Genomic DNA, 286559 nt, shown 5'->3' with positions numbered 1-286559 from the left:
TTATGTTCTTCAACTGAGTACCCAGGCTGTAGGATAACAGGGTTGCCATATTGTTTGTAAACAAGCCACAGAAGAAACATCCGGGTCACATGCAGAACAGTGAAAATCACCACTGTCCATTAACACTGACGTATATATCAAGCATGCTTTTAACACAGCTATTAGCATACGTACAAACATGACAATAATAAATGCAGTTATAAAGCACAGCAACAAATCAAAAAAATGAAATTATATTCAAAAATGTACATCAATATATATGCAAATCTAAACGATTCCAGTAGTCTTCTCTCTATACACCTTTTGTATTATAGCATTTCCCCCTGTTATCTTTCAGTCTTTCTCTGTCTCTGTTTCTAATAATTGCTTGTGATGTAATTAGTTATTGTAAATGTCTTCGGAGAGGGGTTTAATAAGTTGAAAGAACTTGTCCCCGATCCTTTTCACATTGTGAATAAAATATGTTTCAACTAAAGCACAGCAATTCAGAGAGTTTATCGCTGGAGCTTGTAGTATTGATAAAACAGGTATGTCTCTAGCTGACATGAAAGAACAACGTATGCGTATTTGTTACATATCATGAACAAGACAGATATATGTATAATAACAGCAGCTCTATTTGTTGTTGGTCTGGTTAAGTCTGTGTAGCTAAAAATGTGTTTGATAGAAGCATGCGAACGTTCACACCCTGTACAGCAAGTAAAATAGCTGACGTTGATAAGTGAGTGAGTGAGTGTAGCTTTACGCCGCACTCAGCAATATTCCAGCTATATGGCGGAGGTCTGTATATAATCGAGTCTGGACCAGACAATCCAGTGATCAACAGCATGAGCATCGATCTGCGTAATTGGGAACCGATGGCATTTGACCACCCGATCCCGTTAGTCGCCTCTTACGACAAGCAGCCTCCTGATCCTCTAAAGGGGCAGTCCAAGCCATTCCTCGTGTAAAGCAGCTTCCAAATGGGCCAGGATCTGTACAAGAGGATCCCTTTGTTGCACAAGACGACCACTCATGCCCCAGATATGCTCCAAAGGGTTAAAATCGGGACTCATTCAATCGTGAGATATGTCAGGGGGTGCTTGATTAAGTTATTTGTGTATATACTAATTCAGATTCGGATGACTTGTATGTTGAAAACGCTTACATAGATATGTTTTATACGGCTTTTAGGAATATTCCAGCAATGTCACTGTGTTCTAAAGTGGACACCAGAAATGGAATTGAAACAAAAACAAAAAAACGGGAATCATACCTGGGCCTTGATGTGACAAGCGAATGGATTTTACCATAAGACTTCCCAACTGCTGAAAAATAACGGAAACACAATTTGAATGAGTGAATGAGTGAGTTTAGTTTTTCACCGCTTTTAACAATACAGTGGAATATGTCAAACCCGGACTCTGTGTAATCCGGTTTTCTCCATAATCCGGATTACTCTCTAAGTCACTCAAAATTGTTCTTAATTTATCATTAAAGCTTGCTTTATAATCCGGACTCTCTCAGTTACGGATTGCGGACTAATAACAATCAATGAGAACAATGCTTTGTAATTTGGACGTACCTGACTAAACACTTAAGTCCGTTGAATAAAGATCTCCTTTACTCCGTTAATCGCGACCACCACAGACCACAAGACAACAGGCAGTTACCGTTACCGTTCTATTTCACTGCCCCCTTACGTGGGAACCTGTGTTTGCTTTCTTTTTTATATCATAACGATCACTGTTGGTATCAATAACGAGACGATAAAAAAGAATGTTTCAATTAGTTGCAGTGAAATCGTGTGTCCCTCGTATATTTATAACTTCGGCCAGTATTATTCACAGCAATCACTATCATATTGCGTCGACTCACGCCTAGTAAATAAGGTGTAGTTGACAGAACAAGGATGCGTATACATACATATTTAATTTCGCTAAAAGCCATATTTAGCTTAGCTGGACGATATTGTATTCTAGCAATATCACAGCGGGAGACACCACAAATGTGCTTCCCACATTACACCCATGTGGGGAATCGAACCCGGGACTTCTGCGTAACGAGCGTACGCTATAACCACTAGGCTACCCCACCGCCCCCACTTTGAATGACCTACCTCGCAATGTGTATCCGGAACAGAATTAATTTTAGTGATTGCTTGCGGCGTAAGTCGAAACCAGCTGACGTCTCCTATTAGCATACTACACTCCGGAGTTGTCATCTTTGTAGCGTTGTCGAACATTAATCCTCTGGGATCAATACGACCTTGTTGTGTATGTTTTACGTCTAAAGGCAAATACAAGCTGTTATGACAATATTTGTAACTCATATGAAGAGTGAGTGAGTGAGTTTAGTTTTACGCCTATTTTAGCAATATTCCAGCAATATCACGGCTTGGGACACCAGAAATGGGCTTCACACATTGATAGCCAGCGCTTTAACCACTAGGCTGCCCCAGGCTTCGTATTTGCAACGCAACGTATTTTCACATATTGTATGCTACAAAATGTACCTAATTTTACATATGTATTGTATGCTTAAACAATGTATCCTTTTTTTACATATGTATTATATACTTAAACTATGTACATGTACCTACTTTACATATGTATTGTATGCTTAAACAATGTACCTACTTTTATATACAGTCAATCCCGATAGTTAATCGCTGTAACTATTTAAATATTATTATATGCTTAAACAATGTACCTATTTTGATTCAATATTGAACAATTCCTTTATTCCGCACATCATATCTAAACATAGCACAACAATACATTAGGTGACATAGATAATGGATAATGTTACACAAACATTATACATATGATGAACACATTTCGCATACTAGCACAATAAAATGAAAATACATTTACCTCTTTAAAATCCATGAACAAACTCTATCGGCAATCGATAGATATACTAGTACATGCCGCCATTTTGAATCTTATTAATATACAAACAAAAAGATGATCTCACTTCTGAAAAAAGTCTGACATTAACGTTTGTTTCTGTGAATTTCCCTAACATTTATCCACAAATTCACGGACGCTTGCCAAGTGGGAAAAATGTTCGTTGTTTGTGCCTGGAACCGAATCGAGAAATTCCTCCAGTCCTTCACAGAACTTTATCGCTTCCGATACGGATGGTGGTGGTTTGACGGCAGGGTGTGTCTCGTCTTCATCATCAGCAGGGAATGGTCGGGACCGACAGGTACTTCGTGTTATGCATTATATTCGAGACACCGGCATTCGTAGTATATATGCTTAAACAATGTACCTATTACACATTTTACTGTATATATATTGTATGCTTAAACAATGTACCTATTTTCACATATGTATTGTATGCTTAAACAATGTACCTATTTTTACACATGTACTATATACTTAAACAATGTACCTATTTTTGCGTATGTATTATATACTTAAACAATGTACCTATTTTTACATATGTACTATATGCTTAAACAATGTACCTAATTTTACACATGTAGTATATGCTTAAACAATGTCAATGCACTCGTTTAGAACAGTTGATGTTTTTGTCTTTTATTTCCAACTGTAACTTGGCAGTTGACTGATTATGCATAGCTTCTGAAACATTTTTCGCGTTGACATGTATATGTTATTACTCCGTGTCATGCATGTACTCACTAGTCGCTGGCCTGGTAGGGCCACGACTATTTACAGGCTGTAACACATGGTATAATTCGGAATACATTCGGAATACATTTCCTCCGTAAAGTACAGATTCTAGTACTATTGCTGGGTTTAGTCCTATTCGTGATATGACCCAACACTCTCAGACACCTAATCACCAGCAAAAAAGGGACAGCGATCTTACCACCACAGCATTCACAAGCGTTCGCCATTCAGATGGGAAATTTCCGATTGTCTCTCCCAATGACAGTTACTTTATCTGTATCTTTTACATATGATACAGTGTTCACAGTCCTCACGTTGGGAATGTGGTTGGAGTGGAGTTTGTGTTTACGTCGCACTCAGCGATATCCCAGTTACATGGCGGCGGTCTGTAAATAATCGAGTCTGGACCAGACAATCCAGTGATCAACAGCATGAACATCGATCTACGTAACTCGGATACGATGATATGTGTCAACAAAGTCAACGGGCCTGACCACCCGGTCCCGTTAGTCGCCTCTTACGACAAGCACGGGTTAATGAAGATCAATTCTAACGGATCTTCAAAGGTCCCTGTTGTCAAGGGCCCAAAGGTCCCGGTTGTCAAGGGCCCAATTGGGTGTCATGTATGAAGCCAATTTCTTGTGTCTTCTGCCGTGTTTGCTGTATGGGATATTCTCTTTTAGAGATTCTGTGTTCGAACTCCTCTCGTTGAGATTGGTGTGTTTGAAGCACGTGATCGTCAAGTACCGGGTTCGATTCCACAGTGCTATGTGTGAATCCAATTTCTAGTGCTGGAATATTGCTAAATGTGACGTAAAACCCAGGTCACTCACACTCCTTGACGGTTTTCACAGCAACCACAGCTACTTCCCAACAGCAACCACAGCTACATCCCAACAGCAGCCACAGATACAACCCAACAGCAGCCACAGATACATCCCAACAGCAGCCACAGCTACTTCCCAACAGCAGCCACAGCTACATCCCAACAACAGCCACAGCTACATCCCAACAGCAGCCACAGCTACATCCCAACAGCAACCACAGATACATCCCAGCAGCAGCTACATCCCAACAGCAGCCGTAGCAACATCACAACAGCAGCCACAGCTACTTCCCAACAGCAGCCACAGCTACATCCCAACAGCAGCCACAGCTACATCCCAACAGCAACCACAGCTACATCCCAACAGCAGCCACAGCAACATCCCAACAGCAGCCACAGCTACATCCCAACAGCAGCCACAGCTACATCCCAACAGCAGCCACAGATACATCCCAACAGCAGCCACAGCTACATCCCAACAGCAGCCACAGCTACATCCCAACAGCAGCCACAGCAACATCCCAACAGCAGCCACAGCTACATCCCAACAGCAGCCACAGCTACATCCCAACAGCAGCCACAGATACATCCCAACAGCAGCCACATCAACATCCCAACAGCAGCCACAGCTACATCCCAACAGCAGCCACAGATACAACCCAACAGCAACCACAGATCCATCCCAACAGCAGCCGCATCAACATCCCAACAGCAGCCAGAGCTACTTCCCAACAGCAGCCACAGCTACTTCCCAACAGCAGCCACAGCTACATCCCAACAGCAGCCACAGCTACACCCCCAACAACAGCCACAGCTACATCCCAACAACAGCCACAGCTACTTCCCAACAACAGCCACAGCTACATCCCAACAGCAGCCACAGCTACATCCCAACAGCAGCCACAGCTACATCCCAACAACAGCCACAGCTACATCCCAACAGCAGCCACAGCTACTTCCCAACAACAGCCACAGCTACATCCCAACAACAGCCACAGCTACATCCCCAACAGCAGCCACAGCTACATCCCAACAGCAGCCACAGCTACATCCCAACAACAGCCACAGCTACATCCCAACAGCAGCCACAGCTACTTCCCAACAGCAGCCACAGCTACATCCCAACAGCAGCCACAGCTACATCCCAACAGCAGCCACAGCTACATCCCAACAACAGCCACAGCTACACCCCAACAGCAGCCACAGCTACATCCCAACAGCAGCCACAGCTACATCCCAACAGCAGCCACAGCTACATCCCAACAGATGCCACAGCTACACCCCAACAACAGCCACAGCTACATCCCAACAGCAGCCACATCAACATCACAACAGCTAGCTACTTCCCAACAGCAGCCACAGCTACATCCCAACAGCAGCCACAGCTACACCCCAACAACAGCCACAGCTACATCCCAACAGCAGCCACAGCTACTTCCCAACAGCAGCCACAGCTACATCCCAACAGCAGCCACAGCTACATCCCAACAGCAGCCACAGCTACATCCCAACAGCAGCCACAGCTACATCCCAACAACAGCCACAGCTACACCCCAACAACAGCCACAGCTACATCCCAACAGCAGCCACAGCTACATCCCAACAACAGCAGCCACAGCTACATCCCAACAGCAGCCACAGCTACATCCCAACAACAGCCACAGCTACATCCCAACAGCAGCCACAGCTACATCCCAACAGCAGCCACAGCTACTTCCCAACAGCAGCCACAGCTACATCCCAACAACAGCCACAGCTACATCCCAACAACAGCCACAGCTACATCCCAACAGCAGCCACAGCTACATCCCAACAGCAGCCACAGCTACATCCCAACAGCAGCCACAGCTACATCCCAACAGCAGCCACAGCTCAGCCACAGCTACATCCCAACAGCAGCCACAGCTACATCCCAACAACAGCCACAGCTACATCCCAACAGCAGCCACAGCTACATCCCAACAGCAGCCACAGCTACATCCCAACAGCAGCCACAGCTACATCCCAACAGCAGCCACAGCTACATCCCAACAGCAGCCACAGCTACATCCCAACAGCAGCCACAGCTACTTCCCAACAACAGCCACAGCTACTTCCCAACAGCAGCCACAGCTATCCACAGCTACATCACAACAGCAGCCACAACTATTTCCCAACAGCAGCCACAGCTACTTCCCAACAGCAGCCACAGCTACATCCCAACATCAGCCACAGCTACATCCCAACAGCAGCCACAGCTACATCCCAACTACATCCCCAACAGCCACAGCTACATCCCAACAGCAGCCACAGCTACTTCCCAACAGCAGCCACAGCTACATCCCAACAGCAGCCACAGCTACATCCCAACAGCAGCCACAGCTACATCCCAACAGCAGCCACAGCTACATCCCAACAGCAGCCACAGCTCTTCCCAACAGCAGCCACACTTACTTCCCAACAACAGCCACCATCCCCTGAAACGAATACTAAGCATGCAACAAACAGGAAATGGCTCTAGTCAGAACCGACGGAGACAGCTTGCCAAGGGTTATCAATAACATTTATTGCGCTACATTAATTTTCATAAATATCGTTTTACAAATTAGTCATCGCACATTAACCGTTTATTGCAGAAACATATTTATGACTGTATCCATGCTTTGATGAAACTAATTTCAGTTTAATTTATTGCAATTTATTCCTTTCAATTTACAATTATAAGATATGAGATACGATAATTAACTAATGTCACATTACATGTAAATGAGGTTCGTAGTCTAAACATCGCCAAAAATATTTCTAAGCGTTTCCAGAGATGAATTGGGTAAATGTTTCATGAGCTGATAGCGGACATTATTAGCCCATGTTGCAGTATCATGGGCTTGCGCTAAGGTAATATTCAACTTATGTAGTGAACGTACAAGGTCTTCGCTTTCTTTATTGTTGGTGTTTCTGAAATTGTGGACTCACTTTGATGAAGACGAATGTGCAGGTAAAGCTTCACCAAATTTATCTGTTGTGCCCATCATTTACGTGAACACAAGAACTCGTACCGTTGCCTTTGATGTTATCAATTATCTTATCAACTATTTTGAGAGTGATCAAATGCAGAATAAATTTATAATAATTTCAGGTTTTGGGATGTAAATATGTAAATTCATCATTAAATATACATGTCATTCTTTGAATTAAGTCTTCAATGTTTTCCCTCCTATCGTTGACACTAGTACTTCCCCAGAGAGGGTTATGTCTGGTGAGATCAGCAATGATGATACAAGGTTTAGGGAGGGGTTTAAACATGTTCTGAAGATGGGACAGCGGACAATGAGGTGATGTACAAGAAAGAAAGCGTGTAAGTCACGCGGAACGAACGACGGACGCAACAGTTTGAAGGTTCATTTAAGAGGGACAGGGCTATGGTTGACACCCTGCCTCACAAAAAGAAACGCATCACCTGTAGTTTTATGAATGGAGAAGGAAATAAATCATGCATGAATTTACGGAGACGAATTTATCTTCACTTTGAGACATGTCTTGTAAACTCAAAGACGGTGTTTTGGTGCCTTGTGATAGTATTTGTAGATAACTATGTCTACGTTCCATTGTATTAAGTTCATATACCTGCTTGTTGAAGGTCAACAGGAGATCGTGAGCGCGTGGAAGCGCAACTCCAACACCCTGTGCGTAAATTTGCAGATGCTTCAAATGTTGAAGAGCTCTCGTCTTTCTTTTCAACTTTTCTGTTCTTTACTTTATGAGGTGAGCTACACTTGGGTTACTTGGGCTGAATCAGTGTCATGTCTTGTTTCAAGTTGAATGTCCTCAGTTTGGGAGGTTGATGAACTTTGGCAATCCTGTGAGCATCCATGTCCGTCATCTCGACATTACCCATAGCAACCTTGTGTGAACATCCAAGTGTATTTCTCATTGTCCCACATCTCGACAATACTCACATCAACCTTGTGTGAACATTCACATGCATATCTCACTGTCCCACATCTCGACATTACTCGCATCAGCCTTGTGTGAACATCCACGTGCATTTCTTATTGTCCCAAATCTCAACATTACCCACATCACCCTTGTGTGAACATTCATTTCTCACTGTCCCACATCTCGAAACTACTCCCATCAACCTTGTGTGAACATTCACAAGCATTTCTCATTGTCCAACATCTAGACATTACCCACATCCGCCTTGTGTGAACATTCACGTGCATTTCTCATTGTCCCACACCTCGACATTATTCCCATCTCCTTGTGTGAACATTCACGTGCATTTCTCATTGTCCCACATCTCGACATTACTCACATCATACTTTTGTGAGCATTCATGCACGTGCGTTTCTAATTGTGCCACATTTTGCCATTTCGCACATTCAGTGAGTGAGTTAAGTTTTACGCCGCTTTTAGCAATATCACGGCGGTGGACACTAGCAATGGGCTTCACACATTGTACCCAGGTTGGGAATTGAACCTGAGCGAACGCCTTAACCCATAAAGGGTACCCATTCAACACATTCAACTTGCACCAAGCATTCAGTAAGCATCGTCTCGTGGTAATCAATGTCACTGGGACCAGGTTAAGCTCAGCGCCTTGAGTGGTGGGGCATAAACCAGTGATGACTCCGTGCCCTGATTGTGGAATCTTGTCAGGTCGTAAACTCTCTTATACCAACATGGTGACATTGATTCATTATGAAGCGTGTATAGGTGAACAGCTTTGACTGGCGTACGTAGGAAGTTTTCATGAATTATGGATGTGCGCAAACAACGAGGCCTGTCCTGAACACATGTTCATAAATAACCTTGTCGATTTCAAAAGGGAAATATACTAAATCGAGTGAGTGAGTGAGTTTGGTTTTACGCCGCTTTTAGCAATATTCAAGCAGTGTCACGGAGCGTGTCTTTCGGCGTGACGAGCCAACGCTTTGGACCACCAGGATACCCCACCGCCCCATACTTAACAGAGAAATTAATTATGTAAATGAAATTAGTGATAACCCAGCACACGACAAAGAAATGATATACAAGTAACAATTGTAATCTAAAATTAGATTGGCTTACAAATCTTACATCGTCCTCCAATGGAGTACAGTGGATTACAGTTGTAATGGGTATAAGGTCAGGTATGAAATTTGTCCCAAAGCAGCAACAGTGGACAAGCATAAAATCTGGACTGTGCGAGATAATGCCTGAACATACTGACCATGAACCGTGTGAAACCTTGCGCCAATGCTTACTTCCCTCTTGTCTGAATGCAATCGTCCAAACTATGGTTCGGTGCTCGTTGCACAGGCCCTCTTGTCTTTGCGAGGATTAAAGATTTTGAAAAAAAATATATAAAATTGAGATGACCCCCGACTCGAAATGCTTCACGGTACAATACATTATGACAAGGTTGGACACTTTGGTGTACCCTACCCGCCTGCTTTGCCGATCGCCACGCTACCATCGCATGCAATCGATTAAAACTTAATGTAAACATAATCATGGGTGGTTGGCCTATCGATCACCACTCATGACACCTTCCAATTCTTTATTGTTATTTCTGCAAGTCGATTGAAACCCGAGTTTGACCCTCAACTAAACGATCTTGACACAAATGGAAGACTACATGTCCGGACAAAAACGGGGGTGCGGTCATAAGTGATAATTATGTATATGTGTGTTCACCACGTTTGTTTACAAATTCCCCATGGATCAAGGAATGAAGTTTTCCCTTAAGTTTGCCATGTGGGAAAGTGGTATACAACGTTGAAAAATGTAATTTTTTGACAGACCGGAACTTGCTCCGTTTCTAAGATTGTAAAAATGTAAGCAGACCCTTTGAGTTTTTGAGAATCCACGGGGTATTAATTCCCTTGTCTCCAATACGCTCCGTGAATATCCTCCCTTGATAGTGTTTAAGGATTATGGTTAATCTTTGAGACAGGAATTTAGTAGTACAATAGCTCTGGAATCCAATACAAAAGAGGAATGGACATGTCTTCAGGTTTAAGAGACAAGTCAAAAGTTGACACCACTGTTGAAAGATTTAGGCACATTTCTTCCTCAGTTAACATTTATATAATAGTGTTTACATATAATGGTTATGATATTAGAGTCCTTTTCATAACATTAACAAACTACCGAACAACTACAAACTTTTGATGACAGCTGGCTGGGACACACTGAGTTTATTCCAAGATTTTCCTCCTTTTTAGTTTGTGCATTCTACCAATGACAACATCACACACTGACTTAGCAAGACGCTCTGCTCTGCAGGTTCCTCTTTTCTTCTGACCCATTTTTGGCATATGTTTCGACAGCATCCATAATGACTTTAAAGATGTAATCCCTATTCGACCTTCCGAAAATTGTTGTTACTTCCCCTTAAAAAGTAACTTAGAGTTGTCTCCCTTCCCAGTCACTCCCTTCCGGTCAGTATTTGATCAAAGATGGCGGATTTTCATAATGATTTAGATAGACGGGAGGTTAATTTTGAAGTCATGACAGTGAAAGAATTACGTACTTATCTCAGGGAAAGGAACCAGAAGGTGTCAGAGGTGAAAGAGGAATTAGTACTGCGTGCTAAAAGTGCTTATTCTCTTAAACTGGACTCGCAAATTAACGTTGGAAACACCAAAACGTCGAAGCTGTTTACGCCAAGTGGTTCCGGTATGCCGGAGCCCAATTCGTGGACATTTGGTTGTTGCCGGTTTTCACAGAAAAAGATGCATATAATTACTTAGTTTTGAGTACATATCGGTCTGTAGATTTTAAACAGATGAAAGCTCTACGTCAACTGAAGGCTGTATTTTTTTTATGAAGATGGCCATGTCTATAATGTTGACCTTCACACTATCAGTGACGATTGCGACCACATGTTTATAAGATGCGCAGTCATTCCTTCACTTCCAACGGCAGACAAAAAGACAAATCCAGATCATCAAGTTTGGGTGTGTCTATCCAAGGTGACAGGTCACGTCAACTCAGCATATTGCACATGTGCAGCCGGGTATGTATACACTTGCATCAAGCAATTTGCTTTCTATTGTGAATTCATTGTTCAATTATCAAATTTCACTTACATCAAAGATGTTTCAATTTTAGTCATGGATGAATTAATCATCAACACTGATCATTATATTTCATCATTATCTGTTTTCTACCTTTAGATCTACAACCTTTTTATGATCATGATGGACTCAAAAGGACTGCTACGAAACTGTATATTGTAAAAATAAGCCAAGCTCAGGATGTTATTTTACCTACATGTTTTGTTATTATGAATTTGTTTTTGAATCTTATGTGACAGTGTGACTTCATTCATCAAAACATTTTATATTGACTGGTTTGACGGTGTTATATTCAATATCTTTATGTTGCCCGTTTCTATTTCAGAGCTGGTGAAGCTTGTAATCATGTCTCAGCACTTCTGGGACTAGATTTTCGAAGCTCTCATAGCGCTAGGATAGTCGTAAGTGCCATACATTAACAATAACTTACGACTATCTTAGCGCTAAGAGAGCTTCGAAAATCTGGGCCCTGTATGCTCTAATCGACATTTCACAGAAAAAAGAAGATGGATCCTTGTCCTGTACATCTAAAAAATGTAAGTGGATGGTTCCTCGAGACAGGAAACTTGTTCCAGTGACAACAGACAACTTGCAACTGATGCCAAGTGGCAGAAAGAGGGTATTAAAACGGAAAAGGGACAATAATGTTGATCAAAATGTCAGTGTGTCATCTGTAAATGATAAATCTACCTTGTGTTTGAACAGTAGTATGCCCGAGACTAAGATGGATGTTGACAGGTTTAGGACAAACAGGGTGCTACTGATGCAAGGAGAAAGTGTGGGTGGATTGTTAACACGAATACAGATATTCATGCGCTTCCTGAAGCTTCCAGTCTTACAAAACTTCCTGACGCTGATCGTCGCTTAAGAAATCATGTAGATCTTTCATCAGATTGCTGCAAAGATGTGTTTACAGATTACATGGAAGCTATCGATCTGGAGAAGAAGCAGCAACTATTGAAGAATTGACAAGGGGTCTACACAAATACCATAAATGGAAAGAAGCTGGGAAAGGGAGAAAAACAAGTTTGAGTTTTGGAAGAGTTTGCAATCGCAGGTCATCAACAGAACCAGACCGATTTGTTCATCATGTACGTGGATATGGGAATGGCTATACTTCAGTTCATACATGGGGAGTATTACATGAGTCTACAGCAAGACAACATTATTTGGCGAATATGATGAATAAGCACCCCAACATGAAAGTATCACAATGTGGACTAATTGTTAACACACAGTTTTCGTATTTGGGATCAAGTCCAGATGGTTTGATAAACTGTATTAGTTATGATATATGTGATTCATCACTTGGTGTTCTTGAATTAAATGTCCATCGGTATACAGAGATATCAAATTTCTTCTGTTCAGTTGATGAAAATGGAAGTTTCAAGCTAAAAGAAAAACATCCTTATTACTTTCAAATTCTGGGCCAGATGGCTGCTACGAATAGAAAGTGGTGTGATTTTGTTGTGTGGACATTGAAGGATATTTCAATCCACAGAATAAAGTTTAATGAAAAAAGTGGGATGAAATGCTAAAAGAAACTTGAAAGCTTTTGCATGACAGCTGTAATTCCAGAAATATTTACCAGTCGTGTTTAGAACTAGAATGCCATCACTGTATATGATGTCTATTTCAAATTCAGTTTAAATATTGTAACTACAAATTTCTTAAATTGCAGGGAGAAATAGCAACGTTCAGTGTACATAAACATAATTTGTTGAGAGTGCAAACGAATGATGTCTAATTCTTTAAGAAAAGTTGTAAGTGAAACGAAAACCAATTAAACCACAGAACTAATTAGTGTAGCATTATCATTTTAATGAACTGATATGCATGTGATATGTGTCATCTTCTTAAAAGATGACAATAACATTCACTCGACAGAATTTATAAATGTGTAAAATCTGAACTGAAACTGAATAAATTGTTACACTTTGAATACTGCTTGTAATTAACAACAAATCGTTGAAAAACTACTTCCAATAAAACCTCAAAGGAAATATTTGTTCTATTTTGTGATTTCAAATTCATGCATTGCTGAAATAACTGGTCATTACAAATAAGGATTACCAATATTGAGTGATGTCTTTATGAATATTTTTCAAGAAATGTATCATCCTAACATTCATGTGAATATAATGGTGGTAAAAGGGCGGTCAACGCATTACAGATCTTCCAGATTTTGTTCACAGAATTTGATATTGTAATAGACATGATACCTTGTAAAATTCTAATTTTTGTAACCCTTTCCATATGTCTCTCTACATGAATCCTTAAGTTTGCAATTCTTTTGAATCTCTGCCAATGACAACTGCTGTTTTTTCCTTTCAAAGGAGGAATAATCAGATTAATGCCCTTTGGGGTTGTCAAATCAGAAATCAAAAAACCTTTATCTGCCATTAAAGCATCATCATATTTACATAAGTCTGGTAAGCCAGATTCCATAATAATTTGTCTGTCACTTATAGCTCGAGACCACAGATCAGAAACGAAACAGATAACACCATTTGGAGTAATACCAACCAAACCTTTGTAAGTAATGTGACTCTTGTAATGGCTGCACATCTGTGACTGTTTTGTTACAGAATATGGTTTCTCAGTACAGATCTCGCGATCGGTGCAGTCAAGCACAACTTTGGTTTTGTGGTACAGTTCCTTGAATCTTCTTGGCATTGTTGCATCAATAATATTTCTACTTGGCCACTCTACTAAAAATGACAAGTTCTCATACAATATATCTATCCACTTGTTTATGACTTGGGCACATGTTGATTTTGAAACGTGGAAGCGATTTGCTAGATCGACAATTTAAAGTCCTAGGCAAAGGCGCAAGAGTACCAAAACTGGCCAATAAGAGTCATTGATTGCGGCCTACCAACTTTAGATTGCGGATATTCCTTCTCATGCGCATCAAACAATGCATCAAACATACAATTTAAAAGAGTCACCATCCCCCATTCCTGTATAAAAGTTCACTATCTCTGAATCTCCCTTTATATCCTCAAAGGTTAATGATGGAAGTGTATTTTGTGTAGCTTGGTCACATGTTTGAACTGTGTCAGTCTAAGTGGATACACTGCGTTGGATGATTTTCTTTTGAGCAGAAAAGATTTCCAAAGTCTCAGTAGTCTGTGTTGAGGTCGTAATAAGCTGAACTTCATCTGTCTTGGATGCTGTCAATCTATGTGAAGAAATAGACTCTGCTGCTACAGGTCCACAGTAGTCGTGAAACATGATCATCTGATCAAGGGCTCTGTTTATAAACCAGACATTTGTCTAATTATGTTGTCATTGATACAATTGCAAACTAACAATAACACATATCATAATTCAATTCATATCAACTTACAAGTTTACTATAAAATAGCTTACAATATTTTACTTTTTTGGGGGTATGTGCACTAGTATTAAAAAAACAATGATAAATGTGCTATTTGAAATAATATCAAACAAACCTAGTATTATTATGATGGACTGATGTTTGGAAGGCACTCTTCAATAAATGCATTAGTCATTGATGATTCTGGGACCATCGTTTCCAATCATGGTGCCGACTCCAACCACTCTGTCTACGGAACAAAATTTCATACATTTTTTATCAAATATTTTCTAAATTTGCATGCACCAGATGGAAGATATTTTTAAGCACCAATTCCCTTGCTTGCAAATTTCAGATTCGATTCAGGAAGATGCACTCTTTGTCTGATTCAGGTGAATCTGCTTCTGGTTTAGCCAAACGTTGCGAAGCAATATCAAGAACTATATACTAGTAGAAACTGTGGGATTTTGCTGTCAGTAGTTCCACCCATCAGCAAAAGTTGCAAAATTTAAAATTTCTTTTAATGACTGAGCGTATAGTCCTGTTCTCACTATGTGCAGTACCAATGGTTCCTGCAGGAGAAGCAACAACTCTTCTAAGTGAATGGTATCATTTGGCCTTCGTCCCTTCATCCATATTTTCTTCATCTCTAAGCTCACTCAGCAATAGAACAGTGAGATAAAACAAAAGAAAAATTAGAAAGTGTTTTACTCATTGTGTAACATTTAGAACACTTGATAAATTGTCTTCATATTAATTTATGATGATTACACACAATGAAACTTCATTGGATGATGAAAGTCTTTGAGGCTGGGATTTGGCGGTACAGTAGCACAACTTAGGCTATTAAACCGGAAGTAAATGCAGCTGCAGGTCCGAGACCTTGTGTTTCTCTAGAATTCTATTTCCAAGTTTCAGGCACCAGGCCCATAGAACATGCATAATACAAATATACATGAGCAGGTTATAACACATGGAAATTACCTCAGTGATTATTGAATGACTCTCGTAATTTAAATGCGTGGAAAAGATATTTCGAGAGTTATGTAACAGTGTATTTACATTTAGAAGACATAAGATGTACAAATTGTCCATATGATGGATTAGTGTAAAAAATATTTATCGATAAAATTTTGCCGTAATGCTGAATATGAATTACATATAAGTAAGAAATGACATTTTCGATGAAATTAAAACCTAATTTTTGGCATTGTGGGCATGATCTTTTGGCGTCTTCTGTATTAGTATGACGTCCAGTTTCGCTTGTACGTTTATGGCAGCTGCAGTGGAATCTTGTTGAGGTTTTCTTATCTACTTACTGAAGGCACTGGTACTGATTTGACAGTTGAATATGTTTTAATTTTCGATTTTTTAGACATGTTTTCAGTCCACCGCTGTCCATGATACGTTGTTTGAATTTTGAGATTTCAAGCATCGTGTAATATCCTGGCGTAGCCAAATCCATATCTGAAGAGAATGTTCTTTATATACGTTGGCCAAGATATACGGCCAGCTCCATCTAATCTATACGTTTGTTTAGGTAGACGGTCAGTGTTCATAGAGATTAATTTCGTCCAATATTTAATACATTTAGTGATATAATATACATGAACTCGCCATCTTCCGGTTTCCCCAAGAACAGAGTCGCTGCTTGCATTGATTGGCAGGTTAAGGTTCGGCTTGTAATATTTATTCTTTACCGTCTCGATTGTGTCATTGTATTCGAAACACCTGACTTCAGACCCATGTGTTAATATTGGTAAAACCATGGATTCAGACATCTTAATTGCAGTATTAATGGATAAACCTCCAGATAGATCATGTATTTTATAGATGTTGAGGCATACTTTCTCCGCTTGTTCTGCCAGTGTTGACGTTGCTTTTGTCCATGCCAATTTAGGAGTGAAAATTAGTCCCAGATATTAATACAATGAAACGGTCTGTATCTTCTCTTCCCTGTAACTCCAATATTAATAAGGTCATAAACGTCTTTTAGATTTGTTCATGTTAAAAGAAAGTCCCCCACTTATTACAAACTTCACTGATACAATCGATCTGTTCTTGAAATCTTCCAGTGCTATCGGCAGCGTTGATAACATCATGAGCGTATACTAAGGAACAGATTTTAGATTCTTCTTCTGAAATATATATTCAACACTTAGCTTGATTTAGTTCGTTTGACAATTCATTTATAAATAGGCAAAAGAGTGTCCGGCTGACCATGCATCCTTGTCGCGTTCCAAAAGAACAGTTAAAATATCCTGTCAAACCATTATCGGTTCTCACACAGGATTTCAGTTTCGAATACATATCTCGCAGAATTCTTAGTACATTTCCAAGAATATCGTATTTCATAAGTCGATACCAGAGCAAGTTATAGTCAACACAATCGAACACCTTGCTAAATCAATGAAGAGACAGTAAAATCTTCCACCGGTTGTTTTGTATAAATATGTCTGTATCGTTCTGTACAACGTGTAAATACTGTCGACTGTTGAACGTCCTTTTCTAAAACCAAACTGGTTTTCATATATTACATTATTGTCATCACACCACTGTTGAAGACGTTCGTTGATGATGTTTGTAAATATTTTCACCCAAACGGGTAGTAAAGAATTACCTCGGTAATTATTCACACTGTTCTTTTGACCATCTTTATACAGCGGACATATAACAGCTCTGCACCATGATTCTGGATAGACACCAGACTTCATTATCTCGTTAAACAGTTGCACACATATAACAATAATATCAAGAGAATTATGATAGTTCAGAAGTGATTTTATCACATCCTGGTGCTTTATTTGATTTCATATTCAGTATGGTTGACTTCACCTCATCACTTGATATATCTCTGTCCACATCCTCAGGCGATCCACTTTCGCAAGCTTCACATATATCATTGTCATGCTCTAATATATCCGACTTAACCAAATCTTCAATCGACGATTTCGACCTAGAAGAGTTTAATACAACCTTGGGTTTTGATGAATCAGATACACATTTTCCCTAGTGTGAGGATTATTGTCAAATGACACAGATTCGTGTTGAATGTTTGTGGAAGGGCGTCAAAGGACATGTTACAAACCCGCAAAATGTACATGCAGAATGAATAAATATATATTGCTTTACGTAGTAATAGCAATGCGCGGCGAGGTCAATCCAGAAACATTGGTGATGGTGTATGTCTTAATGGGTGTACAACACACTGGAAAATACTGTCTGTAGATGTCTATGTGTAGTAAGTAGTATACAATGGGGGGTTTCAGGGGCTCCGCCAACGTAAAAGAAATCTTCAATGTGGTCTTAAGTCATTTTCAAAAGGGGGGTCGAACCCACTGACCACCCCACCCCCACCCCCTCTGGATCCGCCAATGGATCTACGTAATTGCGATACGATGACATGTGTCAACCAAGACAGTGGACTAACAACCCGATCCTGTTAGTCGCCTCTAAGGACAGACGTGGGTTGCTGAAAACAATTCTAACCCGGATCTTCAAGGGTTGTATGTTGAAAGTGTTGTCATCGCATGCGTATGGTGCCCGAGAGAGAGATATCGCTTTCTAGTGCCCATAATTGGAGGCTAGAGAGTGAAATTTGTATAACGCTTTCTCGCCTTGAGTAATATAGAATCCTTTGAAACACAGATCAGATGGACATTTTGTTCAGCATCAGTTAATATGATAGTTAACTCAAAAGACAATATTGTGTTGTCAAATCGTTTACTTGAAACTGGAACGAAACAATTTCAAACTAAAGTTTCCATGTTGGATGTACTGTCTTCCTTGTTAACCATACACTTTCATACTGCGTATTTCTTTCTCAAATACCGTTACTGGATCCTTATAGAAAGTGTCCCTGAATATATCAGCTCCTTTAAATCCCTTGAAGGGGACATAGAATGGACAGTAGTCGTTTATCAAACATCTGTTATGCCAACCTAAGATGTACAAAATACGAGTCAACTTCGGTTGTGTCTTGAGCACCGACAGATAATTGTCTGTCCACGCGTTGGTATGGTTAAACAGCCCGTCATCTGCCATGCCAGCCTCTGCAATAGCAGGAATCTTACCACGGGACTCTGCAATGTCCACAAGATTGGCAATATTCGTCTTCAGAATGTCCTTCGTAGTGGTAGGGGTATACTTGTAATAGTAGTCAACAGATATGACGTCTATGTAATCATCCCCAGGATACAGAAGGTGGAAGTTGTCTGTTTTAGTGAGGCATTCGATGGTAAAAGTGTAGAGGAAGTTGTGGACGTTCCCTGTGTCCCTCAGATAGGATATAGTGTACTTCATGATGTCCCTGATATCTTTAGGGGTGTTCTGACATCGATTATTGAGACCCCACCAGAACCAATCACCGTCGGCTTCGTGGAACAGTCGGAAAATGATCGGGATAGGTCGACCATTCTCATCCTTCAGGTTGTTGGCCCAGGAAGCTATTTTGTCTAAGTTGGCTTTGAATTTAGGATTGGCATCACCGCCTGGAAGAGACCGTCGCAGAGTATGGAGCACGGTGCCATTGTCCCAGTATAAATGGAAGGAACCACCTGTGACAGGGTTGCTGGCGTGCTGACACACCGTGATGACCTGTCCTCTAGCATGGGCCTTTTTGACAAGGTAGGTCAATATCTTGATTTGATCATCCTGGAAGTCTTTGAAGTCGAATCCAACAATGGCTGGATACTCGCCTGTGACACTCCGGATGTCGGATAACTCGTCCTCGTCATTGTTGTCAACTTGTGCAGTCTGCAATAGAAATATGCAGATTTAACGTTGTTTAATGTACTGTACTATAGTCATGGGTTGTGATGTTTATGTGAGACTGAAACAGTCAGTGAGACACTGATCATGACCATTATGTCGGCAGGTTATGCTGCTTTCAAACCATAAATCATACTGGTTGCGATCTAGATTCGTCACCAACTGTCACTTGATCCTGTGACACTTTCAGTAGACTTATATTCCGACAATGGAAATGTTTGGTAATTCTTTTGTTGTTCTTAATAATGTGCCAGTGAATTTAGCACCAATCACCAATCCGATAGATATCGGTTGGCTGGGTGTGCTGGCGATTTCCGAATTAAGTTGAATACATTTAAATCATCTAATGTCCCTCCCTGAAATCTCAGCTGGACCTTATCTGTTGTTCACAAAAAGATCGCTTAACCCTGTAACAAGACATAGTTCTGTTCCCTTTGTGGAAACTTCCGTAAAACAAATTAATCCTTGTCCTCGTTGAAATGCATAACCACAGTATCCAAATAACCCATTTATAAGTACCCAACGTGAGAGTGAGTGAGTGAGTTATTATTTAGCGTTACATCGGCAATATTTCAGCCATATCGTGACGAGAACCATCTAGTTTATATCAATATGAAAATCAATAAGGTTAGAACATAAATACGTGTCATCGAAGGACAGTAAAAATACTAGAACATCACAGCTATATAAATTTAAAACTAGTACGCTAACGTAAAATTAAATCACTATAGACAGCACAAAATAAAAACGGGCTATAGATCACCAACAACTGAAGGTAGATCACCATACCAGGGACCATGGGGACTTACAGTACCTTTGTTAACTGCATGGACCCCCAACGTGAGAATGTATATTGCATACAACAACCTATCAGACCTTGATTTCTGCCGTGCAGCCGTCGAAACGACAGACTGTATGCATACGTTTACCTCTTGAGACGACCGAAAAAAATTAGTTATCCACGATTTTGTGTTTGTAAAATGTACCAATTAACATAACACTTTACAATTTCGGGAACATTGAAAATTCCAACAATACAGCCACCAAGTCGTCATTGCGTGTATGAATAATTCATGATAAATTAAAGATATATACTCACCATTCTTTTCTTCCATCTCACAGATTATTAATCGCTCAAAATTTGTTTATCCACAGTGAAAAGTGAATCCAGGTGTGTGAATTTCAGAAAAGGTATTTTACAAATTTTACAACAGTTTCCTAATAGTTGACGTAATAAGATTCTGTCTCTATGAGAAATATCTGCCAGCTTTAAAATTAATATGATTAATGAATTAGGTTGATTAACAAGTGACGAAATTAACCTGAGCTAATTATACATAATTTCTTACATGAAATATACGAAAGTGTTATCAATTATACTAAAGTTTAGATACTGTTACTACATTGTAATAAGAATCTCATCTATATTATTACTGATGAATGTGCTCTTAATTATAATAAAGGTAAGACACTTTACTGATAGCAACTTCATTGATTTCATTATAACATAGTATATACTAATGCGTATGTTATCGTATTATTACTAATCAGCTTCTGAAATGCTAAAACAGGTCTTGTATTGATTATGAATGTCCTTCCCTAAACACCTTGCCCATAATATCCAAAAGAGTTATCCTGTATACAACAAGCTATCATTACCGTTATGTCGGCATGTTATGCTCCTTTGACCAAAATTTGTTATTACCTGTTCGTAAAATTATACTTCTTTCATACGAGAAAAAAAGTGTTCTTAATTATGATAAAGGTTAGATACTTTATGGATAACAACTTCTTGACTACATTTATGACATCGAAATAAGGAACTCATCTCTGTTATTACTAATCCACTTCTAAGATGTCAATCAAAGTAACAGTTACCGTAAAGTTCCAAACTGACTGCCAGGTGTAATGAGTAACCCGGTAGTTCCCACGGGCAGGAGAGATTCCTATCCAGGTGTCTTCTTGGTGCCCAAACATGAACTTGTTGGGGGTGCGAGCCAACTTCAGCATGCTGTGATACAGAGCTCTGGTTTCCTTGGTGGCGTGCTGATCCACAGGTCCCCCGGTCACCGATGTCCAGATGATGGACAAGCCCAGCAACGCCCTGGAGGGATATACGTCATAGGATGGTTGGTGATATCCACAAATATACCAATCCGATAAACTCTGTATGACGATCCGAAAACTAACTACTGCAACGTGGTGTACTGCCATCTATATTTACCTGCGTGAATGCATGTTATCGTAACCTGTCTTCAACAGTAATAACGCTGCTCATACTATCGATCACTGGTTTGTCTGGTCCAGATTCCATTATGGATGATTGCCATTATACAATTTGAATATTCTTGATAGTTGTATGATTGCATCTTATCGTGAGCCGACTTCAGCATATCGCGCCATCAATCACTGGCTTGTATGGTCCAGATTCGATTATTGATGATCGCCATTGTAAAACTTGAATATTGTTGATAGAGGTGTAAAACACACAAAATAAACATTAACAGTAAAAGAAGGTTGGGATAAAGGCTCTACACGTACCTTAAACAGTGTTCATCCATGACCTAAAATAATTTGAAGGTAATAGAGCACCTGGCTTTTTTACTGTCGATAGTGCCAGATAAGAAATTTCGTATGGCTTTAGCTCACCTGAAACAACGTCTGTATTGAGGAAACATACAGATATTGCAAAACATATGTTTGAAACGTACTTAGATTTACATTCGTCCGTAAATTCATGCAATGTGTCAATCTTGGAATCATATTAGAACTTGTAGCATAAATAATAATAAAATAATAATTGACATTTATAATGCGCTTGGACCCACGCACTTGCGCATGCTCATGGCGCTACAATAAAATCAGAAAGTAATATAAGCAAAAATACATTGTGGGTTTGAAAAGTTAGTAATAGGTGCTTTTGAAGAGACGTGTTTTCAAGCGACATTTGGGCCCTGCAGCCTTCCCAAGCATTTTGTGCCATGGCTGTTAATGACTTTTGTGTAGTTAATAGTTCGGCTTTACTCAAATGTTCCGTGGTTTGCGATATTAAAAATGTTGATTTCAGATTAGCACGAGCTCCTCAAATTCTCTTAAAATGTGTTTCTATCACTGTTAAAGACTTCTCAGAAACCACAGGACCAATTTTGCTGAAACTTCGGAAGCTCGGTACACGTCCTCCAACCTGAAAATACCGCCAACGATGGAGTGTGGGCACTACACTTTGGCGTGTATAATTAAATACATTTTCTTATGGCGAGAGAGTATTTTGTTTAAATCATTAAGTTTTAGTGTTAGTTTTCAGTCCAAGGCGTTTACGGGGGCTGGGGGATGGATGTGAATATCAATGTTTACATCAACATATTCTGGTGAGTGTCTGTCTGTTATCATTTCACACTGTTGACAGGTGTAGGTGAGCTACAGTGCCATGCCACTACTTTCAGTCATCCTATCTTATCAGCATTTGAAGTCACGTAGAAGGACAGGTCATGAACCAGGGTGAGGTGCGTCAGGAATAAAATTTCACCGTACATCGTTTGTGAAATATTTGAACATATCTTATATTTTCAAACATAAAGAGAATATAAACAGTGCTTCTATCCAACAGCGGAACCAGCCAATTAATGCTTTGTTTATATTTGGGTAAGTCACAATAAGTATCTCAAACATAACTTGTGCATTAATCAAACCCAACTAACCAAGTAAATATACCAAATGTCAAAGCCCAAATCTGTCAGTTATTGGTATTTCACTGACACTTCGAACAGTACTTAATATACAAACTCCCGTAAAAGGCACAATTTCACACATTTTCTATATATTATATATATTTGGGCATATGCACTCACTTTAACTTCCAATAGAACACTTATCATCCATTACGACTTGCCTGGAATCGGTAATTGAAACTTCGAGGCGAACAGCTTCCAAACAGAGAACACTTGCCATTTATAGAATGTAAACAATTGCCCTTAACATCGAAAACTGTCGCCCGCGATGTTGTCGGTGTTTGCCGAACTGGTTTCAATCACAAGTTGCGCGTATGTTTTTTACGCCAGACATTAGCGTCATTTTGTCTTGGACCGAGTTGCGTCTCGTAAATAGATATTCGTTAAGAGCACTCCAAGGTACATAACGCTGTTGAGTTCGCTTGAAACAATGTTCAGCCGGTAGAGGGCGTGAGAGTCGATTTAATGCAGCGTTGCATTAATTCATTCGAACTTTTTTTTATTTAATATTGTAATCTAAATATTATATGGTAGCTTCCCTGAGGGCTGAAAGTTAGTTTTATTGAGAACAGTGCATTCCATATATAGAGAAGTGTGAAATAGTGCCTTTAAGACGGCAGTTGTATTTTAATCGTATGGTGTTGTAACATTTCTTTATGTTTGTAGCAAACATTCATTGAGGAGGTATAGTATTCTTTTGGATTTTCACGAAATGATATTGAATTCACATTGAAAACATATAAAACAACAACGATATATTGCAATGTATTTAATTAATATCCAATGACGGAGGCCAAATCTGATTAATACATTGATTAATACATTGGAGGAATTGTAATAAGATGGACATAGTTCTGTTCCTTGGGTGTGCCAGGAAACTATTTGACCAGCCGTTTATATCCATATTCGCCGTAACTATGTTCAAAGTAAGCCGGAATTTCGCGGGTTCGATCCCTGGTCGCGTCATACCCAAAGACGTTAAAATATGGAGCTTGTTGGTCCCTGCCTAGCGCTCGGCATTATTGGATACAACAATGACTGGTCGGCTCGGAGTCAGTACAATGTGTCTGAGTGGGGTATTCATGATTAACTGCGGCATGGTATCTCAGTGAGCTACAACTATAAAACCAGCTTACGTCTGAGCTAGTACAAGCAGCCATACATACACACGGATGCACGTCGTCATATGAGCAAAATATGCCGAAGACCCGGGTTTGATTCCCAAAATTGAAACAATGTGTGAAGCCCATTTCTGGTGTCCCCGCTGTGATATTGCTGGAATATTACTGAATGCGGGGTAAAACTAAACTCACTTACTCACTCACCCAGACCCAGATAAGCGACACTGCAGATTCCATGTTGCAGTAATGCCTTTTGATGGGGGCCCATTTGTGGTGTCCTCCGTCCAATATTTAAACAAAACGTTTTTGAATATCCCAAACTGCGCATACTAGATCTGATGAGACGATAATTCTTAGTTGTGTTATAATTGTGTGTTTTTGATATATCTTATCCGTTCATTTATGAATGACTTTAACATTACGATCGACGAATTCCTCTTTTCTTCTTGATAAAGTTACATGTTCCATGTAATGATCATACATGCATGCATGCATGCATCCATCCATCCATCCATCCATCCATCCATCCATCCATACATACATACACACACACATCACATACAACACACACACACATACATACATACATACATACATACATACATACATACATACATACATACATACATACATACATACATACATACATACATACATACTTTGAAATATTAAAAATATTATTTTGCACAATCCACATCTCTGTCAACATGCAGCAGGAGGCGTACAGCAGCTGCTAGGTGTGGCTTGGTCCTTCTCCCCATGTGGCAATGCATCAATACACGTGAACGAGAGAAAACTATGCAGATACATTACACGTTTGTCTTTCACAACAATCTGGGAGGTCTTGAGGTGGGATGGTAGAAATCAGGAGAGATGAATTATCATGATGTTGGATAGAGGCTATGACGTGTGGTTGTGGCGATGAGATGAGATGAGATGTGTGGTTGTAAGTATGGCGATGAGATGAGATGAGATGTATGGTTGTAAGTATGGCAATGAAGTTGTATCAGTGATCATGGGATAGGATTGGTGCCCATTGAGTTAGGAAAGTAACTGTAATGTCAAAAAGTGTGGAGAAATGTATGGCCGTCGGGTGGGATAGTGGTCATAAGGTTGGATTAGGTAGGATAGTGGCATCTTGAGCTTGGATAGTGACAACGATGGATGATACTGATATGACGCAGGTGGCCATGAGAAGGTAAGTAAGATCACGAAGAGTTGTCGAGTGGGTGGTTGTAAGGTATGAAAGTATGGCCACAAGGTGGGACAGTGGTCATTAGGCGGGATAGCGACCATGGGATTGGATAGATGTCTGTGAGATGGCGAGGTATAGTTGCCAATTGATGGGCAGTAGCCATGACTTAGCGTTGGTAGCTATATGGTGACGTTGGTGGCTATACAGTGACGTTGGTGGCTATATGGTGACGTTGGTGTCTATATGGTGATGTTGGTGGCTGTATGGTGACGTTGGTGGTTATATGGTGGCGTTGGTGGCTATATATATGGTGACGTTGGTGGCTATATGGTGACGTTGGTGGCTATATGGTGACGTTGGTGGCTATATGGTGACGTTGGTGGCTATATGACGTGGCGTATATGGCTATATGACGTGACGTTGGTGGCTATATGGTGGCGTTGGTGGCTATATGGTGACGTGACGTTACGTTGGTGGCTATATGGTGACGTTGGTGGCTATATGGTGCGTGACGAGGGCGTTGGTGGCTATATGGTGACGTTGGTGACGTGACGTATATGGTGAGTGACGTTGGTGGCTATATGGTGACGTTGGTGGCTATATATGGTGACGTTGGTGGCTATATATGGTGGCGTTGGTGGCTATATGGTGACGTGACGTTATATGGTGACGTTGGTGGCTATATGGTGACGTGGCTAATGGTGACGTGACGTGGTGGCTACATGGTGGTTGGTATATGGTGACGTTGGTGGCTATATGGACGTTACGTTGGTGGCTGACGTTGGTGGCTATATGGTGACGTTGGTGGCTATATGGTGACGTTGGTGGCTATATGGTGACGTTGGTGGCTATATGGTGACGTTGGTGGCTATATGGTGACGTTGGTGGCTATATGACGTGATGGCTATATGGTGACGTGACGTTGGTGGCTATATATGGTGACGTGGACGTTGGTGGTTGGTGGCTATATGGTGACGTTGGTGGCTATATGGTGACGTGACGTTACGTTGGTGGCTATATGGTGACGTTGGTGGCTATATTGTGACGTTGGTGGCTATATGGTGACGTTGGTGGCTATATCGTGACGTGACGTTACGTTGGTGGCTATATGGTGACGTTGGTGGCTATATGTGTGACGTTGGTGGCTATATGGTGACGTTGGTGGCTATATGGTGACGGCATTGTTACGTATGGTGGCTATATGGTGACGTTGGTGGCTATATGGTGACGTTGGTGGCTATATTGAGGGCGTTGGTGGCTATATTGTGGACGTTGGTGGCTATATGGTGACGTGACGTTGGTGGCTATATGGTGACGTTGGTGGCTATATGGTGACGTTGGTGGCTATATGGTGACGTTGGTTGCTATATGACGTGGTGCTATATGGGTGACGTTGGTGGCTATATGGTGACGTTGGTGGCTATATGGTGACGTTGGTGGCTATATGGTGACGTTGGTGGCTATATGGTGACGTTGGTGGCTATATGGTGACGTGACGTTACGTTGGTGGCTATATGGTGACGTTGGTGGCTATATGGTGACGTGACGTTACGTTGGTGGCTATATGGTGACGTTGGTGGCTATATGGTGACGTTGGTGGCTATATGGTGACGTTGGTGGCTATATATGGCTATACGGTGGCGTTGGTGGCCATATGGTGGCGTTGGTGGCTATATGGTGACGTTGGTGGCTATATGGTGACGTTGGTGGCTATATGGTGACGTGACGTTACGTTGGTGGCTATATGGTGACGTTGGTGGCTATATGGGACGTTGGTGGTTATATATGGTGACGTTGGTGGCTATATGGTGTGACGTTGGTGGCTATATATGGTGACGTTGGTGGCTATATGGTGACGACGGTGGTGGCTATATGGTGACGTTGGTGGCTATATGGTGACGACGTGACGTTGGTGGCTATATATATGGAGGACGACGTGGTGGCTATATGGTGACGTTGGTGGCTATATATGGTGACGTTGGTGGCTATATGGTATGGCGATTTTGGTGGCTATATGGTGACTATATGTGGCTATATGTGACGTTTAGTGGCTATATGGTGACGTTGGTCGATTGCTATATATGTGGCGTTGGTGGCTATATGGTGACGTTGGTGGCTATATGGTGACGTTGGTGGCTATATGGTGACGTTGGCGGCTATATGCTGACACTGGTGGCTTGTGGTGGCTATATGGTGATTTTGGTGGCGTATGGTGACGTACGTTGGTGGCTATATATATGACGTTGGTGGCTATATGGTGGCGTTGGTGGCTATATGAGACGTTGTCGGATGCGTGGTGGCATTGGTGGCTATATGGTGATTTTGGTGGACGGTGACGTTGGTGGCTATATGGTGACGTCGCGATTTTGGTGGCTATATGTGACATTGGTGGCTATATGGTGACATTGGTGGCTATATGGTGACGTTGGTGGATATATGGTGACGTTGGCTGCTATATGCTGACATTGGTGGCTATATGGTGACGTTGGCGGCTATATGGTGACGTTGGTGGTTATTTGGTGATGTTGGTGGCTATATGGTGACGTTGGTGGTATGACACTGGGCAGGGAAACATGGCGATCTTGTGGCACAGGCGCCATGAAGTCGGACAGAGGTCATGAGTGATAGTGTCCATGATATTGAATAGTTGACATGAAGCTGAATAAGGGCAGTGAGGTGTGATAGTGGACATAGTGATGGCTTCGTGGCCAAGAGATGGCATAGTGGCCTGTGATGTATGAACATGGCCCATGATAAGTCAATAAGACCTGTGATATGTGATCATGGCCTGTGATATGTGATCATGGCCTGTGATATGTGATCATGGCCTGTGATATGTGATCATGGCCTGTGATATGTGAACATGGCCCATGAAGTGTGAGCATCGCCTGTGATATGTGAACATGGCCTGTGATACATGAACATAGCCTGTGATATGTGAACATGGCCCGTGATTTATGAACATAGCCTGTGATATGTGAACATGGCCCGTGATTTATGAACATAGCCTGTGATATGTGAGCATGACCCGTGATATGTGAGCATGACCCGTGATATGTGAGCATGACCCGTGATGTGTGAGCATGACCCGTGATATGTGAACATGACCCGTGATATGTGAACATGACCCGTGAACATGACCCGTGATATGTGAACATGGCCTGTGATATGTGAACATGGCCTATGCTATGTGGAGATGGCCCATGATGTGGAAACATGGTTTTTGATGTGTAAACATGGCCTGTGATGTGTGAAAATGACCTGTGATATGTGAACATGGCCCATGATGTGTGAACATGACCTGTGATTGAAGAGGAAGTAATCAGCCATTGTTGTAACGATAATCGTTCTGCTGGCACGACAAAGGAAGCTGATCGATGAAATTTCTCTTTTACATCAAAGATGATGAATCCTTGTCTTGTATCTTACGTATATTCTTAGACATTATTGAAGCTGAACAAATGGCATTGTGGGCATTTAACATTGCATGTGTGGCGAGGTATTTTCTCGGCATTAAAAATACATAGCTTTAGTTACACATACTCGCCAGGAGTACAACATATTGCAGCTGCTCCACCACAACAATAAATTATAAAATCATATTTGGTATTTGCACTGTTACTTCTGTAACACCTGTGTCGAGTAAATATGGGAGCGCGTTTTCACCGTTATGTGGATAATACTTAATTTGATCTATGCAGATCTACAGATATGAAATTATAACCTACGAATTATCGACTTTGGAAACAATATATTCTCAGGTAATCGACAAGAAATCCGAGTCAGTTCACACCTCTTCAAAATGACTTTTCAGCTTTTCCATGTCTTTATGAGATGCTAGCCAAACATCAAATGAAGTAACTTTTCATCTAATTGTGTCGAAATTGTATTGATTGAATATATTTGGGTTTTTAAATTTTAGTACGAATAAGTTGAAAAGATTTCAATTACGAATGCAATGAATATATCGAAAAGGCAACATATACGATTAACTGGCTGCAGAAATTACAATATTAATATTATGGTTTACAGATTAAAATAGTATGCAGCAATATTTTCTCGGGTAATCAACATCCATTCTGGGTTATTTTCTGTTACATCTCGTCAAAATGACAAATATATTTGACTTTTCAGCTTTGCCATGTCTTTATGACATGATCTCGAAACATAAAACTATTCATGCAATTGTGTCGAAAAAAATCTGAATGAATTTATTTGATTGTTAAATGTTAGCTTTAATAATCTGGACCCTTATTCTCGAACGTTCGTAGCCCTAAGAATTCTTAACTTTGATCGTAGCCAATGGGCTTAAGAAGTTCGTAGGACTACGAAAGTTTCGAGAATATCTATCTTGAACACATTTTAGTTACGAGTGCTGTGGGAATATCGAAAAGGCAACATGAAAATATACAATCAATATGCTACAAACACTGAAATATTTTTATTATTATTACTCAAATAGTATGCAGCAGAGAAGGTTCGGGTGATCCTGGCACACTCAGGCTGATAAACCCCTTGCCCCCTCTACATGCAGCCCAGAGAGCGAAGGGACTTGTCCCAGGAGTCGAACCCCCCAAGAACTTTCCGGAAGATATGACGGCTCCCCATCACTGCAGCCTTCTGCATTACCTAGAATGTCAGAAGATCTGTGCTCCCGGTGGAGAACCCGGGCACTCTCGTGATCTGCGCCAAGAGGTCAGGAGGTACCAAACCAAGGGCACCAAGGTGAGTGAGTGGGTTAAAATTTATTGTCACATCGGCAATATTTCAGCCATATCGTGACGAGACCAGGGCACCAAGGACATTGGGGGAGTCTGGCGACAGTGTCTCTTACTGAATCTTGCTGCCAAAGGGACAGAAATTCAATAACATAAATAAATTCATTGGCTTCATCAAAAAAGAAAAGATCGGGTTTGTTACGAGGAATTTTTCTTTGACTGCATATGGGCCTATTCCAAGGAAGTTTAAAAGCATGATTTTCCATGACGTCCTGGACATGTTCTGGGTCATACCACGTATGGACCTCGGAGTCAAAGCCACAGCCATGGCGAAGACGGTACGTATAACAATAAGCCATGCCATCATATCGTTTGGGATATGTTGTCAGGCGCCTAGCGAGCCAATGTTTTCGTGTAAGCCCGATAGGTTGCAAAGCTTTATATTTTGATAGTATTGAGGGCCTGCCCACCCTTTTTAGAAACAATTATGTGTAAGCCCGGGCTTTTTATAATGGTAGCTACGCCCCTGGTTGTCTGTGGCAAGTATGGACATCAACTAACAGTCCTTCTTTGATGAACAGTCTCAGCGAATTTGATGCTCTTCAAGAATCACATTTTGGCCATTGCGAGTAGGAAGTGATTGGTCCTGGGTAGCAAAAGAAAATGCCGTTTCGGTTCAGTTTTATGAGGGCGGTGAGGTAGCTTAGTGGTTAAAGCGTTGGCTCGTCACGCCGAAGACCCAGGTTCGATTCCCCACATGGCCACAATGAGTGAAGCCCATTTCTGGTGTCCCCCGCCGTGATATTGCTTGAATATTGCTACAAGTATACAGAAATCTCCGTATATATATATATATATATATATATATATATATATATATATGTATGTATGTATGTATGTATGTATGTATGTATGTATGTATGTATGTATGTATGTATGTATGTATGTATGTATGTATGTATGTATGTATGTATGTACAAGGTTATGGAGAACTGTTGTAATGGATGAAACGGACCTGCGAATATTGTAATATGACTGTGTTCTTCATTGAGGAAGTGTGATTTAAGTGTATTACATTGTTTCTTTTGGCTTTAGTAGGGGCAGTGCTGTTCTGTGGTTCCATATATATAGTTGTGCCATATTTTGGACTAAGAGTTCCAACGTACAACCATGATTATCCAAGATACTCTGATCCATTATTATATTGAAAGTTCTAGAAGAGTTACACAGTATATAAGAGGCACCTTCTTCTGACTGAGATGTCACATTATTTCGTTCATTACAAGAAGACCATTTGTGATTTACATTGACCTGTACAGTTGTAAACTTAGTTAATGTTAAAGTTCTTCTGTTAAGCAGATAACATTGATTTTTTGTTAGTGTCAAGGGAATTCTGTTACAAACCGATCTTAACTTATTGTTAAAACTTGGGAATCAGTACGCAAGAACATCTATAAATATATATTACTCCCTCCTATTATATACCTAGGTCATTATGACAGCTATCAACCTGGGGCTCCTTTCACGAAGCAACCTTTACTAAGGTTAACCTTAACTCCCATTCTTTAACATTGCACTAAGGTTACCTTAGTGACTTACGATCACCTAAGTGCTTTGTGAAAGGAGGCCCTGTTCGATTTTTGTAATAAAGATGCACACCAAAACTAAAGCAGGTCGTAATGAACAAACCATTTTTATCCATTTTTCTTTCACCACAGTTCCTATATACAAACGGATCACGAGTCTATTTATGACGTTACGAGTCCTTATTTTTGGTCAGTGAGTGAGTGAGTCAATGTGTGTGTGTGTGTGTGTGTGTGTGTGTGTGTGTGTTTTGTGTCTTATAATTCAGTATGTTGTGAAAGACAAATGTGTAATGTAACTGCATATGATTCTTTTTCCCGTGTATGTATATCGATGCATTGCTACATGGAGAGAAGGACCTAGCCACATCCTGGCAGCTGCTGTACACCTGTTGCATGTTGACAGAGATGGGGGATTGTGCAAAACAATATTTTTATTATATCAAATTATTTACGAGTATGCATGCATGCATGCATGCATGTATGTATGTATGTATGTATGTATGTATGTATGTATGTATGTATATGTATGTATGTATGTATGTATGTATGTATGTATGTATGTATGTCTGTATGTGTGTATGTATGTATGTATGTATGTGTTTGTGTGTGTTTGTGTGTGTGTTTTTGTGTGTGTGTTGTTGTGGGTTTTTTGTGTGTGTTCCGAGGGTGAATAAATGTATATAATTATACATAGTTATATTTATGTAACTGACAGGAGTTTCCATTTTTCCAGTCGCTTTGACAAGAACGATCGAAGCCATCATGAACTCAAACTTGCGTCAAGAACTTAATAATCTTAATCTATTAAGAAACCACCTCTGTATATATACAATTGTCCTTTGTACATGTAGACACTCATCACGCACTGTTTGGAATACTGAAAGAAGATGGTATGGAAATGTCAAAGAGCGTACACTGTAAAATGTGTCATTTATAGATAATGGAAAACGAGTACCACATTTATCTACATGACCATTGCCCATTTATGTATCAGACTCATATATATCTTTGGACTTCAACTGTTGTAAATGTTAACATATTAAAGTCCTTATCTGCCAGTAAGTTCTTGAAATGAAACGGCAATTCAAGTGACATTAACAACTAGATGTGATTTCTGCAGATCTACCACCAACAATAAGCTGTAGTCCATGAGATGTGTCCTCTCATTTGATTTGTAATAACGACTTTTATCTCGTGCAATTTCAATCTTAAAGTTTAGTAGGTGCAAGAAGACGAGAAATTTATGAAAAACTTTCTCAAACTTGAAAATCAATATGGTCATGTGATATTCAACATCTGTTTTACTGTTTACAAATAGGCTGAGGTTTGCAAGTATCTTTACTGAAATGTTTAAAATGATCAATAGAAAGCAGCATGGCGAGTGGGTGATATTATTCGACACACGTCGGTATTTTCATTGGTCCACCTAAGTTTTCGCTGCCTATAATAACCCTTGACGATGATCTGATAAGTCACTCGGAATCAACATGACGATGTTCGACAGCAGACTCTTCTTGGTTCTCCTGGCTGTTCTTGTGCCATCCCTGGGATCTGTTCCTGGGCCTAATGAGCTTCCCGACAAGCTTCAGAATCTCCTAGACCTCCTGGTAGACGCTAAGGCTGATTTCCAGTGTGTCTTTGACCTCATCGACGAGCAATGCCCATGTCTGAGAAAGTTAAAACACAAATAATCTTTTGTTATACCATATTCATAACCATTTCCGAATATGTGCGGAAACATTTTCTGATCTGTTGGGCAAAGCTTTAACTTGAATATTCCTGTACGCTGCAACAGCTACAGGTCTCTATATCAACAATCGTAGTAAACGTGACCGCCTCCGTGGTGTAGTGGTTAGAGCCTCCGCCCGGAGAGTGGAAGGTCGCGGGTTCGATCCCCGACCGCGTCATACCAAAAGACGTTAAATATGGTACTTGTTGGTCCTTGCCTGGCGCCCGGCATTAATGCGTACAACAAGGACTTGTCGGCTCGGAGTCAGTATACTGACAGACAGGCAGACAGACAAAATAGTTTATTTATGTATCACGTGAATGTACATGTCAAAAATAGCAGCGGTAAAAGAACATAGAAAAATACAACACCAGGCCAGATGGCCAATGAGACACACTAGACAATATGTGCATAAAATATATAAAATATATGATTAAAACATAGATGAGTTTACTGTGTCTGAGTGGGGTATTCATGCTTCACTGCGGAATGGTATCTCAGTACTAGTGGGCTAGCACTATATAAAACCAGCTTAAGTCTGGGCTAGTACAAGCAGCCGCACATACACATACACACGCACGCACGTCGTCATATGAGCGGAATATTCTCAAGCACGACGTAAAACCCAATTTCACCTCACCTCACCTCACCTCACCTCACCTCGTAGTAAACGTAAGCTCCATGGTATAATGATAGCATAATCTAACCTGTGTAAAAAGATATATTTTACTATTTAATAGCTTCAGAAATCATAGATAAATAACACGAACTCAGACGTAAAGGTCTAACCGCCATGTGGACAGACTGGAATTAATCGAACTTCTTTATTAAGCCATGAGAAGGTAGTAGTGAGTGAATGAATTTAGTTTTACACCGCACTCAGCATTGTTCCAGCTATATGGCGGCGGTCTGTAAATAATCGAGTCTGGACCAGACAATTCAGTGATCAACAGCATGGGCATCGATCTACGCAATTGGCATACGATGACATGTGTCAGCAACCACCCGATCCAGTCAATCGCCTCTAACGACAAGCATGGGTTACTAAAGATCAATTCTAACCCGGATCTTCACGGGTGAGCAGGTAGTAGTGATTACGAATAGTTTTGTCTTTTAAATTTAATAGAGTCTGGTTTATGAACGGTGACCTTCTAGGGTGGTATTTGATAGGTTACAGATGTAAAAACACTTTCGGGTCGACAGAATTGTTTATCGGGATTGACTGAAGTATTTATGCGTTTTAAATCCTGTTTCGTTTAACGATTAGACGTAAAACAACAATACAATATAGAAACGGGCTATAGATCGCCAAAACTGAAGGTAGGTCACCATGCTAGAGACCCTGGCTTGGTCTAGGACAGGGCAGACTTACAAGCAATCCGAATACTAGCAGTCCTCCGACTGGTGGTTGTGCTGTAAGTCTGATTTGTCGTATATGGTTCCTAAATGGTTCCGAAAACAGTGTATGCAGAAAGTATTCATTATGGGGAAGATAAAAACATTACTATTGTTAATATCTATATTACAGGTAAACGTAGATGAATATCTGACATTTATTGAACCCAGTGAAGTTCCGTATTTCATAGGCAGGAACATTAACAGCCACAATATGTTTTGGGGAAGTAAGAAAACGGATTAAAATGGTCAAATTATTCAACTCGGTAAGTTTTTCACTGTTTTAGACGAAGCAGATCTTGTCCTTTGAATAATGGAAAAATGATTCGCAAGGGGCTTGGCAAACGGAATTGTTCTTCTTTCGATCTCTCAATGATATCATCATCAATAGCCTGTAAATGTAACTGATATGTATTTCCGTAAGATGTTTTAGGTTGTGACCATTTTATCGCATTTTAAGGTTCGACTACATCGTGTTTCTTGGGATAATGTCTCCCGGTGGAAATTCAAGAAGACTAATTAGGCACATTGTTCTTTTCTGTGCTCTGAACATACCCCATCTGATCTTATAAATGGTGATGTTGATATGTCTAATGAAAATGTCACAACACAAATAATATGAATTGCAGAAGAGACCACTGGAAAAGCAACAGTTGAAAATAAATCGGCATTCTTTCCAAAGACTTGGTGCAATGACAATTGTAAAGGTTTAAACACTCGTCACTACCCTGTGATTTGGCTGACGTTCGTAGGAAACGAGATATTATCTAAGCGTATTGTTCTGCGTACTAAACGATCATGCTGGCGAGAATATATTTCTAATATCAATAGATTGACACAATTAACAAGTATCTGGTACAAGGTGAAAACGATTAGTGGTACTAATATTATTTCACCTTTACCGGTAATAGGAGACACTGGAGAACATATTACAACAAGAGTCATCAGAAGATGACAAATCAACCCGGCCCCCACAAATTTGCAAAAAAACAAACACACCAAATCATCTGACAGTAACTTAAAGTCAAACTTGATTCTTTTAGACCAAGTCCAAATAGTTTCCACTGATATCATGACAAATATAAATGCCAAAAGTCCACAAACAGCAAAATAGCGCCACTTCGGGATCTGTTTGATATATCTGCCAAGTTTTGTTGAAGGATATTGAACGATTTTTGAGTTGTGCTCCAGAAACAAAGCCTAAGGTATAATGATAATTATGTTAAACTATTTACCTTTGGACAGTTCATTTTACAATAACCAATCACAACACATGCACTTTCAGTTTACCTAAACTCGGTGCATTGCCTGTTAGTGCTATGTAGTTCATGTACATTGTACACACAGTAAAGTATTCAGAAACGTGTTTGTGTTTGTTTTGTATTGTTGGAAACCGGACAGGCAAGTTTGAATCCGGGCTGGTAATCTCTGAAAGTTACCAGTCCGGCTGTCTGGCCTGGGATCTGGGGAGTTTTAAACACTGAAAGTATCATTGTTTAGTAATAATATAAGACGAAGTATAATACAGGCTTTTTAAAGGTCAAAATGTTTTGACAAAATATTTGAATTCTAATGCACAAATTGTTGAAATGTACATCTCGGGCCAACATTAAGCTTACTAGTATTTGATCATCCAAAGTCGCACAAGATGGAAAGACACCAACTGCAGGAAAACCCAGAAAAATTTTAGTTTCTAAAAATGTTTTCGCAAAAAGAAGCAAGATTCGTAGAACGCATTGTTCTGTAATCTGTAATCAATAAAATGTTCTGAACATGATTAATGTTTATCGTTAATCGAAGGCACTGGATGCCTTCATGGTCAATTAGTGAACTTCGTGAAAACAATAAGATGATATAACTGAAATTGTTACTGGATAATCACACAGATACCCAGTCCATGAATTCTCCACCACCACGATGGATTGAATCCATTCCACAAAAGAAGAAAATGAAAACAACCGAAATACGTACAGTGGACCGGGAAAAAATGTCGGATTGTACAGAGTGTCGGATAATTCAATGTCTCCTTGCTTGAATACTTTTCAAACAGTACCATACACTGTAACTGGCTTATGTCATGAAATTAATGCTTAATAGCTATTAAGTGGAGAGGATGTCGGATTGTACAGATTAATAGTGTCATTGGGACCAGAAAATGGTGTCGGAATTCGGAATGTACAGATGTCGGATAATTCAATGTTTGAATAAGAACGCTGCCGGGACCCAAAAAATATGTCGGAATTCACAGATTGTCGGATAATTCAGATGCCGGATTATACAGAGTCCATTGTATATCAATATACAATTTGTTTGAAAATTGATAATTTCGTATTTCGTCACCTTACCTACAGACCGCAAATCTGCAAAATCACAAGATCAAATATGAGATGCTTTTGAATAGCTCTGTGCTCTGGAATTAACCCTGATATTACCCAAAAGTGGACGCACGTCAGAAACATTGGTTGGTTGACGCCACACTCAGCAATATTCCACCTATATGGAGGCAGCCTGTAAATAAACGAATCTTGACCAGACAGTCCTCTGATCAACAGCATGAGCATCGATCTATGCAAATGGGACACGATGATATGTGCTAACCAAGTCAGCGAGCCTGACCACCCGTCCCCGTTAGTCGCCTTTTATGACAAGCATGGATTACCGAAGATCAATTCCAACGCGGATCTTCACGGGTCACGACAAGCACGGGTTACTGAAGATCAATTCCAACCCGGATCTCACGTGTCTCACGTCAGAAATGATGGACAGTTGTAGCTGTAACTCATGTTCCTCTGACTGACACAAACAAACCTGAAATTGACATGCAATGCGAACGGAATGAACAGAAATGTGTGTATCAACAATAACGGGAAGTATGGTCAATCTAACGTCACATGGTTTCCAATTAGGATTGCTTTGATTCTATTAACAGTGAGTGAGTTTAGTTTTACACCGCACTCAGGAATATTCCAGCAATATGGCGGCGGTCTGTAAATAATCGAGTCTGAAACAGACAAGCCAGTGATCAACAGCATGAGCATCGATCTGCGCAATTGGGAACCGATGACATGTGTCAACAAAGCCAGCGAGCCTGACCACTCGATCCCGTTAGTCGCCTCTTACGACAAGCATGGGTTACTGAAGGCTCATTCTAACCCGGACCTTCTAACAAGGACCACGCCGCCCCGTGCCATAAACGTACGTTTCAACTCCACAGGTATAGTTTAACACGTTTGATAGCTGATCAAGAGTTAGATCCTTATCATCTATCTAACCATTATGAGTTAATGTCTGTGCTACATGCATGTAACTTATGCATAGACATGAATAAACATATTTAACATTTGTGTATGAATGAAAAAACACTGGATCTTTGCAAACCGGCCTCTAAAACTTATGATTGCATGCATAAACACAAATAAACAATTTGTGTATGAAAAACACAAACAGGATCTTTGAAACTTGGCCCGTCAGAAAATAAGAAAGCAATTCTACCTTTCTAACAGCCGTGATAATGGATGGAATAGTGCGTCATCTAACAACAAGCAATTATTTCAGTTTTCACCGGATTTAGGTTCAGCTATTTGCTCATTTTCATCATTCTAATTATCGCTATTTACTCATTTTCATCATTCTAATTATCGTAAGTATTAGTACGGCGAGGTATAATATAGGCTTTTTCAGGTCGAATTTGAGTTGAGTTCAAAGTTGAGTTGTGCATCTTATGACAACATTAATCTATCTGTGATAATTCAATGTTCTGGAATCAAGCAACTCGAATTATTTTTCAGAAAACAAAATTTCAATAACATATTCTTTGCACCTTAAGGTGCATTTTGTACATCTTAGGTTGGCATAACAGATGCTTGATAGACGACTACTGTCCATTCTATGTCCCCTTCAAGGGATTTAAAGTAGCTGCTATATTCAGGGACACTTTCTATTAGGATCCAGTAACGGTATTTGAGAATGAAATACGCAGTTTGAAAGTGTATGATTAATAGCGAAGAGAGTACACCCCAAAATAAAAACGTATATGAACACATTAGTTTCAAACTGTTTCTTGTCTGTTTCAAGTAAAAATTAAAGATTTGACACCATATTATCTGTAAAAACTCACTCATTCTGAACAGCCTTCTTCTTATTTCCCAATATTTCCCTCTCATGTGTCTCATTTTCGAGCTTTGTATTACCTGTTTGTATGATCTGGATTCTGTTGTAACTGTGTATTAGCGTGTTCGAATCCAAAACTAATAATTACAGTATTTTTTCTCTGAAGTAGAATATATGCTATATAAATAATGTAGGGATATACAATACAAAAGTGTCAAAATGTTTGAACTGACATTGAACTACTACATATTCTCCAGGCATTTCCATTGGTGTTTTTCTAAACATAGATTAGTCTACATTGCTTCTTATCCATCTAAAACATGGTCTGCATAAAGATTGTTCAACCAAAGCTACCCTCTGTTGACGATGAAGAAAAATGTATAAAATATTACTGGTCTGTCTTTGTTGACATTGTATACTACTGACTACACATAGACAACTACAGACAGTATTTTCCAGTGTGTTGTACACCCTTCAAGACATACACCATCATCAGAATTGTGAAAAGCCTTGTAAATTAGCCAATGTTTCTGGATTGACCTCGCCGCAAATTACTAGTGATATTTATGTATTTAGTGTGGATGTACATTTTGCAGGTTTGTAATATGTCTTTGTACGTCCTTCCATAAAAATTCAACAAGAATCTGTGTAATTTGAAAATAACCCTAAAAGTATTCAGCTATATATCTGATTCATCAAAACACAAAGCCTCGGACCTGCACCTGCATTTACTTCCGGTCAATGTCCTAAGTCCTGCTACTGGACCGCCAAATTCCTGTCTCAAAGACCCTATAATCCTAAAAACAATGAAGGCGGGGTTTTTTTTATTTTCACAGAAACTATTTGTCTGAAATACACTTAAAATGTCATGTGGTAAAAATGCCAGTTCACTTTCACAGATTTTCACTGTATCGTCATGTCACACAAGTTCGATCGACATGTAACTTCGATCGCCCATTTTGAATGGTAATTGTCGCGATACGTAGCAATAACTTACGATATCTGCAACTTTGATCTTCTGGTGACAACGCTTTCATTTCTTTAGACCGGAAAATGTTTCGTGTCAAGTTACTAAATGTAAGTTAAATTATAGCTCATATTCAGCAAACAACTGCTTTTTAACCCCAGATGAATAATGTAACTTTAGCAACTTAAATAAAATGTAAACAGTATTTATTTCACACGTTGTAAATTGACAGCACACCTGTCTTCTGCTTGTTTACGTTGCTGGTCTAAATGTCACATGACCAGACACGTGATATCCTTGTCAAAAGTTTTTAAAAACTTTGGAAACAAGTAAGGGCAATTTCTTATAGAAAACTTAATGCTTTTTTAGAATTTCCGCCAATTTGTACCTGATGAGGTTCGAGCTAGTGCCTCATTGATAAATACAACCTTTGCACAATGTATCCACCCTACATGTCAGCACAGAACACATGTACGTTTCTGCAAGCGAGTTCGTGGTGTTTGTCTACATTCTGAGGTTTGATGCCCTGTCACGATGAGCCTGAAGAATAACTCCCTGCATAATGCTTGTACATCAGCTGAATATCTGTAACTTTTCGTCGTTTTTAGAAGTATTAAAGCATAGAATGCACGTTTCATGGACATAAATACTATAAAATTACTTGGGACTGCTATAACTCTGAATTTGACACGAGAGATCGCCCATACAAGTCGTCCTGTTTACGCGACAAGCCAGCCAATCATAGGATCGAACTTGTGCGACGTAGCTTTTTGGGTCACTTGTGTTGACCGTGAGAAGGCGGCCATGCCGCGATTGTGAAAAGCAGTAACAATACCTGGATTTCGGAAATGTTTGACATAAATAAGAAGTTTAGAGGTAAGAGATTTGAAAATAAGATTATATGAATATTACTTTGAAAATTCAGCGACAGTTCTTAACTTCCATGACACGAGGATATATTTTGATTTCTTATGTGCACAGTTAATTTTGAGTACAAATCATAAATTAATCTAAAGACAATTAACCATTATAATATTTCAAATGATAAGTTACACAATTAGTGAAACATATTTTAATTTTGTTGTTATTTCCTTTTTTCGCACCGCACTCTTCCAGAACTTTGCGAGTAAAAACACATAAAAAATGGCCAGCGATGGAACGACTAAAACATTGGGTGCTGTTGAAACACTTGGTGCGCTACTATTGGGTAAACGCTTGTTTCAGGAAAGGACAGAAACGAGAAGTTAATTCAAGTAAACATATGTATCCCTGTTCATGATGTTTTTACGAATGAAATGTAATCAGACATTCCCCTCATCCTGACATAAAAATCTGCTCTAAGAAATGGTAAGTTCTAAAGTCACTGACCAGGGTGCCGTTGTACAAAGCTATGTTAGTGCTAGGGTAACAAATAGACTTACGACAGAAGTAGCTCTGTTGCGTAACAATTCTGAGTGTGAGGTTGTTTTGTACAATGGCACCCATTAGTACAGTAGCAGTAAGAGATTTAAATGGTGTTGTACTATTGCGTTAGCAAACATTATACCTGACGCACCTCACCCTTGTTTATGGCCTGTGTCCTTCAACGTGATTTCAAATGTTGATAAGATAGGATGACTGAAAGTAGTGTCATGGCACTATAGCTCACCTGAACGCGTAGTGTGCAAAGTTAACAGACAGACACTCACCAGAATGTTGATGTAAACGTTGATATTCACATATTTTCCCCGTAAATACCATGGGTTGGCAACGGGCACTAACACTTATTAATGATTAAACAAAATACTATCTCACCGTAAGATTTGTTTGTTTGTTGTTTAACGTCGCACTCAGCAATATGCCAGCTATATGGCAGCGGTCTGTAAAAATTCGAGTCTGGACCAGACAATAAAATGATCAACAGCATGATAATTCATCTACGCAACTGAGATACGGTGACATTTGTCAACCAAATAAGCGAGCCTGACCACCCGATCCCGTTAGTCGCCTCAGACGTATGCGTGGGTTGCTTAAGACTAAAACTAACCCGGATCTTCATGGCTCTCTCACAATAAGAAAAAAACATACCTTCCAAAGTGCAGTGCTCTCAGTCTTGTTAAGGCGGCATTTTCAGGAAGGATGACGCCGACAGAGCATGTGCAGTGTTTACAGAACTGGTCTGATTGCCACAAAGGATGTGTGGAAGTCGAGTACCACTTTCTCTTAATATGCCCCTCTTATAGCCAGTTACGTGGAATATATATACGGACATAGTAGTAGTTATATCCTTCTAAATCTAAGATATTACCCTTTTGTCAACCAAATATTGTACCCTAAGTACAATACGTTTGAGGTATATCTACCATCAGTCTATAGAACACTAACTTGAACGTTACATTTGATCGAATCATAACAGTAACTGTCCATGCCATTTACATAAACGTATGTTGTTATAGGCTGATGGCCTACACTAACGGTATAAAGATTAGAATTGAATATAATTGGTCCAGTGGTTTCTGGGAAGATGAATTTAACAGTGTCTGAAACGCATTTTGAGAGAATGTAGGAGCTCGCACAGGTCTTAAATACAATTTACAATATTCAGATAAAACGGATCATGTGAGTAAAACTATTAACTACACATTTACCAAACGTTTTTACATTTCTTTAATAAAGTAACAGAGTAAAACATTTGGCATTGCTTATTTTTCAGGTGAACAATTGACTTGCCTTGGCATGTGTTTGTGTCGGATGCCACAGCATGGTTCGCATGTATCATTTATCTAATGACACAACGTATTATCGCAACGTGTATCGTTTAGTATATCGTATACGCCGCTTTTAGTATTATTCCCAATATTGTTAAAGAATCCGAAGCCTTCGGCAGGAAGACTAAACACAAATAACAAAATCAATATTGCCATGGGCAGAAAACCCTCACATTTTCATGATTACCTGATTATCATTAGTTGTCAGTTCAGATTCCTTATGAAAGTGGAAATGTTTAGTGGCCTTTGTCGCTTTTATTTACAATTTCCAGGAGATACACGTTAATATGACAGAGACGTAAAAACTACAGATGTTGGAAAACGGTCTTGATAAGATTATATTTAAGGCATACCCTATCTGATTCGGTTCACGTGCTTGAATAAATACCGACTATCACAATCTCTTATATATACTGAACCGTAAAAGAAACGCGACTTTTCAAAACCAAATGCAAAATATGTTTTTTTCATTGTGATTGTACCGTTTTGTTAACATGTTTTTCAATCCAAATTGACAGTTATTACCAACATCAGTGTGTTTTCTGATGAAAAAGCATATCGACCAAACGTACCTAAAAAGACAGACGTTGTAAAAGGTTCCGTATGACATTCGTGAAAATGAAAATGCACGTGTATATCGTGACAACCCAAACTCGCCTGAAATCATTCTTGTGTTGACACAAGCGCCATAGTTACGAGAGATCAGAGGAACCAAGCCTTGGGACGATTGCAAGTTGGCCAGATTGCACGGAGGGTAGCCAATAAATTTTTTATTGTTCATGTTAGGACAATCTACCGACTGCAGGAACGGTATCAAGCCACTAACAGCATCCAAGACCGTCCACTCAGTGCATGGCCTGTAGTAACATCACGACCGACAGATTGTGCGCAACCATCTTCACCAGAGCCACGGAACCAACTCGCCAGACCATTGGGACTCACAAGAGACCCATTAGTGCCGATACAGTGCGTCGACGTTTACGCAAAAGAAACCTCTGCTGTCACAGACCATATCGTGTTCATGTCCTCACCGCTCGTTACCGTCAAAACCGACTGCAATGGGCTACTCGCAATTGACGCATCGACAATTGAGAACTGTGCTTTTTCTGATGAAAGCCGATATTGTGTTTCGACAGCCGACACCAGAGTGAGAGTATGGCGAAGGCGTGGGGGTTTTCCAATGCGTGTATTGTTGAAACAGACTGGTGGGGTGGTCCAAGTATCATGGTGTGGGTGCAGTCGGTCTGAGCCAGAGAGTTTCAGAATCTCGGTCCAGGACGAAGAAATGGCGTGACAGCTGCTCGCTATATAAGCCTAGTCTTAAGACCCCACGTCGACCACAATTTGAACGTCACAGACATCACATCTTCCAGCAAGACAACGCTTGTGGCCACACTGTCAGAGCAACACTGGACCTCTTAAGACAACATGGCATCCCAACCCTACAGTGGCCTGCACTTATTTAAGTCCAATAGGATTTAAGTCCAATAGAAAACATTTGGGATGAGATTCACAGAAGACTGAATGACCTCAAACCAAGGCCGACAACTGCGGCTGGACTCGATCGGGCATGTGTTAAATGTGTTAAGCATAATTGTCGGGAGAGAGAAAATACCCGATTATTAAGTTTTAAATACATTTGTATGATCTGATGGTATTTTTGTTTAGATGGTATATATGAAGATATCCTGAACGAATATCAATTCCACGCTTTGGTTAAAACGAAAACAAAACTATGAACATTTTGAGGTGCACATTACATTCACGAATGCCGCCAGACAAGTTACAATATGATTAAAAGATTGAAACATTACATGAATTTTCGGCAGAAAATAGATCTCAGTATGTTTCAAACATATGTTTGCACTATCTGAATTTCATCACAATGCAGACATTATTTCAGGTGATCTAAAGCCACACGAAATGTCTTATCTGACACTAGCGAGAATAAAAAGCCAGGTGCTGTGTCACCTCCAAGTCATTTTAGGTCATGGATAAACACTGTTTAAGGTAAGTGTACAGCCTTTATCCCAACCTTATTTTACTGTTAATGTTGGTTTTGTGTGTTTTACACCAGTATCAACAATATTCAAGTTTTACAATGGCAATCATCCATAATCGAATCTGGACCAGACAAGCCAGTGATTGGTATGAGGAGAGTCAGTACTGCTAAATACAGGTTACGATAACATGCAATCATTCAAGTGAATATAGATGGTAGTGCAAGAGAAAACCCGGTGTTGTTTACCAACCCAAACAGATTCCATTAGGCTCAAAGGTTAAATAGCTGAAAAAGATGTCAATGGACCACTGAAAGTCGGTGATGAGGTGGTTTGAAAAGGGTAACCTGTACATCATTTAGTCCCCTCTCAAGACATGATCCAGTCAGTTGTTATTGACTCTACTTTGAAACCTGAACACATGCTAAGTCGTTGTTCGTAAAGTTCATCTCCAAGATTTTGTCAGACAGCCGTGTACAAATCATTTGAAAAAAAATATACACGCTTGAAACTAAAGGGACAGAAGAAAGTAAACCGAGTTTGTCGTTTTATGTCATTGAAAATTAAAAAAAACATTTAAATTTATGCTTACATATCCTAACATTTGGAAATGTTTGTACCAGTTAGATGTATTAATGAAAACTGGGGTTAGAAATTAATTTACGTCAATAGGTTTGAAATGGTGTAGATTTGTGCCGAAAAGAGCAATTATATCAACTAGGTAGGAGGTCACCATATTTGGAGTTAACTACAAGCATATATATCGGGGGTGGGGGTGGGGGTGGGGTGGGGCGTGAGTTGAGGGGAAACACATCGATGTATACAGCTCAGTATCAGTAGTTATTGATCGGATTGTAATACGGAGTTTATACTACCAGGATTGGTTTATTTGTGGATATCACCAACCATCCTATGACATATATCCCTCCAGGGCGTTGCTGGGCTTGTCCATCATCTGGACATCGGTGACCGGGGGACCTGTGGATCAGCACGCCACCAAGGAAACCAGAGCTCTGTATCACAGCATGCTGAAGTTGGCTCGCACCCCCAACAAGTTCATGTTTGGGCACCAAGAAGACACCTGGATAGGAATCTCTCCTGCCCGTGGGAACTACCAGGTTACTCATTACACATGGCAGTCAGTTTGGAACTTTACGGTAACTGTCACTTTTATTGACATTTTAGAAGAGGATTAGTAATAATGGAGATGAGTTCCTTATTTCGATGTCATAAATGTAATCAAGAAGTTGTTATCCATAAAGTATCTAAGTATCATAATTAAGATCACATTTTTTCTTGTATGAAAGAAGTATAATTTTACGAACAGGTAATAACAAATTTTGGTCAAAGGAGCATAACATGCCGACATAACGGTAATGATAGCTTGTTGTATACAGGATAACTCTTTTGGATATTATGGGCAAGGTGTCTACATCCATAATCAATACAAGACTTACACTCCAGATAGAATTGCAAAACTATTTCTGAAATACATTCTGGATTTAGGGAAGGACATTCAACAATTGATAATGCATTTGTTTTACACTCTCTAGCACATGTATATATTTCTCCTTGTGCATGGTGTGTATCATTTGCTTGATAACGGTGTTAGGATGTACACCGAGACGTCGCATCTACTACAACAAAGAAGTTGTCTATCCATAAAATAGTGTTTCTCTTCTTTAGCACATAAGTATCTAAGGAAAAAAAGTGGAAAATGTTGTTGCTTTTTGTGGATTTTAAAAGGGCTTTTGACATGGTGGATAGAACAAAATTACTTTATCTTAGCTTATAAAAGTGTATTCATGGCACTTTTTAAACTTTGTATGTATACAAATCTTACGGCTTCAGTTAAAGTTGATACAAATCAATTTACAGGTTTATTCAACACAACATGTGGTGTTAGACAAGGTTGTATGCTGTACCCATTATTGTTTCTTATATATATTGATGAATTAGTAAATGTTATGAAAACTGACTATTTGAGTGGTATATTAATTGATTGTGATATCATCTTACTTCTGTTTAAAGATGATGTGGCCATATTTTCTGATTAAGAGGTTGATTTACAAAACAAAATAGTATGCCTACAAACATATGGTACAAAATGGGGTTTGTAAATATGGATAAGAGTAAAATTATTGTATTAAAAAGTGGAGGTACACTTTCTTAACATGAAAGATTTACATGCATGTACAACATTGGCTAGACAAGTATACAAAGCACTTGTTCTTGTGAAAAGAATGGTGTATAAATTTCCCAATTTGAATGTTGATGTTTATATGAAAATATATGATTGTACAATTTTACCTATTCTATTATATGGTGCTAAAATATGGGGTACTGAAATTAGAAAATCTATTGAAATTGTACATACAAAATATTGTAAATATGTGTTAAGAGTAGCTTACATATCTTCCAACAATGCTGTACTGGGTGAACCTGAAAGAGTGAGAAAGAAATGAGCATGGTATCATCAAGGTCATAAACTTTTGGATTAGACTATTAAGAATGCCATAAGGCAAGCCCCCTAAACATTGTTGTTTAATGCTCTGTAAATATGATGAACTAGTTTATACTAATTGGGTGTCATTTGTCAGATAAATTCTTTTAAGTTATGGTTTTGGCAGTTCTTGGATAATGCAGGGAATTGGGAATTATGAAGTATTCATTCATACTTATAAATTTAGATTGAGGGATATTTTTACTCAAAACTGATCTATTTCTATTTCTGTTTCGTCTAATTCAATAATGTATAGCACTTTCAAATCTCTCTTGCAACCTGAAATATATTTGAGTTCAATTCAACCATCAAATTTAAGACCCGTGAAGGTCTGGGTTAGAATATTGATCTTCAGTAACCCATGCTTGTCATAAGAAGCGACTAACGGAATCGGGTGGTCAGGCTAGCTGACTTGGTTGACACATGTCATTGGTTCCCAATTGCGCAGATCGATGCTCATGCTGTTGATGACTGGACTGTCTGGTCCAGACTCGATTATTTACAGACCGCCGCCATATAGCTGGAATATTGCTGAGTGTGACGTAAAACAAAACTCACTCACTCACTAATCAAATTTAAGAAGGGCTTTAAGGAAATGTCGATGCTGAAATTATTATAAAATCAATAGATTACCTAAGGATTGTGATTTTATTGACGCTTTTTTGCGATTTCTGTATGGAAGGGAGGAAGATGAATATAATGTATAGTCCGTTTGACGTCATTTGAGACCGATGTATTGCTCAATAACACAAACTCTAATAACTGCAACAAATTCAAACTTTGCACAGTCACATGAATTCGACAGACCAACTCTCATGATTTGTCTCATGATTTTGGACACACGAATAAAAAAGGACCAATTGCTGGTAGAACAGCCAGGTGTCTGAGTTGTTTGTGTGAATTGAAATTTCACTGCACACGATTGTTGATTACCTGGCTGTACATTATCACGTTGGGTATGTACTTATTAATGGGTTATTTGGAGACTGAATTTAGGGATTTCAACAAGAACAAGGATTAAATTGTTTTACGGAAGTTTCCACAAACGGAAGACACCTATGTTGTGTAACAGGGTTAAGCGATCTTATTGTGTTTGCTACTGGCTGGTAACACAAGCCAAGGTTCAGCTGAGATTTCTGGGATGGACATTAGAAGAGTTAAATGTATGCATCTTAATGCGGAAATCGCCAGCACCCTCAGTCAACTGATATCCATCGGATTGGTGATCGGATGCCAAATTAATTCGCACATTGTTAAGAACAGCAAAAGAATTACATTTCCATTGTCGGAATATAAGTCTACTGAAAGTGTCACAGGATAAGGTGACAGTTGGTGACGAATCTAGATCGCAACTGGTATGATCCATGGTTTGAAAACAGCATAACCTGCCGACATAATGGTCATGATCTGTGTCTCACTGACTGTTTCAGTCTCACATAAACATCACAACCCATGACTATAGTACAGTACATATAACAACGTTAAATCAGCATATTTCTTTTGTAGACTGCACAAGTTGACAACAATGACGAGGACGAGTTATCTGACATCCGGAGCGTCACAGGCGAGTATCCAGCCATTGTTGGATTCGACTTCAAAGACTTCCAGGATGATCAAATAAAGATATTGACCTATCTTGTCAAAAAGGCCCATGCTAGAGGACAGGTGATCACGGTGTGTCAGCACGCCAGCAACCCTGTCACAGGCGGTTCCTTCCATTTATACTGGGACAATGGCACCGTGCTCCATACTCTGCGACGGTCTCTCCCAGGTGGGGATGCCAATCCCAAATTCAAAGCCAACTTAGACAAAATAGCTTCCTGGGCCAACAACATGAAGGACGAGAATGGCCGACTTATTCCGATCATTTTCCGATTGTTCCACGAAGCCGACGGTGATTGGTTCTGGTGGGGTCTCAATAATCGATGTCAGAACACCCCTACAGATATCAGGGACATCATGAAGTATACTATATCCTATCTGAGGGACACAGGGAACGTCCACAACTTCCTCTACACATTTACCATCGACTGCTTCACTAAAACAGACAACTTCCACCTTCTGTATCCTGGGGATGATTACATAGACATCATATCTGTTGACTACTATTACAAATATACCCCTACCACTACGAAGGACATTCTGAAGACGAATATTGCCAATCTTGTGGACATTGCAGAGTCCCGTGGTAAGATTCCTGCTATTGCAGAGGCAGGCATGGCAGATGACGGGCTGTTTAACCATACCAACGCGTGGACAGACAATTATCTGTCGGTGCTCAAGACACAACCGAAGTTGACTCGCATTTTGTACATCTTAGGTTGGCATAACAGATGTTTGATAAACGACTACTGTCCATTCTATGTCCCCTTCAAGGGATTTAAAGGAGCTGCTATATTCAGGGACACTTTCTATAAGGATCCAGTAACGGTATTTGAGAAAGAAATACGAAGTTTGAAAGTGTATGGTTAACAGCGAAGACAGTGCACCAAAAATGAAAACTTATATGAAAACATTAGTTTCAAATTGTTTCTCCTCTGTTTCAAGTGCAAAGTAAAGATTTGAGAACACCATATTGTATGTTTTATTTAGCTTAAAATTTAATTGATTCTGAACAACTTCTTTTGATTTCCCAACATCCCCTCTGATCTGTGTTTCGACCTTTTTCTTACCGGTATGAATGTTTTGGTCGTGTTGTTTAAGAAATACGGTTCGCTCTACCACCATGTATAGTGTAATAAAGCACACTTTCGCCCTGAACTATTATAACGTTAAAGCACTCGGACGCTTCGCTCTACCGCCATGTATAGTGTAATAAAGCACACGTTTAACGTTATAATAGTTCAGGGCGAAAGTGTGTGCTTTATCACACTATACATGGTGGTAGAGCGAACTGTATTTCATTTCTAAGATGCCAAATTTAATACTTTCTAAGGATAATTACGATTAAATTAAGGCAGAAAACAAACGACGGTGTCGGTGACCTAAATTAAGAATCCTCGCACATCGCTAACTGGCACGCTGTTCTATTGATGTGTCTGGCCCCCTACGTTAAGACGAACGTTACCAGAAAAAAAGCAAATGATAACAGTTTGATGACGGTTTACGTTCGGATTAAATATCTTCTCTGAATTATTTTAATTACATCTGCCATTAACGTAAACCATATGGGGCAATATGAACGTTGCATTTCTACTACCAACGTAAGTTTAGATCAGTACATCCAGATGAAGCTGAGTAGTCAAGCGACATTCCACGATTGCATTGTGGGAATGTAAACATTGCGAACGTTACCGTGTCGCTGAAAACTTGTGAGTCGAATTGACTCATTTTAACCGTCGTAAAACATAAACGTAATGTTTCCACCAGTGATGTTAGCTGCGTGAAGCAACTGCAAACCAAGAAACGGGATGCAACGGAGTAGTTTACTGTAGGAGGCCGTACGAGGCGATGACAACTGACATGCATCGTGACGTCGCTTACATTGTGACGTCCTAACCTGACCGCTTCCGTCCCGGCCGTAATGCCCAGTCCTTCCACTTCAACTGTCCATGTATCCCACATAAAACGTGGCATGTCAGGTCTTTTCCAAATTACGGAATAGTAGGGTGGTTATCAACAATTATTTCCGTTAGCGGCGAGTCGATTGTCATACAGTAGGGGGGGATCAATAATTCGCTTGAGAAAAATCAAATACTTGTACTTGCTCACAGTATAAACTGTATTTTTTTAATTTATGTATGCTACTTGTTACAAATACAAGCATACTGGTTCCTGAAATAAAGCATTTATGTTGTTGAAAATATCTTATTTTGTTCATTACACAACCTGTCCCTCGACGGGATAGTGGTTCATAAACACATGCTCAGTCACCATATTTCATGGTCTCAATCACTGGATTGTCTGGTCCGGACTCGATTTGTTTACAGACCGCGTCGTACAGCTGTAATACTGCTGAATGGAGGAGACACACACAAACACATGATTAAGTGAGTGAGTGAGTTAAAATTTTAAGTCAAATCGGCAGTATTTCAGTCATATGGTGACTATATCAAGTTATATATAGAAAATAAATATTTATATGTAAGTTGTCAACGAAAGACAGTAAAACAACTAGTTTATCACAGATATACATTTTAAAACTAGTAATTAAATCTAAATCATATAACTATAGATGACAATACAATATAAAAACAGGCTATAGATAACCAACAATCGAAGGTAGATCACCATACTAGGGAACATGGGGACTTACAGTACCTTTGCTTCCTTCATGGACCCTAGCTGGATTTACACTATCCCTTCAGATGTTACCAATTTGAGACAATCTAGCCATAAATTAAATAACATATATGCTGCGATTAAAAATAGTAGTAAGTTTACATGTAATTTTATTTGTTGTGGAACTTACATGCCTTTTCAGGACTCATGACAAAGTCAAATTTGTACAATCGACTCTGCTTTTAGCAGAGATTTCTTAAGAAAGTGGAAAGCCATAAATATCTATGTAAGTCTCTGAGTCATTTTAACCGAAGATTGACAATGTAACACACAACTAAAGCTGGGTTTTTGACGATTGATTAACAACCTGTTGACATAATGCAATTTGAACCTAAGCCATAAAGTATTTCCTTATCTCAACATGTGGTTTCTGTCAGATCGGTCAAGTTTGTTTCAGTACAATCATGCGTACTTTGATTACTGGATCGATATTGTTTGCACTGGACTGAAAATCGATACATGGTTTATTGACTGTCAGGTGATAAGTCGGCAGTCGTTAAGCAAACATAAAACAGGTGAGAAGCATTTGATAGAATTTCTAGTAGCGCGAAGAGCTTTCAGTTGCCTCTAGGCAGTTGTCGGGTAAGTACAACGTTACGCTGCTTTGTGTTAATATACTATTGTATCAAGGGAATAATTAAACATAAACGTTCATAGGTAGACATACAAACACAGTCTGGCACATAATGTGCTAAATATGGACAACTTCCTAATCATGAGTGACCACAATTATGAGTAAATGTCCGCTCGTCACGTCGAAGATGCGGGTTCGATTCCTTGCATGGGTACAATGGGTGAAGCCCATTTCTGGTGTCCCCTACCGTGATATTGCTGGAATATTGCTAAAAGCGGCGTAAAACCATACTCGCTCACTCAGTCAGTCTTAATTATGATTAGGAAATGTATCAGTGGACAAACCGATTAGTAAGTTGCTCAAATACCGGTTCCTGTCAAACTGAACAGGAACTAATTTGTATGAACCATAGAGCTATCATATTTGTACTTGCTTGGTCAACTGCGATTATCGATGCTCTTGATGTCAATCACTGGATTGTATGGTTCAGACTCGATTATTGACATATTGCTGTGTGGGGGCTTAATCAACAAACATGTGGTTTGTGTGTATGTTTAAATAGAAGTGTTAGTGACCAGATTGAAAAGGAGATTGAGTTACTATTTTCATCTTATTGCCTGTGCACAAAACTGTTTCTAACTAATGTGTGTTGTTATGTGTTAGGGAGGAAGAAACTGGGCAAGATCTGAACACATCAACCATGTCGAAGCGAAGAGTGAGTAACCTATTTTTGAGTCAGCCTGTACCTTAAACCATTGATACCTTTGATCCACACACTTAAGCTTGTTCTTATCGTGGAAATGACGCGGTCGTTGCTCTTGCTCACGTAGTTAGTAGTCACAGTTGTATCCTGGCATCTTTAGAGTAGGATTCCCCTGTATTTGCTATTCGTCTTTTGTCATACAAAGGTAGTCATCGAGCGCTTATTCAAAACGCTGCTTATTAACCCAAACGGGGTTCATATCAATGCTATTTTTAGCGTCTCTAAATATTTTTAAACGAAAGCCCTAAAATGTAATTAAAACAAAGTTATCTTTTGAAGAAAAGGAAACGCATCCAGGAATAGTGTTTATGTATACTATAAGACCATCCATCGTTTTGGTCTCGGGCGATGTCTTTCTTTAATGACGAGTTAACTACTTTACTTACCGGTTGTTTATACAAACGTATGCCCAGTCATTAACAAATCACCTGTCTAAATGTTACTTAATTTTATAGATAATGTTGAGCATGAGATTCTTAAGGTTAACGTTACATTTACGGCGTTCTGCAGCTGACACAATAAATCCAGAATTGTTTGCAAGTATATAAAAAGAGGACGTGGTTTGTAATCAAGACGCTAGAGTTACCTGCCTTTGGTTTAAAATCTTGAATATGAACTGAAAGTTGGAATTGATGGTGACGTGGAAAGAGACCAGATTCTTTTGTCCCCGCTGTGAATGTAACTCTGAGAAACTCTGAATCTGTTATTAATATGTTTGTACATGCTGATTATAAACTTCAGTGAGCAATTTCGCTCATACGTTGCTACATCTCCTGTGCTGTTGCTTGGCCAAAACCTTGCCTTGTCTGTCTGCCCCTTTCTTGGGCTAAAATATGCATAGATGACTTCCACTCACACATATCTGTAATAATAAGTTATAATCAAAATTCAATATTAAGTAGGTACACATTAGTTGTTACGTTACAGTAACTCCTGAAAAGGCATGGTCACATTAAGTGATGTTTGTATCTTGTGGAAAATGCTACGTATTTTGTATCTACACCAGATAGAGGGTTTACAGATCATACGCTGTGCCAAATATTTGCGTCGAAATCTTCGTAATTGTATCCCGCCGTAGGAATGCTGTCCAAACCGGAGATAAAAACCCAACTCACTCACTTTGTACTTTTTTTACCCAAACATGTCACGGAACTACACCGGTGCTTATTGCCTGTTATTTCATACTCAGAGATGTGACGAAATTAGACCTGATTGGTCAAACCCAGGAAAAGAAAGGTTTGTTCTCTCAGTTCAAAGAACGTTTGAAAACGTTCCTGGGTCTTCCAACACAAAGAAATGACCCGAACGTTGACGTGAAGGTTCTCCACTCCGCGGAACGTGATGAGTGCTTGGATCAGCTGGGACTCAGCCAGGATCAGCTGCTGGTTTCCGATGTGTACAGGGTGGTCCAGAACCTGTCGACTCTGCCTCCAGGAGGGGAGCTCATTGTTCCTCTGGAGATGCCAGAACGATCCATTCCACCACAGATGCTGTACACGTTCACGTACTGTATGAAGACCGGCGATTCCTGGAAATTGGAACCGGCAGAATATAAGGTGAGTATGTCCTGGTTTGATATTCTTTCTTTTTTTTTATTCCGTATTTTAGGCAACATGACCCAAAGTACAATTGTATTGTAAGATATACAGTTTGATATTCTGTCAAACTCCGTGAATATCCATGTTAGAATTGGTCTCCAGTAACCCATGTTTGTGGTAAGAAGCGACTAACGGGATTAGGTGGTCAGGCTTGGCTGACTTGCATAACTCCCGTCATAAAAAAATAAATAAACGAATATGCTGCAAAAAAGCATTCATAGTTGAATGAAAAATTAATTTCTTGATTCCCACTTACAGGAAGGTGGATGTGTATATGGAAAGCTAACAGAGATGGATGTGTTTTGTGTGACGGCGGAGTTAAAACCGGAATACGCCACCGTTGGGCCGAAAGGACACACGTTTGTATCGGAGAAGGACGAGAGAATAGCCATTGACTTCCCAGAGGATTCTCTGAAGAAGGAAACCAAGCTAAAATTTATTGCAAGTATAAAAGTATTTGTCATAGGACATATTTCATTTCAGATAATATGCTTAACTAATATCAAGCGCAGGAGGTAATTAGTGGAAAACTTCACAGGACTTGAATTTTTATAAATGTGACAAAAACATTTTTCTCAACTAAAATAGGCTGATGAGCAGTAAGAGAGAATTGCGCTTTTTCCATGCGTAACGATCAGAATAACCAGCGTGGGTATCCAGAGATATAGATTCAAATACACACAAAGGAAAAAAACTGCGGAAAGAATGAATGAACCACTGAAATCAGTGAAGACACCCGGTGTTCGCGGTAATGGAACACATTGTTGTCAGATAGAATAACGAACCCCGAGTAGTCGCCAGAATAGGTCTTCTAGGAATATCTTCAAACTAGCGGTGAAATTGATCAAAATGGATTACTAAAGAAGTGATGATACCCAGTGTTCGCGGTAATGGAACACCTTGTAGGCAGATAGAATAACGAACCCCGATTATTCGACGGAATTGATCCTCAATGAATATGAGCAAACTAGCAGTGAAATTGATCTGAATGGATTAATAAAAAAAGTGCTGACACCAGGTATTCGCGGTTATGTAACACGTTTTTGTCAAATAGATTAACGAGCCCCGATTATTCGCCGGAATAGATCCATTAGGAATATAGGCAAACTAGCATTGGAAATGACATGAATGGATCACCCTAAGTCATTCGTGACACCGGGTGTTCGGTATTAACACAAGGCTGGCAGTCTAAATAACAAACACAAATGTGTCTCGAAATAAAATAGGTGAAACCATTCTGTCCATGATATAATATCAAAATTCGGCTTATCTACGGAAATATATCTGTTCAAAAAGCTGACGGTAATGTTCACTTCGCTTCAAAATATCTGATACACTCTGTCTGAGAACAGAAGTAACGTGGATATTTATTATTTTAGTCAGCTGCGTCCGGATTACAAAGCATTGTTCTCATAGCAAGTTGATTGTCGAGACTGTTATTTTTGTCCGTAATCCGTAATTGTGAGATAAATTAGGAACAATTTTGACGGGACTCAGAGAGTAGTCCGGATTATGGAGAAAACCGGTTTACAAAGAGTCCGAATTTGACAGAGTCCACTGTATATCTTTCTTCAGACTGACATCGTCAACCAACAGCGCTTTGAGGAATACAAACGAGAGAATGAGACGTTCCGCTGCATTCTTGGCTTCACCAACATCCTCACTGTGAGCCCGTCCATGAAGCTCCACACAGAGGCAAACGTGCGCCTCCCTCTCGACGTCGACTTCGTCAACGGGCATAGCGAGGTCATGTTCCTACACTGGAAAAAGAATGACGACGTCGATGACGATGAAGACGAAGATGACGTTACAATCGTCAACGTCCCTCCGACGACACAGGGAGAAAATGCCTACACCATCCCAGTGACAAGTTTCAGCGGGTACATGCGAATGTGCATGCATGCATTATGTTGACATCTCGTTCGCGAATCTTCCCCTTGTTCATTCTTTGGTTAAAGCATAACTTTTCACATGAGTGAGTGAGTGAGTATGGGTTTACGCTTCTTTTTGGCACTATTCCAGCAACACAAGGGCAGCGTGACGAGCAAAACCACTAGGCTACCCAACCGCCCCATTATACACAAGAAGTGAACGGGATTGGGGGAAACGTTTTTCCAATTCAGGATTTCCCAACCCCCAAGCTCACGAACACACCACTTGTTCTTTCCAATCAAACATATTTATTATAAGGACTATTCAACCAGCTAAAGCATCACTTCTATACTCTAGGTGCGACCCGTGAAGATGCGGCTAGATTTGGTCTTCAGCAACCCATGCTTGTCTTAAGAGGCGACTAACGATATCGGATGGTCAGGCTCTCTGACTTGGTTGATGACATAATACCTACATGACATAATACCTACATGACATAATACCTACATGACATAATACCTACATGACACAATACCTACATGACACAATACCTGCATGACATAATACCGACATGACACAATACCTACGTGACATAATCACAACAAATAGATTTCAATGCTGCATATTTCCTTTCTTGTGTTGATCACAACTTATCAATCAACCTACTCAACGCCAAGTAGATAATCAATCCATCAAGAAAACGGCAAACAGACATTGCGCCACACGTCTTTCATGGGTTCACTCAAATCTTGTCTTTCGTGCAGGTGGGGACACAGGCTTAGTCCAAACAAATGTCAACGACCTCAATAGCGACCTGAAACCTTACCTGTTCACAGTTGCAGATAACGCTCACAGGTGCACCCACTGCCATTTCACCTGGCTTTAGGACTTGTCACCTCATTGTAAATTGCTTGTCAGGAGAGAATGATCAATAGAATTTATTACATTTGAGAATTAGGGCCTTAAGAAGGGTTGTTTTGGACTGGAAAGATATATAACTCTTATGTACGTATCCCTGGGACTGAGCGGAAAACGTTATCGCGTGTCTCTCAAACCTATTACAGCACGAATTTCTGAATGGCTTAAGAAACAAACTTTTGTTCAAACATGTAGGAATGTAGAAGTACTTAGTTTCGCACACTGAAACATTTCGTTGGGTTGAATACTAGTCGATAATGTATTCAGTGGGGCAACGAATAAACAGTAGCTGGATTGTATATCGACGTTACTCATAATACATTATCGACTTGTACTCAGTTCCGTATTTTTGTTTGTGTGTATAATCTACTCCTACTTCTGCTAATTCATATTTAGTAGTGTGTAAATCAAACTGATAACAAACACATTTCAATAATTTGAACACACGAAATTCCTATTTCTTTTGAAGGTGTGGGTGCCGTTGTACAAGCGATGACTGTAAATCCCATACCTTAGCATAGACTTCAGGTAGTCTTAGCGCTAAGGGACCCGTGGAGGTCCGGGTTAGAATATTGGCCTTCAGTAACCCATGCTTAACATAAGAGGCGACTAACGGGATCGGGTGGTCAGGCTCGCTGACTTGGTTGACACATGTCATCGGTTCCCAATTGCGCAGATCGATGCTCATGCTGTTGATCACTGGATTGTCTGGTCCAGACTGGATTATTTACAGACCGCCGCCATATATCTGGAATATTGCTGAGTGTGGCGTAAAACTAAACTCACTCACTCACTTAGCGGTACGGTTGTTTTGTACAACAACACCCTGGCCTATTGCTGTAAAACGTTGCACGAGACTTTCCCACGAGCTTTCTTACAGATACGATTTATGTTTGTTTTTACTATTAGATTTCGAAAATGAATACGTTTTTTAAGGGTTTAGTGACTACATAAAATATTATCTGAATATGTTTTACTAAAAATGTAATAGATTGCATGTAGGTTGTCTAGCTGCTTACTTATATACTACTCACACTTTGCTAAGGATCACAAAAATTCGCAACTTTACTTAAACGTAGATTTATCATTTGAAATTTATCCACTTAGAACTGGATAAATAATGATATGGTAACACATCTTGAAGAGAATTGCCACTTTAAGCTAACCGTATGTATTGATACACGAGTAACCATAAAAATGTTTTTCATGGCACCAATCAACCATTTTGCAAATCATGGCACGGGTCATTGACAAGCACACAACACCTGTCAATAGAAGGTATGGAATCCACAATATGCAATGACATACTGAAAACTTGGATCCATGCTTACAATAGGCTTAGATATTCAAACCAAATTTGACCCCACTTCATAGTTTTCTGTTGAATCAATGATTTGATCCTTAGCCATGTGTGAGTAGTATGTTGTGATCACGCTTTCATTTCTCAGCCTGTAATAGATTTGCTTTACAGACTTGCGTCCCTTGAGCGTACCGGGATCCTGATTACAACTGCCATGCCCATCAGTACCACAATACAGTCCCTGTAATAATGTTGGTTAATGGCAATTTACTCACCCTCAGTTAGATGTCTCCAACGCCGTACTTTGTTATGCAGAATTGCGTCCCTTACCTATGCCAGGATCCTTGCTTCGGCACAGTACAGAACCAGATATAGATGTGGGTGATCTGCATCACTTAGGTCTCTCCGCCAACGTTACGCTGTGACTAAAACTGTTTATTGCAGCGCTAAATCTTTGCACTCACTTCCACGTGTATTTCATTGTATATAAGAACCCGAGAAAATCCGGGTTAGAATTGGTCTTCAGCAACCTATGCTTGTCGTAAGAGGTGACTAACGGGATCGGGTGGTCAGGCTCTTCGACTTGGTTGACACATGTTATTTGCATCCCAATTGCGTTGATCGATGCTGATAATGTTGATCACTGGATTGTCTGGTCCAGACTAGATTATTTACATAGCGCCTCCTTATAGCCGGAATACTGCTGAGTGCGGCGTTAAACAACAGACACATAGTATATAGAGGATATTATATGAGTGCCCATGTCATACTATGTTTACGACAAGAGTGCCTAAATGTTGGTATTTCCCGAGCGAGAGCGAGGGATATACCGATAGTTAGGCACGAGTGTCGTAAACATAGTATGATATGGGCAAAAATATAATATTCTGTTTATTACCCAAGTCATCAGATTGAGGTAAATAAACCAAAATCTACTTTCAAACATAGGCAGGCTACCCGCCTTCGCCGCATGTAGAACGCAACGTCATAGATGAAACGTGACGTCATAGCATTGTTCATGACGTCACGTCACCATCACAAAGTGATATTTTGCCCTAGGGCATCGTATGAAAACTATGAACCCCTATATTTTCTCCCTCGTAGGTAATAAATAACGTTGTGACCCTTATGTTTCAGGTATTGCTGTGTCGCAGTCCAGCCTCAGAGTCCTGTCGCGGAGATAGCCCGAGCTGCCAAACATGCCCTCGGGAAGCTGAATCTGTGTGTCCTTCTCACCTTCATTGACTACGATCAACACATGAAGGTCAACTACCTTCTAGTTGACTGCGTGGAGTTCACCAAGGTGGACAGAGCGGTGGAACTTCACACCAACGATGGTATGACGGAAGTCAAGCACAGCAGATCAAGAGACATCGAACTCAAGGACAAAACTAAGATCAAACTTGATCTGTGGGGAGGCATTAAGCTTCATGACAAGTCGTTCGCAACAAATGCTTTTTATTTCAACCAGATGTCGAGGACCAATAAAGTCGTCATCCCCTTCACATCCACTGGGGAGGATGGCAGCCTCCGCTTCTTCTGGGGCAAGTATGACCACAAAGTACATTTCCCCCTGGAATGGAAGAAGAAGTCGTCTACAAGACAAAGGCCGGCCAGGAAGACAAGGTCCATGAGTGCCGTTGCTCAGCGACGAGGTACAGATGTTTCCTCAAGGGAGAGAAAATATTCCCAACCTCTGGAACCTTTCATGGAACCTACACTTTCACGGAAAAATTCAGGTAAATCATTTTATTCACATTTTCACGCATTTGGATTGAATGGTTTAAAACAATTCGTTGATCAGTTATGCAGAAAAGAATTTAGCTCACGAAGGGTATTTTTTGTTTGACATAATGCTGTTTTGGGACAGAACTTAAGTACATGCTTGGAAGATGGATTTGACAAAAACTTCGATTTGCTATTTCTTGTTTGATACAGTTTTAGCATCCATCAAACACCAGTGTATACTTTCTTTTATCCGTCAGTATATTTACACTGAATTCAATGAATTAACATTTAAAAATAACTATGAAGACAACTCGTGGTACGACAAATACATCTGGCCATGTCTTATCTTAACTCAGGCATAACGTTTAACTCGACACTATTACACAGATTATTACATGTAATTAAGTATCAAATTTGTAGAAGCTAGTGTTTTCGTGATCATAGATTCTATGTGCAACAGAAATGATCGTCCAGTATATCCAAACGTACAGAATGGACGCAGAAAAACTACACATCCCGTCCGATGTAAAGCCAGTAACATTCATTGGACCAGATTATTGAACTAAATATCCTATTATTAAGATGATTACTCAGTGTCAATTTGCAGTAAACTAAACCATTTCGTCACTTTACAGTACCCTTGTAGGGTTTTGTAGGACAGGGTATGACATAACCTTATAATATAGGTTCAAGACCGTATAATATAGATTAACACACACGAAAATCACCGTTATGGAAGCTCGCACTTGTGAAGAGAGGACACGTGAAGATCCAGGCCTTCAGCAACCATGCGGCGTTAAGCAATACTCACTCACTTACCTTCAGTAACCCGTGCTTGTCGTAAGAGGCGACTAACGGGATCGGGTTGTCAGGCTCGCTGACTTGGTTGACACATGTAATCGTATCCGGATTGCGTAGATCGAGGCTCATGCTGTTGATCACTGGATTGTTTGCTCCAGACCAGATTATTTACAGACCGCTGCCATATAGCTGGAATATTGCTGAGTGTGGCGTAGAACAACATTTACACAAACTTAAAACTAGAGTCATGTCTGGTACAATGATTATATAAATGCACCATTGTCATCCCTCATACATAAACAGAGGCGTCTTGTTGTTACAGTCACCGTCAAGCATCCTGTTCTATCGGATAAAAGTCTGGCAGCCTTGGCAGATACCTTGCCGTATTCTGAATGGCGAAACGTTGGCCTTGAACTTAACTTCCCCACCGACGCTATCACCGCCATATTTGACAGAGCGGACAAGATTCGATCCAACCCCGGCCTCGAGCTTCTGACTGAATGGAGACGGGGGAATAACGAGGAGGACACCGACAAAGTCATCGATGACCTAATTTCAGCATTTTCTGAACTGAAGAGGAACGAGATCGCAGATGTTGTTGCAACCTCAAGGCAGCAGTCGCGTCCAATACGAAGAAGTGACCTTGACTTTTTTATGGTCCCTCCTCGTTCGCCGATGAGTCCAATGTCCACCTTTGAATCTGATGTTTCATATACCACCGATGAGACTGACAGTGTGCTTCAGATGGGTCGTTGGTCGTCGGCCTCGAATCAAAACCCATTCACGTCTACCATCACTCAGCACGACTCCAGCCAGTAGCACATCGGCCAGTACAGGTATCCCTCTTGGAACTAGTTTCACGCACTTGACCAGTTTACTACCAGCATATTAGTGGTGACAAACTTTCTATGTGTATTTCAACCAAATCAGCGAGTCTGACCACCCGATCCCGTTAGTCGCCTCTTACGACAAGCATGGGTTACTGAAGACCAATTCCAACCAGAGTAGTCACGGGTCGACCTCGAAGAGAATCAAGGCTGGCACCAGTTGGCAGCGTGATTTGACTCACGAGGATACATCCCCTTGGTGTCAGTGTATTATATCTAATGGAAGTTGCATCTAATGTACGTGTAAATTTGACTTGAATGCAATATACCATCTGTCAAAGTGAACACTACCAATATTCTGCAGCTATCATATTCTGCATACTATCCTCAACCCAGCATGGTCTGATACAACCCACCATTCAGCCCGTACATATGTTCATTTCTTCTCATAATCACACTGGTTTGTTCGTTGGGTACAGATTCACTTTCAACATCAGTAACATCAATATTAATATTAACTTGTTAATGCGAACATTGGGAGTGGCGCATCTTGCCCGTGAGGACACGTTCTCCCCTTTCCTGAACAATTGGTGTCTTTTAAGTGATCCATTCATTTCACATGTTCATCATTAGTTTGCCTTTTGCTGACACTGGAATCTGTTTCGGAAGTTTAATCAAGATCAGTAATTCCCTTAGCTGACGTTTCACATTCACTGACGTTCCATGCCTCAAAATTCCATTACTATAATAACTCATTTTGTTGAATATTCCGGTGGACATGGCATAAATACGGATAACGATGATATTACGGCCGCTTTAAACGCGAAGAGCAATATGAGGTGAAGGTCATGGATGATGTTTGTGTCGTGAGCCATGATTGTTTGAGTGATGGCAAATTGTGAACGATTGACAATGGACAGTTACTATTTTACCATTGTTCGTGATTGTATAATAGCAGTTATTACTTGTAACTTGAGGGGCGGTGGGGTAGTCTCGTTGTTTATGCGTTTGCTTTTCTCGCCGAAGATTCGGGGGTTGATTGCCTGCTTGATAACACATGCATGGCTGATAATGGCTTTACGGTTGTTTTCAATACCATCATTTGTGTTGATTTTGACAATCTACTCTGAGATCATATATATAGTTTTTGTGGTTGTGTGAAGACAATTTAGGATCGAATGATGATCAGCTAATGTGTATGATTGTATGTAGACATTTAATGTCCGAGTAGTTATCAGTTATTGTCCATGGTTGTATACCATACTTAACGTCCGACTGATTACCAAATGTTTATGTATGGAAAATTAATGTCCGACCAGTTATCAGTTATTGTCCATGGTTGTATACCATACTTAACGTCCGACTGATTACCAAATGTTTATGTATGGAAAATTAATGTCCGACCAGTTATCAGTTATTGTCCATGGTTGTATACCATACTTAACATCCGACTGATTACCAGATGTTTGTGTATGGAAAATTAATGTCCGACCAGTTATCAGTTATTGTCCATGGTTGTATACCATACTTAACGTCCGACTGATTACCAGATGTTTATGTATGGAAAATTAATGTCCGACCAGTTATCAGTTATTGTCCATGGTTGTATACCGTTACTTAACGTCCGACTGATTACCAGATGTTTGTGTATGGAATATTAATGTCCGACCAGTTATCAGTTATTGTCCATGGTTGTATACCATACTTAACGTCCGACTGATTACCAAATGTTTATGTATGGAAAATTAATGTCCGACCAGTTATCAGTTATTGTCCATGGTTGTATACCATACTTAACGTCCGACTGATTACCAAATGTTTATGTATGGAAAATTAATGTCCGACCAGTTATCAGTTATTGTCCATGGTTGTATACCATACTTAACGTCCGACTGATTACCAGATGTTTGTGTATGGAATATTAATGTCCGACCAGTTATCAGTTATTGTCCATGGTTGTATATCATACTTAACGTCCGACTGATTACCAAATGTTTATGTATGGAAAATTAATGTCCGACCAGTTATCAGTTATTGTCCATGGTTGTATACCATACTTAACGTCCGACTGATTACCAAATGTTTATGTATGGAAAATTAATGTCCGACCAGTTATCAGTTATTGTCCATGGTTGTATACCATACTTAACGTCCGACTGATTACCAGATGTTTGTGTATGGAATATTAATGTCCGACCAGTTATCAGTTATTGTCCATGGTTGTATACCATACTTAACGTCCGACTGATTACCAAATGTTTATGTATGGAAAATTAATGTCCGACCAGTTATCAGTTATTGTCCATGGTTGTATACCATACTTAACGTCCGACTGATTACCAAATGTTTATGTATGGAAAATTAATTGATCGACCAGTTATCAGTTATTGTCCATGGTTGTATACCATACTTAACGTCCGACTGATTACCAAATGTTTATGTATGGAAAATTAATGTCCGACCAGTTATCAGTTATTGTCCATGGTTGTATACCATACTTAACGTCCGACTGATTACCAAATGTTTATGTATGGAAAATTAATGTCCGACCAGTTATCAGTTATTGTCCATGGTTGTATACCATACTTAACGTCCGACTGATTACCAAATGTTTATGTATGGAAAATTAATGTCCGACCAGTTATCAGTTATTGTCCATGGTTGTATACCATACTTAACGTCCGACTGATTACCAAATGTTTATGTATGGAATATTAATGTCCGACCAGTTATCAGTTATTGTCCATGGTTGCATACCATACTTAACGTCCGACTGATTACCAAATGTTTATGTATGGAAAATTAATGTCCGACCAGTTATCAGTTATTGTCCATGGTTGTATACCATACTTAACGTCCGACTGATTACCAAATGTTTATGTATGGATTACCAAATGTTTATGTATGGAAAATTAATGTCCGACCAGTTATCAGTTATTGTCCATGGTTGTATACCATACTTAACGTCCGACTGATTACCAAATGTTTATGTATGGAATATTAATGTCCGACCAGTTATCAGTTATTGTCCATGGTTGTATACCATACTTAACGTCCGACTGATTACCAAATGTTTATGTATGGAAAATTAATGTCCGACCAGTTATCAGTTATTGTCCATGGTTGTATACCATACTTAACGTCCGACTGATTACCAAATGTTTATGTATGGAATATTAATGTCCGACCAGTTATCAGTTATTGTCCATGGTTGTATACCATACTTAACGTCCGACTGATTACCAGATGTTTATGTATGGAAAATTAATGTCCGACCAGTTATCAGTTATTGTCCATGGTTGTATACCATACTTAACGTCCGACTGATTACCAAATGTTTATGTATGGAATGTTAATGTCCGACTAGTTCTCGGCTGTTGTGCTTTGTTGTATACATATGTATACGGATGTAGATAGGCAATACTGTTCGACCAATGATCACATATTTTTCATGTCTGTATATAGACATTTAATGTCCGAACAATGATCACATATTCCTTTTGGCTGCACAATGATTATGAACAATGAACAATGAGTTTTCCGCGCCTCTAAAAGGATTCTTTCATCGGTTATGATTTCCTTAAGTTTGTTGTACTGTTCAGTAGAGGCTTTGGTCCATGGCAGGCCTATGTTATGCAGAGAGTATTTGGTGTTTGGGTTTGGCTTGTATACTTTGTTCCATATAAACAACCACAGTTAGTTATAGGTACCTGTACTTGTATAACGGTAACTTATATTTCTCCTATTTATTAATGTGGGACCATTCGGTTAGGCCAGTGGTTTAAGCCTTCGCTCGTACCTTGAAGACTCAGATTTGATTCCCAAATCGGAACAATGTGCTATTTGCAAAAAACAATATTACCTCATAGGGTAGCTCACTTAGACAAGTGCTTCCTCTTTTTGTGAACATGTATTAATGACAAGGTCTGACAAGGGCATGTTTTGTCCCAGTGACATTGGTGTTGCGGCGTAAAACTAAACTTACTCACTCACGATCTGGAAAATTTAAGAATTACAGTACATACTGGCAAACAAGGATAAGTTGGACCGGCGCAGAGAACGCGTTTACGAGAAGTAGGTGGTGCACGGCTATTAGCAAACCCATTTGGTTTGTGAAAGGTAGAGCAGTTGTAGGCCAGTGCACGTGCATTGCATGACGATGAAATTGATTCCGCGCGTAGCTGCTCACGTCTTGTTCATAAGACTCTCACTTGGTCGGTGTAGCAAGTCGGACAACCTGGGGCCCCTTCGCTCACAATGGCAAGCGCCAGTGGGCGGCACTCATACATAGAGAATACTACACGAGGTCTCATTAAATACGAATTATACGAAACGAGTGTCCTTCCTATGGTATCTGACCGAGCGAAAGCGAGGTCAGATAACATAGGAAGGTCACGAGTTTCGTATAATTCGTATGTAATGAGACCGAGTGTGGTATTTTATTTATTACCCACGTCTTACATGCATTAAATTGACAAAATAACGTAGTTTTGTTAATATTTTGGTTTCAAACCGAAACCGGTTTCATAAAGAGGTTGCGGAAGAGTTTTGTACTGTAGTGAACAATATTTGCATGACGTCACTGTAATGACGTCACTGCCTTGGTAACCGACGTCACGATGCATGTCAGTTGTCTTCGCCTCGTACAGCCTCCTACAGTAAACTACTCCGTAGCACCCCGTTTCTTGGTTTGCAGTTGCTTCATTCGGCTAACATCACTGGTGGAAACATTGCGTTTACGTTTTCGACGGGTATAATGTCTCAGTTCGACTCACAATAAAACAGCGACACGGCAACGTTCGCGATGTTTACATTCCCACAATGCATTTAGTTGTAGAATGAATGGATCCACGTGTCTGTTATGAATGAAAAAGTAGTTCCGTCACAACATGACCTAACTGAGAGGTCATCGGTTATCCAATCAAATCGTTAGAATCTCAGGTCAAGTCGTTACGACACAGGTCAACGCGATACGACACACGTGTGACGTACGAGATTAGTATGCAACTCCCATACGTTGACCACGTGGGTAATAAATGCTAATACGGGTCAATTGTCAGGTCAGTGCTCAACTTATCCTTGTTTGCCAGTAGAAGTGTGTGCATATTGTGTGAATCCTTCAGTATCACAAAAAGTGTCAAAACGTCTTCATCTCATGCGTAAACTGAGATCTTTTAATGTTAACCCATCTGTGATGTCATCTTTTAATGTAGCATTTATTCAGAGTATTTTAACATTGTCCTTCCATTGTTGGTACGGGTCTCTCTCAGTTCATCTCAAATCTAAAATAGACAAAATTGTTAACACTGCAAGTAAAATCGCTGGAGTCAGATTTGAATGTTTATCATCAATATATGAGCGGCAAATCGTGAATCAAGCTGTCAAAATCATATCTGACCGTACTCACTACTTAAATTCGGAATACAACCTCCTCCCTTCAGGCCGCCGCTACAAAGTTCCAGTTGTGAAAACTAAGAGAGCCCGTACATCCTTTATTCCAAGTACCATATCTCTCTTAAACAAATGTGAAGATACCTAAATCAAAGAAGTTATGTAAATATGTTTGGTACCTCTCTAATGTGTCAGTAGCTCTGCTGATGTAACACAAATTCCTGAAAAGGCATTAAAGTATTATTCTATTCTATTCTATATTCTATATTCGGGTGTTTGATCCAAGTGATTAAAAACATAATACAAATATATGGTGAAACAAGTCATCTTGGGTGTCAGACTACACATCTTTTTTCTTCACTTTTTAGCGTAAAAAAACAAGGCAAATGGCGTAACTGTTCCTGGGGATTGCTAATTGTTCCTTGATTAGGCTCAAAATAATATGTCGATGCACCGGTGCGACGACACGATAGATCTACTCGTTACGGTTTTTCTGAACACGATAAACACTTGTTACATAAATTACTTATCACCCTTTCAAAGACTCCTAGCGGTTTTGTATGTCAAACCTTGCAAAATGTCTGAAACATGCATTATTAAATTACATCAGTAAATTACGTATCGTTTCGTTGCCTATGTATCGTGGTACATGTCATACCGTAACCTCGCTGTATTTCACCCGTACCTTTCATAATAAAGGGAGCATTGCTACGGAACACTTTATAAGAATATGATACTTAAGAGCGCTTCACAATATAATAAAGAGGTTTTTATACATAAAGCATCATGCCTTTCTTATTATTCATCAACTTCTACAATGCCAAACAAACAGACCAACTTTATTAGAAGATCTCAGAAACTGTAAAGTTGACCATCGTACAGTTTACGTAAGCATGACATATATGTCTTCAATATAAAAGTGATTCCTGAGCAAATCATGAATGCAATAATACATTTGGAAGAACTAATAGATCTTGTCGTCTCAGTAAGTCTTCAAATAATTTAATTCTCTTCAATTGTAACCTTGCATGCCATGTATGTCTTCAATACGAAAGTGATTCCTGAGCCTATCATGAATGTAAAAACACATTATGAAAAAATAGTAGATGTTGTCGTCTCATTAAGTCTTTCAAATACCTTAGTTCTCTTCAAACTGTAAACTCTATATATTTAGAGCTCGTTGTGCACTCTGCGAATAAATATAACACATAAGCGACAAATTACTGTTATCAAATATAACAAATTCTGCTAAAAGCAGCGTGCATTGTACGATGCAACTGTATCTTTAGCATGTGTTTTGTATCACTGTCAAATAGTGATAACAACAGGTGTTTGCAAGAAGGTGAGCGTATCCTGCACCACCGGCGACATCCATCACAAATACATGCAAATGCAAGCCAATTATTCATCTACAGGGACATGGGAACACATGGTACAAGTCAAAACTCGGAAGTTGAAGTGTCCCAAATTGTTCTTAATATTGTGTATTGGTTAAAAATTGATCCATGCCAAGAAATGTCATCTAAAATGTTCTTACAGTAATTCCATGTCTCCATGCCAGGAAAATGAAATCTGACATGGTTTTGTTTCAATAAAACAATATGCGTTCATTATAAAGCATTAATGTCGTTATTAAGTAAACCATATTGATTAAAAATGTAGACCACTGCATACATCAAAGGGATGTATGTTCATCCATGGTGGCATGTGTTATGTAGACGTACGCTTAATCTCCGAATTTATATGATTTTGATAGAAACTCATAACTCTAAATTGAAAATGGGACCAGCGAGAAGGGAGATGTCTGAAATGGAGGAAAATCTAGACTTGATTCAGTAACCATAATTTTGAAAGGAACCCATAACTCATAAATGAAAATGTGGCCAGTGAGAAGGAGAAATGGAGGAAAATCTAGACTTGCTTCAGTTTAGAGTTTTGTATTACTATTACTTAAAGGACTGGGCAGAAGCGAAATACATACCATTCCGAGACTGTGAGACAACAAATGTTGTGATAAAAATGTTCTATCATTCATCGCACCATCCTGGAATCATTACATTCAGCCTACTGTACTCTTTAGTCATCGGTGTACTCTTAACATAGGGAACAGACAGATTCATATGGTGATGCAGTCTCCCAATAAGCTTCTCCACAATGTCAGGGAAGTCCTCAGAAATGTCATGTTCCTCCAAGGGGTCTTCGTGTAGATTAAAAAGACCATACCTCTTTGCTATAGGTTTTCCAAACCTGGTCTTCTCGCTCCCGATGTCTTCCGGAGCTATCCAGCCATTTGCAGTCCTTCTACCCCTACCTATGAAATCAAAAACAGGTTGATGTTCACCCAACTGGAAGCCAGGATCTCCTTTGATGAGTTTGTATTTCCCAACACGAATCGCAGCCCTTCCTTCAATGTTGTACACGTGCTCTGACCTTACTGGTTGTGCTCCTTTGCTGATGACGTCCCATTGGTTAACGCCGTCAATGTCAAGGTCGACGTGCTTGCTTCCGGCAGCTGCCAGAAAGGTTGGGAGCCAGTCGGCAGCGTTCATCAAATGATTGCTCACAGAACTGGAGTCTTTTAAGAGGGTTTTGCTGTACACAAAGTTAACTGCCCTCGTCCCACCTTCCCAGAGGGTATTTTTTATTCCACGCAACGGCCAGTTATATCCACCTTTAAGCGGTCGGCCGCCATTATCACTGAGGAAGACCAACAGAAGATTGTCTGAGAGACCTCTTTTTTCTAGCGCACTGACCACGTCTCCGATGGCTTCATCCATAGCTGTCACCATTCCGCTATAGGTAGCGCGATTGCGATTCAGATGGGAATACATATTTGAGTATTTTGGAGGTACCTGGAGAGTTCCATGGACGGCTTGGAAGGGTAGATACAGAAACAATGGCACTGATGGGTTGTGCTGTTGGATTATATCAACCGCTCGATCACGGAAGAGAAAAGTCGAATACTGTTGTTGCGTATCATTATAAACTTTAGTGTTGAAGTTAAAATCGTATATCTTACCTATTTTATGGGTGTAATAGTCCTCCCTCCCGCTGTAATAACCGAAGAAGGAGTCGAACCCTCTGAAGGTAGGAGTGTGCTTCCAACTGCACAGTCCGAGGTGCCACTTGCCTACTATATGCGTGGCGTAAACCAAGTTTTTCAGCTTACGGGGTAATATATCAAATGAAAGTGGAAGTGACCTATCACCGTGGTTGATCACTTGATACTGAAGTCCTATTCTATGGGGATAATATCCTGTCATTAGTGAAGCTCTTGTAGGCGAACACCGAGGCGCAACATAGGAGTAATTGAGGATCAATCCACTTCTCGCAAGCTTCTCGAGATTTGGCGTGATCATGTTTGGATTGTGCCAGCTGACGTCACTCCATCCGAGATCGTCTGCCACAATGAAGACTATGTGGGGAGGGGATGGGCTTCGGCTTGACAGTCTCAGCGCGAAGAAATGAAGCTGTTTGTTGAAGCTGTATAAAATCACAGCTGTCACTACGAGCGAGACGACAGTTATGACGACAAACAGAGTCTGGATTTTCAACTTCATTGTATTTTCTTCCTGGTAAGGCTTGAGTAAAGTGGGCACATGCTTTTTCGCATTTCCTAGATGTATAAAAAAAAGACAGGTTCATTGTAATGTTCATTAAAACGGCAAAGCGGTAGGAATATTGATATTAATTTTATCTGTCTTGTATATACATATATTCAGAGAAATATCTAATTGGCCAAAGTAAGCTCGCTGATATCACCTGGCAACATAGATGATCAAGTGTTGGAAAATAAAAACAAGTTGGCGTTTGGTCAAAAATATGTTTGTGGTAACTGTCGGTGACAGCAAATGATGGAACTGCTAGTTATAACAATATCAGGGGCTGCCATGATAGCAGATACGGTTTTTACTTTTGTAAGTGTTATCTGCCCTTATGAACGTGAAACACTACGTCTTGGTCGTTCCATAAGTTTCTGGACGTAACAGTTTCTGAAAAGCCTACTTTCTTTTAAAGAGTGACAAAAGGCCACCCCAAATCCCGGACCTGGCTTGTTCATGATCTTAGACTGACTGACTGAGTTTGGTTTTACGCCGCTTTTAGCAATATTCCAGCAATATCACGGCGGGGACACCAGAAATGGGCTTCACACATTGTACCCATGTGGGGATTCGAACCCGGGTCTTCGGCGTGACGAGCTAATGCTTTAACCACTAGACTACCCCACCGCCCCTCATGATCTTAGACCAGCACGGGTTAGATATGTACAATACATACATAGTTTTGGAAACACTGTCAGCTAGTTCAATACATTCAACAGTAACAATACTCTGAACATTCCTTAGTGCACATATATTAATTTTAAGGCTTGTTGAGTATTGATACTGCCACTAATTTTACCTGCCTCCGTATTGATGTGTGTTTAGATACTAATATATTTTATTGATGACTCATTGATCTAAACTAATTCCACAGTTAAGTTCTGGGTTAACATCTATGTATAGATTCAGAAATAACCTGGAACAAACAGCTCGCTGGTCCGTCATCAGCACCTGAAGTTGTCCACTGTCATTCCATAGTCAACTGTCACATCATTGTGACAATGTGTGGTCTACTGATACGTCACTATGACAATGTATAGTCCACGTTCGCGTTATTATGACAAAGGACAGTCCACTGTCACGGTTTTAAAACAATTTATAGTCCACTGTCACGTCATAATGACAATGAATAGTCAACTATCACGTCATTGTGACAATAGATTGTCCTTTGTCACGTCATTATGGCAATGGATAGTCCACTGTCACGTCATTATGACAATGGATAGTCCACTGTCACGTCATTATGGCAATGGATAGTCCACTGTCACGTCACTATGACAATGTATAGTCCACGTTCGCGTTATTATGACAAAGGACAGTCCACTGTCACGGTTTTAAAACAATTTATAGTCCACTGTCACGTCATAATGACAATGAATAGTCAACTATCACGTCATTGTGACAATAGATTGTCCTTTGTCACGTCATTATGGCAATGGATAGTCCACTGTCACGTCATTATGACAATGGATAGTCCACTGTCACGTCATTATGACAATGGATAGTCCACTGTCACGTCATTATGGCAATGGATAGTCCACTGTCACGTCACTATGACAATGTATAGTCCACGTTCGCGTTATTATGACAAAGGACAGTCCACTGTCACGGTTTTAAAACAATTTATAGTCCACTGTCACGTCATAATGACAATGAATAGTCAACTATCACGTCATTGTGACAATAGATTGTCCTCTGTCACGTCATTATGACAATGGATAGTCCACTGTCACGCCATTATGACAATGGATAGTCCACCGTCACGTCATTATGACAATGGATAGTCCACTGTCACGTCATTATGGCAATGAATAGTCCACTGTCACGTCATTGTGACAATAGATTGTCCACTGTCACGTCATTGTGACAATAGATTGTCCTCTGTCACGTCATTGTGACAATGGATAGTCCACCGTCACGTCATTATGACAATGGATAGTCCACTGTCACGTCATTATAACAATGGATAGTCCACTGTCACGTCATTATGACAATGGATAGTCCACTGTCACGTCATTATGACAATGGATAGTCCACTGTCACGTCATTATAACATAGGATAGTCCACTGTCACGTCATTATGACAATGGATAGTCCACTGTCACGTCATTATGACAATGGATAGTCAACTGTCACGTCATTATAACAATGCATGATACACTGAAACGTCATTATGACAATGGATAGTCCACTGTCAAATCATTATGACAATGGATAGTTCACTGTCACGTAATTATAGCAATGGACAGTCAATTGCCATGTCATTATGTCAAAGAATGATCCACTGACACGTCACGATGGATAGTCCACTGTCACGCGTACGTGATCATAACAATGGGCGGGCCACTGTCAAATCGTCAACACAATAAGTAGCCAAATGACACGTCATAATGAATAGTCAAGTCGACATGACAATGTATATTCCACTGTCACTAAGAATGGAAGTGCACTGGTAATTGAACTTAAATTCAATTCAACGTCAGTATGAAAAGTCATCCTGATTATTAGTCCACTGTCAAATCAACATAACAATAAACATTACATTACATCTTCACAATGAATAATATAATAATGAACATAACAATAAAGCGGATTTAAATCGGCTCATAAATTTGCAGATACACAACGCATGCGCAAATGAACGAAGACGTCATATCACATACACTATAGTCTGTACAAACCAAAGTCTACGGAGAATGGAACTGACGTCAGACCGGTCATTCCTCAAGGCAAAGTTCTCGCCATATTACCTGATCTAGCGTCTCTGGTGTCTTGTGACATGGTCAGGTTTCACAACTTACCTCGGAATGGTCAGGCAGCGAGCGAGCAATGCGTGCATGAAGCCGTGATATTGATATCAGGCTGGGTATAAAGGTATTGCCGCTAAGCACGTGTTACCTCAAAGCGACATCTGTTGTAGACATGCATTGAACAGGAATCGACTTGAATTACCACGACCATACAATGTCCCCTGTATGTTTCTGTCGATGAATGTTTTAGTCATAAAATACAATAACGGCTAAACCTACTTGAGCTGAAGCCATTGGTGACCCGGCCGTTATAATCGATGTCATTACACCAGTTTAGTATGTCTATCTTGGGGAATAACAAAAAAACGCAGACACGGGACGATTTTACGACACTTTTTGTCCATTGAGTTTAATTTCATCCCGGCTTCCAGGTGTCCATTGTCATCGCCCAACAGCGCTAATTAACGGTTAAGTAGTGGCCTCCGTTTTTGTCTTTTTACCTTTGTGGGAGGTGAGATGAAATTGGGTTGTGCGTGTATGTGTATGTGCAGCTGCTTGTACTAGCCCAGACTGAAGCTGGTTTTATAGTGCTAGCCCACTGAGGTACCATGCCGCAGTGAAGCATGAATACCCCACTCAGACACATTATACTGACTCCGAGCCGACCAGTCCTTGTTGTACCCATTAATGCCGAACGCCAGGCAGGACCAACAAGTACCATATTTTAACGTCTTTTGGTATGACGCGGTCGGGGATCGAACCCTCGACCTTCCGCTCTCCGGGCGGACGCTCTAACCACTACACCACGGAGGCGGTCTTTTACCTTTGTTGTTCTAACATGTACATATATATGTTCTCTGTCTCATAGCATTCATTCTCCTCATGAAGGAATAATTATATACTCTGTGGTTGTATTCCTCATAATAAAGAAGCTGACATCCATAAAATTCTTGAATACATGACACGTTTTATGGAAACAACTTATTTTTATTCTCTATATGACGATTCAGAGCTAATTCCTGCTCCTTCATCGGGTGAATGAAAACAAAGAAGAGGTTTTTATCCAAAAAGTGTCTTGTATTCATGTTCGTCAAACTTCCAAATGCCTTCCAAGAACATAAAATTCCTGTCTTGTGAATGTGTGACGATGTTCTTTGGGGATTTTATATCCTGGGGTGTTTATTGGGGACAACTGCATCCACAAACACGGGAGTCAACCAGTCACAACTATAGTCTTTATTCGTGATTTGATATTGTCGTAACTGCCGATTGGGCGTCAGTAGACCCTACAACAGTCACCTGCTTAATATTGCCGTTCCACAATGTTAGACTGACTGACTGAGTTTAGTTTTACGCCGCTTTTAGCAATATTCCAGCAATATCACGGCGGGGGACACTAGAAATGGGCTTCACACATTGCCACAATGTTAGAGGAGATGGTAGCTCAGGCTCTCCACTCGTTTGGTTGACGGATGCTCAGTCCAGGAGTGAGGGTTCGGACGACCTGGACTCCCAGCTAACAACATCACAGTGAGTCAGTGAGTGAGTGTGAATGAGTGAAGCCCATACAGCATTTCTGGTTCGTTCAAAGTTACATCATTCGGCCATATTTGCGTCTACTAATGCAGGTACGACCACAGGTCATCGTGTCTTTGCGAGGATTAAAGATTTTGAAAAAATATATAAAATTTTGAGATGACCCCAGGCTCGAAATGCTTCACAGTACAATACATCATGATGTTTTGTTGACGAGTCAAGGAGTGAGGGGTCGGACGACCGGGACTCCCAGCTAACAACAACACAGTGAGTGAGTGAGTGAGTGAGTGAGTTTAGTTATATGGCGGCGGTCTGTAAAAAATCGAGCCTGACCAGACAATCCAGTGATCAACAGCATGAGCATCGATCTGCGCAATTGGGAACCGATGACATGTGTCAACCATGTCAGCGAGCCTGACCACCCGATCCGTTAGTCGCCTCTTACGACAAGCATGGGTTACTGAAGATCAAATCTAACCCGGACCTTCACAAGTAAGTAAGTATACAAACATATGGACATACAGACAGGACAGATTAAAATATAAACCACCCGGCCTATGAGACACGAGGTATCAGTAGATTCATAGAATAGAATAATAGAATTATAGTCAGGTGATCCAAATTATAACATATGTTACAATGTGAATGTAGCTTTTAAGTCTCTGTATGGTCCCCCCCCCAAAAAAGCAAGCAGTGACAAGCGTCAGAAGTGCACTATTTACAATGCCATTTGCCTCTTATACATAGCAGTAACAACTGCGGCTGGGGGAATAGCTGAACTATCATTTTGCATAATGTTTTAAATTGATCCACTGGGGTGAAATTGACATGTACTGGCTCACATTCATACAATAATTAAATCAATACTAGATCCTATACTCACATAGATTTACTCAATCACTCTCATCATTACATGGTGACCGGATAGGCTCTTTACCAAATGTGGAACTGCAACTATCGCGATGCGAATGTTCTACTGACTGTAAAACCCGCACCACCTGTCGAGTGCTGGCGGTGTTCGCTCGTCACTTGTGCCGATACAACATTTCTGGTTCGTTCAAAGTTACATCATATTCGGCCATATAAGCATCTACTGGTGCAGCTACGACCACAGGCCATCTTGTCTTTGCGAGGATTAAAGATTTTAAAAATATATTAAAATTATTTTAGATGACCCCCGACTCACAGCTTCTCAGTACAATACATCATGATGTGTACTGTGAAGCATTTCGAGTCGGGGGTCGTCTCAAATTTATATATATATTTTTTTAAATCTTTAATCCTCGCAAAGACACGAGGGCCTGTTGCTACGACAACAGCATGAGTATCGATGTACGCAACTGGGATACGATGACACCGACTCTTTAGTTGCCTCGTACGACAACCATTTTTGGCTGGAGAAGCAAGTGTAGATTTTCCTTAGGTTCGGTTTCGAATGTCCCATCTTACTTTGAATACTGTTCACTTTAAACAGAGTTATTTGTTTCTATCAAAATAATAATATATGTCTTAGTCTAATTAGTCTAATTTCGACTTCTGAGAGAAAGGAGGGAAATTGACTTCTGGAGGAGAGATAGAGAGAGAGAGAGAGAGAGAGAGAGGAGAGAGAGAGGGAGAGAGAGAGAGAGAGAGGGAGAGAGAGAGTGAGTGAGTGAGTTAACATTTTAAGTCACATCGGCAATATTTCAGCCATATCGTGACTAAAGCAAGTTATAAATATAAGAACAATTTAAGTGAAATTATAAAATTCTGCCGACGAAGGACAGTAAAATAACTAGATTATCACAAATATAGATATAAAACTAGTAACTAAATCTAAAACATTTGAACTATACAAGACGATACAATATAAAAAACAGGCTATTGATCACCAACAACTGAAGGTAGATCACCATACTAGGAACCATGGGGACTTACATTACTTTTGCTACCTGCATGGGCCTTAGTTGGATTTACACCATCCCTTCAGCCATTGGCGACAGAAGAGAAATCTAGCCATAAATTAAAAGCACACATATTCTACGATTAAAAACCTGGTACACTTAAATTCTTAAATTGACTTTGAAAGTTTTGGGACTTACGTACCCTCTGGAGAGAGAGAGAGAGAGAGAGAGAGAGAGACAGTCTTTATTTCCTCAAGTAGTTACCGAAGATTACAAACCACAACATCATATCATTACAACACGTACATGAATATTAACAATTGGATGTTTTGAGACATATGTACAGGAAGTTATGACATGAAGAGAATCATTCTGTATAGCAGTTCACAAGGTGAGGTTTCAGGTCATATACATACAAAGAAAAGCGTAACAGTATGGTTTCCCATAGTGTTGAATCTATAGAGTTATAAAAGTCGTTTTCTGCTCCGAAGAGAAATGACAACATATCTTGTTCACTTTGCATTTCAAATATTACGTAAGTTTCAACATCAAGTTTATCAATTAAGTATGCAAAGATATCATTTCGTTGTTGTATTAGGTTTTCACAGTGGAGAAGCATATGGAAATCATAGTCAAATGTTTGTTTATTACAAAGAGCACACTCTTTTGAGATTTTACCTCTTGATAATATTTTGACACAAAATTGCAAGGAAGATTTATAATTAGGGTGTTTATATGCCAGTTGCCAGAGAGTATGATAAGAGAGTGTAGTAGGAGTTGTTGCGTAAAATGACATGTTTGAACGATAGAGAGTTTGAGATCGCCAAAACTGTTCTTCATAACTATGTACAGTAGTATTTACAATTCTTCTCCATACCCGTTTTGGAGGAAATATGCCTTGAGCAATATAATTGTCAACAAATGTATTTAGATTATACTTTTCAGATATTGATAAAAGATCATCACAGATGTTGTTAGATTTTACTGAAGTTGTAATAGCAGCACAACAGATATGTTTCGCAAAGTTGTTACACTCAGTGTTACATAGTCGCCCAAGAAAAAGTAGTTAACATTTATCGATATACCAATTAGTGACCATAATCCCAAATTTGCATTGATAGATATTGATGATGACCTCTTACCAAGACCTTGCACTAGACGAGCAAAGTACCTTTGGAGTCAGCCTGTTGGACTTTGATGTTTGGTAATACTTCACAGCCATAGAGACTAGTTTTAAGGATCATTCTGAGCCATATTTTAACACAAGTGATTGGATGTAGGCCAGAATCATTCAGTCCAATAGATCTAAGTGAGTTTACATTCTGTCTTGCTTTCTGACAATACTTTTCACTTCTAGTTTTTGTTAAGAGGTTACTTGTAAAGAGTACAGCCCCATATACGGTAGATTCTGATAAGGGGATTGGGATGTTACCAGTGCTACAGTGGGTGTTTACATCATTGCCTTTTCATTTGCTAATAACGATGATGGTACTTTTTGATGGGTTATATGTTAGACGCCATTTAGAAGCGTATGAAGAGACAATATCCAGTGATACCTGTAGGCCATTAGGGGATGTGCTTATGAGTGTAGTATCGTCAGCAAGCAAGACAGTTGGAACGTCCATACCAAAGACACGGATACCACAGCCAGCTTCTCTTAAAGATGTAATTAGGTCATTAATAAAAATGAGAAAAAAACAAGAGGATATAAGCCATATCTGCAAAAATCCTAAAGGAAGCAAGTGTCGATTTTCCTTAGGTTCGGTTTCGAATCTCACATCTTACTTTGATTACATTTCACTTTAAACAGAGTTATTTCTTTCTATCAAAATAATAATATATAAGTCTAAGTCTAAATTCGACTTATATACTTCTGTTTTGTCATTGTTAACATATTTGGTTGGAGACAACATTCGTGGTATTGGTCATCCGCCTATCCGCAATGGAGTGAGTGAGTGAGTTTAGTTTTAAGCCGCACTCAGCAATATTCCAGCTATATGGCGGCGGTCTGTAAATAATCGAGCCTGGACCAGACAATCCAGTGATCAAGAGCATGAGCATCGATCTGTGCAAATGGGAACCGATGACATGTGTCAACCAAGCCAGCGAGCCTGACAGATCCCGTTAGTCACCTCTTACGACAAGCATGGGTTACTGAAGGCCAATATTCTAACCCAGACCATCACGGGTCCTGTCCGCAATAGAAAGCCCTAAAGGAAGTTAAGTCTATATTTTCAGAACTTTCCTTCTCACTTCGGGGTTTTTTTCAGTGTAAATGGAAATATTTGTGTCCATCAACATTATATGTATTCAAGACTTGCATTAGTCTGGGAAGGGCGGTGGGGTAGCCTAGTGGTCAAAGCGTTCGCTCCTCATGCCAAAGACCTGGGTTCCATTCCCCACATGGGTACAATGTGTGAAGCCCTTTTCTGGTGTCCCTTGCCGTGATATTGCTGGAATACTGCAAAAAGCAGCGTAAAACCCAACTCACTCACTCACTAATTAGTCTATGTGCAGACACATCTCTGGCTTTTGATTGGATCAAGGGACACAACTCCACACCACTAATGGTTCCATCTTCTGGTACAGTATATAATCAGAGGAACACAACTCCACACAACAAATGGTTCCATCTTCTACAGTGGCACATGTAAAATCAAGGGACACAACTCCACACCACAAATGATTCCATCTTCTGGTACAGTATATAATCAAGGGACACAACTCCACACCACGAATGGTTCCATCTTCTGGTACAGTATATAATCAATGAGGAAATACCATGTTGTATTCTGTTTTCATCATCCTAAATCAAGAGCTGGTCTAAGAAAGGTTAAATCAGGTATGAGTGGTTATAATTCTTGAAGTTGATGATATCAAATACTTGATAGAAAAGAAACAGGATATTAGAAAACTACCTGAAGAGTAACAGGTTTCCATGAAGTTTAGTGAGTGAGTGAGTTGGGTTTACACCATTTTTTTCAATATTCCAGCAATATCACGAAAGGGGACACCAGAAATGTGTTTACATTGTACCCTTGTGGGGAATCGAACGTGGTCTTTGGTGTGACGAGCAAACACTTTAACCACTGTGCCACCCACCAACACATCCAGACCAGGTGAGAAATAGGATTCAGTTGACAAAATGAACACAGTAAAACAGCAAAATACAAAATTTATTATTAAAATAAAAATCTGTATGACCAGTGTAACAAGTAATATTTCACAGAATGCTATCTTCATCAAAGTCATCAAGAATCGGTGTTCTCCGTTCGGTGTTTCAGTCCATAGTGGTCGTTCCTCCGCAATAACTTCTCTGGGGGATCAACAACATCTGGATCATCATACTTTGTTGTGATCAAGGTCTCCGTCCGAATGAACTGTCTCTTTGTGTTTTGAGCTCCGAATCGGATGAGTTTCTCGCCATGGTACCTAAACAAATCAAAACAGTGGTTAAAATATGGAGAGGTTCCTGGTAACATTTGCTTTGCTGCACTGGTCTCTCACTGTCTGAAATGACACGACATGGCCCTGGTGCTGAGAGTGAGTGTAGTTTTATGCCGCACTCAGCAATATTCCAGCTATATCTGCAAATAATCGAGTCTGGACCAGACAATCCAGTGATCAACACTATGAGCATTGATCTACATTATTGGAATATGATGACATGTTTCAACCATGGGTTAATCAATCAGTGTCTGACCACCCGATCCCATTAGTCTGCCTCTTACGACAAGCATGGGTTACTGGAGATCAATTCTGACCCGGATCTTCACGGGGTACGACAAGCATGGGTTACTGAAGATCAATTCTGACCTGGATCTTCACGGGGTACGACAAGCATGGGTTACTGAAGATCAATTCTGACCCGGATCTTCACGGGGTACGACAAGCATGGGGTACTGAAGATCAATTCTGACCCGGATCTTCACGGGGTACGACAAGCATGGGTTACTGAAAATCAATTCTGACCCGGATCTTCATGGGTCTGGTGCTGAGAATCAATGTTATCTTTACATGCAGTACTGTCATTTAAACATTCCTCAGCCAAATTACATATGAGCTTGATAGGAAACATTATGCCAAACACCAGATACAATACAGAGTGGCAGAGTAGATAAAAGTTTATTGATCTTCAAGAGTATTTCAGTTTGAACACTGCCACTTTTATGGAAGATGTACAACAAAGGGTGCAGATCATGAGACAGCACACAGCTGAAGCCTACAAGCACAGTTATATCATGGTACAGAACGACTAATAATGGATGGAATTTGAAACCATTAACAGCATTATGCACAGCTTTCCATTCTCTAGTACAGATCAGGAAATGACAGGTAAAATATGACTTGGCTTGGTAATGGACACGACTCTTAGTCAATGATATAGTAGAAATATAGGGTTAAAACTATAATCACTATCATTTTTATTTAATTTTTTTTCATTATCCTTTATTATTGTTAGTATTTATACATTTTATTTTCTATATCTTATTTTATTTATTTATTTTTATATTTTATATATTCATTGCTAATAATTTATTGTATCATGTCCAGTACAATGCATCTCTACATGAAAAAAAAGACCCCCCCCAAAAATGTTAATCAGCTTAACTAAACCCTTTGGCGAGAGAGCGAGTGAGTGAGTGAGTTTTACGCCACACTCAGCAATATTCCAGCTATATGGCAGCAATCTGTAATTAATCGAGTCTGGACCAGACAATCCAATGATCAACAGCATGAGCATCGATCTACGCAATTGGGAACCAATGACAAGTGTCAAGCAAGTCAGAGAGCCTGACCACCAAATCCTGTTAGTCTCCTCTTACGACAAGCATGGGTTACTAAAGATCAATATCCTAACCCGGATCTTCACGGAGTGAGTGAGTGAGTGAGTGAGTGAGTCCTATCTAAACAGGTTTAAAACCACTTTGAACATTATTCCAGGTACATCACAGAGCGAAAGCAAGTGATGAAGTGATGCAGATGTTCACCACTTTGGTTAAATCCATGAGGGGCGGTGGTGTAGTCAGTCAGTTAAACCCATGAGGGGCTGTGGGGTAGTCAGTCAGTTAAACCCATGAGGGGCGGTGGGGTAGTCAGTCAGTTAAACCCATAAGGGGCGGTGGGGTAGTCAGTCAGTTAAACCCATGAGGGGCGGTGGGGTAGTCAGTCAGTTAAACCCATGAGGCGGTGGGGTAGTCAGTCAGTTAAACCCATGTGGGCGGTGGTGTAGTCAGTCAGTTAAACCCATGATGGGCGGTGGTGTAGTCAGTCAGTTAAACCCATGAGGGGCTGTGGGTGTAGTCAGTCAGTTAAACCCATGAGGCGGTGGGGTAGTCAGTCAGTTAAACCCATGAGGGGTGGGGGTAGTCAGTCAGTTAAACCCATGAGGGGCGGTGGGGTAGTCAGTCAGTTAAACCCATGAGGGGCGGTGGGGTAGTCAGTCAGTTAAACCCATGAGGGGCGGTGGGGTAGTTAGTCAGTTAAACCCATGTGGGGCGGTGGTGTAGTCAGTCAGTTAAACCCATGATGGGCGGTGGTGTAGTCAGTCAGTTAAACCCATGAGGGGCGGTGGTGTAGTCAGTCAGTTAAACCCATGAGGGGCGGTGGTGTAGTCAGTCAGTTAAACCCATGAGGGGCGGTGGGGTAGTCAGTCAGTTAAACCCATGAGAAGCGGTGGGGTAGTCAGTCAGTTAAACCCATGAGGCGGTGGGGTAGTCAGTCAGTTAAACCCATGAGGGGCGGTGGGGTAGTCAGTCAGTTAAACCCATGAGGGGCGGTGGGGTAGTCAGTCAGTTAAACCCATAAGGGGCGGTGGGTAGTCAGTCAGTTAAACCCATGAAGGGCGGTGGGGTAGTCAGTCCGTTAAACCCATGAGGGGCGGTGGTGTAGTCAGTCAGTTAAACCCATGAAGGGCGGTGGGGTAGTCAGTCAGTTAAACCCATGAGGGGCGGTGGGGTAGTCAGTCAGTTAAACCCATGAGGGGCGGTGGGGTAGTCAGTCAGTTAAACCCATGAGGGGCGGTGGGGTAGTCAGTCAGTTAAACCCATGAGGGGCGGTGGGGTAGTCAGTCAGTAATACCCATGAGGGGCGGTGGGGTAGTCAGTCAGTTAAACCCATGAGGGGCGGTGGGGTAGTCAGTCAGTTAAACCCATGAGCACAAGCATGGTGCTGACAAAGCCAGAAACATAATGAAAAACCAAGTTTCCCCAAGGGATGCAACTCCGCCCAGCACACTGCAGTGCCATAAAGGGCAGGGTAACCAGTGCCCCTTCCAACTGTAAACAGTGAGTGACCACCACCACCATATAGCTGGAATATTACTGAGTGTGGCATTAAACAACAAACAAACAAACAAAACACTAAACAATATGTCAGTAAGGTTTTATGCCACTTTTAGGACTACTGAAGCAACATCACGGCTGGATGTACCAGAAAGGAGCTTCACATACAGTACCCATGTGTGGAATCAAACCCAGGTCTTCGGCGTGACAAGTGAGAGCATAACCACAAGGCTACCTCGACGCTCCCAACTTGATAGAACAACATCATGCTTTAAAACTTCTGATGTATAATACGAGCAGCACTTACCCAAATCCCTTCTTGTCCCGAGGGTGTTGTCCATCGTTGTCCAGGGCGTCGGATATTCCAGTGATGGTGTTCCCCAGCCCCTGTCCTTCCTGCCAACCCTGACGTTCCAGCACCTTCCGTCCAATGCCTTTCGTATGTTTTTCAAACTTCCCGATGCCCACAGAGAACCGGTCTGTTTCTTCCAGGCCCTGGCGGCGCCGCTGATCCTGACGGAGGGTGATGTAGTCCCTGGCGTCCAGGTCCCCAGCCCCATCCTCGTAATAACCACTCATGTCGACATTCAGGTCATCTGCCGTCTGCTCGTCAAAGTCTGCAACATGTAGATACAAATCTGGATCATTTCTGTATCACCTAAGCATGAAACTGAAATTCAAATAACATGAGAAGCATGTACATTAACATAGTCAAATAAACATATAATACACAAAAAATACAGAAAACATAGGCCTAATACATGGCAACATCTTAAACCCACCTCCATCCTTCCCCTTCCAGTACTGGGCGTCCGTGTAGAACACCAGCCCACTGCCACCCTCCACTCACCTCCCTCCTTCTCCTGCCAGTACTGGGCGTCCGTGTAGAACACCAGCCCACTGCCACCCTCCACTCACCTCCCTCCTTCTCCTGCCAGTACTGGGCGTCCTTGTAAAACACCAGCCCTCTGCCACCCTTCACTCACCTCCCTCCTTCTCCTGCCAGTACTGGGCGTCTGTGTAGAACACCAGCCCTCTGCCACCCTCCACTCACCTCCCTCCTTCTCCTGCCAGTACTGGGCGTCCGTGTAAAACACCAGCCCACTGCCACCCTCCACTCACCTCCCTCCTTCTCCTGCCAGTACTGGGCGTCCGTGTAAAACACCAGCCCACTGCCACCCTCCTCCACTTCCTCCTCCTTCTCCTGCCAGTACTGGGCATCCGTGTAAAACACCAGCCCACTGCCACCCTCCACTCACCTCCCTCCTTCTCCTGCCAGTACTTGGTGTCCCTGTAAAACACCAGCCCACTGCGACCCTTCTCTCACCTCCCTCCTTCTCCTGCCAGTACTGGGCATCCGTGTAGAACACCAGCCCACTGCCACCCTCCACTCACCTCCCTCCTTCTCCTGCCAGTACTGGGCGTCTGTGTAGAACACCAGCCCTCTGCCACCCTTCACTCACCTCCCTCCTTCTCCTGCCAGTACTGGGCGTCTGTGTAGAACACCAGCCCTCTGCCACCCTCCGCTCACCTCCCTCCTTCTCCTGCCAGTACTGGGCGTCTGTGTAGAACACCAGCCCTCTGCCACCCTTCACTCACCTCCCTCCTTCTCCTGCCAGTACTGGGCGTCTGTGTAGAACACCAGCCCTCTGCCACCCTTCACTCACCTCCCTCCTTCTCCTGCCAGTACTGGGCGTCCGTGTAGAACACCAGCCCACTGCCACCCTCCACTCACCTCCCTCCTTCTCCTGCCAGTACTGGGCATCCGTGTAGAACACCAGCCCTCTGCCACCCTCCACTCACCTCCCTCCTTTTCCTGCCAGTACTGGGCATCCATGTAAAACACCAGCCCACTGCCACCCTCTACTCGCCTCCCTCCTTCTCCTGCCAGTACTTGGCGTTCTTGTAAAACACCAGCCCACTGCCACCCTCCACTCACCTCCCTCCTTCTCCGGCCAGTACTGGGCGTCTGTGTAGAACACCAGCCCTCTGCCACCCTCCACTCACCTCCCTCCTTCTCCTGCCAGTACTGGGCGTCCTTGTAAAACACCAGCCCACTGCCACCCTCCACTCACCTCCCTCCTTCTCCTGCCAGTACTGGGCGTCCTTGTAAAACACCAGCCCACTGCCACCCTCCACTCACCTCCCTCCTTCTCCTGCCAGTACTGGGCGTCCGTGTAGAACACCAGCCCACTGCCACCCTTCTCCCACTTAAGTTCAATCTCCTCCTCAAACAGCCTCTCTTTCAGTCTCTCCTGGTTGTCAGGGTCGTCAGCGACGGCTTCGTGTCTCTCCCATTCCTCGCAGGAATCATTGTCCTGAAAACACATACATATACAACTTTCAATACTTTAAACAAAAACTTTTCACAGTACTCAACCAAATCACTGAAAGGAACATCAATAAGGAGTCTGAAATGTTCAACCACATCGGGATTTGAACTGTTGGGAGTCATGCCAATCTGACAATCATGCCAATCTGACAATCATGCCAATCTGACAATCATGCCAATCTGACAATCATGCCAATCTGACAATCATGCCAATCTGCCAATCATGCAAATCTGACAATCATGCCAATCTGCCAATACTATTGTTTTAGTATAGCATTGCAGCTTATTTTGGGATGAAAACTTTAGTGAAACCAATGATCATGATCGTGTGTTGACAGCATACCCATGTGACACACATTTGCATAACGACTTGCAGCACCTTGTATGATTGGGACACCTGCCCCTCGGTGACTACTGCCGAAGAGCATTTTGAAATGAAAATGAAAAAGTCGCTGACCAAAAATTCAAAACATTTACAAAATTAATCAGTCTGATAAAAATTTCACCTCATTTGAATCATCTTGCTGCATCATCATTTTTTCCTCTATCTTTTCATCCATCAGCTCCTTTGTCTTCTTCCTCTCTAGTTTCTTCCTTGCTTTCTTCTCCTTTCTTGACAACTCCTTTTCTCCATCCTTCCTCTGTTCCTCATCCTGAATCAAAGTGGACCCCTCCACGTTCCCTAAGGACCCATCAACACTGACAAGTTCATGACCCTCTCCCGTGTAAACTGTCCAATCAGCTTCCTCCTCATCTACAGAGTTACCATGACTACGATAAGACCTAGGGCCAGTATACTCGTAAGGAACACTACCATATTTCCGGTTGGTGCGAGTTTTGGGGAAGGACAACCCCAGTTTCTTTATCACTGACGGTGGAGTCGACACTCTTTGATAAAATCGAGAAAGTCCTTTGTGGGTGTACCAACATTTCCATTTGGCATGATGTCTGGTGGATGCAACTCTGGCAAGCTCAGGAGATCAGATGATGTGAAGTCTCTGCTGTCAGATGGAGTTAGTTTAATTTCTGATCTAGTTTTGTAAATTTTTTCACTCGGTTGGTCACCTGAAAAAGAGAATAATATGAATTAAGTATAGCACTTCTTTGAATAGCATTTCAGTTTAATCATCCCAAACTGGTTTCCATGGAATTAGTGCTTGAGTGACTCAGCAAATAAATTCCAGGAGATATTGCTACAAACAGGATAGTGAACTGCATCACAATGCTTTGTACACTATAGTAATGTTGGTTCATTAGTTTGTGGTGTAACGCCAAACTCAACAATATTCCAGCAATATGGCAGTTGTCATAAATAATCGAGTCTGGACCAGACAATCCAATGATCAACAGCAAGAGCATCAATCTTTGCAAATGGGATACAATGACTTGTGTAAGTTAGTACCGTAAGCCAAGTCAGTGAGTCTGACCACCCGATCCTGTTAGTCGCCTCTTACAACAAGCATGGGATGCTGAAGGGAACAGGTCAAAATGGCCACACAACAAAAATGGCCACACTGACCCTAGTCAAAATGGCCACACAAAAAGTCAAAATGGCCACAACCCCTAGTCAAAATGGCCTTACCAAAAAGTCAAAATGGCCATAGAAAAAGTCAAAATGGCCATACATTATTTATTTTCAGATTAATGAGCATTGTTCTTGAAATGCTTTTGTCATTTTTACACCTTGATATCAAATAATGTAACATGGGAAAATGGTATGAGTATTAAAAATTAAAAAATAATGTATGGCCATTTTGACTTTTTCTATGGCCATTTTGATTTTTGATGTTTTTGATGTGGCTTTTTATTTTGACTTTTTTATTTTGACTGGGACCCTGCTGAAGACCAATTCTAACCTGGATCTTCACTGGTCTATTGTGATGTACCTGGAATCTCGTTGAGTGCAGCGTGAAACAACAAACAAGCAAACAAGTTTTAATGAGAACAGGTGGTTAGCACTTGGTCTGAGCATTTAGTTGTGGACCAAAGTCGTGGATCACAGTGTCAAACACTGCATGGACAAAAGGTTTGTCCACACAAATGTATTGTCTATTCATTGTTTATTCATTGTACTGATTTATTGTACTGTTAACAAGACAGGTTATTAGGTTTCAGTTTGTGTACATGCGAACAGTTCGTGAAAACACACGTGACAACAACTTATTTCACGAAAAGCTCGAGCATGCAAAAAGCATGCGTTTTAGCAGGGTGCAGGGTTCGAAGTGAAATTGTAGTAAGTTTATTTCAATATGTTAATAAGGCAGTTGAGATTGTCAGTTGGTGGTGGTCATTTAGGTGTTAGATTGTTTGACAGAAGTTTAGTGTAATAGAAAGTTAGGAATGTAATAATTGTAAATGAAATAAAAGGTAAATAAAGACAAATATTAGATTCTGATTTAGTGGTTTCGTTTGATATCACAGCTAGTACAGTTCCTGCTGACCACTAGATTTCATAGACTTGTATATCTATAGGCCGGTTATAATCTATCTACAGCTGGACGGTTTGCTGCATGTGGGCTAACTGTTTCAAACATTCCGTCTGAAGCTGTTACTAGTTTGCACGATGCCCTTACTAAACTTCATTTTGTGACATTATGCTTTCTGACTTACCGTCTTCAGTCAGTTTAATTTTAGTTATATGGCAATAACTTGGGATAGAATCGCCATTCCTGTCCAGCCAATGTTTTCTGTGATACATTTTGATAAGTGTCAACAACTTGTCAGCTTTGAGCCGGACAACACAACAAGTTGTTCCCTTCCTTACTGGATCCCTGGTACATGGCGACTGTTTCACTTCAGTCTCTTGTTCCGGAATTTTCATCGTTTGTGTTTCTGGCCTATGACGAAAATGAAAACAATCAAAACCACGGGTTTCAATAAACTGTGAAAAATAGTTCCTGATGTCTTTGGAATGGTAATCCGGAGGTATATTGTTGATAATTGCATATACCATGCTTTCACTTTGTTTATGTTTCTCTTTGGCTGCCATTTTTTCTGTACGGTGATGAGCGACTTTTGATCCTTGCACAATACAAGGTCGAAATGGGGAAATTTCACGCCTAGTTATCAACTAATATGTCTGTAGATTGACTGGCATCGTATAAATATCCATGTATACTGAATGTTTACGCTAAACAACCGAAAATATATTTCTGTGTAATATAGATGTATGACAAATCACCTGACAGTCAAGTACAAATGATTGCGTATAATTTTTCATTTAACACCGTTCAGGGGAAAACCCTACGTCTGACATACGTCATTCGGTATTTATTTTTAGAACGGCTCAGTCCATCTTGAGAATAACATATATTGTAAAATCTATCAGGCGGCTTCTGTCGATAAAATATGTTTCAAAAAGCCATAGTTTTACATTGTACGATGAAATTATTATCTGCAGAGTGCAAGAAACGTAAGACTCGCCCTACACTCCGGTCACAAACGCATGTTAAATTTTAAATGCAGCTTACAACCCCTGCAGGTAAAACTATGAGTACATCCCATATGGATAGTATATTCAAGACAACTAGTATCATATCCGCACGGATTCAACGGACCTTCCCGTGAAAACTTTCGAACTTATCAAGACGTTATGAAAAAGTCAGGCTTAAATTTGCTTTCTGCTTTGAACCACTCTCCCTCATAATGAATAATTCTAACAGCCAATTTATGCAAAACATTTCCTAACTTATTTTAATCTCGTTGTTCATGACAATATGACCTATAAACGTTGTTAAGTATTGACATAGGGCACGAGTGATGTTGGGCTGACAATGGAAATGTTTGGAAGACATTCCTGACCCACTAAGACCATTAATTCTTTTATAATGAATCTTCAATAATGAAAAAAGGAATATTGATGGATCATTACGTCCCGGTGTTTTAAAGACGATCAGAAATAAGTAATAGCTTAAATAAAAAAATAAAAACACTCGTCTATTGTCCCTTTCAATTTTAATGTATTGCATAAAAAACATAACTATTTCAAATTGTATCTTAAAAACGTACGAGAAGAAAAAAAAGAGAAAGAAACAGCATCTGGCCTTGTGGGTAAATAACTTTGCTGCAAGTGCAAAACATTTTGTTCATAATCTATGCGCGTGACATCTTGCTAATATAAAAATAAACAAACGTGCGTCAAACGCGTGTGCGTGTGTGTGTCCGATATAGATATGTTAGATACTATACACTATCCAAATCAAATACTGTAATATCCATAGCAACTTCACTGTAAATTATCATTCAAAAATGTTTTCGAATATATGTAGGGTATAGTGGTGGTCCGATTAATTGAAATAATCGAAGATTGGTCGCAGTGACTAAACGACCAAGCAATCGATCATGTTTTTTCATAATCGAACACAAACAATTCTGGAACACTTGTTGCATTAACAATGTATTTCACACGGTTGGTTTTGTCTGTTACATTTCATGAGCACTACAAGCTCGTCCAAGTCATGATTGAATTTATCTTAAAGACCCCCAAGAAATTTATGTTCCTAACATACAAGTCATCCTTTAAAGATGAGCAATTTGAAAAAAAAACCCCAAAACCCCCAAAGAACTACATAGTTTTTTCTTTATGTTTTTGTGCAAACAAACATAACCAGGAAAATCTGATAAATGATGCTAACCAATTATTTTCAATGATTGATCGGTTGTAATGAACCAATAGTCAATTAAGAGATTTTAACCAATTCCCAACACTAGGGCATGGGATCTCTGGATACATTTCGAATTGGAATACATGTAGTTTGCCTATCAACAGACATATATATGAGAGCAAACCTCGGGAATAGCAAGATATAATCTTTCAATCCAAATGTCGATAGTCTAACAAAATGTCTTCAGGGTGTTTTTAGGTGGAGATACAAAAACAATATATCTACCACTAAATGGAAAACTGATATTCTCGAGTAGAATATATAGCGTCTATCAACGATTTATTTAGCTGATTTCTAGCAGGGTCGGTTTTCAAGGTTCATTACCTTGACATGCACTGTTTTCTGTGGAAGTAATTATTTTCAGTTAATGAACACATTTAGTTAAAGAAGCCCACACCAGATACTCTTACAGAGTCAGAGAGTGTGTACTAGCCAGTAAAATAAACCCCGCAAATTTGACTAACCAACGCCAATGTAATGTATGTTGCATTAACTAATTGTAGGCATAGTTTACGATAATGGATTTTTTATGCAATAATATATTAATAATGTGTCAATTTATATAGCGCCAAAATCCACACCAGGTATGCCCATAGCGCTAGTTGGCCCGCCTTGGGCCGACTTTTAGGTCATCCCATTAAAAACCTTTCAAATGACTAGTTCTCACTTTGAACGTTCAACAGAGTACCTTATAAAACGACATAAAGCAGTTTCGAGGAAAGTACAATAATGGGATTAGTTTAAGTCACGTGGTCTATGTGAGTCAGATTCCCGGCAAATTGATGAACGGAGCAGTGTGACAGTTGAGGTACATAGTCGCGACAACCCGGAACTGAATACACCAGTGGCAGCGTGACATTCAGATATCAACGTCTTAATTGGATTATTCTTGACAGGTAAGGTTCATTGATTGAAAAGAATAACTCGATTGTAGTCTAAGAATTCACGTGCCGGCCCGGGACAGATGGGTGATATTTTTGACAGAACCAGTTGCATGTGCTCGTACTCTAGGCAAACTTCGCCGGCAAGAATGAAGAAGAAGTGCAGGATCAAATATTGACCTACTGCACTGAGCGGTTTACAAGTCTCGTGCTTCTCTAGGAGTAGCTTCTGTCTTAAACCGGTGGACATGACCCACGTGGATGTGTCATCCACGAGTCACACTTGTCAGTGCCAGCATAAACAGAACCAGATAAGGCCCAATGTCTACAGACTACAAAATCAATAGGGCTAGAACGGAAATAAAAATCAATAAATCAATTGCTTAAAGTCGAAACTGTCAAATCGGAACCTATAATTTATTATTTTGAGCTAATTTTCAATGGAGAGGAATTCGGAAATTTCAGTGGATTACTCATAATAATTTATTTTGAATGTATCATGTTTGGCAATTTCATTCAATATTTATCATCTACACAATCTACTGTCTCAAACTGTGGGATTTGATGTCATATCTTGTTCCCTAATCAAATCCATTATCACATATTTCATCATCATCATCATCATCATCATCATCATCACCGCCACCAATACATGTTTGACTCATAATTAGTAAAGTAAATATGAAAAATGTTTTGGTAACAACTAGATGCAAAATAATAAATAAAATACTGTGGCATACTCCATCTACACATTTTCTTTTGAATCAAAAAATGAAATCTGTATTTAGCATATTTGGAATCATTGTAAGGAACAATGTTTTAGATCAGGAATTTAAAAAAAATCAAAACAATCTTGGCCCAGAATTGTGGTCATAGTAATGTAAGACACTGAAAATGTTTTTACAGAGTTGTGTCCCTTGTATGCCAGGATCAGCTTAATATGTAGAATAATCTATAACTGAGTGAAATATTGGCATAAGCAGCCTGTGCCCAAACCTTTTGAATCTGCTTGCCTGATCATATATTTTGATGTTATTGTAGAGCTATTCATAATTGGGCATGTTATGATCATTCACTTATGTATTTGCTCAATCAACCGGTATCCCTTCATGAATTCAATTAATTATTCATAATCACTTGAATCACAAATTCATTCATTTATTTAATTCAATAGGGATGTGGTGACTGGTCATTGTGTTGATAAATTAGCACTGACATCATGGTCAAACAGGTTGAAGAATTTATTTTGTTATTGTTTCGCTGAATATAATAAATAATACCTATTCTGCTTACTTGTTACCCAGTATTCTTTATCAGGGTTTGAAATACCCCATATATTAGTGTGCCATGGCACGGTGAATATTGAAATGGCACGGCTAAAAAATGTTCTCTGTGCCCTTTTGACACGCCTAATGTTTAAGAGACATAACTCACATTTAGTCATTTAATCCCCAAAACAATTATTTTTTTCCAAATTGAATAATACCATACATATTTGAATGCTCATAAACCGATTTCGTTATTTAACAATAAATTATAAATGATCATCATCATTGTCATTTATTCTAAAAACATGTGGGCATACTCGATTTCTGAAAGACACACCTAGAATATTTGTCTGGTGCCCTAAGGCACATTTAGAAAAAAAGTATTTCTATCCCTGAATTTATAATGATATACATCATCTTTACCTCACTGGATTTATTGCAGCTCCAATAGTTATTAGTCTAAAGAGATTGTCAAGTTAAAATACTGATCATACTGTACCAAACCTTTGAGACAGGTGGATAAAGTCTGGTTGCATGGTATAAACCATCATTTAAAAACTGACTAACTTAGGGCAGGCGTCTGGCAGCTACATCCGTTTTAATATCTTTTTTCCCCCATGAAGATCAGGATTAAAATTGGTTTTTAGCAACCATACCTGTCTTGAGAGACAACTAACAGGTGTGGTGGTCAGGCTCACTGACTTGTTTGACACATGTCATTGTATCCTTTGTGTAGATCAATGCTCATGATGTTGATCACGGGATTGTCTGGTCCAGTCTAAATTATTTACAGACCACCGCCATATAGCTGGAGTATGCTGAGTGCCCCATTATACAACAAAATGACATTTTCAGGCCATTTATTTTTCTTATTTCTTTCTCCAAAGAATAAGAATAATATGAAACATTAATTTGTGTATGTTATTTTATCGAGTTTTTTAAGGATAATGAAAAAAACAACACCAGTGCCAAATATAATTTTGTCTCCACATCTTGGCTGACAGAGCAAGAAAATATATACAAAAGATAAAATTGATGTTGCTTGACATGTTATGTCTATTAACATGTTCAACCGAACATGCTTGGAATATCTCATATATGGCTGTGTAAATTAAATATAGAGTTAATAGTTGTTACTCAACCAAACCCAACGCCATCAAGTACACGAAATGCTTTTCTGGTAATATTGGGATTGGCTTAATGTCGTTTTCAATCACTGCTTTGTGGAATTGGTCGATTGTGATAGTATCGATGGAACAAATGGATTGTGCTAACATTTTTTAGTTTTCATGTAACCATGGAGACCACATGTGCTGCTACAGAATTCAACTTGGAATAATGCTGCAGTATTGCAGTGTAATCATTCCATGGCTCGGTTTGCAATACTACCAGTATCGTACAAACATGAATGTCACAATACTCTAGGCAAACCAATCAGTGTAAAAGGTTTGAAGCTTAAAAGAGATTGCATTTGGTCTTTGGTAGCAATTTCAGTGGAAGTTCAAAAACTGTTGTAATTTGGTCAAGACCTTTATCATATTTGTACAGTATATAATGATAAAATGAAATGAATATAATCTGAAATCAATACTTTTCATTTCATATACATGAGATGCATGGGTAAACATGAACAAAGAAAGCAAAGAGCTGTTGAATTTTAAATCCATTTATCTACCTGAGTTGTAACGAGTCAAAACATGTTGACAAGGAAAATGTTAAATGCTAATTTTGGTCAACAAATCTGATGATTTTTACAACAATTTCTAAAAGATCTTTTCATTTCGTTGATAATTCAGTGGACCAGGGGGCGGTGGGGTAGCCTAGTGGTTAAAGCGTTGGCTCGTCACGCCGAAGACCCGGGTTCGATTCCCCACATGGGCACAATGTGTTAAGCCCATTTCTGGTGTCCCCCGCCTTGATATTGCTGGAATATTGCTAAAAGCGGCGTAAAACTAAACTCAGTCAGTCAGTCAGTGGACCAGACAGGGTGACCCTTTCATACCCTGTCCTTTCATGGTGACCTGGGAAATATTTTTGTTTCTATTTGTTATTGAAATGTTTGTTGGGATGCTTCTTTACTGCTTGGCTAGAACTGCTGCGTTTGTTTTGAAGAAGATTGATGACAGAAATAAAATGCTTAACATGTTAAGACAGCAAATATTCGTTTGCGGAAGTGAAATTTAATCTCACACCTTGGACTGGAAGAATTGATCTGTTTGTGGTAGGAATATCAGAATTGTTTTGGTTTGTATGACAAATTATGATTTCAAAGTTTTGTTTGCGCTGATCATGGCCCAAGGTTTGTTATCTCCATTCTGGGGCGGTGGGGTTACTTGAGCCCAGTGGTTGAAGCGTTCACTTGTCATGACAAAGACACAGGTTTGAATCCCCACAGGGGTACAATGTGTGAAGCCTATTTCTGGTATCCCCACCATGATATTGCTGTAATATTGCTAAAAGCAGCGTAAAACACAACTCACTCACTGACACCCATCTCCATTTTTGTGCTTGTACATTTTACCAAGGTGGTAAACATCTGAGATCCTGCATCACTTTGGTCTTTTCACTTAAAGATATATTACATTGATACTCTTCATATGATCTTATGATCATGAAGGGTAGATATGATAATACTCCAAGAGAAAACAGATTGTCTAAATTTTGTACATTAAATGTAATTTAAGTTGAGTTGCACTATTTGTTGGTATGTCCCTACTACACTGATTTAAGGATAAAATAGAGGTGGTGGAGTAGCCCAGTGGGTAATGTGTTCGCTTGTCACACCAAAGACTCAAGTTTGATTCCCCACATGGAATCAAAACCATTCACATGGCACTAGAGCTGTGTATTGTGGCCTAAGTGGCGAAATGATATCTCCCGATACCAGTTTAATGAGACGAGACGATATATCATGAAAGTATTGGCCAGGAACCTGCGAGACGATTATCATCACGATACAATAGTGGTGATATGATACTTATCCCGAAACTTTACAAACTTTGTATGTATATATCCACCTTGCTTTAGTCTATAGAAGAAACTGTTTGCAAACATTGTGATTGCATGCCATTAGTGTTATCTGACTTTGTACTATAGGCCTGTGGCCTCTTCAGTACTGGTATAAAAAATTTGATTTTATATTTCGGAAATACTGAAACAACTATATCGCAAATCAATATGCACCAAGACCCAAACTCAGATGTGATAGTTTGGGACATTTAGCCATCCAAGAAATTTGTTATATATATATGGTGAATATATTTTTCCTTGATTAAGACAATGTGCATACATTTGTACTGCCAGTCTTTACCAATAGGCAGCATTCAAGTGATGTTTCATTTGAAACTGGCTTCCACAGGTGATATCATGTGGCTGATATCAACTGATATCCTATAGGAGATGAAATTGTTCCACATTGCTTTGCAGACCATTGTGACATCATTGCTTAACATGACATCACAATCAAATGACACGTGTAATTGTTTTGCCTTAGGCTTGTTCAAGATGAAGGTACAGGTTTTGAAAAAAAGATTTTAGATGATGAATAGAATCTCGAATGTATGTCTTCTAAGCACAAATATATCGACAATTGTTACAATTAAAGACACCCCGAGAAAGCCTTTAGTTATTTGCCTCTATCAATTCATCTGGACATATTTCATCTCAGACAAGAATAAAGAAATTAATAATCAGTGGATATCAAACACTGCTAATTCCTTGTCCAGACAGATAGAGCCAGTTATTGACTTTCTGTCACTCAGATTCCAACTGTAGCATAACGAGTCGCTTACCTGTAGGGCACCAAGTAGTGCACTTGTACAGGTAATCAAGCATTCAGTAAACACAGGTAAGACCATGTGGATCAGCGCTTGATGAGTCAATGTCCATAGGTCTGGTCATTTAATCCCCTTGTCAGTTGGTCAATACCTGGAGTAATATGCAATAATACCATGCTAACAAGCTTTCAGGTGAGATTTCAAGGTGAATGGATGGCATGTTAATCAATAGCTGATGAAGTGATTTTCCATATTGATATCATTAATTAGTGATCAGTTGACACTTAAAGAAGATCAGTTGTTGTAATGAACGTTGCATCTGCTGTCAGTGCCCTTGAGGTATTAATGATATCGGTTTTATCCGATTCTAGATCGCTGGCTTCTCATGCCTGTAGCCATCAGGTACTTTGGGCATTCTAGCAAATCTAGCTGACATGTCATAATATTACTGCAATACTTTTGTCATGAAGCCCAACTCACTCACTCCTTGCCAATATGGTGACTGTTTTGGAAGAGAACACACTAGTGCCGATACAAATATACTCGCAAGCACTCACGCACGCTGGCAGTGCAGTGCACTCACTCACTCACTCACTTACTCACTCACTCACTCCGTGTTTGTACTGTGCAAAATAAAATAATGAAAAGGGTCCATTAATATTGTATTGGGATATTTTGTGATAGTTAAGGCTGAATTTCGTTAAATATGTACTGCTTTTAGAAATATCTCGTGATCTGAACTTCTTTTGTTCAGTGTTTATGCATATGAGCAAGAAAAACCAAAGAGAAATTTTAAAAACAAGAGATAAAAGTATAAATTGTCGCCAGAGACTTAGGTTAGTCAAAACAGAAAGGAACTTATTAGACTTTTGCACAAATTCTAAAGTTGGTGACTTTTAAACATAAATTGTTGGGCGAAACAATCCAGCCACTTGTGTTACAATACTTCAGTCAATGAGAAATTTCCTGTTTGAACAGTGTGGCTACAACTTGTGATTATTCTGACAAGCGTTTACAATAAATTCCAGTGGCAGTTTATCTGGAGATTGCTGCTGCCGTCCTTCCTGACTACCATTTTTTAAATAACAATTAGTCAGATGTTAAACAGAAAAAACTAAAGCTATAAATATAAAATGATCCTTGTGATTGTGAGACGGCCCCTCTGTGAACTCCAACTGTGTGGATCGTTCTATATATATTTATATCCCAGGTAGGATATACAGGTGTATTGTTACTGAAGTGGTGATACGGGATGTGAGGACAATCTGCTTCAGTAAGTTGAAGGTCATGATATTTTATACATCTTTTTTCCTCCTCGAATATCTGTCTTGTTGTAAGTTGCAGAACCAAGTGTTAGCTCAGTCTGGTTGTGTCTGGGTTGAATACATGTTGTTATATCCCAGTGCTTTTATATCAGTAAACCAATGGATGATGTTATGAGCACCGCTGACACTTACAGTGACATGTTATCAGTCAGATATCACCAGCTGATTCTCTATGGTTGCCCCCTACCACAAGCAGTGGTGTGTAACAGCATGTGGCTGGGATTTGTTCTATTGATTTCTCTTACAGTAGATCTGATTATGTCACGCATTGAGGCCATACATAAGCTTTGACATGATAGAGTTGTATATGTAGATTGACATCAAGACATCAACTGACATTATTTAACACATTACCTTGGTTACTAATGCTAAGGTTGCAGGGAGGATGGTGGTGGTGGTTACTGGTTGTGAATGTGAGTGAGTGAATAAGGTTTTATGCCACCTTTAGCAAGTTTCCAGTTTTATTTAGTTGGCGTTGTAATTGTATGAATCATGGGGAATCGGTGTAATGTATGATGATGATGATGATGATGATGATGAAAAAGCACTGTCAGGTTCTGATGTAAGATTATTTCTCCAGAAATTATCATAAAACTTACATTAAATCATACATAAAGGCAGATGTCCACAATAGGCTTATTTATGATCAAGAAAATTTAAGAAATTTTAAATTTTTAACTAATCCTGCACTACTTACTTCCTGCACTTATTGCTTACGACTCGAAACGTGACTGTGCCAGACGATTGATGTTGAAAAGCGTAGACTGCGATCACTTCCTGGTCTCGGGTAAACATCCGTCTGCGCACACATCACCGGAAGGTGGCGTCAGCCACCTCAGATTATTGCTTTTCGCACGCCTCGCAAGATGTGTGGTTTGCCAGCTCGACTGTTTTGTATCCTATGAATTTGTGTTTATTGATAATAAACTGTCTTTTGGGTACTTTCCTTTGTTCTTCAGAGAGTGTAGGTATTACCTGTCTGTTTCGTTTTTCGTAGTACTGTTGTAGTGATGGTGTTTGTGATAAACACGGTAGTGTCATCACTATTATCGGTCACTTCGCCATTCAGAACACGTGGCTTCGATGTATTCGTAGTGGCTTGTTCTTGGCTCATGCTTATATGTTATACTATCATCGTATATTATTATTAAGCCTTAATTCTGGTCTCCAGTTTATGTCAGTATTTTGTGAGACGTTGTTCTCATTTATGCTGTTCTACCCCGTTACTATTATATTGTTTCACCGTGTGTTCCCCATTACTATTGTAATGTTTTTCACCGTGTGTTTGCTGGGGTTTTCTGCTATGTTGCAGTTTCTATACCACACAGGCTGTATAGTTTGTAAGGTGGGTTTCTCATAAGTGCCCTCATTCACACTGTGTGAATTGCACTTTTCCATGTTTTTCCCCGTTTTTTCACAGAAGCGCCAGGTCCAACACCGACGTCGCCTGTGACAAGCATCCAGATACTTGCCACAACACTGATGTCCTCTAGCTCTAGGGTGTCTGGCACTCCGTCTCCTTTCTCCAGGTTGCTGTTTCCAGCGTGGCAGATGTCTTACTCCTGATGCCTCAGATGCATGTGCCGCGCGCTCAGCAGTCACTGGATGTTTCGATCTCCCATTTGACTTGACCTAGTTAGCAGGGCAGTCTGGTACAACAGCGCCTCTGCTGTTCATCACTGCAGCGCCTATACGGCGCTTCTACCACATCGACTACGACCTCGGCCTGTTCCAGCGTCGTTCCTGTCTACAGGGAATGTATGATGCATCTACCTGATCCAGCGCCTGTATGGAGCTTGTAAAGCCATACTTACTCCCTCAAGCGCCTGTATGGCGTTTCTACCAGATCCAGCGCTTGTATGACGCCTATAAACCATACTCCCTCCAGCACCTGTCCGGTGTTTCTACCAGATTCAGCGCTTGTATGGCACTTATAACAACTCCATACTCGTTCACTCACTCCAGCATCTGTCCGGCGTTTCTACCAGATCCAGCGCTTGTATGGCGCCTACAACTCCATGCTCCTCACTCACTCCAGCGCCTGTCCGTTTTTTTTACCAGATACAGCGTTCTACCAGATCCAGCGCCTGTACGGCGGCTCTACTGGATCTAGCGCCTATAACATCATAGTGAGTGGCCTATAAAATCATACTCACTCACTCCCTCACTCCAGCGCCTATACCAGATTGAGCATCTATATGAAGTAACATACTGCGTCAGCGCCTCCACATCTTCAAGAGTTCGGCAGCTGTTGGTTGCGCCACTGTCTCCACTGACCTCTACGTCGGCAGACGGACACATCTTGCCCTCGAAGACTTCAACTAATATGGTACCTATACCGGGCGTGGCGTTTACGCACTCCCTTGTCTTGAATTCATCAATAGGGCAGCCCAGGTGGATGAGGAAATTAAGCGCGTGACAGTGTTTCTTCTTACAAGGCACGAGACTCAAGGGATGACGGCCCTTGATTTGTAATCCACACGGATGCTCCTTCCTATCTCAACTTAGCTTTGGCTATTGACACTGTCTCTCAAGACCTGACAGAGATGAATCCGTACAGGATCGTCACCTCTCTTCTATATGCATGTTGGCTTGGTAGTGGATTGTCCTCACTGTCCTTGACGAACACTTACAGGCAGTTCTCGCCAACGCAGGTGTTATTTGAGGTCAAGGATTTTCCGGTTAGGATTCAAAGCTTCCGAGGAATCTATTTCACCAATCCTAGTCCTCGACTGCCATCTTTAATAACGAGTTCAAGGACGTCTATCGAACAGTGTGTGACTTGACTCACAGGGAGATAGCGTTGACGGCCTTCAAGCAAGTCAAACATCCCTCATCACATGAATCCATGCCAGTACCTACTATAGCCTCGACGCCACACTGTTAGGTGGGCTTGGAATCAGGCGCCGGTGCGTGGTAGGAGACGTGGTGACAAGTCTTAAATCAACAAGAGAGGATATGAATGTAGCTGTGTCCCCTTCAAGGGTGACGGAAGCAGTGGCAAAAAAAAAAAAAAACAGGTTCAAGATCCACATGACTGGACACTCCCTCATCCACTAGGCCCTTGTATTATCCAAACACCCGTACAGTGGTGACGAGTGAGTTCAGACGTAATTGGTTATTTCTTGGGTGTCCATACGTCACAACATACGGACACATGGGTTCCGGCTCTTCATGGTTCTGCCTCTACGATGTGCCGGGTTCCAAGGTTTACCTGCAGGAGTACCTGCTTAGCGCAGCAACCGTGATAATTTGGTGATTTCACGTGGGCTCTCCGCCATATTGCGTAATTTGCATGTGTCCACCCGGGAATGACAGGCGGACGTTCGTCAACGTGTCGGCCTCCTGCCTCACTTACGTCAGGTTTTTCCCTTTAGTGGACTCGCCCTTAGATGTCATAGGTGGAGTCACCTTGACTGAGCGAGTTCCGAACTACATACGTTTTAGTCGGCGCCTCCATGCAGAATTGAGGCGCCCATGCACTTACTAGATCTGATACCCTCAGGATTTTCGGCCGTGAGATCAATAAGCAGTTTGGAGCTCAAGGCCTTGTTCCTCGCCATCCGTCACTGGGCGCAATAGCTAACGGGCAACACGATTGTTGTGGGGTTTAACGCGAGTTTGACCGGGTTACTGTTTCCAGACGTTCGTCTGTTTCCAGTAATAGCTGACACCCATATCCATCTGAGCACTCAGCATATTCCTGGGTGCGGGTACATCTTAGCGGACGCTATATTGGGATCTGACAGAGTCGCTTTCACGGAATGAATGCTACACAAAGAGATACCGGTTTATGTGTCTCCGTCTCCGAATGGTCAGCCTGGGCAGTGGGTGGCTTAAGTCTTTCCTGGGGGCGCTACATGCTTCCAAATGTTTTAGTCACAATCAAGAATTAACAACTTGACTTCGACTAAATTTAGTTGGTCCCAGATGACCAACCAGAGGTTGGTTTCAAGCGTCGAGAGCTCCTCTTCAACTAGCCAGATATGGAAACATCCCAGTGCATCCTCATCCCACGCCAGAACGGTTCAATTAACACACTGCATCTTCAGGCGGCATTCTGCGCCAATTGCTTTTCAGCCAGAGCATTGTTACTGCTTTGCTAATGAACATTGGATTTCCATTAGGCACATGTATAACAAGGGGCAGTCGTTCGAGCAGTTGTGTTGCCGCGAAGCAGCATCCGCTGAATGTATCCCCCCTGTTTTAGCAGTCTCCCTGCTGTGTTTGTACAGGGAAGGCCTTAAAGAGGGGCATGGTTGCCACTTCTGTTAGTGGCAATTCCCTTCGTTTTGGCAGTCCCCATTGACAGGAACTACCGTCCATGCTTCGCTTGTTTAGCGTTTGAGTACTCAGGCTGCAGTTTTGACACCCGCCAGGAATCTCAACACGGTCTTGGACCGCCTACGCGTTGTGTCTTGCAAGCCACTCACGAACACTTCCCTTGCAGACTTGCACAGCGATAGCGACAAGGGTCATGCGCTTGGTGTTAATTGGGTCAAGTTTGAACGACACCGTCATGGTTCTGTGCCTCTTGGTATTTGATTGGGATTTCATCACTATAACCCAGTTGCCAGCGCGAAATTCCAGTGATGCATGCGCAGACGGATGTTTACCCGAGACCAGGAAGTGATCGCAGTCTACGCCTTCAACATCAATCGTCTGGCACAGCCACGTTTGAGTTGTAAGCAATAAGTGCAGGAAGTAAGTAGTGCAGGATAAGTATACAAATATAAAAAATATTTAGATTTTACTAATTTTCCTACCAAACCCAGTTCAGTCCTCTTTCACTGTTGTAGTAGGCGGTGGTAACATCAGCACGTGTCAGATTTGGTCATCAGTCCACGCTGTAGGCATGAAATTTCCCTTCCTCTATTGTGTAACCTTGATAACAACCAAATTGTAAGGAGTCTTGTGACAGAGCTTCCCACTTCCTGCAGCCAACAAAATGGGTGTGGCACATCGTACGAGATGCTATCATATAGCATGTGACATGTTCTCAGGCCTTAGTCTTTTAATAATATTTTTGGGACAATTGCATAGCTGATATATTTTACTGTGAGAGAGAGGAGATGCATTGCTGGATAGAAACTGACTTTGAGGCCTAATAATTATGTTTATCTTTGAAATAGAAGTAAATAAAGTATTGCTGACAATCACAAAGTCATTTGCCTCCTTGGCACTGTACTGAAACCAAGGGCAGGTAACTCTAAACTGTAGATCATAATCCTTGCTAAGCAACCACACAGAAAGGTTTGAAATTTACATAAAATATGTTATTTGTTACTGATTGCAGCTGCTGAAACTATTCATTATTATTGACAACACTGTTGTCCTTTTCATCTTCCTCTCAATAATTTCTTAGGTCAAACAATTGCAACAATCTCTCTCTCCCTTTCTTTCTTTCTTTCTTTGACAGACAGACAGACAGTAAGAGGTTGCATTTGTGATCCAACAAGTACAAGTATAATGGACAAATCTGTCCTGACTAGTCTCCATTCAGCATCAAGTAAACGCCAGGGAACAAATTTATTTCATTTCTGCCTTAAAACACAATACATGACACCATGTTTTTGTCAAAGAGAAACTTGTGTTGTTTGTCTGACCGCATGAGGTGGCTTCTGCCTTGTTTTCGGTCCTGTGTTGATATTTGGGCCTGTATGGTAAATGGTGGGCTAAACATTTTGTGGACTTGCAAATGTTGGGTAACAAAATCCAATATTTATGAAATTCACAATCTGCGATTGAAAAAAGATTCCAAGGCGAGAATGTTATATAATTGTTTGATTGACTGGGGTTCGAGTTAATGTTTGTCGTTGTGGAATGGCAAAACATTTGTTTGAATGAAATTACATGTGTGAGATTCACTTCAAATTCGGATATGAAATACCCAGTGATTCCATGCTCTGTTCCTCAAGCAAAATGGTCGGGTAAGAAGCATTGATCATGAAGGCTCTACAAAGATGATTGTAACCATGGTAACTTGGACAAATGTTTTTCTTAAAGGTTTTTTGAAAAAAATTGTCAGTGTATATTTAAAATGCTTTAAGTGATATTACGGAAGTATCATATTGAGTGAGTGAGCGAGTTCATTTTTACACAGATTTGAGCAATTATCCAGCAATATCACGGCAGGGGACACCAGAAATGGGCTTATACATTGTAACCATGTGGGGAATCGAACCCGGGTCTTCGACGTCGTGAGCAAAAGTGTAATCACAAGGCTACCCCACCACCCCCAAAAGACGTTAAAATATGGTACTTGTTGGTCCCTGCCTGGCGCTTGGCATTAATGGGTAAAACAAGGACTGGTTGGCTCGGAGTCAGTATAATGTGTCTGAGTGGGGTATTCATGTTTCATAGCGACATGGTATCTCAGTGGGCTAGCACTATAAAACCAGCTTAAGTCTGGGCTAGTACAAGGAGCCACACATACACACGCATGCACGTCGTCATATGAGCGAAATATTCTCAAGCACGACGTTAAACCCAATTTCACCTCACCTCTAATCTAGCACAGCATGCAACAGTCTAGAAGATCTAGAAGGGCAAGCAAATGCCTTTCTCATTTCACATTACATCAAGACCAACAGTTGTCATCTTTACCCAGTTTGTCAAGCCTACTTTGGAAGCTTGACAATTGTTGCTACAAGGGGAATATCTTTATTGCTGAGTTTACTGCTATTACCACCAATGTTTTATTCTGCCATTGAATGCATTACTTCCACTCTACTGGTATTGCGACATACTTGTTTTGCAATTTGTAATTGATTTTATAATACAGTTATTAATTATATAACATTTCTTTGCTGTTTGATGTTTTCATATTGAATTCTTTTGTATATATACCACATGGGTACAATTTGTGAAGCCCATTTCTGGTGTCCCCCGCTGTGATGTTGCTGGAATATTGCTAAAAGCGGCGTAAAACCAAACTCAGTCAGTCAGTTTTGTATATATACGTTTCTGGGTATACTTGTTTCATTTTTGAAATCGACACTTAACATTTGAAACCATCACACCTTGACAAGGCAAGGGTTGTCTGTTGTATTGGACCTGTACAATGAACAATCAACCTGGTTTTCCGTGCACGCTCAGGACGCTTGGCTGACTCTCGGGACCTGTTTTGTCAATCTCAAGTTGCACCAGTGTGCAGTGTGGCTTGTGCAGGGTTATATTATAGCAATTGTATGCAGCAGAGCAGGTTTGCATAATATAATGACAAAGATTGTAAAGGAAGAAAAGATTGAAATATATTGTGTAAGCATGTGTTTTGATGAGAGATTTTTTTTAATTGATGTCATGGTTAATGATCTTGTTAGACCTTACAGATCCACAGACCTTCACACTAGAAAAACTAGAAAATACTAAAGAAACAAAATTGGAATGAGATTTTGTTTGTACCACAGATTGTAAAGATCGCTAACTAGATGATGGTGGTCGTCATGATGATGATGATGATGATCCTGACTACCCGGGTAGTGGTGTTCCCGATCGAAAAAAAATTGAAAATCGATCGAAAGAAGGATTAAAAATGATTATCGATTGTAAAAAGAATATTTTTGATTAATCAGAATTTTGTTGTTTTTGTATAACACCCTTGAATTAAAGGTCACATGCAAATTAAAACACAACTTTGCAGATTCTGATACCTTTCGGTATGGACTTACCGAAACAAATCATCAAAAATGCAAATTCAACTTATAAAGTTGAAAAATAACGCGATGAAAGGTTCGCGCAACTTGGAAGCGGGCTGTCCGGTGAATACTCGATGAAGGCTTTGGTGTGAGCTATTTTCCTTATGTTTTGTTGATATCTCACAGGCGCGAGCTTTGTTTATGTTATGACAGTAAATAAACTGTTTATATAATTACATTTGTCTATTTCACCACACGTTCTTCTTACCGAGTCACTTTCTCAGTTCGATACTTAAAAGCAATGTCATTATTTAGCGTTGACAGAATTTCTAACTGTGATATAGATATGTTGTTGTCACAGACAAAACTCAATGTCTTGTTTTATTGACACCTGTGTGTCTGCCTGCCTGTCTGCTAATGACAATATTCAATACACAACTGCGATCACTGACCACATGCAATTTGAACTTAACACCTATCAGGCTATACACCATAAACAAAACGCATTGATTTATGGCCCGAGTTCGGTCTCTGTCACATTATGTAATTACACAGACAGGCTGGTGTGATACTTGAACACATGACATGTTATGATGTCTGTTGTTTGCAAAATGTTATACACAAAAAATGAGCACGTATTTACAAAACCCATTATCTCTCTAAATATACACACACAATGAGCCGTGAGGTCATCTGCAAATGAACCAGCCGTTACACTTGAGTGCACACCCACCCGCTCTGACTGGGTTCGGTATCCCGGCTGCTTCGTTTCGAGGGAGGTAAACCCAAGCACAAAATATTGCACTTTTGATTTGCGATTATACGCTTATAATTTTGTTTATTTGTTTTTTCATAATCAGCAATGCATATTATATGTCATGAAGAAGTGATAATTGTGTTTTAATTATGTTTGATTTTTTGGTTGCATGTGACCTTTAATGATCGTGTTAGTCCTTACAGATCCACAGACCTTCACACTAGAAAAACTAGAACATTCTAAAGAAACAAAATTGGAATGAGATTTTGTTTGTACCACAGATGGTAAAGATCGCTAACTAGATGATGGTGATAGTCATGATGATGATTATAATGATGATGATGTAATGAAGAATAGTTAAAGTTGGCATAAAGGTCAAGTTTATGATGCTTGACATCCTGACTACCCGGGTAGTGGTGTTCCGATGATAAAAAAATCGAAAATCGATCGAAAGAAGGATTAAAAAATGATTATTGATTGTAAAAAAAATATTTTGATTAGTCAGAATTTTGTTGTTTTTGTATGACACCCTTGAATTAAGTTTACTCACCATTTAATTTGATGAATATTCATGAACAAACATGCGCTCAACAGCGTAAAGCTATGTGCATTGTAAAATTTTAAACACTTTTATTTTTTTGTTTAATTACAATTCCAGTGTTTTACTTGCATACGTGCATTTCATTGCTTGACAGTATTAGTTATAAAAAAAACATTAATGAGAAAAAGCCTGGGGGGAAACCCTTAAAATTGGTGATTACATTAAAAATGTATATATTTTGATTATAATCGATAATCATTCACCACAATCCTCCGATAATCGATAGTGGATTTGGTTTCCGATTCCCAACACTATACCCGGGTTTGATTCTCCACATGGGTACAAACAGTGTGAAGGCCATTTCTGTTGTCCCCCACTGTGATATTGCTAGAATATTTCTAAAAGTGTCATGAAACCTCACTCACTCTCACTTTACCACTCTCATCTACAATGCCCGTGAGGCCAATATTTTCAAAACAAGTGGCTCACAAGTATTTGCATCTAGCTAATTCTGTTCATAATATTGATATGAGTGAAATATGGAAACAGTGTCCTTTTCAGTATTTGTTTGACTTTTGAAATCGGTAATTCTCTACACCTGTATTAAGATGGAAGCCATGTTCTGTGTTACCAATAAACAAATATCGGGTGCCAGAAATAGCTGCCAGTATTGATGTCACTTATTGCGTAATTAAGGAGAGTGTTGACAGTCAGTCCGTGACAAGTTATTAAGTTGACTGAAGTAATTACTGATGTTTACAGAAACTGAACTCAAGGGAAGTAGCCTGAGTTTCAGAAAATCAGGCTGAAATTCCCACCAACCTTTTAGATTCAGTTTGTTATTTGTGGCAGTTTCTGTGGAGCCAGTCTGACATTTTCTTGCGAAATGCTTCATCATGCTTCTGGTAAGTGGGATTCTGGGTAATGGAATGGGCCGCCAGCTGTCTGGGGTCAGTCTGTGGGTCTGATATCCTTGATCATTGTTTGTTTGGTTGGGTGCCATCGTACCAGCGCTTGTCTGAATGGTCTCAAAACCCCAACGGCATAAGGGTTGTTCTTCTGGATAAGAGTGTGTTCTACTGGATAGATCGGAACAGGTCCTGTACTACAAGATATCATCACTCACTCATGCATATCCACTCACTCATGCATATCCACTCACTAACTCAATTTCACTCACTCATTTTCACTCTCACTTTCACTCACTAACTCACTTTCACTCATTTCCACTCACTAACTCACTTTCACTCATTTTCACTCACTAATTCACTTTCACTAACTCACTTTCACTCATTTGCACTCACTAACTCACTTTCACTCATTTTCACTCACTAATTCACTTTCACTAACTCACTTCAACTCATTTGCACTCATTTACAGTCACTAACTCATTTTCACTCTCACTTTCACTCACTAACTCACTTTCACTCATTTATACTCACTAACTCATTTTCACTCTCACTTTCACTCACTAACTCACTTTCACTCATTTCACTCACTCACTAACTTACTTTCACCGATTTTCACTCACTTTCACTAACTCACTTTCTCTCGCTTTCACTCTTTAACTCACTCATTTTTACTCACTCTTTAACGGGCGGTGGGGTAGCCTGTAAGTGGTCAAAGCGTTGGCTCGTCACGCCGAAGACTCGGGTTCGAATCCCCACATGGGTACAATGTGTGAAGCCCATTTCTGGTGTCCCCCGCCTTGATGTTGCTGGAATATTGCTAAAAGCGGCGTAAAACCAAACTCACTCAGTCAGTCAGTCAGTCAGTCAGTCACTGTTTAACTCACTTTCACTCATTTCATTCACTCATTTTCACTCACTTTCACTGATATGCATAATATCTGATTTAAAGAATAGATTCAATCTGTTGACAAGTGTTTTATGGAACCTGTATGTGTACCCTGTGTACAATGAGATAGCACCATGGCCATATATCAAGCAGTATTGGCAGTATCAAATCATGGCCTCCTAAATTACATGCATAAAATATGTGCAAGCTTCAAAGGTCAGGGCTTGTAAAGCCTTCATGTGGTCGTACAGTTTCACAGGTGTGCAATAAATGTTAACGTGTGCCATAAACCTTGTATCGTGTTCGTCAACCAGAGAATCAATCCCTCGGGTCACACTGACCAAAACTAAACATTGAACTGACCAGCTCAGAATGTTTACGAGGTCAGTGAACTTTAAACACACAGAGGATATCTTTGTGCTCTCAGAATTGACACATTCATGTTTATCTTGAGTTTATTGTCTGAGTTTTTCGAGGATAAACATTTAATATTGAGCCTTGTTTGATCTGAGTTGAGAACATTATTTGCAAATCATGTTACCTTTCTTTAAGATAATCCTTCAGGTTAAATGATGTGTCGGAAACGTGATCCTCTTGAGTGAGTTATTAATCCGTTTGTCAACATATGACATTGTTATCATAATTTATAGCTCAAGGTCTTTCATTTCTGTCAATCCTGTCAGTTCAAACATTCAAACTTTTGAAGAGATTTAAATATTTGCAGAAGCCTTTGGTTAAGATGGCTGTTAAACCAGTATCTTCTGTATTGCAACCGTTATTATTCAGTTATATCTAATTTTATACCAGGAATGTTATTTGCAAATGGCAAAGTGAGCGAGTGAGTGAGTTTAGTTTTACGCCACACTCAGCAATATTCCAGCTATATGGGGGCGGTCTGTAAATAATCGAGTCTGGACCAGACAATCCAGTGATCAACAGCATGAGCATCGATCTGCGCAATTGGGAACCGATGACATGTGTCAACCAAGTCAGCGAGCCTGACCACCCGATCCTGTTAGTCGTCTCTTAGGACAAGCAAAGTCGCACCCTGTGGCAAGCATGGGTTGCTGAAGACCTATTCTACCCCGGATCTTCATGGGTCAAATGGCAAAGTGTGTGAAATAGTCTCAAAATATTGATGTAAAAGCAAAGCTTAAAAGTTACTAGCCAGTTTCAAATTTTACTAGCATAAATATCCAACATATGTTTTTAAGGTATGAAAGAAGTAAACTGTAATTGCAAATAATAAGACAAATATTATGAAGGGGTAACTCAGATCTCGGGAAACTTGATTTGCTTTGTATATTTAGGCCAGACCAATTTTATTTCTTGTTTACGGAATTTTGTCCTCAGAAAACCTGAAGGCAGGAGAGGAAAAAAATAAAAATAAAATCACCAGTCAAAGTAATATTCCTTCTAAATACTAAAAGTATTTTACTTTTGGCAAATTATGAAGTGTATATGGGGCAAACAACAACCTTAAAAAAAATTCTTGTAAGTTTACATTTTTGGCCAATAAAAGCATTAGGATTTTATTTTTTGAGCGGGGAAAATTCATTATTACATGTTTTTCCTTATTCTTGACAAAATATGACCGGCGGATCCGTAAAACAAGAAATAAAATTGGTCTGGCCTTATTTGACTTTTGATTATTTTCTTTATTTATTGTCATATAGGCCTACAGATATGTAATAACTTCTTTTAGTTTGATCATCAGAAAGTTTGTATATGCAAAACAAATCATGGTTAAACTCTCAGTAGCAAGCAAGGCAATAGACATTTCAGAATCTTTAGCCCAACTGAAATTTTGCTAGCCACAGTCTTGAGGATAAGTTGATATTTTGCACACTGCACTATTGGCTAGTCTTTTATGTTCTTGATAATGGAAGTATTGAAATATGCCATTTATGTTCTCCATATAAGATCATGAGTCATATGGATGACAACCGCTGACATCAAACAACTTTAAAAAATATGAAGTTCAATTAAAATTAAATTGGATGAAATTTCGTATTCATTGTGGTCTTACACTGACCATGTGAGCAATCAGCCTTTCAGCCAAATGTAATCACGTTTGTAATAGTGTACAAACACAAAATTCCATTCCGTTCCTAAATGTCAAGGGCAGGATTCAAGCATGTTCTCCCAAACGAGCTATCCTTGTATATTTATGACATTATCACTTGATATCAGGCTGAGGCTGCTTGTGTTTCAGTGGCTGAGTAGGAACTGAGATAACGCAGCACCCATCAGATACTGACCTTAGAATTTTGACATGGAAAACTTTCTGTTGCTGCTCTAAAATAGAAAATCAAGATAGAATCTGATTTCTCGTTTTTGCAGGTTTTATAAAAGATATATGAATCTTATGCTGATTGTGGCTGAAAATGCCCATGGCGTTGTGATGTCTGGTTTCAGTTGGCCTTGTAGAGGTTAGGGTTCTGTTTTTATCAGTGATGGAACAGCCTAGTTGTTAAAGAATTTGCTTGTCACTCTGAACATGCTGAAACTTGGGTTTAATTCCCAGATGGATCATATTCATGGTTTCATTTAGATTAAAAATTCTGGAGTCTTGTTTCCTTGGTGATGGGTAGACTGGAGTTTAAAGTGTTAGCTCATTGTGCTGCAGTCATCCTCACCAGGGTTCAATTCTCTAATTTGAAACAATGTGTGACATATTTCTTGTGCTGCATTGTGATATTGGTGATATGTTGAGACATTTGGCATAAAACAAACCACAGTATCTTTCTGCAGCCTTCCCAGAAAACTTTAAATCTCTAAATAGAGCCTGATTTAGAAGTCTTTCCCTGATCAAGCTGCTAGAAGTGTAATGTTTTCCAACAATATCACACCAGAAATGGGCTTCACACATTGTACCCACGTGAGAAATCGAACCCAGATCTTTTAAGCATGATGAGCGAATGTTTTAACCACTAGTGTACCCAACCACCCCGGAGGTGTAATAAAATAGAGCATGATTTGATACATCTCACAATATCACGGAAGTGATCTCACGACAGAACCTTTATCTGAAGTAACAGAAACGTATTGTCTCCGGTGCACTGTGAATGTTATGATATTGATAGTGAACAAGGAAATACTAGGAACTCTACATTAACTGGTTGTTGAGCAGTTTCTGTTGTCAGTCACATTTATACACCAGTATGTCATGTGATATAACCTACACCATCACAAGCACCGTCATAATGATGCTTGATTTTATCATTTAAAGAGCAATGTTACAAATCTATAAAAAAATTAACAAGATTTCGTATTGATTTCCACCAATTTCAACACTGCTGTGCCATGAATTGTAACACACTTCAAAGTGATGTCTTATCACCGGCTTGCCTCTGGTGTATATCTCAAGGAATGTCATCTCCAGATCCTTGTTAGATCTTCATAAGATCCTCGTTAGATCCTCGTTAGAACCTTGTACGATAGTCATCCCAGATTGGGAAGTCATCAAATACTCCCATTCCCTTTCAAGATTAGATTTTCTTTTTTCAGAATAAATATTTGTTGACGTTGGTATGTGTAAAGTGGTATTTGAGGTTTGCTCTTGCAGCATGTAATTAAACAATTACATCTTGGCCAAAAAAATGGGTACATCTTGGCCAATCCCACATGGGTAATGAGTGAAGTGGTTAATGGCACTGGAATATTGCTAAAAGCAGTAAAACCAAACTCAGTGTCAGTCAAAAAAACATAGGGGAACTAGAAAGTATGAAATTTACTAGCCAACATCAAATTTTACTGGCAAAAGTTTGTTCTTCAACTTCTTTATGTTAACTTTGCAATATCAGTCAAGTAAGTAAACTGCAAGTCAAGTGTCTACAGGTTTATCTATACAGAGCTACAGATAACTTTTGGGGTCATTGAGTTATGTACTCACTTGTCTTCATCTCAACTGGGTATCCTAATTTTCCTTTGAGTAACCAAATAAATTGTACTCACCTCACTCAAACTCAATTGGGTATTTTGCCATTTTCTATTAATTTTAAAAATATGATAAAGTTTAAATTTTAGTGTTTGTAATTTATATTTGATCTGTAATATGAGAAACGATAAGACAGACTGCAAGTTGTCAAGTTTGTGTGCTGAAATAGAACCTCTCAATATACCTCAGTTATTTTATCTATCCGCCGGTACGCAAGCTAAGATTTGACATTTTTGTGTGTACGCATGTAAGATTACATTTATTGAGTATTTACAAAATTCAAGCGTACTTGTACGCAATACGCTTAATAGGAATTGAGTTTTCACATAAATATTTGCGTAATTTACGCAGATACGCAGCTTATCTGTACCTCTGTCTCTATAGGAAAGAGATGATTACGAAAGAAATACTGATTCCGATCTGCAGTCAGAAAGTCAGAATAAACTGTGTAAACTGAGACAAGTCAACTAGACCTGGTTGATGTCAACAACTGTAGCTGGATTGTAGCTAAACAGTAGCTGAACTGCGTAGCTTAATTTCCAAAACGTTGATGCAGAGAGTATGACAAGTTATTCTTGTACACAGCAAGGAACAAATCACCATTAATATTCACCAGCCAGTCCAGGTGGAGACATTTTAGATTCTCTAGCCCGACAAAAGTTTACTTGCTGCAGGCCATTGGGCAGGCATTTTTTTTGCACTTTGTGATCAACGTCCCATTTTCTTGGTCTGACCACCTAATCCACATTGTAGTTTTCTCTTACTGTAAATTTTGTTCACTTCGAATCATTTGACCTAATCTAATAGATGCCGTCTGCTATCATTTTAATAGTATTTATTATTGATTCCTGTCTTAGAATTGATACCCAGTAACCTATGTTGATGGTTAGAGCCGGCCGAATGAAGAGTTTGTTCATGGTGTCAGTAAATCTCAACTACATCAATCACAGGTAACAAAATCAATAACTGGATTGTCTGGTCCAGAGTTGATTTTTTTAAGGTCGCAATCATATAGCTTGATTGATTCCTCGCCCAAAGATTAAGAAACTAGCATTTCCATTCCGCGAGTCCATATAATTATAACATTAGGCAAAACCGTGAAACTGGAAAATTTCTATGAGTACTTATCATAGCCTAAGGCCAGACCAAGTTTATTTCTTGTTTACAGATTTTTGTCCTCAGAAAACCTAAAGGCAGGAGGGAAAAGAAAATCACCGGTCAAATCGAAATCCCACATCAGTTTCCATGTTAACTCTTTTGGTTTGTTTATGTCAACTAAAAATAAGTTGAGTGAGTTTAGGTTTCACACTGATTTCAAGAGTATTTCACTTATATCACATTAACATAAGGATTTTATTTTTTGAGTGGGCAAACATTTTTTTTTTTATTCTTGAAAAAATGTGATCGGCAGATAAAAAAAACAGAAATAAAATTTGTCTGGCCTAATGATTAATAATAACTCTAGTGCAAGTTTCTGTCACTAACCATCTGGTTATGGATATCTGTTACCATAGTTACAGCCAAAGAAATTAACCTTTAACATTGATTTACTCCCAAAGAATAGAGCTAAGATGAAGACACACAAGCACAAAAATACCTTTTATTCAAGATACATGTTCTAATTAAAAGATTGTGCTAAATTTGTTTTAGAAAATTAATTTATTGTGTGTCCTTCAGAATATTTTTCATAAAGTGATATGAATAAGAAATATTTATTCTTTTTCATTGATCATCATTAAAAGTTGGTTGGGTGGCAATATCTGGATATTTCCATTTTGTACCCAATAACATTTCCTCCATTAGAGTGAACGCATAATTCTATATATCAATGTTATTGTCTGATCACTCTAGGGGGTAAGGGAAACAAGGGCTCGGTGTGATGTTTAATGAGTTCGTGGAGTCAAGTGGTGACCTATGCAGAAGGACACGCCCGGCTTGTGAGGTCACCTCAAGCGCACTTCGTGATATCTACTGAATATCACCCAGAACCTCCTCAATACAAAGTGCACCACTGACTCTCGACTTTCATAAGTCTCGACGTTCCTGAGGAGGTTACCCTTAAATCACAAATAAATCTGAACTTATAGAAAGTTGACTGTGTGGTTCCTAGAACAGAATGATTATTTAGTATTGTCAGCCTGTGTGGACTTGTTGAAGGAGAATCTCCAAAATCAGGTAATTTAAAGAGCAATTCCTTAAATTTAGGGGGTCACAGGTAACCATGGTAACTGTTTTACAAATTTATCTTCTGATGGAATCAACTTAAAACGATTTCCACAAATTTAGACAATTTCCACAAAATGAAGAACAAAACCATAATTTTACTCAGAATGTAAAAGAGCATTCTTGTGAACTAAACAATACGAAACATTAGAACGTTTTTTGGTTATTTCTGTCTTTGTATGTGTTTTTTGAAATAATCTCTTGGTGGATGTCAACATTATAAGTTTAAATGGCGACTGTAAGGGCACATGAAATAACTTTTGAATTTAGTTTTGTATCCAACTTCAAATCTTTGAAACCATAACGATGTAGTGTTCTCCCTCAAGCTGTGATTGTACATGGTCTGGTTCGCCTGGAGAGTAACTAGAAAGTTGGTGTTCAGTCTATGTCTTGTCAGAACAGAATCTGTTAAAGATGGAACTTGTTGTTGCCCTACCTGCCTTCTCACTTTAAAGTCATAAAAAAGAGATTGTAAAGTTCAGATTTGGTATAATGTGTGTGAGTCCAGTATCCATGTTGAAACTGCGGCATGGTATCGCAGTGGGCTAACACTATAGGTCAAGATTAATACATACAGCCACACACACTTGCATGTCGCTATTAAAGCCCATGTGAAACTGCGACATGGTATCGCAGTGGGCTAACACTATAGGTCAAGATTAATACATACAGCCACACACACTTGCATGTCGCTATTAAAGCCCATGTGAAACTGTGGCATGGTATCACAGTGGGCTAACACTATAGGTCAAGATTAATACATACAGCCACACACACTTGCATGTCGCTATTAAAGCCCATGTGAAACTGGCATGGTATCGCAGTGGGCTAACACTATAGGTCAAGATTAATACATACAGCCACACACACTCGCATGTCGCTATTAAAGCCCATGTTAAACTGCGGCATGGTATCGCAGTGGGCTAACACTATAGGTCAAGATTAATACATACAGCCACACACACTCGCATGTCGCTATTAAAGCCCATGTTAAACTGTGGCATGGTATCGCAGTGGGCTAACACTATAGGTCAAGATTAATACATACAGCCACACACACTCGCATGTCGCTGTTAAAGCCCATGTGAAACTGGCATGGTATCGCAGTGGGCTAACACTATAGGTCAAGATTAATACATACAGCCACACACACTTGCATGTCGCTATTAAAGCCCATGTGAAACTGGCATGGTATCGCAGTGGGCTAACACTACAGGTCAAGATTAATAAGATTAATACATACAGCCACACACACTTGCATGTCGCTATTAAAGCCCATGTGAAACTGTGGCATGGTATCGCAGTGGGCTAACACTATAGGTCAAGATTAATACATACAGCCACACACACTTGCATGTCGCTATTAAAGCCCATGTGAAACTGTGGCATGGTATCGCAGTGGGCTAACACTATAGGTCAAGATTAATACATACAGCCACACACACTTGCATGTCGCTATTAAAGCCCATGTGAAACTGGCATGGTATCACAGTGGGCTAACACTATAGGTCAAGATTAATACATACAGCCACACACACTCGCATGTCGCTATTAAAGCCCATGTGAAACTGGCATGGTATCGCAGTGGGCTAACACTATAGGTCAAGATTAATACATACAGCCACACACACTTGCATGTCGCTATTAAAGCCCATGTGAAACTGGCATGGTATCGCAGTGGGCTAACACTACAGGTCAAGATTAATAAGATTAATACATACAGCCACACACACTTGCATGTCGCTATTAAAGCCCATGTGAAACGGGCGCATGGTATCGCGAGTGGGCTAATGGGGCGTGGGTAGCCTTAGTGGTTAAAGCTGCCATTCGCCACCAAGACCCGGTTCGATTCCCATTATGGGCACAATGTGTTAAGCCCATTTTCTGGTGTCCCCCGCCGTGATATTGCTGGAATATTGCTAAAAGCGGCGTAAAACTAAACTCAGTCAGTCAGTCAGTCGCAGTGGGCTAACACTACAGGTCAAGATTAATACATACAGCCACACACACTTGCACGTCGCTATTAAGGCCCATGTGAAACTGGCATGGTATCGCAGTGGGCTAACACTATAGGTCAAGATTAATACATACAGCCACACACACTTGCACGTCGCTATTAAAGCCCATGTGAAACTGGCATGGTATCGCAGTGGGCTAACACTACAGGTCAAGATTAATACATACAGCCACACACACTTGCATGTCGCTATTAAAGCCCATGTGAAACTGGCATGGTATCGCAGTGGGCTAACACTACAGGTCAAGATTAATACATACAGCCACACACACTCGCATGTCGCTATTAAAGCCCATGTGAAACTGTGGCATGGTATCGCAGTGGGCTAACACTATAGGTCAAGATTAATACATACAGCCACACACACTTGCATGTCGCTATTAAAGCCCATGTGAAACTGCGGCATGGTATCGCAGTGGGCTAACACTATAGGTCAAGATTAATACATACAGCCACACACACTCGCATGTCGCTATTAAAGCCCATGTGAAACTGGCATGGTATCACAGTGGGCTAACACTACAGGTCAAGATTAATAAGATTAATACATACAGCCACAATAACACTTGCATGTCGCTATTAAAGCCCATGTGAAACGGGGCATGGTATCGCAGTGGGCTAATGGGGCTGGGGTAGCCTAGTGGTTAAAGGTTGGCTCACAATAACCCGGTTCGATTCACCACATGGGCACAATGTGCTGTAAGCCCATTTTCTGTGTCCCCTGCCGTGATATTGCTGGAATATTGCTAAAAGCGGCGTAAAACTAAACTCAGTCAGTCAGTCGGTCAATCGCAGTGGGCTAACACTACAGGTCAAGATTAATACATACAGCACACACACTTGCATCGCCGCCATTAAAGCCCATGTGAAACTGGCATGGTATCGCAGTGGGCTAACACTACAGGTCAAGATTAATACATACAGCCACACACACTTGCATCGTCGCTATTAAAGCCCATGTGAAACTGGCATGGTATCGCAGTGGGCTAACACTACAGGTCAAGATTAATACATACAGCCACACACACTTGCATGTCGCTATTAAAGCCCATGTGAAACTGGCATGGTATCGCAGTGGGCTAACACTATAGGTCAAGATTAATACATACAGCCACACACACTCGCATGTCGCTATTAAAGCCCATGTGAAACTGCGGCATGGTATCGCAGTGGGCTAACACTATAGGTCAAGATTAATACATACAGCCACACACACTCGCATGTCGCTATTAAAGCCCATGTGAAACTGGCATGGTATCGCAGTGGGCCAACACTATAGGTCAAGATTACTACACAGCCACACACGATGTCGCTCGCGCTCCATGTCGCATATTAAAGTGGGCTAACATAGGTCAAGATTAATACATACAGCCACACACACACACTTGCATGTCGCTATTAAAGCCCATGTGAAACTGCGGCATGGTATCGCAGTGGGCTAACACTATAGGTCAAGATTACTACATACAGCCACACACACTCGCATGTCGCTATTAAAGCCCATGTGAAACTGCGGCATGGTATCGCAGTGGGCTAACACTATAGGTCAAGATTACTACATACAGCCACACACACTTGCATGTCGCTATTAAAGCCCATGTGAAACTGGCATGGTATCACAGTGGGCTAACAAAGTCAAGATTAATACATACAGCCACACTCACTTTGCATGTCGAAAGCCCTGAAACTGGCATGGTATCGCAGTGGGCTAACACTATAGGTCAAGATTAATACATACAGCCACACACACTTGCATGTCGCTATTAAAGCCCATGTGAAACTGCGGCATGGTATCGCAGTGGGCTAACACTATAGGTCAAGATTAATACATACAGCCACACACACTTCGCATGTCGCTATTAAAGCCCATGTTAAACTGCGGCATGGTATCGCAGTGGGCTAACACTATAGGTCAAGATTAATACATACAGCCACACACACTTGCATGTCGCTATTAAAGCCCATGTGAAACTGCGGCATGGTATCGCAGTGGGCTAACACTATAGGTCAAGATTAATACATACAGCCACACACTCGCATGTCGCTATTAAAGCCCATGTTAAACTGCAGCATGGTATCGCAGTGGGCTAAACATGAAACCAGTAACAATCGGGGCTAGCTACAACAGACATGCATACACATGCACATGTATAGACACACACACTGCACATGGCTATAATAGTGCAATTATTTTAAATGCAGTGTTAACCCCATTTTGTGGCACCTTCCGACAGCAAGCTAGTTAGTTTGTCTCACATAGTGTTGGGAATCGGAAACCAAATCCACTATCGATTATCGGAGGATTGTGGTGAACGATTATCGATTATAATCGAAATATATACATTTTTATTGTAATCACCAATTTTAAGGGGTTTTCCCCACGTTTTTTTTCTAATTAATGGTTTTTTTTAAAACTAATACTGTCATGCAATGAAATGTACGCATGCAAGAAAGACCTGGAATTGTAATTAAACAATAAAAGTGGTTAAAATTTTACAATGCGCATAGCTTTATGCAATTGAGCGCATGTTTGTTCGTGAATATTCGTCAAATTTGATGCTTAGTTTACTTAATTCAAGGGTGTTATACAAAAACAACAAAATTCTGATTAATTAAAAATATATTTTTACAATCGATAACCATTTTTAATCCTTCTTTCAATCGATTTGTGATTATTTTCGATCATCGGAACATCACTAGTCTCACAGGCCCTGGATCATGTTATTTTCCCTCTAGCCAGCCCTTTCCGGAACGCTAAAAGTCCAGATTTCTTTAGGTTCTGAATATTTCATCACATTGGAGCTCCTTTTCAATTTTAAAGGAAATATTTGTTTCTGTCAAAATTCTATATATTCAGAGACTTAGTGTTAGTGTTAGTCTATAACATACTCTGTCATCCAGATCCAAGAGAACAATTTGATAAAAAGAGTCAAACACAAGTCTAGAATTATTTATTATTCTGAATATACAGGAATATACAGAGCTCGATTTAGTGCTTTGTTACTTGCACTGGTGCAACCCAATATTACGAAATGCAACCTAGTTATTGGCCTCATTTGTACCAGGTGCAAGTCAATTTTTGAGTGAGTAAACTTCTGAATAAAACATCTAAATAATTCAATAGCATATTTCTTACATTACCTATTGCAATAAAAGCAGTGCAACTGGAATCTGGCTGGTGCAACTAGGTTTTTATCTTAGGTTGCACCTGGCGCAAGTAGGCTAACATCTCTTAAATCGAGCCCTGATATATATAATTTTGATAGTAACAAGCAAACCCATTCAAATTGACAAGGATCCGCACCCAGGGAGACCTAGACTTGCTTCATTTAGTGCTTTAGCATTGCAGGGAGGACTAGGCTGTAGGGAAAATAATGTGGTTCAGGGACTGTGAGACACACTAGGCTCGAGCTTGAAACTTAAGAATTGTTCTGGGCTCCTGTTTGACAATGCATTTACTTTTTTATATGTAGATATTTAGATTTTCAAAAATAGTAATTTTATTTCTGGGATTAGCTGTCAGTCCAACATTGCCCCAGCAGTAAGTCTACAAGGGCTGGTCAGCTGAGTTATGTTGAGAAGGGCGGAGGCTATTTGTGATGTTTACTCAAGATTAGACCGGTAGAGACTCACAATACTGGACATAGCCAGCACAAGGATCAGAGTGTGTCTTAACAGTGAATTAGTGGCAAGGAAAACACTATCTAATCATGAATGAACAAGGTTACTATTTGTCAGAGAAAATTAGTCGTCATTCCGGTCATGTACAATGGTGTCGTTTGGAAACTTAGGGCCTATTGGTTATGGTTAAATATACTGGACAAAAATAGTTAGGGATATATGTAAATTTTGAAATTATTAGTAAAGATTTATTCATTTATTGACACACTGATAAAATATCAATCTTAAAAATACCAATATCCCTAACTTATTTTGTCCAGTAAAGTATTGCTGGTTGAAGAACTGAAGATCTCATAGCGTTTTTGGGACAAGTCACGTGCTACAAGAGGGTGTCCGAGGTTGTGTACTAAAGTGCTGAAAATTAACGTCCTGCCCCTCATGTATTCCACATGTGCTTGTTCATTAATCTCACAACCAATCCTGAAAAACAAAAACCAAACAATAATAGAATATCCATTTTTTATGACCCTCCCTGAACATGTAAATTATTTGTTATAACCCTCCCCTACAAACTGTCATTTTGGGGGTTTCCTTCCCTAATTTCCCTTCCTCTTTTTTCAATAAATGACTGGTCCCTCACAAGCAAATATACAAGCGACAAATGAAAGTGACACTGGTTGATACGAGGCCTAATAAAACTAATGCTATAAATTATAGTAGCTGGTCCCAGTTACACTTAATTACTGAATAGGGTTTGGTTTGGTTTGGTTTGGTTTGGTTTGGTTTGGTTTGGCTGGCTGGCTGGCTGGCTGCTGGCTGGTTGGTAGGTAGGATGTTGGTTGGTCTTGTAAGATGGTTGGTATTTAGGGATGGTTGGTTGGCTGGTCAGGTAGGATGGTTGGTTGGCTGGTCAGGTAGGATGGTTGGTTGGCTGGTCAGGTAGGATGGTTGGTTAGCTGGTCAAGTAGGATGGTTGGTTGGCTGGTCAGGTAGGATGGTCAGGTAGGATTGTTGGTTGGCTTGTCAGGTAGGATGGTTGGTTGGCTGATCAGGTAGGATGGTTGGTTGGCTGGTCAGGTAGGATGGTTGGTTGGCTGGTCAGGTAGGATGGTTGGTTGGCTTGTCAGGTAGGATGGTTGGTTGGCTGATCAGGTAGGATGGTTGGTTGGCTGGTCAGGTAGGATGGTTGGTTGGCTGGTCAGGTAGGATGGTTGGTTGGCTTGTCAGGTAGGATGGTTGGTTGGCTGATCAGGTAGGATGGTTGGTTGGCTGGTCAGGTAGGATGGTTGATTGGCTGATCAGGTAGGATTGTTGGTTGGCTGATCAGGTAGGATAGTTGGTTGGCTGGTTGGCTTGTAGGTAGGAAGGTGTAATATACTCTTTGTTTTTTTTCTTACAAAGAATAGGCTCCAGAATTTTGAGGCCAGTGTTATCATTTACATTATTATATGTTTTTGGTGGGGTTGGGGTAGGGGAGTGTGTGGTGGGGGTTGGGGCTAGAGTGTGTGGTGGGGGTATCCATTTCTCATGCCAGGACATGGGTAGGCTGAGGTTACTAAATCTAATACGCTGCCCTGCAGAGTTGCGGTCCTTAGTTGTATTAGAATTCGCTAATAGGGTGCAAATCCAAGATATTCATGGACTATGATCAATATACCTGCATCAATATACCTGGTATTAGTGGTAATCATCAAGGAGCTTCAATATTTTGTCTTTCATCTTTCACCTTTGTACGATTGCTGTTAATTAATCACAAAAGTACAGATCAAAGTGATGTTATACTCAGTTATACTCAATAACCCAGATAAGTATGAAGAGTGAAGTAGTAAAATTTGCATGGAGGCTTTTAATATTTCCTCTGAAGTGTTTTATCTTGTACTTTCAAAGATACACATTTAAGTTCAAAAAGGAAATCCAGCAATTAGACATAAGGTCTAATTGCTGGATTTCTTTTTCAAACTTAGGCCAGACCAATTTTATTTTTTGTTTTATTTTTGTCCTCAGAAAACCTAAAGGCAGGAGGGGGGAAAAAATAAAAAAATCACTAGTCAAAGCAGGGGAGTTTTTCAAAGGCATTGTTTTTCAAGTTCACACTTGCTGAGGTGCTCAACACAAATATTGTTAGATACTTCAGTTTAAAGTGTCTGAGAACAGATATCGGTGTTTTCGTGTCCAACAAACTGCCTTGTGTAGTCGAAATTTCGCTCCCATATATCTTAACATTAAGATTTTATTTTTCAAACAGGGAAAATATATATATATATATTTTCTCTTATTTTAAAAAAAATATGACCATAGATCCGTAAAACAAGAAATAAAATTGGTCTGGCCATAAATAGTCCTATTGACTTTAATAAAAAGCCCTGTCCTTGTCAAGGTCCAGCAATTTCAGCTAAAGATATTTACCAATAGAAGCTACTTATAGTGTTTTAATTTTTTAAAGATGTAATATCAACTTGATTTTCTAGTTCTTATTTTTCTAGTTGAAATATTAAAACAAATTTCAAAATTTAGCATTAATTGCTTGTAATTGTGTTAATATTTTAAGTTAATGTTAATGTTAACAGCTGTAAATAGAAAAAAATCCTGAGTTGGCTGAATGTATATAATTCATCTCTACACATAAAAATGAGCCTGTCAGAAGCAGGGTCGTTAAGATGGGCTCCATTTCAGTGCTAGACACAGTTGTGATAATAGGGAATTAATTACCACTGTAATGAGCCCTTGTAACATTAACAAGGATGAGCTTATATCTCTCAGTTTTTCTGTTCACCAAATAATTATCAGTAATGTACCATTAAAATAGGCTATGTACCTGTAGAATTTAAAACTATTTTACCAAAAGTATTGAATGCACTGGTATTTTAAACAGGACTGTAAACTGGTAAATTTATTTACGGAAATACTTTTTTAATGTGCAAAAAAAAAAAGATTTCATACTTTCTAGTTTGGGATGCATTTATCATACTTCCTGTTTTGCTATATGTAATGTATAATCAGAAAATAATCGGGTGTTGAAGCAAATTGAGATAGGATCGTGTACATCAGTGAGCCTGTATCACGCAGCCATGCAGATTGAGAGCGTATCTACATTCTTTAGTGGTGAGGAGGATTGGAATGTCCGAGGGAGGAAGGAAGAGAACTATAATTAATTATAATGACACAAACTTGAGGAGACCATATAAACTGACAGGCCTTCTTATGTTCTCAAAATATATTGCTTGTGATATTCCAGAAACTCTCATTTCTATAAGTGAGTGAGATAATATTTAGAGTCACGTCAGCAATATTTCAGCCATATCGTGACAACTCATTTCTGTAAATTAATGTCCTTAAATTTTAAAACAATTTAAATAATAGGTAGTAAAGTTGCAAATAGCAAATTAACAAATGTTACTAGCACTGGAAGTTGAGGCATGTCGTAAGATATATTAATTGTCAAAAATGATTAGGCTTATACTTTTTAAACATTTTGACAGGATTTATTTAGAATAAAACTTAGTCTCTGAAAATATCTAACTCTGAGAGAAACAAATCGCTCCATTATATTGAAAAGGAGCCCCATTGAGAAGGGTTGTTGTTGCCACACTCAGCAATATGCCAGTTATTTGGCTGTAAATAATTGAATCTGGACCAGACAATCCAGTGATCAACAGCATGAGCATTCATCTACACTATTGGGATCTGATGACACATGTGTTAACCAAGTCACCTGATCCCATTAATCGCCTCTTACGACATTTGCTGAACTGATAACTGAATCGAGACTTCGGTATGAGGTGCAATATGTCCATGGAACCAAGTGGCAACCCTGGGGTAGCCTAGTGGTTAAAGCATTTGATGTAACGCCCAAGTCTCGAGTTTGATTCCCTACATGGTACTATGAATGAAGCCCATATTTCTGGCATCCCTCATTGTGATTGTTTGAATATTGCTTAAAGTTGTGTAAAACCATACTCCCTCACTCATTCCACATGGGAAGAATTTTTTAAATATTATCATATATATTGTTAATAAATATTTGGACATTGATTGTGATTGAATCTCTTTATACAGTTGATTTATATAATTGCTTTAGTTACACGAAGTATAGTAATTTATACTTTATTTGTCACAATAATTCACTTGTCAGGGTGTATGAGTATAATGATTGAGTGAGTTTAGTTTTACGCCACACTCAGCAATATCCCAGCTATGTGGCGGCAGTCTGGAAATAATCGAGTCTGAACCATCCAATCCAGGTAGTCGCCTCTTACAACAAGCATGGGTTACTGAAGACCAATTCTAACCCGGATCTTCAAGGGTGTATAAGTATAAGGGTTTTACTAAGGGCTGCAAGTTGTAGACACATCAGTATACACTCTGCGACATAGCAATTACTCTGGCAACTATCATTATTATATCAATATCAAGAGGTATTTGAGGGTAGAGTTATTGATATTTATTTATGTTTTTCATGCAATTATATGTCGTCGAAATTGCTCTCATGTGCTTATCAATGAAAATTCAATATGGGAAGGTTCTTCGATAAGCCAGACACAAACATAATTTTGAGATTTTTAACCCAAAATAGGCTGGGAAAGGAAACATTGGAAAATAGAGAGAACTTAATTAAACATGCTACTGAAAAATCAGAAAAAATCAATCACATCCTGCTTATATTGTGTTTGCAACAATATGTTTCTGTTGGGATTGCTTTTTTGGGTGAAAATGGTAATTTAACTGAATATATTGCAATAAACTAGGCCTGATTGCATTAGTGACACGAGGCAGTACCACTCGTTCACTGTTAATAATCAGGCCCATCTTTCTCCCTTTATGGAACTTGTATATTGTTTTGAATAGCCAAAACATTTCCATGGTTACAGATGGCTCTAAAACAACCAATTAGGTAGTCCTATCCACAATGATGATGCTAAACAACACCACTCTTTAACAGTTAATAAATAATACTTGTTCTGTCCTTGATGATTTCATGATCATGGTAAATGTTTTCATCCAGTAACCTTTCTCTCAAATGATGCATTTTGCGTATATATATAAAAACTGGTGATCAGTATTTGGAGGTGAGGTTCACTTTAATTAAATTTGCACCTCAAGTATTTCACTCGCCTGGGCCCACGTGCACAAAGTGACCTTAGCAATTACAATAATCATAGCTCTCATTCTTTGAAATAATAGAAGTTTATAGTAGTTGTTAGCGGGGAAACATTCTCATACCTTGATATAAACTTAAGTAGTCGTTAGTTCTTAGATCGAACATAATTTTACACAGACTTTCAATTTGCGCAGCTAAGATTGCTTTGTGCAGGTGGGCCTACAGGTTGGTATTTTTAGGTTACTGAGTGTTTAGGGAAATAGCCTGTTTAAATGACATGGTATGTTGTGTTTACACAAAAGTATGGGCGAACAGTTGTTAGAGGGGTGGAAGATTACAGGGTGTCGAGTACGGAAGATTGTGTGTACATTTAGGGTAGACGGATGTGAGACTCCCTGTCTAAAGAGCTCCACTCATACCACAGCGACATGATGTACGCAAGACCTTGCATGTAACCTGCGTCACTGATAAGGCGACGGAGGGTGACTTAGACCTCTCTAGCACGGTAATCCCAGAAAAGGTGAGTGTCTTTTTTTACACCTCTTCGTTGGGTGTATGCCTCCTGGTGAGACGAGATCCTTACATGCATCTACTGTAGGTTGGCTTGTTGGCTGTAAGGACAATCATCATCGCTATGATGTCTGAAATATTGACGATGTGGCGTGAAATATGAACACACTCATTAAAGCCAAGGACATGTCAGATGTGAGATAATGGTAGTATAGAATTGTTTTATGAAATCATTTTGTGCAAGTTCTGATTGGGTGTAGTTAGTGCAGTGTCTGAATGTATAGCTGTGTTGGAAGATCTCACCAGTTACCGGACAATTTTGTGTCTTACCTGGGTCATTCTGTCTGTTTAATTGTTGCTGTTCATTCTGTGGGTTTATCCTGCCTGGCGCTCGGCATTAATGGGTACAACAAGGACTGGTCGTCTCGGAGTCAGTTTAATGTGTCTGAATGGGGTATTCATGCTTCACTGCGGCATGGTATCTCAGTGGGCTAGCAATATAAAACCAGCTTCAGTCTAAGCTAGTACAAGCAGCCGCACATACACACGCATGCACGTCGTCATATGAGCGAAATATTCTCAAGCACGACGTTAAACCCAATTTCACCTCACCTCACCTCTGTGGGTTTAATTGTTGCTGTTCATTCTGTGGGTGTAATTGTTGCTGTTCATTCTGTGGGTGTAATTGCTGCTGTTTATGAATTTATGGCTAGTTGGAAGATCTTGCCTGTTTACCTGTGTCATTCTGTGCATTTAATTGTTGCTGTTTATGAATTTATGGCTAGTTGGGAGATCATGCCTGTTTTCTGGCTAACGTCATGGTTAATTCTGTGGGTAAAGTATCGCAGTGTATGAAAGCATGGTAAGATCAAAGATCACTAGCTTAACAGAAAATGAGGACACTGTTGTTTTAATCATACTTGACCCATCACACTAAAGCGGATTACGTAAACAGTTTTAAGACACTTAAAGATTGCTAACATAGAAACATAAATCATGACCCCAATCACTCACCCACCTTTTCTGTCTACAAGTTTGCATAACCTTAAAACCTTATTCAGTCCAACACGGAAGTGAAAGATATATTAAGACCAGAACGTGCATGCAAAGGGAATATCATTGCTTGCAATATGCATATACACTGCAGTCGCGAGCACATTCATGCAAGGACGTACCGTATTCAGATCAATATAAAAGGTTATTGAGTAGTAAATCTGTTCCTTCAATGTGTGCTAAACTTTATTGTTGGGTGTAACTGTCGCAGTATGTATTTTTTAATAATATTTTTAATATGGTGTAACATTTGGTCAGAGATTATTACACGAATGTGTATGTCGTAATGTTATTCACTGAGCGTCAGAACTGATTTACTCCCATAGAGAATGCATGTTAACATGCATGAAATTGGGCATTCCAGCTAGACACACAAATGAACCTGTATTGAATAACAACAGCTGTATTGTGCCAACATTATGAGCTGTATGATCCCTAGGGAGTTGAGAATGAAAATAGGGTGCACAAACATCTATTGACCAGGGTAATAGAAATACAGCACTCCAATTATAATTATATTCATTTGAACAAAGAAGGGTAATAGAAATACAGCACTTTTGATCATACAGGATATACAGATGATATCAATTTTCCTGGTAAGGCCAGACCAATTTTATTTCTTGTTTTAGAGATCCGCCGGTCGTATTTTTGCAAGAATAAGAAAGAAAAAGAAAACAAAATCCCCGCTCAAAAAATAAAATCCTTATGTTGTTGTTTTTTTGCCAAAAATGTAAACTTACAAGAAAACTTCTTTTAGATTATATTTTGCCCCATATACACTTCATAAATTCCCAAAAGTAAAATACATTTAGTATTTAGAAGGAATATTACTTTGACCGATCATTTTATATTTTTTATTTTTTCCCTCCAGCCTTTAGGTTTTCTGAGGACAAGCAGGTAGCAAAGGTACTGTAAGTAGTCCCCATGGTCCCTAGTATGCTGACCTACCTTCAGTTGTTGGCTCTCTATAGCCCATTTTCACATTGTATTGTCCAAAAATAGTTTTCTACTTTCAAAGATATATGCTACCTAGTTTTAACTTATTTTGTGATATCTAGTAATTGTACTGTCCTTTGTTGACAGGGTTTTATATATTATATGTATGTATTATGAATTTAGAACTAGTTTTAGTCACGATAAGGCTGAGATATTGATGTGACTTTAAATTTTAACTCACTCACTCACTCATTCTGAGGACAAAAATCCATAAAACAAGAACTAAAATTGGTCTGGCCTAACTGGAAATTTACAGTTATGTTGCACCAATTTCCATATCTGTACAGTTTAATCAGCCTGTTTACAGAATGAACCACTTGTATTACTGACCAAAGTGACCTGGGGGGGCGGTGTGGTAGCCTAGTGGTTCAAGCGTTCACTCGTCACGCCGAAGACCCAGGTTCGATTCCCCACATGGATACAATGTGTGAGGCCCATTTCTGGTGTCCCCCGCCGTGATATTGCTGGAATATTGCTAAAAGCGGCGTAAAACTACACTCACTCACTCACTCACTCAAAGTAACCTGGACATGTCTTAGTGTGGTTTGGAGTGAGAAAACAGTAGTTACATTGGAAATTGCCTTTTCCTTCCTGACTGTTTAATATCTTCCCTGATAGGGAGTCAAAGAAACCAGATGGCTTGTACAAATTAAGCCACACAGAAATTCATGTCAGGAATGTTTCAGTTTGAAGATGTTTTAAAAGAATGAGGATTCTGTTACCTTCTGACCAATTAGACCTGAGTTTTCAGCATGTTGAATGATGCCCTTCCGAAGAAGCCTGTAAAGATATAAAGAACGTTGATAACATATATTATTTTGGGAATTTCTCAGTAAAGTAGAGAATCTAGTTGGTTTTTAACCCATTCTCAGAGGCAGCACACAAAGTCAGCAAACTAACCTACTCAGCCACCTTGGCTGCTCTCGTTAACTGACACATTATAACAGGAATACAGTTCCAAGCGGCACTGAATCAAACTCTCACTCACTCACTCACTCACTCACTCACTCACTCACTCACTCTCACTCTCCACCCACCCACCCACCCACCCACCCACCCACCCACCCACTCTCACTCACTCACTCACTCACTCACTCACTCACTCCACTCCTCACCTCACTCACTCACTCACTCACCCACTCACCACTCACTCACTCACTCACTCACCCACCCACCCACATATGAGTGAGAAGTGTCAAATCTTAAGGCACAAATTTAAACAGAAAGTTCTAAGCTCTCATTTTTATGTGTACCTGGAGAGAAATTCCTATCTAACTGACCTTGTTTCTGGTTCATGTGTCTCAGTTTTAACTATAATCTAATGAACTTTGTCTAATCCACACGTTCGTGGGCTCTCAATATTTGACATTGTAACACAAGGCCTGTTTCACTGAGCTATGACAGTTGTAAGTCTATGTTAAAGTTTGGGAGTTACGACTGTCTTAGCGCTAAGGTTGCGGAATGAGCCCAGTCATTTATCACTGGAGGATTGACCAGCGAGTGTCAAAATTGTTGGCATGCCAGACTTGGGGTGTAAGGTTGTGCAGGAGACAACCTAATCATTAAAAAATGTTTGAATAGCTCAATATACCTCTGGTATAAGGCAGTTGTGAATAGCTCAATATACCTCTGGTATAAGGCAGTTGTGAATAGCTTCATATACCGCTGGTATAAGGCAGTTGTGAATAGCTTCATATACCGCTGGTATAAGGCAGTTGTGAATAGCTTCATATACCGCTGGTATAAGGCAGTTGTGAATAGCTTCATATACCGCTGGTATAAGGCAGTTGTGAATAGCTTCATATACCTCTGGTATAAGGCAGTTGTGAATAGCTTCATATACCTCTGGTATAAGGCAGTTGTGAATAGCTTCATATACCGCTGGCAGTTAATGAATAGCTTTGTGAATATACCGCTGGTATAAGGCAGTTGTGAATAGCTCAATATACCTCTGGTATAAGGCAGTTGTGAATAGCTCAATATACCTCTGGTATAAGGCAGTTGTGAATAGCTTCATATACCTCTGGTATAAGGCAGTTGTGAATAGCTTAATATACCTCTGGTATAAGGCAGTTGTGAATAGCTTCATATACCTCTGGTATAAGGCAGTTGTGAATAGCTCAATATACCTCTGGTATAAGGCAGTTGTGAATAGCTTCATATACCTCTGGTATAAGGCAGTTGTGAATAGCTTCATATACCGCTGGTATAAGGCAGTTGTGAATAGCTTCAATATACCGCTGGTATAAGGCAGTTGTGAATAGCTCAATATACCGCTGGTATAAGGCAGTTGTGAATAGCTTAATATACCGCTGGTATAAGGCAGTTGTGAATAGCTTAATATACCTCTGGTATAAGGCGGTTGTGAATAGCAGTTTAATATACCGCTGGTATAAGGCAGTTGTGAATAGCTTCATATACCGCTGGTATAAGGCAGTTGTGAATAGCTCAATATACCGCTGGTATAAGGCAGTTGTGAATAGCTTAATATACCGCTGGTATAAGGCAGTTGTGAATAGCTCAATATACCTCTGGTATAAGGCAGTTGTGAATAGCTTAATATACCTCTGGTATAAGGCAGTTGTGAATAGCTTAATATACCTCTGGTATAAGGCAGTTGTGAATAGCTTAATATACCTCTGGTATAAGGCAGTTGTGAATAGCTTAATATACCGCTGGTATAAGGCAGTTTGTGAATAGCTTAATATACGCTGGTATAAGGCAGTTGTGAATAGCTCAATATAGCCGCTGGTATAAGGCAGTTGTGAATAGCTTCATATACAGTTGTAATAGGGTATAAGGCAGTTGTGAATAGCTTAATATACCTCTGGTAAAGGCAGTTGTGAATAGCTTCATACCTCTGGTATAAGGCAGTTGTGAATAGCTTAATATACCGCTGGTATAAGGCAGTTGTGAATAGCTTCATATACCGCTGGTATAAGGCAGTTGTGAATAGCTTCATATACCTCTGGTATAAGGCAGTTGTGAATAGCTTCATATACCTCTGGTATAAGGCAGTTGTGACTGTTAAAGGAAACCACAAAGCTTGGACTAGTCTCTTAAATGAACACAATTTTCAGAAAACATCTCGAATAGATGTGATCAAAATGAAGTAATCTAGACTTGCCAAATAGTAAGTCTAGTCTGGGCTGTATGACAGATACTAGACTATCAACTAGTCTCTGAAATGAACATATTTTACTGAAAAAAGTTCAAAGTGAAAAAATAAAAAATATAATGAAAAGGCGCCCTGAGACTTTCTTCATTTCCTGAAGATGAGTAAATCTAGACTTGCCACATTTTCTAGACTTGCGTGGCCTTTCTTGGATATATTTGCTTCAGGGTCTGTACGACAGACTAGACAGATACTTACATCAGGGTCTGTATGACAGATGACATAAACCTCTGCACACTTCACTTTTATGGGGTAGTCATATTTCAGAGATTGATATGATAACTCCGGGGTTTTCACAGACTTTGAAAAAAAGAGTCATGGTGACCCACAGTATTTATTTTGGGGAGTCATTTTCAATATTTGGGAGTCATTAAAATTGTAGTGTAATATTTATGTGTGTATATCCAAAAGCAAGAGTTTTGCAAAGATTTTATTGTTTTGTGTTGTATTGTCATTTATATGTTAGACAATAAACAGTATATTTTTCACTGTTCAGTTCATTCATAACAAACTTTATTACACTGAACAAATAATCAGGCTTGTGATTTATTCACTGTAACATACAGTTATTAACATGAATTGAAAGAAATATCTAAATTAATTAAGACCTCAAGAAAACTATCATTGTTTGCTTATCAGATCGATTTTATTGACTCTGAACTGAATTCTGAGAGTCACTCATAAAACTCGCATCAAGCTTGACCCGTATGATAATTTTTTTAGAGTCTGGATAACATCCTTTTTTTTTATTTTAACAGAGAAAAGAGTCAAATCAGTAAAAAATGAGGTTTGAGTGAGACTGCCTTGCTCTGTTGTAAAGTGACAGCACAATGCTTCTCTTGGACAAGATAAGAGAATAAAAACTGTCTTACGCTGTCTCACGTGTTCCGTGCAAGGCTGTAGTGTGTGTCCGATTACCACACAGGATACACGAAATAGTTTCCTATGTCACCAAGCTAATATTGTGTATGATCCAGGTTAGTTATTTCAATATTTACTTATCTAATCCTAACACTCTATTTGACAAAGCTATACTTTGTAAACCAGCTTGGTCTTACTCTTAAACTGAGTTGTGTTCTGCTTACTTCCAAATCAAACAGACTCCTGGTGTAAGGAGCCTGAATGTTTAGGCTACAGCAAGTTAAAGACACGTTTGTCGACAGTATCTGACAAGTGTAAGGTTGGTTGCTTGCTTGCTTGCTTGTCTGGTCGGTTGGTTGGTTGGGTCACACTCAGCAATATTCCAGCTTTATATGGCGGCGGTCTGTAAATAATTGAGTCTGGACCAGACAATCCAGTGATCAACAGCATGAGCAGCAATCTTATAATGCAATTGGGCTACGATGACGTGTATCAATCAAGTCAGCGAGCCTGACCACCTGATCCCGTTAGTCGCCTCTTACGACAAGCATGGGTTACTGAAGATCAATTCTAACCCGGATCTTCACAAGTCACAAGTGTAAGGAATACAGTAAATGAACGGGAAGGGACCGGTAATTTTAGTTCCGTGTAATCTTAGTTCATTACATACATTTTGACTAAGATTTACACAGTAGTGGGAACCAAAAAAACAGTTTATATTATAATTTGTTAAAAGCATGTTCCTTTCAAACAATGTTTGCTGTATATTAAACTGGAATAACAATGTGTTCTAAAATTATGTAATCACTTACTATGTGTCTGATATTTTTTTCCTGTTTTGAAATTTGTCTGAACAATACAACCGTGATGACAGTCTGTACTGAGAACTTTAAGAATAATCTGTGACCTTGACCTGGGCTCTTTGTGTCGTTTTCAGTGGAGTTAAGGATTATTTTATGTAACGTTATGAGTTAGCATTTTAAACCAGACTTATTTTTACAGGACATTGGCTTGGGACTGATGGCTAAAGCTGCCGAATGCATTTTCAGTCGATGCCTTGCTATTGACCATTAACAAATGTAGCAGTTATTCCCGAGTTTGAGGACTAACTCCATCTAGCATATCTGGCATAAGTAGTTCCCCCTAATCTCCCCTCCCCAAACACACACACTTTTCCCTGACATTCTCATGCATAGAACGCTAACACAAACAAGTGCTTTATGGGTCTGTCAGCTCTAAAAACATTTTATAGTTTTACACAAAATTCTGAATTTGACTTTTCTTTTACCTCATTGAAAAGCTGATAGGTGTTATCTTTGCACAAGGAGTGTTGGGTTAGCCTAGTGTTAAAGTGTTCACTTGTCACGCTGAAGACCCGGGTTCGATTCCCCACATGGGTACAATGTGTGAAGCCCATTTCTGGTGTCCCCCACTGTGACATTGCTGGAAATATTGCTAACATAAAACTCACTGACTATCATTGCACAAAAACATATTTTCTAATCATGGATCCTCTGTTGATAAATTTTTAAACGTAAAAACAAAACAGAGCTCTTGTTAAGTATCCAAGCTTCTCTTGTAGCATGTACAGCGGATGAGAAAACTATGTCAAAAATCTGTAAAGCAAGTTGAGAAAAAAGGTGTTGCCCTTTGAGTGGCCTCTGAAACACTCACAAAAGTATATATTCGCCTGATTCTTTCAGAGAATATAGTAAAGGTGTTATGCATGTTCCGATGATTTTCAAAGGCAGGTTGTGATAAAGTGTAACTTGCAAATGGGTGCAGTCTGAGTTATTCAGTAAAGGGTTCGTCAAAGTAAGGAGCGGTTTGACACTAAAAACCAAACTGCATTGGACCATGCAATTTCACATTTGAATTCGTTACAAATATTTATGATGTTCAGGGGACATTTCCTTACTTGTAATCTTTTATATATCATTTCTAAAACAAACTGGAAATGGATCGAAATAAATTTTAAAATATTTTAATGTCTGAAACTTCAGTAAAACCTTTACTTGAACATGATAAACCCCGGAGTGTGATTAGTATCACAGCCTCAGAAAGGCTTGGGGCTTAGTTGTTAAGTGGATGAAAAATGAGATCAGTTGTCAAGATGGATAGAGATGATGTTTCTTTAACTACTGAGTTAATATCTTGGAACAAACTTCATTTGTCCCAGTCTGTGAAATGTCATAAAGTACAGTTTGTCTCAGGTTGTGTGTTTAACTCATGGGTTTTCATTATCTGTCTGCATATTGCGATAACCGACACTAATGATAATTTGTGTACTTTTAGTTTATGAGTTTTGTCATCTTTAGTAATTCTATCTAGTTGAGTAGACTGCATATTTGCTGGACATCTGTCCTTTATGAGGACACAGTTTTCTTATTCTTTATAATGATCAAGGACTTGTGATTTTAAGCAAGTCTCTCTTGGTTATAACTTGCAGAGTTATCTTTTCTTATCTGCTGCTGCTATGGTTTCTCGTAGGTTTTCCTTTCAAACAAAATGGATGAAAGGCCTAGTGGCTTGTCCATTTTGAAAATATCCTGATAAGAAACTTTTTTGTTGGGCCTAGGAACATAAAAATATGTTATCTCAAACAAACTCTCTGTGTTGATAAGATGTCAGTTCTGTTGTAATTTTGTGTCATCTGGTTCATGGTTATCTGACAGTAGAGAAATGAAGCTGGTTAATTGCAGAGGGATGGTTCTGCGACCAGAGAACATGACATGACCCTCGTCACAACACCCTTCCCTCCTCCACCCTATCCTTGTATATATGTTCGATTTTCATTGCCTTTCGATATGACTGGCTACACAAAGTCGGACCATCACCTGTGTTGATGTGAAGGAGGGGACCACACTACCTGAAATATTGATGTTGTAATCATAGATGTTATGATGTCATTACCATGGCAACTCATAGATTTGACAGTCTCCGTTATGAGGGTCGTACAGAACTAATATCATATTTTCCACTCCGCCGATTGTAGTATCAGCTGATGGAGCAGCAGACAAGTAATAATGATAATCATTTGGAGCTCGGGCTTATACTGAATATTGACATAACAAGGTGTGGCTGGAGATGTCTCAAAGCCAGGTTATGATTTCATCATGGCTGATTCAACATCACAATTCTTAACAAACCTGCTCAATCCTGTCCAGCGTGGGGAGTATAGTGAATGAAACTAACAGTGTTTGAATTGTTGCTTTTTACTTTCTTTTCCTGTATGTATTGGTGACAACTGGGACTATTTTCTGTATGTACTGGTGACAACTGGGAATATTTTCTGTACTATTAAGCCAACTTCGAGGCTTGATAATTATATTAATCATTGTGGCACACCAGGGTTAGCCGTGTATTTGAAGCGTTTGCTCGTCACATAAGGCCCAGGTTCAATTCCCCATGGGTACAATGTGTGAAGTCAATTTCTGGTCTCCCCTGCTGTGATATTGCTGGTATATTCCTAAAAGCTGTGTAAAACCATACTCGCTCACGATTAATCATTGTAACAGAAATTAATAAAGTTCAGCAATATGTCAAAGATGACCAGTTTGTCTCCATGTCACTACTTGGGCTGTCAGACTCACTGTTTTGTTAATGTCAGTGTATCCCAATTTTGTAGATTGATGTTCATGAGGTTAATCACTGAATTTTTTAAATTATTATTTCATGTGTGTTTTTTTCGTACAAAGTCACCATACAGTGAATAGTCCACCATTTCCAGACATTTCCTGGAATTTTGATAAAGATCTTCCAGATGTACAGAGAATATAAAATAAACTAAATAGATAACAACTTCAACTGAAAAAACATATGGCATGAAGATCAAAATTGTGGACATGATAGTGCACTACAATTTATCATCGAGGTGTATTTATCTAAATTAAATGAAATTTTGACATCTTTTTTGATATGCGAAATGTTAGGATGTCTTTTATCTTCATTTGAAAATGTTGTATTTTGTGACAATTATGATGCGATTGAGCGCATCTTTTCTTTTCTCAGGGTATCCAAATAATACCTTTTTCTTATTTAAGTGAAGAAGAGTGCCTGTTTTATGTTGAATCCATGCAATAACATTATTCCAAATCGCTTAATCTCATTCATAAAATATGTGTATTATGGTTTCAACACTTGTTTTACTGGTACAAGCATTGATTTCAGAAAGTACAAGCATTGATTTCAATCAAGTTCATTTGGTTTCTTGGCCCAGACTCGATTATTTACAGACTGCCACCATACAGCTGGAATGTTGCTGCCTGAAGCGTTAAACAATGAACCAACATAAATTCACAGTCCAGGGCTCGATTTAGTGCTTTGTTACTTGCACTGGTGCAACCCAATGTTACAAAGTGCAACCTAGTTATTAGTCTTACTTGAACCAGGTGCAAGTCAACTTTTGAGTGGGTAAACTTCTGAACAAAACATCTAAATAATTCAATAGCATATTTCTTTCATTACATATTGCAATAAAAGCAGTGCAACTGGAATTTGCCTGGTGCAACTAGGTTCTTATCTTAGGTTGCACCTGGTGCAAGAAGGTTAACATCTCTTAAATCGAGTCCTGACTGTCTAAGAGGCACATGTATGCATGGTTATGACGTCAATAGGCTAGCACTATAAAACATGGTATTACACATGGTCGAAACCATTACAAGAAGTCAAAAAACTTTCTGGATCAGCTTCATACAGAGCTCAGATTATCTTAAAATTGTTGGTTTTGGTGTGGTTTTGATCAGATGTCAGAGGCTTTGAAACCCAGGCTGCACTTTCTTCTTTGCTAAAGTTTCTGTGATAATGGAATGTAACTTCTCATGGGAAATGCCAGCTGAATGAGCAACATGATGGTCAGTCATTTGCTGATTGGTTGTCATGGTGTCTGTGGATTATTTTAGATATTGCTGATGTGAAGTGACTTGCTATAGCTCAAATGACTCAAGTATTTGTGGACCATCATGACTTGACATAATATAACAGATTTGGGTGCAGAGAGGAGAGATATTGTAAAGATCTAGTATTTTTGGTTACATGTCTTTTCATGAGATGAGGGTGTGGTGTATTTTGTTGTAGAGATCTGTTTTGTGACGGATCTTGTACTGTGGTTTGGGTGAAGAGAGCAAAATAGTGTGGAGATCAGTTATTTCTTGTGATGGATTGTGTCATGAGATGAGGTTGTAGTGTGTACATCGTGTAGAGATCTGAGTCTGTGAGTTTAATTTTTGATATTTGCTGAAGTGACATGTTATAGTGCGTGAGTTTTATGCCACACTCAGCAGTATTCCAGCTCTATCTCAGCAGTCTGTAAATAATCATGTCTGGGTTGGACAATCCAGTGATCAACAGCATGAGCATCAACCGCAATTGGGATATGATGACATGTGTCAACCAAGTCATCAAGCCTGACCACCTGATCCCGTTATTCTCCTCTGACGACAAGCATGGGTTACTGAAGATCAATTTGAACTCGGATCTTCGTGGGTAGACTAGTTATTGCTCAAATGACCCAAGTTTTTGTGGGAATATCCCCATGACTTAACATAAAATAACAGATTTGGATGCAGAGAGGAGAGATATTGTAGAGATCTATTAATTATTGTGATGGAGATGTCTTGAGATTTGTTCGTAATGTGTACATCTTGTAGAGATCAAACGACACTCTTATTTGTGGACCATGACTTGACATAAAATAACAGATTTGGATGCAGAGAGGACAGATCTTGTAGAGATCTATTATTTCTTGTGATGGAGTTTGTTGGTAATGTGTACATCTTGTAGAGATCAAACGACACTAGTATTTGTGGACCATGACTTAACATAATGTCCATAACAATAGATTTAACTCTCACGCAATTTGTTCAATTTGATGTTCAAAACTTATAAGTCAGCCCTCCTGTACGAGTTGTACACCATTGGCCCTCTCCATAGCCTGACTCTCCACTCAAGCCCTACTCCGTGTAAACACAGTATACTAGGCAAGGTGTTACGTCTGATACAATATTCATTCAATCTCAAGAAAGAAGCACAAATCTCTGTTGATCTAGTGTACACATATATGAGCTCCGCACTGAGGGCTATTTTTGTCCAGCCAGTCTATTTTGAAAAAATACACTCCCAGTTCCTGTATTACATACTCGCCGTGTGTCGGTTGAATAGATTTTCATTCAGCAATATCCTGAAAGACGTTCAATGGGCAGGTTGTTAAACTCTGTCAACAGTGAACAAGTACATTATATTTCTGTGACAGTCAAGAAATGAAACCCATTTGCCGAATGTTAAAACTTTCTTGAATGTTGTAGGAAAACTGTATCCTCAAGGTTACCTTCACTTAATTTATTTGGAATCACTGTGACTGTCAAGAAATGAAACCCATTTGCTGAATGTTAAAGCTTTGTTGAATGTCGTAGGAAAACGGTATCCCAAAATTCATGCTTACTAAATTGATTTAGAATTAATTAGAACTTAATTGATTGCAGCTTATATGACCAGCTGTACAACTTTATTACTTTACGACTGAACTGTAGGTATTTTTGATACTCCAGTGACTCGTTACCTCAAAAGCTGCTACACCAGCGGTCGACGACAAGTCGATATCACACATGCTTAAGTGACAGCTGTGTGATGTTTGAGATGCAGACACCACAATAGTCATGATGTTTCCTTTCACGAGAGTGTGTTGTGAATACAATGTTGAGATTTATTATATATTGTGAGGGATGTTGGCGTGGTGGGTTAAGATATTGGTGAAATGTATTATATTGTGATAGATCTTGTAATGAGATGTGGGGTATTGTATAGATACTGTTAAAATCTGCTATATTGTCATCAGGATCTTGTAATGAAATGTGGAGGTATTGTATAGATATTGTTGAAATGTATTATGTTGTGATAGGTCTTGTAATGAAATGTGGAGGTATTGTATAGATATTGTTGAAATGTATTATGTTGTGATAGGTCTTGTAATGAAATGTGGAGGTATTGTATAGATATTGTTGAAATGTATTATGTTGTGATAGGTCTTGTAATGGGATGTGGAGGTATTGTATAGATATTGTTGAAATGTATTATATTGTGATAGGTCTTGTAATGAGATGTGGAGGTATTATGTAGATATTGTTGAAATGTATTATATTGTGATAGGTCTTGTAATGAGATGTGGAGGTATTGTGTAGATATTGTTGAAATGTATCTTGATGGATCTTGTACTTACATATGGGTGTAAACTCCCTCACTCACTGTAACCAGATTAGAGTATATTTTCCCAATTGCGTGACATCCATCATATCTTTGCGAAAAGGACTTATCTTTGAAATACTTTGTTCCCAATCCCAATCGGTTGGTACCTTTATAACTCAATATCTGTGATTGCACATTGGAGCATAATTCTAAAACCGGATATATTTCTTCACCAAACTTGGCACAAAGTTAGATCTGGTGGTCTACAGGTGCCTTTTGGTAGTTTTGGATTTCTGAATAAAATAGTTTTTCGTGTTTCCATGGCAACAATTTTGGCTTCAACCGAATTTGGTGGTAGTGCTCCTTTCTGGAGCAGACCTTTCAGTACTCTCCTTCCACTTTGCTATATACACGCCAACACATTTGACACAGTCATAACTAGTAGACATATTCATTAAGAGTATTTTGCCATTGCGGGGGATATTGATGACTTTGTCTTCTTGTTAACATTTTTCTCGGCCCTTGTCAGACAAAGCTAGAGCTTTTGTAAGCCTATTTTAAAATATAGAAGTTACAATGGTCTCCATTTAAGATTGCGTTGTGTGACTGGACTGAGACCCGTAATGCCAGCAGCTTAATAAAGCCAACGAGAGTTGACCTGACCTTCTGCATCCCTACCTGGAGATGCTCATGTTGGTGTAAATCTCATGACATTGACACAGACAAATATGCATGAATAAAATGGTAAAATCCTCATGACCTTCCGTACCCATGCCAAGTATGTTCTACAAGAGGCTGCTGGTTGTATGGCTCGGTTTAATTGCAGCCAGTGGCTAATTCCTTAAACCTTTTTGTAAACCGTTTTGTTAAACCCTCGTCAGCATTTTAATCTGTTTATCCTGTCTGAGACCAAACAAAACTGCCACACGCCATTAACATTCGTGAAAGATCTTTCTAATCGGTCACGTGACCGGGCTGTTTAAACTGGCACGAGAGACTCTCCATGTTGACTCCTCATCTGTACAAGGAAATGTTTTTATTCAAATTTGCCATGTAGGATAATGAAGCAAGTGACTGCTTACAGTACTTGTACTATGATGCCAAATTTTGAGTATGTTAGAAATTATAAATGTATGTGTATGAAGGTTCCTTTTGTGATCTACGATTTAGATTACTTTGTATTGATCTGAATTATGATATGATAAAGTAACTTATTTACTTTAATATGCCTGGTACATTATTGAAAATATTATATTTGGGTACATGTACTCTTTATGAATCACAAACTGTAAGAATTATGATTCATAATCACTTTCCTGGTATCGAATTAGAATTGAGATATACTGAACAAAACTATCAGCGATCATGAATATTTGGGTGGCTGTTTTTATGAAATTGCTAGCTCAGTCTCAGAATCACTTCATATCCACAAAATTGTCATGACCCCTAACTTATTTCACTGACTGACTGAGTTTGGTTTTACGCCGCTTTTAGCAATATTCCAGCAACATCACGGCGGGGGACACCAGAAATGGGCTTCACACATTGTACCCATGTGGGGATTCGAACCCGGTCTTCGGCATGACGAGCCAACGCTTTAGCCACTAGGCTACCCCAGCGGCCCATATATGTTGGAATATGATTGCAGGTGAATTCATACAACCACTCTTCAGTTATAAAGAATAACCTTCAGGTTTATTGTGTAGTGTTAAGAATTATTGATCTAAGGGGTCCCAACTATCGAAATCAGCAACAGCAGTTAAACATCATGGAATTCAGGATCCCCTAAATTTCTAAGGCATAAACTTCTCCCCTGCAAGCAGAGTAAAAAGTGCTCACATTTCAAATATTATAAAAGTCAGAAACTGGACTGAGCTATTTCCATTGTGTTTGTGGAAGGTCTGGCCGGCTATAGATGGTCATACAAGAACGCCATGCGAGGGGACGCTGACTGACCGGCTCATGGGGAACCATGTTCTGTTCAGGTTGACAAATAAACAATGTCTCGGGATGTAATGTTCCCACACGAGGGTGTCGATTGTTGGCACGTCCCACTCATCAGATTGGAGCTACAGGGTTGTGTGTTTTGTATTGTAAAAAGTGCACAGCGTTCTGTGTTGGTAGAAAGACAACAGTCCTGATAGACCACAGTGGCTGCTGCTGGAAGTTAGAGTGGCTCAGGTTGGTGTGGTTCAACAGTTGTCCATGGATGTTGGTGATGATGATTGTGATTATGATTATGATGATGATGATGATGATGATGATGATGATGATGATGATGATGATGATGATGATGAAGGTGGTTGTGTTGTGATGATGATGATGATTCTGATTATAATGATTGTGATGATAATGATGATTGTGATGCCATGGTTGTCAGATGATTGTGATGATGACTGTGATGATGATTGTGATGATGGTGGTTGCGTTGAGTGTGATGATGATGATGGTGATGATGATGATGATGATGATGATGATTATAATGATTGTGATGATGACTGATGGCGATGATGATGAAGGTGGTTGTGTTGAGTATGATGATGATGATGATGATGATGATGAAGGTGGTTGATTGTGATGATGATGATGATTCTGATGATTCTGATGATTCTGATTATAATGATTGTGATGATAATGACTGATAGCGATGATGATGAAAGTTGTTGCATTGAGTATGATGATGATGATGATGATGAACAAGGTGGTTGTGTTGATTGTGATGATGATGATGATTCTGATTATAATGATTGTGATGATAATGATGATTGTGATGCCATGGTTGTCAGATGATTGTGATGATGATTGTGATGGCGATGGTGATGGTGATGAAGGTGGTTGCATTGAGTGTGATGATGATGATGATGATGATGATGATGATGAAGGTGAAGGTGATTATGTTGATCTTGATGAGTGAAAGACTGTATTTTATCACAACAATGGTAAACTTTCACAACTTATATTTAGGACATTATTCCCCAGAACAAATCCTGCAGTGAATAGATCTACCTGAAGAGTTGTAGTGGAGATGTTTGCTGATGATAATAACTGATAACTTTAGAGATCCTGATTTGGGGTCTTTAAAACATTTCAAATATAGCTTCTTTTGTTTTTAGATGAAAAACACTGTAACGTAAAAGGCCCCAAAATAACTTTTTCGTTTCACCTTACCTCAGCCATGATGGTTATCTGCTTGGTGGTGCTGACTCGTGGCAGTTTGAAATAATATATGGAATACAAATGTGATTAAATCTTTTAAAAATTGAATATTATGTCAGTTTTGTTTAAGCCTTGTAGAGTTTTGATTTGGAGAAGGATAATAACCTGTTTGATATCTGTTTGCTGCAACAGGATGTTGTTTTTTATGCAGGGGCTCAACAAGGAAATGTTGGACCAGCGGTGTAGTCTTGTGTACAGTTCTTTATATGTGATGACATTTTCTTTCTCCGTATCCTGTTCTGGGCTAAAAAATAAGTGAGGTCTCTGTTGAACCATCGCATTAGGAAATTTGTGCAACAAATATAGAACGGTTAACTGAATCTTAGAGGCAAGTTTTACCTTAATATTTGACATTAGTTTTATGGATAATAACTTCTGGATTCTTTTTATCATGAGTCAGGGTAACGTCAAGTTCCTTCATAACCAGGTTTATCCCTGAAACCTTATTACAAAGAATAATGATGCTTTTGATGGGCGTATCAAATTTAGGAGGTGAAATTGGGTATAACGTCGTGCTTGAGAATATTTCACTCATATGATGACGTGCATATGTGTGTATACTAGCCCAGACTGAAGCTGGTTTTATAGCGCTAGCCCACTGAGATACCATGCTGCAGTGAAGCAGGAATACCCCTCTCTGACACATTATACTGACTCCGAGCCGACCAGTCCTTGTTGTACCCATTAATGCCGCGCGCCAGGCAGGGACCAACAAGTATCATATTTCAACGTCTTTTGGTATGACGAACCCGCGACCTTCCGCTCTCCCGGGCGGACGGTCTAACCACTACACCACGGAGGCTGTCATCAAATTTAGGATAATATAAATACATGTACTGGACATTCTCATGGATATCATTCATGTCATATTTTTTGTTCACATAGATTTGAAAAATATTCATAAATGTCACCATCCTTTCGAACATTTGAAAAACATCATGACATCTTTGAAACACTGACCATAGATATTTTATATCTTTTAGACAAATAATTAGTAAGTATTGGTTGTTACAAAGATTACTAATGTTTTTATGGGCATTTCATAGTTGGGATACTGAATACTTGACATTTTTATGTATATCATATGTCGTGGGGTTTTATTACCATAAATTAAAGTAACTGCTTCTATATTTCACCATCCTTATAAACATTTGAAAGAAATCATGGCTATTCAGGAAATCGTGAAATATTGAAAATAAATATTTTAGAACATTTAGCCAATTAATTAGTAAGCATTTTAGAATCACCTAGTAGGTAGAGTTTGATTGGTGTCTTTTTTCCCTGAATATCCTTACACTATTACGTTTTATCAACTGTGATTACAGCTCTTATATAATGGAAGATTTAGCATGGGACCCTCTATTATCGCGGTAGTTAATGTTGTCGCCATCGGGATTATGAACGGCTACTGACATTTAGTATTTTATATATATTTTCAGTTGACTGATGTTTAATCTTCATTTCTGTCACAAATAATGTGACACATGGTCGCAACTCGTTTAATACCATTGCGGCAATTCCGATTGTCTCGTTTGACCCGGAAATTGAAGCAACTCTCTATTATCGCGGTATTGCTATTTTCTTACTATGGCACGCGGTACAAGCAGATGACACTGTGAAACGTTTACTAAGACAAGTAACGAATCTAAATAGTTTGATCATTAAAAAATATTTAGGAATTTCATTCACATTAGTAATATCATCATGCTTTTAACCCAAACATCAGAAACTTCTATTCATTTGGATACAAGGTAACAATAACGTTACAAAATATTGTTTTTCCGGCTTAAAACGTACCATACAAGTTGCTGCCGTGTGCAGAGTGAAAATGCATAATACGTCACTTCCTGTTATATTTTTAGCACGGAAAATATGCAAATGACCTTATAGTTGTCACAGGATTGCTCTTGATGAAGTAAGTTTTGATTCATGCTAGATGTAAGGGCAGTAGGGGTCATACTAGTTTCAAAATGTTCTAGAACTTACTGAAAAGATGAATGCTTTAATATAACTCCGATTACACACAACATTCCAATGAAATAAATGACTTTTTCAAGAGCGATGAATATATTTTTCGTAATTTGCATTTGTAAACAGCCGATGCGGGGCGTGGTGTTTCTGCTTTCCCGATGTTTTCGCGTGCCGCGATAATAGAGAGCCCACGATAATAGAGAGTCCCAGTATACAACTATCTAGTCACAGCCAATCAGCTTGAAGGTTGCTGTCACATGATCTCATCTTGTGAAAACTTAGGCAATATTTGTCTTCACTTTTCCCAGAAACAGATACATCAAATAGAACTAGGATGCTGAGATAACATCTCTCACCTGTCTTCAATCTTTATGACGACTAGGTTGTAAAGATGTGAGGAAATATCTGTCCAGTAACCAGACTGACTGACTGACTGAGTTTGGTTTTACGCCGCTTTTAGCAATATTCCAGCAATGGGGACACCAGAAATGGGCTTCACTCATTGTACCCATGTGGGGATTCGAACCCGGGTCTTCGGCGTGACGAGCCAACGCTTTAACCACTAGACTACCCCACTGCCCCCAGTAACCAGATCCCACATCCTTACAAGGTATCATATAAACATTCAAAATGTAAGAATACCCTGAGGCTGCAATACAATACATATCCGATTATAGTGGGATACAATTCGTATCCTGCTACAGTACTTGTACTTCGTAAGTTCTTTTGTCCCTTTTTGCAGGTGAATCACAACTCTGAATTATTTGTTTTTAAATTTCATACATCAAAGATGGGATTTACTAGTGAGAAACATAGCAGGCTGGTGGCACTGTGCAGATTCTTTTTATTTGGGCTGTGTATTGCCCCAAATTTCATATTGTGATATATTGCAATACACTCTTCTGTATTGCGATACGTATTGCGAAACGTATTGCAATATATTGTGAAAGAACAGTTATTGAGATCTGTCCACTTGGTAATATTCTTTTACCTTCAAATTGAATCACAGTATATGTGAGTAACCATTGTGCATTGTATAGCTTCTTTCAAAGTGAAAAAAGGAAAATCCAGAACATTCTTCTGTTTATATTTTTATTTTAAAACAGCAGGGATCGACACTAACTAACAAATTTTAACTGGCCCTCCGGCTAGTGGATTTGGTATGTCACTAGTCCTTTCCAAAAATTACTAGCCCTACACTTTACTATAAAAAAACAACTTTCAACAAGTCTTTCTTTTAATTGTAACTGCTGTCCAAAGGAAAGTTAACGCAGATAAATGTATGATTTCTCATTTCATATATATGACAAATTCAACTGAAACTAGCTTACACCAATTGTCCTCCATCGACCCACCCATACTATTTATATACTTTAACTTCTTTCAACAGCAAAGGATGTTGAATTTCAAATATTTTAAAGAGTTAAAGAATTTACTGTACACATCTGTATTACTCAAGAAAAATTTAATTGCAGTCACAATCATGTGACATGATCTTGAAGTGCACATTCTAATCAAAACGATGATTTATGCACCTTTGTCTTTGAATAAAAGTATTATTGACATTACCTATTTCATGAATGTCACGTTTGGTACACATTCACATAAAGAAATGATTTAACAAAACACTCAAGATGGGCAAAAGTCACTCTATATCAGGTATAGTACACATTTTCTTTCCTCACTCACTGACCTCTCACTCACTCAATGCTAGCCAATCAACTTCAAAGTCTCTGTCACATCATCTCATTGTGTGAATACCTACAGGCAATATTTGTCTCCCCTTTTCCAAGAAACAAATACACTAAGTATTATTCTTCAATGTGTTCAATCCTAATATTGTCTGTGGAATAATGCCATGATGAGTGTTTGGTGATGAAGTTGTGAAGAAGGAAGCAGCTGTCAAACAACTGGATTCCACATCCGTGAAGAGATTCATGTAATCATGTCCATCTATCTACTAAATACCTTTTAAAAACAGTTTTACCTGATTAATAAAATGTTGATGGCTGTAAAAGAGGAAACAGGAAAGTCTAATAAAAGAAAATTGACAAAGTGAATTTGCACAACATTTGTAGATGATAGGGAAACACCTGTAATTAGTGAGGAGGGATGTAGTTATGCCAGGTAAACACAGGTGACCATGACATTACGAAATATTTGTTTCTTGTGCATGTCGATCTGGGGTCCTGGTTGGCCAGGGGATTGGTCCGTCGTCTTTGTGACTACGAGACGGTGTGGTCTCTGTCACGCCAGAGGAAGGCGTGACCAAGATATTTGTCATGTTTTCCCCAGTGTTTGTAGACAGTAGGTCATCATGATGCTAGTCTAATTAGTTTGTGAGTCACCGTGATGATTTTGAGTCATGATGACATGCTACAGCCCTTTTCAAATATAACTTATTGAATTTTGGGCAAAAATATACCATAAACAAGTCTATTATGTTTGAAGAACAATGAATTTATCCCCATTTGTTCATGATGTCTGGGGGCGGTGGGGTAGCCTAATGGTTAAAGCGTTGGCTCGTCACGCCGAAGACCCGGGTTCGAATCCCCACATGGGCACAATGTGTGAAGCCCATTTCTGGTGTCCCCCGCCGTGATATTGCTGGAATATTGCTAAAAGCGGCGTAAAACCAAACTCAGTCAGTCAGTCATGATGTCTGTATGTCTGTCCTAACTTAGACAATAAGTTGAACTGATATTTTTTGAAGAAGTTCTATTATGGAAATTAGAGAAGAATTTAAAAAAAATCTTTTTGGCGTGATATTTAGTACCAGCTATGTTTTAAAATTGAATAAAATAGTGTTTCTTTCGAGGAAAAAGCTCCTTATACTGTTTGGGGCCAAAATGCTGTCCGTACTAATTAAGACATTTGTTTGTTAAGTGCAATAGAATGGCTCCGTGTATAGTCCTAGCATTGGACAGGGTAGTCAGTCACCATGCCGACAAATAGCAAAGAAGTATGTTTATATGTAGTGTCATATAGTTTCAATGAAACTCTCTACTTTCTCCCTGTCATGCTAAATAAATACAACCATTGAAATATCAGGAGATTTACTTCACTCACTCACTCACTCAGTTTCCACACTAAAGACAGTCCCTGTTATTGTGTAGATGAAATTCTCTTGTCAATCATATATTCATTCAGAGGATTAAGACACACTCTTCAAGATGACAATTTTTTCAACTTGAATGTCATTTTTGCATCAGATTTTGGGTGTGTTTTTTTTTCAACTGCCATGTTATTAACTGTGTCAGAGTCACCCGTAGTGATACTTAATCCATCTCCTAGCACCATGCCATTTCTGGTGTCCCCTACCGTGATATTGCTGGGATATTGCTAAAAGCGGTGTGCCCAGCTGAAAAGGCACCATGGTTGACCATGGTCAACCACGGCTTACCACGGAAAACCATGGTATTACCATGGTTTACCATGCTAAACCGTGGTCACTAACATTTCTCCCCATGGTAGACCATGGTATACCACAGCAGACCATGGTCACCAGAAACCATGGTAGACCGTGGTCACCAACATTTCTCCCCATGGTATGCCAGACCATGGTGGTCACCAACATTTCATGGTCCCAGAAACCATGGTAGGGCCGTGGTCACCAACATTTCTCCCATGCTATACCATGGTAGGCCATGGTCACCATGGTATACCACAGCAGACAATGGTCATTATAGACCATGGTCACCAGAAACCAGGGTAGACCATGGTCATCTTAGACAAAACAATGGTAGACCATGGTGATGTTCTCATACAAAGTAATGGTTGACCATGGTCATCACATACAAATCTATGGTAGACCATGGTCATGACAGACCAATTTTACATTTCAACCGTGATAAATAAAAAAAATAAAATTGAAATCCTGACTGTTTCATGACATTGTGTTTCATTTATGAATAACAAATAACGGGAGCATTCAATGAAGTGTTACACAAGCATTATACTAATAGCATTACAAAGGACGTGTGTAAAACATCTAAGTGGCAGATGAAAAATGTTTTTCCTGAGTTAGTTTGCCTTTAATGAATATTCATGATAGATATCTTACAGATCCTTGTTCTTACGTCTGTGTGCATTAAACAACTAAAATTGAACACTTCACTCGGTGAGAGACATGTTAAAATGAAGTGTGTTTTAATGAAAAATACAAGAACACAATGTCATAAAAAACAATTATCAACGGGAACAGTTCACATATTTTAACTTTCTCATTGTTGCTACAGAAACACACAAACAAATAAGGAACAAAAGACGTCTTATACACTTGAAAATCAAAACAAATTAACCCTCCGTACATCTGAAAATAAAATAATTTTGCCCGTCCCCTTTGCTAAAGTTGTCCATTAAACTGTGTAAACCCCAGCTCTCGTGGTCTTACTAGTTTTTGTGCCTGGTTGCCTTTAGTTGTTGTTGTTTTTATGATAAGCTCCCGATTTTAGAACACATTTCACTGTCACTTCCTGTTCAGCACGTGCAATATGACCCGGAAGAGATTACATCAAAGTAGATTAATGAAATTTATTGCCGGGGATAGGTGCAAAAACTATTCTTCCACGTTATGATCGACGAAGGAACGTGTACACTGAATATCTTTTTTCGCGATTCCCGTCGTTGACAATATTACTGTTTATGAATTCTAATTTTGATGTTGATGCCTAGATATTGTAATTCTTGCCTTTATTTGTTAATAAGATGAGAAATTATCCACTGTTGACTACGTAGTGTTGTTATGAAGTACCTCGATCGCGTGATTGCAAACCCGGCCACGCCCTTCGTGCTTACGTAATCTTTGGATAATTGCGACTTCAAGAACGGATAGCACTAATCATACAGCCTTTTACATACATAGTTACGATACATCCCTGGTCGTACTAATTAATTTTTCTTTTCTAAAAAATATGTTTCAACTTCCAACTCGCGCCATTCCGGGACAAGCCGAATGGAGATAGTACGATACGGAGACACGCGACCGTTTCCCGGGCACCGCCGATACCATAGCTGCTACTTGTCACGTAGACATGTATGAGCGCAAAACCAGTGATAGGCGTGAAACACAACTTTGTCAACACTGGCAATAGACTACAACGATCCAAGCGAAGAATATCCCTAATATATTAGCAATGACGGATTTCGAGGATAATCCAGCGATGGATATGTCAAGAACTCAATTTAAAACCATACTCACTCACTGACCTCTCACGATGGGGCTTGTCTAACAGATCACATGGTGCATTAGACCCTTTCTCTTGACAAGTCACAAGAAACAAGTATACCATTAAAAAAATGTAGGGGATATTCCATTTTTTGAGCGTATCACTAGCCAATGCCAATGCATATGAGAAAAAGTAATATATGGCAATCTCTACTAGTAGAATCGGAGATTCTACCAGTAGAGACTCCTATCGCAGTCTGTACCCGGACATATATATCTAGATACAGATGAAACATTTCCTAAGGAATGGAATATATTGTCACATTTTCCCTTAATTTCTCTTCATCATCTGTTTCCTCCTTGGCTTCATCATTTGCATTTTATCAATCTTGTAATTCCAATATCTACTACTTTTTTTGATAGTATGTATTAGGGCTGGGATGGGAAACCCGGATACCTGGGACAGGAAACCAGGATACCTGGGACGGATGGGTACTGAGTTGGACCCGGGTACCCGTCTCAATACCCGGAGCCGTTATGATCATGTGACTAATAGATTAAACAATGTAATATGTTATTCTTTCATGATTAAAAGGTTGTATTGTTTTTGAAGATTTAGACATAGTTTACAGTCACTTCTTTTAAATATAATACATGGTTAAGATATTGAAAAGCTCAAGATTTTAGCTATTCTTATCTGAAGAATATATTGCCATTTCTTGCGAATTTGATGTCAGGAATTAACATAACAGGTATCTGGATAGGGTAGGGTAATGGGGGTGGGGTACCCGGGTAGAAAATTTGGACCCATCCCAGCCCTAAAGTATATATACTGGACAAATATAGTTAGGGATATACAGTCAAATCCCGATGAGTCGAATGCCGGTGTCTCGAATATTATGCATAACTCGAAGTACCTGTCGGTCCCGACCATTCCCTGTTATAGTTGTCATCATTTGAATACCGGTTACACGAATTCGTCTCATAAATACACACGATGACTCGAGAAGAAAATTTGGTCCCATGAGATTCAAACAACAGCAATCTTGTATACATAAGCCGAAGTCAGTCAATGTTGATTGGTGTAGCAAACTGATCCAATTAACAAACCAGCGCGGCTCACACCTTTCCGCCTTTGACGGGTGAGTTCAAAAGGCAGATTAGTGATTTTAGGAAAATCACTGTCTGTGCTAATCAGACATGAACTGATAAGGTGCCCCTATTAGTGATAGGGAAATCATTAGATAAACAGATGCTTAGGCGTAGGAATTAGGACTGGACCATCTTTTTTCTACCCTCATAGACATACCTATGTCTCGAATACATCAATAAGTCGAATTTCTTACTTGGTCCCCAGAGATTCGACTCATCGGGATTTGATTGTATGTATATTTTTAAATTATGAATAATGATCTATTCATTGATTGACACACTCAACAAATATCAATCATAAATATACCAATATCCCTAACTTATTTTGTCCAGTATATTTGTTACCACCCTGGCCATGATACAGAGCATCCATAATAGCAGTATTGAACACCCAGCCCCGTGTGGTCAGAATTAATGTGGACAGTGCCCAGGGAATGTTGAAACATTGCTATCTGGGGAGATATGCTGTGAATCCAGAGGCTGAAATCAATTATCGGTTTGTTGCTCCTGTCAACATGTGCTATTAGTCAGACTACATGTGCACATGTACATTTATACAAATGTTATGGGACTTTACGTGACACTGTTTCTGTTTCACTAATTGATCCCCCATCTTCCTGATATGTGACTCCTTCGTCATATCCGGAACACAAGGATGAATTACTCAGCTGCAGATCTGTACTGGATGAGATTACGCTTATAACAAGTGTCTGTGTAACGGAAGGGAGCTGAATTTTCAAGTCCCAGTGGCAACAGTTTACAGGAAGATAGTTTTATACCGACTTTGTTTACAGAGCTCAGTTTAAGCTGTGTTTTTGTGAAAAATATAAGCAAAGTATATCAACAAACAATCATTACATTGACTTGCTTGCATTATAACTACATGTGAAGAATTTAGAAAAACAGTAGTATAACCATATATATGTATTTATATGTGTATTTACCAAATGTATCCTTTTCAAATTTTGTGCATTTATCTGTTTACAAAGTTTCATTTCCTGATCAAATGCAGCCATCACAGAAATTGTAGTGAAAAATGCACATTTTGGGCAGCACACAAACCAATACAATTTTGATGTCGCCAGAAATGCTTTATGCAGAATTATTTTTCAAAATGTCTGCCTATTTGTGTAAAAATACCCAATCTATTCTGAATTTCCAAAGCAAACTATCAATAGCCATAGTGAATGGTAACATATGAACAAATACTCCATGGCCCGAAAGCTGAGGCCCTTCAGCAGTATAAATACTTAGTAAATAGTATCACTGATAAAAAGCTATGTCCAGGAAAACCTGTTACACAACATCAAATTTCACATGGGTATGATGCAAACATGTCATTGTCATAGTTGGAAGGAATATGCAGTCCAACCTGCAGATCAGGAGATATGGAACAATAGGTATGATGCTAACAAACAGGTTTGATTCAAGTAGATACTGGAACATCCTGACATTCAACAGGCTGAAAGTTTAGAGCAGACAAACCAAGTATCTGTCACTGTTTTATAGTGTCTCCTATGTTGTTGCTGCTGTTGGATGTTGTTGCTGCTGTTGGATGTTGTTGCTGCTGTTGGATGTTGCTGCTGTTGGATGTTGTTGCTGCTGTTGGTTGTTGCTGCTGTTGGATGATCTTGTTGGATCTTGTTGCTGTTGGATGTTGTTGGATATTGTTGCTGCTGTTGGATGTTGTTGGATATTGTTGCTGCTGTTAGATTATGTTGCTGCTGTTGGATGTTGCTGCTGTTGGATGTTGTTGCTGTTGGATGTTGTTGGATATTGTTGCTGTTAGATAATGTTGCATCTGTTGGATGTTGTTGTTGGATGTTGTTGCTGCTGTTGGATGTTGTTGCTGTTGGATGTTGTTGGATATTGTTGCTGTTAGATGTTGTTGCTGCTGTTGGGTGTTGCTGCTGTTGGATGATCTTGTTGGATCTTGTTGTTGGATGTTGTTGCTGTTGGATGTTGTTGTTGGATGTTGTTGCTGCTGTTGGATGTTGTGAGTAGATATTTCTCACATTGACAACACAAGTCCTGTTGAGTGTCCACAACATTTTATGTGCTTATCACTAGGAGTTTCAAGGTTTCTAACTAACTGCTCACGCTTGTTTACATGAATCTATCTCCATGCATTCAGTATGTCAAGTGCAATATACTGTATACTGCACGTGATACAAGATTATTCCTTGGTGCCATTGAGATCAGGCTCCAGATAGTATGACGTTGACTGTGTGAGGAATTGGTTCTGAAGTCATGATTGATCAATGGTCATCATAGTTTTGCTGTTTTTCAAATTTCATCCCATGAAACACTAACACTTACTTCAAACCATTTTTTAAAGAACATAAAACAGGTTTCACTATGTTCAAAGTGTTAAGTCGAGAACAGAGAAAATGAGAAAAGTTAAGAAAATGAACAAGGGGGGAAAAACAATTTGTGTGAGGAAAACAATGGTATGAGGAATATTGCATTCAATTGCTTGGTAGTTCTGACCATTCCAACCAGTCTTTGATTACATCAATGAGTGGGTGAGTGAGTTTAGTTTTAAGCCGGTATCAACAATATTGAAGCTATATGGCGGCGGTCTGTAAATAATTGAATCAAGACCAGACAACAGCATGAGCACGGATATACACAACTGGGATACGATGACATGTGTCCCGTTAGTCGCCTCTTATGACAAGCATGAGGTGCTGAAGACCAATTCCAACCCGGATCTTCACGGGTGACTACATCAATGATTTTCAACACCTCTAATTCTGACAAATGCATATGCGGAATGTGTGTAGGTGGTTGTATATGTCAACCTAACCCTGTACACTACCGGGAGGTGGAGTATGACAATACGACAGTTATACCATACCTCACACTACGATGATGGATGGCTGTGGGTTACATGTGAGTGGTCGGAAGTGTGGCTACTATATCAAAGGCTCCTGGACAATGATGGTCCTCGACTGACACACTTCATCACCGGTGGACAAGGTCAGAAGTGTTACATGCGAGGTCAGGACAACACTGACCCCCCTCGCCTTACTTACTGACCAGCCAGCTCACCACTGACCCCATGTTGTGTCAAAGGTGACTGTCTTCTACAGGTCTGATGGTCACCATCTCCATAGTATGCACAAGTTATGGATAGTTAAGTTCATTTGGGATTTTGTGTCTGCTTCTGGGGGTGCCCGATTTCGTGGACAGGGACAGGTAGGTTGGAAACTGCTAAATAATTTGTGTAAGAAATAATAGAAAAAGGCTGTCCCCAAAATATGTAGATGTAGGACTTTATTATGAGTGAAGTCGGATGAAGAGGAAGTTATGGATTAAGTTAAAATTCATAATTTTTAGAAGGAACTCTTGAGTATTGGGGCACTTCGATAATAATCAAAGGAGAGTTTCATTTCAAGGTAATAAAAGAGGGGATGAGAGTAGGCTACAAGAGCTGAGAATATAGGAGTATATGCTGCTGGAGCTGAGAATTGGACAAATTTTGGCTGCTCCAGCTGAGATGAGTATAGGCTGCTAGAGCTGAGAAGGGAAAGAATATAGGTTGCCATAGATGAAAATGAGAACTAGATGAATATAGGCTCCTAAGAGCTGAGAGGGAAGGGGAAGAATATAGGTTGCCATAGATGAAAATGAGAATTGGATGAGTATAGGCTCCTAAGAGCTGAGAATAGGATGAACTTTAAAGCAGCTCCAGTGAGAAAGAGCTTAAGTTGAAAAAGGAAAGTGTCCAGGCTGCTATAGCTGAGAAGGAATGGGTTATAGGTGCTAATTCTGAGAACAAACAGGGGTGGAAATAACCCATTGCCCGATGTCCGAAGTCTAGTGTGTTTTTCTGTTGGGCAAGCAAATTTGTATATCACACTGTACCGTGTCCAGTTGATTTTCCAATGTTAATTATGTTGTTTATTTAAAAAATCATCAAGAAAATCGACCGGTATAGTGGAAAAATTATCAGGGCAAGTGATTTTACATGTGCCACTGTACCAAAGTACACTAGCAATTTTAAAGTTATTTCCATCCCTGAACAAGAATGGAATGAGAGCAAATGTTTTATTTAGTATGTGATCAGAGACCAGATGGCCAGCTAAATGTAAAGTCTGTTAGCATCTAGCCAAGTGCATGTTATAAAGGTGACGCCTCAACAACTTCTAGACCGACAACTGCTTTATAACTACTTCAGTGCACATGATTTACATTAAAGGTTAGATCAAAGAAAGTAGTAATACATCTGTAGTATCGGGAGAGCCTGTTTTTTGTAATGTTACCCTTTGAACCCACACTTCCTTCTCAGTCACGGACATAAATCATAGAACTGTGCTCTGACTGATTCAGGAGCTTGACTGTTGTCTGAAAAAACTCTGGACTTTGTTTTTTGTGATTATTGTTGATTGGTGTGGGCTATTTTATTATTTGAAGTATTTCTTGTTTTGGTGGTTCAAGTACCTCAAGCAGTGTGTAATACTGGGGGACATATGTATACATCATCAAGGTGTATGTTTGCACAGTCACGAAAGGCCAGTTTGTTCATAGAACATTGTTGCACACAACAGACATTTGTCAGATCTCAGGTTTTATATTCCCACTGGACAACTCCTGTGGCAGTGATAAGAGGCGACTTAGTTAAAGGGGATCGGGTGGTCAGGCTCGTGGCTTGTTTGACACATGTCATTGGTTCCCAATTGCACAGATCGATGCTCATGCTGTTGATCACTGGATAATTAATGTCTGGTCCAAACTCGATTATTTACAAGGAATATTGCTGAGTGCTGCGGCAGTGAGTGAGTTCCGTTTTATGCTGCTTTTAGGCCAGACCAATTTTATTTCTTGTTTTACTGATTTTTGTCCTCAGAAAACCTAAAGGCAGGAGGGAAAAATAAAAAAATAAAATGATCAGTCAAAGTAATATTCCTACTAAATACTAAAAGTATTTTACTTTTGGGAATTTATGAAGTGTATATGGGGCAAAAAACAATCTAAAAGAAGTTTTCTTATAAGTTTACAGTTTTGGCCAATAAAAACATATTTTTGGATTTTATTTTTTTTCTTACTCTTGAAAAAATGCGACTGATGGATCCGTAAAACAAGAAATATAATTGGTCTGGCCTTAGCAATATTCTCACACTATCATAGCAGGGGACACCAGAAATGGGCTGTGGCAGGATGATGATTGTGCAGCTGCTGCTGTTGCTGATATTGATGATGATGATGATGATGATGATGATGATAAAAAGAGCAAAGCGTTCTGTGTTGGTTGACAGACAACTCATTCCCGATAGACCACACTGCTGGAAGTTAAGAATGGCTCAGGCTGGTGTGGTTCAACAGTTCCAATATTGGATGATTGTGATGGTGATGATGATTGTGATGATGATGATGATGATAGCGACTAAATTATTTAATGACCCCATCAAGGCTCAAGATTAGCTTAAAACAAAATGCAATCACTCACCTATAATGATGACAATTATTTGGTCTTTGATTTTTTTACCTTTTGCTCGGTTGAAAATGAGCAATTCAATGTATCAACATCTTTCCAATACTCAGAATTTGACATTCAAAATGATGAAAATCAAAACGACAAAATGTAAAAATTTTCTCCCATACTCTATACATAGTACAGAAATCACAGGTTTCAAATGAAACATTTGCACACCTGTAACAAACCTGATTGATGCAAGTGATATCCACTGAGTCGATATTCAACCTTTACGAGACCTTCGTGACTGTAGGTTGTCCAAACACACCTATCATGTACATTGTACTCAGGTGGAGTACTGGACAGGAGGCTTGTACTGGGACAAGGGGGGCTCATTGTAGCTAGGCACACATCTAACTCCTATTGCTATTTAACCAGGTGCCTACGTCTCTCTACAACAGCTACAAAGGTCTACTGAAGCTCAATGAAAATTGTCATGCCCATATATATACATCAGACTATGACAATTTACTAAAGGTATAGGTTCATGCTTATATTTGGCTAAATTAACTTATTTTGGTGTTTGCAGTAGATTGTCTTGTTTTAACAGTTGAAAGATTTGGTCTCATTTTGAGTGAGTGAGTTTAGTTTTATGCCACATTTAGCAATATTCAAGCAATATCACAGCGGGGACGCCAGAAATGGGCTTCACCCATTGTGCCCATGTTGGGAATCGAACCCGGGTCTTCGGCGTGACAAGCGAACACTTTAACCACTAGGCTACCCCCACCGCCCCAGTTTCATTTTAACATTGTCAATAGCTTATAGGTGTCATGTCGATAGAGTGGAGTGACGCAATGTAATGTATATTTCTTACACTTGATCAATATGGTGTTAACTCTTGAATATTGTCAAACAATCAGGTTGTTTCGTAGGCCGGTTGTTAGAGAGTTAAGAGACTCAGGTCACTCTGATTTATAGTGGCTGTGATAAAATTGTCCATAAATCATTGTAGCATTAAGTAAAGCTTTGAAGAACAAACTGCAAGGATAAATTTGTATAGCCAGAGGTGTTATATTATTGGTATTCTATAGAAGAGTCTTTGAAAATATTAAAGGTTTTTGATAACAAAATGATAGCTACATTGGTCCAGTTAATAGCACCCTACAAAAACTAAGTCTTGACCAGACAAACCAGGAAGTGATATTATGACCAGTGACGAGTGTTGGGTAGGTGACTGCTCATGAGCCTTGGTCAGGTTATTGATAGCAATCTTTTCGTTGAGTAGCTCACCAGGGGCAATGGGTAGCTTAGTGGTTGAAGTGTTAGCTCATCTGAAGGTTTGAAGACCTGAGTTCGATTCCCCTCATGGGTACAATGTGTGGAGCGCATTTCTGGTGTCTCCTAGTGTGATATTGCTGGAATATTGCTAAAAGTGGCGTAAAACCATACTCACTCACTCATTATTATATTAGACTAAGGGTAGCTACATTGGTCTAATGTACACGTATTGCTCACTCACTCACTCACGCTTAAGTTCATCAGTACATTCGGTCACACACAACTTGAATGAATAGACAGTTCAGTGACCAACCCTACACTGAAGGTATAGCCACAGTGAGCTGCTTACAGGTGTTGCCTACCTGCTGTAAGTATAGCCACAGTGAGCTGCCTACAGGTGTTGCCTGCCTGCTGTAGGTATAGCCACAGTGAGCTGCCTACAGGTGTTGCCTGCCTGCTGAAGGTATAGCCACAGAGAGCTGCCTACAGGTGTTGCCTGCCTGCTGAAGGTATAGCCACAGAGAGCTGCCTACAGGTGTTGCCTGCCTGCTGAAGGTATAGCCACAGAGAGCTGCCTACAGGTGTTGCCTGCCTGCTGAAGGTATAGCCACAGAGAGCTGCCTACAGGTGTTGCCTGCCTGCTGTAGGTATAGCCACACTGCCTGCCTGCTGAAGGTATAGCCACAGAGAGCTGCCTACAGGTGTTGCCTGCCTGCTGTAGGTATAGCCACACTGAGCTGCCTACAGGTGTTGCCTGCCTGCTGTAGGTATAGCCACACTGAGCTGCCTGCTGAAGGTATAGCCACAGTGAGCTGCCTGCTGAAGGTATAGCCACAGTGAGCTGCCTACAGGTTTTGCCTGACAGTAATGTCTGTCTGTTGGGGTCCTCTGGTGGTAATGTCAGTCATGTCAAAATCTTTACTCATTTCAGCCAAGATATTTACAAAGTCAGCGATAAATGTTGTGAAGGGTTGTTAAAACCTGCTTCTTAAATCTGTTCCCAGAACTTGTCCTGTTCAAGTTGACAGACTGTTAAAAAGGTGTAATTTCTGACAGACTGTGTTACCAGATGTAGCTTCTGACAGTGATTCACAAACCAAGCCTACACTTCATCATTGACATGATAATGTATACCATGATAATGTACACCATGATAATATATACCATGATAATGTATACCATGATAATATATACCATGATAATGTATACCATGATAATATATACCATGATAATATATACCATTGTTTGACATCTTGTTATGTGGTGTCATGAGTAGTTGTGCTTGCGCTGTTAAAAAAAGTTAAGATTTAGATTTCTGAAATACTACCCAACAAAGCAGGAAACACCAAGGCTCTGACTGGACCCTTCGTCATGCTTATAATTGCATACAATCTGAAATGATATTTAATAAAGATTTATTATACTTATTTAAGTGACATTTAGAATTGGTCAGGTTGAACAAGGACAGAGTTTTGCAAGAGCTAAAGAACTTCTTTATTACATCTGGATGGAAATTTCAGTGTCCATTTGAGTCCAAAAACAATAAAAGTGTAAGATTCTGCTCCAAAAAACCCTGCCAGTTGTAATACATGATTAAGAAGTTGTTTATCCAGAGGAATATATCCTTGTTTTTCATATTCATATCCAACAGAAACGATATTATATCACTTGTTCCTCTATAAAACTGAAACTTACTATCATGAGGGGTTATGTCAGGATTAAGCCACATCATATGAGATATTGGGGTTGTGAATCTAACTAATGATGAAGTATTCACATTCTGAAGAATTTAGCTCCAAAGTTTATCATTGTTTAGACAATGTCCACCGTTTAAGGGATGATGACCTTGAAGGCATCTGTGATGAGCTCCCAGATGTTCTCAAATAAAGGTCAACATTAGTCTAATATACATAGCTATATCTTATCAGCCTGTTAGGATTCTTTTTTACCTTTTTTTTTTTTTTTTTTTTAATTGCACTAATTAAGAATGTAAAAAGAATAAAACATTACTACAAATTTTATGTTAAAGATTGTTTTAATGCTAAAATACTTTGTTATGTTTTTCTTATGATTGTTTTTTTTATATAAACAGAGAAGTGATAATATCCTGTTTTATGTTTTAATCTTTTTTCCTAGTTCCTTTTCTGCTGAAATTTACATCCCATTATCTGTTATGTCTGGACACCGGCCCCCTCGTTGAATGTCGCTCGTGAACCTCAATCCGACCCCTGTTTTCTGTTTGTACAGGCAGCTTACCAGAGGTGTTCAAACAACCAGACATGATCAGCTGATTGCACACTCCACCGTGGAACTGGGCGTGCAGCGATTACGGTAGTCGGTGCTGTCTCTCGACATCAGGTCTGTCTGATGCGTCAACTCATCGCAAGGTCGCCAGGTGCAAGATCGTAGCGACAGTCGTAAGACAATCATGGAGAACGAGTTGCACAAACGGGACAGGGTTGGTGTTCAAGACTTTGTGCTCCTAGAGGATTTTACCAATTCTGATGCCTTCAATGAGAACCTGAAGAAAAGGTTCCAGGGAAATCTTATCTACGTAAGTGACATGATTCTGTAAAAAGATTGCGTAACCCTGTTAAGACCCCCAGGAATGTCAAATATTAGACAAGAAAAAACAAGCTCACTTCACAGCTAGTGACACGACCTTGTTACGTAATTCTGTGCCAATGATTTCTCAGTTGTAGAAAATACAATAATAGAAATTTGTGTACAATCACGATAATGTGGACTTGGAATTACTGAATAACATTTATATAAATATATTGTAATTCTTGTCTATTCAATTTGAGAAAAATCAAGCTCCTATTGCTGTGTTATCTTGAGGATAAATATACTGGACAACAATAGTTAGGGATATGTAAATTTTGAAAATATGAATAATGATCTATTTATTCATTGACACACTGATAAAATATCAGTCATAAATATGCCAATATCCCTAACTTATTTTGTCCTGTATATAAACTTTTGGACAGAAATATAATTAGTTTGATGTGAGAGAATTCCCAATATATTCTTTGTTTATAATGTATTAATGGCCATTTCAGGTCAAACATCACAAGATTTTTATGGCAAATGTTTCAAACAGTTTGTTTAGATTTCTCGTAAAGAATTTTGACAATGTTAACCATCCATGTATTAGCCCTGTGAAGATCCGGGTTGGAATTGATATTCACCAACCGATGCTTGTCGTAAGAGGTGACTAACGGGATCGGGTGGTCAGGCTCGCTGACTTGGTTGACACATGTTATCGTATCCCAGTTGCGTAGATTGATGCTCATGCTATTGATCACTGGATTGTCTGGTCCAAACTCGATTGTTGCCCTTGCTACAAATTGACTGCTAGACTAACATCTCGTTTTTGAGATTAATCAATGTATTTTTAATAAAAAAATGCTTTCTAAATTATAATCATAAAATGTAAGGAAAAGGAGCCCAGAGACTTTCAACGGTGGTAATCTAGACTTGCCACATATTCTAGACTTGCATGGGCTGTCTTGGATATATTTGTTTTAGGGTCTGTATGACAGACTAGTTGACTGCTATCTGTGTGACCTGGGCTGTGTTGTTTACAGGCTGTCGTGACCTGGTGGGGATTCAGGATTAGAATTAGTTCCAAGTTTTCTATACTTGTCTAATGTGGCAACTACACGGGGGATGAGGCTCAGTCATCCACCCAACACTCGTCACTGGTCATAATATCACTTCCTGGTTTGTCTGGTCAAGACTTACTTTTTGTAGGGTGCTATTATGTTCCTGGAATATTGCCAAGTGTGGCGCTAGGCAACAAACAAAACAAGGAGTAATGTTGGTATATAACTTCCTGCTTATCCCCTGCCCTACCTTTCCTCAGTCACACTCACTCACTCACTCACTCATTCACAGGGGCGGTGGGTTAGCCTGTTAGTTAAATCACTCTCACTCGCTCGCTTTCACTCATTCACAGGGGCGGTGGGTTAGTCTGTTAGTTAAATCACACTCACTCACTCACTCACACATTCACACTCACTCTCATTCTCACTCATTCACAGGGGCGGTGGGTTAGCCTTTTAGTTAAATCACTCTCACTCACTCACTCACTCACTCTCACTCATTCACAGGGGTGGTGGGTTTGTTAGTTAAATCACACTCACTCACTCACTCACATTCATTCTCACTCATTCACAGGGGCGGTGGGTTAGCCTGTTGGTTAAAGCACTTGCTGGTCTCGCTGAAGACACGGTTCGATTCCCCACATGGAATCGAATGTCTTTTTTTTGGTGTCCCCTGCTGTGATATTGCTGGAATATAGCTAAAAGTGGCGTAAAGCTAAACTAACTCACTCACAGGAGCATACATATTGTGCAAGAATCTTGAATGTAATTTCACCTCACCTTACCTCTGATCTGGAATCCAGTTTGGACATTGATAAGACAGGAGTGGCTTCTCTGTGGGGTTTTTCATTGATGGAATTTTGGCTCAATAGCTCAGGTCAACAGGTTGAAAAATTTAAACTAGCTAAGTCTAGAATTAGTTACACCTTATATCTCTTAGAGGTTAACAAGACATATTACTGTCATTAAAAATGTTGTTTGCAAAAGCAGAGTTTTACACAGACTTTTAAAAATGGGAGTCATGATGTCTCACAATATTTATTTTTGGGAGTCATTTTCAATATTTTAATATTTCTTTGTGTTAATCATTCTCAGTATGTAACTGTGTATGTCACACCACCAAATGAAACTACAGCATTGTTCAATTCAAACACCCAGGATTACTGTCTCCTCTAAGTACTCTGGAACAATCTGACAGCTCTGTAAAAGTCAAACTATCATCATGCAATATCATTTTTTGCTTATGAAATCGATTTTATTGAGCTGGATTGTGAGGGCCACCCATAAAACTTGCGTCAAGCTTGACTCGTATGATAATATTTTGAGAGTCGTTTACAAACTTGTTGCGTCAAATACGCTGGAATGACGCATCATTTAAAACCCTGCAAAAGGTTCCCTTGATCTTGATAATTCAAGTAACCATGACGACAGATACCGATTACCACACTTGACCTTGACCTTGTTATGTCAGTAATTCTTCAACACCTGTACCACAGCAAGGTTGTCCCACATGTTGCAACCCCAAGATACTGACAAATAAACATGGCCATTCTCCTCTCACTGAGATACAAGATTCACGTTTGATTAATGAAGCCCTGATAAGAAGCTATGACCTATTCTAGATATTTAGGTTAAGTTTACATTGTGTAGGAGAGGGTTCCTGGCAGTTGTTGATGTGTGTTGTATGATCTAGGCATCACCCCGGTGAAGGTCAAGTCTAGATTCATAGTTATGGAGAGTTGGATGCGGAATCGAATCAAGTTTGTCTGGTTTATCTCTTGAGAGTGACCTCTGTAAATTATCTCCCGCAACAACGAAGTTGCGGGGGATATAGAAACAAGTTCCGTCCGTCTGTCCGTCTGTCACACTTTGTCCAAAGCATATCTCCTAAACTATTTGTGATAGCTTAACCAAACTTGGTACACATATCAAGCATGATCCCTAGATGTGCCTCCGGGGGTTAAGACCCAGATATGAATTTTATTTTTGTGGTTTCCATTGAAACATGACTTAGGCTGTGACTATGAGGTTGTCATCTTGTTGCGTTTCCATGGCAAAAAGTTAGGCTTCAACTGAATTTGGTGGTAGTGCTCCTTTCTTGAGCAGATCTTAAAAACCTTTCAGTACTCTCCTTCCACTTTGCTGTATACACTCCAAAACATTTGACATAATCATAACTAGTAGACATATTCATAAAGAGTATTTTGCCATTGCGGGGGATATTGATGACTTTGTCTTCTTGTTAGTTCTTGGGTCAGTCATTTTTGTGGATTTATTATGTTTCTCAAAAGTGTAGTGTCAGTGTTGAATAAAACTACATTATAATGGTCATAATTAAATCATGAGTTATTTGTTAAATTTTAAGTACCCTACTCTCAAACACACCTACATTATTTGGTACAAATGTACAAGTGAGGACACCTGTTGCCCCTTGTTTGTTTGTTTGTTTGTTTGTTGGCTGGTTAGTTAATCTTGCCCTCAGCAGTACTCCAGCTGTATGGCGGCTGTTAGTCTGTCTCACAGTCCCTGGACCATATTATTTTCCCTGTGCTAAAGCCCTAAATGAAACAAGTCTAAATTTCTCTCAGGGGCTCCTTTTCAGTTTAAATGGGTTTATTTGTACAATCAATTTATATATGTATTCAGAGACAAAGCGGTTGTCTAGCTAGCGGCCTGTAAATAATCAAGTCTGGACCAGACAATCCAGTGGTCAACAGCATGAGCATCGATCTACACATTTGGGATATGATGACATGTGTCGACCAAGTCAGCGAGCCTGACCACCCGATCCCGTTAGTCGCTGAAGACCAATTCTGAAAACCAATTCTAACCCCGATCTTAATGCGTATCTTTGTTTATGTAACGGAATGCTCACATTGATATGACATCATAACTAACATGCTTCCTTTGGCACACATCTGTCTACACTTGTTGTAAACAAATGTATAAATGTGTTGAATAAAATGATATGTGACATATACAATTTCCTCCAGTCTCAGTTTCACTTCTAAATGGTACTTTACTGTGAACTTATGAAAATAATATTAATAAATGTTGAATAGTTAAAAATTGAATTTGAAAAGAATTCTGATTTCATTTTTATTACTGGTAACCTATAAATGTCACTTACCTTCTCTGCTAACGGTTTTGTGTATGGAAATGTGCCAACAATTATAAAGAAATGTATTTGATTCCTGGAACATAGTTACAACCAGGATAATAAAGAAAACGTTCCTGATCCTGATATGCTGGGAAAATATTTGTCTGTTCTGATTACAAAGGCAAACTGAGGGGCGGTGGGGTAGCTCTGTGGTTAAAGCGTTCGCTCCTCATGCCGAAGACCCAGGTTCGATTTCTCGCATTTCGTCCAATATGTGAAGCCCATTTCTGGTGTCCCTAGCCATGATATTGCTGGAATATATAAAAGCGGTGTAAAACCTGTCTCACTCACGCACTCACTTAAAAGACAAGTGCAGGTCCACATGGTAAAAGTATGTTTTTTTTATATGTTTTTCTGCTTTTTATATTGCAGACATATATTGGGCCTGTATTGGTGTCCGTCAACCCGTATCACCAACTGGACATCTACAACGATGACTTTATCCACACCCACCACACATGTGAGTGAACCTGTCATGAGAATTTCCTTTTACGTGTTATATCAACATGAACCACCGTGAACACATGTAGAATAGGTGAACCTGTCATGAGAATATCCGGGATTATCATGTTATATCATATGTCATAGATCCATTAATCGATGTCTCTGTTGATCAATTATTGTCTCTCCCAGAGTTTTTTGGTTTTATAACATTGCCAACGCGTAAAACTAAACTCACTCACTCACTCACTAAATCCATTAATTTGTCGCTAAATTAAGTCTCTAAAGTCTTCAGATTTTCAACAGAAGCCCTGTTCACTGTCATCAATCTATAATCAGTTGTTAAGATAACAGTATCTAGCTGTTCAAGTCACTTGCACATGTGGAAGGTTGGAAATTATGACTTCTTATTACATAGCAGACTTTTGTTTGATGAATTAATTAAGCATTGCATCATCTAGCTAAATAGACTCAATCCTTGTCATTAACTTACCATTACACTCCAGAATGGTCATTTCGCGAAGGAGTGAGTGAGCGGTCTCACGCCACTTTTTTCATCAGTATGCAGCAATCTCAGGACAAGGAATGAGAATTGATCCCAGACCTCCGTTGTGATGCAGATATGGTTTAACCATCAGGCCATCAGATTGGCGCTTGTGGTCATTTAGAAATTAATCAATATGACTTGTGAAGATCCGGGTTAGAATTGGTGTTCAGCAACCCATGCTTGTTGTAATAGGCGACTAACAGGATTGGGTGGTCAGGCTCTCTGACTTGGTTGACACATGTCATCGTATTCCAATTGCATAGATCAGTGTTCATAATGCTGATCACTGGATTGTCTGGTCCAGACTGGATTATTCACAGACAGCCACCACATAGCTGGATGATTGCTGAGTGCGGCATTACACAACAAACCAACTAACTTTATCAATCTCTGTCAACATGTCTGGATAAAAGTCAACTTTTTTCTGATATAAAACAAGGAAATATTCAGTGGTTTATCTTGTTTCATGAATCCTCATGCCCAAGATGCAGGAAGTAGTCTGAAAAAAAGCAAATCTGAGATGAAACCAGTAAAAAATATTGAAAAAGCGTGTATTTTAGAATTATTTATAGATTCAGCTGTTTTATAGCATTCTCAACTGGTAAGGATGATTTGCAGGGTGCTTCAGTTACACAGACAATGACACATTGACAGGTATATTTGAGTATGGAATTAAAAGAGCAACAGCAAAAGAGAAGAGTATCTGAGAATAGACATAGTATTACAATAGTCATTGGGCTTGGTTAACTTTGTCACTTGCTTCTTTGCGGACACATTTCTAGATTTAGTTTGTCTTGAACTTGAAAGTCCCTAAGGCCAGACCAATTTATTTCTTGTTTTATGGATTTTTGTCCTCAGAAAACCTAAAGGCTGGAGGGAAAAAAAATAAAATAAAATGATCAATCAAAGTAATATTCCTTTTAAATTCTAAAAATATTAAACTTTGGGGAATTTATGAAGTGTATATGGGGCAAAAATCAATCAAAAAGAAGTTTTCTTGTAAGTTTACATTTTTGGCCAATAAACAAAAGGATTATTTTTTGAGCGGGAAAATTAATTTTTATTTTTTTTCTTATTCTTGAAAAAATACGACCGGCGGATCCGTAAAACAAGAAATATAATTGGTCTGGCCTAAGGACACAATTTAAGATGTAGTCAATATGTTATAAGAGAAAAGTAAGGTTAATTATGTAATGCCCTTCAGTGTGATTTACTCAGCTACTGAACTCATTACAGATTTCCATATTTGGTCTGGTAAGCACCATAAGCTTTCTCAATGGTTATCATTATAATGTGTCTGAGTGGGGTATTCATGCTTCACTGCGGCATGGTATCTCAGTGGGCTAGCACTATAAAACCAGCTGAAGTCTGGGCTAGTACAAGCAGCATACACATACACATACACAACGCATGCAAACATCAATCATATACAATACGAAATATTCTACAAAAAATCATCGTGACGTTCAAACCCCATTTCACCTCACCTCACCTCACCTTGATATTTATTATCCTTGTATCCAAGGCGATATAATGAAATACCGTTCAAAGCAGCATTATTTTTTTTCAAATTCTTTTTATTCATCCCTTGGCATATACATTTACAAACAGTGAATATGAATATATAGTACACAGTCATATATTGGTAAATAGCTGTACATATTCAAATAGCAATAATACTAATGAGTGTCAAGCATGTGTACTAAAGCATCGTATTGGTGACGACAGTCGCTGCTATTACGATAGTTGACTGGGTTATGAAAGACAGTCGCTGCTATTACGATAGTTACGACATGCTATGACACTGTTGGCGACGATATTTGTTATTCGACTTGCTATGAAAGCTTTATAGTAGTTCACGACATGCTATGACAGTATGAAGCAGTAAACTGTTAAAGGTCTGGCATTTAATGGTACACATTAGTGGTGGTCCCATTAATTGAAATTTCGAAGATTGTTTTATGATAGCAAACAATTTCACTTTTCAGAAACAACAGATTAATTTTGGAACTATTGTTTTACCTTTGAAAACAAAGATAATGGAACATATCTCAGAAGCTGTCATTTCCTTCAAACGTGTTTAATTCTTAGAAAACTCACTGCTAACTGAAAAGCCATGACTGAATATTTCTTGAAGACTCCGGGAAGTTTATGTTCATGATATATTAGTCATCACTTTAAAGTAGCAAGTTGCATCATGTTATACATATCTGCAATAACAACCTGGATAGGAAAATCTGAAAAATGATGCTAACCAATTTTTTTCGATGATTGTTCGTTGGTAATGGAGCAATCATCAATTGTGAGATTTCAGCCAATTCCCAACACTAGTACACATTAATATCCTGGTAATAATTGTACATATTCAGATAGCAATAATACTAAGGTGTGTCAAGTATGTGCTCTAAAGGCGTCCATTTTCTGTAGCAGCAGTTACAGGTCAGACATATGCATGTACAGAGAGTGAATATGGTACACATTAATATATTGGTGTTCAAAGCAGCATTGCTCAGTGAAGTTTTGGTTAGAATTAGTCCCAGGCAGTTTATGGGATTGGGTGGTCATGCTCGCTGACTTGGTTGTTTCATGACAGCATATCCCATTTGTGTAGAGCAATGCTCATTATGTCAATCACTGGATTGTGTGGTCCAGATTGTCTGGTCGATTATTCATAGACTACTGTCAATTGGCTGGAATCACTGCGGAGTGCAGCGTTAAACAATAAACGACCAAGCAAACAAACCCAAAAATCATATGGGCATAAAACCATATACATGTAAACTCACCCTGCCACTAGTGTTGTGATTCTATTGAGGATCCTTTGTGTTTCAGATATGCCATTGCAGACGCAGCATACCGCTCGATGCGGGGGGAGTCGGTGGACCAGTGTGTCCTCATCTCGGGGGAGTCAGGGGCGGGCAAGACGGAAGCGTCCAAGAAAATCTTACAGTACATCGCAGCCAGTAGCACACATTCCAACGAGGTGGAAAGAGTCAAAGACCGACTCCTCCAGTCCAACCCCATCCTAGAGGTAAAGCGTTGGTTGTCTGTAATCAATGTGCAGGACACTCTTGCTTCAATAGTTCCATTGTTATGTCATTACAGCAGGTGTCATAGGTGGTCAGAAGGTCTAAGGTGCTGCCATTTGCTGTGCAGAGTTTTGCACCTTGGCTTCACCAGGATCTGCTGCTAATATGCTAAAATTCAGTGGACCAGTGGTCATGTGAGGTGCAGTTTGCTGTACACACTTGTGTACCTTTGCCGTGTCAGGATTTGCTGTTCATTGGTCCAGATTCATTGGTCTTTGGTGCTGCTATATGCTGTGCAGTGTTATGTCTCTTGGCCATGCCGGATCTGATGACCATTAGTTTAATTCAGTGGTTTGTTGCGTTAAAATGTCCATAGCAGAGTACAGGGCCTTACTAGGATATGATTTTTGTTGCTTTAAGTTCAGTGGCCCACTGGTCTTAGGTGCTGCAGTTTGCCGTGTAGAGTTATGTACCTTGGCCATCAACCTGATAATAGTCCATGGTTCGTCAGCACCATGCTGGTTGGTTTAACCCCAGACTAACCATCAGTTGATTGCATCACGTTAAGCTTTCCACAGTCGGCTGAGTTGTCACTAAAACGCTTTTCAACAGTCAAGACGTCTCTTGTACATGAGATGGTTGCACTTTGTGGCACTTGGTCTTACGCATAATGGCTGAACTGAGTCACATGACGTCACAAGTGTAAAAGTTCGCTTGAGTTCATGGACTTGCTAGCAGAATATGCATAATGGCTGAACCTGAGGTAGCAGAAACTGAGTTCACGATTAATGTATAATTAAATAATTTATTGCATTAAAAATTGGGGTACATGTTTCTGATAACTTTATCTTTCACCCAGTCAGTTATTGAAATTTTCTAGTATGCTCCTTTAAGGGAGGTACTTGTTTCTAATCAGTCAATCACTGTGGCACGGCAACTCAGGTGCGAATGCAGCGATTAGGATTAAATACCCCAGTGTGATGGTTATTGCTAGTCATAAATAATCAGGTTCAAAGTGACTTACAAACCAATCTCACCTGCACTCATATTATTCAACACTTCATTGTTTGAAAATATCACGGATCCGAATAGTACAGACCTAATAACTTTCCTCAGAGATAAATTATTAATTATCTGGTTGCAGAATTCAATTGTCAGTTGTCCTAATTCACTCTCAATACACCGTGATACTAGCCCCATTAATGATTAGAGTAAGGGGGGGCCCTGTTGTGTAAGGTAATACAATTTGTTGTACAGAGTTGTTTCCCTTGGGTACACCAGAAACTGGAGATTATGGTTTGAGTCCTGATTTTCCCCATTAAATACTGATAATGGTATATTTTCTATATTTTGCTTTTATTCAGAATTGTTTTATGGTTTTGGTAAACTTGTATAATTATTCTTATTTCAGGCCTTTGGAAATGCGAAAACAAACAGAAATGACAACTCCAGTCGTTTTGGGAAGTATATGGACATACAGTTTGACTACAAGGTAACGAGTTGTGTCTTTAACATTTAGCCAAAACTACCCTTGAAAATTTGGCCAAGCCCTCTAATGGATTCCTTCTTCATTGGCTAAAAATATAATCATCAGGGTTTATGTTGCATTGTTACAATGAATGATGTCACAAAGTCTGTGAAGTTTTTGTTGTTGATTATTTATTCGTTAACTTAGTTGATGTATCTACCCCAATTGGGTAGATCAAATGTTTATGCTTTTGATCTGGATTGTCTGGTCCAGACTTGATTATTTACAAACCGCAGTCATACAGCTGGAATATTGCTGAGTGAGGTGTTAAAACAATAAACAGTGAACGCTACAGATATAAAAGGCAATTCTTTATGGGTTGATTTACCAATAGCCACAAGACCGCCTCGCGTGGTGTAGTGGTTTGAGCAGTACCTGTCCAGATTTGAGCGGAAACAAATTGGTTCGATCCCCAACAAAACATACCAAAAGACATTAAAATATGGTACTTGTTGGTCCCTGTCTGCCAAGTTTAAGCGGGCATTAATAAGGGTACAACAAGGACTGGTCGGCTCGAGTCAGTATAATGTGTCTGAGTGGGGTATTCATGCTTCACTGGATGCATGGTATCTCAGTGGGCTAGCACTATAAAACCAGCTTCAGTCTGGGCTAGTACAAGCAGCAGCACATACACATACACACACATGCGCGCGCCGCCATATGAGTGAGGTGTTAAAATATTCTCAAGCACTACAGATATAAAACCCAATTTCAGCTCACCTCACCAATAGCCACAATCACCACTTCTATTGTATGTTAAATATTGGTGATGTAAGTGCAGGAAACTATTATTAAAGATATGCTCCATGTGACCAGAAAATGTTCACCCCTTCAAAGTATTTTTTCACCACATTTACCCAGGGTGCACCTGTTGGAGGTCACATCCTGAACTATCTGCTGGAGAAGTCACGTGTCATCCACCAGGCATCAGGAGAGCGCAACTTCCACGTCTTCTACCAGCTCCTTACAGGGGCATCTGATGACACGCTTCAACGACTCCATCTCACACGCAACCCACAGGATTACTTCTTCCTGTATCAGGTAAATGATGTTCCTCCATCTTTATAATCAATTACAAATGCATTCCAAGGGGGTTGAGACACTTAGTAGAGTTATGTCCCTTAGCGTTTCAGGATCAGCTACAGATTTGCCCAAGTTGTGATTCTTTTCCTGTTACTCCAACACATGCACGGTAGTGTTTCCCTAAGCGGTAGACTCTTGAAGTTTTGGATCAGAATTGGTCTTCAACAACCTGTTATTTGGTGGTTAGGCCATATATAAAAATATTCTTTTTTCTCATTATCGCCAATCCAAAAATTTGACCCAACCTGACCCTAAGATTTTTTATATTTTTAACACTTGAGAAAATGAATCTTTGACTCTCAAAATGTGCATGAATTTTTCACACTTCTAGCTTTTGATTTTATTTCAGAAAAAAGGTGTAAATTTCCTCAGAAATTTTGGACGTAAAATAAAATGTAAAAATAAAATCTGTCTGCCTGACCCATATTTAAAAAAACCGTGTTGAGAAACAAGAATATTTTTTATGTGGCCTGAGTGTACTGGCATGGTTGATGCATATTATTGATCTGAAATGCATAGATTGATGCTCATGATGTTAATCACTGGATTGTCTGGTTAAAACTTGGTTATTTACTACTAAATAATGACTACTGTGCTGTAGCTGGAATATAGCTGAGTTTGGCATTAGCCAACACAACAGTACAAAACGTGACAGTTTGTAATGTGTAGTGAGCATTAAATCTTACTGATAGACATATTTTCACCAATGATTCATCATACCTTCATCTGGAGACTACCTCAAAGAAGGCAAGCAACAAAGGTGTCAATGATTAAAGAATCTCTGATTCTTTTGAATTCCTTCTTCAAACCATATTCCATTCAGGAGAACATACTTTGTTTTAATTAGTTTGTACGGTACTTCACTCATCTGTGATGTCATTCATGGGAATGTGAATGATGTCATTCACAGGAATGGGAATGACATCGGTGGAGACTCAATGATTGACAGGCTGCCTTCCTGTACAACACGTTATAAATGGCAGTGTGTGTTCATGCTTTTATGTAGCTGAAATAATGCTGACTGTGGCATTAAATTACAACAACAAATCTTTTCTTCAGAATCAGTTGTCATTTATTACATGTGTACCCGATTCGTTTGTTTTCTTTTCATATAAGGCCAGGAGAGAGGTATTTCTGATTACACTAACACAATTACATGCCCTTGGGCCTAATCTGTGTGAGAGTGCTGGGTGTTATCTAATTATTTACACTGTTTATTTAAATTTTAAAAAGTTAAAGACTTTCATAAAGCCTTGTGTTATCTTTTGGGGAGAACGGGAGAGTATTATAGACTATTTGTATGTTTGTTTGGCATTCTTGTTGGTGAGTCAGTTATGAAGCATACAACTTCATGGAGAAGAATTCTTTTGTTTTGGGTAGAGTGAGGTTTCGGTGTAGATTTTTACACCATTATCAAGCTAGGAGTGACACTTGTTATCAATTTCATATTGTTCCTTATGTTAATCTGCTGTTTGTCATAACATACTTTGTACAGTGAGACCCCAGATACTCGGACCCCAAATATCTCGAAACCTCACCTTCCGGTCAATTTTCATAAAAAAACAATCTCTTACGTTATACAATGCCCAGCAAAAACAACTTAGTACTTAAGAGGTAAATAATCTTGTCTAGTGATGTTTAATTGCAAATTTGATGTCTTCACTGACAAAGTTGTCTTCTGTTGTTTGTTCACACGAAGTGATATGATGTTGTTTTTTACCCCTGGACAAAAGTTTGACGAAAGCGTAACTCATGAAGAAAAGCCAAACCCTTTCTACACACTGCTTTTTTATCCTCAAAATTTGGCTTATAGACGGTAATATATGGTAAGCCTGGATGACAGAAATCCAGATATCCGGATATTCAGTTATCTGGACGATTTACGTAAAAACGAATGTGTCCGGATATCCGGGGTCTCACTGTATATTTACTTCTCATGTTTACCAGTCTTGTTTATCTGGATAATGGTGTAAACATCTACACTGAAATGTCACTCTATACAATAATTAAGAAGTTGTTATCCATTAAGTTGTATGCTTAACTATTGAGGATAATAGCTGTGATCTTACTGTATACAGTAACAATTTGATGAGATCCATTTTGTTATTTTCAAAGTACCTTGGAAAATGTTTCATGTTCACCACTTGCATGTTTGGAATTGTTCAAATCACATTTGCAAAATTATGTAAGACACCACCTCTGGATGTTTAGGGGCAAAAACACTTAAATTTATTTTAGGTTGTCCACCAAATTCATTGTCCACTGGGATGTTCATCTGAGGAAAGAGGTCTCATCTGCCCATGTCCTGGTCAAGACCTGTGTAGATGTTGATGGTTTTGTACAAGCAGCAAATAAATACCATTGATCATGCTGTACTGAACCTATTCATTTGTCCCAAAATTCTTGGAATCAGCTATGTCTGTCCTTGACATATGTTGAGCTCTGACACACTGCAACAACAGTTATTGTGCACATTGTCTCACAACATTTACATTTTGAAATCGCAACTGCAAGCTTTCGTGTTCACAAAAAAACTTGCACTACACTTACAATATGTTAAGCTTAAAGACTGACAGTACCAACTTTATAAACAATGAAAAATTGAGACAGTAGAACACTTAATGTCTTGTGTGTTTCCCCACCAACCAATACCTTTCATCTAATAAGCCAATAATCAAACTCAGAGTGTCAGTCACTCACTCACTGACTTGCCGTGGTGCCGAGATATGGTGTGAAGCATTACCCACTCACTCACCCACATGTCCTTGCTAACATGTAAACAAAGCTAAATAAACAACTGTTTGTTTTTAATACTGACATCATCATAGGGGTGGTGCTATCAGAATTTCTTCAAAACAGTAACTTTTGTGTATGTTCTTATACAAGGGATTAACTTTTTCGATCTCTACTTGTATAGGAGTGGTGTGGTAGCCTAGTGGTTAAAGCGTTCGCTCGTCAAGCCAAAGACCTGGGTTCGATTCCCCACCTGGGTACAATGTGTGAAGCCAATTTCTGGTGTCCCCCGCCATGATATTGCTGGAATATTGCCAAAAGCGGCGTAAAACCATACTCACTCACTCTACTGATGAAAAGACATAAGGCTCATGAAATGTTGGGAGAATATATTTTTCTGAAATTGTGTGCTCAGGTTTCAGGACCAGAATTATTCCTATATATGATCATGATCCCATGGTTTTGTTTAGACATTTAGATGTTCTTAAATACAACTGTTTCTATATAAGGGACCGTTCATAATTTATGGCTAGGGGGTGATGATGATTTTTTTTTTTTTGGGGGTCACCCATTTTGTTCTGGTGAGGTAGGGGGTCATCAATTTTGTACACACGCACTGGGGTGGTGGTGGTTGGTCAGCAATTTTGTACATAAAAATATGTTTAAAATTATACTTAGAAATTATGGGAAGGGAAGGGGGTCATTGATTTTGTACATGACATGCAGGGGGAGTCACTTTTTTTATACATAAATATTTATGGGGGTCATCCACATTGTACATGCTTCTCCATAAAAATCATCATCACCCCCCTAGCCATAAATTATGAACGGTCCCTAATAACCATGTATTTCTATCTCTCAATATATATATATATACTTATGTATTTTATACCAGGTATTTAACTTAGTTCTGCTCAAAGTGTAAATAACTAACAAATAGCTTTTCCATAGAAACAGAAATATTTATTTAACCTTTATGCTTTGAAAGGGGCAGTGAGGTAGCCCAGTGGTTAAAGCGTTTGCCCAAGACCTAGGTTCAATTCCCCACATGGGTACAATGTGTGGAGACCGTTTCTGGTGACCCCGCCGTGATATTGCTGGAATATTGCTAAAATTGGCATAAAGCCCTACAAACTCACTTTTTTTCTCAACTAATATTGTGTTTTCATAGTTCATGCATAAATTCTGGTTTGAACAGCCTCTGTGCTCAAGTGGATAGAGCCCCTGCTTGAGAACAGTAGAAAAGTAGTTCTTGTTGATACCATTAGTGGAGGAAGCCATTGAGGGGACTGGGTAGTTCATAGTCAGTGTACTGTGTCTGAGTCGAGTGTCCATGTTAAACTGCAGCATCTCAGTGGCCCAGTATTAGAAAACTGGCATTAGTTAGAATAGGTCGCCAGTCTCAGATTAGATCTGACTGATGCTTCATTGAATGTGTATCAGCTGTTTGTTTCATGGTAATTTTGTTCAGATTTTGTGTGATGTTCTATGTTTTAATTCAGTGACTTTGTTACAGGGTGAGAGTGTGATGGCCGAGTCGGTGGATGACAAGAAGAGTTTTAAGATTGTTCAGCAGGCACTCGACATCTGTGATTTCAGCAAGAAGGAGCAGGAGGTGGGTGTCAGGGACGTGATGATATCTGATGTTTGGTGGGTGTTGGGGACGTGATGATATCTGATGTTTGGTGGGTGTCGGGGACGTGATGATATCTGATGTTTGGTGGGTGTCGGGGACGTGATGATATCTGATGTTTGGTGGGTGTCGGGGATGTGATGATATCTGATGTTTGGTGGGTGTTGGGGATGTGATGATATCTGATGTTTGGTGGGTGTTGGGGACGTGATGATATCTGATGTTTGGTGGGTGTCAGGGACGTGATGATATCTGATGTTTGGTGGGTGTCGGGGATGTGATGATATCTGATGTTTGGTGGGTGTCGGGGATGTGATGATATCTGATGTTTGGTGGGTGTTGGGGACGTGATGATATCTGATGTTTGGTGGGTGTCGGGGATGTGATGATATCTGATGTTTGGTGGGTGTCAGGGGATGTGATGGTGTCTGGTGTTTGGTGGGTGTTTGGGATGTGATGATATCTGATGTTTGGTGGGTGTCAGGGATGTGATGGTGTCTGATGTTTGGTGGGTGTCAGGGGCGTGATGGTGTGTTTGGTGGGTGTTGGGGATGTGATGATATCTGATGTTTGGTGGGTGTGGGGGATGTGATGATATCTGATGTTTTGTGGGTGTTGGGGATGTGATGATATCTGATGTTTGGTGGGTGTTGGGGATGTTGATATCTGATGTTTGGTGGTGTGTCAGGGATGTGATGATATCTGATGTTTGGTGGGTGTGGGGGTGTGATGTGATATCTGATGTTTGTTGGGGTGGGTGTTGGGGATGTGATGATATCTGATGTTTGGTGGGTGTCAGGGATGTGATGATATCTGATGTTTGGTGGGTGTTGGGGATGTGATGATATCTGATGTTTGGTGGGTGTCAGGGATGTGATGATATCTGATGTTTGGTGGGTGTCAGGGGCGGTGATGATATCTGATGTTTGGTGGGTGTCAGGGATGTGATGATATCTGATGTTTGGTGGGTGTTGGGGACGTGATGATATCTGATGTTTGGTGGGTGTTGGGGATGTGATGATATCTGATGTTTGGTGGGTGTGGGGATGTGATGATATCTGATGTTTGGTGGGTGTCAGGGATGTGATGATATCTGATGTTTGGTGGGTGTCAGGGATGTGATGATATCTGATGTTTGGTGGGTGTCAGGGACGTGATGATATCTGATGTTTGGTGGGTGTCAGGGATGTGATGATATCTGATGTTTGGTGGGTGTCAGGGATGTGATGATATCTGATGTTTGGTGGGTGTCAGGGGATGTGATGATATCTGATGTTTGGTGGGTGTGGGGACGTGATGATATCTGATGTTTGATGGGTGTTGGGGGATGTGATGATATCTGATGTTTGGTGGGGTCGGGGATGTGATGATATCTGATGTTTGGTGGGTGTGATATCTGATGTTTGGTGGTGTCTGATGTTTGGTGGTGTCGTGATGATATCTGATGTTTGGTGGGTGTGGGGATGTGATGATATCTGATGTTTGGTGGGTTGTCCCAGGGGATGTGATGATATCTGATGTTTGGTGGGTGGGTGTTGGGGATGTGATGATATCTGATGTTTGGTGGGTGTCAGGGATGTGATGATATCTGATGTTTGGTGGGTGTAAGGGGATGTGATGATGATATCTGATGTTTGGTGGGTGTTGGGGGATGTGATGATATCTGATGTTTGGTGGGTGTCAGGGGTGTTGGGGATGATGATATCTGATGTTTGGTGGGTGTCAGGGGGGATGTGATGATATCTGATGTTTGGTGGGTGTTTGGGATGTGATGATATCTGATGTTTGGTGGATGTCAGGGGGGCGTGATGATATCTGATGTTTGGTGGGTGTTGGGGACATGATGATATCTGATGTTTGGTGGGTGTAGCCGGGGATGTGATGATATCTGATGTTTGGTGGGTGTCAGGGGATGTGATGATATCTGATGTTTGGTGGGTGTCAGGGATGTGATGATATCTGATGTTTGGTGGGTGTTGGGGATGCGTGATGATATCTGATGTTTGGTGGGTGTTGGGGGATGTGATGATATCTGATGTTTGGTGGGTGTTGATGGGGATGTGATGATATCTGATGTTTGGTGGGTGTTGGGGATGTGATGATATCTGATGTTTGGTGGGTGTGGGGGGATGTGATGATATCTGATGTTTGGTGGTGGGTGTTAGGGGATGTGATGATATCTGATGTTTTTGGTGGGTGTTGGGGATGTGATGATATCTGATGTTTGGTGGGTGTTGGGGATGTGATGGTATCTGTGTGTTTGGTGGGTGTTGGGGCGTGATGGTGTTCTGATGTTTGGTGGGGTGTGTCTGGGGATGCGTGATGATATCTGATGTTTGGTGGGTGTCGGGGATGTGATGATATCTGATGTTTGGTGGGTGTCGGGGATGTGATGATATCTGATGTTTGGTGGGTGTCGGGGACGTGATGATATCTGATGTTTGGTGGGTGTTGGGGACGTGATGATATCTGATGTTTGGTGGGTGTTGGGGACGTAATGATATCTGATGTTTGGTGGGTGTTGGGGACGTGATGGTGTCATGTTTGGTGGGTGTTGGGGACGTGATGGTGTCATGTTTGGTAGGTGTCCAGGATATAATGGTGTCTCATGTTTGGTGCGTGTCGGAGACATACACTTCTTCACATCAATTGTGATTCATTATTCCATTGTGTACACAACAAGCTGCTCAGTCTTTGGTGAGGCTTCTTTACGGGTCACTCACGTGCACAAACTGATGACATGTTATGACGTTATTCTGTTCTGTTATTTGTAGGCTCTCTTTTCAATCATCTCATCTGTCCTTCACCTTGGAAACCTGGAATATCAGACCAGCGTTGATGGTTTGATCAAGATCAAGGATCTCGAGGCAGTGTCACACATAGCAAAGGTAAAAAACTAGCAACACATTTAAATGTACAATCAGGGTTTTACAAATGCAGAAATGTGTGTCCAATCTGCTCAAATGGGTGAATGTCATCCTGTGTATATGGGGCGGATGTCAACCTCTTTGATCACCCTGCATGTGCTTGTTGCAGCTCCTGGACTGTCCCGACGACGTCCTCATCTCGTCTCTGTGTAACCGGACCATTGACGCACGAGGGGAGAGGGTAAGATAGGTCACTTCTCAGATAATATAAATGTTAATGACAATAATGCTAATAATCATAATCTGCTTAATATGGTAATTATACAGAAAAACATAATAATAACCTTATATAATCAGGGCTTCAGATAATTTTTCAACATCAGGAGTACATACTCTTTATTTTTCAAGATAGGAGTACTGGAAAACTTTAGAGTACACTTAGAGTACTGAATGGATTTTAATGGAGTATCAGTAATCTTGTGTTTCGTTTCATATATGCACCACATCATTGCTAGGCTTGTGTAAACAGGTCAGTAAACAATAAAACAATACTTTTTCAGATAAATACGTCTGTAAATGATGTTAAGACCGTACACCATTGTTGTGGAGCGTATCTGCTACGTTCCTAAATTATTTCCTATCATATCGTGCATATTTTTTATCCATATACATACGCCAATACGGCCTTTATCTGGAGCCCTGTATAATGTCTTTCTAAACATAAGAGATAATATTGGGAAAATTAGTTAATTGTCACTTTCTCAGATAATAATGATAATAATAATATTAACAACAAAACTTATAATCATGATTGTAATGAACATATTATGGTATTATGCAGAAAAACACAATAATAACTTATTCATATATGCACCACATCATTGCTAGGCATTGGGTAAAACAGGTCAATAAACAATAAAACAATACTTTTCAGATAAATACGCCTGTAAATGATGTTAAGACAGTACACCATTGATGTGGGAGTGTATCTGCTACGTTTCCTAAATTTATTTCCTATCATATCGTGCATATTTTGTATCCGTACATACGCCGATACGGCCTTTATCTGGAGCCCTGTATAATGTCTTTCTAAACATAATATTGGGAAAATTAGTTAATTGTCACTTTCTCAGATAATAATGATAATAATAATATTAACACCAAAACTAATAATCATGATCGTGAATGAACATATGGTATTGTGCTGGGGCATTTGATTAAATAATCGATCATTCAATCGATCTTGCTTACGTGAGTGATAATTGATGAGCTCGGGAGACTAATCGATATTAATAAAAAATGAAACATCGGATTAAACTTTAGAAAGGATGTTTCTTATTGTAATGTTTGTTAAATCAAGACAAACAACTGAAGCAGTTTCCTGACTCACAAAACTGTGATGTAAACAACACAATCGTGTGTGTATATCAATAGGAAAGATCTTTGATCATCTTGATAGTAGTATTAATCGGTGCCTGTTTTATTTGCTCAATGTTATGATTGCATCTGATATTGACAACAAAAGTTTTGAGGTGGCGATCATGATTACTGACCTTTATTGATTGATTACTGAGCTCCAATTATTGATCTGCTTATTGTGTGTGATAACCAGCACTTGTAGTAATCTCGTTATATAATGTCATTCTTAGCACTTTTTCTGAGTTTATCATATCCATGTCACTATCGCTGAAGGGGTCGTTGTCGGCACAGGTACTACAAATACTTACCCCGGGTACGTTTCTGTATACAGATATGTACCCTAAACAAAGTCAAAATACAGAAATGTACCCGGTACCCTAAAAGGCGGACGAGTCCATATTCCGCAATCCAAAACCGAAACCGCGTGTACTTGTTCCCGTTCAACTGATTGCGAGTAGTATTCATATGCATCGCGAAATATCCGCTACTGTGTATTCTCATTACTTACATAAAGCAATGCAATGCAAATGTATCTAATACAACAGCATGACAGTTCCGATCAAAATAATTCACAATGGGAATGGAATCGCCCCTATATACGCGTCTTTCTGTATTCTCATTATGGATGGTACATATCTGTATACAGCCCTGTCTGGGGTATAATATCTGTAGTACACTTTTCTGAGTTTATCATATTCAGCTTTACTATCCATCATGTGATAAATTTAATATTTCCCATGTATCAGGTAAAGACTCCCCTGTCACAAGACCAGGGGCTGTATGCAAAGGATGCACTGGCTAAAGGCGTGTATGACCGACTCTTCACATGGATAGTCCACAAAGTCAACTCTTCACTAGCAAACAAGGTCAGTCCCAGTTGTCTCCCTTGCACTATTTCATTGTCGTTTCAACTCTTGCTATCATTTGAAACTGAGTCAGCTAAACAGACACTTGTTCCTATTGTAGCAGTGTAGATTAGTCTCAGCCAGAGGACTGACTGACTGAGTTTGGTTTTACGCCGCTTTTAGCAATATTCCAGCAACATCACGGCAGGGGACACCAGAAATGGGCTTCACACATTGTACCCATGTGGGGATTAGAACCCGGGTCTTCGGTGTGACGAGCCAACGCTTTAACCACTAGGCTACCCCACCGCCCCTCTCAGCCAGAGGAATGCAGTGGGGTAGCCTAGTGGTTAAAGTGTTTTCTTGTAATGCTGACTATCTGGTTTGATTCCCCACATGTGTACAATGTTTGTAGCCCATATCTGGTGTCCCCCGCCATGGTATTGCTGGAATATTGTTGAAAGCAGTGGAAACTCAACTCCCTCACTCACCCACTCAATCAATCAGCCAGAGCAAAACTATATAGGACTTCAAAGTAATAAATCTTCAAATAATTGTTTATCATATGCTGAACAAAAAAAGAGATCATGAATATTTTGGGGATATGTTCTTGAAATTAAGTGCTTAAATTCATCATCTCAAATTTTTGTTCAGTTTATTAACAAACAAACTCATCATGCTACATCTGTGTGTGGTATGGCCACTAGTCCCTATATTCAGTATATGTGCCTAAAATTAATGGCCAAATTCTAGTAGAAAACTAAAATGATATGAAAAATGTTATTATGTTGCTATGGAAACCTGATGTTGTATGTTTGTTGTGGTAGGGACTAGTCCCTATATCCAAATTGTTTTACTTATCAGGTATTTTACTTATCCAAACTTATAAAACCTGCAAATGACAACCATATGTATGTATATGTGTTTGTGTGCATATGTAACAATGAACAACTTATCAGCCACTAGGCTGGCATAGTCCAGTTGTCAGTGTATTGTCAACTGCTTGACGCCAGCAAGCTGTAAGGTAGGATGTTTGTTTGACTGGAGACTGACACTACTGCCCCTCATGTCGGATTATGTGGTGATCGCTAGTTTAGTTATCCAGTATCTATATTCAGTATATATGTTACTATGTTTTTGTTAAGTAATTTACTTCCAGGGACCGTCCAGAGATGTTGCTATGTTTGTGTGTAGTGGCCACTAGTCCCGGTATTGTTTACTTATCCGAGTTTAGTTAACCAGACTGTGTGGTATGGCCACTAGTCCCTAATAGTGATAATTATTGAAGAAATTTGCCGGGACCAAAGAAAAGTGTTTTACTTATCAGGTCTGTTTAGTTAAGCGGTGCAATTTACTTAGGCTAAAAATGGTTTCCACTGTATGTTGTTTGTTTGTTCAGTTTTGACATTGTGTCAGTTTGTTGTTGTTTTTTATTCTCTTTCAAGATGTTTTCATGTGTAACCATCAACATAACAGTCCTGCATATGTTTCAGGGGAAGTACAAATGTAATTTAATGGGCCTGCTTGACATCTATGGATTTGAGATATTTGGTGTAAATAGGTAAGACCTTGAATTTCAGAATGTTTTCATGTTTGATGTTATGACCAGAACGGATATTATCTGTAACATGTGATACATGTGATACGACATATGATACATATGGTCTCACCTTAGACAAGTGAGCTCGTCACTATATGGCTGAAATATTGCCGAAGTGACATTAAATTCTAACTCACTCACTAGACAAGTGAGTCTGTTCAAAATTGCCTCTGTTCACCCAGCAGAAAATGGGTACCGGTGGGATAAAGTTATGTGAATGGACTGTTATTTTATTATTATAACATTGCCAACAGCTAGCCAGTTAGGAGCCATGTACAGTCCTGATATATTGTACATTTGCTTAAAAAATCAAAACAAATCGTCATTACTCAAAATATTTGCCCATACATGCCATGTTAGAAATGGTTGACACATAACATCCTGGTTGTATGTATTGATGCTCATGATATCAGTCACTGAATAGTCTGGTCCAGACATGGAGCTGGAATAGTTCTGAGTAGAGATGGGTATTACAGTGAATTTTCATATTGCGATATATTGCAATGCGAAAGCATATATTGCGATATGTATTGCAATATACTGCAGACATTTTTTTATGCGAAACAATCTTACAATCAATTTAATGCTTGATTTACAAAAAGCAAAAACTCAACAAAATCAGTATGCTTGATTAAGCTGTAATAAAAAATTTAATCATGACAAAATAAGTAATATTTGGCACAAATGAAACAAGGAAAAGAACAATTAAACATCAACACAGTGGTTACTAGTTTGAACTAGTTTCTCCACTCTCAAACAAAGCCCTGAGATTTTAGACAGCAACTTGACCTGGCCAGGACATATGAGAAATCACTGGTCATTAATAAGTAAACATTTAAAACATTCAGATCCAAAACACTGCGAAACACTTGAACAAAAATGAAGAACCCAACTTCAAACCGAACTGTGAAAAACGGAAATATTTGAAGATTTCCGAGTGTTAAGAAGGTTTCTGAATACATTACGAAATATCGGTTTTCGATCAGCATATCACAATATGTATCGATTTCATGTCTGAACCGGTAAATACTGGTAAATCGGTTATGTTGCAGGCCTAGTTCTGAGTACAGCGTTAGAAAGAATACACACTATTACAGTCTGTTTGAGACAAAATGATACCGATGAATTGCAATCTAACACAAAAACAAATAGACGTAAAAGAATAAAACCAACGCGGACTGCAATAAACACATCAGACCAACTCCAGAAAAAAATGGCATAATTTGTGTCACAAAAATAAAAAAGTTGTTTAAGAAGCTGTCATCATTTATTTGTGCGTTTTCCCAGTTTGTTACAAGGCATTGGCAACATTGGCAACTAAAGGAACAGCTCAACAAATTTATGAGAAGGCGAAATGAGATGCACAGACAGTAGACGCATCTTGGGTCAACCCCTGCTTTCATCCTTGTAGAAATCATAGACTTTGTATAGACTTGCATTTTCTCTCACTTTGTCAATTACAGACTTTCATTTTGCCAATCTCACTTTGTCAATCAGACAGTAATCACATGACACAAATTATGCAATTTTTTCTCTGGAGTTGGTCTGATGTGTTTATTCAATTTGTTGTTTTTTTATTTTTGTATTTCATTTTGTCTCAAACACAAATTATGCAATTGATCAATAAGTGACTGTGAATCTCAAGCATGCCTTTCTTCAAGAAGTCTGTAGTACCTGCCTACAGGGTACAGTGATGTGCAACCAGTCAGGTTAACTGATTAACCTCCTTCCATTGTTGTTCCAGTTTCGAGCAGTTCTGTATCAACTTCTGCAATGAGAAGCTGCAGCAACTTTTCATCCAGCTGACCCTCAAGTCAGAGCAGGAGGAGTACCAGCGGGAAGGGATCGAGGTAGGCCGCCACCCCCAAACATCCCAGCCATCTAGATTAATGGGAGACATGACACAACTGTCAGTCCTTTTTTTAATTCTCTTGTTAGAAAGCCAACTCAAACTGGCCAGATGTATGTCATTATCGGGAGGCATGCATAATCATCCTTCCACCAATTTACCATTGTGGTCTGTGAAGTTACAGGTTAAAAATGGTCTTCAGCAACCCATGCATGTTGTAAGAGGCAACTAACATGATCGGGTGTTCAGAATCGCTGACTTTGTTGACATTTAGTTCTGTTCTCCACCCGTGGGTTAGAAATGGTCTTCAGTAACCCATGTTTGTCGTAAGAGGCAACTAACATGATCGGGTGTTCAGAATCGCTGACTTTGTTGACATTTAGTTCTGTTCTCCACCCATGAAGATCTGGGTTAGAATATGTCTTCAGTAACCCATGCTTGTCGTAAGAGGTGACTAACGGGATCGGGTGGTCATGCTCGCTGACTGGGCCACGTTTTCATATACCAATTGCGTAGATCGTGCTCATGATATTGATCACTGGATTGTCTGGTCCAGATTCGATTATTTAGACCGCCCCCATATTGCTGGGAGCACACTTAAAACAGCTAACAAACAAACAAATTTCTATGTTATTTCAGTGGGAACCTGTGCAATATTTCAACAATAAGATAATCTGTGATCTTGTTGAAGGAAAACCATATGGAATAATAGCTATTATGGTATGTATGCATCTATATGAGTTGAAGAACTTGAATCTTTATTAGTTATTCTCATTAACAGTTCTAAAATGTATAGATAAATAATAATTTGTAAGTTCACTGCAGTTGATTATAGTTCAGTTTTGTTTGTTCCTAAGTGATGTGTGTCTAATATAACTTTTACTAAATCTGGTGGTATTTTGTTGATGGGACAGTAGTTGGAAGTGTTTTCTTGTCACATCGAATGGCCTATGTTCAATTCCCCAGAGTGTGTGAGCCCCACTTCTTGTGTTTTCCGCCATGATATTGCTGGATTATTGTAAAAACAGCATAAATCCTGAATTACTTGGTAATTTGTTCATAATATTTTTGTTGTTGCTATATGGTTTGTTGTTCGTTGTTGCAGGATGAGGAATGTCTTCGCCCTGGAGATCCAACTGACCTTACGTTCCTGGAGAAGCTGACGGAGACAATCGGCAGCCATCCCCACTTTATAAGTCATAAAAACGGCAGACACTACCACCAGAAAAACCATACAGAGAGATGTAGGTATCAATCCTCTCCAACTACATGCACTGAGTTAACATAGGTTGTTGTTGAGTATTTGATACCTCTGAATTTCATTTGAAACTCTTGGAGATAGGCCTGTGATGGCACTTGTAATTTAATACATAGTGGTTGAATCACTTGTGTTGGCGTTGTCGCCTGAGTTGTGTCCCTATGCCTGATGTCTAGCCCTTCAGTTTGAATCTGAGATTTGATCTAACGTTACAGATACCTACAGTGTTCAGGGAGGACTCTGTTTATTTGTGTTGAAGAAAAGATGGTCATTTACGCTACGGACCACTGGTTTTTCTCATCCAAATTCAGATGCCTTTTTGTTTGCAATGATGTGTTGACTAGTGTCCCACACTGACTCATGAAGATCTGGGTCTTCAGCAACCCATGCTGGTCATAGGAGGTGACTAATAGGATCGGGTGGTCAGACTCACTGACTTGGTTCACACGTGTCATTGTAAACAGTACCTCATGCTGCTGATCACTGGATTGTCTGGTCCTGACTTGATTGTTTACAGACTGCCATCATGTAGTTGGAAAATTGCTGAGTGTGGTATTAAACAACCGGACAAACAGCACTCACTCACTCACTCACTCACTCACTGACTCACTCACTCACTCACAAACAGCACTCACTCACTCACTCACATCACTCACTCACTCACTCACTCACTCACTCACTCACTCACTCACTCACAGACTGCCATCATATAGTTGGAAAATTGCTGAGTGTGGTATTAAACAAACGGACAAACAGCACTCACTCACTCACTCACTCACTCACAGACTGCCATCATGTAGTTGGAAAATTGCTGAGTGTGGTATTAAACAAACGGACAAACAGAACTCACTCACTCACTCACTCACAGACTGCCATCATGTAGTTGGAAAATTGCTGAGTGTGGTATTAAACAAACAAACAAACAACACTCACTCACTCACTCACTCACTCACTCACTCACTCACGGTTTCAGGAGTTCCGGTTAATCCATTATGCAGGTCATGTGACTTACAACGTACGAGGCTTTCTGGATAAGAACAATGATCTTCTGTTTAGGGATCTGAAGGAGGTGAGTGTTTGTTATGGGTCTTATTTCACAATGGGTACAATGTGAAGTCTAGTTCTCCATCATGATATGGCTAGAATTCACTCACTAAACTTGACTTTTAAAATGTCTGCTGGTCTGTATTCAGAATATTTAGATTTAGATTAGTCATGTGCTGAGCTGAATGTTGAAATTCAATTCAAAGGGTACAGAGTGTCAAGCTCCCTGTTTGTCCGACTCAGTGGCCTGATAATGGCTTGTCAACATACCTTGACAAGGTAGATATTTACTGTTGTGGCACAGCTGGAATATTCGTGAGTGTGTCATTACACGACAAAGTATTGTTAGATCGTACTCATCCACAATTTTCACAACCAAGAGACCGGAAGCAAACAAAGAAACGGACTAACTGTATTCTTGAGAAATGTCATCGTATGATCTGGTATGATTTTGTTTACAAAGAGTGTTGTGTTGTGTTTCAGGCCATGAGTCAAACTGGCAATATAATAACCTCCCAGTGTTTCCCCACGGCCGAACTGCTGAGCAAAAAGCGGCCTGATACAGTGAGTGTCTACCATACATGAAGAGAAGTTATCTGTGTCTGGTATTTCCCCCATCAGTCATGACCACTGTCCACATGACCATTATCCACATGACCACCATCCACATGACCACTGTCCACATGACCACTATCCACATGACTATTATCCACATGACCACTGTCCACATGACCACTGTCCACATGACCACCGTCCACGTGACCACCGTCCACGTGACCACCGTCCACGTGACCATTGTCCATGTGACCATTGTCCACGTGACCACTGTCCACGTGACCACCGTCCACATGACCACCGACCACATGACCACCGTCCACAAGACCACCATCCACATGACCACTGTCCACATGACCACTGTCCACATGTCCACATGACCACCATCCACATGACCACCGTCCACATGACCATTGTCCACCTGACCACCGTCCACATGACCATTGACCACATGACCACTGATTCATTCCTGGCTCTGAAGTAATTATCTGAACTTACACTACACTACACCATTCCAATACTTTACATGTCCCTCGTATTACTAGCCAGAACACGTAAAATGCCCCTTAGACCCCCAGTTTTGTAAGTCAAGGTAAAACCATAGTAACCCATGCTTGTCTTAAGAAGTGACTAATGAGTTGTCAGGCTCGCTGACCTAGTTAACACACATCATCGTATCCCAATTGTGTAGATCGATCCTCATAATGTTGATCACCGGATTGTCTGGTCCAGGTTTGATTATACACCGACTGCTTTCATTTAGCTGGAACATTGCTGAGTGGTGGTGGTGGTGGTGGTGGTGGTGGTGGAATTGGGTTTAACGTCGTGCTTGAGAATATTTCGCTCATATGACGACGACGTGCATGCGTGTGTATGTGTATGTGCGGCTGCTTGTACTACCCCAGACTGAAGCTTGTTTTATAGTGCTAGCCCACGGAGATACCATGCCGCAGTGAAGCATGAATACCCCACTCAGACACATTATACTGACTCCGAGCCGACCAGTCCTTGTTGTACCCATTAATGCCGAGCGCCAGGCAGGGACCAACAAGTACCATATTTTAACGTGTTTTGGTATGACGCGGTCGGGGATCGAACCCGCGACCTTCCACACTCCGGCGGACGTTCGAACCACTACACCACGGAGGCGGTCCTATTGCTGAGTGCAATCCATTAATCAATCTCCATTGTCTCTACCAGGCAGCGACCCAGTTCAAGACGAGCCTGGCTCAGCTGATGGATATTCTGATGTCTAAGGAGCCGTCATATGTCCGCTGTGTCAAACCTAATGACCACAAACAGCCAGGTAAAGAGCTCTTTATCTTCTCTTATTAACTAGCTTCGATTGGTTAAGGAGCTGTCAGTTACCTCTATCAGGGCCCTAGATAAGGGCCGTACCGGCGTATGTACGGATAAAAAATATGCACGATACGGTAGGAAATTTTTGAGAAAAATAGCAGATACGCACCACTGCAATGGTGTACGGCCTTAGAATCATTTACAGACGTATTTATCGGAAAAAGTATTGTTTTATTGTTTATTGACCTGTTTGCACAAGAGTGGCAATGTTGTGGTGCATACATGAAACGAATGACAAGATTACTGATACTCCATTAATTTCCATTCAGTACTCTAAATGTACTCTTAAGGTTTTCCAGTACTCTTATATTGAAAAAATAAGGAGTACGTACTCCTGATGTTGAAAAATTATCTGGAGCCCTGCCTCTATGTACAAATGTATCTCTTAAGTGTCTTGCCTATTTGCATGAATATCAGTGTTTCTGAAATGCTTTGGAAATGGGAATGCATTGTATGATATGAATTAACTTGGTTTGTTAGTGTCGTCTCGCTGTTATATTCTTTCTTACACAAGGCAAGAGTAACAAGTTTTGCTAAGTCGTTCAGTAGCCTAGTAATTAAAATGTTTGCTTCTCATGTAGAAGACTCATGTTGGATTCCTCATATGGGTACAATGTGAGAAATTCTGGTATCTCCCTTCGTGATTTTGCTGGAATATTGCTAAAAATGGCAGAAAACCACACTTACTCAGAACTCCAGATAAGATTTAGCTCATGTGGGTACTGTACCCTCTGTATTTTGTGGGAGTGGGTATTATGAATGTTGAGTGGGTATTTCATTTTCCGTTACCCACTGCTTTCAAATATGTGCGTATTTCAGTCATTTAACTCACCTAAGTATTATGTCATTGAGTAAGTTTACTAAGCAGGTATGTTCGGCCTTATGTCATACCTAATCAAAACCAACTTAAATATAATGGAAATGATTTCATCAAAAATACCTCATCCTATACTGACAGTACAACACTTGTCCTATACTAACGGTACAACTTGATAGCAATCGATGTCTTTTTTCATAACGCAAGCGATTTTTATAAATATATTTCCGTACGCATTTGTTTTAAACTTTTTGCGTATCTAACATTTTAAATGCGTGATTGGTAAGCAAGAATTATTTTTCAATGCGTAATTAGAAATTTTCTATGCGTATTTTACCTGGATACGCAGCTTATCTCGGCCTCTGTTACTGACTCATAGGGTAGCTATGATACTCATTCACTGAGACCAGACATGCATTTTGCTCCTGAAGAATGAATGTCAGTAAGAAGTACTTGTGTGAGCTGATCGCTCGGTGCTTATGTTGTTATTTTGTGTGTTGGGTACAGGTGTGTATGATGACCGCATCGTTAGCCACCAGGTGAAATACCTGGGTCTGATGGAAAACCTCCGTGTCCGGCGAGCTGGCTTCGCCTACAGGCGACCATATGAAGTATTCCTCAAGAGGTGAGTTCAACGACGTCAACTTAATCTTGTTACATTGACAAACCGAGCAAGAACAAACTGGCCTGTTGCATTTTTAATGAGGGATGGGCAGTGGCGTAGCATAGAGGCTACAGCGTTCACTCGTCACATTTAAGACCCTGGTTCGATTTCCCCACATTGTACAATGTGTGAAGCAGATTTCTGTTGTCCCCTGCCGTCATATAGCTGGAAAACCTTAATCTAAATGTGGCGTTAAACCAAACTTACTTGTTCACTCACTTAATAAGGGAGATCTTAGATTTCACTGGGCAATATGGGAAGTAACTCTGTCATGACTTGACAGATGATCTCCCCTTGAATACACAGCCCAGAGCAGATACACTCCATATAAATTCAGATCTTTGTTCTGCCTGCTGCTAAATTAAGACCTGAGGACAACCCAATGCAGGTCAAGTCCAAACCATCTTTTGCCACTTTTGAAGTAACAGATAAATGATTAACATGAACCTTACATTAGCCAATCAGAAAGCAGCTTTCCCAGCCCATAAATAACTAGTTTCAAACTGATGACTGAACTTTAACAAAAAATAATTTTGGCATGTTCTTGATTCAGTGTTTGAAGACTGAACAGCAGAACATTCTAGAATGTCTAATAGATGGCCTAGTTTGTATTTTAGTACATCCCACATTTTTGTCTGCTCAAATGTTTATCCCATTCAAGCAAGAGATAGACTATGATTTTGAATGACACAAAAATTGTGTCTTTCGAAATACATGCTGGACTTTTCCAGGTTGCATGATTAGAAAACACACTGTTACAGTCACTTTCCTGATCTTGTAAGCAGTGCACTGATTGGTGGGCTAAAGATGATTCTAACGTGATTGTCTGCTATGTCCTTGAATCTTTCTTCAGCAGCATTGAGAAATAGATCTGATTCTAATGAGAGTAAAGAAGATGTTAATTCTGCAAATAATTTCTTTCCTAATTGAAATGACATTTTGAATTTGTGTTTCAACATAATGTTAGGTACTGGTGATCTTTTAGTTAATGGTTTACATGTATCATCACAATGATGTTACCGTCTACCCTTGTCAGGTATAAGTGTCTGTGCCCCCTCAACATGGCCGACATACCATGGACCGGCAAAGAATGGAGTAGCTATGCTGGTTCGGTACCTGAGGTACGAGGATGACGACTACAGAATGGGCAAGTACGTGCAATGAAGTTTGTTATTTGACAGTGTAGTCGGTAACAATCCACCCGTGAAGATCTGGGTTAGAATTGGTCTTCAGTAACGCATGCTTGTCGTAAGAGGCGACTAACGGGATCGAGTGGTCAGGCTCGCTGACTTCGTTGACACATGTCATCGGTTCCCAATTGCGTAGGCCGATGCTCTTGATGTTGACCACTGGATTGTCTGGTCCAGACTCGATTATTTACAGACTGCCGCCATATAGCTGGAATATTGCTGAGTGCGGCATAAAACTAAACTCACTCACTCACTCCTTGAGGGACTGTATATAGTCCATGGATGGTTGAATGTAGTAAGATACCCTCATCGCCAAAGGTGACTCAATTCACCCAAACCATAGGTTGCTTAGGACCTATTCTTACCCTGAATCACTATGTACAACAGATTGTGATGTGGCCAGTGTGTGTGAGTTGCATCCCTTAGGCACTCCAGGAACCTAAGATCGTGTGTTTGAATCACAGTTTGATCCTAGATTTGTCAGGACCGTATTAGGGCTGCATCGAATATACTATGTGGCAAATATGATATGTATCATGAGTATTGGGTAAGAAAATATGTACTTAGGACAGAAGAATTTTATTTCTCATTTTACGGATCCGCCAGTCATATTTTTTCAAGAATAAGAAAAAAATATAAATTAATTTTCCTTGCTCAAAAAATAAAATCCTTATGTTTTTATTGGCCTACGGAAGCCTATTAGGGCCACTGATATTTTTTTATTATCTTGAAAATTCAAGATATTAAGTTGAAAATTCAAGATACAAAGTTGAAAATTCATGATAGTAAAGCATCTTGAATTTTCAACTTAATATCTTGAATTTTCAAGATAATAAAAAAATGTCAGTGGCCCTAATAGGCTTCCATAGCCAAAAATGTAAACTTACAAGAAAACTTCTGTTAGATTGTTTTTTTATGTAATAGTTATAGTCGACAGTACCAGGTGCAGCCATGGCAAACTAACATGACTTGCGCTACTGCAAGGCTAGTACATGTTCCATTCTTGCATATCTCACTTTGAAAAAGGACATAAGGGTTCAAGTAAAGCACACTCCCTTAAGAAATATTTCTTAATATTCGGTTCTGGTGACCATGAATAACAAATTGAATTCATGAAGGGCTACGGTTCGATTCACCAAATATGCAAGTGAATCGTAACAGCCTTGTTTGAGAGTTACAGCAACTTGGTAATTATCAGAGACCTGCATCACTTTTCCTCCCACGTCAGTCTGACACGCCACGATATAACTGAAATCCTGTTGTAAAACCCCATTAAACCCTGTTCACTCACTCACTCACTCACTCTGTTTTGCATTCTTTTCAGGTCAAAACTTTTCATCCGATTCCCACGTGTCTTATTTGCCACCGAGGATGCCTTCCAAGTCAGGAAACATGACATTGGTAAGGATTAGCAGACAATACATCCAAAATGTTTAGAACTAGCATATTGTCATAGCCTTTGTGCAAATAGTTACAGATGTTGATTATCTTGTTTGATTCCTTCCACAGCCACCATCATCCAGTCCAACTACAAAGGCTATGCACAGAGACAGAAGTACCTCAAGTGGAGAGTTAGTGGTGAGTGCCATGTTACGCAGTAGTTAGTTCTCATATGGACAGAGGTCTTACAAGTTGGGAAAATGATAAGGCAGAGTCTCATTTTCTTTCTTCAGTTTATGGATTCTTTGCCCCAAAGTTCAGGTCGGTGGGTTGAAATTATAAACAGCAGTTCTAACTGCAAAATGTTTTGATTTCCACAAAATATATTCAAAAAAAATGTTGTGATGGGACCAACTGGAAAAAAGGACAAGAAATACATCTTCTGAATCCTCACTTTCCAGAAACCTCTGTAGCTGCTTCTTCCTATCTTTGAGTTTACTATTTCCTTAACATTTAGCAGATATTCTGTGAAGAAAAAATGCAAAAAGAAACACTGCAGGTTTTTTTTTCATGTTTTGATTTATTTTGAGTGCAAGCCTTGTTTATAAAAGTCTGACTGAAAATATAAAGAGTGGCAGGGATGAAAATAACCCATTGCCCGATGTCCCAGTCCAGTGGGGTTTTTCAGTCAAGCAAGCAAGTTTGTACAAGTGTCCAGTTGGGCATTAAGTAAACCTATCTTTTTGTTTAAAGGGTTGTATGTGACACTTGAAAAACATGTATTCACTTCATTATTTTTGAAGCATTGTGGGAGAAGTGCATTCTGCGGAGTAAAACCACATTCACTCACTCACTCACAATTTGCTGTTTCAGCCATATTGCTGCAGTGCCATTGGCGCCGTGTGGCGGCACAGAGACTGCTGCAGAGGAGGAAATGGGCCGTGCAGGCGCTCAGGAAGTGAGTCGCCATCCCAGTCCCTCTGGAATCACATGTCTTGGTCTTTCTTCTCTACTTCTGAATACAATATGCAACAGTTCTGGAACATGTTCAAATAAATACAAACAAATATAATGGAAACTTTAAATCACAGTTGGTCTTCATGTCATTGTGAGGGTGGTAGGGTAGCCTGGTGGATAAAGATTGGAACCTCACACCCGAAGACACAGGTTTGATTCCCCACATGGGTACAGTGTGTGAAGCCCATTTCTTGTGTCCCCTGCTGTGATATTGCTGCAATATAACTAAAACTGGCATCAAACCATACTCTGTCTCTCACTCACCCCAGATAATTCGCATACTGGCTTAAAGTGAGTAAATTATACCACCATTATTCAACAGGTTTGACTTGCTTGAATACAAATACTCATGAACGTTTCAAAAACCATGACAACATTATACATAATTACACAAGGTATCTTTTGAAACTATCGTAATGTGTTTCTTTAGAGATGTTTACTATTCAGACTGGAGTTAAACCTCACTCACTCACTCACTCACTAGGGGCGGTGGGGTAGCCTAATGGTTAAAGCGTTGGCTCGTCACGCCGAAGACCAAGGTTCGAATCCCCACATGGGTACTATGTGTGAAGTCCATTTCTGGTGTCCCCTGCCGTGATGTTGCTGGAATATTGCTAAAAGCGGCGTAAAACCAAACTCAGTCAGTCAGGCACTCACTCACTCACTCACTTTTTCAGATTTATCAAGGGCTTCATTCTCCGCAAGAAGCCAGCCTGTGAGGAGAACAGAGAATTCATCAAATACACCAAAGTCAACTACCTGCAGCGCCTGCGGGAAACTCTACCAAAGAATGTCTTGGACAAGAAGTGGCCGCGGCCACCGGAACTACTTGTGGAGGTTATACCTGATTCTACTCCTACCATTCCTTTAAGATAAATATCTCATCCCATTTGCTTCAGAAGTTGTGTCAATATCTTCCATTTACCTATCGGGGAGGTGGGGTAGCCTAGTGGTTAAAGCGTTGGCTCGTCACGCCGAAGACCCTGGTTTGAATCCCCACATGGGTACTATGTGTGAAGCCCATTTCTGGTGTCCCCCGCCGTGATGTTGCTGGAATATTGCTAAAGGTGGCGTAAAACCAAACTCAGTCAGTCAGTCCATTTACCTATCACTAACTTAGGACAGAATTTCTCTGTCATGGTTTGCCACCATTTCTAATATCTCTTTGAAGTCAGGCTTTGGAGAATGAGTCCTAGTTGACTAAGGTGCCACAAATATGGCATAAGATTTATAAATAGTTGTCTGGATTTCTGAATTGCGGTTTTTGTCACTTTTCATTTTTAGACATCCTGAAATGACTTGTGTTCCTGTGTCAATTTGATCAAAATTTTACCTCTTGTGACTAATAAACGACCATTGGCTTAGAGTACCAGTACAACAGCCATTTCAAGCAGTCTGTCTGAAGTTATCTAACTGTCTGAACTATAGTAGTCAAATTGTGTATAAATGTATTAAACTTTTTCAAAGAATGTAAATGTGATATATGGTCAGCTTCATTTGAAAAGTCCCTGTATGATGTTAGTTGTCCGCTTTTAGTTCTATTTAAAATTTGAAATTTATTAAATTTATTAAAAAAGTTAATAATCACTGCAACAATGATAAGAGGGGGAGGGGGGCAGTGCCCACGTGCCTGATAAATATATTTTATGGTAGGGTTAATTGATGTGCGATCTTTTTCAAGACCTGATATTTTCTTCCTTTTCTTACTCGAAAGTATCAGGTCTTTATGATAAAGTTACATCATGGGTGGATACAACTTTTTGAAAATGGTGGCGTGCACAGTTAATTTTCACCCGTTTTCACTAGAGTTTCAATGGTCATTTATTAAACTTTCTGGACAAAAGTGGGGAGCGCACCCCTGCACCCCCCTCTGGATCCACCTATGTACATGTTCTGTTTCTTTTAGACATCAGAAATCCTGAACAAGCTATACATGAGGAACATGGTCCTCAAGTATGTGAAGAGAATCTCAGCGGAGAGGAAGTTCCAGGTAACTAGACTTGCAGTGCATCCTGGACGTATCCACACTCGTTAGCCTGTGATAAAGTATTGAGTTACGATAGGTTGCAATGTTAAGATAAGTCATAACACTACGAACGCTTTGTGAATGAGGACCCTGGGATATAATACGCTACCACATACTCCCACACATGGGATGCTGGGTAAGTATTTCTCACCAAGGGTCCATTGACAAAGCGATCGTAGCTCTAAAGCTGCCATAATTAAGTGTTGGAGTATGGGACTTACGATCATCTGTACGTTCAGTTTGCCATGATGAAGCGAACCCATGGTCCATGAAAGAGACAAGTTATTTGATCGGGTGGTCAGTTTCATGGACTTGGTCAGGGATGTTATCTCAGCCAGCTCAGATACAGATATTCGTCCCAAAATCTGCAGAAAATGACCGCAAAAATGTCCAATTTGAATTAAAATTTCTCCGAATGTATGAAAATAAGAATGTTAGAAATAATCCAAGTTTTGACAAGATCATGATATTTTTGTTCAAATATGCTCATAAAAGTCACCCAGTATAAATGCTGTATAATCACTGTTGGTTGAATGTCATTGTGCCCTGATAGCATGAATCAATGCTTACAATATCAATCACTGGATTATCAGATCCAGATTCCGATATTGCAGTCTTATGGTTGGAAACTTGGCAATAAACAATTGTAGAGAAATAAGTCATTAGATTTTCATCCATGTTTTGATGCTCATGATGTTGATCACTGGATTGTCTGGTCCAGACTCGATTATTTACAGACTGGCGCCATATAGCTGGAATATTGCTGAGTGCGGCTGTTAAACAACAATCAATCAATCATCTACATTTTCATAAACTGTGAGGCAGGAGGCATTTTAGTCTTCTTTGGAGTTTTTCTAAGAAACTTGCCATGGTGTCTGTGTATGTTATCTTTCAATGATAACCCATATTGATGAAAACTTGAATCTTTAGTTCCAGCAGAAGGTGGTAGCGGAGAAGTTGTTCAAGGGAAAGAAAGAGTCCTACCCCTTCAGTGTAAAGGACCCGTTTATTGACAGCCGGCTTGGTAAGATATGTTGCCTATATGTGTTATGGTTCCAAAAGAAACGGTGGTGGGGTAGCCTAGTGGGTAAAGCGTTCGCTCGTCACGCCGAAGACCCAGGTTCGATTCCCCACATGGGTATAATATGTAAAGCCCATTTCTGTTGTCTCCTGGTATAATATGTGAAGCCCATTTCTGTTGTCTCCTGGCGTGATGTTGCTGGAATATTGCTAAAAGCGACGTAAAACCAAAACTCAGTCAGTCTGTTGCACAAGCCCTTCTGATTTGTGATTTGTCTTGGAAAAGTATGTTTTGATCAATTTTGCTTCTTTCAGCCGCCCACCATGAGTCCCTGAAGAGCGGCATGTTCGACATCAATGTGAAGCAGCCAAACGAGACGGTCAGGGTAGGTGGCTGAGATTACTGTTTAAACAATCCAGGCCTGAATGCTTCTTATTTCTGCATTTCACATATTCTCACATGTCGAGTCCAATACAAGATTCTTACATTGACATATAAATGTGTCAATCAAACAGCTCCTGCCTATCTGACAGAATTGATTGAGAAATATGAACCTTCTCGGACACTAAGATCTGCTGATCAGTTACTTCTAAAAGTACCCAAATCCCGCCTCAAAAAGTATGGACAGAGATTATTTGCTTACATGGCCCCAACTCTGTGGAACGATCTTCCCTTGGGAATAAAGAAATCCCCATCATTGACAAACTTTAAAAGCTGCATAAAGACTCATCTCTTCCAAAAGTTCTATAAGGATTGATATACCAGTGACAATATAGCACCTCTACTGCAGTGTTTTTTTAATTTTGTGTAGCGCCATGAGCAGACACCAAGTGCCTGGAGTTTTGGCGCATAACAAATCTACTGTATTATTATTATTAATATTATGTTACATGTACTCTGAAACTTGAAAAGAGAATTATTCTTAAGATTTCTGGAAAATTTTCAACTAGTACCATTGCCAGTGAAATTGTGTCTTTAGTTTCATAGAAGTCTGTGGTTCCAGGAATGTGGAATAATCATACTTACTTTGATACTTATTCCAGTATTGTGCAGCAGTCAGCAAGTATGATCGTCATGGTTACAAACAGCGGGCAAGAATCCTCATTGTCACAGATAAGAATGTTTACGTTCTTAACGAGAAAGATTTCAAGGTGAAGGACAAACTCTCCTACTCACAAATAACAGGTGAGGAAGCCATTAGGCGGGCGGGGGGTAGTCTAGTGGTTAAAGCTTTCACTCGTCATGCTGAAGAGCCGGGTTCAATTATCCACATGGGAACAATGTGCGAAGACCATTGCTGGTGTCCCCTGCTGTGATATTGCTGGAATATTGCTAAAAGCGATAGAACCATAGTCAGTCAGTCAGTCAGTCATTATCCTGGCTTGCAGTAACAACTGATGCATATACACACTCCGTTAATGCATACTTAACTCTCCAACAGAGAGACCATCCTTTGTGGATCTAGAGGTCTGTTGGATGGATTGTCTGTCAAGAGAGATACATGTGGTTGGTTTTATGCCTCTTTTAGCAATATTCAAGAATATCATGGCGGGGACATTAGAAATGGGCTTCACACATTGTACCCATGTGGGGAATCAAACCCGGGTCTTCAGTGTGATGTGGAACATTTTCACTACTAGGCTACCCCCCAAAGAGAGTTAAAGTTTCGGAGTAGCATACCAAGTTTAAACCATGGCATGATATCTCAGTGGATTAGCATTATAAAACTTGCAGACACTACATCGTTTTATGTCACGTTTGAACGTGGTCAAAACATCAGTGTATATTTGAAAGTAATTTTAAGTAAGATTAATTAAATGGGTTACCAACATAGAACCATACATTTAACATCATCACTGGCTGTTTCCAGTATCATATTTTGGCAGTTATTGTTCTTTAATTTAAAGAAACTAATTATCGTCATGTATCACACCCCTTTACACAGCTGGTGTTTTGGATAAAAGTGGGCATTATTCACACAAAAATGTAGAGTTTGTTTATCGGAAGGTCAATTTGTTTGTTTCTGTTGCAGGAATCCTGGCTAGCCCCTACACTGATGGCTTGTTTGTGGTGGTCGTCTCACTAGCAGAGAATGGGTCAAAGGTACAGCAAATTTGTCCTCCTTGAGATAAAATTTGGAACTATTTATTTCTTAAGATATTTTTACAGTCTTGATATATCTTGATATAGAAAACAGACGTCAATGAAGAACCGCATCTTGATATAGAATTACACTCGCGTAACCTTGATTCGTGGATATAAGGGAAGTGCAGCGAAAATCATATTTTAAATGCATGGTTTCATTTTGTATACTCACTGATTATTTTATTCATTTATTCAGCAAATTGAAAATGCCTAATCTTCCACTTGTGGATGAAATGTTTGTTTACCAAAGCCATTTGCAATCATCACCCATTCGTGTGCCCACAAAATGTGACGTCACCTTGTTTTGTGGATTACGTAGTCATTTACAATATATCACTATGTATGACAGCCCATTGCAGTAAGTATTGACAGCTAGGAAAGCATGACGACGAGATGTGAGAAGGTTGGTGATAACAGTATCTTTTTTACTTGACATTTTGTACAAATAAATTTGGTATTTGGCATTGGTGATCTTGGGCTCTTTATCTCAGTGCTTGACAATTAGATTTAGTGTATTTACGTGTAACGCAGACATTCGGAACATTTTGGTCAGCGAGGAGTAGCATTGTACATACATAAAAAGTACCACTTCGTGACGTCATACGAGACTTAATTAACGAGGTAGCATGATAATTACTGCGATCCACGAATCAAGGTTATCCACGAATTTAGGTTACGGTTCTGTAATGAGATCCTTGAAAACTGCATCATGATGTAGAATCATGGCATCTTTGAAGAATTGCATCTTGATGTAGAATTAATAACATCCTTGAAGAATTGTGTGTTGATACAGAATTTAATGAAATCCTTGAAGAACTGCATCTTGATAAAGAATTCATTGCATCCAAGAAGAATTGCGTTTTGATATAGAATTAATGAGATCCTTGAAGTATTGCATCTTGATATAGAATACTGCCTTCCTTGAACTGTTTACTTCAATCTCTGACAAGCTATTGTTTCTTGTTCTGTATCCAACAGTAGGATAGATCTGTGATGATGGTTACTGTCTAGGCGTGCCTCTCGTCCTGTGTGATCTTGCTGTACCTATAGATATCCAGCCCATGTCTTGTTGCACTTCATACAGCTGTAGCATCATACATAGTGACCATTGTTCATACACTATACGGGGCGGTGGGGTAACCTAGTGGTTAAAGCCTTCGCTCATCACACGGAAGACCCGGGTTCAATTCTCCACATGGGTACAATGTGTGAAGCCCGTTTCTGGTGTCCCCTGCTGTGATATTGCTGAATATTGCTAAAAGTGGCGTAAAACAAAACTCACTCATTCATACAGTTTACAAGTGCCAACTTGTGTATTATTTTGTTAAGGGTTATGCCTTTCCTTTGTGTACATATTTTATATATCTATGTAATTGTTCAGTACTGACTTGTAACAGTACAGGTTATGCTGACTGAGTTTGGTTTTACGCCGCTTTTAGCAATATTCCAGCTATATCACGGCAGGGGACACCAGAAATGGGCTTCACACATTGTGCCCATGTGGGATTCGAACCCGGGTCTATGGCGTGACGAGCCAACGCTTTAACCACTACACTACCCCACCGCCCCAGTACAGGTTAGGACTAACTATATATGACATCAGGAAGAATCAAATTTACGTGTTTGTTGTAATGTTTCTGATTTCTGCTTGAGAACCAGGAATTTACACCAGGAAATAATGATAGTTAGATTCAATTCACTCAAAACACATGATATTGGTGTGCTTGTTCCATGGCGCACATTCTGTTTTGGGTCATGATAGTGATATTAGTACAATCTGAGATGGAATATGGTACTTAACCACATAGTTATCTCCCTTGTAACATTACCATTTCATCTAAGGTAGGACAACAGTAGAGTAATGTTACAGTGTGATGAAATATGGTACTTATCGATATTGTTATTTCCCATGCCATATTACCATGTCATCTAAGACAGGACAATAGTACGGGATATTACAGTGTGAGATAGAATATAGTTCTTAACCACATAGTTATCTCCCTTGCCATATTAACATTTACGATATGACAATAGTATGATAATATTACAGTGTGAGATAGAATATGGTACTTATTGACAGTTATCTCCCTTGCCATATTAACATTTACGATATGACAATAGTATGATAATATTACAGTGTGAGATAGAATATGGTACTTATTGACAGTTATCTCCCTTGCCATATTACCATATCAAAGGTAGGACAATAGTACAGTTAAATTACAGTGTGAGATAGAATATGGTACTTATTGACAGTTATCTCCCTTGCCATATTACCATATTATCAAAGGTAGGACAATAGTACAGTTAAATTACAGTGTGAGATAGAATATGGTACTTATCAACATAGTTATCTCCCTTGCCGAATTACCACCTCATCTAAGGCAGGACTATAGTGTTTTGTAGAAAATATGATGTCATTTTTTCTTCGGACGTTGACAACTTCCATATTTATGTCCTCTAAGTGTGAACCGGAGGATGATGACACGGAGGCCCACAAGGTTTGAGCAGCGATATTGTTGGACTAGTGTTGCATGGAGAACGGCCATTGAAAGACATGGAGGCCTAGATTACATGCTGGAATGAACTGCTGCTATATCAGTGTTTAGATGGAATTTTAGTTTGTAGTTTCTACATTAAGTTTCTGCATCTTTGTACAATGCCACTGTTGTTTACTTCAATGGCGACAGTTTGGGTACTTTCACAAATACTGTTACATTTTTTATTTTGGTTTGGATATATGAAATGTTGAAAATTTTCATCTAATGCTTCATGTTTGCATGAAATGTATAGATTAGCTTTCATCATCTGCAACATTTTGACCTATGCTTTGCCTGTTTACACTGTGGCTTTTCCTATTAGTTTACCTGCTTGTATTTACCTGTCTGGGAAGGTGTCATGTTATTCAACTGCTTTATGTTGTAGCTTGCTTGTGGACCTGCTTTGCTTCTGCTTATTTCATCATGTTTCCATGTATTCCTCACGCATCGGTCACCTGTCCTTGCTCGTTGTCTCACCTGTATTCATACCTGTTCTTTCTTCTGTCCCTTCGCATGCCCTTGTACCTCAAACATTGCCTTGAACCTCATCTCTTACTACCTGTCCTCACACTTGTCCTTTCTTTTTACTTCATTCCTTCCCTTGAACCACATCTCGTCCCTCTCTGTCCTCTTACCTGTCTCACACCTGTCCTCATACTTCTCCTAACACCTCCCCTCATACCTGTCCTTATACCTGCCCTTATTCCTCCCACCCGTGAAGCCGACCGCGTCATACCAAAAGACGTTAAAATATGGTACTTGTTGGTCCCTGCCTGGCGCTCAGCATTAATGGGTACAACAAGGACTGGTCGGCTCGGAGTCAGTATACTTGTCTGAGTGGGGTATTCATGCTTCACTGCGGCATGGTATCTCAGTGAGCTAGCACTATAAAACCAGCTTAAGTCTGGGCTAGTACAAGCAGCCGCACATACACATACACATACACACGCATGCACGTCGTCATATGAGCGAAATATTCTCAAGCACAACGTTAAACCCAATTTCACCTCACCTCACCCCACCCGTGAAGGTCCGGGTTAGAATGAACCTTCAGTAACCCATGCTGGTCGTAAGAGGCGACTCGGGTGGTCAGGCTTGCTGGCTTGGTTGACACATCATCGGTTCCCAATTGCGCAGGCTGATGCTCATGCTGTTGATCACTGGATTGTCTGGTCCAGACTCGCTTATTTACAGACTGCCACCATATAGCTGGAATATTGCTGAGTGCGGCGTAAAACTAAACTCACTCACTCACTCACTCCTTACACCTCCCCTCATACATGTTCCCTCATACTTCTCCTAACACCTCCATTCACATGTGCTTATACCTGTCCTCATACTTGTCCCGGACCGCCTCCATGGTGTAGTGGTTAGAGCATCCGCCCGGAGAGCGGAAGGTCGCGGGTTCGAACCCCGACCGCGTCATACCAAACGACCTTAAAATATGGCACTTGTTGATCCCTGCCTGGAGCTCTGCATTAATGGGTACAACAAGGACTGGTCGGCTCGGAGTCAGTATAATGTGTCTGAGTGGGGTATTCATGCTTCACTGTGGCATGGTATCTCGGTGAGCTAGCACTATAAAACCAGCTTAAGTCTGGGCTAGTACAAGCAGCTGCACATACACATACAGATGCATGCACGTCATCATATGAGCGAAATATTCTCAAGCACAACGTTAAACCCAATTTCACCTCACCTCATACTTGTCCCCAAACCTGTTCTCACATCTGTCCTCACTACTTTCCTCACTACTCTCCTCACATCTGTCCTCACTACTCTCCTCACACCTCTCCTCACACCTCTCTCCTCATGCCAGTTGAGTTTTGGGATTAAACAAGAAGCCAACAAAGAAAAACATGGTTCAATGTGTAGAATTTGGTTACTGGACACCGATTGCCCCCGTCCCAGTATAGTGACACCCTTAGTTCCTGCATGTTGTCATGTTTCAGTGTTGTTCTTTCTTCATCCCAGAGACGAATCAGTTTTCAGTTTCTGTCTTATCTCATGATCTTGAACATTTTCTACAAGAAAATGCTGATCTAGTCATGTTGATATAAGTATTATAGTTATCATTGAATGCATGTTATTATTTCTAAGTAGCTTTTTTAGACACATAGGTAGTCAAGATAGCCATCTTCAGATTCTGGGTCAAAATGGGTCTTTGCATGTCCGTGAGAGGCAAGCAAGCAAGGGAAATAGATGGTAAGGCTCAGCGCCCGGGTTGATACATGTCATCGTGACCCAACTGATCAATGCTTATACTGTCGATCATCTGGTTTAAATATTGTACAGATTGCTGGTTTACAGCTGGAATATGGTTGGTTGGTTTTTTAATGCCACACTCAGCAGTGTTCCAGTTATATGGCATAGGTCTGTAAATAGCTGAGTCTGGACCAAACAATGCAGTGATCAACAGCATGAGCATCGATCTATGCAGTTGGGATATGTGACATGTGTCAGCGAGCCTGACCACCCGATCCCGTTATTCGCCTGTTACGACAAGCATGGGTTGCTGAAGATCAGTTCTAACCCGGATCTTCACAGGTCAGCTGGAAGATGGATTAGCTGTACAGAATTAGACAAACAAACGAACATTGACATTGCTAGCTTCCTATATGCATGTGAGCAGATTTTCAATTAACATTCTTACAATTAATCATCTATATACTGAGCTTTTTAACCAGTTTATGGTAGTTTCTGTGATAGGAACAAATTAACATTAACACTTTATTACAGTGTATATAACATTTAGAGCATGTATCATCTGCTGTATATTACTGCCTCTCAACCTTGAACACCATATCAGTGTATAAACGATATAGAGCTTATACCTGCTGCTGTGTATCATGGCTTCCAAACCATTTAGACAATTACAATGAATGTGTCCGAGCATCACTGAAGCTGGAACTAATCTCATTGGCTCAATTCATTGTTCCTAATAGTTAAGGTGTCCACTCATCACGCTGAAAACCCGGGTTCTATTCCCCACAGGGGCGGTGGGGTAGCCTAGTGGTTAAAGCGTTGGCTCGTCACGCCGAAGACCCGGGTTCGAATCCCCACATGGGTACATTGTGTGAAGCCCATTTCTGGTGTCCCCCGCCGTGATGTTGCTGGAATATTGCTAAAAGCGGCGTAAAACCAAACTCACTCAATTCATTGTTTCTCAGCCTCTGTAAACTTCTTTCTCCAAGCTAGGTGGTGCAGTGGTCTGTGATGCCACAATTTTGTTGTGTTGAGTTATGTTCCTTACCTGTATCAGGATCTGGTGTTCTGAGTTTGAATCCCAAATTTGCCCTGATCATTTACTCCGGTCTCGCCCCACAACTGTTCTGATGCCACCTTTTGAAAAAACAACAAATAAAACAAAAAGATTCTGATCTCCAGTTTTACTTTTTGTAAGAGTTGATGTAAATATTGAATAGATCAGGTGATTTGGCTTTGTGACTTGATCATGAGACCCCCTGAGTAGTAGCTCACAATATCGATCACAAGGTTATGTGGTCCCGACCCAATTATTTACTTATATTTTAAAATTTCTGGATAAGTTCAAGAGTGACAGAAACAATGAAGGAACTCAATTCCAAGAATTATTAACAGATTGCCGCCATACAGCAGGAATATTGCTGAGTGCGGTGTTTGGCAACAATCAAACAAATACATTTTGAGAATCTGCTTCAGTGATGCTGTGACAGATCCATTAAACTGGGTTACCTGTGGCAGGACCTTTCTTCAATATGCCTGTTTTGTTCAATATGCCTGTTTTTTTAGGGGGATCTGATACTGCAGAGTGACTATGCTATTGAGGCCATCACCAAGATTGCTATGTCTGGCAACAAGACGGACGTTGTCAAGGTCGCCACAGAGGGAAGGTGAGACTGTTTCTTGATTATCTGCGAATCCTCCCTTTGTCACGCATTGTGTGGTTAGAGAAATGATTTGACTAGTCTGTTGAGAGGTAACTGTGCAAGATGCAGCTGTATCTTCTTGCAATGGGTTGTACCCCATCCCCCATTGCTTGGTGTGAATGGCAGTCGGGTGGCCATGTAGTTAAAGTGTTCACATATCATGCAAACTCCAAGGTTTGATTCCCCACATGGATACAATAAGTGAAACACATTTATGGGGTCCACCATCATGATATTGATGAAATAATTCTAATACCACTCACTTCGTTATGAAATATGTAAAAGGTGAATTGAAGGTAAACAAAATGTGAGCTTGTTGCTGTATGTCGTCATGCTGTCAGCCCCTTGTATCTCATGGTTTCGGTTAGATTGTCTATTGTTGATACCCTTGTTAGATTATCTAGTGTTGATACCCCTGTTAGATTATCTAGTGTTGATACCCCTGTTAGATTATCTAGTGTTGATACCCCTGTTAGATTATCTAGTGTTGATACCCCTGTTAGATTATCTAGTGTTGATACCCCTGTTAGATTGTCTAGTGTTGATACCCCTATTAGATTATCTAGTGTTGATACCCCTGTTAGATTGTCTAGTGTTGATACCCCTATTAGATTATCTAGTGTTGATACCCCTATTAGATTGTCTAGTGTTGATACCCCTGTTAGATTGTCTAGTGTTGATACCCCTGTTAGATTGTCTAGTGTTGATACCCCTATTAGATTATCTAGTGTTGATACCCCTGTTAGATTGTCTAGTGTTGATACCCCTGTTAGATTGTCTAGTGTTGATACCCCTATTAGATTATCTAGTGTTGATACCCCTATTAGATCATCTAGTGTTGATACCCCTGTTAGATTATCTAGTGTTGATACCCCTGTTAGATTGTCTAGTGTTGATACCCCTGTTAGATTGTCTAGTGTTGATACCCCTGTAAGATTATCTAGTGTTGATACCCCTGTTAGATTGTCTAGTGTTGATACCCCTGTTAGATTGTCTAGTGTTGATGCCCCTGTAAGATTATCTAGTGTTGATACCCCAGTTATATTGTCTAGTGTTGATACCCCTGTCTGTCTAGCTAGTGTTGATACCCCTGTCTGTTCAGCTAGTGTTGATACCCCTGTCTGTCTAGCTTGTTTTGATACCCCTGTCTGTCTAGCTAGTGTTGATACCCCCGTCTGTAAAGCTAGTGTTGATATCCCTGTCTGTCCTGCTAGTGTTGATATCCCTGTCTGTCCAGCTAGTGTTGATATCCCTGTCTGTCAAGCCAGTGTTGATATCCCTGTCTGTCAAGCCAGTGTTGATACCCCTGTCTGTCAAGCTAGTGTTGATATCCCTGTCTGTCAAGCTAGTGTTGATATCCCGTGTTGATACCCCTGTCTGTCTAGCTAGTGTTGATACCCCCGTCTGTAAAGCTAGTGTTGATATCCCTGTCTGTCCTGCTAGTGTTGATATCCCTGTCTGTCAAGCTAGTGTTGATATCCCTGTCTGTCCAGCTAGTGTTGATATCCCTGTCTGTCAAGCCAGTGTTGATATCCCTGTCTGTCAAGCCAGTGTTGATACCCCTGTCTGTCAAGCTAGTGTTGATATCCCTGTCTGTCAAGCTAGTGTTGATACCCCCGTCTGTCCAGCTAGTGTTGATATCCCTGTCTGTCAAGCCAGTGTTGATATCCCTGTCTGTCAACCCAGTGTTGATACCCCTGTCTGTCAAGCTAGTGTTGATACCCCTGTCTGTCAAGCTAGTGTTGATATCCCTGTCTGTCAAGCTAGTGTTGATACCCCTGTCTGTCTAGCTAGTGTTGATACCCCTGTCTGTCAAGCTAGTGTTGATATCCCTGTCTGTCAAGCTAGTGTTGATATCCCTGTCTGTCAAGCTAGTGTTGATATCCCTGTCTGTCCAGCTAGTGTTGATATCCCTGTCTGTCCAGCTAGTGTTGATATCCCTGTCTGTCAAGCTAGTGTTGATATCCCTGTCTGTCAAGCTAGTGTTGATATCCCTGTCTGTCAAGCTAGTGTTGATATCCCTGTCTGTCAAGCTAGTGTTGATACCCCTGTCTGTCCAGCTAGTGTTGATACCCCTGTCTGTCAAGCTAGTGTTGATACCCCTGTCTGTCAAGCTAGTGTTGATATCCCTGTCTGTCAAGCTAGTGTTGATATCCCTGTCTGTCAAGCTAGTGTTGATATCCCTGTCTGTCAAGCTAGTGTTGATATCCCTGTCTGTCAAGCTAGTGTTGATATCCCGTGTTGATACCACTGTCTGTCACGCTAGTGTTGATATCCCTGTCTGTCAAGCTAGTGTTGATACCCCTGTCTGTCAAGCTAGTTTTGACACCCCTGTCTGTCAAGCTAGTGTTGATACCCCTGTCTGTCTAGCTAGTGTTGATACCACTGTCTGTCTAGCTAGTGTTGATACCCCTGTCTGTTTTCCAGCATCAACCATGACCTAGCCAGTGGTAAGCAGGGCTGTATAGAGTTCACCAAGGGCCAGATCTACAGCATCAAAAAGGGCAAGAATGGACAGCTGTGTGTGGTAAGTCGCAATACACTTCGTGGTTACCACACCCTTGTGACGTAAAAAATGTTCTCACTCACTCACTCACTCACACTCACTCACTCACTCACTCACTCACTCACTCACTCACCCAGTTTAAATGTTCCCTTTATATAGTCAATCATCATAGTTTAAACCTTCCATAGAGGAAGTTGTCCATTTTAGTTTAAATGTTCCCTTTATATAGTCAATCATCATAGTTTAAACCTTCCACAGAGGAAGTTGTCCATTTTAGTTTAAATGTTCCCTTTATATAGTCAACCATCATAGTTTAAACCTTCCACAGAGGAAGTTGTCCATTTTAGTTTAATTTTGTTTAAATGTTCCCTTTATATAGCTCAAACCTTCATGAGTCTAGAGTCAAGCATCCTAATTTTAGGTGAGGTGAAATTGGGTTTAAAGTTGTTCTTGAGAATATTTCGCTCATATGACGACGTGCATGCGTGTGTATGTGTATGTGCAGGCTGCTTGTACTAGCCCAGACTGAAGCGGTTTTATAGTGCTAGCCCACTGAGATACCATGCCGCAGTGAAGCATGAATACCCCACTCAGACACATTATACTGACTCAGAGCCGACCAGTCCTTGTTGTACCCATTAATGCCTAGCACCAGGCAGGGACCAACAAGTACCATATTTTAACGTCTTTTGGTATGATGCGGTCGGGGATCCTCTCCGGGCAGATGCTCTAACCACTACACCACGGAGGCGGTCCCTAGTTTGAAGCTCCCTTGATGAAATCAGTTGAAACCTTGCTTGTTCACTACTACTTCTGAAGTTGAAATGTTCTTGCAATTCTTTAAGAGGTCCAACATGCAGCATGTGGTCCAGTGGTACTGGTAGTGTGATGACATGGGAAGATTTCAGTCCAAACACCTCTCCAGCATTTCAAACATCGTCTCACCTGAGTCTACATATTTAAAAAATTTAACAGAAGCAGCTGGACTTCTCGATTGACTATAACCGTGTCAAACTGAATTCAGGCAGTCAGACTTCCCAACTGAAAAATAATCTTGTCTAATTGTACTCAAACAATTATACTGCCACGTTATCTATAACCATGTCAAACTGAATTCAGGCAATTAGACTTCCAACTGACAAAAATAATCTTTTCTAATTGTACTCAAACAATTAGACTGCCACGTTGACTATAACCGTGTCAAACTGAATTCAGGCAATTAGACTTCCCAACTGAAAAATAATCTTGTCTAATTGTACTCAAACAATTAGACTGCCACGTTGACTATAACCGTGTCAAACTGATTTCAAGCAATTAGACTTCCCAACTGAAAACTAATCATGTCAAACGGAATTCAATCAAAACATTGTAAATATGTCAACAGAATGTCAGTCAGATAACAAAATATATCCTGTGAAACAAGATTCCAATATTTCAGTTTGAGGTGACAGCCAGCGTTACTATGGTTACTACAGATGTGTTTTTATAAAGGTGTGATCATCCTAGAGAGGACACTCCAGGAACTGTCCACACCTCAACCTGGAGATCACCCTGCTCCAGAAGTCTGACATATGGACTACGTCTGAAAATATGAGATAGCACAGATTTTGTAAACAGTTGCAATGTCGTTGGTTTCCATGACAAAACAATTAGACATGGATGTTTTTGCCACTGAAACTGATTAGCTGAACCGTTTTATACATTTGACACTGATACTTACCGTCAAGCTGAGAAAATTAGGTTGCATGATAAATAGAATCGCACTTGCATGTCTTTTGACAACAAATATGTGTTTATGAACACATGTCAATGGACTTTCATAACTTCTTGAAAAGTCTGGACAATTAAAAGTGATTCTGTCTGTCCCACTCCAGTTAGTTGCTTGTACACAATCCCCCATACTAGCATGTTTTCTCAGAAAATGGGTTTGAAAGGAGATTAAATTCAAAACAAAATGGAAGCAAAATTTATATATATACACCTAAGGAAATGAGGCATTGTACAACTTCGAGTGCGAGGCTTGACCAATGCTGTTTGTTGGGCTGAATCAGAGTGATTTAGAAGTGACTTCTCTTCTCTTCTTTTTCTTCTCCTCTCTTTTCTTCTCTTATCTCGTCTTCTCTTCTCTTCTCTTCTCTATTCTCCTCTCTATTCTCCTCTCTTCTCTATTCTCCTCTCCTCTGTCTTCTCTTCTGTCTCCTCTCCTCTTCTGCTCTCCTCTGCTCTTTTCGTCTTTCCTCTCTTCTCTCTTCTCCGACCAGTGAGATTCCGGGTTAGAATTGATCTTCAGTAACCCATGCTTGTCGTAAGAGGCGACTAACGGGATCGGGTGGTCAGACTCACTGACTTGGTTGACACATGTCATCGGTTCCCAATTGCACAGATCGATGCTCATGCTGTTGATCACTGGATTTTCTGGTCCAGACTCGATTATTTACAGACCACCGCCATATAGCTGGAATATTGCTGAGTGTGGCGTAAAACTAAACTCACTCACTCACTCACTCTTCTCCTCTTCTCTCCTCTCTTCTTTCCTCTCCTCTATTCTCTCCAGTCTTCTCTTCTCTCTCTTCTTCTCTCTTTTCTTCTCTTTTCTCTCCTTTCCTCTTCTCTATTCTCCTCACCTCTTCTATATTCCCTGCTCTATTCTCCTCTCCTCTTCTCTCCTCTCTTCTTCTGGGGCGGTAGGGTAGCCCAGTGGTTAAAGCGTTCGCTCGTCACGCAGAAGACCTGGGTTCGATTCCCCACATGGGTATATTGTGTGAAGCCCATTTCTGGTGACCCCTGCCGTGATATTGCTGGAATATTGCTAAAAGCGGTGTAAAACTAAACTCACTCACTCACTCACTCCTCTTCTCTTCTCTCCTCTTCTCTCCTCTATTCTCTCCAGTCTTCTCTACTCGCTTTTCTTCTCTTTTCTCTCCTCTCCTCTTTTCTATTCTCCTCTCCTCTTTTCTTTTCCCTGCTCTATTCTCCTCTCCTCTTCTCTCTTCTCCCCGGGCGGTGGGGTAGCCTAATGGTTAAAACGTTGGGTTCGAATCCCCACATGGGTACAATGTGTGAGGCCCATTTCTGGTGTCCCCCGCCGTGAAGTTGCTGGAATATTGCTAAAAGCGGCGTAAACCCAAACTCAGTCAGTCAGTCAGTCTCTTCTCCCCTCTATTCTCCTCTTCTCTTCTCTATTCTCCTCTCCTCTTCTCTATTCCCTGCTCTATTCTCTCCTCTCCTCTTCTCTCTTCTCCCCTCTATTCTCCTCTTCTCCCCTCTATTCTCTTATCTTCTGTCAGTCAGTCCTCACTATTTTGACGTGACTATTCCCATATTTGTAAACGTTTTTATTCTCTTTGCAGGTGGCCCCACCATTGAAGTAACAAGTGGTAACACGTTGCCATGGAACACGGTTTACAGATTGTCACGGAAACACTGACACCAGAAATATGCAACTGGTTTGTTCTGTGAATGGACTATGCAGTAGGCTATCCACGTATCTTGACATATTTTCAGTTTACAATCTTAACGAATACACATTTACAAAAAGGACCTACAAGTCACTGGGAATCACGTTGTTACAGGTGATTTTCAAGCAGGTCTTGCCCAGTTACTGTTTTAAGCTGATACTGCCCTATATATTGATTTATGTACACGAATCTAAGTCGGCCTTATTATCTATTGATGTCAGTCCATTTTCATGCTTCCATTGTTCCATGTCAACATAAACTGGGTTATCTTCCCCTGAGTTTCAGCATTTCACCACCAGGGGGCAGTGCTTGGGCAGACATTGATGTGAAAGTGTCCTGGAGAAATTATTTGGCAAATAACCTTCGAATATTCATGTTATTCTTTGAAAACAAAACATATAAAGGCAGTATTTTGTTCATTTTACATCAACTTTTATCAGAAAATATGGACACTAGATTTATGTTTTTTTCTCTGCAGACGGAAAACTAATAGGTTAGGCGAAAAAGTTATATATGTTTTTTTGTTCAACTAAAATCAGGAGAATCTTAAATTTAGGAGAGAGAAAACTAGGCACCATCCCTTTTCTAATTTCGTACATCATCCAAATCTTCCATGTATCCATTAGAAATATCAGCATTTAGCATCAAAAGCATTTTTTTATCCATGTCCAGTACAGCATGTTATCCTGTAGAGAACGTATTAAAAACTATATTTCTCAAGATGGACGTATCATCATATCATTTGGAACCAAGATGTCTCGGAAGCCATTGGCATATGATACTAACTGAACATTTATCAGACGAATGTTGTTCACCAAGGGATAATGGCTATTGCACATCAATATAAGTAGAATTAGTGGTGCTCTACCTTTTTGGTGTATTCGACCAATATTAAAACCCTTTTTTGTTGAAACCGTATATTTTTAAAGAAAAAAACAAAAAATTGATTACTTTAAATCAAATTATTCACTCAACTTGATTTCAGAAACCTTAATGAAAATGAAAATCTATTAAAATCCGCTCAAATAACCAGTGAATATATCCCTGAATTCTTTTACTAAATTGTTCTCATAACCTAGTAATTTGATTTAAGGTAATTTAATTAACCCAACCAAACTTCCAGATGTTTCAAAATTGTATATTATGTTTTCACTCTCCTCTGATTCTCAAAAGGGAACTGATTTCTGAACTTTTAAATCTCTTTCATCAGCTAGTTTATTTACTTTCGGATCTGATATACGGTCATGTTAGTGCCAAAACTTTTCATGTTTTCATTTAACGTTCTTTATAGGTCTGTTGTTAAAGCTGATTGCCTTGGGTTCTATCTCCAGGTTTGCCCAACAGAAGGACTTGTGTTTTCTTTGACATAGAATGAAATGGTTTGACAGGATGCAGAATTTTGTCATTATGATATTTTTTATACATCATCTTTTGTGTATATACCTGTGTTATTATAGTTTATATGCTTACGAAATTGTGTCTTGAGCTAATCAAGGTGTAGCAATTGTGATAGATGTTGCACTGTAAGAGCTTTTCAGTGTGATATGTTAAGTAATCATGCTCTTAAAATATTAAGAGCATTTCATTGGATTAATCCACACTACTTCAGGATGTTTCCATAAGAAAATTGTTTCTATATGTCAGACATGACGATGCGACAGAAGTGGGGATAATCCAAGAACTTAATGCAATTCGCTGTGCAGAGTTGCTTCCCTTGGGCACTCCAGGACCCTGTGATCATGGGTTCGAATATTGTCTTGCCTGATTGTTTCTGGGTTTGTCAGCATGTCAATATTTATGGGTTTCACTAAAGTGACAAATGTCTTAGACCTGCATACCTGTGAAGATCCGGATTAAAATTGATCTTCAGTAACCCATGCTTGTCATAAGAGGCGACTAATGGGATCAGGTGGTCAGGCTCGCTGACTTGGTTGGCACATGTCATTGTAGATTGATGCTCATGCTGTTGATCACAGGATTGTCTGGTCCAGACTCGATAATTAACAGACCGCCGCCATATAGCATGAATATTGCTGAGTGTGGCGTAAAACAACAACCGACCAACCAATCTTCGACCTGCATCACTTGACAAGCTGTGATGTAACTGGAAAGCAAACTCATTCAGTTACTCACATATGGAATATATAAGATCCTATCACTGAACTGGAGATTTGGCGGAAGTTGTGATTTGGAGGAAATCATGATACATGATAAATGTGGCTCACCTTGGACATGAAGCTAGTACAAGGTGACTTGTCAATAGAGTGAATGACTTTTTCTGTAACCATGACAACACATTATTGTCGCTAGGTAACTGTTTGATTAATTCATTGTGTACAACATGCCCTGTATCACATGCGCCTTACAAATTGTGAAAACTTTCTCTGACGTTTTTTTAAAGGATAATTTATATTATTATAAATACGTGACTCATCAGTTTGAAACAGTGTCGCAACTGAAGTGCTAGAAATATTGGGTATTTATGTGCGAATCATGTTTAGTATTTATACGCAACAATGTTTTAGTTGAAGTTTTATATAAGAATATTTATGTACATGTATATGTATATGTATATTTGTAACATGCCATGCTTAAAACAGTTTGATTATTTTGTGACAGTTTCTTGTATTTTGTGAACTGTTTATTTTCATAGCCATGGATTCTGAAACCTTGTGATATTGTTGTTGTATATATCCGTGGGGCACAGATGCATTATGGGGTATCTGTGAGTATGTCTTGTATACAAATTCCGTATTCCTACTTATATATCTACTACATCGCATCCAAAATACATATATCTATGCTCATGATGTTGATCACTGGATTGTTCGGTCCAGACTCAATTATTTACAGACCGCCACCATATAGCTGGAATATTGCTGAGTGCGTCATTAAACGACAAACTATTGGTACGATAGAATCGGTCAAAGCCAGCCAATGGCAGATTTTTAGGAAATATTTTGAGAAATGACCTCAAGCCAGCTGTGTTGTCCACCTCCCTATATGCAGACAAACAGTGAGGGAGAGAGAGGCATATAGGTGATGTGGGATAGCAGAGTAGGAAGTATCACATGACACCTGGTTCAAATCCCCGTTTCCAAATTCCAGGAGACGGACAAAGTACAGCCCAGGTACTGTATGCTTTAATGTGGTGTATACCTGAGGTAGGAGCATGTAGCTGTGGTAGCAACTGAACACTGACAGAGAAGTGTAAACCCAATTCACTTACAGTTTGGTTTAAAAAGTTCCATTTTATACAATTCTGTGCTTGTCTTGTGCTTTCCTGTGGCTCATCTGCATAATTTGTAGTTTGCTGTTGTGTTTGCTCTTGCATGTCTTATTTGGTCACATCAGCTGAACTTTCGACCATTTCTTCAATCAGAAGCATTAAAAAAACTCCTTCAAATTGTGGAGCATCAAATATGTGGAGCATCTTTGAAAAAATATCATGGGTATTTTTTTAGGAATTACTGTTTTACAAATGTTCTTGGCTGTCTGGTACCATTAGTGCCCCAGCTATTGGTCCTAGGGTTTTCTGGTCCTAGGGTCCTAGGTTTCTGCACTGTTCATTCTAGGTGTCCCATTTGGTGCAACATGTACTGTGGTGGTCAGCATGTACTGTGCTGTTGGTCCTAGGTGTCCTGGGTGGTCCTAGGGTGTCCTGCACTAGGTGTCCCATTTGGTGCAGCATGTACTGTGCTATTGGTCCTAGGTGTCCTGAGTGGTCCTAGGGTGTCCTGCACTAGGTGTTCTAGGTGTCCCAATTGGTTCAACGTGTACTGTACTATTGTTCCAAGGGTGTCCTTTATGATTGGTCTGAGGGTGTCCGGTACTATTGGTCCCAACATTCTTGTACTATTGGTCCTCGGGTGCCTCAAACCAATGACCCAAGGAATTCTGTACTATTTGTCCTAAAGTGCCCTGAACTATTCGTCCGAAGGTATCTGATACTACTGATCCAAGGGTGCCCTGTACTAATGGTCCTAAGGTGTGCTGAGGTGTCCTATACCATTGGCACTTGGTGTCCTGTACTATGTGGTCCTCTGATTCCTGTTACTGTTACTGGTCCTGTCCTATTGGTCCTAGGCATCATTTCCTGTTGGTCCTTGGATTTCTGTACTATTGGTCCTAGGATGTCCTGTCCTATTGGTCCTAGGTATCCTTTCCTTTTGGTCCTAGGATTTCTGTACCATTGGTCCTAGGATGTCCTGTCCTAGGTATCCATTCCTGTTGGTCCTAGGATTTCTGTACTATTGGTCCTAGGATGTCCTGTCCTATTGGCCCTAGGTATCCTTTCCTGTTGGTCCTAGGATTTCTGTACTATTGGTCCTAGTATGTCCAGTCCTATTGGCCCTAGGTATCCTTTCCTGTTGGTCCTAGGATGTCCTGTCCTAGGTATCCATTCCTGTTGGTCCTAGGATTTCTGTATTATTGGTCCTTGGGTGTGTATAATCAGTTTGCAGGGACATGAACTTACACCAAATAATGAGAGGTGATAATAAGGACACATCAAGTATGTCAACTGTATTTCCTTATATTTGGTAGTTTACTTATATTAAATGGTGCATTGCTTTACCGCTTCAATAATGATATATTTTGATGTTACTTATTTACACCATTACCAGGATTCATATATTTTTATCATATAATCAGTACAAAAAACCAATATCATATTTTTACATATCATATATATTCCGTATCAGTTTAGTTTTAAGCTTTGTTCTTGGTGCTGTGCAGGTTCGGCAGTGGCTAGCATTGTTTATACCAGTGAGAAGATTAGTGGTTAATGTACAATGTATAACAAGTTACAATTCGTAATGACATATTACAAAGTTATATGAAAGAATTGGCTTTGCAACATTGAGTATTCAGCAGAAGTTTTTCAGTTAGCCACAATCATTTAAAACACAAACAGTTCATTCTTCAAACCACTTCTCAGTTGATATACTTTAACTGATGTCAGCCACAGATTGTTGTTTTTTGTTCCTCAGAATCTCTTCAGTGCTATCTAGTATGACTCTTGCACATTGTATTTACATTGGACATTTCAGTTAACTCAGCAGGGTCGAATGATCATTCTTTGGGAAGCATGATACAGGTATTCCCTGACATGACATGTATGACAATATATCTTTATTCAAGATATCATATGTATTGTGATACTTAATTTGCAGCAATGTTTTTTCAATTTTTATCTTTCATAGGACATAAAAAACTATTAAAAAGGTTTAAAATTTACTGAATATATCTATGTTCATGTTTTAATATGAAAATGTCTCACACAGTACTGATGTGTCAATTTGAATCATTCATGTCATTAACAAACAAATTACTTTAGATTTGACCTTGAAATGATTAAATTGATTTGTTTGAGTGGCATTCTAGAACTTGGTGGTATAGAGATGGCAAGAATTTATGGATGATCAACTTCTCTATTTTGACAATGGCACCGTTTCGGTATAGATTCTTATATCCTATGCTTGAAAACGGTATAAGAATCTATACCAAAACGTTGCCATTGTCAAAATAAAGAAGTTGATCATCCATAAAGCCTTGTCATCTCTGAATAAATATGAATCAACTGGTCTTATGTGAAATGCTACAGGATTAAAGTATGAATACATTTAAGTCTGTATGGCGTGTCAGATTGTCTGAGCATCTTAAGGATGGATCATTGTAGTGGTGACTCATGACACAGGGGTGGAAATAACTTTAAAATTGCTAGTGTACTCCGGTACAGTGGCACATGTAAAATCACTTGCCCTGATAATTTCTCCACTATACCGGCCGATTTTCTTGTTGATGTTTAAATGAACAACATAATTGACATTGGAAAGTCAACTGGACACCGGTACAGAGGGACATACAAATTTGCTTGCCCAACAGAAAAAAAACACTAGACTGGGGCATTGGGCAATGGGTTATTTCCACCCCTGTGACATCCATACTCATTCTACAATAATTTGTGAGTTGAAAAATATATAATAATGATAAGGCCTCTTATTCTGTGTTGAATTCTATGCTGCATGGGCATACTCTAGGCACTTCCAACACAATGGACATTACTGGCCCTGTTAACCCAAAGCTGTGACAAGATTAATAGTCAAATGACATCCCACCGGGTACCCATTTTCTACTGGTTGAACTGGGGCTATTTTCTCATTACATTTCTAAAATCATGTCCCTCTTCATGATCTGAAAGTTGACTTTTCTGAGGGGTGATATTATTTTCCTGAGTACTTTAACTTACGTTTGTCTCTTGCTTGAGACAATGTGACAGCTGGATGATCTAGTCAGTGATGGAGCAACATCAAGATGTTTACTGTTATGAGTTGTATGTATATTCTTGTGTTGTTATTATTGCATATATTTTATATCATGTTAAATATATATCCAGGATCAGTTAGATCTGCAATACTCCTTTCAACTTATGTAGGTAGAGATGGACCAAACAATAGTCGTGGGGTGGGGAGTTTGGGCATCAGCATGTGTTTCGGTCGTAAATAATTTTGTTTTGAGATGGACACAAACTTCTTCTTTTTTCACAGAATATTTTTTCCATGTTATGGAATATTTTTTCAAAATAAGTAACTTCAGGCTGAATTATTTTTCCCCAAAATATTCTGATGTAAAGAATATGAAATTAAATCACCCCAACCATTGCAGCCCTTTTTCCCAAATTTTGAATGGTCGGCACTTTAAGCTCCCAGCTTTGTGTGCTGTTGCTTCGCTCAAAATACGCAGTATCAATGTGATTATAAAGACATATGAGATGCCAGTAACGTGTATTAATTAAATATTTAATTATATTTTATTTAATGTACCAGAAATGTTTACAATTAATTTAACAAAAACAGTTTGTACCCACCATTATCGGTACTGTTTTGTATGTCATGGTAATTTAATTTTATCGTTTGTAGATTTTTGTCAAGAAGATTGTGGATTTGTATCTGTGTTGGTTTAACAGATGGTCACGTGACTATTAGGTAAGACGATGGTCTGTTTTTTCGTCACATGACCCATTCTACATATTGTGTTTTGACATACTTTTTAATATGTTTTGACTTCATATTTTATCCTGTTTTCAATTTCTCTAGAAGACAAACAAATATTATTTCACAGACTAAAGATTGTGTTTTGATGCAGTAATATTAAGTTTAAGGACTTGATAAAGTGACATTGATGATTTGCTCACATCCGCAGGGGTGGCGGGGTAGCCTAGTGGTTAAGGCATCCGACCGACAGGCTGAAGACCCGGGTTCGATTCCCCACATGGGCACAATGTGTGAAGCCCATTTCTGGTGTTCCCCTGCCGTGATATTCCTGGAATATTGCTAAAAGCAGCGTAAAACTAAACTCACTCACTCACATCCCCATAAAACCAATTTTATATTCTTGAATTTAAGGATGAAGCTACCACGAGTTATGCAAAAGTAAAAGATAAAAAAACACACTAAATATTGTGTTTGATTCAAACTAGGTTTTAAACATATTTTTCTTTGTACTCTATTGATATTTGAATAGTTTACATATTAAAATGTTAATCATATTAATCATGTGAAAGTAATCTCTTCAAATGTGACATCTGTATCTATTTAGCATATTGATAAAAAAATCCATAAAACCATGCATAAAATTATGTTGCATTTGTTTTAATACTTCTTGTCATGTTGCAATTTATATCAACATTTTATTTCTGAACAAAATAAATATTAGGGGGCAGAATTATTTTTGGGATAATTTATCTCACACATTTTCATAACATATTCTTCAAAATAGTCACGATCGCTAAAGGTTTTGTTCATTGAATATGTCAACTTGATTGTTATGTGTACCAATAATTAAACAGGCAAATAAAACCCACTTCAAAGTGTGGTACATATATGTAGCAGGGCATCGAGTCATCCTTACCTTGTCAGCTTGCTAACTGGGTTAACCGCTTTGGTCATGTGGACAAGGCGTCCCACTTCAGATCAGAAGGTCCGGGGTTCAAATCCATTTGGAGGTAATATTGTAGATCAGGAAACGCATGCTTACTTTTTTTAGTGTTTACATATATATTCAAATTTCCTATGATGTTAATCTTCACTAAACCAGGGCTTTGCCCAAAATATGTCTTTAATTTAATGTTTTGTTCTGTTTTACTGTGTGGATACAGGTTGCTGTCAGTCAAGACAGCGGGATGCAAATGGTGAATCTTGATGATAATTGCAGATTCTTGTCAATAGATACGATGGGATCAAGTTTGTCAATCAAGAAATGTGATGCTCAGTTAAGATATGTTTATATTGGGGATTTCACTTTCTCATTAAATTACTGATTCTAGTACTTTTGGGGGGTTGAATCCCATCTGGAATTCGAACCCACACCCTCAGAGTCAGGCACCAAATCGCTAGCACACAAAGTCAGCTGTCTAACCCGTTCAGCCAACTGCGGCTTACTGAGAAAGTGTAATCCCAAATATAACATGTTACATCTGACCACTTTCTAAATGCCTGGATGCAAATTGTTGTTAGTGAAGATAATCATTACAGATTGTTGAAGTCAATATGAGAATCAGATTGTCTATCACATAATGGGATCAAGTATCATCTTCTGATAAACAATAACATTATCTAAATATTTTTATGATCATTACAGGGGCGGTGGGGTAGCCTAATGGTTAAAGCATTGGCTTGTGACGCCGAATCCCGACTTGGGTACAATGTGTGAAGCCCATTTCTGGTGTCCCCAGTCGTGATGTTGCTGGAATATTGCTAAAAGTGGCGTAAAACCAAACTCAGTCAGTCAGTCTTGATCATTACAAGCAGGACTCTTAGATCTGTGTGGAAGGCAGGTCCGACATGGAGAAAGAAATGGCTCTGGTTGGTAAGGATGAGTCCAATATAAACTATTGCTGTGTCTTGCAGCTTGTCAGACCAGTATACTGTGTGTTAGTACTGCAGCTTTCACCACTACTCAGATGCTTGAAGCATATGTATATACTATTCAACAATTGATAGGGATACTGGCTGTTTGAAACTGTCACGTAGCTAAAGGACTGAGACACTGGGGCAGTAGGCTTGTGGTTAAAGCATTTGCCCATCGTGTTAACGATGGTTCGATTCCCCACTTGGGAACCCAGTTTGAAGTCCATTTCTGGTGTCCACCATAATATTGCTTGAATATTGCGAAAAGTGGGGTAAAATCTAAGTCACTCACTCTACTAAATTTAAAATCGAACTGGTAATGCTGCAGCTGCAGGCATTCAGATTCCCACTCTCGGATCTCTATCAAATGCTGAATAGTATATTTTCTGGATATAGCGAGATAAAGTCTGAGGACATTTTCATGCTTTTAGGCTTAACATTGTTTGTACGACACCACAATTTGTGTATATGCAACTGCATTATATGTGCCTGTACACTACATTCTATAGTGTGTGGAAGCACTGTGTGTCCTTGATGTGTACCGTAATCCACATCATGTTAAACACATGCTAAATGCTTGTGGAGCTTTACTAAATGTTTGTGGAGCTTGTATTACAACATATACTCTATGTGCGTTGAAGCATACCCTATGTGTGTAGTACCACACTATGTGGCAGCGCGTGTGTGTTGCATATGCTGGAGGACAGTGCTGCAGCCAATCATTTGCCCAGTTGAGCCCCTTACCATGTGCCTCGTCAGCATATGCAGTGGATTCTAATATATTAATAAAATGTTATCAACTTTTTGCAATCTTTGTGTGTTTAATTACTGATAAACAGTTTTGCAGGTACATGACATGTGGGAGTAGAGATCACAATGTGTGCTCATGCTGCCATCTCATTTATTCATGGTTGTGTCACAGATGGGGATTGGGTGGCTGGTTGGGAGCATGACGGATGTCTGCTGTGACTTGGTCATGCTGCCATCCCATTTCCTCATGGTTGTGTCACAGATCACAGATGAGGATTGGTTGGCAGGTTGGGAGCATGACGGATGTCTGGTGTGACTGTCCTCATGGTTGGGCCACAGATGGGGATTGGTTGGCAGGATGGGAGCATGACGGATGTCTGGTGTGACTGTCCTCATGGTTGTGTCACAGATGGGGATTGGGTGGCTGGTTGGGAGAATGACGGATGTCTGGTGTGACTGGGTCATGCTGTCATCCCATTTCCTCATGGTTGTGTCACAGATAGGGATTGGGTGGCTGGTTGGGAGCATGATGGATGTCTGGTGTGACTGTCCTCGTGGTTGGGCCACAGATGGGGATTGGTTGGCAGGATGGGAACATGACAGATGTCTGGTGTGACTGTCCTCATGGTTGTGTCACAGATGGGGATTGGTTGGCAGGATGGGAACATGACGGATGTCTGGTGTGACTGTCCTCATGGTTGGGCCACAGATGGGGATTGGTTGGCAGGATGGGAGCATGACGGATGTCTGGTGTGACTGTCCTCATGGTTGGGCCACAGATGGGGATTGGTTGGCAGGATGGGAGCATGACAGATGTCTGGTGTGACTGTCCTCATGGTTGTGTCACAGATGGGGATTGGGTGGCTGGTTGGGAGAATGACGGATGTCTGGTGTGACTGGTCATGCTGTCATCCCATTTCCTCATGGTTGTGACACAGATAGGGATTGGGTGGCTGGTTGGGAGCATGATGGATGTCTGGTGTGACTGTCCTCGTGGTCCTCGTGGTTGGGCCACAGATGGAGATTGGTTGGCAGGATGGGAACATGACGGATGTCTGGTGTGACTGTCCTCATGGTTGTGTCACAGATGGGGATTGGTTGGCAGGATGGGAGCATGACGGATGTCTGGTGTGACTGTCCTCATGGTTGGGCCACAGATGGGGATTGGTTGGCAGGATGGGAGCATGACGGATGTCTGGTGTGACTGTCCTCATGGTTGGGCCACAGATGGGGATTGGTTGGCAGGATGGGAGCATGACGGATGTCTGGTGTGACTGTCCTCATGGTTGTGTCACAGATAGGGATTGGTTGGCAGGATGGGAGCATGACGGATGTCTGGTGTGACTGTCCTCATGGTTGGGCAACAGATGGGGATTGGTTGGCAGGATGGGAGCATGATGGATGTCTGGTGTGACTGTCCTCATGGTTGGGCCACAGATGGGGATTGGTTGGCAGGATGGGAACATGACGGATGTCTGGTGTGACAGTCCTCATACTTGGCCCACAGATGGGGATTGGTTGGCAGGATGGGAGCATGACGGATGTCTGGTGTGACTGTCCCTCATGGTTGGGCCACAGATGGGGATTGGTTGGCAGGATGGGAGCATGACGGATGTCTGGTGTGACTGTCCTCATGGTTGGGCCACAGATGGGGATTGGTTGGCAGGATGGGAACATGACGGATGTCTGGTGTGACAGTCCTCATACTTGGCCCACAGATGGGGATTGGTTGGCAGGATGGGAGCATGACGGATGTCTGGTGTGGCTGGGTCATGCTGCCATCATGGTTGGGCGATGGCAGGTTATACTGGATATTGGGTATGTGAGATCATACTGAATTTATGTCACACGAAAAAGCTAATGTTATTTCAATAATGCCCGTTCTCTAAATGCACTGAACACTGATAAGAGCGGGTATTGAGGAAGCGTAGTGTGAACCCGGTGTGCTTTCGAAACAATACTCTGAACAGTAACAAGGGAGGACATGGCTGGCATAATGCCCATGGTCATTAAATGTGAATAAATACAAACGACAAAACAATCTCCCATGTATGTTTTGATTGATTGATTGTTGTTTTACGCCGCTCTTAGCAATATCCCAGCTCTATGGCGGTGGTCTGTAAAAAAACGGGTCTGGACCAGACAATCCTGTGATCATCATGAACATCGATCTGCGCCATTGGGATACGATGACATGTGTCAACCAAGTCAAGAAGCCTGACCACCCGATCCCGTTAGTCGCCTCTTACGACAAGCATGGGATGCCGAAGGTATATTCTAACCCAGACTTTCATGGGTCTGACCGAGATCAATTCCGACATAAGAGGTGAAGTTCAGCAGTGTACAGTAATACATATGTGAAATGAAATTCGTTTTGTGTCATTGAATATATATACACACACATGTATACAAGAAAAACTACCCATCAAAAGGATGGACTCCCTAGTGTAAATGTGGCCACTTACTTCAGTCAACTGTGTTCTAAACTAGATTTTGCAAAATATTCCATACTGTTTTAAGGTACTATTTACACATGAACTGATGTATTGTAAAACAAGTTCGTAACGTTGAAAAGATTATTGTCACAAGTTACAAAATGGTGAAATTGGCGTATTCTTAACAAAACTGAACACCAAAACGTAGCAGTTCACATGTGCGATATTTGCACATGCTTCTCGCACGCACACGCGCGCACACACACACATATTTTATGTAATGCTATGATAACATATAGTGAGTCTAAATTTTTGATGGGTAGTATATCAGAATTCGACAAATTTATCATATCATAGGGTAATAAGTATTCATATAACGCGTAAGAAGGGGAGCACAACACTATCCTCACTATAACACTTTCTCCACGACTAGCCGACAATGCGAACTATCCATATCATTTCTAGGTTTCACCATCATTCAAAACTGTTGTTTGGATAAGGTCGTGCGTATGTGCGTGCTTGCGTATATATGCGTGCGTGCTTGCGTATATATGTGTGTGGGGAGAGGAAACAGTCCGCAATGATCTGTTAAACACAACATGGGTCGAAGGGCTGAACATCTTTCTGTTCGAATGAATTTCTTAAAAGGCATTTATTTAGAAGTTGGACGGACTTGAGTACATGACACGTTTTCACGGATAACAACTTCTTTTCATTCTTTATACTACGGAAGCGTAGTAGGGCCACGGTGACTTTTTTGGGGGGTCTTACTATCTCCTACGTAGTACTTACTATCTCCTACGTAGTACTTAATATCTCCTACGTAGGACTTAGTATCTATCTCCTACGTAGTACTTAATATCTCCTACGTAGGACTTACTATCTTCCACGTAGGACTTAATATCTCCTACGTAGTACTTAATATCTCCTACGTAGGACTTAAGATCTCCTACGTAGGAGATAGAGACACACACAAAATTTCACCTTGGCCCTACTACGCTTCCGTATTATACGACGTTTCAGAGGTAATTCTTGCTCCTCCATCAGGTGATGTCAGTGATGATGATTTGGAGATTTAACATGCGCTTTCCGTCATTATACGTATTTCGCTTACGGACTGCACAGGATGAATATATATAGAAAAAAAAATCGTGTACACAATGCAGGTTTGATACCCCCTTCCCCAACTCTTGGATATATCTCGTCATATCAGCGAAATATTCTCAAGTACGAAGTTAAACCCAATTTCACCTCACCTCACCTTGGCTTTATCATTACAGTGAGTGAGTGAGTTGAGTTTTACACCGCACTCAGCAATATTCCAGCTGTATATGGCGGCGGTCTGTAAATAATCGAGTCTGGACCAGACAATCCAGTGATCAACAAACATGAGCATCGATCTGCGCAATTGGGAACCGATGACAAGTGTCAACCAAGTCAGCGAGCCTGACCACCCGATCCCGTTAGTCGCCTCTTACAAAAGCATAGTCGCCTTTTGTGGCAAGCATGGGGTGCTGAAGACCTATTCTACCCCGGATCTTCACGGGTCCTTTATCATTACAAAATATTGCTATCTTTGTACATTAATCCTATGTAATTGGCTTCGTGATTTTATTGTTATCTTTGTACATTCTCCCAGCTTGCATTGTGTAAACATGTTTATCAATATACAGACTCGTGCCAGTTATATTGGGCCACTTGACGTAATTTCCATATACTTACATGTTATTTCAGTGAAGCATAAATAATTTTCATGAAGTGAGTTTAGGATGGATCTTTGTAAAATTTGACAGGCAAATGTGAAATCATCTCTGCTCTGCACACATAATTTCAGTTAAATTTTCCGACCACTATTTAACTAATTACATCACATTTATCCACTTACGTATGGTTCCACAATGCATCATCCCATAGGCCGTCATGTTAAAGGTTCACGGCACTGTGCCTATGTTGATTAAACTGTTGCCATTCGATAAATAAGCAGCGGAAAATTAAACAGAAATTATGTGATTGTAGGTAAGATGGTTCCTCACAAATGTACAAAATTTGACTTGGATCTTACAAAAATTATATTCATGAAAATTATTTATGCTACACAAAATTAACATGTAAGTATATGGAAATTACGTCAAGTGGCCCAATATAACTGGCACGAGTCTGTATATTAACTCTGTACACTGACTCAGCACTCACCTGATGAAGGAGCAAGAATAAGCTCTGAAACGTATAAAGAATTAAAAAAGAAGTTGTTATCCATGAAAACGTGTAAGTGAATGGTTAAAACGATATAGTCATTATGTCGGAAACCGCACGATAAATGTCCAAATCATCATCATCATCATCATCATCGTCATCATCGTTGTCGTCATTATCATCACCACTGACTCAGCATTCACTTAATGAAAGAGCAAGACTTAGCTCTGAAACTTCGTATAAAGAATAAAAAGAAGTTATCCATGAAAACGTGTGACGTATTCACTTTCTGGCCCTTCGCTAATAACCAGAGGCTGTTGCCAGGCTGCTGTGTCAGTTTGCGAACAAGAAGATTGGTCGAGAACTACGTCAGTGAAAGAAGACCCCGTGTAACTCAAGTTTACTGTTCACATGTCAATGTTTTTCACACGACATGTTGCCTGGCCTTTTGTATGTATTACCACAGTGGACATTGGTCAGTGCTGATCTACCCGCGCCAGGTCCCTTAAAGACATAATGGACATTGGTCAATGCTGATATACCTGCGCCAGGCGCGTGCCGGACACCTCAAGACCATGAATCTGTCCCATTTCGGCAATGACATGAATTTGTCTGAGTCTGGAAGTGACAGTAGTTGGTATTTCCGGCTGACACCAGGAGAGAATTTTGTTTGCGCGATGGTTCTTCTTTTATTCGGTATGTGATGTTTTGGTCTTTTTCTAATAGTTTTAACGTCTTTGAACGCTGGTTGTTTATTTTCTTTTAATAGACCGCCTGTTCGACAAAGGGGTCTTAGCGCAAGGACTGTTAATGTTAATGTATAGGAAAAGATGTAGAAGATTTTTGGGGGGTCATTTTGGCGCCACGTTCTGCACAACGGGCTCCGGCTTTGCTCTTGTTCTGACAGTAGTAGAATTTGCATGTAAACACGTAGACACAGAAGAGATTGAGACGCCGTATATTGGCTCCGCCAGTTCTGTCCTTGTTCTATTCTCTTAATATAGTGGGCGGTCGGGTAGCCTAGTGGATAAAGCGTTCGCTCGTCACGCCGAAGACCCGGGTTCGATCCTCAAATTGGCACAATGTGTGAAGCTATTTTCTGGTGTCCCCTTCTGTGATTTTGCTGGAAGAATATTGCTAAAAGCGGCGTAAAAGTAAACTCACTTAATGTTGAGAGCAATATCGGGAAATGACAAGGGCCCTCTTTTAATATGTTTAGGTATAACACGGCATGGGGGTCAAACCATCGACCTCACACGGTTTATCAAACAGGCCTGGGTGTTGTAAGGTTTAGAATTAGTACAGAGGTACTGACAGTGGTAGAGTTGGTAGGTAGACAGGTACTGACAGTAGTAGAGTTAGTAGGTAGACAGGTACTGACAGTAGTAGAGTTGGTAGGTAGACAGGTACTGACAGTAGTAGAGTTGGTAGGTAGACGGGTACTGACAGTAGTAGAGTTGGTAGGTAGACGGGTACTGACAGTGGTAGAGTTGGTAGGTAGACAGGTACTGACAGTGGTAGAGTTGGTAGGTAGACAGGTACTGTCAGTGGTAGAGTTAGCGGGTAGACAGGTACTGACAGTAGTAGAGTTAGCAGGTAGACGGGTACTGACAGTAGTACAGTTGGAAGGTAGACAGGTGCTGACAGTGGTAGAGTTGGTAGGTAGACAGGTGCTGACAGTAGTAGAGTTTGAAGGTAGACAGGTGCTGACAGTGGTAGAGTTGGTAGGTGGACAGGTGCTGACAGTAGTAGAGTTGGAAGGTAGACAGGTGCTGACAGTGGTAGAGTTGGTAGCTAGACAGGTGCTGACAGTAGCAGAGTTGGAAGGTAGACAGGTGCTGACAGTGGTAGAGTTGGAAGGTAGACAGGTGCTGACAGTGGTAGAGTTTGAAGGTAGACAGGTACTGACAGTGGTAGAGTTGGAAGGTAGACAGGTGCTGACAGTGGTAGAGTTGATAGGTAGACGGGTACTGACAGTGGTAGAGTTGGTAGGTAGACAGGTACTGACAGTGGTAGAGTTAGTAGGTAGACAGGTACTGACAGTGGTAGAGTTGGTAGGTAGACAGGTACTGACAGTAGTAGAGTTGGTAGGTAGACAGGTACTGACAGTAGTAGAGTTAGTAGGTAGACAGGTACTGACAGTTTTAGAATTAGTAAGTAGACGGGTACTGACAGTAGTAGAGTTGGTAGGTAGACAGGTACTGACTGTAGTAGAGTTAGTAGGTAGACAGGTACTGACAGTAGTAGAGTTTGAAGGTAGACAGTTACTGACAGTGGTAGAGTTAGCGGGTAGACAGGTACTGACAGTGGTAGAGTTAGCGGGTAGACAGGTACTGACAGTGGTAGAGTTAGCGGGTAGACAGGTACTGGCAGTGGTAGAGTTAGCGGGTAAACGGGTACTGACAGTAGTAGAGTTGGAAGGTAGACAGGTACTGACAGTGGTAGAGTTAGCGGGTAGACTGGTAGTGACAGTAGTAGAGTTAGCAGGTAGACAGGTACTGACAGTAGTAGAGTTGGTAGGTAGACAGGTACTGACAGTAGTAGAGTTGGCGGGTAGACGGGTACTGACAGTGGTAGAGTTAGTAGGTAGACAGGTACTGACAGTGGTAGAGTTAGCAGGTAGACGGGTACTGACAGTAGTAGAGTTGGAAGGTAGACAGGTACTGACAGTGGTAGAGTTAGCGGGTAGACTGGTAGTGACAGTAGTAGAGTTAGCAGGTAGACAGGTACTGACAGTGGTAGAGTTGGTAGGTAGACAGGTACTGACAGTGGTAGAGTTAGCGGGTAGACAGGTACTGACAGTAGTAGAGTTGGTAGGTAGACAGGTACTGACAGTGGTAGAGTTAGCGGGTAGACAGGTACTGACAGTGGTAGAGTTAGCGGGTAGACGGGTACTGACAGTAGTAGAGTAGGTGTTCCCGTCGAGTAGTCAATCACGGATGTTGAATTCGATCTTTCGTCGGTTATCACACTTGAGTTTCTCACCCTAGGCGTTGAAGAAACATAATTTCTAAACTATAGTTAAGATTTCTGTTGATAGCACAAATTTGTGGGTACCTATGTATCTGTACATCTTAGAAAGGTGACCAGCTCGAGATAATTTGCTGTATGGGGGTCACAAATGAGGGTCATCATTTTCAGCTGAGGCTATATACACGAGGCTTGAAGGTGATGCTATATATAAAACCTACGTTATAAGAAATATTTAATGATGCTATACATGAGACTTGTGAAACAATTTTAGCTGATGCAATCTATAACTCAATTAACAATTTAAATTCATGCTATATATTACTCCAACATAAAGGATTTAAGAACATGATATATAGACCATTTTATGTGTCAAGTGAAATATGATGTATCTGTCATCTCGTGTTGTCATATTTCCACGTCACTTGATGACAGGTGCATCACAATTGACTAGACACATGAAATATCCTCTTTCATATCATACTTAATTAAATATAATCAGCTTATGCTATTTTGCTTGCACACATCCAAACAACTTCAGCTGAAATTCTTTGTCTTTGATGTCATGGTAACTGATGACGAAACAATTGTTTGACGGACGTTATCATACAAAGTCGTTATAATGATATCTGACTGACTGAGTTCGGTTTTACGCCGCTTTTTAGCAATATTCCAGCAACATCACGGCGGGGGACACCAGAAATGGGCTTCCTACATTGTACCCATGTGGGGATTCGAACCCGGGTCTTCGGCGTGACGATCCAACGCTTGAACCACTAGGCTACCCCACCGCCCTTATAGTGATATCTTCCTTGAGATATTGCCTGATTTCATGCAAGTGATATCCCCTGTGGATATATATGAGAGAAACATAACAATTCCTGATTTCGTATTCATAAGAAGGAAGTTATTGATAATGCATTGTCGAACCGGTATAATTTCATCAAACTCGTTCGCCCATGGTTGCTATAATAGGTCAGAAGTACACAAGACAGAGGCATTTCTAGCAAATTAAATGTTCAAATGTGAGTGACAGTTTCTTGCTAATAGTTCTGAAACAGGTTAACGGGAGTAACGGTTTCGATGGGTAGAATACTACAATCGCGAATTCTATTCCAGGTATTTAACACTGAAGTTGAAATTAACTTAACTTGGATTTACACCTACTCGTCTATCAGGATCGAATATTCACCACTCAATTTAAAATACCACAGTAGGAAAGTCAAAACTTATGTAAGAATATTTACCTTTAGATATGCAGTTTGAGTGGCGGTTGCTATCGGCTGGGAAGTTCCTGAGTACCGTTTCAGCAAATATACTGAACATCACTGAAAACGCACCACCTGTATTAGTTTGGATTTCCAAGAGCATAAATGAGCAATCGGTGTAAATTTTGCATACTTTTGTCGTCCAGTGATTGGTAAAGAAAAGAACCAATCCAGCAAAACAGTGAAGTTTTAATTCAGCTGACCATGAAAGAAAGATGGAGTCAAATTGGAAAGTAAGTAACGTGTATGACCACCGTTAGCAGCAACACAAGCTGTGCAACGTCTCCTCATTGAACTGATAAGTCTCTGAATAATGTTTTGAGGCAATGCATTCGTCTCTTGTTGCAAGGCATTCTCAAGCTCCCCAAGGTTGTTGATCTGTGGGCGACGTGAGAGGCGTTGGCCGATGTAATCCCACAAGTGTTCAGTGGTAGACAAATCTGGTGACAATGCAGGCCATGGAAGTAGAGGAATGTTGTTGTTTGCCAGAACCTGTGCTGCAACACATGCAGTGTGCGCTCGAGCATTGTCTTCCTGGAATGTGTGCAGATCTTGATGTTGGTTAAAGAAGGGAACGACGTTGTTCTGAAGAATGCTGTCACGGTAGTAAAGGGCATTCACTCTGCCACGACAAACTACCAGAGCGGTTTTGTGATAATAACTGACCTCCCCCCACACCATAATGCTTTCTCCACCCCACCGATCTGTTTGCACAACACAGTCCTTATGGTAACGTTCTCCCCGTCGACGCCATACCCGTAGACGCCCGTCAGCATTTCGCAAGTGAAAACGTGACCCGTCGAACACAACACCGTGCCATTGTCGTAACAACCACAAACGACGCTGTTCAGCCCATCGTCGGCGTTCACGGCGATGTGTATCAGTCAGGATGGGCCCAAAATAAGGGCGTCGACACCGTAATCCTGCTGCACGGAGACGGCGTCGGACGGTGGATGCACTGATCAAATCTCAGTCTCGATCTTGACGAAGGGTGGTAACACGTGCCCGGCCGGGACGTTGGCGGTCCCTGGTGGTTCCTGTTTGTTGGTACCTGTTGGCAAGTCTTATGAAGGTGGAATGATGGCAACCAAATCGTCTGGCAATAAGCCTGCTTGATATGCCAACCTGCAACATGCCCAACGCCCGTTCTCGTTCCTCTGGTGACAATCTTGGCATTGCAAAATAAACTTTACTTGCGGAGGTACAGCTAAAATGAGAACGTTTTTTTGCCGACGGTCATGTATACCCCTAATCAGCATGTTTTACGCATGCAATTTGTGCGTTTCGTGTGTGTTGTGCATGAATTTTGTTGTTGTCATGTGATGTGTTCCATGATGTGTTCGGACAATCCGTTCTTTACTGTACAACATTATTTATTGTCTTTTGTGTTATTAACAACATTTCCAACGTTCATTTTCACTCTCAAAACAATCCAATTACCATATTTCAAAATTTACAGTTGGTGCGTTTTCAATCATGTTCAGTATACTTGGTATCATCACTGATGTTAGGCAATCCATTCATGTTATGGTCACCTCTGATTGACCTCTTTACCGCCAGTGGAATATGGATGGGCATATAATCGAGGCTGGTTATGCTCATGAATTGAGTTTAGTTTTACGCCGCTCTTAGTAATATTCCAGCAATATCACGTTGGGGGACACCAGAAATGGCCTTCATACATACTACCCATATGGAATATCGAACCCGTGTCATCGGCGTGACGAGCAAACGATTGAACCACTAAACTACCTCACCGTGACGTCACGTCTTGAAGTTTATATTTAAACATATTGATTTTTTCCGGTCGCAGGAATTTTTGGAATTGTCACCAACGCCATATCCGTGGTGATGTTCGTACGGGAGAAACAGTTCCGGACGTCGGTTGATGCGTTGCTCCTCAACCTCTCCATTTCTGATCTCGGGATGACTGGCTTGTGCTTCCCCTTCATCATCTCAGCAAACTTTGCTCAGGTAATCTCAGGTAGTCTGGTGTATGATGTGATATAACGTGAAGGCAGTTCCAGGTCATTACTTAGTTTAGTGTTCCTCTGTTGGGGCGTTAGTTAACTATTCAAGTTCAATTCTTTGTTAAGTGTTCCTTTGTTTTGAAGTTTAGTTAACTATTCAAGTTCATTTCATTCTTAAGTGTTCCACTGTTAGGAAGTTTAGTTAACTATTCAAGTTCTTTGTTAAGTGTTCCTATAGTGGGGCGTTTAGTTAACTCTTCAAGTTCATTTCATTCTTAAGTGTTCCACTGTTAGGAAGTTTAGTTAACTATTCAAGGTCATTTCTTTGTTAAGTGTTTCCATAGTGGGGCGTTTAGTTAACTATCCAAAGTACATTTCTTTGTTAAGTGTTCCCATAGTGGGGCATTTAGTTAACTATCCAAGTACATTTCATTCTTAAGTATGTCTATAGTAGGGCGTTTAGTTAGCTATCCAAGTTCATTTCTTTGTTAAGTGTTCCTATAGTGGGGCGTTTAGTTAACTAACCAAGTACATTTCTTTGTTAAGTGTGTCTATAGTAGGGCGTTTACTTAACTATTCAAGTTCATTTCTTTGTTAAGTGTTTCTATAGTGGGGCGTTTGGTTAACTATTCAAGTTCATTTCTTTCTTAAGTGTTCCACTGTTAGGAAGTTTAGATAACTATTCAAGTTCTTTGTTAAGTGTTCCTATAGTGGGGCGTTTAGTTAACTATTCAAGTTCATTTCATTCTTAAGTGTTCCACTGTTAGGAAGTTTAGTTAACTATTCAAGGTAATTTCTTTGTTAAGTGTGCCTATAGTGGGGCGTTTAGTTAACTATCCAAGTTCATTTCTTTTTAAGTGTTCCACTGTTAGGAAGTTTAGACAACTATTCAAGTTCATTTCTTTGTTAAGTGTTTAGTTAACTATCCAAAGTACATTTCTTTGTTAAGTTTGTTCCCATAGTGGGGCGTTTAGTTCACTATCCAAGTAATTTACATTTCTATTCTTAGCTATCCAAGTTCATTTCTTTGTTGTGCCTATAGTGGGGCGTTTAGTTAACTATCCAAGTACATTTCGTTTTTAACTGTTCCATTTCTTTGTTAGTGAAGTTTAGAGTGGGGCGTTTAGTTATCTATTCAAGGTCATTTCTTTGTTAAGTGTTTCTATAGTGGGGCGTTTAGTTAACTATTCAAGTTCATTTCTTTGTTAAGTGTTTCTATAGTGGGGCGTTTAGTTAACTATCCAAGTACATTTCTTTGTTAAGTGTTTCTATAGTGGGGCGTTTAGTTAACTATTCAAGTACATTTCATTGTTAAGTGTTCCACTGTTAGGAAGTTTAGTTAACTATTCAAGTTCTTTTGTTAAGTGTTCCTATAGTGGGGCGTTTAGTTAACTCTTCAAGTTCATTTCATTTCTTAAGTGTTCCATTGTTAGGAAGTTTAGTTAACTATTCAAGGTCATTTCTTTGTTAAGTGTTTCTATAGTGGGGCGTTTAGTTAACTATCCAAAGTACATTTCTTTCGGCATTTAGTTAACTATCCAAGTACATTTCATTCTTAAGTGTGTCTATAGTAGGGCGTTTAGTTAACTATCCAAGTTCATTTCTTTGTTAAGTGTTTCTATAGTAGGGCGTTTAGTTAACTATCCAAGTACATTTCTTTGTTTAGTGTGTCTATAGTTAGGGCGTTTACTTAACTATACAAGTTCATTTCTTTGTTTAGTGTACCTATAGTGGGGCGTTTAGTTAACTATCCAAGTTCATTTCTTTGTTAAGTGTTCCACTGTTAGGAAGTTTAGTTAACTATTCAAGTTCATTTCTTTGTTAAGTGTTCCTATAGTGGGGCGTTTAGTTAACTATCCAAGTACATTTCTTTGTTAAGTGTTCCTATAGTGGGGCGTTTAGTTATCTATTCAAGTTCATTTCTTTGTTAAGTGTTTCTATAGTGGGGCGTTTAGTTAACTATTCAAGTTCATTTCTTTGTTAAGTGTGTCTATAGTGGAGCGTTTAGTTAACTATCCAAGTTCATTTCTTTGTTAAGTGTTTCTATAGTGGGGCGTTTAGTTATCTATTCAAGTTCATTTCATTGTTAAGTGTTCCACTGTTAGGAAGTTTAGTTAACTATTCAAGTTCTTTGTTAAGTGTTCCTATAGTGGGGCGTTTAGTTAACTCTTCAAGTTCATTTCATTCTTAAGTGTTCCATTGTTAGGAAGCTTAGTTAACTATTCAAGTTCATTTCTTTGTTAAGTGTTCCCATAGTGGGGCGTTTAGTTAACTATCCAAAGTACATTTCTTTCGGCATTTAGTTAACTATCCAAGTACATTTCATTCTTCAGTGTGTCTATAGTAGGGCGTTTAGTTAACTATCCAAGTTCATTTCTTTGTTAAGTGTTTCTATAGTAGGGCGTTTAGTTAACTATCCAAGTACATTTCTTTGTTTAGTGTGTCTATAGTAGGGCGTTTACTTAACTATACAAGTTCATTTCTTTGTTAAGTGTACCTATAGTGGGGCGTTTAGTTAACCATTCAAGTTCATTTCTTTCTTAAGTGTTCCACTGTTAGGAAGTTTAGTTAACTATTCAAGTTCTTTGTTAAGTGTTCCTATAGTGGGGCGTTTAGTTAACTATTCAAGTTCATTTCATTGTTAAGTGTTCCACTGTTAGGAAGTTTAGTTAACTATTCAAGTTCATTTCTTTGTTAAGTGTTTCTATAGTGGGGCGTTTAGTTAACTATTCAAGTTCATTTCTTTCTTAAGTGTTCCACTGTTAGGAAGTTTAGTTAACTATTCAAGTTCTTTGTTAAGTGTTCCTATAGTGGGGCGTTTAGTTAACTATTTAAGTTCATTTCATTCTTAAGTGTTCCACTGTTAGGAAGTTTAGTTAACTATTCAAGGTAATTTCTTTGTTAAGTGTTTCTATAGTGGGGCATTTAGTTAACTATCCAAGTACATTTCTTTTAAGTGTTCCACTGTTAGGAAGTTTAGACAACTATTCAAGTTCATTTCTTTGTTAAGTGTTTCTATAGTGGGGCGTTTAGTCAACTATCCAAGTTCATTTCTTTGCTAAGTGTTGCTATAGTGAGGCATTTAGTTAACTATCCAAGTACATTTCTTTGTTAAGTGTTCCTATAGTGGGGCGTTTAGTTAACTATCCAAGTACATTTCTTTGTTAAGTGTTCCTATAGTGGGGCGTTAAGTTAACTATTCAAGGTCATTTCTTTGTTAAGTGTTTCTATAGTGGGGCGTTTAGTTAACTATTCAAGGTCATTTCTTTGTTAAGTGTGTCTATAGTGGAGCGTTTAGTTAACTATTCAACGTCATTTCTTTGTTAAGTGTTCCCATAGTGGGGCATTTAGTTAACTATCCAAGTACATTTCATTCTTAAGTGTGTCTATAGTAGGGCATTTAGTTAACTATCCAAGTACATTTCTTTGTTAAGTGTGTCCATAGTGAGGCATTTAGTTAACTATCCATTAAGCCCATTTCTGGTGTCCCCCGCCGTGATATTGCTGGAATATTGCTAAAAGCGGCGTAAAACTAAAACTCAGTCAGTCAGTCAGTCAGTCAGTTAACTATCCAAGTACATTTCTTTGTTAAGAGTGTCTATAGTTGGGCCTTTAGTTATCTATCCAAGTACATTTCTTTGTTAAGTGTTTCTAGTTACTTAGTTGAGGTTGCTTAGTGCTCCTGTGCAGTAACGTATTCTAGTAACTTAGTTGAGGTTGCTTAGTGCTCCTGTGCAGTAACGTATTCTAGTTATTTAGTTGAGGGTGCTTAGTGCTCCTGTGCAGTAACGTATTCTAGTTACTCAGTTGAGGTTGCTTAGTGCTCCTGTGCAGTAACGTATTCTAGGTACTTAGTTTAGGTTGCTTAGTGCTCCTGTGCAGTAACGTATTCTACTTACTTAGTTGAGGTTGTTTAGGGTTCCTGTGCAGTAACTTATTCTGCTTACTTAGTTGAGGTTGTTTAGTGTTCATGTGCAGTAACGTATTCTAGTTACTTAGTTGAGGTTGCTTAGTGTTCCTGTGCGGTAACGTATTCTAGTTACTCAGTTGAGGTTGTTTAGTGTTCCTGTGCAGTAACGTATTCTAGTTACTTAGTTGAGGTTGTTTAGTGTTCCTGTGCAGTAACGTATTCTAGTTACTTAGTTGAGGTTGCTTAGTGCTCCTGTGCAGTAACGTATTCTAGTTACTTAGTTGAGGTTGTTTAGTGTTCCTGTGCAGTAACGTATTCTAGTTACTTAGTTGAGGTTGTTTAGTGTTCCTGTGCAGTAACGTATTCTAGTTACTTAGTTGAGGTTGTTTAGTGTTCCTGTGCAGTAACGTATTCTAGTTACTTAGTTGAGGTTGTTTAGTGTTCCTGTGCAGTAACGTATTCTGGTTACTTAGTTGAGGTTTTTTAGGATTGCTGTGCACTAACGTATTCTAGTTCCTTAGTTGAGGTTGCTTAGTGTTCCTGTGCAATAACGTATTCTAGTTACTTAGTTGAGGTTGTTTAGTGTTCCTGTGCAGTAACGTATTCTGGTTACTTAGTTGAGGTTGTTTAGTGTTCCTGTGCAGTAACGCATTCTAGTTACTTAGTTGAGGTTGTTTAGTGTTCCTGTACAGTAACGTATTCTAGTTACTTAGTTGAGGTTGTTTAGTGTTCCTGTGCAGTAACGTATTCCTAGTTACTTAGTTGAGGTTGTTTAGTGTTCCTGTGCAGTAACGTATTCTAGTTACTTAGTTGAGGTTGTTTAGTGTTCCTGTGCAGTAACGTATTCTAGTTACTTAGTTGAGGTTGTTTAGTGTTCCTGTGCAGTAACGTATTCTAGTTACTTAGTTGAGGTTGTTTAGTGTTCCTGTGCAGTAACGTATTCTAGTTACTTAGTTGAGGTTGTTTAGTGTTCCTGTACAGTAACGTATTCTAGTTACTTAGTTGAGGTTGTTTAGTGTTCCTGTGCAGTAACGTATTCTAGTTACTTAGTTGAGGTTGTTTAGTGTTCCTGTGCAGTAACGTATTCTAGTTACTTAGTTGAGGTTGTTTAGTGTTCCTGTGCAGTAACGTATTCTAGTTACTTAGTTGAGGTTGTTCCTGTGCAGTAACGTATTCTAGTTACTTAGTTGAGGTTGTTTAGTGTTCCTGTACAGTAACGTATTCTAGTTACTTAGTTGAGGTTGTTTAGTGTTCCTGTGCAGTAACGTATTCTAGTTACTTAGTTGAGGTTGTTTAGTGTTCCTGTGCAGTAACGTATTCTAGTTACTTAGTTGAGGGTTGTTTAGTGTTCCTGTGCAGTAACGTATTCTAGTTACTTAGTTGAGGTTGTTTAGTGTTCCTGTGCAGTAACGTATTCTAGTTACTTAGTTGAGGTTGCTTAGTGTTCCTGTGCAGTAACGTATTCTAGTTACTTAGTTGAGGTTGTTTAGTGTTCCTGTGCAGTAACGTATTCTAGTTACTTAGTTGAGGTTGTTTAGTGTTCCTGTGCAGTAACGTATTCTAGTTACTTAGTTGAGGTTGTTTAGTGTTCCTGTGCAGTAACGTATTCTAGTTACTTAGTTGAGGTTGTTTAGTGTTCCTGTGCAGTAACGTATTCTAGTTACTTAGGTTGAGGTTGTTTAGTAGTTGAGGTTGTTCCTGTGCAGTAACGTATTCTAGTTACTTAGTTGAGGTTGTTTAGTGTTCCTGTGCAGTAACGTATTCTAGTTACTTAGTTGAGGTTGTTTAGTGTTCCTGTGCAGTAACGTATTCTGGTTATAGTTGAGGTTGTTTAGTGTTCCTGTGCAGTAACGTATTCTAGTTACTTAGTTGAGGTTGTTTAGTGTTCCTGTGCAGTAACGTATTCTAGTTACTTAGTTGAGGTTGTTTAGTGTTCCTGTGCAGTAACGTATTCTAGTTACTTAGTTGAGGTTGTTTAGTGTTCCTGTGCAGTAACGTATTCTAGTTACTTAGTTGAGGGTTGTTTAGTGTTCCTGTGCAGTAACGTATTCTAGTTACTTAGTTGAGGTTGTTTAGTGTTCCTGTGCAGTAACGTATTCTAGTTACTTAGTTGAGGTTGTTTAGTGTTCCTGTGCAGTAACGTATTCTAGTTACTTAGTTGAGGTTGTTTAGTGTTCCTGTGCAGTAACGTATTCTAGTTACTTAGTTGAGGTTGTTTAGTGTTCCTGTGCAGTAACGCATTCTAGTAACTTAGTTGAGGTTGTTTAGTGTTCCTGTGCGGTAACGTATTCTAGTTACTCAGTTGAGGTTGTTTAGTGTTCCTGTGCAGTAACGTATACTGGTTACTTAGTTGAGGTTGTTTAGTGTTCCTGTGCAGTAACGTATTCTAGTTACTTAGTTGAGGTTGTTTAGTGTTCCTGTGCAGTAACGCATTCTAGTAACTTAGTTGAGGTTGTTTAGTGTTCCTGTGCACTAACGTATTGTAGTTACTTAGTTGAGGTTGTTTAGTGTTCCTGTGCAGTAACGTCTTCTGGTTACTTAGTTGAGGTTGTTAAGTGTTCCTGTGCAGTAACGTCTTCTAGTTAATTAGTTGAGGTTGGTTAGTGTTCCTGTGCAGTAACGTATTCTAGTTACTTAGTTGAGGTTGTTTAGTGTTCCTGTGCAGTAACGTCTTCTAGTTAATTAGTTGAGGTTGGTTAGTGTTCCTGTACAGTAAACTAGTCTGGTTACTAAGTTGTGGTTGTTGACTAGCCTTGGCATGTATTTATGACGGGTGCCACCGGTGGGGCAGGATACACCCATTCTTTGGTATAAACCTGGTATGATAACTCTTTGATAGTGATTCATAAAGACATGTTCGTGATATTTTCGGAAATTGTAATGAACTGGGGCTTTTTTGAGATATGTCTTAGTCTTTCTTTTCTTATCCCTGATGAAGGGCAAGTTGGCATGTACATGTATATGTTGATAGCAATGTTTATTGTTTTCAGGAGTGGTTACATGGCAGCATTGGCTGCACGATGTACGGATTTCTCAGCTTCTTGTTCGGCAATGGTTCAATATCAACCCTCTCTGCTATTAGCGTGGAAAGATATCTTATAATATGTAGGCATTATGAAGGTAAGCGTTAAACCGCCATGTCTTATTACCTGGCAATATCCAGGTAACATGGCGTGTTTGTTTCTGCAGACTTACGGCTGTTTGTTTATTTGTTGTTTAACGCCACAGTATGAAATCAGTTCAGCTATATAGCAGTGGTCTGGAAGTAATCGAGGCTGGATCAGACAATCCAGCGAGCCTGTCCACCCGATCCCGTTAGTCGACCCTTACGACAAGCATTGGTGACACTGAAGACCAATTCTTCACGGGTTAACTTACGTCTGTTATTGTCTTTCCAAAATGTCTTTATAAACCGACGTCTTATGTACAGATGGTGCTTTATGATAAAGGTGAAATCACCACTTATGGTAGAGTGAGTGAGTATGGTTTTACGCCGCTTTTAGCAATATTCCAGCAATATCACGGCGGAGGACACCAGAAATGGGCTTCACACATTGTACCCATATGGAGAATCGAACCCGGGTCTTTAGCGTGACCAGTAGACGCTTTAACCATGTCATCGTATCCCAGTTGCGTAGATCGATGCTCATGCATTATCTGGTCCAGACTTGATTATTTACAGACCGCCGCTATATAGCTGGAACATTGCTAAATTCACTCACTCACTCACTCACTCACTCACTCACTATGTTTTGCGTGTATAACCGTTACCATACCTGAAGCATCTTGCAGAAAGATTCATATATTTTGATCTTCATGTATAGCCATGTACAGACATGTTCCTAAGTGTAACGGGTCTCTTTGTCATATACCTTAATATCGGTATTAAATCTTTATTTGTCAAGTTAACCGCTAGTGGTCGATGTTTTGCTTCCTAAAGCTTCAGGATATAACAATTATAACATTCTGTGGGTGTGTTAACATCCATTATAGTCTAGACCTTGATTTAAATTGAATTATAGAATAAGTATATATGGATGACTTCTTATATTTTAGAGCACAGCGTTTCGATACTGGAATAAAAGAAGTTGTTATCCATATATACGTGTTCTATCTTATTTGCAACTTCTAAAATGCCACTCAAAGAAGTTAAATTGAATTTCCTATTCCAGAAACCATTTTGCAAAGAAGGATGGCGCTCGTGAAGATTCTTGGTATTATTTGGTTCCAAGCTTTTGTCTGGGCGATGCTACCCATCACTACAGGTGTAGAATATACCTTGGAACCATTCCAGGTAAATCAGTTAATAGGATTCAGCATTAATTTTGAGGAGATACACATCGACAAACGTTCATTCATGGGCACGGTTGTTGCCAAGCCAAGGTAGCTCCGTTTTATCGAACCGTAGAAGCATGACAACGTCATAGTCAGCCACCATAGAGAAGCCACATGTTCGCGTTGTTGCGAATTTCAAAATATTTTAAACCCATTTTGGATGGGGCGGCAATACGTCAGCGCGTGATATTGTGACCTTGAAATATGTAAAAGATGATATTCAAAGCGCGACAACGTCACAATATTACAAATGGTCAAAATTTCTGTCATTTTCTGTTTGTTTTTGTCTGTAAAGGCGACAACGCGACAATATCCTTTCTAGTATTCCATACTTGTATGCACTCTATCACTGCGCATTCTTTGACGCAGATGTCATGCACCGTGGACTGGAAGGGCAAATCACTCAGGTCAAGGCTGTTCATTCTTGGACTTGTTGTTCTTGTGTTGGGGGTCAACACCCTCATCATGCTCTTCTGTTACATCTGCATCTTCTACACGGCGCGGAAGGAACGTCGCCGTCGACGGGAAATACAAAACGTGGTTGTAACAAAGGTATATCAAATTGTGTTCGACAAAATGATAGCATTGATGTCTGATACCATGGTAGCATAGATGTCTGATGCCATGATAACATAGATGTCTGATGCTAGGATAACATAAATGTCTGATGCCATGATAACATATATGTCTGATGCCATGATAACATAGATGTCTGATGCCATGATAACATAGATGTCTGATGCCTTTATGGCATTGATGTCTGATGCCAGGATAACATAGATGTCTGATGCCATGATAACATAGATGTCTGATGCCATGATAACATAGATGTCTGATGCCATGATAACATAGATGTCTGATGCCTTTATGGCATTGATGTCTGATGCCATGATAACATAGATGTCTGATGCTAGGATAACATAGATGTCTGATGCCATGATAACATAGATGTCTGATGCCTTTATAGCATTGATGTCTGATGCCATGATAACATATATGTCTGATGTCATGATAACATAGATGTCTGATGCTAGGATAACATAGATGTCTGATGCATGATAACAAAGATGTCTGATGCCATGATAGCATAGATGTCTGATGCCTTTGTGGCATTGATGTCTGATGCCATGATAACATAGATGTCTGATGCCATGATATGTCTGACATATTGATGTCTGATGATGCTGAGATAACATAGATGTCTGATGCTAGGATAACACAGATGTCTGATGCCATGATAACATTGATGTCTGATGCCATGATAAAATTGATGTCTGATGCTAGGATAACATAGATGTCTGATGCCTTTATGGCATTGATGTCTGATGCCATGATAACATAGATGTCTGATGCCATGATAACATAGATGTCTGATGGTAGGATAACATAGATGTCTGATGCTAGGATAACATAGATGTCTGATGCCATGATAACATAGATGTCTGATGGTAGGATAACAGAGATGTCTGATGCTAGGATAACACAGATGTCTGATGCCTTTATGGCATTGATGTCTGATGCCATGATAACATAGATGTCTGATGCCAGGATAACACAGATGTCTGATGCTAGGATAACACAGATGTCTGATGCCTTTATGGCATTGATGTCTGATGCCATGATAACATAGATGTCTGATGCCTTTATGGCATTGATGTCTGATGCATGATAACAAAGATGTCTGATGCCATGATAACATAGATGTCTGATGAGATGATAGCATTGATGTCTGATGCCATGATAACATAGATGTCTGATGCCATGATAACATAGATGTCTGATGCCATGATAACATAGATGTCTGATGCCATGATAACATAGATGTCTGATGCCATGATAACATAGATGTCTGATGCATGATAACATAGATGTCTGATGCCATGATAACATAGATGTCTGATGCAAGGATAACATAGATGTCTGATGCATGATAACAAAGATGTCTGATGCCATGATAACATAGATGTCTGATGCCTTTATGGCATTGATATCTGATGCCATGATAACATAGATGTCTGATGCCATGATAACATAGATGTCTGATGCCATGATAACATAGATGTCTGATGCCATGATAACATAGATGTCTGATGCCATGATAACATAGATGTCTGATGCCATGATAACATAGATGTCTGATGCTTTTATGGCATTGATGTCTGATGCCATGATAACATAGATGTCTGATGCCATGATAACATAGATGTATGATGCTAGGATAACACAGATGTCTGATGCCATGATAACATAGATGTCTGATGCCATGATAACAGAGATGTCTGATGCTAGGATAACACAGATGTCTGATGCCTTTATGGCATTGATGTCTGATGCCATGATAACATAGATGTCTGATGTCATGATAACATAGATGTCTGATGCTAGGATAACACAGATGTCTGATGCCTGTATGGCATTGATGTCTGATGCCATGATAACATAGATGTCTGATGTCATGATAACATAGATGTCTGATGCTAGGATAACGCAGATGTCTGATGCCTGTATGGCATTGATGTCTGATGCCATGATAACATAGATGTCTGATGCCAGGATAACACAGATGTCTGATGCCTTTATGGCATTGATGTCTGATGCCATGATAACACAGATGTCTGATGCTAGGATAACACAGATGTCTGATGCTAGGATAACGCAGATGTCTGATGCCTGTATGGCATTGATGTCCGATGCCATGATAACACAGATGTCTGATGCTAGGATAACATAGATGTCTGATGCCTGTATGGCATTGATGTCTGATGCCATGATAACACAGATGTCTGATGCTAGGATAACGCAGATGTCTGATGCCTGTATGGCCTTGATGTCTGATGCCATGATAACACAGATGTCTAATGCTAGGATAACAGAGATGTCTGATGCCTGTATGGCATTGATGTCTGATGCCATGATAACATAGATGGCTGATGCCTTTATGGCACTGATGCCTGATGCCAGGATAACATAGATGTCTGATGCCATGATAACATAGATGTCTGATGCCATGATAGCATAGATGTCTGATGCCATGATAACATAGATGTCTGATGCCATGATAACATAGATGTCTGATGCCATGATAACATAGATGTCTGATGCCATGATAACATAGATGTCTGATGCCATGATGACATAGATGTCTGATGCCATGATAACATAGATGTCTGATGCCTTTATGACATAGATGTCTGATGCCATGATAACATAGATGTCTGATGCCTTTATGGCATAGATGTCTGATGCCTTTATGGCATAGATGTCTGATACCATGGTAACATAGATGTCTGATGCCATGATAACATAGATGTCTGATGCCATGATAACATAGATGTCTGATGCCATGATAACATAGATGTCTGATGCCATGATAACATAGATGTCTGATGCCATGATAACATAGATGTCTGATGCCTTTATGGCATTGATGTCTGATGCCATGATAGCATTGATGTCTGAAGCGTATATTATTCTTTTCAACAAATGTCATTCAATTCGGGATTGTCCTATCGAAGGAGCGTGTTTTACACCATGGACTGGGTAGGTTATCATTACTGATGGGTGAGAAATGGTCTTCCCATGATTGTTCTAAGACGCGACTAACGGGATCGGGTGGTCAGGTTCGCTGACTTGGTTGAAGCGTCATCGTATACCAGTTCTGCTGACCGATGGTCATGACGTCAGTCACAAGATTGTCTGGTCCAGACTCGATTATTTACAGACTGCTACCTTAAGATACACTTCTCTGCCAAGATTAACGCCGTACCTTTTTTTCCATTGAAAAGAAATTTGTTAAAATGGTGATCTCAATGTCCTAGGCAAAGAGGACGTAATTCGAAATCTCAAGTATTTTAAAAAAAATCGATTTATAAAGAAAATGGCATCCCATACCCGTCGTTAAGATTAAACATTGTCCTTTTTTTATTATTTTTTGAAATCTACTGATCAATGTCTAATCGACTTGTTTTTATCACAGTGGACCGATCCTAAAAATATTTGTTTTTAATTTTTTCGTAAAAATAAAAAAAATACGCAGCATTGACAACCGACCAAGTGTTTATCAGACTTGAAAACATAACAGTTGCTGTTCGTTCAAGGATATCTCGGGAATAGAGTCCCTTACTTTCGTCCTTGACCTATGGCGCATTGTAATGGCGTGGTTAGACTACTCGTATTTGCACTGACACGTGTATTTGGTTTTAGCGTACTTTGTCTTGTCTTCGTTCATCAGGGGAACAAAATGTGTACACGTAGTAACTCAAATAGATGCTTGTTAAACAATATGCCCTCACAATGTGATAAGGAGTTCCGTGCTCTCATCTGAGTTCTCCATTTTAGGTCAACGGCTGGGAAATCCCCGTGACATCTTTGGGGAACACCCCACTTTTTTCAATCTCCAATACCAACGAGTTCTATGTTACTGCAGTTACAAGGGGTATCGTACCTTTGCACCATATGTGACTGTTACTTTAACTTAAGATGTCTTAGATGTGAACATACGTTCTTAAGATAAATCGTAGCTCTGATCGTTCCGAGAAATATTCTCCCTGGGTCCTGATCCACAAAGCATTCGTGTTGCTACGACATTCGTAAGCCCATGGTAAACTGTGGAGTCACGACAGGTCGTAACGGTACGAACGCTTTGTAGTTCGAGGCCCAGATCCACAGAGCATTCGTAGTGCTACGACATTCGTAAGCCTATATGGTAAACTGTAGAGTTACGACAGATCCTAACGTTACGAACGCTTTGAAGATCGGGACCCAGGAACGCATCCTCCATCTGTTACGAGCAGCACACCTTGAATCATCTTCATGTTCTTTTCAGATATGCTTTTTTCTTGTCGTGGCATTCTTCGTATGCTGGGCACCGTACGCTGTCGTATCTTTAATGGGATCCTATGGTAACCCTCACACCATCCCCCGCGTCATCACCGTTGTCCCCGTTATATTTGCCAAGCTGTCAACGTGTCTCAACCCGGTGATGTATGTGGTCATCTCCAAAAGGTTCCGAAAACGTTACCTGGACACGATCAAATGCAAGAAACGGAACCGCCTGTACCCCTCCAGTATCGTCACCGTTCAGATGACGCTCAGACAGTACCAGACCAACGGACGCTGAAAACGGAATCGTCTCAGGATTTGTTTGTTTGTTGTTCAACGGGGACGGTAGGGTGACATAGTGGTTAAAGTGTTCGCTCGTCACGCCGATGACAAGAGTCCGATTATGCCCCATATGGGTATAATGTGTGAAGCCCATTTCTGGTGTCCCCGCCGTGTTATTGCTTGGATATTGCTGAAAGCGGCGTAAAACCATACTCACTCACACATTGTTGTTTATCGCCGCACTATTCCAACTTTATGACGGCGGTCTGTAAATAAATTTTAATCGTCAACTTAAAAATTCTTGGATTCAAGGTGGAAGATGTTTATTTCAATATGTTACCTAATAGAATTTGTTTCGGTAGATAATCGATTGTGTATATTCTCTCACCTTGACATATTGGATATTTATTTATGATATATTCGTATGATATTAAATAACATTTCCCAAAACATGTTTGGTCTTTGATTGCAATTTGTTCGAGCTTAAACTCATTTAAACATATGGATGCAAGACTTGGTAAGACGTAAAAAGTCAAAATACCGTGGGAAATTGAATTTATTTGAATAGATCGCTGAAAAACACCGATGTTAACAAAGGGACGCCGCTCCGGTCCTGGTGAGTACTTCACGACAAAAGGATTTATTTGAGAACAAGCTTGTTTTCGTCCCTTTTACTTCTCAAACTGTCACTCGGCACTGGAAAATGTCTTGTTGCCACTTTTCGGTATTCCTCGCTACGATATTGCTGGAATATTGCTAAAAGCGGCGTAAAACCATACTCACTCACCCACCCACTCTTGTTGATTTTCAATAAATGGCCAGACTTTTATAGGGCGTTGGGGTGGCCTAGTGGTTAAAGCGTTTGCTCGTCACGCTGGAGACCCGGGTTCGATTCCTCACATAGCTAGAAAGTGTGAAGCCCGCCGTGATATTGCTAGATGATCACTAAAAGCGGTGTAAAACCATAATATCTCACTCATCTTTTTCTAACATACATGTCTATATTTTGTCAAAAATATTTAAGTAAATTAATTTTTCTTTAGTACTATTCCTATGTATGACTGTGATCCACACGCATGCGTGAGTACACGTTCCTCGAGACGACCGTTGTCACAGCGTTGTACACGTCACAGAATGGAGACATGGTAGTATAGGGTTTAGTGTATCTCCTAATTCATCAGTGACGTTTTTGGATTCTTCATTTTGATTAGTCTGCCAGCGGTACCGAGTTGTACTGTGATTTTACTAACGACCCCATCACTGTCAATGAAAATAAACATTCCGATGAACTACTTTTATGTACACACACTATGCGTAGTGGTGGAGTCTAGTGGTTAAAGAGTTCGCTCGTCACGCCGTAGACCCGGATTCGATTCCCCACGTGGGTACAATGTGTGAAGACAATTTGTGGTAAACCCGCTGTGATATTGCTGGAATATTGCTTAAAGCCGCGTAAAACCACACTCACTCACTCAAACCCGCTGTCCCACGCATATTTCCAGTTGGTATGGAGGGTGTGAATATACTTTAGGCGAAGCTAATTTTGCACATGCGTAGCTATACATACATGTGTATATGTAAATCTATTATGCGTTTACACGACAATGAACTAATATGGTATGTAAATGGTCTGGGACATGCATATTTATCAGTTTGTTCACGACTTTCAACATGAAAATGTCGTTTTCCAATCAATGCTGAATGAGATGATAATTACACTACTGAAATCTTCGCGTGAAGCAACATGTGTTTGTTTTAATCTGTACACAAAGTGTCAACTCACTGAAACCCATAGAAATCACTGTCAGCCCAGCTCTGGAGGTCTGTATACCATAAGTTGGTGTGACTGTATACTAAACAGCATCAAGTTCAGAACACAGAACAACTCAGAATACAGAACGATACAGAACAATTCAGAACACAGAACAATTAAGATTACAGAATAATAAAGAATACAGAACAATTCAAAATACAGGACAATTCAGAAAACAGAACAATTCAGAATACATAATTCAGAATGCAGAACAATTTAGAATACAGAACTATTCAGAATTCAGAACAATTTAAAATACAGAATAGTTCAGAATACAGAACAATTCAGAATATAGAACAATTTAGAATACAGAACAATTCAGAGTGCAGAACATTTCAGAATAATAATTCTGGATACAGCATAATTCAGAATACAGGACAATTTGGAACAGAACAATTCAGTGTGCAGAACATTTCAGAATAATAATTCTGGATAGTGAATATTTCAGAATACAGAACAGCTTGGAACACAAAACAGTTTAGAACACAGAACAATTTAGAACACAGAACAATACAGAATTCAGAACAATGCATAATTCAGGACAATTCAGAATACAGAACATTTCAGAATAATAATTCTGGATAATGAATAATTCAGAATACAGAACAGTTTGGAACACAAAACAATTTAGAACACAGAACAATTTAGAACACAGAACAATACAGAATTCAGAACAATGCATAATTCAGGACAATTCAGAATACAGAACATTTCAGAATAATAATTCTGGATAATGAATAATTCAGAATACAGAACAGTTTGGAACACAAAACAATTTAGAACACAGAACAATTTAGAACACAGAACAATACAGAATTCAGAACAATGCATAATTCAGGACAATTCAGAATACAAAACAATTCAGAATACAGAATAAATTGACCATAATCTGCTTCCATGTTTATACGGAGCAAATGTGCACATGTGGCGGTGTGTGGTTCTGTGCAAGAGCTTAACATTTTGTACAAACAGAGCAAGTGTGCACATGGGGCAGTGTATGGTCCTGTGCAAGAGCTTAACACTTTGTACAAACAGAGCAAATGTGCACATGTGGTCAAGAGCCCAGGTTATAAATCAGTTGAAGTTAAGCAACGTAGGTCGCGAACAGTCCTTGGACGGGCGACCAGGTTTGGCAGCATGACTTGAGAGTATCTGGGTCACCCTATGTTAGGACACGATGCACGTGTAAAACATGTAGTCTCACCTTAGGCAAGTTACTTTGTTCAAGCTTGCCTCTGTCACCCAGCAGTGAATGGGTACCCGGTGGGATAAGTCATGGCCTTCCTGCACAACTTTATGTGATGCATTGTGCAATACGTTGTGGAGCGTTGTGCGATATTTATGTTCAACGTAATGTAACTCTGTATGTTCAATAAATATCACAGCGTTGTGCAGTATTTTTTATATAGCCTTGTGAATACTTTCTGTTCTGTTTCAGCAAATACTATTCTTGTATGTGCCTTGCTACGAATGCCTGCAAAATTGATTGTGTGGCGTAAAACAATATTCTCTCACATAGTTGTATATTCCTTTATGTTTAAAACCCTACATGGGTACAATGTGTGAAGCCCATTTCTGGTGTCCCCCGCTGTGATATTGCTGGAATATTGCTAAAAGCGGCGTAAAACCAAACTCACTCTTTCACTCACTTTATGTTTAAAACACATTTGTATTTCTATATTGATTCCCAATGTATGAAGCCCAATCTGGTGTCCCATGCCGTGATGTTGCTGGAATACTGCTAAAAACGGCGTAAAACCATACTCACTCACTCACCTATCTCCATATTGAACACGGCCGCATGTCCACCCCATGCATTTATAGCTCCTTGTCTATAGCTCAAGACCGCCTCCGTGGTGTAGTGGTTAGAGCGTCCGCCCGGGGAGCGGAAGGTCGTGAGTTCGATCCCCGACCGCGTCATAACAAAAGGCGTTAAAATATGGTACTTGTTGGTCCCTGCCTGGGTACAACAAGGACTGGTCGGCTCGGAGTCAGTATAATGTGTCTGAGTGGGGTATTCATGCTTCACTGCGGCGTGGTATCTCAGTGGGCTAGCACTATAAAACCAGCTTAAGTCTGGCCTAGTACAAGCAGCCGCACATACACATACACACGCATGCACGTCGTCATATGAGCGAAATATTCTCAAGCACGACGTTAAACCCAATTTCACCTCACCTCTATAGCTCAACATTGTTCAGTTATGTAAATATACGTTGTAAACGGAATCTACAACTGAACAACTGCTAGAGTTGTTACGTGACCATAATCAAGGCTCGGGAGACATGTGATAAAACACACACAACCTCTTTAAATCGCACGTGGCTTATATCCGACATTTTAATGCCTGGCAGTGACATCTGCCTCACTATGCTCTGACGTCATCTAAATCACCACTCAACAACCCGTCCGGTTAAACACATTGTCTTATCCAATGTTGTCAAATGTCCTAATTATACTCATGCCAATAATGGTTGTCACCCCCTTCACCCCCACCCCCACCCCTCACACATACCTCACACCTCACAATTAAAAACCCACACCCATCTCCAATTATAAAACATTGAAGGGGGTGACAACCATTATTGGCACGAGTATATAGACATATTGATGTCATAGCATAGAACTCAAGATAGATATACAGAAAGTATTCTTCTTTTTAGAGCTATATTGAAACTAACCCTTTTAATGACACTTTTCAGGGATGGGTTAATAGCGGAAGCTTACATCACATAACTAGCCTGACGTACAAAAGAAAGTACACATCTGACGTTTTGGTAAAATGTTTTCCTGAAAACAGCGTAATATTTAGAAAAGGGGTTTGATTGCGACTCACAAGTCACAAACATTGTGTACGTGTTGCAATAACACCATATATATCGTACCCAACTGGAACATTGCTAGCAAAATGTTTGCGTTGTTTAAATAGTCTCAAAACACCAGTCGTATACTTTCTTTTGTACACCAGTATATAAGGACAAACTTTGTGGATAAACAACTTCTATATTCAGGTGATGCGACAGTTCGAGACAGATTCTTGTATCGTTGTATGTACAAGAATATGTATCGAAACCTTCCATTTTCTACCTGATTCATACATGCTTGACAACGATACAAGAATCTGTATCGCAACGTCGCATCACCTGAATAACGAAGTGGTTCATACATACAGTTTGTCCTTATCTGACTCTTCAACTTCTCAAAATTGCCACTCAAAGAAGTTAATTAGTATATGGATACTATTAATTAGTATCAATCTTGTCGTAGTTTTTTGGTTAGAATATCTATTAATCTTTACCGCTGTTTTTGTTTTAACGCCCAATTTAATCTGCATCGCTGGATAAACGAGACTGGCTTTTGATATTTTCCATTTCATTCTGCACTGATACATACTGATCACTGGATTGGCTGGTCCAAAATCGATTATTTCCAGGCCGTCGTTGTATTGCTGTGTTCGGTGTCAGGCAAGAGACACTCACTTACCTTTTAAGGAAACTGTCTGAGTAGCGTGTGCCATGACTATAGTTTGGCATGAAATGCATGTGGACCCGGGTTTTTTTGTAAATACCTCTTCATCCAATGACCCAATCGATCTCAAACTGTGCAAGTGGATGTTTTGTCAGACAACCTAATCACATTGTAAATCACCGATTTTATGCATTTGTATTAAAGAATCTGTCTATGTAACTGTCAACAAAATAAACAGCAGATCGCAGACTGCTTGCAGAGGGAGGGAGCCAATGACCTGTAACAGCGGCAGTGTTGGGTCATAAAGGTAAATGCACGTGCAGTTCATGATAGTTACCTGTGCACTGCATACTGATAGACCGTTTGGATCATTCACATTGACTACTTTTAGCTGTCATCATGAAAGCTTATTCAGATGATGCTAAACGTTTAATTAGAAATGTGTTGAAATTGTTTTTAAAAGAGAGCAAACGTAGCAAACCGATTTATAAGGTGTCGGATTACATGAAACGTACAACTTTTGCTCTTGGCATGAAAAAGAACATCGTGCTAAAAATTGTGAAAAATAAACCAACAACCAATAAACAAAACCTTGTAAAAAAGGGTAGGCATACAAAGTTAGATTCTTTTGACATCAGGGTCATCAGAGATGTCATTCGCCGGCTATTTGCTAGAAATGAACACCTCTTCATACCTGTCACGTGCATAGCTGACCTACATTGACGAACGTTGACCTTTATGACCCAACACTGCCGCTGTTACAGGTCATTGGCTCCCTCCCTCTGCAAGCAGTTTGCGATCTGCTGTTTATTTTGTTGACAGTTACATAGACAGATTCTTTAATACAAATGCATAAAATCGGAGATTTACAATGTGATTAGGTTGTCTGACAAAACATCCACTTGTTTGAGATCGATTGGGTCATTGGATGAAGAGATATTTACAAAAAACCGGGTCCACATGCATTTCATGCCAAACTATAGAGCAGGATGTGCTTACACCTATACCACCTGGTGTCATCACGGATGGTCAGTGATCAAGTCGTACACATTTCATCACTATTTGTCCTAAGTCAAGACTGTGTATTCTCTTGTGGGATTCTTTCGAATTCCATAAAACACCTATCGATATATTGTTTGGTTTACTGTTAAAGTAACTGTATGTTTAACTGTATGTCACAACCATCGTCACAGTATGTCACAATCATCGTCTTTTTAAGATTTAAGTTGAAAGATGTTGATAGATAAAAGATACATTTTGCTTAGATCTAACATACAAATGTATATACTTACTTTCTTCTCCATGATATTCACGTATATGTTCTTTGAAATATATAACGCCAAAGCCAGAGAATACCATTGGTGGTAAATGGCAAATTAGCTTTGGCATGTATATAAATACAGTCAAAATCCCGATGAGTCGAAAGCCGGTGTCTCGAATATTATGCATAACTCAAAGTACCCGTCGGTCCCGACCATTCCCTGTTATAGTTGTCATCATTTGAATACCAGTTACACGAATTCGTCTCATAAATACACACGAGAACTCGAGAAGGAAATTGGGTCCCATGAGTTTCAAACAACAGCAATCTTGTATACATAAGCCGAAGTCAGTCAATGAGAAATTGATTGGTTTAGCAAACTGATCCAATTAACAAACCAGCGCGGCTCACACCTTTCCGCATTTGACGGGTGAGTTCAAAAGGCAGATTAGTGATTTTACGGAAATCACTGTCTGTGCTAATCAGACTGGAACTGATAAAGTGTCCCTATTAGTGATATGGAAATCATTAGATAAACAAATGCTTAGACGGAGGAATTAGGACTGGATCATCTTTTTTTTTCTACCCTCATAGACATACCTATGTCTCGAATACATCGATAAGTCGAATTTCTTACTTGGTCCCCAGCGATTCGACTCATCGGGATTTGACTGTAGATCACTGAAAATCACTGGTGATGACACCGGCTGTTTGCATAAAGAGTAAGCATGCCTGACCTACCGGTAGGTTCTGTTTAACCCGCAATAGCACAAGCTGAGATCATGGTCGAGAACAGTGTATATCGTCTTCTTGCTCCAACAATAATACCATCTAACTTCATGGCACAAGTATGAAGCGTTGTCTTGAAACACTTCATCACATTATATGTCACAGGTGAACACTTAATTATGTTAAATGTATAATCATCTTCCCTAAAAACATAATTAATAAAAACATTAATAAATAAATAAAATAATAATGACATCATGGAGGAAATGTTTGCATGTCCTGCCACTCAAACACGTGGTTGCAAGAGGTGACCATATGATGTCGAAACGTGCATCTTAATCATTTTCTTTCGGTATTTACAGATTTACGAGACGCATATTTATAAGTTCGTGACTCTTGTTGAATGAAACGACATCATGCCGCCACATAAACACGATTTAGACTTTTTCCGTAGTTATTTGGTTTGACGGTTACATGATCGTGAGACTTGATTGCGCCTAACATGCACGACTGGATGAGGTGAGGTAAGGTGAAATTTGTATAACGTCGTGGCACGACTGGATCAATCATCATAAACCATATACTGAACATGTACGCGATCATGAATAACTTGTGGCATATTTTTGTATGCTCTGTTTTCTATACAGGAAACTATCCAAGAAACCATTCCTGCCATTTTACGCTTTTGTTTTGCATACATAGATAATTGCTGTTATCGATGACATGTTGGTAAGTTGTGACGATGACGAAGTGAGACACATCATGGTAGCTTTTACACAGAATTCAGATCTAAATGTACATCAGACATGATATTACACAAATAATCTTGTTTTCTTTCAAACAATACACAGACATGTTCTGTCAAGTTGGAGAATATTGTTCTTTCAAATCGATCTCTGTGCAGTATTTCCTTCATGTGACACAAACATTGCAGCACCTGTCCTGTTACGGATCCTGAAATCAAATCCAACTTGACAGCAAAAATACAAAATCATTTGAAAACCTGTCATGTCGAACAAAAAGCTACATATGTGGCAATGAATGTGTTCTTTGTGGATTGAGTTAAGTTGGAGAGACACAATAGAAATTATAGACACAAGTCAACCAGCATAGATCAGGCATCAATTTAAATTTAATTCTGAAAAATTACTCCATTCTGTACATGAAAATAAGGATATTAGAATATACGACCATTTTAATAGCCTAAATGCAGTCGACCTTACAGAAAGTCAAAGTCAAAAGGATACGACCGTTTCGACTGTACAGCAATGCCATATAGAAGTAATAATAAAATAAAAGACGTTGGAAGTCTTTCTACCAGAAGAACTGCCAACGTCAATGTATTTGGTCTGTTTCCGGCATCCCAAAGGTGTCGACGCAGTCATGGTCTCAAAAAGGGACGAAGGCCAAATGACGTCATTCACTCGAAAGAGTTGTTGCTTCTCCTTCAGGAATCATTGGGTTTGCACAAAGTGAGAACAAGACTATAATCTCTGTCATTAAATGAAATTAAACGACTCCAGCAACCTCTGCTGATGGGTGGATTCACAGAACGTAAATTCCACAGTATCGACCAGAGAATATAGTTCGTGATATATTGAAACGTTTGACCAATCCTGAAACAGACTCTGATGAATCAGACAAAGAACACATGTTCCTGAATCTGCAAACAAGGGAATTGATGCCTCATATGTAAGTAACATTCTGAGACAAAAATCAATTTCCCCAAATGTGCCAAAATATTTCAGATATCAGGAAATATCATCAATATACTTATCATATACAAACAGAATTTCATCCAGATTGTACTGACTGACTGACTGAGTTTGGTTTTACGCCGCTTTTAGCAATATTCCAGCAACATCACGGCGGGGGACACCAGGAATGGGCTTCACACATTGTACCCATGTGGGGATTCGAACCCGGGTCTTCGGCGTGACGAGCCAACGCTTTAACCATTAGGCTACCCCACCGCCCCTCCAGATTGTATAGTTATAGGAACGTGTTGCGGAAAGTGGACTTGGCAGATCACGATGTAAATTCCATCTCATGTGGCTCCCAAGACGCATTGTGTTGCTAGAAACATGCTGGACATATAACCACAGCTGACTTCTCCATTGTTGACGAATTTTCGTCCACAACCAGCACAGATCCAAATGGGTGCAAAAGGGAAAACACAGCAGTGAAAATTCTAAGAATTCCAGTGAAAATCACCGATGACACCGGGTGTCCGTGAAAAAGGTAAGCATATCCTGCCGTAACAGCAGCAGAACACGTTTTGGCTACCGCAGCTTCTCTAGAGCAGCCCCTCTTCTCTGGAAGAGCCTTCCACAGGAGATCAGATCCATCACAGAACTGGCTACTTTTTAGTCAAAGCTGAAAACCTAGTTTTTCACTGAAACATATTATTAACAATTTGCAGTTTTGTGCAGGCTCCAAAAAGCGCTTCTGACAGCTACTAAACTGGATACTATAGAAATATCTAGTTATTTAACCAAACACACAAAAGAAAGCGAGTATTTGTTGTTCGGTTGTTTTCGGGATAATGGTTATTCTAAGAGAATGGGATTCTGGAGTGCATATGATGAACTCCTTGTATCTCCTTGTGCAGATTTTATTACATTTTGGAATCAGTACAAATTGGGAATGGGAGAAAGTTTGGGGCGAGGCCTTTTTAGGCCCTAATCAGCTTTCTGATCTTGTAAGCACATATGTCATTAATTGCTGTGTCACTTATATCAGACTCATTAATAAAAAGAATAACGTGTTGGTGCTTTATGTGATGGTCGTGGTATTAATGGCCTCGTCAGTGGCTGAAAACTAACTAACTTGAATGTTCATTTGGGACCTGGATCTTCACGGAGACAAGCATGGGTTGTAGAAGACCAATTCTTATCTGGATTTTCACCAGAGACAAGCATGAATTGTGGAAGACCTATTCTAACCAGGATCTTCACCGGGGGCAAGCATGGGATGTTGAAGATCATGATCTTCACCGGAGACAACCATGGGCTATTAAAGACCAATTCTAACCAGGATATTTACCCAGGACAAGCGTGGGTTGCTGAGGGCCGATTCTAACCTAGATCTTCAGGGAGGAGACAAGCATGGGTTGCTGAAGACAAATTCTTACCAGTTTCTTCACCAGGGACAAGCATGGGTTGTTAAAGGCCATTAAAACACAATCTTATAATTAATTACTTGGGACCCTATCCATAAAGTATTCGTAGCACTACGTCATTCGTAAGTCAATGATAAAATATAGAGTAACTTTAGGCCGTAACGTAACGAACGCTTTCTAGATCGGGACCTTGGTATCTTAAAATACCTCATAATTATGTGCACTTTGTACATTCCTTTCAGATCCGTGAAGGTCAGGGATAGAATGAGCCTTCAGTAACCCATGCTTGTCGTAAGAGACGACTAACGGGATCGGGTGGTCTGGCTCGCTGACTTGGTTGACACATTTTATCGTATCCCAATTGCGCAGATCGATGCTCATGCTGATGATCACTGGTATGGTCCAGACTAGAATATTTACAGACGCCGCCATATAGCTGGAATATTGCTGAGTGCGGCGTAAAACTAAACTCACTCACTCACATTCCTTTTACGTTTGAGTGTCAGTACCAAGTCAAAAACATAATATTATGTGAAAACCTGGATGTAAGAACACTTACTCTGTGAGTGGTTTTATGGTGCTTTTAGTATTGTCCCATTTAGTTAACGACAAGGGTTGCAAATTTACCTATTTTGGGGCAACACAGCCTCCTGGGCGACAACAGAGCGGTCTTATCACGATGCTACCACACTAACAAACGTGTGGATATATCTATGAATGGTACCTAAAGAAAGAAAGAAGTGAGTCACAGATATTTCAAATCTACAAACGTAGCTTTGATATAAATCAGAATGATATTTGCCGTCAATTGTTTATGCGATCCGTCACTCATCGCATTTCACTTCGTGACGTCGGTTAACCTTAATGTTGACTTTAACAGAGGGAGTGAAATTCCAGATTTTAAATAGAATTTAATCGCTAAACAGACGTAAGGATATGAAAAACATTCTGATGCCTTTTGACGTGTGTTGTTTGTGAATCGTCAGTGTTTTGAATAAAAAGACCAGGGTCATTGCTCGTATATGGATACCGCGGTGAGCCAGCAGACGTGCAGGAAAGGCTTTGACAACCATTAAGACTAGTCGTGACGAGGGTAGTGGCAGGACTGATGTGCACGAACTAAATTTGCACAAGCTTGGGCGGTTGTATAACACGCGTGTCAAACGACATCCGCCAGTCACTTTTCGTCGCCATCTTTAGACAATCCAGGACGCCATCTTGACTCTTCGCCACAGGTCAGTGAAAGTACCAAGAAATTTGTTTTGTTGATACTTAGCACCTGCTTTAAGCATACACCTGAGTGAAATTCTTGTGGAATTAAGTTGTTTATTTAATTTTCTTTTAAAATGCATCGTTACACAATTAAATTCCCTTTCAACTCACAACCACACATTTCGGTTTCTGTCTGTTTAACTGTCTGGCATTTAAGGAGTTTTTATATATTTTCTTTAACTTTGTCAAGCATAAACTGTATTTACTTTGTTTCTTTTCGTTCATAAATGAAAAATTGCTTCTTTCATAAGTAGGGTCTTTAAACATTAATTAGTACTGTATCATTTGTATTATTTTCTTACAAGAGTGTGGGCAAACTAGGTGATATCGCTTGTGTCTCCATGTACCAATGTAAAGTTCTCATTTAAAGCGTTAAGGGTATTCAATAAATGTACAGAGGAAAGGAAATATCCCTTATAACCTAAGTTTTTAAAATACACAACAATGTATTCCCGGATAAGCCCGTGTTTCTGGTTTAGTGTTTCGGCGTAATTCTTATTTTTGTTGGGATACTCAGTAGTGCAGAATGAAATTCCGTTAGTCAATACACAGGTTCAAACACCGTTAGTGCTTCTTGGAAACTCAGTTAACATGAATAAGTATTTTGTCTGTGTCAAGTTCTTTAAGGAAATCAGTTGTTTCGGTTGATTTGTGTCATGCCTTCTCCAAACAGTTATGTAGCTGACACCCCGTGATATAACTGAAATATTGTTCCAAGAGACATTGATCTGTTTCATACACTCATGTCTTTATCTGAATTTATGGTATATAAAACACTTCAACTCTCTGCCAAACCCATTCGCCAGAAGTGTCGGTAGAGTTGTAATCACTAATGTATGCATCGTTATATAGCCAACAATATCCAACATTTCATACTAGTAACAATAATTCTCAAACCTGTTTATAAGGTCAAGTGTGGAGATTGAGAGTGTGGAGATTGAGAGTGACGTTACCGTATTTCTTCTATTAAAGCGTGCAAGTTGGCAGGACAGGATGTGTTAACACTTTTAGCAAACACTCTCTGATTCACAGTGATATTTTCATTCACATTCATATGATCTTCCGGGCGGTAGGGTAGCCCAGTGGTTAAAGCGTCCACTCGTCACACCGAAGGCCCGGGTTCGATTCCCACGTGGGTACAATGTGTGAAGCCCATTTCTGGTGTATCCCGCCGTGATATTGCTGGAATATTGCTGAAAGCGGCGTAAAACTCACTCGTATAATCTTTAGATCTATGTTGCCCTTTACGCTGAGTGGAATGTGCGTCGTCGGTGTTTTTCCAGATTTGTTATTCTCTTACGCTGACGGTTTATATTTACAGATTTCAGAAAGATGGCGGAAGCGTGTGTCTCGTTCCTCTATTTCGTGCTGGGGTTCATCCTCATCCCCCTGGCATCCCTCCAACCAGCCCCCGGAGGGACCCAAGTGGAACTGAACATGCTGCAGCCAGCGATGTCTCAAGGGATGATGCAGATGCAGCCACACCTGCATCAAAATCTGGGGATGCAGATGAGGATGCTCCCGCAAGGAATGCACAGCATGCAGGGGATGCAGTCTGGGGGGCTTCAGATGCAGCAACCGGGGTCAGGGCAGCCAGCCTGGATGACAGATGCAAGAGCTAGAGCCGTGCAGATGAACTTTGCCATGGGACCGGAAATGGGAGGCGGCATGACAGGAACCATAGGAGCCAATAACGTAGGCGCTGGAGCCAGCCCTGGATCCCCAGGAACAATTGATGGGATGGGAGGTGGTGTCGGTGCTGGGATGGGTGCTGGCATGGGAGCTGGTATGGGAGGAGCTATGGGTGGGGCGATTGGCGCAGCTGGATTACCTGGCATGGCCTTACAACAAGCCCAGCAACAAGCCCAGCAACAAGCCCAGCAACAAGCTCAGCAGCAAGCTCAGCAACAAGCCATGGCTGCCCAAGGACTAACAAGTCAAGCTGTCGCTAATCAAGGCGCCCAAGCAATGCAAGGAGCGATCGGCGGGGTCCCCCAACCTGACATGCAAATGCAAAACTCCATGTGGGCAGTGGGGCCTTACCCCCAACCAAGCATGATGGGGGGACAGTTTGGAGCGTTCCAGTACCCGATGGGAGGAAACTACCCGGGAGGGGTACCCGGTATGGCGGGTGATCCCCAACTCGCTATCTCAATGATTACGACACCACGACCAGCTGCTGCCGACGTGATTGCTAAAGCTGGTATTGAAGGAACCGTCACCTTAACCCCAGCCGTGACGAAACCCCCAGCGTCCACACCGTATCCTAAGATTCTGTACGTAGATAACCCCAAATTTACTAACGGTATGATTAATTGGAAGGACGTGGCTGATGCGCTGGTTCAAATTGGCAAGGTTCTTAATTGGCTAATGAAATTCTCCTACGCGCAGTGACGACGCTGTATAGAACTACAAATGAATGCCTGATACTATGATGGTATCCCATCCCGAGGAAGCTGTTCTTGTTTTGGCTGACGATTTCGGAAAAGCAGGAGAGACATTGAACTATGCATTGAAATATTTGACAATCATTACAGGAAATTTAAAAGTTGGACATTTTGACTTTGTAAACGACGGCGATAGTTATATAACATCAAGTGTAAGTTATTGTGTCATTAAATCGTATTTATACCTGTATCTTGTGTTTGGGCCAATATTTACTTTACTAATTTGTATCACCCGTAAAGAACCGACTAAAATTGGACTTCAGGAACACATGCTTGTCGTAAGAGGCGACTAACGGGATCGGGTTGTCAGGCTCGCTGACCTGGTTGACACGTGTCATCGTTTCCCAAATACGTAGGTCGATGTTCATGCCATTGATCACTGGTTTGTCTGGTCCAGACTCAATTATTTATAGACCGCCGTCATATAGCTGGAATATTGCTGAGTAAACGTTAAACAACAAACACAGAAGACCAGGACATGAGCAGAATGATCTTCAGCTGTTAATCACATAGTTATGGAATCCTAGAAGGGACATTGTCGCTATGTCGCGTGTCGCCCTTTGGAGGAATAACAAAAATTATTATTCCAAACGCGACACGCGACATCGCGACAATGCGACAAATGGGCGAAATGTCGCGTTGTCGCGATGTCGCGTGTCGCGTTTTTGTTAATTTTGCTTGTATTTGAGAGGGCGACAACGCGACATTGCGACAACGCGACAATGTCCCTTCCAGGATTCCATACATAGTCAACAAGATCAGCACTATAGGGGCCTTACCTTCGTATGTTCAGACCGCTGCCATGTAGCTGTTATATTGCCGAGTGCAGCGTTAAGTAAAAACCAAATCGACATAAAAATTACAGTGTTATTGCATCGAATACAGGAGGAAGCCTCTATAGATGTTTTATGAACACAGTAACTGTGTACCTGTGAGTGAGTATAGTTTTACGCCGCTTTTAGCAATATTCCAGCAATATCACGGCGGGAGATACCAGAAATGGGCTTCACACATTGTATCCAGGTGGGGAATCGAACCCGGGTCTTCGGCGTGACGTGCGAACACTTTAACCACTAGGCTACCCCACCGCCCCACTGCGGACCTGTGGATGAACTTTGCCATGGGACCGGAAATGGGAGGCGGCATGACAGGAGCCAGTGGAGCCAATAACGTTGCCTCTGCTGGAGGCAGCCCTGGATCCCCAGGAACAGTTGATGGGATGGGAGATATAGATAAAACAAAGGTGACGAAACTTTTGCTTATAGTTCCTCTGTTTTTACTGCTGCAGTTAACTAACACGTCTATGAGAAAGCCTGGTGTTAAAGTGTTCGTTCGTCCCTGCGAAGACCATTGTCCGATTCCAAACATGGATACAATATGGTCCATCACCTGTGTTCTCTGCTGTCATGTTGTTTGCGTATTGCTTACACCGGTGTAAAACAATGATCACTCGCTGATAATAAGGAGGATCATTATATATAATCTTACCTATTCATTCCACATGTTTTCTAACTGAGACTAAAACAACAAAGATATTCGGTTCAGAGGTCCAGAGCGGATAAGGCTCAGAAAATTGCCAGTAGGTTGAAACCCAGATACTGGTGGTATTAAACCCGGAACCATATTCAAAGCATATTTTGGGTTGGATTAAGATCCACAGTATTATGGCATGCCTAAGGGAGGTAACTCCACACAGTAACTTCAATGATTCACACTTGAGTGGGTGTAGGAGGACGCGAGTTACCTTAGAACAGCCTGTCAGATATATCAGTGATTTAGGGAGTGATTTGGGTTTCAACCCGGTTAAATCACTGCTTCAATGGTCTCGCTGGATCGGTCATATGCCTGTGGTGAGGAAGATTCGTGGTTTGACGCCTGGTCGCGTCGTGCCAAACGACCCCGGCTGAAGGAAGAATAAGTGCAATGCCCAAGCATTGACGTCAAGACCTCAATTTCACCTTGCAATATATATCTCGGTAGTGTTGTGGGGTAGCCTAGTGGTTAAAGCGTTCGTTCGTCATGCCGAGGGTCGCGGTTTGATTCATCACATCGGTACAGTGTTCGAAACCAATTTTTGCTGTGGCTTGCCGTGATAGTATGGTATATGGCCTTAACTCGCCATACTCACTCACATTAATAGTTTCACGGCTTGTCTGTTCATGTGGTTGGCGTTACCAGTGTGAATTAGGCGTACGCAGGTATAGGGCCTTTAAGTTTCACGAGGCACTACTTCCGGTACTAAGCTGGTTCATGGCTCCCTTTGCGCCTGCGAACTTGCCACATGCGAGACGGGGCCCAGCTTACTTCCGGTACCAGATTTCCGGTGACAAGCATATATTCAAGAACCAGTTCTGGTTCCAAATTGCGCGACCGCCAAATATGACTTTACTAAACCGGACCAAGTGTACAACCATGCTTGGCTGTCACCTGTTGACAGCTGTAATAGTTGGCTATGTTGGGGATGGTTAGGTTGGAAATTTGTTATTCCTGCAAGGATTATCGGTTCCTTACAACCGGTTCAACTGACAACCATGAGACCATTCGAAAAGGTATGAAACGTTGTTTGTGACCGGAAGTACTAAGGTCTCGCGAAGTGCCATGACCTACATACTTACAACTTTCAACCAGTGAATCATGACAGACATGGGAGACAACTGTAAACAGCAAATTGTTGTGTCTTGACTAGTGCCTTCAAACATACAATGCGTGGCAATTATCGCGTTGTACTAAAAGTGGTACGGCATACGCGGGGTTTTGTATGTTTATTGTCTACATGCTGACTCCAGTATTCTAATGCAATTACGATCAAATTATGAAAAGGGTAATATATTATATAATATGTGTACACACGTGTTACGTCAACGTAGTGATTTATCTGTATTTAAGGATGAACTAGAGGCTTTAGTATCAGCCAGGGCAGCCTTGACTAATGGAGTTTAACTTCTTAATTTTCGATGTGAGTTCATCATAACGTTACTGCACATTTATCAAACATGAACAATCATAACCCTATTATAAATATACTTTGAAAAGTCTTGACGAATTTTCTGATAACCACTTTCAAAGTATTTTGAAACTTGGTAAATTGTTTTGAAATTCTTCAAAATGTTTTTTCTTTTCTTTTTTTAAATTGTAAAATGTTCTTTTAAACGTTTGTATTGGCTTATGTTCACTAGGTAAGTCTCAGATTAATTATTTAAGTAGTGTTCTGATAATCATTTGTAATATATTCCGATATTCAGTTCCTAAATGTCCTGCTAATCCGTGATTAATCCACAACGAAGGCAGACCCATGGATAAGTGTCCACTAAGTCATTTCAGCACAGGAGACGAATAGTATTGCAGTTGTTGTTGCTTTTGTTCGCTGGCAGTTGTGGATTGACTTTGTTATATTTTATATTATTCTTTCCAAACACCCATGAAATACCACCGAGAAATTATTCTAAAAGGCTATTAATTACATGTAAATAGAAGTAGAAGCGACAAAACCCATTCCTCATCCATAAGAGATCTCTGCTAAAAGCCGTCGATTGTACAATTGTCGATTGTACAATTGTGACTATATCATGAGTGTACATTTGTTTCAGCAGTATTACACGTGTGTACGATGTTTTTAGTAAACAAATCGTGTCTGGACCAGACAATCCAGTGATTATCACCATGCGATACAGTGACTGAATCACTATGAAACAAATACTAGCGCCTTGAGCATGTGCTAGTTGCGTGGATATGTGCGCTACATAAATATCCAATAATATATATCATAATAAATAGTGATGATACCAGGTGTTCGCAAGAACATGCCCCACCGGTGGCACCCGTAAACAAGGAGAAGGTTTTGTTAAACATGGACCCCAAAACGCACGCAAAAGCTATAATCCAACGTCTCTCTCAATGATGACATATTTTCAAAAGCAGGACTGTACACAGTGTCATGTTTTCAGGATTCCGTGTTTAATTGCGTGTTCTGCAGCGACCTTCTGCCAAGAATAGTTGTGTCTTTCATGTTGTCATGCCGGAAGCCGCATTTGGGACATGCGCAGTTGACAAAACAATCACAACAAGCAGGTCTACCAGAACACGCCAAGTCATTACTCATCCCTAGCCAAAATGTCGTCATTTACATAGCGGGTTGAAAGGCTGTGAGTTTAAACAATTCCATAAGCAGACACATAATGAAATTACTGAAGTTCTGAATCAAACTCTCAATTTACTTCAAGGCAGTTCTGATAAGGCTCTGAGACATCTTTGATTGGTATTTTGGAAGTTAAGAAGTACAATACTGACATATTTATTGACAACACTTTCTTTTATTTTGTGAGTGCAACGTTTTGGTACAGACAACGGTACAAGAATCCCTGTCGCAACGTCCCACTCACAAAATATAAGAAATTGTCAACACATTTGTCTTAACCCTGAGACTTTGTTGATGTCTTGTCTTTGCACGCCGGCTCATTGGCCATACTATCAACCAGTGGATTACCTGATCCAGAATAGGTGTTTTGGTTAAAACATTTCCGTTAAACTTGATTGGTAAACATGTCTCGCGAGTTATATACTGCCTGACTGACTGAGATTAGTTTAACGCCGCTTTTAGCAATATTCCAGCTATATCACGGCGGGGGACACTAGAAATGGGCTTCACACATTGTACCCATGGAAATACGAGCCAAGCTTTATCCACTAGAACCACCGAGTTATATACATGGACTACAGTACTACATACAATCAGTGGAATTCAAGGTATTGAGACAGAGCCAGTGAATTCTATGGAGGCGAGTTTGGTTTGTATTATCGTCCCTTGGTTGGACTAATATTGTCTGTGGCCAAAATATAATAAACGAAAAATGATTCTGAATATTTTTAATACACAAAACGAGTTTCAGATTGTGGGTCAAGAGCAGGATTAGATTCTCAGCAGCATTGGCGGATCATGCTGAAAATGAGCGATAATTGTATTGAAAAACCTGGTTTCAATTTCAGAAGATGCATCTGGAATGAACCATTAATTTTACCGTTCCTTGTCATGTAATGCACGTGCATGGGCTAAACCACTTTTTGCATTCAAGCATGACATTTTGGCAGTTGTTTTTGCAATCACAATGAATCTGGTGGTTTTCGTTTTTCTTTTTCGTCGTTGTCCATTTTCCTACTTTCGGAAAGGTAATCCAGTCAGTGTGACAAGGATATGAACAGAATTGTCGTCAGCAGCGGATTACATATTCAACAAGCTAAGACCTATAGATGCCTGTGGGTATATGTTAATGTCTAGCACCCTGCATCCATAAGTGACCCTTCGGTAATGGCGATCAGTATATTTGGAACATTACTTTTTTCCTTGTCCCCGGTACATGTACCTGCATGTAGGTTAATGGTATGTGAGTTTTTTAATGACCTGCTTGAGAAGGTCTGGAGCCTGATATAGAACACATAAGCCTTTATCGCTTGAGAGTTATGCTTACCTGGCAGTTTGAGTACGCGGAAACTTGGCACCAGGAAATATATTTTAATCCTCTTGTTGAGAGTTTTTTAGAGGCATTTTTGACACAGTGACTTCTGTTACAGGGGATTGGCCATGTTTGTTGGAATTGTAAAGTTAATGATGCACGGCGAGGAATTCCGGTCACAAATCAAAAGAAACGTGTAACATATTGTAGCTGATGTGTCTGGAGAGTCAATGTGATTAAATGTGTGTTTAACATACATACCACCAATGCTTTACAAAATAACAATGTTTATGATCAGCACTCACAAAGCCACTTCTACTGCCACGATTATTTATACTCCTTCTGCTGCTACTACCACTGCTGTTGGTGGTGCTACCACCATTACTACTACTACTACTACTACTACTACTACTACTACTACTACTACAACTACTGCCACTACTACTGCTACAACCACTGCTACTACTACCACTACTACTACTACTACTACTACTACTACCACTACTACTACTGCTACCACTACTACTGCTACCATCACTACTACTACTACTATTACTACTACTTCTACTACCACTACTACTGCTACTTCTAGTACTACTACTACTACTACTACTACCACTACTACTACTACTACTACTACTACTACTACTACTACTACTACTACTACTGCTACCACTACTACTGCTACCATCACTACTACTACTACTATTACTACTACTTCTACTACCACTACTACTGCTACTTCTAGTACCACTACTACTACTACTACTACTACTACTACCACTACTACTACTACTACTACTACTACCACTACTACTACTGCTACCACTACTACTGCTACCATCACTACTACTACTACTATTACTACTACTTCTACTACCACTACTATTGCTACTTCTAGTACTACCACTACTGCTGCTGCTACCACCACCACTACTACTACTACTACTACTACTACTACTACTACTACTACTACTAACTACTACTACCTCTACTACCACAACTGCTGCTGCTGCTGCTACTACTGCCAGACATCAGTTATATACGTGAGCGAATGATAAAAAACTATTTTGTTGCTATATACAATGTATATATTACCATCATATCCAAATTTGTTCGAGACGAAGTGGTCAGCAATTTTAAAGAAATGTATTTAAGCACATAAAATCACGGAAAGAATATAAATTCATGGCATGACGGTTTTAACCTGTAATTAACCAATTGGTAAGCTGAGGGCGCGCATCGTGCAGTTCATCCCTATTGCGGTTGGCATGCATATAAAAGTACGCGTGACTGTCACTCAAGCGGAAGGCCGTTTAGTGCATGCGCAGTTGTGCAAGAAACAAGATGGCGACCTTCTGCAAAATTGTCACACAAACGTGACCTGAAACCGACCTCGAGAGGTCATGACGTATGTGATGGACATTATCTAAATACAGAGGTCCGAACAAAACCCGACCACACGGAAAGTGTCAGGCCAGCGTTATTAACGGAACTACATACAGGGCGCAGCTAGCGAGAGGTAAGTTGGCTGAAAACGGATTAATTTACCCATTAACCTGGTACCCAAATCAACAAACAGCATTTCTATTAATCCCAAATGAGCACTTGTTGCGCGACCTATGATTTTATTTCTTTCATTTTCAAAACATAAAAGCTGATTTTTTTTCCCCCTTTTTCTTATAATATGATTGATACTTTTAAAATGTATTTTAGATAGCTAAAGATATGTAGAAACGGGAATCAAAAGTACTTTATGTTCCCTTAAGAAATTACTTTTATTTCATACACAATTGAATTTACTGCGGTATATATTTTAGTGAGCATAACCCCCTCTGCAATCCGGACTAACACCCTTGGATAATGTGACTTTTGAACATTAACCGTTTTATTTATAAGTATTCCGATAAAAAGTATATACATTTGACAGTTGCTAGATAGACAGTTTCTTCATTTTAAGTTTAAATTTAATTATTCATTAGTTTATTTCACATTTCTCATTACATTAAAATGGGAATTCGCGTTTAGTTGATTAAAAGGAGAATTCAGTTCAGATTAGTTGACTGAAAGGTAAGTCAAAATGTATGTAGCTAAGTTTAATTTCCACTGCGCACCAAATATTTTCCTTCTGATTTCTTACTTGAGTTAAGCTTTAATTACTGGAGTTAGGGTTGCTTTTGATGATATGAATCAAACTTGTTGTTTTCCAAACTGGCTTAAAACCAGTCTCCTTTTACCAAATCGATCCTTAGACTGTAATCATTTCGCTTTGTGAGTTGGAATTACTGAAGATGTAGAGACAGTGTTTTCCGCAAGTTCCGTTCTTCAAAATGTGCATCACATTTAATTTATACATATGTATATAAACAGAATACATAAAGGGGACGCGAGTTCTTTTGATTTATATCCAATTGTAGATTGTAGATAAGTTTATTTTAATGATATCAAATTTAATTTTTTCAAAACAAAAAGACAAAAAAAAAAAACGATTTTCGGATTTGTAACTAACGCAGTTATCTGATTTGCGGTGTTTATTCAGTATTTAACACCCGTTAATTTTATATGGAACTGACCTATCTGGGCATGTGCTTATGAATTCCAAATGTTCTCGAAACCCTCAGCATCTCCTGCAACACCGGTGGCACACAGCAATTACACTGATGCAAAGTCAATTGTTCAACTAAACATAACCAAAGAGTGAGTGAGTGAGTGAGTGAGTGAGTGAGTGAGTATGGTTTTACGCCGCTTTTAACAATATTCCAGTTATATCACGACGGGGGACACCGGAAATGGGCTTCACACATTATACCCATGTGGGGAATCGGACCCGGGTCATCGGCGTGACGAGCGAACGTTTTAACCACTAGGCTACCCCATCGCCCCACATAACCAAAGAACGCAAAATACAAGTGAAAATAGAGAATCGCATCGGACATTCGTTGAAGTTTCAAGTTTGGAAATGTTCGCAACTTGTCTTAAAAAAATCAGGTTTTGAAATCCTTTCAGACAATTGAATGTTATGAGCGTTATCAAACAACTTTTAAGCAGATGTCAATCAGTATTTGTTTTGGCAGAAATACTGCAGATATTGCCATAGTACAAATGAGTGGGGTTAGTGGAAACAGAAATATTATTTGATTATAGTTTATGGCAATTCCTTATTTTGACACGTACCATATACATTCCCGAATTATTTCAGGTGAACGATTGACTAGACTTTGCATGTGTTTATGACGGGTGCCACCGGTGGGGCAGGATACGCTCACCTTTTCCCGAACACTTCACATTATCGCTATTTGATAGTCATTCATGGAACACATGGTCATAATACAGTCGGAATTGTACCATGTACTGTACCATGAACTGTACCATGTGCTGTAACATCTCTTTAGCAGAGGTTTCTTACGCATGTGAAAGGTTTTTGTTGATTTTATTTAACAATCTTTATACATAAAATTTTCGTTTCTGAATTTCATTGCATGAGCGAACTAAGCGCTTTGTTAATACTCTGATATTTAAATATTTTATTAATTCGTTATCCGCAAAGTAATTTAATGACTGGTACATAGATAGCTAGGGTTATGAGTGAGTGAGTTTAATTTTACGACACTTTTAGCAAAATTCCTGCGAGGGACAGCTACAGATGTATGTGTAATGTACACCGTCATAACATGAGAACTAAGTGCTAGTTGTGTCTATTGGCTGTAAATTTGTTATGGCACAGTCCACATTAATCTGGGAGAGTATATATATCTTCCCGTTTCAATATGCATTACATGGGTTCTATATGTCGCAAATTCAATTCTATATTTGAGAGTGGCTTCAAAATATATTCTCCTGTCCTAGATTCTTCTGTAACATAATGCAATGGTGGAATATTGGACATATTATTCATGATAAGTGCCATTTTCAAATATACATGCTATTGAATGTGTAAAGGGGCGTTGGGGAAGCCTAGTGGTTAACGCGTTCGCTCGTCACGCCGAAGGCTCGAGTTCGATTCCCCACATGGGTACACTGTGTGGAGCCAATTTCTGGTGTCCCCAGCTGTGATATAGCTGGAATATTGCTAAAAGTGGTGTAAAACTAAACTCACTCACTCACTTACTTAAAGCGAACGCTTTAACCACTAGGCTACTCCACCGCACCAAAGTATGTTAGGAAGACATGAACCTTCAACAACAACTTCCTTCTTGTCAGTAACGACGTGACGCTATTTCTTGCCTAAGAGGCGACTAACAGGATCGGGTGGTCGGGCTCGCTGACTTGGTTCACACATGTCATCGGTTCCCAATTGTGTAGATCGATGCTCATGATGTTGATCTCTTTATTTTCTGCTCCGGACTCGATTATTTACAGACCGCCGCCAAATAGCTAGAATATTGCTAATTGCGGCGTAAAACTAAACTCACTAACTCACTCACTCACTCTTCAAAAGCGTGGGGTAGCCTGTGGGGGTAGCATAAACCCATACTCGCTCACTATTGTCTCTTCATCAGCGGAATCACGACTTTACCCTGAAAAACCGTTAAAAACGAAAAAGAATGATTGAGTTTAGTTTTATGCCGCTTTTAGCTATATTCCAATAATATCACGGCGGTGATACCATATATTGGCTTCACATATTGTACCTATGTAGGGAATCGAACCTGCGTGTTAGGCGTGAGGAAAGAAGTTATCCTTAAAAAATGTTATATCATGAAAAAGACGTGATTTATAGTTGACAACTACACCTATTATATGTGTATATTTACAGATACACAGCCATGCCTCTCCTTCCCGCCATCGTAGTTGTCCTGTGTTCCGTCTGTACAACCAGCGCACAGACTGGTGAATGCTGCGCCAAGAACTGCTGCACGTACAAGTGTTGCCAAGGACAAGGACTCGCCAACAAACTAGCAGCGGATCCTGCTTCCACGGGTAACATCGGAGTGGGAGGCAGTGACCCTACTCTCGGTACAGGCTCGACCACGGCATTCTTCTATGACACGGCAGTGGGTCAAAATGCAATCGGTGGAGGATATAGCAGCCACGGTGCAGGGGGAACCCCGACTGGGTTGTTTCCTTATCCTGCGGAGGTTGTGAACTATCTTGACCTCTCAGCTACATCAAGCCTGGGATCTGCCAGGGCCGATGCTGTTGCTGCAGCAGCTGAAAATGCAGAGCGTCAAGCCGAGGCCATTAATGAGGCGGCGACAGGGTTTAGAAACAAACTCGAAAGAGCAGGGATGTCCTCTGATTTGCAAATAGCTGTGTTTGGAGGCGGTCTCGGTGGACACGGCGTGGGAGGTTCAAGTTCAGGTTCGGGATCTGCAATGAACACACTTGTGCAATTTGGTGGAGGGTATCAAGCTGGTGTTCCAGTTCAAGCACAGCCAGCTAGCCAAAATGGTGTTGCAGCAGGTGCACAAGCTGAGACATTGACCACCTCACAAGCACAAGCACAGGCTCAAGCACAGGCCCAAGCACAAGCTCAAGCTCAAGCTCAAGCACAAGCACAAGCCCAGGCCCAAGCTCAGGCACAGGCACAAGCACAGGCTCAGGCTCAAGCACAGGCCCAAGCACAAGCACAAGCACAAGCCCAGGCCCAGGCCCAAGTTCAGACACAGGCACAAGCACAGGCTCAGGCTCAAGCACATGCCCAAGCACAAGCACAAGCTCAAGGACAAGCACAAGCCCAGGCCCAAGCTCAAGCACAGGCTCAAGCACAAGCTCAAGCACAGGTAGAAGCACAAGCTCAGGCTCAGGCTCAGGCACAGTCACAAGGTGGAATTCAGGTCCTTCCAGGACCTCCTGGCTCAGCAATGCAGGTAAACCAAGCTGGTAATACAAACCTGGAAGCAGCTGCTCTTGCCATGGCTGAAGCCGCTGCTGGTGTCGAAACTGCTCAGTCCGCTGCTGAACAACCTAATGTCGATGGATTTTCCAATTTCTTCAACAAGCCAACTTTCCTAGATGCCCAAGTCGACCCGGAGATAAAGGCCAATGTTAATATAAACAGCGTGGAACCTGTGAAAGGTGCACAAGCAGAAACAAATCTTTTAGGATCCTTTGGTATTGCAAACAATTCACCACCGTGGGTTGGGTTTCCAATGATGGACGACGCTGGGGAGGGAGCTCAAAGTATTGTTGATGTCAATGCAGCAGGAGGAGGTTCGGCAATAGGTTCAGCACAAGCAGCGGTAGGTTCACAAGCAGCTGTTAATGTCATATCACAGGAAGGAGCTCAAGTACTTGGCTCAGCACAAGCTACAGGGGCCTCCCAGGCCATTAGCAACGTCGTTGCAGCAGATGGGGGATATGCAGTGGGGTCATCACAAGCAGAAGGGGGTTCCCAGGCATCGGCAAACGTTGCAGCTGCAGAAGGAGCTCAAGCGATTGGTTCAGCACAAGCACAAGGTGGATCACAGTCGATCAGTAATACTGTCGCTGCTCAAGGGGGAAACGCAGTTGGTTTAGCACAAGCTTCAGCAGCTTCACAGGCCCTTGCGGATGTTGTTGCAGCACAAGGGGCCCAAGCATCCGGATCTTCACAGGCCATGGGAGGCTCACAATCTCTTGCTAATGTCTTAGCTGCTGGAGAAGCTCAAGCAGCTGCAATGGCACAAGCTATAGCAGCTTCACAAGCAGCTGCTGATGTTGTTGCAGCACAAGGGGCCCAAGCATCCGGATCTTCACAGGCTATGGGAGGCTCACAGTCTCTTGCAACTGTTTTGGGTGCAGAGGACGCTCAAGCAATGGGTATGGCACAAGCTATAGCAGCTTCACAAGCAGCTGCTGATGTTGTTGCAGCACAAGGGGCCCAAGCATCCGGATCTTCACAGGCCATGGGAGGCTCACAGTCTCTTGCTAATGTCTTAGCTGCTGAAGAAGCTCAAGCAGCTGCAATGGCACAAGCTATAGCAGCTTCACAGGCAGCTGCTGATGTTGTTGCAGCACAAGGGGCCAACGCATCCGGATCTTCACAGGCTATGGGAGGCTCACAGTCTCTTGCAACTGTTTTGGGTGCAGAGGACGCTCAAGCAATGGGTATGGCACAAGCTATAGCAGCTTCACAAGCAGCTGCTGATGATGTTGCAGCACAAGGGGCCCAAGCATCCGGATCTTCACAGGCCATGGGAGGCTCACAATCTCTTGCTAATGTCTTAGCTGCTGGAGAAGCTCAAGCAGCTGCAATAGCACAAGCTATAGCAGCTTCACAAGCAGCTGCTGATGTTGCAGCACAAGGGGCCCAAGCATCCGGATCTTCACAGGCTATGGGAGGCTCACAGTCTCTTGCAACTGTTTTGGGTGCAGAGGACGCTCAAGCAATGGGTATGGCACAAGCTATAGCAGCTTCACAAGCAGCTGCTGATGTTGTTGCAGCACAAGGGGCACAGGCATCCGGATCTTCACAGGCAGCAGGAGGCTCACAGTCTCTTGCTAATGTCTTAGCTGCTGAAGAAGCTCAAGCAGCTGCAATAGCACAAGCTATAGCAGCTTCACAGGCAGTTGCTGATGTTATAGACGAAGCAGGACAGGGAATGGGTTCAGCACAAGCATTAGGTGGCTCACAGGCAGCAACAAACGTTCAAGCAACAGGGTCGGCTCAATCCCAGGTTGGGAGTGATTCACAGTTAATGGCAAACCTTTTAGCAACTGAGGAAGCTGCCGCTTTGCAGGCACTTGCTGGTGTTCCAGGGCAAGAGTCTCAGGTAATGGGATCTTCACAAGGAGGAACTGACTCCAATGTGTTAGGAGCTGCAGAAGCACAAGAAATAGCTATGGCACAGGCAATAGCAGCTTCACAGTCGAATGCTGATATTGCTGCTGTTTGGGGATCTCAAGCTGCTGCTGGTGGACAGTCAGCTTCTGGTGCTCAGGCAGCAGTAGAGGCCAATGCAGTATCAAATGTTCAGGCAGGAGCGGTTCCTCAAGCACCAGCAAATGTTCAGGCAGATCAAGGATCACAGGCGGCTGCAGCTGTTCAAGCAGCAGCTGAAGCACAAGCGATGGCTAATGCTATCGCGGCTGTAGAAGCAGAGGCGTTGGCTTTAGCTCAATCACAAGCCAATGCACAAGCAGCGGCAAATGCACAAGTGGCAACGGCGGCTCAAGGAGGGGTTCAAGTTAATTCTCATACATCTCAAGCAGATGAGCAGCTGCTTGCACAAGCTATGGCACAGGCACAAACACAGATTCAAGTTCTCACACAGTCCCTCTCAGCTGCAGATGCTCGAGCACAAGCCCATGCCACAGCACAAGCCCAGGTAGCAGCGACATTGCAGGCACTTCTTCAGGCGGAAGCAGGGGCTTTTTCGACAGCTGAAGCACAAGCTTGGGCCCAAGCGAAGACGGCTGCAGATTCTCAACTGCAACTTTTGGGTCAAGCACAGGCATATGCATTGGCAGAGGCTACTGCTTTAGCTGAGGCAGTGGCATCAGCTCAATCGATACTACAAGTCAACACACTAGCAGGTGTACAGGTATTAGCAAAGGCACAGGCCGATGCTGAGGCTTACGCTGCCACTGCTGCTGAAACTGAAGCGATAGTAATAGCAGATGTACAAGCTGTTGCAGCCATTCAGGCCCAAGCTGAAGCAGAAGCTCGGGCACTTGCAGCTGGGAACGCACAAGGTGGTGCACAGACACAACCAGAGGCCCAAGCACAAGCACAAGCACAAGCTCAAGCTCAAGCTCAAGTTCAAGCTCAGGCACAAGCTCAGGCACAAGTGCTGGCTATAGATCAAGGACAAACTGGCGGAGAGGCCGGGGCTCAAACTCAAGCGCAAGCACAGAATGAGACCCAGGCACAGATCCAAGCTCAAGCTCAGGCACAAGAATATGCACAAGCACAAGCTTTAGCACTAGTACAAACACAATCAGAGGACGACGATCAAGCTATGGCACAAGCACAAGCTCAGGCACTAGCACAGGCTCAGGCTCTGGCACAAGCAGAGGCTGCTGCCCAAGCGCAGGCACAAGCTCAAGCAGATGCACAGGCGCAAGCACAAACACAAGCACAAGCAGAGGCACAGGCGCAAGCACAAACACAAGCACAAGCTCAAGCAGATGCACAGGCGCAAGCACAAACACAAGCACAAGCGGAGGCACAGGCGCAAGCACAAGCACAAGCTCAAGCAGTGGCCGCAGCACAAGCACAAGCACAAGCTCAAGCACAAGCTCAGGCACAAGCTCAAGCAGATGCTCAGGCGCAAGCACAAGCTCAAGCACAAGCACAAGCTCAAGCAGACGCACAGGCGCAAGCACAAACACTAGCACAAGCAGAGGCCCAGGCGCAAGCACAAGCACAAGCAGAAGCTGCTGCACAAGCACAAGCTCAAGCAGTGGCCGCAGCACAAACACAAGCTCAAGCTCAAGCACAAGCTCAGGCACAAGCTCAAGCAGATGCCCAGGCGCAAGCACAAGCTCAAGCAGAAGCCCAGGCGCAAGCACAAGCACTAGCACAAGCAGAGGCCCAGGCGCAAGCACAGGCACAAACAGTTGCCGCGGCACAAGCTCAAGCAGATGCCCAGGCTCAAGCAGAAGCACAAGGTCAAGCACAAGCAGAGGCTGCTGCCCAAGCTCAAGCTCAGGCACAAGCTCAAGCTCAAGCAGATGCACAGGCGCAAGCACAAGCTCAAGCACAAGCCCAAGCAGAGGCACAGGCGCAAGCACAAGCACAAGCTCAAGCAGTGGCCGCAGCACAAGCACAAGCAGAAGCTCAAGCACAAGCTCAGGCACAAGCTCAAGCAGATGCCCAGGCGCAAGCACAAGCTCAAGCACAAGCACAAGCTCAAGCAGAGGCCCAGGCGCAAGCACAAGCACAAGCAGAAGCTGCTGCACAAGCACAAGCTCAAGCAGTGGCCGCAGCTCAAGCACAAGCAGACGCCCAGGCTCAAGCACAAGCTCAAGCACAAGCTCAAGCAGATGCACAGGCGCAAGCACAAGCACAAGCACAAGCAGAAGCTGCTGCACAAGCACAAGCTCAAGCAGTGGCCGCAGCACAAGCACAAGCTCAAGCTCAAGCACAAGCTCAGGCACAAGCTCAAGCAGATGCCCAGGCGCAAGCACAAGCTCAAGCAGATGCACAGGCGCAAGCACAAGCTCAAGCACAAGCCCAAGCAGAGGCACAGGCGCAAGCACAAGCACAAGCTCAAGCAGTGGCCGCAGCACAAGCACAAGCAGAAGCTCAAGCACAAGCTCAGGCACAAGCTCAAGCAGATGCCCAGGCGCAAGCACAAGCTCAAGCACAAACACAAGCTCAAGCAGACGCACAGGCGCAAGCACAAACACTAGCACAAGCAGAGGCCCAGGCGCAAGCACAAGCACAAGCAGAAGCTGCTGCACAAGCACAAGCTCAAACAGTGGCCGCAGCTCAAGCACAAGCAGACGCCCAGGCTCAAGCACAAGCTCAAGCACAAGCTCAAGCAGATGCACAGGCGCAAGCACAAGCAGAAGCTGCTGCACAAGCACAAGCTCAAGCAGTGGCCGCAGCACAAGCACAAGCTCAAGCTCAAGCACAAGCTCAGGCACAAGCTCAAGCAGATGCCCAGGCGCAAGCACAAGCTCAAGCAGATGCACAGGCGCAAGCACAAGCACAAGCAGAAGCTGCAGCACAAGCACGAGCTCAAGCAATGGCCGCAGCACAAGCACAAGCTCAAGCTCAAGCACAAGCTCAGGCACAAGCTCAAGCAGATGCCCAGGCGCAAGCACAAGCTCAAGCAGACGCCCAGGCGCAAGCACAAACACTAGCACAAGCAGAGGCCCAGGCCCAGGCCCAGGCGCAAGCACAAGCACAAGCACAAGCAGTGGCCGCGGCACAAGCTCAAGCAGATGCCCAGGCACAAGCGCTAGCACAAGCAGAGGCCCAGGCACAAGCAGAAGCTCAAGCAGTGGCCGCGGCACAAGCTCAAGCAGATGCCCAAGCGCAAGCACAAGCACAAGCAGAGGCCCAGGCGCAAGCACAAGCTCAAGCAGTGGCCGCAGCACAAGCACAAGCAGACGCCCAGGCTCAAGCACAAGCATTAGCACAAGCAGAAGCTGCTGCCCAAGCACAAGCGCAAGCACAAGCACAGGCACAAGCTCAGGCACAAGCAGAAGCTCAAGCACAAGCAGAAGCACATGCCGAAAGAGATCGTAAAGCTTTAGGGAAACTCAAGGCACAGGCAGAAGCAAATATCAGGGCCTTCTCGCAAGCATTAGCTGCTGCGGATGCTGAGGCCCAGGAATATACCACAACTCTAACATCGACAGTTGCACAGGCGAATTCCCTGGCTCAGGCACAGGCAAATGCTAAGTCGAAAGCTGAGGAAGATGAGTTTTCTCTTGCTAAAACAGCTGCCGATTCGTTAGTCCATATATTAACACAAGCACAGGCACATGCAACTGCTGAAGCTGCTGCCTTTGCTACTGCTATGGAAGCTACTACAGGCATAATCCAAGCACAGAGCATTGCGCATGCACAGTCACTAGCACAGGCTCGGGTGACTGCAGAAGCTCAAGCCCGAGCTGAAGCTGAAGCTAAATCGTTAACAACAGTGGAACTTCAAAAAGCTTTAGAAGCACTAGCTAAAGCTGAAGCAAATGCACAAGCAGTGTCGATGGCAAACGTAGATGCAAAGGCAGCTGCACAAGTGCAGGCTAAAGCAGAGGCTAAAGCAAGAGCAGAAGCTCAGGCTAAAGCAGCTGCACAAGCACAGGCGAAAGCACAGGCAGCAGCACAAGCACAGGCAGCAGCACAAGCACAAGCAGCTGCACAAGCACAGGCTTCAGCTCAGGCAGAAGCTAAAGCTAAAGCACAGGCAGAAGCAAGGGCATCTGTGGAAGCCTCAGCTCAGTCAAGCAGGAATACAACAGGTGCCTCCATGAAACCAAAGAGACATGATGTCCCTGACTACTTGACCCTTGATGAACTACGTGAGTATATCGCTGTCTCCCTGTTACTCGTGTGTTGCCTAGTCTCTAGGGACAGACTCAACCTTAAACACGAAACATCTCATCTAAAAAACAACAATATGTTTTATCGGGGTTTTTATGTTATCTCATGACTGTAAAAATATGAAATAATTATTCAAGATAAATAGATAGATACAAATACATTCCAAGCTCTTTCGACGATGATGTTTTCACCTGCAGCATTTCTGCGTCATACGGGCACCATTTACACGTTGAAAAAGGTGATGTTAGATGAGCAAGGTTATGGTCAGTTTTCATATGTTCAAAATGTGGGGGCGGTGGGGTAGCCTAGTGGTTAAAGCTTTGGCTCGTCACGCCGAAAACCGGGGTTCGAATCCCCACATGGGTACAATGTGTGAAGCCCATTTCTGGTGTCCCCCGCCGTGATGTTGCTGGAATATTGCTAAAAGCGGCGTAAAACCAAACTCAGTCAGTCAGTCAGAAATGTGATGCTTTGGACATGTATACGTCTTACAACGACCAACAGTCGCTCGTTGAAATGGGGGCAGGGTAACTTCTTTGAGTAGCATTTTAGAATTTGGGAAGTACAATATTGAACAAATTTAATGGATAGCAACTTCTTTTATTTCGTGAGTGCGACGTTTCGATACAGATTCCTGCTTGACAACGGGACAAGAATCTGTATCGAAACGTCGCTCGCACAAAATGAAAGAAGTTGTTATCCATAAAGTTTGTTCAATATGGGGGCGGGGTAGCCTAGTGGTAAAAGCGTTCACTCGTCACACCGAGGACCCGGGTTCGATTCCCACATGGGTACAATGAGTGAAACCCATTTCTTGTGTCCCCCGCCGTGATACTGTTGGAATAGTGCTAAAAGCATCGTTAAACCATACTCACTCACTTTTGCCATACAATTCAGTGTTGTGGCTTTACTTGACTTTAGAGTTTCTACAATGCTTTCTGCAGAAATCTAAATATTGATTAGATAAACACGTTAATTTACTGAAATGAAATAACTCACTCACTCACTCATTTAGTTATAGATTTACTTTTACTTGATGCGAGTGACTTTTATTCCAAAACTAGTTACTTTTTAGCTTTATCCGGCTATGATGCAAAAGAAGTAATTTAATCGCAGTTTACGTACTTTTGAAAAAGGTTCAATGTGTAAAACGAATACTATAACGTAAGAAAGATGACATAATAATTTGTATGAAACTTTCAGTAGAAGAGTGTTTGGTTTTACGCCGCTTTTATCAATATTCCAGCAGTATCACGTCGGGGGACACCAGAAATTGTTTCACACATTGTACCCATGTGGGGAATCGAACCCGGGTCTTCGGTGTGACGAGCGAACGCTTTAACTACTTGACTGAAACAAGCGAAGCTACATTAATGCCCCTTTTAGTGCCAAAAAAGTGTTTAAAACATAAAATGTTTATAACTAGTTGTTTTCCACAAGTTTGGATTTAAGCAATAATAGCTGCTTTGTACAAAAACCGTATTGTAAGTAATCCTGTTAATAATCGAGGGATAGCTTTGGTCACCTTACTCAGAAATATGCTTAAAGCTATTCAAGATGCATGTGGTAGTAATTCTATGATTACATTATCTGTTATTTTAAACGGCATTGCAGATCTGACAAATCATAAAAATGACATTATATTCAAAAATGTACATCAATATATATGCAAATCTAAACGATTCCAGTAGTCTTCTCTCTATACACCTTTTGTATTATAGCATTTCCCCCTGTTATCTTTCAGTCTTTCTCTGTCTATGTTTCTAATAATTGCTTGTGATGTAATTAGTTATTGTAAATATCTTCGGAGAGGGGTTTAATAAGTTGAAAGAACTTGTCCCCGATTCTTTTCACATTGTGAATAAAATATGTTTAAACTAAACTCAGAAATATATATATACGTGGGTTTTAAATGAAATGACTAACAAACGGGGCAAATGATAGGTATGAAATTTCTATTCTATTGAAACTTCAAGCGGACTATACAGGGCTATACATCGTCCACACACAACACACACATATTGTACATGTATACACGTCAACCCTTCTGTCACATACGCCCCTCTTGTATTTCAGGCATGTCGTTCACGACAGGTAGTTTTGACCGGAATACGTGGTACGGCATCAACCCTCGGTTTTGTAACCAGTTCCTGGAGTTCCACATGAGCGAGAAGGGAGAGTTCTATGTCGCCAACAGAATGTGTCCGTACGGCTTGTTCTGGCTTCAGGAATACATGAGGTGCATGGCTCCATCTTCCGTCCCATGCAGCATTGGTAGGTGACATTACTTCCTGTTGAGCGTAAGCTCTTCCGGTCCATTTTGGTGCAAGTGCTTTTCATTGTTCAATGGGTTCCATGCCCTATTTCAGAAGGGAGTTCAGTAACTGTACAGTACAACAATCTAAAACTAATGTTAAAGGACAGTTACCATGGAAAGCTGATTTAGATCACAATTCATCTTTCTTAAGCACTAGGTCACACGTATATCTAATGTATTTCATGGCATGCGTTAGGTTTGAGAGTTATTGTCCGGTGTAACGAATCATTCGTAAGGTGTAATGGTATAGGAACATTTTATGGATAACAACTTCTTTATATTCTTTATGCAAGGTTTCAGACTAATTCTTGCTCTTTCGTCAGGAGAATACTTCATCAGTTCTCAGACTTAATATATATACAAGATGAATATGTTTACAAAGCGCTAGGTGGGAGAATGTACAATGTCAAAAAAAACAATATGTTTACAAAGCCATCAGGGGACTTGAGGTGGTGGAGGGTTATAAAAAGAAGTTCTTATCCTTAAAAAGTGTCATGTATTCATGGGCGACCAACTTCTAAATGCCTTCAAGAACTTCAAGGTGCAATGTCGGCCATATGGAATGCAGACGTACCGTAAGTTACCGCCTAGAAGACTAACTAGTGTCACGAATTAATCAGATTTCGCTGCCGCTAATACTGTCCACAACAAATATTTCAGATCCTTGTCGTATGAACGGAAAGACGGGGGTGGTGTATGCTCGCCAGGACACGTGTGGGGGTTTCTACGAGTGTACCCGGGATACCAGCAGCCCCTACATCTACGCTAAGCCGATGTGTTGTCCCCACAAGCACAGGTTCAACAGCAAGCGCGGCTACTGTGTCCCCGATGACAAGTGTAGAGAAGCCTGTGGGGTCCCTGACGATCTGGCATCCGCCAACGGTACGGAGAGCAATGTCCTATATTATAACATGATCAACCTAACAAGCGTGTTGATGAGTGAGTGAGTAAATATTGCTTAACGCCGCATGAGCAATTCGTGGCGAATATTGGTCAGTGGATGCCGTTCGTGTGAAATTTACATTTCATTAATGACTGAGCATCTTAAAAATATTTATTCTTAAAATATATAATAAGGGAGCATAAATTCTGCATCTGACTTGAATGATTATAGTTTATGGACAACGACGTCGCTTACACTGTGCAGAGTTACCCCACTTAGACGCACCAGAATCTAATGATATGTGATCGAATTATAGATTCGCCCTGATTACGATTCGTAGTTTTTGGTCAACATCTTGGAACCTGCATCACCAGGAATCCTTCCTCATGTAACAAAATTCAAATTCTGTTCAAACTGACGTAACTACTGGCGGGTAGCAACCCGCATGTTACACAAGACTACAAACAGAATCGGGTGACAGGCTCGATGAATTGATGTATGTCATCATATTCCAGTTGCATGTTTCGATTTTCATTATGTCAGTCACGTGATTGGCTAGACCAAACTGGATTGTTTATAGACAACCGTCACCAGTGCGGCGTTACATTGACATACACAAACCCCCCAAGAGAATTCTCATGATTCCAGTCACTGGATTGTCTGGTCCAAGCTGGCATGGTTACAGACCGCGGTCTCATATAGCGTAAAACAATGCACAAACAAACGTTTTGACGGACATGAACATTTCAGGTTGCTGGAAGGTGGCCGTGCCATTTGACCGCATGGCATACTACCAGGTGACCGAGAGCCAGAACACCTACGCCCTCCAGGTGATGCCCTGCCCCCCGGGGACCATCTACAGCCCCAAGAAGTGCCACTGTGTCACGTCGGCCATACTGGCGGGACCCGATCTTGTCAACCGTATGTATTTGTATGGTTTAATGTGTTTCGTGAAGATTGCTACCCGGAACTGAAAAAGCAATGTTATTGCTATAACACGAACTATGAATACACAATGCTGTTTAGAAAGTGGTCAAATGTGACATGTTATATTTGGGGTTACATTTCTCAGTAAAGTACAGATTCTAGTACTTTTGTTGGGTTGAGTCCCATCCGGGATTCGAACATTCACCCTCTGAGAGTCCCTGATGGGACTCAACCCAACAAAAGTATCTCAACAATGTTGCTAATGATGAAGGCGACTGGCCTATCAGTATCAAGACCTTGGATCCTCAACGATTTTAAAGATTCTTCTTCGATAGAAATATCAATTGTCCACATTAAGTTTAATATGAGATAAGACGTATACTACTCAAAAAATTAAAAAAGCTTGAAGTTTAAGAAAAATGCTCTTTAACATTTTTTGAGTTTTATATACATGTAATAGAAAATGATGGATTTCACTAGCTTATCCAAATATACGGTTAAAGCTTCGTGGTTGGCTCGTGACCTCAAAGACCCGGACTCGCTTCCCCACATGGGCATAATGTGAGAAACCCATTTCTGGTTCCCCCGCGTGAAACACTCGTTGTTTTTCACATACTGGTATATTTTCAGCTTGCCTTCCTTCTATGCGGTTTAATTTCGACATGGGGAAGGTAGAGGACGTCATGCACTCGGGCGCAGCGTTCGCTCAGCGGGAGGTGAAGATCATCCGAAAGAAGAATCGCATGTGTGCCCGGTTTGGGAAGGGCAGCTTCATCAAGTTCTGGTCCTTTAGCAACAGGTCCCTGGGGAAGAAGTTTGGCTTGGCGTGAGTCAGATTATCTCGTGTTGTTTTGTTTGTTGTTTAACGCCGCACTCAGCAATATTCCAGCTATATGGCGACGGTCTGTAAATAATCGAGTCTGGACTAGACGATCCAGTGATCCACAGCAAGTGGGATACGATGACATGTGTGAACCATGTAAGCGATGACCACCCGATCACGTTAGTCAGTCGCCTCTTACGTGAAGCAGGGGCGGATACAGCTTTTTTAGAAAGGGGGTGGGGGTAGGGGTGGGGGTGCATACTATTGAGAAAAGGGAGGGTGCACATTTCATTTTCACCCGAGCTTCAATGGTCATTTAATAAACGTTCAGGACAAAAAGGAGGGGTGGGGGGTTGGGGGTGCGCACCCCCAGCACCCCCCTTCTGGATCCGCCTATGGTGAAGTATGGGTTGATAAAGACCAATTGTAAGTGAGATCTTCACGGGCAGATTAAATAGTATCAGTTTGTGACTGTATCTTTTTGTGTGTGTATGGTTTGGGCTACACGCTTACTTTAGGAATATCACGGTAATATCTCGTCGGGACAGAGGTTCACACACTGGTATAACATATCGTACCCATGTACGGAATCGAACCCAGGCCGTCAGCGTGACAAGCCAACGATTTAACCACTATGCTTCCATACAGCCCATTCCTCCTGTTTAAAATGACACTAATTGATCTTGACAGATCTTGATATCGGTCTAAACTATCTTGATACAATTCGGATACTGTTCTGGGAGAATTTTTTATATAGCGCACATATCCACGCAACTGGTGCATGCTCAAGGCGCTGGTATTTTTCCCTCGATCATTGGATGTCAATCTCAACGGCACATCGTATTATCAATCTCAACTCCCTGGGGAGTATACAACTCTTGCTGCCACTAGGCGCACCGAGTTATTGTGGCTTTCTCATCCTAACGAGGTACCCATTCACAGTTGGGTGGACTGGGACACATAGTCACAGTACTTTGTCCAAGTTTACTGCACGTTGCTGTACCCGCAACTAGGTGTTTGCACGTATTAATGTGGCCACCATCTGGTCATATACCAGCGGATTCGTGGGTTCTTATAAGTGCACAGGGTTGTGTACTGTACACTAGGGGTTGTGACAACACTGAAAGAGTCTGCACACAAAGTTGACTCCAAGGTTTTTACACCCGGTCACAGGTGGGCTCGATCCCGGCACCTTGCATCTTGACCTTCATATGACCCAGTAGTATCTTAACATCATGTCGATGCTGATATCGACATCACCTCGAAACCATTCTGTTACTACTTTGTAATATCCCGAACCCATCAATATACCACTGGAAGTTATTTTGATCTTGTTGTCATATTGATACCACCTTGCTGCTATCTGTGAAGAATGTGGACATTTTTTTATGGATATACAACTTAATAAAGAAGTTGTATATCCATAAAAATTGTCCCCATTCATCATCTCCTCAACTTCTAGAATGCCAATCAAAGATGATATCTGTGAATGCTATCATCTTGACAATACTGACATCGTGGTGATACAATAATGATGTACAGTACTGACGCCATCCTGGTTTTATCTTGCCTTCCCGTGAAATACCTTAATGTCATCTTGATGATATATTGACACATCTGGTTAAATTGATATCCTCTTGATGCCATCTTGATATGTTAGTGATTCTATCTTGACATAATCGACATCATATTGATATCATCATCATCATCTTTGTTCCATCCTGATATCACATTGCTCGTCTTGATATCCATCTAATATCATCTTGACACATCTTGATATGTTATTGATTCTATCTTGACATAATCGACATCATCTTGATATATTGATATCCTCTTTGTTCCATCCTGATATCACATTGCTCATCTTGATATCCATCTAATGTCATCTTGACACATCTATGTTATTGTCATCTTGACACATCTTGATATATACTGATATTCTCCTTGTTCTATCTTGATATAATTGCTCGTCTTGATATCCATCTAATATCATATTGACACATCTTGATATTCTTTTGTTCATAATCGACATCATCTTGATATATTGATACATTCCATCCTGATATCCATCTAATGTCATCTTGACACATCTTGATATGTTATTGATTCTATCTTGACATAATCGGCACCATCGTAATATATACTGATATTCTCTTTGTTCCATCCTGAAGTCACATTGTCTTGATATCCATCTTATGTCATCTTGACACATCTTGATGTGTTATTGTTCTATCTTGACATCTTCAGCACCATCGTAATATATACTGATATCCTCCTTGTTCCATCCTGATATCACATTGTCTTGATATCCATCTAATGTCATCTGACACATCTTGATGTCCACTTCGTGTCACCTCAGTGCAATACTTCCATGTCGTGTAATATCATGTTGATGTTCCTCCTCCCAGACTGAACTTCCGCATCAACTATGTTCCCAACAAGCCCCAGTCTATCATCAGCAACTGTAACCGGCCCTCAGTACAGCTGTACATCGTGGGCAAGACGCTGTATGCACGTGCAAACAATGTGGAAATAAAACTACCATACAAGGTACACTTCCAGTCTTTGATCCATTCCTCCAGTTGTATTGTTGTAGTCATCAGCATGTTAGTTTGTGAATAATAATAGTGATACTTATAAATGATGATAAAATAAGTAAAAAATGAAATAATAATAAAAAACTGAAAAAAAACAAATAAATTTGTGAGTTTCCATGATATTTTTGATATCTATTTATAGACGTTTTAATTATCCGTATAATCATATTTCAGAAGTGGTTAGGGTTCGAATCCAAAATCAACCCCTTTTATTCCCTTGCTGTTTTAGAACCACAACTATGTTGCAGTATTGTTGTTGGTTTGTTGTTTATATCTTAAAGGACCGACCATCCACAGAATGATCATTCCAGATTCCGTCAAAGACCTCTATGACAACAATATTTTTTTCTAAGGAGAATTTTCTGTGTAAAAAAACTAATGCAATTAAAAATAAAATAACAGTTTTAAAACTAACGGAAGGTTCCTGGAATAAAATTACAAGTCTGTTCTTTTGCTAATGTAGGTATTTACAACGTGCAATGCTTGTAAAATACGTTTGATGCTTTTATTGCATTTCAGATAGGAAAATGGAACAGTGTAAAGTATATTTTCGATGCCACCCGCGGGATGTTTGAACTTATCTGCAATGATGAGGTCCAGATTGAAGGTGTACCCTCAGGTGAGTCAACGTAGGCATATCCTACAGGTGAGTAGCTGTAGGGATTTTACAAAGGTGGGTAGCTGTAGGAATATCATACAGGTGGGTAGTTGTATGAGTATCATACAGATGGGTAGTTGTAGGAATATCATACAGGTGGGTAGCTGGAGGAATATCATACAGGTGGGTAGTTGTAGGAATATCATACTGGTGGGTAGTTGTAGGAATATCATACAGGTGGGTAGCTGTAGGAATATCATACTGGTGGGTAGCTGGAGGAATATCATACAGGTGGGTAGTTGTAGGAATATCATACAGGTGGGTAGCTGGAGGAATATCATACAGGTGGGTAGTTGTAGGAATATCATACTGGTGGATAGTTGTAGGAATATCATACAGGTGGGTAGTTGGAGGAATATCATACAGGTGGGTAGTTGTAGGAATATCATACAGGTGGGTAGTTGTAGGAATATCATACAGGTGGGTAGTTGTAGGAATATCATACTGGTGGGTAGTTGTAGGAATATCATACAGGTGGGTAGCTGGAGGAATATCACACTGGTGGGTAGTTGTAGGAATATCATACAGGTGGGTAGTTGTACGAATATCATACAGGTGGGTAGTTGTAGGAATATCATACTGGTGGGTAGTTGTAGGAGCGAGTTTAGTTTTTACGCCGCTTTTAGCAATATTCCAGCAATATCACGGCGTGGGACACCAGAAATGGGCTTCACACATTGTACCCATGTGGGGAATCGAACCCGGGTCTTCGGCGTGACGAGCGAACGCCTTAACCACTAGGCTAACCCACCGCCCTTCTATGAAAGAAGCCATATAGCTGGAATATTGCGTGTCAGACACCTAAATCGTGGGTCGAAAGCCAGATTCGTCTGATTGTGTTCGTTGATTTGCGCTTACCTGTGCTCGTTGGTTTCATCGAAACACGCTGTGATGTAACTGATTTACACGACGGAATAAGTCAAAATGACAGTCCTAAAATGAATACCTGCCTATCTGTGGTACAGGAGAGGGCCTAGCGGCAACATCATCCTGCCTAACTATTGGACTCTGTCTTGACGGCTCCAGGCATATGGAAGGATTCGATGGCGATCTTGATGACGTAAGTCAAAAATTCTTTTGAAACATTTATCATTATAGGATATTTATATAGCGCACATATCCACGGAACTAGTGCATGTTCAAGGCGCTGGTATTTGTTTTCCCTCGATCACTCCATGTCAATCTCAACGGCACATCGTATTATCAATCTCAACTCCCTGGGGAGTATACAACTCTTGCAGCCACTAGGCGCACCGAGTTATTGTGGCTTTCTCATCCTAACGAGGTTTATACTGCAATAAACCCGTTTGGGTGTATGCCAGCTGTGGCAAATTGCAACGCCATCGGTTCGAACACTGCTACTACTATTACTTCTACTTCTAGTACTACTACTACTACTACTACTAGTAGTAGTATTCTAGTTGTAGTAGTAGTAGTAGTAGTTTGCTGCTGCTGCTACTACTACAGTAGTAATTACAGTAATCTGAGAGCAGATGGTTCGATCCCAGCCCACGTCAATCATAAGACGCAAAAATTGATACTTGTTGTTACCCTGGCTGGCGCTCAGCATTAAGGGAATAAAACCAGGACCTGCTCAGAGTCAGGACACTGTGCGTGAGTGGGATATCCATGTTTATCTACGGCATGGTAGACATATTGACCAGTCCCTATATAAACTCAAGAATCGTGATCTCGACGTTACCACTATTCGGCAGCCATTGCTCCAGCTAACGATACTTTGCTACTCTTGCAGGTTGAGATATTCGAGTGCGCGCCCTCAGACTCGACAACACCAGACTCCCAGAACCAGATTGTGAGCATCTTTCACTAATTTATTATCATCAAATCATCAGTTGACAATGGGTCACGACAGACAAGCGTAGTACCACCACATCCAGTAGACCCTAGCCTCGACATTTTGTGATTTCATTGTATGGACAGTCAAGTCGGCAACATGAGAATATCAAAGACTATCTCAGACTGATGTTGTTGGGACGTCAGAGACCTTGTGTTGTTGTGGACATTCTGGTTTGTGATGGTAGAAATAAATGAAAGTTGATTTCCTCTAACCAGTTGTTGATCAAGCTGGCCAGCTGCCAGTTGCAGACGACTTCCGGTCGCCATGTTTGTTATACTTTTCTCTATTAAATTTTTATGAAAACATGTCTGCTGTAGATTCATTGAAGGGGGAGTTGGCCCTTCTTTTGCACTTCGTGCTGTTATCAAGTCATTCCACATTTACAAATGTTCTATTCATACAGCCGAAAAGAAGGGTTCTACAATTTCATATCTCAGAAACTATTTCTTTACTCATATATAATTTGTCTAGTATAGTTGCAAAAATCCTTGAGAAATTATGAAGTCTACGTTTTCTTTACAACATAAAAAGATACGAACATAATAGACACAATTGCATATTATACCAATTTCCTACATGATTGACATGTTA

The 286559-nt window shown here is 40.2% G+C and overlaps 7 protein-coding genes and 2 long non-coding RNA genes across 21 annotated transcripts; 6 read left to right on the top strand and 3 right to left on the bottom strand.

The window, feature by feature from the left end:
* Nucleotides 1-13531: 13531 nt before the first annotated feature.
* On the bottom strand, nucleotides 13532-23550 carry LOC124277630. Its single transcript, XR_006898877.1, has 3 exons — nucleotides 23454-23550; nucleotides 21774-21776; nucleotides 13532-13544 (listed from the first exon to the last, which is right to left on the bottom strand). It is a non-coding gene; the product is annotated as an uncharacterized LOC124277630 (long non-coding RNA).
* Nucleotides 23551-33422: 9872 nt separating this feature from the next.
* On the top strand, nucleotides 33423-49858 carry LOC124277671 (mannan endo-1,4-beta-mannosidase-like). Its single transcript, XM_046713403.1, has 3 exons — nucleotides 33423-33565; nucleotides 45815-46001; nucleotides 48893-49858. The coding sequence occupies exons 1-3, from the start codon at nucleotides 33423-33425 to the stop codon at nucleotides 49856-49858; spliced, it is 1296 nt and encodes a 431-aa protein (XP_046569359.1).
* Nucleotides 49859-69466: 19608 nt separating this feature from the next.
* Nucleotides 69467-73856, bottom strand: LOC124277670 (arylsulfatase B-like). Its single transcript, XM_046713402.1, has 2 exons — nucleotides 73792-73856; nucleotides 69467-71055 (listed from the first exon to the last, which is right to left on the bottom strand). The coding sequence occupies exons 1-2, from the start codon at nucleotides 73820-73822 to the stop codon at nucleotides 69467-69469; spliced, it is 1620 nt and encodes a 539-aa protein (XP_046569358.1). The 5' UTR covers nucleotides 73823-73856.
* Nucleotides 73857-80368: 6512 nt separating this feature from the next.
* LOC124277650 (G patch domain-containing protein 3-like) lies at nucleotides 80369-88991 on the bottom strand. The gene is given in 6 exon segments (XM_046713376.1): nucleotides 80369-80642; nucleotides 83802-84111; nucleotides 85638-85812; nucleotides 86333-86706; nucleotides 86709-86891; nucleotides 88437-88991. Coding segments are annotated over 6 exon segments (1602 nt in total). The 5' UTR covers nucleotides 88816-88991; the 3' UTR covers nucleotides 80369-80461.
* A 36729-nt stretch (nucleotides 88992-125720) lies between these two features.
* Nucleotides 125721-211091, top strand: LOC124277648 (unconventional myosin-Ic-like). The gene is given in 34 exon segments (XM_046713374.1): nucleotides 125721-125891; nucleotides 159599-159905; nucleotides 164495-164555; nucleotides 164558-164582; nucleotides 167943-168141; nucleotides 169551-169631; nucleotides 170529-170708; nucleotides 175000-175098; nucleotides 177891-178004; nucleotides 178153-178224; nucleotides 180149-180268; nucleotides 181741-181808; nucleotides 183592-183697; nucleotides 184336-184416; nucleotides 184802-184897; nucleotides 184899-184940; nucleotides 185928-186023; nucleotides 186482-186562; nucleotides 187754-187859; nucleotides 189237-189354; nucleotides 190430-190445; nucleotides 190447-190544; nucleotides 191908-191984; nucleotides 192093-192161; nucleotides 192837-192921; nucleotides 193658-193817; nucleotides 194887-194970; nucleotides 195937-196030; nucleotides 196342-196412; nucleotides 197071-197212; nucleotides 198060-198130; nucleotides 204484-204584; nucleotides 207048-207147; nucleotides 210477-211091. Coding segments are annotated over 33 exon segments (3060 nt in total). The 5' UTR covers nucleotides 125721-125891; nucleotides 159599-159779; the 3' UTR covers nucleotides 210498-211091.
* Nucleotides 211092-214165: 3074 nt separating this feature from the next.
* Nucleotides 214166-218038, top strand: LOC124277649. Of its 4 annotated transcripts, XR_006898881.1 has the most exons (3): nucleotides 214168-214740; nucleotides 214872-215876; nucleotides 215959-216002. It is a non-coding gene; the product is annotated as an uncharacterized LOC124277649 (long non-coding RNA). The 4 variants fall into 4 exon arrangements; XR_006898882.1 differs by having other exon boundaries at nucleotides 214166-214740; nucleotides 214965-218038; XR_006898883.1 differs by having other exon boundaries at nucleotides 214166-214740; nucleotides 214942-218038.
* A 12825-nt stretch (nucleotides 218039-230863) lies between these two features.
* LOC124277669 (visual pigment-like receptor peropsin) lies at nucleotides 230864-244520 on the top strand. The gene is made up of 5 exons (XM_046713401.1): nucleotides 230864-231083; nucleotides 237980-238109; nucleotides 239162-239283; nucleotides 239694-239876; nucleotides 244150-244520. The coding sequence occupies exons 1-5, from the start codon at nucleotides 230961-230963 to the stop codon at nucleotides 244441-244443; spliced, it is 852 nt and encodes a 283-aa protein (XP_046569357.1). The 5' UTR covers nucleotides 230864-230960; the 3' UTR covers nucleotides 244444-244520.
* An 11307-nt stretch (nucleotides 244521-255827) lies between these two features.
* On the top strand, nucleotides 255828-258728 carry LOC124277647 (isoniazid-induced protein IniB-like). The gene is made up of 2 exons (XM_046713373.1): nucleotides 255828-256054; nucleotides 257413-258728. The coding sequence occupies exon 2, from the start codon at nucleotides 257424-257426 to the stop codon at nucleotides 258483-258485; it is 1062 nt and encodes a 353-aa protein (XP_046569329.1). The 5' UTR covers nucleotides 255828-256054; nucleotides 257413-257423; the 3' UTR covers nucleotides 258486-258728.
* Nucleotides 258729-265365: 6637 nt separating this feature from the next.
* Nucleotides 265366-286273, top strand: LOC124277644 (retinitis pigmentosa 1-like 1 protein). Of its 10 annotated transcripts, XM_046713371.1 has the most exons (12): nucleotides 265366-265507; nucleotides 268742-272924; nucleotides 273495-273548; nucleotides 274029-275883; nucleotides 277982-278179; nucleotides 278883-279104; nucleotides 279856-280026; nucleotides 280663-280858; nucleotides 283264-283405; nucleotides 283972-284071; nucleotides 285076-285170; nucleotides 285864-286273. In XM_046713371.1, the coding sequence occupies exons 2-12, from the start codon at nucleotides 268752-268754 to the stop codon at nucleotides 285939-285941; spliced, it is 7284 nt and encodes a 2427-aa protein (XP_046569327.1). In that variant the 5' UTR covers nucleotides 265366-265507; nucleotides 268742-268751; the 3' UTR covers nucleotides 285942-286273. The 10 variants fall into 10 exon arrangements, with proteins under 10 accessions (XP_046569327.1, XP_046569325.1, XP_046569322.1 ...); XM_046713369.1 differs by having other exon boundaries at nucleotides 268742-270899; nucleotides 271473-275883; XM_046713366.1 differs by having other exon boundaries at nucleotides 268742-272654; nucleotides 272913-275883.
* The last annotated feature ends 286 nt before the right edge of the window (nucleotides 286274-286559 follow it).

The sequence above is a fragment of the Haliotis rubra genome, unplaced genomic scaffold (genome assembly GCF_003918875.1).
Source record: "Haliotis rubra isolate DU_JTF1 unplaced genomic scaffold, ASM391887v1 Scf225, whole genome shotgun sequence".
NCBI lineage: Eukaryota > Metazoa > Mollusca > Gastropoda > Lepetellida > Haliotidae > Haliotis > Haliotis rubra.
The sequence above is the reverse complement of the archived record's forward strand: the minus strand, read 5'-3'. Positions and strand labels throughout refer to the sequence as shown.

Excerpts from the sequence above, each read along its gene's own strand:
- LOC124277670 (XM_046713402.1), bottom strand. The coding sequence starts at position 73,822 with ATGTCACAAGACACCAGAGACGCTAGATCAG. Across the intron at positions 71,056-73,791 it reads CACCAGAGACGCTAGATCAG|GAAATGCGAAAAAGCATGTG; the intron begins GTAATATGGCGA and ends TTATACATCTAG.
- LOC124277671 (XM_046713403.1), top strand. The coding sequence starts at position 33,423 with ATGACGATGTTCGACAGCAGACTCTTCTTGGTTCTCCTGGCTGTTCTT. Across the intron at positions 33,566-45,814 it reads GACGCTAAGGCTGATTTCCA|GGCGTTGCTGGGCTTGTCCA; the intron begins GTGTGTCTTTGA and ends ATATCCCTCCAG. Across the intron at positions 46,002-48,892 it reads CTGCCCGTGGGAACTACCAG|ACTGCACAAGTTGACAACAA; the intron begins GTTACTCATTAC and ends TTTCTTTTGTAG.
- LOC124277644 (XM_046713362.1), top strand. The coding sequence starts at position 268,752 with ATGCCTCTCCTTCCCGCCATCGTAGTTGTCCTGTGTTCCGTCTGTACA. Across the intron at positions 278,180-278,882 it reads TTCCGTCCCATGCAGCATTG|ATCCTTGTCGTATGAACGGA; the intron begins GTAGGTGACATT and ends CAAATATTTCAG. Across the intron at positions 284,072-285,075 it reads GATTGAAGGTGTACCCTCAG|GAGAGGGCCTAGCGGCAACA; the intron begins GTGAGTCAACGT and ends TCTGTGGTACAG.
- LOC124277647 (XM_046713373.1), top strand. The coding sequence starts at position 257,424 with ATGGCGGAAGCGTGTGTCTCGTTCCTCTATTTCGTGCTGGGGTTCATC.
- LOC124277669 (XM_046713401.1), top strand. The coding sequence starts at position 230,961 with ATGTTCGTACGGGAGAAACAGTTCCGGACGTCGGTTGATGCGTTGCTC. Across the intron at positions 231,084-237,979 it reads TCTCAGCAAACTTTGCTCAG|GAGTGGTTACATGGCAGCAT; the intron begins GTAATCTCAGGT and ends TATTGTTTTCAG. Across the intron at positions 238,110-239,161 it reads AATATGTAGGCATTATGAAG|AAACCATTTTGCAAAGAAGG; the intron begins GTAAGCGTTAAA and ends TTCCTATTCCAG.